This window comes from Pseudorasbora parva, chromosome 23, assembly GCF_024679245.1.
Source record: "Pseudorasbora parva isolate DD20220531a chromosome 23, ASM2467924v1, whole genome shotgun sequence".
In the NCBI taxonomy this organism is placed as follows: domain Eukaryota; kingdom Metazoa; phylum Chordata; class Actinopteri; order Cypriniformes; family Gobionidae; genus Pseudorasbora; species Pseudorasbora parva.
The window spans coordinates 7,822,397-8,027,887 of record NC_090194.1 but is presented as its reverse complement, the minus strand read 5'-3'; the positions used below and the strand labels follow the sequence as shown (position 1 = coordinate 8,027,887).

The 205,491-nt window shown below is 38.3% G+C and overlaps 6 protein-coding genes across 13 annotated transcripts; 3 read left to right on the top strand and 3 right to left on the bottom strand.

Moving 5' to 3' along the window:
• Positions 1–26,173: 26,173 nt before the first annotated feature.
• Positions 26,174–55,051, bottom strand: mtnr1bb (melatonin receptor 1Bb). Its single transcript, XM_067433864.1, has 3 exons — positions 54,684–55,051; positions 54,331–54,577; positions 26,174–28,034 (listed from the first exon to the last, which is right to left on the bottom strand). Exons 2-3 carry the CDS (start codon positions 54,524–54,526, stop codon positions 27,187–27,189), a joined length of 1,044 nt encoding a protein of 347 aa, XP_067289965.1. The 5' UTR covers positions 54,527–54,577; positions 54,684–55,051; the 3' UTR covers positions 26,174–27,186.
• Positions 55,052–70,041: 14,990 nt separating this feature from the next.
• LOC137062904 (protocadherin Fat 3) lies at positions 70,042–142,023 on the bottom strand. 8 transcript variants are annotated; one of them, XM_067433844.1, is made up of 31 exons: positions 141,892–142,023; positions 138,015–141,314; positions 127,041–127,358; positions 123,897–123,958; positions 117,872–118,186; positions 117,550–117,760; positions 114,775–114,846; positions 114,030–114,166; positions 113,312–113,587; positions 112,573–112,783; positions 108,252–112,346; positions 107,534–107,730; positions 107,211–107,364; positions 105,063–105,296; positions 102,400–102,792; positions 101,610–101,824; positions 101,191–101,328; positions 100,782–100,925; positions 97,454–97,651; positions 95,845–96,122; positions 93,038–93,579; positions 92,732–92,863; positions 90,329–90,486; positions 87,989–88,463; positions 87,737–87,890; positions 83,050–83,846; positions 80,375–80,476; positions 78,968–79,027; positions 75,319–75,357; positions 75,004–75,069; positions 70,042–72,360 (listed from the first exon to the last, which is right to left on the bottom strand). In XM_067433844.1, exons 2-31 carry the CDS (start codon positions 141,295–141,297, stop codon positions 71,798–71,800), a joined length of 14,019 nt encoding a protein of 4,672 aa, XP_067289945.1. In that variant the 5' UTR covers positions 141,298–141,314; positions 141,892–142,023; the 3' UTR covers positions 70,042–71,797. The 8 variants fall into 8 exon arrangements, 7 of the variants coding, with proteins under 7 accessions (XP_067289945.1, XP_067289946.1, XP_067289947.1 ...); XM_067433845.1 differs by lacking the exon at positions 75,004–75,069; XM_067433846.1 differs by lacking the exon at positions 114,775–114,846.
• A 461-nt stretch (positions 142,024–142,484) lies between these two features.
• chordc1b (cysteine and histidine-rich domain (CHORD) containing 1b) lies at positions 142,485–147,525 on the top strand. The gene is made up of 11 exons (XM_067432792.1): positions 142,485–142,663; positions 143,081–143,130; positions 143,230–143,286; positions 143,431–143,549; positions 143,757–143,860; positions 143,948–144,003; positions 144,104–144,174; positions 145,853–145,958; positions 146,223–146,342; positions 146,487–146,549; positions 146,870–147,525. Exons 1-11 carry the CDS (start codon positions 142,600–142,602, stop codon positions 147,032–147,034), a joined length of 975 nt encoding a protein of 324 aa, XP_067288893.1. The 5' UTR covers positions 142,485–142,599; the 3' UTR covers positions 147,035–147,525.
• A 1,273-nt stretch (positions 147,526–148,798) lies between these two features.
• On the bottom strand, positions 148,799–151,966 carry kpna7 (karyopherin alpha 7 (importin alpha 8)). The gene is made up of 10 exons (XM_067433863.1): positions 151,742–151,966; positions 151,490–151,630; positions 151,324–151,409; positions 150,971–151,239; positions 150,718–150,800; positions 150,365–150,628; positions 150,056–150,289; positions 149,338–149,520; positions 149,096–149,242; positions 148,799–148,942 (listed from the first exon to the last, which is right to left on the bottom strand). The coding sequence occupies exons 1-10, from the start codon at positions 151,805–151,807 to the stop codon at positions 148,853–148,855; spliced, it is 1,563 nt and encodes a 520-aa protein (XP_067289964.1). The 5' UTR covers positions 151,808–151,966; the 3' UTR covers positions 148,799–148,852.
• A 1,832-nt stretch (positions 151,967–153,798) lies between these two features.
• On the top strand, positions 153,799–189,089 carry grm5a (glutamate receptor, metabotropic 5a). Its single transcript, XM_067433858.1, has 9 exons — positions 153,799–153,934; positions 155,360–156,096; positions 166,595–166,844; positions 177,952–178,187; positions 179,610–179,856; positions 180,079–180,247; positions 181,269–181,395; positions 183,990–184,929; positions 186,585–189,089. The coding sequence occupies exons 2-9, from the start codon at positions 155,412–155,414 to the stop codon at positions 187,462–187,464; spliced, it is 3,534 nt and encodes a 1,177-aa protein (XP_067289959.1). The 5' UTR covers positions 153,799–153,934; positions 155,360–155,411; the 3' UTR covers positions 187,465–189,089.
• A 2,071-nt stretch (positions 189,090–191,160) lies between these two features.
• Positions 191,161–201,834, top strand: rab38b (RAB38b, member of RAS oncogene family). The gene is made up of 3 exons (XM_067433035.1): positions 191,161–191,385; positions 195,903–196,183; positions 199,360–201,834. Exons 1-3 carry the CDS (start codon positions 191,187–191,189, stop codon positions 199,510–199,512), a joined length of 633 nt encoding a protein of 210 aa, XP_067289136.1. The 5' UTR covers positions 191,161–191,186; the 3' UTR covers positions 199,513–201,834.
• The last annotated feature ends 3,657 nt before the right edge of the window (positions 201,835–205,491 follow it).

Sequence of the window (205,491 nt, the reverse complement as noted above, 5' to 3'; positions counted from 1 at the left end):
ACTTCTGAATGTGCGGCAGATGGAAAAAGATTTGAATGTGATTATCTGCTTGTATTTTACATGTAGTTTCATATGTAGGTTCGGGAGGAGCCTAAACATTCGGCCTGTCAATCTTCATCACAAACGTATATAAGCAGTCATCTCAGCAACGATTCTTCCAGCATCCATCCTCCTCCCCATTTCCTCCTCTATTTCTCTTATTCTCCTTCTGCGCAGTATTGTTATGTGGGGTTTAACTCGGAGCCCGAACTGAGCCTCAGGTTCAAGCCTCCTTCAAGGACAGCAAGCCAAGATTGTTTTACCATTAACCATTCAGCCTGAATGGGCAGGTGAACTTGTGAAACCGTAACAAATCCCACACATCCAGATTCATGTACAACACTGTTCAGACACAAAATCTATAAAAATCTATCAAGAATTGTTTTACAAATGTAGGCACATGATTGCAGATGGAAATGCAATGACAGGACAGAGTAAATTAGCTGTAAAATGTGAATGAAAACCATTTATTTTTAGACGCTTGGTGCCATTGAAACTGGTTAAATTTCTAATGAAAGATGTTTTTGGTGTTTTTCCGTTGATGTCAGCTCTGTAGGGACAAGAATCAAAAAGGTATTCTTTGATTTAGGACTCTCTCGAGATAATAACAGGAACTGAAATAATTTCAGTTAAATTAATGCTTGTGTAAGCTGTGGCAAAAACGCTCTCTTTCTGTATTCCCCAGACAGAGTATGCATCCCATACAGGACCTTGGAAATATGCCTTTATTCTGCTTTTACATTCCAAAGGTGTTTAGCAATGTTTCTCAAAAGCAGAACATGTTCAAAGAGCTCAACATATTGAAAAAGAAAACTATTTAAATGGGAGATATTACACTGGAATAATTTAACATTTGATTTTTCACTTTTAAATGATTGAAGGCTTCAGATTATGTAAGGCATTTCAGGGTATTTTCACAAAAATGCGTATAAACAGTAAGAGTGTGCAATGTCGTGGAATGTATACGCCAAAATTCATTTTGGCGTGTCTATGGCACACTGTTTTTTCGCGTGCATATGACACGCATTTTATGGCGTATTATACATACGAACAGTATTATACAGGTCAAAATTAGCTTTATAGGCCAAAACCACAATTTGTACCAGGCTGTAAACATGTTTTTTTCTGCTGTAAAGTTGAGAATTTTAACATGGGGCTCAATGAGTTTCTGCTCCCTTCTGGAGCCTGTCCCTAGTGGCCAGTTGAGGAATTGCAGTTTACATTACTTCCGTATTGGCTTCAAGAGAGATCGCGGGAGGTTGCCGCTTGCAACTAACGTAATGTGTCGCTTCGTTGCTCTGATTGGTTGTAGGTCTATCCAATTGAGGTCTTTCCTGGTTTGGTTGAAACACGCCCCATAATCACAGCCCAAGGGAGCAGTTTCAGACTCATATTCTGACTAGAATTGAGTATGACCATGTCAGGCTAGTAACAAACTACTTTTTTATCAAAAGGCTTGTGTCTATGTAAGTGCAAACAAAAAGAGAAAGAGAGCTTGGAAACATCCTCTGAATTGCAGGTTAACTGAACGAAGTTAAACTACAGTCGTTAACTCATTTGAAATGAGGTTGATCTGCAGCTTTGAGGGTAAACGCCTCTGATATGGTAATCAGAGCATTTCATCTTATCGTGAAGGGCCACTCAGTCCACATGTGGGCCGAAGCATTACTATACAGAACATCATGTCATTGAAGTGTTAAGTACTCTAACCATTTGATCTTTTAAAATATGCAAAAATTCACAAATTTGCATATTCAGTGCAAAGTAATATGGAATCTACAGAAAATGCATCTTATATATATATATATATATATATATATATATATATATATATATATATATATATATATATATATATATATATATATATATATATATAGTTGCAGATCATTTTTTGGTTGCCAAATTCTCATTAAGTTATGATTAAAGTTAGTCCATGTTAACGTACAAACCAAAATAACTAACTGTTTCACTTCATGTAACAGTGCATGTCAAAAACACCAAGGTCTACATTTCAGTCCCTCTCCATATTAAACTGGTTAAATGTAAATGAATTTAATCTTATCCTGTGGTACATGAACAGTATTGATCCTGGATGTTCTTATCTGCGATCGTGATGACCATAACATGAGGCTTCTCCCGGTTGCATTGAGATCAACCCTCGCTTCCAAATTAATCTCCCACCATATTGTTTTAAAAATCTTTTATATATTTAAGTCCCACTTGAATACTTCTTGACGAAAGGTGGCCCTTCTGTGTAACAGACAAAAAAAAAAAATATATATATATATATATTTTTATAGATCTGCGAGTTTATAAATGTTTATGGTCAGCATTATCTTTTTTGCTAAGGAGGGACTTCTATTTTGATGGGTATTTTAGTCTACAGAGCAATACGGGCAGCGAAAGGTAGAGCTTGCAGTTTATCAGTTGTTTTGCAGATCCAAAGTTTACCATTTATTAGCACCTCCGAAAAAGCGTAAGGTCTGTATATGTTTGTTTACTGTTAGCTGAACGAGTGTTTTTGTGTTATTTGCTGTGTATGTTAATGATAATGCAATGAAGAGAGACGTTAATGTGCACTTGCTTTGTTTCGTTCAGCTCTTACTGTGATTTTTTTTTTTTTGGAGTGAAAAAAAGAATGTAATAAACTTCATAAGCTGTCATTGTAAGACAGTTAACAACTCTGTTTGTCTGAGTAAGCAACAGTAACTAAGGGGGGCGGGGCTTACTGATCGGTCAATTGGGAACAACAGCCCTAAAGTGGTAGGCCGCGTAAAATCACAGAGTGGGGTCAGCGCATGCTGAGGTGCACAGTGTGCAGAAGTCGCCAGCTTTCTGCTGAGTCAATAGCTACAGTTCTCTAAACTTCATGGCTTCAGGTTAGCTCAAGAAGACTGCGTAGAGAACTTCATGGAATGGGTTTCCATGGCCGAGAAGCTGCATCCAAGCCTTACATCACCAAGTGTCAGATGCAAGTGGTGTAAAGCACATTTCCACTGGACTCTAGAGTTGTGGAAACGTGTTCTCTGGAGTGACGAATCGCGCTTCTCTCTCTGGCAATCCGAGAACGGTACTTGCCTGACTACATTGTGCAAAGTGTAAAGTTTGGTGGTTTATTTTTCATTTTTTCATTCACTGCATTTCATTTCATTCACTGCATGTTAAAACATCAAACTTTTACTTGTTGCAGACAAACAGAGTATGATTAGAAAGATTAAAGACCTTTATTATTGTTAATTTTTTTTTTTAGTATTATTTTTTTTGTGGTCTATTGGGATCTTTTTCATGTGATTTGGGGTATTTTCATATAAAAAATGGATGTTTACAACATACAAACCCAATTCCAAAAAAGTTTGGACACTGTACAAATTGTGAATAAAAAAGGAATGTAATAATTTACAAGTCTCATAAACTTATATTTTATTCACGAAAGAATAGATAGCATATCAAATGTTGAAAGTGAGATATTTTGAAATGTCATGCCAAATATTGCCAGTGCTATATACACATTCCAAAAAAGTTGTAAAAGTTGGAAGAGGGTCCAGACCTGTTCTTTTTTGGAAAACTGGGATGCAATGTCGTCCGGACTAAAGAGGACAAGGACAACCTAAGTTGTTATTAGCACTCAGTTTAAAAGCCTGCATCTCTGATGGTATGAGGTTGCATACGTGTGTGTGGGATGGGCAGCTTACACATCTAGAAAGGCACCATCAATGCTAAAATGTATATCCAAGTTCCAGAACAACATATGCTCCCATCCAGACATCGTCTCTTTCAGGGACGACCTTGCATTTTCCAACATGACAATGCCAGACCATTTACTGCGTCAAATGCAACATAATGGCTGCGTAGAAGAAGGATCCGGGTACTGAAATGGCCAGCCTGCAGTCCAGATCTTTAACCCATAGAAAACATTTGCTGCATCATAAAGAGGAAGATGCGACAAAGAAAACCTGAGACAGCTTAGCAATTAGAAGCCTGTATTAGACAAGAATGGGACAACATTCCTATTCCTAAACTTGAGCAACTTGTCTCTTTAGTCCCCAGAAGTTTGCAGAAGAGGGGATGCCACACAGTGGTAAACATGGCCTTGTCCCAACTGTTATGAGATGCCATGACATTTCTAAAATCTTAGTTTAAACATTTGATATGTCATCTACAGTATGTTGTGTTCTGAATAAAATATTGAAATTTGAAACTTCCACATCATTGCATTCTGTTTTTATTCATTTTATTTATTTGTACAGTGTCCCAATTTTTTTTGAATCGGGTTTGTAAATGCTAAGCAGGTGTAGCTATTAGCTGATATTTTAACATTATATGACTAAAATCCACATTATATTGCGATCAGAAATACAAACACACAGTAGTTAAAAGTGAGTTTAGAGTATGTGTAATATTAAAATTTTACATTGTGTCATGTTGCTTGATGTTAATTGAAGTTCTGATGGACCTATTGTGTCAGCAGCTATTCTATTCTATAATCTAATTTGTAATTTGTAAAAAAAATAATTCACATAAGCTCCCAAGCATATATTTTGTTTTCTAAAAAGACTTCAGATAATAGATAGTGCGATCAAAGTGGTGTGGCAAGCCATATAATGCCAGATTAAAGGCTAATAATAAGTTATAACTGATTAAAAAAACAAAAGAATAACAATAAAAGAATAATGAAGATTAAGCCTCATGCCGGCAGAGATATGAAAGGGTTGTCAAGTGAGAACAATAGAGCATTAATTGAGCAGTTCACCTCACAAGACATTAGACAATAGACTGCAAGTAGGTGTTTACAGGGAAATTAAATATTTTATTAGCATCTTATCAGCCTTCTCTAAAAACTCTCACGACATGGTCTTAGGAATTATCACATGCACTGTATTAACAGCAGTCTAATTCTGTGTATTGAACCATACACTCTCAAGTGTTGGCTTTAGTGTTTATTTTGGGTTTGTTAAAATACGGGTGTGCAGTATGGGGTTAAGATAAAAAATACCTAAAAAGACATTGAAAAGATCTTCCTCTAACAGTTACCATCTTAAATTACTTATTTAGAGGATTCATGTGGATTAATTGAAGTAAAATGTATTAGTAGTATGTCACTTCTAACATGACTTTTGTTTAAACTTTCTTCTCTCTGTTTCTCCTCTACTGGGACACAAGTGCACTTCAGATACCCAAGTCCCCTCTTTCCCTCACCGCTGTGCTTCCTTTTATTCTCTCAGACACAGAGGACGCAAGCACATCCCCAGACAAACATAACGTCTGACAGACCAGACCAGCTAAGGTGGAGGCATCATTTAGTATTTATAAAATGAGTCTGTCTGAGCTGTTTGTGTGTGTCTGGGCGCGTGCACATCTGAACAAACACGCTGCCTTTAAATGCACATCAATGAGGGTAAGTGATCCTTTGTTAGCAAGACATCAGCCCCCAAAATGGGATCAACAAATAGGATTCATTGGTGTGTAAATGAACCTCGTGACTTCCCAGCTGGGCCGATTCTGGCAGAAGGACAATAGACTCAAATCACCATCTGGACAGGGACCAAGAGAGCCTGACCTTAGGAAGCCTCTTGCATTTATTTTTCCTTTTTTTGTCTTTCTCATGACAATTAGTTTTGTAGTTTCAAGCCTCGAAGTAGGTAATATAGTGTGTCTTTGTATATATGTATGTATTTTGAAAGCCTGAGGCCCCGTGAATCATTAGCACCTTTCTTCCCTCTAGCAACGGCCCTGATCATGCCCTCTGAAGGTTTAGAGAATCATTAGTAATAGAAAGTCTGACTCATTTCTGCAAATTTGTTCTTTCAGACAATTAGTTTTGATGAACCAGCTAAAAAAAACGATTCAGTGGCTCTTTTTCATTATTGTTATGTGTTCCCTGACTGCTGTTATGGCATATTAAATACTCTAACACATTCTCATAATGCAATTTTAACACACAGATTGTGGTTTATTACAGTTTTTCTGATGAACTTATTTTAATAAGGGTGCTTATTGTAATTTCATGTGTCTCAGTTTAGTTTTTTGAGCCCACTCTAATGGAAATTAGTGTTCAGGCCATGTAATATCCTCTGATACATTCAGTGCTTTGCCTCCTCATTGTGATAAATATTGATTAGGTCTTACAAATGTTGCCTATATTATAGTTTTAATGGCTAAAAAGGACAGCACAAAATGCATGTTAATTGTGTCTTAAGAATATTAAGAGAATGAGTTGTTACTTATCAACTGTGCATTTTTACAACAGCCACAATTTAGCTCATAATAGCTTCAAGCAATGCAGCTTGACATATCTTCACAGTCTCTATAAGTTCAGCTTTATTTACCGAGACCAATTTTTCCTAGTTATAATTTTACTGTAGTGGGAGGGATTCGTGTATGGGTCAGTATACTCGCCATAGAATATACTCGTATATGTGTATGGGTCAGTATACTTGCCATAGAATTTTGAATGAATCCAGAAGTATATTGGAAATACCACAGGTCTGCTGAAATTATACCAATTCCGATAAATGTTAGTTGAGGTATTCTTCTGTGCAACAGCCATCTAATGGCTTTGTCAAAATGTATAAAGCCAGATATGCAGGTGCTGGTCATATAATTAGAATATCATCAAATACCATCATTGATATATTAAAGCTACACTGTGTAACTTTTTTAATTTATTCTTAGCTAAAAACACAGTTCTTTCAAAAGTATATGCTCAGTAATGTATATTTATGTAAGTTTATAATATGCCATTGAAAATACATACGGGTGAGGGGTTTGAATGTCTGTCGCCATGTTGCCTCTCCATCTTGAAAATGCATTAGCCAAAGAGGGACATACACGTAAATTCAAGCTTCGCCTTTCGCATTTTAACACTCAATGGCACTCATGGATGAGGTTGAACTGGAAGCCATGTTAATCTTGGACTAAATTGGCCACCGTATGAGTTAAAATGAAATCTGAATTGAGAGGAACAGAAAATAATATTGGATGGTCATATACCTTTTCACCGCTAGATGGGGGAAAATATCACACAGTGTAGCTTTAAACTAATTCCATTCAAAAAGTGAAATTTGTATATTATATTCATTCATTACACACAATGATATATTTCAAATGTTTGTTTATTTATTTTAGTTTTGATGATTATAACTGACAACTAAGGAAAACCCATGTCTTGCATACTTCTGTGCGTAATGGTTCTTGAAGCACTGACTCCAGCTGCAGTCCACTCTTTGTGAATCTCCCCCATATATTCACAATCCTCTCCAGGGTGCGGTTTTCCCTATTGTTTGTACACTTTTTTCCACCACATCTTTTCCTTCTCTTCGCCTCTCTATTAATGTGCTTGGTCGCAGAGCTCTGTGAACAGCCAGCCTCTTTTGCAATGACCTTTTGTGTCTTGCTCTCCTTGTGCAAGGTGCCAATGGTCATCTTTTGGACAAATGTCAAGTCAGCAGTCTTCCCCATGATTGTGTAGCCTACAGAACTAGACTGAGAGACCATTTAAAGGCCTTTGCAAGTGTTTTGAGTCAACTAGCTGATTAGAGTGGGGCACCAGGTGTCTTCAATATTGAACCTTTTCACAATATTCTAATTTTCTAAAATACTGAATTTGGTGTGTAATGAATGAATATAATATACACATTTCACTTTTTGAATAAAATTAGTGAAATGAATAAACTTTTTGATGATATTATAATTATATGACCAGCACCTGTGCACTGCCCGGTCAAAAAAGTGTTGATTTAAATTGCAGTGATATGTTATATGTTTGGCAACAGTTATTCCTCCCCTAATTGATGGAGTGTGTAGCTTCAAGATTCAACAGGCGCAAACTAAAAGAATGGTTGGCAGGGAGTGTGAAGAATCATTTTCACACATGAATTCCACGGCAGTTTACCATAGCAGATATTACCAGATCAGTGAATGGATTTAAAAATATTTGATTCAAAAGAATAATTTGTTCCCAAATTGCTCATTACTGCACAAGATTTAGCAACTTGTTCTTTAAAGATTTGTATACAAATACAAAAAATGTTGCATAGCTAACAGACTTAATTCTCGCTTAATTATACAGGTTATTATAGCAAGTTAGATGATTGCAGAGTTTTTTTATACTTACACTTTAAGTGTGCGGAAAACTAAATGTGACGGCACTGACATGTCGTGCTAATGGAGCTAATCTATGCTAAATTATTTCAAATTTGTCAGGGTGGCGGAGAAACTCAAAGCTTGTCGGCTAATTGCTTATTTGTTTCATAGGGTTCCTCCTATCCTGAGTGTAATTCTCACTTTTGTTTCACGCTGTCAGACGTGTGCATGACAGAGAAGATTTAGATGACAGAACAGGTGTTCAAAAAAACACCGGTAACGACACCCAGTGTCCTTCAATTCAGAAATCGCTTGCTCCCTCACTCTGTCATTAACCTGACAGGAAATTACTCTGAGCTGAGGCTTCCAGGGGCATTTGAGTCTGATTAAGGAGAATAGGGCCATCATCTTCACCGCCACAGCTTCCGTTGGACCTCCAGTCATGGCCTGTCTCAGATAAATGCACTTTAAAGGAACTCTTTTGTTCATATTCCAAGGTCTTTGCGTCATGTAATGGCTTGCACTTTCTCTTTGCGTAGAGTGGGAGAAAGTGGCACTGAGATATGTGTGTCCGTTGTTGTATGTCATGAGGGCGTGACAGGGCGATCGAGGCACACAGGCATCTTGGAGGCGTTTTATCATGCTGTTTTAATAAATTGCTTGTGAGAAACAGACAGAGGCAGTAACAGTCACGAAAATGAATTTTATGTTAGTACCATGTACAGTGTAATTCACCTTGAAATATGTAAATACCACAGTAGAATGGTACAAATGATATTTTAGATTTTACCTCCTTTTTCTATTAGCAGAAGAAGTCTCACAATGGGGGTCATTTATTTAGCAAAAAGATAGTACTTAAATGGGCCTATAGAATCTATTTTCTAAAAGCATATCATAAATCATATTGTAAATGAACAATTCATCTATGTATGTTTTTGGACCTTATAGCCTATTATAACTTAATGTTTAAAGTGTATGCAGGATTTTCAAAAGAAAAAAAGTAGAGACTTTTATATTAATAATGCCTCTAAATTATTACTTATGGTCCAATAGAAGTGTATGGTGGTGTTTGTGTCAACCGAGACACTGCCCTTTGCATGTATTTTCATATTTTCTTCTAGAATTGCTGATCTGTGGATATTTCTCGGCTATAACTTTTGGTAAGTGTGTGTGTCACCCCAGCCAATAACGGCACACGAAAGGACTTTGGCATCGTCTCAAATGGCACACTTCATATGCACTTACAGTCTTGAGGACAAAATGGGCATTCACGCCACATTGTAATTACGAGATTTCAACTTGTAAAAGAGCGTTTATATTCTCGTAAAGCTCATACTTACAACTTGTAAGCTGGTGATTTTCGGAGAGCTCCTACTTGTACCACCTGACCGCTGTAGATTCATTTAGGCATTGATAGTGTTTCCACAGAAACGCATAATTCCAAGCCTGAGGAGAACAGTGTTGTCATGTTGAAATTGTGTTTGGAGCACGTTCAGGTAATCTACACAATCAGTGTGAGAGGATGCTTATATAGAGAGACGATTTACCTCCATGTTTTTCCAGCACCAACTCCTCACTCTTGATTATCCCTATCACAGCCAGGGATGGGATTGTTGGTGGAGGAACTTTGGGTCTGGGCCAGATTCTGAACTCTGAGCCATCTCCTCGTCATGCCAAATACTCATATTTTATACTATATCTGATTATATGTAAGTGTGAACTTGTGAAATTACAATAATTACAACATGTTGTGAATACAGCTTTACTACAGCCACCACGTAATCGATTAAAAAAATCTTTAAAGGCATAATATGTAAGATTTTTGGATTAAAATATAGACTAAAACAATGGTACATACTTTTTTGAGTGTTTGGGGGGTAAAATGTGTGTTATTTTGGCAAAGTTGCCTGCTAAAATACATATTTCTGGGTCTATATATCACATAACTGAGGTGGCTTCAACCCGTGGACATAGGGAACAGCCCGCAGACTTGGCACCAATGCAGTTTTTGTTTTTTGTTGACATTTGACAACTAATGTTATGCGTCGCTCTGTTGCTCTGATTGGTTGTAGGTCTATCCAATTGAGGTCTTTCCTGGTTCAGTTTAAACAGGCCTCATAATTACAGCCCAGTGGAGCAGTATAAGACTCATATTCTGACTAGAATTGAGTATGACCATGCATGTCAGGCTAATGTTTTCCCATGCCTAATATCAATCTAACTTAACTAATGACCTAACCTAACTGCTGTGTGCAACAAGTGTCTTATAGTAGCCGCAGAGCAAACGCACAGAGTAGCATTATAAAATAACTTTCAACACATTCAGTCATATGTATCTAATCTGATAATATGTATCTAAACAGCGCTGCATTACCCCACATACACATGAGCGGAAAAAGCAGAAGCGGTCATCTCTGGCATAATAAAAGCACCACTGCTCTCGAGCCATGTGTCATGCTCCAGCTCCTCATTCCACTCTTATGGCTTTTAGCCCCATCCTGCTTCATACTACAGTAACGTTAATACATCTTTAATACATTAGCTCATCCATGAACATGCCCGAGTCCTGTCAGATTCTTTTCCACCGGGTGTAGACGTGAAGACAACAACTCCCATAATTCCACGAAATCAAGGCGTCATCAAGTGTTACATTACAAATATTGCCTATGACAAAATAGTAGGAAATTAAGACATTTCCTTAGGCCAAGCCAGGTCCATCCTTCTGTTGGATTTGGGGTTTCCAAATAGTCAAAGAAAGGGTTCCATATCCTGTAGAAAATAAAAGATTTGTCCTTCCTGGCTTTTGAGACGGCCTCGAGGAATAATATCCAATACTGTATGCAGCCATTGATTAAACGTGGGAGGGTCTTCTTCAGTCTACCTGCTCAGGATACATTTCTGAGTGGAATATAGCAAAATATGGAGGAGTTTATCTGTGTAGCTATACAGTCCCAAAAGTTCTGAATATGTGGGCAGCTCCATAGGCAGTGATATAGTGTCCCAATCTCAGATTTACATTTGCTGCACAGATGAAAGAGGCTTGGGTTCATTTTATGTCTACTTTATGTAGCTTCAGTGTGATATACAGACTGTGCAAAATCTTAAATTGTCTTTCCCAAGCAGAGTTGGAGGCTAGAACTGTGATGGGTTTGCCACAGATCTCATTACATGACTCCACATCAATTGCACTGCCCAAGTCAGTTGCCCACTTGTCTTTAAGAGTACTCAACAAATTTAGGCTGACTGAGTATATTGTATACATGCCTCGCAACAAATTTAGTCTGCATTTCAATTGCTAGTAAGGTTTCAATAGGTGAGTTTCCAAAGCCACCTGGGCATTCTTTTAAAGGAGTGATGAATTGAGAAATCAACTTTCCCTTGAGCTTTTAATATATAAAAGGTCATGGTGGTATAAGAATATCCTGTAAGTTTCAGAGCTGAAAACTTCATTGTGTGCGTTTACATGCACACCAGTAAGCTGATAACAAACAAAAAAAACACTTAATGAAATAAGCTTATTGAAATAATCAGTTTGCCCCGTTTACATGCAAACAAGTAAACTGACAATGCAAGTAAACCAGCATGATAAATACATGACTATTAATAAACCGGGTTATTTTCTTGTAGTGACGTCAAAAATAATAATGTCCATATCTGACTCTGAGTTTTTCAAATGTTATGTCAGTTGTTGTGATGTTAAATAAAGCGTTCACCGTGTCAGCGGGAGATTTACGGCTCACATTATCCCTCATGCAGCGTTTTGACTGAACCTCTTCTACTTCTGCTGCATGAGATGAGATGAACACATCTTTACAATTTTCTGGGTCTTGATGTCCTTATAATATGTCCTTATTTCATGCAAAACGCTAGCTCGCTCTGTCTGGATGCATTTAAATCTGCTCTAAGTTTGCGTTTTTTTGTCACCTATCACACATGCGCACTTCAATAAGCTGACAGAAAGCAGGTTAATGCGTTTAAATGCAGCACGAAATCGGGGTAGGAGGCAAAAACTACCAGTGTCGACCGGTTTATGCCTACGCCGTTTATGACCGTACTCCGATAAAAGAAAACGGGTTACCGCGTTTACACGACCATGTTCATTGTCGGCTTGTTAGGCATAATCGGCTTAGGAACGTGCATGTAAACGCACCCAGTGTTAGTCAAAGAAAAGCTTTTATAGACCCCAGGCCCAGAAAACGATTGTGTGCACATCTTTACGTCAATGCATGACAAAACTGGCCTCTACAGCACTTCTAATTCAGTAGCCCTGCCCACCGACTCCTGGAGGTGATCGGCTCCCGCTTGCCAACAACAATAATCATGCCGAACATAGCAAGATATTGCGCTATTCCTGGTTGTGGAAGAACACAGTGGCTGCAAAAGCTTCCATCGGATCCTAATATTAGGAATGTATGATCCTTTATTTATATTTAATGAAGCTCCAGCTCACGTGGGGAAGACATTATTTTGTGTGTTCACTTCATTTCACTGCGGAATCGTTTGCAATCAAGTGTCGGATGCTGGATTTGCAGACATTTTGAGATTAAAACACAATGCTGTTCCTTCTATATTGGATCCGACAGGAATAGTGCAACACACTTATGTGAGTAAAATGTGTTTTTATATGTGATAGTATTGCTTTTTTGTAGATCGTTTTGATTATGTGTACGTGTCTAACAGAACATACCTTTAGCACGCTGGACTCAGACATGTATGGGCCAGGGCTCACAAAGCCCAGCGTCCCGGGGCTGTGTGTTTTCCAGACGGGGTACCAAAACATAAGCCAGTCAGCAGGACGATTAATCTCAAATACTGAAAAAATATTCCTTTCTTGATCTGCACATTTCACTCTCTCTTGACTTTACATTTGAAGGGCGTTTGTGTGCGCGTCCAATCAATCGCGGGTGGATGTGAAATAAATCATTGTGTTTGTTTGATAAAAACATTTACGAGCCCTGTGGTCGAGAGAAACATTCCGGTTGCCGCTTTCAAAACAATCCCTGCCTCATGTGAACTGAACTGACAGGGGCATAAAAATTACAGGGGAGCTGAAGCTCATTAAATATGCAAATCTTCTCCAATCCTTGCCGTGGACGTTTTCTTCTAAATCTCCAGTGCAGCACGCCCATCAAAACCCAGCGTTCAGGAGAGACCCTCTTTACCTGTTAGAATGTGAAGATAGAATCGTTCTGTATAATATTCCCCACTACCAAAAAATTCACCATATTCCTTAGAATAACGTTGCCTCAGTTTAGGCCTGTAATTTAAGCGGGTGACATATAAGTTCGATTTTAGATTTTTAGATGGCCGCCTTGCAGCCAGTCCATACGGAATCTGGATCGTTTGTGAACCATTCCAAAATAAATCTTGACAGGGCAACCAGCAGATACATTTAAAAGTATGGCGCTGCTAGCCTGCCTGCCTTTACAGGGTAAAACAACACTACACTGTGTTCTTCTCTTGCCCATATGACTGAAATTATTAAGCTACGTAAATCGGCTAGGGCTTTTTTCACAACTCTTATAGGAAGCATTTGAAATACATAAAGAACTCACGGGAGAATATTAATTTAATTAGTACTAGATGAATACGACCTAACAAGGATAAAGGCAGACTGCGAGATTGTAGAAGGGGGACAAAATGTAAACTTTATAGTTCTGATAAACAAAAGGGAGATTGTTAAACCTAAATGGGAGAACCCTGCCAGGGACCAATGGAACAGTTGTAATATGTTAGGGTCTATATGCACTATTAAGGGGCATAACTTCACTTTTGGGACCATGTATCTTATATCTGGAGAACAAACTATACTCATTAATCAAGGTTATCAGTTTGGGAATGGATTTCTTGGGGGATTCTGGATACAACAAGACATCATCAGCATATAACAACATTTTTATGCTGACTGTCTCATAACCTTTAATATTAAGATCTTGCCTTATATCGCAAGGGGCTCCATCGTAAGAACAAATAATAGTGGGCTCAGGGGACAGCCGTGTCCCCCTGCCAATATAGAAGTTATCTGACCTAACACCATTAGTGATCACTGCTGATAGGCGGAAGGAATATAATATCTGATTCCATTTCATAAAGTCCTCACTCATTCCAAACCTTTAAAGTGTGAGAAAGAGGTAGGGCCATTCCAAGTGATCAAACGCCTTTTCAGTGTCTAGAGATACAACCAGAGCTTTAGAGCTATTCACAGATGAGGAATGAATGATGTTAAGAAACCTTCTTACATTGTGCGATGAGAATCTTCCCCGAATAAAAAGTTTGATCATTATTAATAATAGAGAGGAGAATGGTCTCCAATCGTGAGGCAAGGACTTTAGCAAGGAACTTAAAATGCATTCAGGACCGATATAGGCTGGTATGAGGAGCACTTCTCCTTTAGTTAGTTATTTTTTAATGTAATTTTTAGTTTCACTTTGTTTTTATTTTAGTATTTTAGAGCTGCCAAAGTTAAAGGGTTACTTCAGCGATTAGCATATGGCTTTGTATCAGTAGGAACCCTGGTGTATATTCAAATGACCGTGCTCCCCCCTCTTATATCCCCCTGAGACGAGAGATTTATGCATTTTATTTCTGGAAAAATTCCTCTCGTGACGCAAATTGACGATATTTGCGTCACGAGAGGAATGTTTGCCCAGAGGCTAAAGACTACAGCCAGCAGAGGGAGCCATTTCCGCATGTTTTCAACTCGTGCATGAGGAATGGAGATCACACTTACAGCACAACTCAGCTACAGGCATTCATTTAAACAGATGCTGAGCAATGTAAGTGTTCTTACAATTAATTTAACTTCTCAAATTAATTTCTATGAAAGTTAAGCTTCCAAAGGCATGAACTGAAAACGCGTTGTGAATGTATGCCGTGAATGTGGTCGCGATTACCTCAGCTCTCATCGCGAGAGCTCATTAGCTCATTTATGACGTTAAATGTAATCTGACTACTAATTTGAGTCTGCTGTGAGACTCACGCGGCAACTTTATCGTTATATTGAACAGACACGTTCAGTGTTTAATTGTACTTTCTGAACTCAGTCACTGTAATCCAGTAGCGGTGGCTTTGGGAATGGCCTCACAGGGCAGCGAAGCATTCTGGGAATTGTAGTCTTTCCTCCCCATGAGACAAAAAATACATTTTAGGTCTTTTCTCAGTCTAGAAAGCACCAAATTCAAAAATAATTTCACATTTCTACCACATTAATGACCCAGTTTAAATACAGATTCATCTTCCCAGCGCTGAAGTACCCCTTTAATGCTTTAATCTATATCCTGTAAATAGGTTTAATGCCAAACATTTTATATGCCATGCCATGCATGTAACAATATATTTAGTGTCAGCTTTTATTTTACTTATACATTTTTTAAATGACAAAATGTATGTATATTATATCATATATTAGCTTGCATTTTTCTCTGTCTCTTCGTCTCTAATCTGCACTCAACCTCACATCTTGATTGAACCTGATTTATGTTTTTGGTCTTCAAAAGTCGCCCTCCCCATCACACTGTCCTTCCTTACAAGCTTTGAGTGCAATTACTCAAGCCTAGTCAAAGCAACAACAATAGTATTTCAAGGTCATCGGCAACGAGCTGAGCTGACAGTTGGCAGGCCGCACAGATACACAGTAATTTACTCTGTCCTTCAGGACATCTGCCTTTCAGGAACCTGCCACGCCACCAGAACAAATGCTCTGTCATTACGAGCAGCTTCTTCTCCCCAGAAGAACCCAGCTGAATTTAGAAGTGTGTACTTATTATTTTATTACGGTGCAGATGGCATGCTGGCACACCTGTGGTTTTGCATGTGTACTTATGGGTGATGTGACTTCCAGGCATGTTGGAGCTCTGGGTTTTTGTTTGGGTTTGTGAGGTCACGGCTCACAAGATGATTTAAGGTCGCTGGAGGAAGTGAGGTTATTATTTCAGGCTGTGGTTTCACACTTTTCACATCTTAGTGCACATACACGCACAAAAAATATGCTCGCACAAAGAGTGTCAACATAAAACATCGAAATATCTTCTTAATGGCACAGCAATTGCACGCTCAGTGAGCAGGCACTTTTCTTTTTTTGTGGAAACATATTAATTTGAGCCTGTTTGAATGCAGTCTTGCATACTTTAAACCCTAACACTCAAAATGATTGATTGGTTAAATAGAGCCAACTCAAATTAGTTTCTACAAATTCACTTTTATGAGTTTTTACTACTTTTTTTCTTTTGAATTCACAAAACTGACACCTTTTAAGTAATCTGAATTGTTTCATTGCTTTGAGTTAAATGAACTTGTTTCTTTTAATTTATACAAACTTAAGTTTTATGAAACCTGGGCTGGGATTTCTATTTCCCTGTATGCTTTGCCACGACACTCAAAAGGGTGACTGCTAAAATTAAGTGTTTAATAATTATTATTTAAATTTATTTATTTTTTTATGCTAGAAGAGTTTCTTGGGGTTTGACAACGAGTGGAGCCATGAGATTAGTTTGAAAACAGATATATGTTTAAAGTTTTATATTACTCATTCATAAAGTTCTGTGCTAATGCTATCAAAACATTGTATTACTAATTAGTAATACATTAATTCATTACGGTAGCATTTATTGAATTAGATACTTAAAGTTAACCAAGTTTCCACTACTAAAAATATTTGAGATTACATGGTAATTTTAAGTTGTGTATGAATTAGCTTAAATACACTGTAAAAAATGTACTGTAGAATTTACAGGATTTACTGGCAAAAAAGTTGCCAATAAAATCCTGTAAAAATGTTATTTATTGCTGTAAAATTGATTACAGAACTTGCGCACCTGCTTTTAAAGGGAATGTTGGATGAAGCTCTGATTGGTTTATTCACGTTACGCCCGAACCACACCTATGAATAATGAAGCTACTTCAGACCAACCCATTTTAGATTTGCACCGGGCGCAAGAGCCATTTAACCCGCCAGGGAAATAGCAACAGCGCCGAGACCTGCCCACAAAGTTACTTGCGCTTCAGGCTTTGACACTTGCGTTTCAGATCGTTAAAATAGGGCCCATTTTGTTTATTAAATGCCAATTTTTTCTTTTCCAAAGCATTTCTAAATTCAGTCCAAATGCCCAACAAACAAAATGTCTAGCCAAAATAACGAAAGTGGTAAAAAAAAACAAAAAAAAAACATGAGTTACCATGCAAATTCAAATATTTCGCTCTTCTCTATATGCGTCAACCTGGTGTGCGTAAAAGTCGATCATTCTTAACAGATGACGGTTTGTTTGGAGAGAAGACGAGATAGAGTTCTTTATTAAACTCATAAAAGACAATAGGATTACAGGAATACTGGATTTTTGCGCGCTGCTCCAGTCAACATGGATTTCAAATTTGAACGATGCCCGCGCTATCCCATAATGCCACAGCACAGTAAGTTATTGTGAAAACGCATAAGCTACAGAAACAACACCTCCTTCTTGTAAATGAATTACAATTGACATGGAAATATACAGTTAAGAACTGTAAAACAATTATTTACCCATAATGCATTGCGAATTACAGCTGCATCTTGTAAAATGCTTAAACAGTAATATTCTGTAAAATTTTGCTGTAAAAACTACAGCAATTTGTTACAGTGTATTACAAATTAAGAGCAATTCAAATGTATTAGTACAAAGTACGAATCTGCAAGTTGTGCTTATTTAAAAAATTATTTTTGTATTCATCTGATTACCTCAACTTTTTGAGTTTGCCAAGCTAAAGAGATGTGTTGTTATTTTAAACTAAAACATTAAAAAATTATATTAAAAAGCTGCACTGTAAACCCTAACGCTCAACATAATTAATTGGTTTAAGTAGGACAAGCTTAAATTAAACAAATTAGTTCAAATGAACCTATGATTATTTAGCACTTTCTTTTATTTTCAAGATCACAGCACGTACATATTTCAAGTAAACTGTTTCATTGTTTTAACAATATGTCCTCCAACCAATACGCCTATATGGTCGTTTTGTCACTTCCTTGAAATACGACCCATAAGAGCATTTACTAAAGTTGCGCCCCTATCGACAATATTTTCATTAATTAAATACAACGCACAGGATCGTATTCTAAAGTTGTGCTCCTATTGACAGTAGAGCACTTTCATTTTAAAGCATTTTTCCCTTTTATCTGCTTAATATTTCAGGTTTTGCATAGCTCAGTTGGTAAAGCATTGCACTACATCAACAACATGTGATCATGCGATCGTGAGTTCGATCCCAGGGAACACATGTGCTCATAAAGTGTGTATGCGCTATAAAATCACTGGGGTAGTTTATGGATGGGGTCGGTGTAGTTGTAAATTAAAAAAATATATATTTTTTGCTAAATGGAAATATGACAAATGGTGGTAAAAAGTCCAGACATTGCATTAAAATGAACACGCATTTTGGTTGGTAACAACAGTCATATGTCATTTCATGACGTCAGATGTAACGCGACACTGTCATTATTTTTACGCCAGCTAGAGGGCGCATGATGTTAAAACGTAAATATAGGTCGGAATAAGGTGCTTGAAAAACGACCTATAGAGTCGTATTTTTTTGGAGGACAGGTTGCGTTTTAAGTTTTATGAAATTGTTTCTTTTAATTCAGACAAACTTAAGTTTTTAAACTTAAAGGGGGGTGAAATGCTGTTTCATGCATACTGAGCTTTTTACACTGTTAAAGACTTGGATTCCCATCCTAAACATAGACAAAGTTTCAAAAACTAATGTTGGGCGTTTGATGGAGTATTTCTGTGTCAAAAATACTCCTTCCGGTTTCTCACAAGTTTCGGAGAGTTTTTTTCGAGTATGGGTCTACTTGACGGTTAAAAAGAGTGGAAGGTCCTTGTATGGGCCGTACGGGCTCTTCTCCCGGTAGGTTGCGCGCAGCGCGTGACTAGAGCACGCTGTAAACAGTCTTTCAGATGCAGATCCAGTCGTCCGTGAACACTTATGTGGCGCGCCGCGCTCCACTTTATTCCTATGCGTTGACGTCGAGCGACTTCAACGCTTCAGCACAGCATTCCGGGAAGGCAGCGCTGCATTTGAACCGATTTGAACGCAGAAATGACGGGAAGCTTCACAACATCGTTTTCAGTTCCGTCTCAAAATGGATTTACACGCCACTGCTGTCACAGAACTTCACCAAATCAGACCAAAGAAGTGTGTTTTTGACGGAGCGGTCCCAGCGATAAAGGTCCTGCTTTGGAAGCAGCCGGTGAGTTAACTTAAACTGCTTCAAATGTCTCTGCTGTCGGCTACGGACGCATGAGTAAACATCAGTAAACGACACGATCGCGTGCTTCGTCATTCAAATGCTCTAACGGTTACTCCATTGTTGTTCTGTATAACGTTACAGTATTCTGACGTGCAAAACCGTTTTGCTTGCTACTTCTAAGGTCTAGTCGCATACCAATAGTCCATAAACCGAATCATGTCCTCATACACTGCGAGTAAAGACACAAAAATGTGGAGAGGCCATTAAATACAGTAACTTACATACCACAGAGACGGACGTCCTGATGTTGCCGTTTCTCCTGTTCAATTTATTTCTCCTTCAGATTTGATTCTGGATCATTATCTGTATTAGCTGACATAGCGATGGGTTCCTCCACGCTTGAGGACGTCACCGCTTTGCGCGCTTGTCATTCTTTAGCTCCGCCCACACGATACGCCTCCAGGCGCTCGGTTTTTTCCGGAAAGACTCGGTACAGCCTATATTTCTTTTATAAATATGATAAAACTAAAGACTTTTCGGAGATATGAAGGATGCAATACTACTCTATAGGTACTCAAGATTGACATGAGATTGACTGACACTGAGTGTTTCACCCCCCCCCTTTAAGTTTTTTCTATTTCCCAGCATGCTTTGCTAATGTAGAAAAGTTTCTGTTAATGTGGGTTTTTGGAGCGTTAGTCATGGTGACAAGTGGTGCATACGGCTTGGTTTGAAAGCATGTTAAATGCCCTACTCATTCAGTAAGTTTTATACCACGTTATTGGTAACATGTTAGCAAATTATAATATTAGCATTTTCTGAATTAGCTTGTTAAAGCTAGCTAAGTTTATACTAATAAAAATGTTGAAAACCTTGAGGTTACATTACAATTTTAAGTTAAATGTGTGAATTAGTGCACTCAAGCATTTTAAGTTAAGAACAATAAAATAAAACCAAACAAAACAAAAATCTGTCAGGTCTGCTTACTTAAACTTTGAATTTCTTAACGTAAATATTTTGAGGCAACTGAGAGCCTCAAATTATTTGAGCTTTGCCAACTTTATTTGGGATTACTGTGATGGAATACAATAAAATAGTTGAAATGTAAACTTTAAACACTAGAAATGCCAAAGCGAAAATTAGAAATGTTGCCTCTTGTGGGGTCTGAACCTGCAACCTAGAACTAAATTCTAGATTAAAGCACATCCCCATGATCTGCTGAAGTGTTCTCCAGCAGTCTCATTAAGAACAAACAGCAGCTCTGCATGCTCCATCCTCGCATTAATGTCATAAAATATGCCTCTGTAGTCATTAGGGTGAAGAAACTTGAATGCAAAATTACTCAGTGAGAAATGAATTTGTATAGAAGCTGTGGAGGAAGCTTTTATCATGTCGTGCAAGATTCAGATCAACATTTGAAGGCTGTGGTGCTGGAACTCAGGGCGATTTGCGTTTGTGTTTGCGCGTGCGTGAGAGCGCGTGCGTGTGCGTGTGTGTGTGTATGCTTGAGTGTTTTGCTTATTCATGCATGCATGTGACATTTCATGAGAAGCCGTTTTACATCAGTGCCTGCCTGTCTGTGGCCAAAGAGCATTTCCTGTCTGCGGGTTGCCGATTTGATATCACATTTACACATGCCCAATAAAGTCCTTTGTGATTTTGGACAGACAAGGTCATAAAATGTGACATCGAAAGTTTGAGAGAGAGAGCTAACGGATGTCATGATGCGTCATAAGCGGCTGCTGATCCCTGTCTTTTACGGCACTCCCTCCTGTGCTGTGTGGGACAGAAAGTGTCTGTTTGTGTTTGTTTAACCCTGTACTGCACAGCGTCACCCCGAGGCAACATAAAATCTTTTGTAAGCAGTTGTTTACTAGATGCTTTAATCCAAAGTGACACTCATTACACGAACAGTCTTTCTGTAGCGACCTGGGGTTTAATGACATGCACAAGAATGGTGATTGTTAATGACTCGCTCTTTTTTTTTTTTTATTCTTGCTCTTGATAATTTGCAAGGATGTGTGCTAGAAGAGTATATGTAGCCTACACACACACACACAAATTGTGGATGCAAGTTTAACAGGCATGGATTTTTAAGTCAAACTGAGCATTGACATTTGACACTGACATGTATATAGTGCACTATGTGAAGATGTTCTGAATTTATTTCCCGCAGGTTTTTTCTTCTTCTTTTTTTTCTTATTGAAAATCATATTAGAATGTGTATCAACTAAAGTTGCCGGTGGGCAAATATGTTGTATGCGCCCCTTCAATGTCAAATTGGAATAGGAGGAGAACGTTTGGCATATAAATCAAAATAACTGCTTTCAACAGATCAATCTTTATTCATAAACAAATCTATTATGTATAAAAGTCGAGGAACATTCGATGTAAACTGAAAAAAGCTGCATCTATCTTATAATATTTTGAATATGAAAATACAACAAAAAGCAAATACATTTGTCTTAAAGTGGCGGTACAGAACAAAGTGCAGCCGTTAAGTTGCCCTAACAGGGCACTGCGTATCAAAAAGTTAAATTAAAATATATATTTTTATTTTATAGTATTCAATGGCTGACTGTAGTAGGTGATTTCATATAATAATGTAAACTCTTTAAAATTTCTCTGAATTTCCACATTATAATGGAATCATTAGCTACTAGTCATAAAAAGAATTAGGGTCCTTGACCGATTAGAATGAAAAGCATCCAAATTGGATTAAGAGGCATCGATATTTTGGCCCTTACAAGAAATATCATAAAAAGGAGGAAACGATAATCTACAGCAATTAATCCCATACTTTAACTCTTTATTGTTCCTTTCCTTCTTTTGTGTGACTGACTGAAGTTTGAACCCCCCAACCCCCCTCCCCCCATGGACGGCAGACCTAGGGGGGAGACGGTAGAGCTGTGGAAAGATTGCTCTCTCATCTCCTTCTGACAGATTTATTCCCTATTGAATTAAGGCATACTGTATAGTAGAGATGTCAGTTAAAGGGTTGTTATGTTTTAGGTATTTAGATATTATAAAAGCAAAAAAAAACTGAACAAGACAAAAATCTTGATTTATTAACCTATTAAATATGCGCTATGTAGGATTTTTGCAGTAAAATATCCAAAAACCACCAGGCCAGTGTTATATATTTTGTTCAGTTGAGTTCTTACAATTTCCCAAATGTTTCCAACTATGTGTACATTTTGAGAAAATTGCTGTTTTAACCAAGGAGCCGGGATGTCTTAGGGAGTCGCCTGTCAGCTGCATCATATCTGCATTTCCCTCGGTTTTCTAAGATGTTCTGCTTAAAATGTCATTCAGTCAGTCTGTGTTCTGCCAGGACTCACCAGACGAGCCGCTGCTGTGAGCGGCTGAAATAAGCCAATCAGAGCAGAGCTCAACATTAATATTCATGACTCTTCCAAATAAGGCAAAAACAGAGCATTACATCCGGGACAATTGATAGGGTTGTAAATGGACCTGTAGAACCATATCTGGAAAATGTTTGCCCTTAAATAAGCCACATACCCTCTATGTAGATATCCGAGAACAATTTAACATAATGTTTCAACTCATTCTAGGGCACCTTTCATGGTTAACAAATATACCGTAATAAAATGTTAATATTATTTGTTAATTATAATTGTACTTTTGACAGTGTACAAGCATCTGTAAACTACACACAATACTGGATTTTCAGCTGCAGAATCATCATGTTGCAAAGCTGTGTTTTTAAGCAGTTGAAAGTATTATTGTATTTTATGTGTATGTATGATGGAGGGTTATCTGTGTGAGGGTTATGATGGACTGGGAAAGGTTTTGGGCTAATTTTTAGTCCCAGTTTTTCCATGAACTGTTGTGACCATGATGGTTTGGGGAATAATCAATTAATACGAATATGAATCCCTAAAGGCATGTCATGACAGGTGCATGGTGTTTCTGGCTTTGAAAATAAAAAGGGAGGGAAATGGTATTGATATGTTAATGAGGAAAACAATTCTTGAGTGTTTATGTGAGTGCCATATGTAACAGTGGGTTTTTTAAGCATGTTTGTGTTTATGTAAATTAAGTACACTTCACTGTTGAATTAAATATTGTAATGTAAATTTTAAGGTGTGTTATAAAAATAACGAATACTAAATAATACAGTAAAAAACAATGTTTCATATTAAAAAATGGTATGTATATTTAACCTCCTCCATAAAGCATCTTTTTATTTTATTTTATTTTTATTTACAGCATGCAGAGAGCAGTCGTAACCAAGGGTCGAGGGCTTTTCTCAGAAGCACAATAGTGATTGAGCTCAGACAGATCGCAGTAACTCAGCCATGACTGCAATTGCTCTCCCACAATCCCATGCATTGTATAAGTACATGTGCATATATTGATTTATATGCAAAGTGTTTCTTTAAGCAAGCATATGTGTGCTTGATGGAATGTTTACCAGTCTCTGGGGCCTTTAAGAGTGTTGCATAAATGTTTTTAAATAAGCTTTCCCATATGAGTGTGGATAAGTCTTCGTGAGTGAGTGTTTAAAGGATGAAAGTAAGAGTAAAGGTAAATTAGAAGGACTTGTAGTATGATCATTTTCCCACAGGGATGTTTCATCTACTGAGAGAACCGTTTAGTTCTTTCACTTCACACTGTGCTTTACACTTTAATTTTAAGTTTTAAAAAAATACTTGTTATAATAGCTACTTTCATTATTGTATGTGTGTGTGTGTGTGTTGTGTTTAACACACAAATCCCTTTCATCTGTGCAAAGATCTGCTATATACGTATGATCTGTTGATCATGATCTGATTATGCAAGCATAAAAATCATTATCACTGAGAGGTGAAGTGATTAACATCGATTATCTCTTCATCACAGCACCTGTTAGTGGGTGGGCTATATTAGTCAGCAACTGAACATTTTGTTGTCAAAGTTGATGTGTTAGAGTTTGACAAGGGCCAAATTGTGATGGCTAGATGCATGGGCTAGTGCATCTCTAAAACTGCAGCTCTTGTTGGTGTTCCCGCATCTGCAGTGGTCAGTATCTATCAAAAGTGGTCAGAGGAAGGAACAGCGGTGAACCGGCGACAGGGTCATGGGCGGCCAAGGCTCACTGATGCACACAGAGAGCGAAGGCTTTCAAACAGATGAGCTACTGGAGCTCAAATTGCTCAAGAAGTTAATGCTGGTACTGATAGAAAGGTGTCAGAATACACAGTGTGTTGCGTATGAAGCTGTATAACCGCAGACCAGTCAGGGTGCCCATGCTGACCCTTGTCCACCCCTGAAAGCATCAACAGTGGCACGTGAGCATAAGAACTGGTCCACAGAGAAATGGAAGAAGGTGGCCTGGTCTGATGAATAATGTTTTCTTTTACATCACGTGGATGGCTAGGTGCATGTGTGTCGCTTAGCTGGGGAACACATGGCACCAGGACGCACTATGGGAAGAAGGCAAGCAGGCGGAGGCAGTGTGATGCTTTGAGTAATGTTCTGCTGGGAAACCTTGGGTCCTGCCATCCATGTGGATGTTACTTTGACACGTACCACCTACTTAAGCCATGTTGCAGACCATGTAAATGCTTTCATGGAAACGGTATTCCCTGGTGGCTGTGGCCTCTTTCAGCAGGATAATGTGCCCTGCCACAAAGCAAAAATGGTTTAGGAGTCTTTGAGGAGCACAACTACGAGTTTAAGTTGTTGACTTGGCCTCCAAATTCCCCAGATCTCAATCCAGTTGAGCATCTGTGGAATGTGCTGAACAAACAAGTCTGATCCATGGAGGCCCCACCTCACAACTTACAGGACTTAAAGGATCTGCTGCTAACATCTTGGTGCCAGATACCACAGCACACCTTCAGGGGTCTAGTGGAGTCCATGCATTGATGGGTCAGGGCTGTTTTTACAGCAAAAGGCACTGTAAGGCTCAAAGGTCTCAAAACCAGTTCTGATCAAAGAAGTGACCCACACAGAAACAATTTTCTATATTTACTTTGTCTCTGCATTGTTTCACCATTTTCCAATTTCCATCCATCCACCCACCCATCCATCCATCCATCCATCCATCCATCCACCCACCCATCCATCCATCCATCCATCCATCCATCCATCCATCCATCCACCCACCCACCCATCCATCCATCCATCCATCCATCCATCCATCCATCCATCCATCCATCCATCCATTCAAAGGTTTAGGGTCAGTAAGAGGTTTTTGAAAGAAGTCTCTTATGCTTACTTAGGCTGTATCTATTTGCTCAAAATTCTGTTAAGTCAGTTATGTTGTAAAGTAGTATTACAATTTAAAATATCCGTTTTCTATTTTAATATAAAATTCAATATGATGGCAAAGCTGAATTTTCAGCATCATTACTCCCGTCTTCAGTGTCACACGATCCTTCAGAAATCGTTCTAATGTGCTGATTTGGTGCTTTAAAAATTGGCAACTGACATGTTCTTTTTCAAAAGAGTAGCTTGACTATTACGAGTAGCTTGCAAAATGCCCTGAAATTGTCTATGACATTTGCTTTTTTTCCTAATAGTATTCTATATTCCAAAGGCTTATCTCGGCTACGGTTTTCAAACCGACTCCCTCCCTGAAACCCCTCTGGTTAATGTATTCAGCAAATTGATGACAAGATCGCTCTCAACTTGGCCAAGTGTTTGTTATCAACCACCTCAGTCCCCCATCTGCTGGGACGCCAGCCACACATCCCCCATAATTCCCTGCGCAGATGTGGCCATAAGGAGCAAGCTCATCCCAATCTCTCCATATAATCCCTTCACAGCCCATTCATACCAGAGAGAGGTTGTGCAATCACCGATAGACTTGGCTTTCATCAGTTTGGTTCCTTTCTTTTATTGAGGTCAATAGTGAAGCATGTTCTCACACAGTACAATCCCACTGCGCAGAATGTCTCGTAATGTCAGGAGGATTAAAACGCACATTGTCAAATCAAGTCAAAACAAGCAGAGATAACAATAATACATTCGAAAAACCAGGTCTCGGTAATGCTTTCCCTCTTTTGCCAGTAACCTTTATCTTAATCGAAATTCCTGTTGCGTTTTGCTCACAGATCATTTGAAGAAAATATAGGGTTTCAGAGTCATGCACGTGTCCTGGCAAAGTAATAACCCCAAAGTCACGAATGACATTTAATGTTTGAAAGATAAGAGGTGAACACAAATTGAAACTGAAGACTGACTGACCGCACGCTGTCACCATTCACTTTGAAAATGCTCAATTTCTCTTTGCAGAATCCGCATGAAGTGCTTTTTTTTAAAGTTTGTGCTTTATCTTGCTATGCTGGAAGCTCTTCGCTCATTAAAGAGCTGTTGATGCTATTTTTAAATTAGTAAGCTCTCAGAATCTCATTTGGTTCGATATGACAAACTGATTTGGTATATCAGATACTTGCTGTCAATGTATTCATATTTGGCACCTTAAATGCATTTTATTTCATATTTCATGTGAAAGTTCAAGTGTAAGGCAGAATTTCTAAATTGATTAAGATGTGAAGCATACTGATTTATACAACATATGTACAACAGTCCCGCAAAATTTTACAAAATGTCTTCAATAAATAGTCATGGATCATAAACAGTCCATATACATCCATGGATTTAAAAGGTACTTCATTTAATTTTCAATATAAATTGCGAGTTAAATATATCTTAATCATAATAGTGTTTTGGAATGGATCACAACATCAAAAATAAAACAAGCACCCTGAGTTGTGTATAATGGTTTAGTAGCATTAAAAAAAGTCAAGTGTTCACAGTTCCAAGTGTATAAATTTGCTTCATGCATTCACGGCGTTTCCCTTTAAACAGTGATTGGCTGAAAACATAAGTCACTCGTTGTTATTGATGGCCGGTGAGGGTTTGCTCCTTATCCCATCTGTGGCGGCCCTGGAGGTCTCAGTCACAAACCTCCGAGGAATCCACACCGATGTCAGTATCCGCACATACTCCTTTCGGAAGTTCCGGTTGAGGAGTCCGTAAATGATGGCGTTGAGGCAACTGTTGAAATAGGCCATAAAGTAGCTGACCACGAAGAGCCACTCTGGAACACGCGGCGCCATGACCTCTGGGTCGATGGCCACCACCAGTCCGATGAGGTTGAGCGGAGCCCAGCAGATCGCGAACAAAACGAACACAACGAACATGGTGACGAAGTTGCGCAGGTCGCTGGGCCTCACCCTGGAGCGCTCCTCGCTCTTGACCTTCCGCCTCACCTGTATCACCAGAACCCAAATCCTCAGGTAGCAGAAGGTCACCACGCCGATGGGCACCAGGAAGTGAACCACCACCACGATCACAGTGTAGGAGCTGCTGGCAGTCTGCGTGAAGGTGCAGGAGTAAACGCGGGGGTCGTAACTCAGCGAGCCCACGAAGAAGTTGGGAAGAATGGCCAGCACAGTGAGCGCCCAGATCAGGGCCACCAACAGCAGCGTGTTACGGAAGCTGTAGAGACGACCGTAAGCAAAACTGTGACAGATGTAGCAGTAACGGTTGATGGCGATGCCGGTGATGTTGAAAACGGAGCCGATCACGCTCAAGCCCATTAGGAAGCCGCTGACTTTACACTGGGTTTCCCCCAGAGACCAGCCGTCGTGGAAGATCGCGTACAACACCAGCGGGTAGGGATAGAAAGCCACCACCAGGTCGGCGAAGGCCAGGCTGACGACAAACACGTTGCCTGTGTGAAAGAGAGCAAGAAAAGAGGGCTTGTTAATAACCTTGCACAATTTTACACTAAGGCCAGATCAAAAATGATGAGCAAATAGTGTTGGCCCACATCTGGTATGAGTGGAATCCACATGTACCAGATTTGGCCCGGATCTGGGACTACACTATGTTGGATCATATCAATAAAATAAATAAAATTATGATTTTAACTTTACAAATTGACACTGTGACCAGGTAAAAATGTTGATGTTGATGTTAAAAATGTTTATATATATATATATATAAATGGATGCTGCATTAAATATTTTTTAAAGCGTTAAACTTAAAAAAAAAAATTACAAAAATTAAATGTGCTAATTTTGACAGCATTTGCTATATATATATATATATATATATATATATATATATATATATATATATATATATATATATATATATATATATATATATATATATATATATATATATCTTGATGTGGGTCTGGCTTGTCAGGCTAGCAAATTGGCATATTAGAATGGTTTCTGAAGGATCATGTGATGAAACTTCAGTTTTGCCATCACAGGAATATTTTAAATATTTCACAATTTTACTTAATTTGATTGTACTTAACTGTACACTCTCAGAGAAAAAAGTTACAGTGGAGGTACAATTTTGTTCCATGGGGAACAAAAGGTAACTTTATACCTTTAAAGGTACACAATTGGTTCCATATTGTTTTCCTCAGTCTTTTTATGTTAATGAATTAAGATGTTTTATTGAAAAAGTTTGGTCACCATTATGGTGATCAGTGTTCTCTTTAGGGGGGCAGTTTGACTTGGAATTTTATGTGAGTTTGTGGCTTTGTTACAGTGTAAATAAAACACATAATTTTTAAAACAAAAGAAGCCATAAACAAATTGAATCATAAAGAATAATGTTTGACTAAACTCAAATATTATGAAATAATATTCACCAATATATTGCCATAGATCAGACATTCTACATTCTGATTTTTAAAAACATTCTAAGAGGGACATTTTTTTTAAGCACATAGATTTTAAGAATCAGCATATAAATCTCAACAATTGTGGCATACTTTATGCTGCAATGCATGCTGGGAGCCACAAGTTTTATACTGTGGCGGCTTAGAAGGGTGGGAGCTAAACTCTGGAGGACATCAGCTCTCTAGGACTAAACTTACCTATCCCTGACATAGAGGTACAAAAATGTACCCCAGTGACGGCCACTTGTACTTTAAAAGGTGACATTTTGTACTATTTTTTACTATTTTTGTACTATTTTGTACTACACTGTATTTCTGATCCAATACATGCAGCCTTAGTGAGCAAAAGAAAATGTCAAAGACAAAACCCAAACTGTTAAAAAGTAGTACATCGACCTTCTTAGATTTTATGCCAAATTTTTCTGTTTCTGGCAACCAGAAACACATTTTATTTTTCGCCAGCAGTACATGAGAATCATTTCATGCGTTTATGTTTCTGGTAAATAGATGTATGTTGACTTTGTGCATCAAAAAGCACTATTTCGCAGTATACATATTACTATCTGTGCTTTCTTTGCCCCTCAAAGCTTGTGTTGTGGCACTTAAATTGAAAACAGGGGTAAACTCATGTGAACAACAAGATGAGAACATGAGAGAAAATGAGAGAGGGAACGAGAATCAAGAATGACAAAGCTTCAGAGCGAAAAGGAAAGACAAAGACTGAATCACATCATCTTCAAAAGCAGCATCTCCGGGGAGTGTGAAGCCTTTGATTACAGCGTGACAGCATAAAACACATCGCTCTCTAAAACAATGCGCTCTCTTCAACCTCTGCCCTCTCAGATTAATCTCACGCATGGAGTGCTGCGTTTAAACTTCTGTATGTCGAACGATCCATTTGCTCACTTCTCATGTTAAACAGTCACCGTTTACAGATTACCGTATAAACAGCTGACTGAGTCAACTCATTAGCATAGAGTCCAGATAGCCCTTTATTCCGTATTACTGCTGGCGAATATCTGCATACATTTCCCAGGTAGAATAATGAACGTGAAAAGTAGAATCTCACAAAAACATGCTAGGTCACATTTTACTCCAAAATTAATAGTTTGCATAAAATAATGAAGTCTATTCATATTTTTGTGCATCACGATCTTCCTTCTTAACACATTACCATAATACATCAGATATTATATATTATTTATACAAATTATTTTAACTAAGACAGTTCTTTATTTATAAAATTTAAATAAAGATTTAATGCACTTTTATATAAAAGAAGCGCACATGAGTACTTTAAAATGCAATTCTGCAGTGAGAATATGATTAGCATTTGTATTAGGGTAAAGATAACTTTGTGGAATGTGCTTAATATGTGCTTAATTATAATAATCCTACTTAGTAATAATAGAAAAAAAAGAAAAGGTCCAATAAAATATCATTTTCTTTATGCACAATAAGATTTATTTTCATTTATTTATTTTTATTTTATTTTCTGAGTGGTCTGGACATATTCTTGCCAAATATCATGAGATTCACCTTTAACTCTTTCCCTGACAACGTTCTTTTTTTCCTCTTTTTTTTAAGTTGCCAGCCACCGCCAGCACTTTTGATCATATATCAAAAGAAAGATCAGGCCTTCTGCTTTTAAACTAAAAAAAAAAAAAAAAAAAACTTTTATTCTAGCCTCATGCTTTTTTTTATTTATTTTTTTATAAACACTGGATTGTGGGTAAGTTTCATAAAAAAAACATTTTGAGCAAAAAACTGAGAAAATCTGGATCAGATTAGTTGGATGATCAAAACACAGATGGAGTAGATCGAGTCCATCACCACACCCAAAGCTTCACGGTCCTATTGCATTTCTTGTGTCGACATTTCTTCAGTAACATTCGGCCATTTTGATTGATGCTGTTAATTGTTGTTGATCGCATTATTTTTCCTATGTATCATTTGTTTTTCCTTCTTCTTTGTCTGTGTTTTGATCTGGAGATACTGTACTCATTCAGGAGATGTGTAATATCACCTTATAACAGTACACTGTAAAATAATATTTAAAAAATAAGTTACTTGGTTGCCTTAAAATTTTGAGTTCAATGAAATTACAAATTTGATAATCGATAACATTTGTTAAAATATTATTAAAAGATTTAGTAGGCATATTGGTTAATTGCGTTTCTTTTATTTGTGAAGACGCAGTGAAACATGACAAATTGTTCTGTTTTCATGATTTATAATTTTATGTGGTTCAGATACAATAATATTTTGAGTTTTTATTCATTAAACCAATTTCCTTCATCGTATCAACTTAATTTTTTTTATTTCAATAAACTCAACATTTTAAGGCAACCAGGTTACTTCGTTTTTTAAGTTAAACCAACAATATTTTTTACAGTGTAAGAACACAGAAACAGGGTTGTCAACTCTCACGCATTTGGAATGAGACACAATTTCAGGTTCTGTGTCACGTGTGACAGAGCGAGTCACAGCAATCTAGTCTGATGTGAGAATGTGCACGTGACATGAATGTCTATTTGGAGTACAAAGAAATCACAATTGCTGTTGAATTGTATTCATACCTTTCCACTCTGCCTAACTTAATCTCACGCCAAAATGCCAAACCTGCTTTTGATCTTAAACAAAGCAAAGCTTTTGAGTTTTTTAAAGTTTTAATGCGAAATTCAAACAATAAATAACGCTAATGTGGCATAATCTTAAAGCCAGAGAGGCGTTGAAAAACGGAGTTGCGACATGCTCTCGTCTCCCACGCGGTCAGGTGGTTCATGGAGCACTCAATACTTCTAGCGCCAATGCATTTGAATGGCTTAAGAGGATACACAACCGTTTCGCTATACAGATGTTTGCAGCAAATTTTGGTAAACAGTACAGCATAGTGTGCATTGATTATTAAGTCAACCATATTTACAGGATAGTTTTATTAGGGAGAGTGATAGAGATACAGCATTGTAACATTAATGTTATTCTTGTATTTAGCCCTCAGGTATTCCTTACTAATTGGTCACACTCATACTTATTGATGACAAACCATACAGCAAAACTATTTTTCAATTAAATAAATGTTCTATATTTTAGTTCAATAATATTTATTGAATAATTTGAGGAGATATTTTGGTACTAAATACTATTTGTGCTATAATTATTGTCAATTAATCGCTGAATGCGATAATTTGACCCATGTTTAAAATAGTGCTAACACAAACTCATTTTTCCTTATTATGTACAGTAGGCTATACTACATATGAACTGATACTGAATCAAGATCGATATCGATATCTCACCATTCCCCCCCCCCCCCCCCCCCCCATTGCAGGGAAGCGTTTTTTCCTAATTGACGAGATCAGTGGCAGGGAATGAGGTAAAAGAATAATAAATAATTGTATCAAAGTCATGAGTGGGAAACAGCTTTAATCAGGCACACATTTCCCCCTCATTGCCTGAAGCTTTTTAGACCATTTTAACATTCAGAGGCTTTCTCCCTCCCGGCCCTAAGACTCCGGAAGAAACGTGAGGGCCATAAACTTAAGGACCCCCATTAATCAGACTTTCCTGTTGAAAGCGATGCAAAACATTTCACATGGATTTTGTCAGATATCACCAATAGCAATGCATATACAATCCATCCTTTCCAGCAAATGCCAAAAATCATCCCCATCCCATTCTCAGCATGACATTATGGAGATATTAACCCATTTTTAACCCATATTTTCTTCTGTTCATCACCGTGGCCTTTAAAAATGATCCAAAAAAAACATTTTCAGCCTGTCATGTTGAAACGACACTGACTTTTCTCTTTTCAGCTATTCTCAGCTTTATTCACACGATAAAGCTATCGAATGATAAACACAATTACCCTGACCTACCGGAGCCCAACCTTTCTTCTCTGTGCTTCCTTCTCTTTTCTTTAGACTTTTATCCCCACATATAATTCAGCTGAGATGAAGCACATTCAAGGTCATACTGCTGCTCAGTAGATGAATGTACCATGAAATAATACCCAATGTGAGAGCTATAAAATACACTTTTGTGTTCGCAACCAACCTGTGGGTAACATGCATGGTATACAATCGCTATATAATCCTCTATTTCTTTTTTTTCTTCTTTTTTATAGTTTTAAATTAATAATGTCATATTAATGTCTCCTCTTTATATTCATGTCTTTCTTTCTTTCTTTATTTATTTACTTTACTATAATGCATCTCTGCATATTTAGAGCTGTATCAAGAGATGATTATGCAGAATATTGATGTGATTTCAGATAATGCTAAATAAATGCCGCCCACTGAGCAGGAATAATTAATGAGCAACAATACAGCATAATAATAAAATGATGATATAGCAGACAATATAATGTATAATATAGTAATTTGGACAGTTCTCTCTGTCTTGTATGAAAATATGCGCAACGTATACAAGATAACGTATATGAGAAATATGTTTGATTTAATGGCGTGTGTGGGGGGGGGCATGTTGCTGTGGCATATGAGGACACAAATGTGTATAATGACATGGGTATGACATAGGTAATACAAGGAGAGGGTGAAATATGAGGACATTGGCCATGTCCCCACTTTTTAAAATGCTTATAAATCATACAGGATGAGTTTTTTTTAGAAAGTAAAAATACAGAATGTTTCCTGATGGGTAGGTTTTGGGGCAGGGGCAGTGTAAGGGGATAGAAAATATGGTTTGTTCAGTATAAAAACCATTATGCTTATGGATTGTCCCCAAATGTCAGAAAAACAAACGTGTGTGTGCGCGTGCTCGCGCGCACGTGTGACAGAGCGAGTCACAGCAATCTAGTCTGATGTGAGTGTGCACGTGACATGAATGTCTATTTGGAGTACAAAGAAATCACAATTGCTGTTGAATTGTATTCATACCTTTCCACATTCAAGATCGTGCATCGGGGTCCCTACACCTTTTGACAAACACAATTTCATTATTTTACATGACTTTTTCTTGTAATTTGTGATAGCTGATAAAAAAATTTGTAGATCAGAACTGGAAAAAATCATCATGACAAAGTGTCATGTCTGATAATTTCAGGTTTTCCAGAACTATAGGAACTCTCGTAATAATGGGATATGAATGTCACATATCAATTTGACAACACTGTTTTTTCTTTTCAGTTTTCTAAAAATTAGTAGTGGAAGTACGCCGACTGTGAGGATATGGAAATATAAAGAGTAAGAAAAGAAGCAGTTAGGAACATGAAGATAAAGGTAAATGACTTTTCCTAGTTACAGTGTGAAGGAAAACCTGACAGGGGAATCTGAGGAAAAGTTCTGGAGACAGAACTGAAGGCTAGGGTTCTTATAGGTTCATTATAAAAGCACTTGAGCAGGGTCAGACAGGGTTATGAAACCCTCAGAGTACAGTATAAAATGATACATGCATGCCCTGCTCACCTGTCAAAGACTTTAAGCGCAGAAAAGAAGAGCTACAGCTGTATGAGACACATACACTCCTGCTTCAACAAGCCCACAAGACTGGTGGCCTTTTTAGCTTTTCCTTAAGGACCTGGACAACCTTTGCAAAAAAGATTTCGTCAAGCCATGCCAAGAACAATAATAGATCTTGACCCTGCCATTTCTAACTGATAGCCATTGAGGAAATCCTTCATTTGTGTCCAGGCAGTTCATCCAGACAGGTACAGGAACTCTTGGGAATGAATGGCCACACAAATCATCAGAATAAAAGAGAAAGAGAGCCAGTGCAGTGCAGCAGTGCATCCCTCATATAAATGGCTATTTGATCAATAGTATGATTAATTCACTGAAGGGTTTAATCATGAATGTAATAATAAGTAACCCTTGGAAAAATCAAAAGGTCAGTAAATATTGCTACAGAGCATAAACAGAAAATGAAGCCAATCAGCAGAAATCCATGCAGTCCTTTCTTATTGATGCATGTGAATCCTATTTGTTTTCAGACTGCTTCCTGAGTCTTTAGGCCTGAAGCGTTTCATTGTGCTGTCCGTGGGGCTGAAACCAAACCTCCAGCCATGGCAATTAGAATTTACCTAAGCACACACACTTAGGGCCCTATTTTAACGATCTGAGTGCACGGTCTGAAGCGCATGGCGCAAGTGCTTTTAGGGCTTGTTCGAATCCACGTTCACTAGTTTAATTATGGAAAAATTGGTCAGCGCCCCTGCCGCATGGTCCAAAATGGTTGTACCTGTGCTGTGTTACAGTTCGTTTTTATTATGCCCTTCACTCGCGAACTTCCCTCCGTCTCGTTCACTCGGATGTGCGTCATTGCTTACGTTGCATGAGTGTCCACTACTGGCGGAAACTTTCCAATGGACTGAACTGGAACGCCCTAAGCCCTTGATCACTTGGAATCCACTATGGAGTTGATTTTTTTCCTTTACGAAATTGTTTAATGCAGCATTCTATATGTATATGGATGTGTTTGGGCTGTTTTTAATATTTTTAAAAATATCTTAGAGTTGTTTGTGGTGGGATAAATTAAACGCGATATGCGGTGACATCACAATCGCGTTGCATTGTGGTATATGAAGCTGTCTGAAGTGTACATATGAAGTAGACTTGCTCCCTCGGTCAAAATCTAGGGAGCAAGGGTCTGTCCATATAAACTTCCCTTGTTCCCTTCACGAAGTGGAACGCACTTTAAAATGGCGGCGTGGATTCCCCCAAGGGGAAGTGCTTAGGGAAGTTCGCAAGTGCGTGTCTTAAAGTGGAGTGGAACGCAGCACTGGTGTCTTAAAGTAGCACTAGGTAACTTTTGCTCTCGGGGTCCCCCTACAGTTGGGAAAAAATATTGTCCTATACTACTGTCATAAACTCTGTCATCCTTCATCAGGGGATGTGCGTGTGCATTTGTTGACTTGACAATCATGATAGCCCTGAACTAGTGATGAGCCGGTCGTCTCATATCCCGCGGACCAAGTATGTCTATTTAATGGTTGCGGGTACAGGGCGGGCCAAATAATTTCATAAAAGCGTGACCCGAGGGTTGGAAAAAAAGCCGACCCGCGCATCACTAACAGTTACCCTGAACACTGTTCACATGCAGGAGTTCTGCTTGTGTCGCGTGTGAAATATCTTCATCCTAGGTACAGTCAGTGGCATATGTTCCAGCATGTCATATGAATATAATTTCATGGGTTTTATTTTTTTCAAACGCCAAATGATCACGTTTACAAGCCAGCGTCATTATAGTAGCCTATAGTCTATTGGTCACCGTTTTACAGAATCTATGATACTTCAATTCAATGTTTGAGGGGTAGGTGATAACCATAGCAAGCATGACAGCCGAGTCAGCATCGGTCGGGCACGCCTCCTTCAGCTCACGGCAACGAGCAAACGCTGGTCCAATGTTGATCCTCGTCGTGTCTTTAATCCCATCACTTTTTCGTTTCCTCTTATTGCTTTCCTCCAACATAAACTTTGTTTTCTTATTTTTTAACATCCGACAAACAAACGATACTCGTTGGGCTCGTACGTCCGAATGTAAGGAAGTGTGGGTATTGGTGGAAGTGACGTATATGCCGTAAAGCAGTCGAATGTTGTCGTTCTTTTTGTTCTCTGGTTACTACCCAAAACCCCCCAAAAAGTTTAAAAGTACATTTAAAAATGATACAGACCCCGTCAGGCTATGGCAGACGTGTCATTCAGCCTATTGTATGTCGATGTATCATCACAAGAGTCTAGATCATATATTATGACGGTTGTAAAGTTACCTGGTGCTGATTTAATGAGCCATGGGTGTGTTTTAGGGCATAATTCGCAAATTAACCAATCAGAGTCTCGTCTCCCGCTCCCTTTAAAAGCCATCTGCGATTGCACCGTGGCGGAATTTATGAGCGGAAAGAGCCTTTTATTTTTAATATTTAAAGGGATAGTTCACTTTAAAATGAAAATCTTGTCATCCTTTACTCACCCTCAAGTTGTTTCAAACCTGTAAGCAAGAGACACAAGAAGATTTTTTGAAGATTGTCAGTAACCACAGTTAACTGGAACCATTTACTTCCAAAGTTTTTTTTTCCTACTATGGAAGTCAATTGCTATAGTTAACTGTTTGGTTACTGACATTCTTCAAAAAATCTTCTCTTGTGTTCAGCTGAAGAAAGAAATTCATAAAAAAAAGTTTTTTGCAAAAGTAAGCTAATTGGAAGGAGGAAAAATGTGAGCAGGACTGACATGTTTCATGTTCCTCTTATTTAACCCAAATAAAAAAAACTAACTATCAGTTAAGTTTAAAACTTCTTTTAGAGAGTGAAAGGTGATCCAAGTGTAATCAGAGGAAATTGAAATTGCTAAATGCGGCTTATGATTCACTTTGAGCTCAATTCCGCTTGAGTTCAAGAAGTGTAATTACTAATGGAGGAGGATGACCTTGAGGAACATCACATGCGGCCTCATTTATGTGCTCATTAGCACAGCATCTGCGCTGTTACTCATAATTGATAAAAGCTGATACCACACGCCACCTCTCTAATGCATATGATTAAACACCATGTTCAAAAAAAAAAAATTATGAATTCAGAAAATGCTTGAATTCAGAACCTTAGTGTTGACACAATTTTAATGAGAGAAAGCTAAAACATGCTGGCAACATGCTAATTTATGCTAAAAAAACACACATCCTAGCAACATATTAAAACAAGTTAGCAATGTGTTAAACCATGATAGAAACATGCTACCAACATTCTAGCAGCTTATTAAAAAGTATTCTTGGTATGCTAGAAATGTAGTGTAAGGGAAATTGTGAACAGCAAACTATAACAAACCATATAAGGCACTTTTATTTTTATAAAACTTATATAAGATGTTTTTGTTAAATATAAGGGGGATTCTAGTTTTCTGTAGTAAACTCAATTTTGTTTGATAACCTTCAATACTTTTCTTAAAAGGACTAGTGTGTTCGTTGTCTGTAGCTTTGAGCAAGTTCTCAGAAACTTCAAGGTTGGACAGTTGCAGATAACAACAAGGAGTCTGTTATTGTGTTTTTGTGTTATTGGCCCTCATCCATTGAAATGAGAGCATAAAAGAACGAGTGAGGGGCTTTGGTTTTTGTCTTTCCTGACTGCAGACAGCCTGTCATACCTATCTATCTATCTATCTATCTGAACGTCCATCCATCCATCCATCCATCCATCCATCCATCCATCCATCCATCCATCCATCCATCCATCCATCCATCCATCCATCCATCCATCCATCCATCCAGAGCATCTACTGTATAGTAATTTAGTCTTAAACTCTTCAACCTTACAGCTTTTTTAAACATTCAGACCAGGCATTCTCAAGCCAACATCAAAGTTTGTCTACAAAGTACAAACTATACATTATTTTTATTTTACTATTATAGCCACACACATTATGTTCACACTACACACACATAAAAATAAAAATAAAAGAAGAAGAGATGGTTCTGTGCAGTATGCAACAAGAAACCTCAAATGATGAATAATCTGCTTTACTTCTCAAAAGCCACTTCCTAATTCAAGAAAGAGAAAAAAAATGATAGAATTATCATGTAAAAAGGTTTTCAGCAGTGAGGAGCATAGCATTAAATGTTTAGTTTATCTGTTTAAAGCATAAACCTTGATCCTGAAATGTTAAAGCACTTATCAATATTAACCTAGTTGGGAATTATACTCAGTCCAGCAGTTCAATTTTTTATAGATATATTATAACATGCATCAGGGTGAAGGACTCGGGTCAAGGCGGATTACTGAGGAACCACTTTCTGTTCCTTTGGAGTGATATATTCACAAGGTCATTTCATACTAGGTAAAATATGGAAATCACATTATAGGGCTTTTGCAACTTTTGGAATATGCAGATGAGGACGGTGACATGTTTTTTGTTGTATTTTTATGGATTGCAAAATGTGGCAGGGGTCCCGTGTTTGGGGATATGTGAAGTAAGAATGATGAAAAACTGGACTGAGGCCCAAATACAGCACCAAGGGCTAATCTTAATTGGAACCCAGAAGCATGAACTCTCAGTAGAACCAAATGACAAGCACTATATTGTGCCTTTGAGCCATGGCCACTGCAGCTTCAAACAGATCCCCTCACCTCCACAGCATGAAGGTCCTGAAGGCTCTCTATTACTAATATATACAGCATATATATATATATATATATATATATATATATATATATATATATATATATATATATATATATATATATATATATATTAAAAATAAAAATATAAAAATAAAAATAAATTGCATGAAATAATTATTTACTGACTATTATACTGTAATTATACTATCTACTATTATGAACTTTCCATGACAACATATTTTTGTATCTGCCAGCCAGCACCAGCATTTTTGATCATTTCCAAAAAACTTTGGTAGCACTTTATTTTACAGTGCTCTTTCTTGTTATATGTTAATTGTACTTACTTTAATAATAACAGCAAATTATGCATACAACTAACCTCAACCAAACCCTAATCCTAACCCGAACTTAATTAATATTACTCAGTACTTATTATATAATTACTTAATATACTTAATATTAGTAATTCAGTACTTAATATATAATTACACTGTAACAATGACACCTTAAACTAGTGTAACCATGTCCATGGCCTCAGAATATTTTGTTGTATTAATATCTAAACATACAATATATCAAATTGAAAAGAAAGAACAGTCTCTGCTTTTAAACAAACAACAAAACATTTTATTATAGCTTTGTTTTTTAATCAACACTTGAGTAAGTTTAATGAAAAAAACAACAATTTGAACAAAAATCTTAAGAAAAAAAAGAAAATGCCTCATGAGCTATCATCTTAATTCATTGATTTTATTCAAATAAAAAATATTTTTTTAATGATGAATCAATCTGTCACAACTGAAGTGGTAGTTCACAGAATGATGATGATGTAGATAAAATAGTAACTTAATTTAATAAACACAGAGAATACATAGATGAAGGTATACAGCAACGTATGGCATAAAGACAAGAACTGACAATGAACTGAATGAGACGGGAGTATAAATAAATACACAGAGAAACAAAATGGCAGACAGTTGAATGTAATCAGTGACCAAAGAGACTAATGCTTCATTCCAGGCAGGGTTTTGAGCCCGTAAGTTACGATTTCAAACCAGGACTCACGACTTTGTAGCGTTCCAGGCAAAGTCACGCCAAACTGCCTGAGCGTGAGGAATTGATAGGTAGATGTAAGCAAAAAAAATTCCCAGGATGGTAGGGGAAGGTACTGCCTTTTTTGTCTATGTTTGGCTAGAAGGGCTCTCTTCCGATTGGTTATATATCTCATATTCATGAGAATATGTTCATGGCAGGCTATCAAAGTCTGTTTTGATCGTCTTTACAAAAGAAGTAGCTAAAAAAATGTCAATCCAACATACTAAGAAAAGCGCTATATGTCCGTGTCTTCAGATTTATATTTCAAGTTCACAATTTCATAGCCAATTTCATAGAAAAGACACCACAGATTTTATTTATTATGAACCTAACATTGCATAAACTTGCTAGTAATAGACAATTTTAGTCCAGGTTAAACATAGTAATTGTGTGTGTGTGTGTGGGCACGTTTTGTGACATATGAGGACACAAATAATGACATGGGTATGACAGGTATTACAAGGAGAGGGTGAAATATGAGGACATTACCCATGTCCCCACTTTCAAAATGCTTATAAATTGTACAGGATAATTTTTTTTTAGAAAGTAAAAATGCAGAATGTTTCCTGTGATGGGTAGGTTTAGGGGCTGTGTGTGTGTGTGTGTGTGTGTGTGTGTGTGTGTGTGTGTGTGTGTGTGTGTGTGTGTGTGTGTGTGTGTGTGTGTGTGTGTGTGTGTGTGTGTGTGTGTGTGCGCCAGGGTGCTTACTGCTTGCTTGTTTGAGGGAAATGGAGGAGAAAAAAACATGTGCATAAGGAAAGAGAAGCAGTTATACGTATTATATATTCACGTCATTTATATTTCTGTAGGGGCTGCACTTGTTGTTTCGCAGGCTGTGACGTCAGGGTACGTAACTGGGAGTACAGTGATCTAGTACGAGTTCACAGGTGGGAAGTTGACTGCCGTTCCAGTGCACTTTTACAAGTAGAAGTTTAGAAAAACACGGGTTACGGGTTGCCCACACTGTTTTCGTTTGAAAATCTTTTTCTCTTGGTTTGGCCTTCCATCCACACTGAAGTGGTGTTTTTATTCTTGAAAACAATGCTTTTTGAAAATGCTCTCCAAAGTGGATACATTTGGAAACTGTTTTCACATTGTGGACTGTGAAGACGATGAGACGTTTAGTCATGTGACGCATATTGTACCAATAGATGTATTTATGCTGTTATTGTGGCAGTTATGTGCTACTCACTTTCACACAGTTGCTAAAATGTTATTTTGCATACTTCTATATCACAGTCCTGAAAGGACTAGCATTTGCTGTCCTGTGCCAAAACAGAGAGGATTTTTGTTTTAGACCAAACATAATAATGGTGAGTGAGTGCAACCTGAACGCATCAGTGAATGGTGAGATATTTTGTTAAATAAAAATATCCTGCCAGAAGATTTGCATCTGTATCATCTCAGTGAGATTTTATGAGGTTCTATGCATTTTTTGATGTTTTTTGATGAATCTTTGGAAAACTAAACACATTTTTTTTTCAAATCTATCATGATTAATGTAGACATAGTAGACTGGGTAAACCGAGCCTGGTCTGCCGGCGATTTGATTTCGGCCCGCAGCTCAGTCTGGAAACCGGTACATTCATTTCTACTGCTTCTGTTACACTTTAGCGGGAACCAATCACAGACTGGCTTATCCACCTGGCGCGCTATTGGCGGGTTTAACGTGATGACGGATAGAGAAGCAATGGGTTGTTGCCTGTTGATCACGCGTCTTGTAGTCTGATTGGCTGAAGGACTATCTACTTGCATAAAGAGTCATTTGAATAATGCTCGTTGATCACACCTCTTGTGCTGTAGAAAATACAGAGCAGACTCTCCAGACCAATGTCTTAAATTGAGCTTGGTCTGTTGATAGCCAGACAATAGACATAGCCTAACTAGGACGCAATTAATACTAAACTGAACGGAAGCACATAAAACCACACCGGAATTAAACTAAATATGTTATTTTACTCCAACAAAACAAAATTAAAGTTAAGATCAGGTAGAAATTTGAGAGAAAATGGATCAGAACAATAATCAAAATGTTTGATGGTTACATTATTTTACAAATAACGCAAGCAATGCTTCTATTGCTTTTTTCTGCTTCTTTGCTAGTTTTTGGATCTGGAAATTCTGTTATTTTCAAAGATGCTTATAATGGCACCATCAACAGTGCAAACATGGATTTCCTTCAATAGTGTTTTGTCATAAATTCTGTAAATTCTGTATTAATTGGTCGGCTCATTTTCAGTAAGCCAAAATAAACTCTCATACCTGATATTTCAGGTTTACTTTGCCATAAATAAAATATATAAAAAAGTATTACACATTCAAAATCTTGCTCTTCCTGCTCTGGAATTTGTTGTTTTCCTCTCAAAGTATAACTGCTGCATGAGTTTTACATCATTCTACCAAACACAAATTGAAAAAAGACTATCCTACTTGTATCAAACCACATCTGCAACTTCTCTACAAGCTACAATATGATCAGTCAGCCCACTCCGAACCTCTGTTCCTTGCAGCCAAACACCATTACATCATTCACTCGTCTGAACATCCATATAAAACACAATATTCTCATTGAAGGCCTCTGTCAAAATGTCAACATGTTGACCTTTGACTCCTTCAACGTGAATCAGATGAGTCATGGAGTAATGTAAATAAAATGTCTCAGATTATGTTATGTAACTGCAAACAGCAGAATAAATGTCACAACAGATCATCTTTTCTGGCTGTGGTGAACTCTTTAGTGAGAAGATATATACATTCTTAATATTATGTTGGTCCCCCTTTTGCTGCCAAAACAGCCATGACCTGCATGGACTCCACTAGTCCCCTGAAGGTGTGCTGTGGTATCTGGCACCAATAGGTTAGCAGCAGATCCTTTAAGACCTGTAAGTTGTGAATTTGGGCCTCCATGGATTGGTCTGTTCAGGACATTCCACAGATGCTCGATTAGTTTGAGATCTGGGAAATTTGGAGACCAAGTCAACACCTCAAACTTGTTGTTGTGCACCTCAAACCATTCCAGAACCATTTTTGCTTTGTGACAGGGTGCATTATCCTGCTGAAAGAGACCACAGCCACCAGGGAATACCGTTTATGGTTGTTCATGGTCTGCAACAATGCTTAGATAGGTGGTACGTGTCAAAGTAACATCCCGTGGATAGCAGGACCAAAGGTTTCCCAGCAGAACATTGCCCAAAGAATCACACTGCCTCCTCCGGCTTGCTTTCTTAGTGCTTCCTGGTGCCGTGTGTTCTCCATGTAAGAGATGCACACGCACCCGGCCATCCACGTGATGTAAAAAACGTGATTCATCATTAAATCCTTACGCTTGCCAATTTTTCCAGCTTCTAACACATCCACTATAAGGACAAAATGTTCACTTACTGCCTAATAAATCCCACCCACTAACAGATAATCAGTGTTATTGATTTGATATTGTCATAATGTTATGCTTGATCGGTATATGTGTGTTTTGGGTTCGCCTAATTTTAATTTTTCTTTCTGAACAGTGTGGATTTTTATTCATGCTAATGTAAAAGTAAAGATTTAAAGGTTTTAAAATGCTTCAGGCATGCAATCTTTGATCAGATCAAAATTAGGGGTTCATGAAATTCAGAGCGTATGCCTCAGCCCACAACTCCCAGTGATCAAATGATTTAGTCCAGAGCTTTGCATTATTATCACTGCTTGTAGGGGCTGGAACGATGGATTTCATTAAAGTGATCAGATCATGCCTAAATGTATATGCATAATGGGGCTCGAAAATCTTGACATGCAGCACTTTTTTTGCTGGGTCTCTGGTTTGTGAAATCAGGATGAATTGGTTTTGAAGATCATGGTGATGCCTCAGCCTGCCTGCCCAGGGTTTTGCTGTTTTATCTTGTGCCAAGGTAAAGTCAGCATGCCGCATGTATAAGAGAGCATTCGCCTAAAAAGCAACGTAATGTTTGCAAAGCTTCAGCATCAATTTAGTTCTGTGTAAATTAACACGCTTTATTATGGGTGCGTTTGTATGGCATTTCGACACAAACACACAAAATATATAAATAAATGTGACCATAAACATAAAAATGTTTAAAAAGCTGTTTCTGTCACTGTCTGCAACAATCCAACTGCAAGACCTTTGGTTTAAAGTGTCACCCTGAGACGACAACATCATGGTCCAGTGAGTATCAGGGCTGCATCTGTTAAATTGGACGGAGACAGAAAGGGTGGACATTTTTGTGTTTTATGCATTCAAATCTAAGCATCTTTCAAAAAGATTATAAGAGGCTGGCGTGCTGAGAACAGACAGGCGGAGACAAACGGTTACTGTTGTGAACCTATCATCAAGTAAACCTGAAAAAGTGATGCCGAAACTATGTCTCCTATTTGAACCTGCTGTAGAACCAAACAAGAACTGAATACAAACCGTTTGGTAGAGAGTTTTTTTTACCCGTTAAATTTCAAACCCCTCCTGGGCAATGACATTTGCTGGCGCATCAGTGAGGGAAAGACTGGTAAGGGGGGAAAAAACAAAAGAAGGAATAAAGGACACCAGCGAAGTTTTATTACATTGGTGAATTCACTTTTGACACATACAGGCTCTGATGATACCATAGCTCAACTGGGCTGAATAGATTGAATATAATTAAACGGTCTTGGAAAAGAAAGGGAGATGCGAGCACTATTTCACAGAATAGACAAATTCACTTAACATTTACTGCGTCATTAATGTTATGAAGTACATCTTCAAGTCCACATCATATACCTTATCATTCAAAAGATGGGTAAGAACTGTTTTATTGTTCTCGAAAGAAAGCTCCTTTTTGGTTAGATCAAATTAAAAATAATATTGTGCAATAATATTACGATTTCAGATAACTTTTTTCTATTTTAATATATTTAAAAATGCAATTTGGGATGGTTAAACTGAATTTTCAGCAGCCATTAGTCCAGTTTTCAGTGTCTCATCCTTTATAATTCATCACAAAGTTTTGGTGCTTAAATAACATTTCTTATTCAATCAACTTTATTTATATAGCGCTTTTACAATGACGATTGTTTCAAAGCAGCTTCACAGTGTTAAACAGGACAATATTGCAACTAAAAAATTATTTTTTTATTTTTGATATTTGTACTATAAATGCAGTCCAGTCCATTTTGTTGATTTTTTTTTTAAGTTACAATTTTAACTCATTAATAATTAATGTTGAAAAACTGCACTTAATATTTTTGAAATATTTTATTTGAAACAGAAATCTTCTGAAACATTACGAAACGTTTCCTTCCTCGCCAAATAAAAGAAATCTTTCTAAATGTGTCAAAATATACTGAATAAAATATTACACAAATGTTTCACCCTAATATAACAAATAACTAAACATAAATTTTAAATGTAATTTCAGTAGGCTTCTAACTTCTAATTTCACGTGCTATGTTTCTGGGTCTTGTTGATTCACTTCTGGCATAAAAAAAATTTGGTAATTTAATAAGAATTTTTCCAGATGTTTCATTGTTTTTCACTGTGTTCTTATTTTTTGCCAAAGGCTCTTAAAAATTTTGATTACATAAAAAATGTCATGGATTGTTTTAGAGAGAAACCAATAATACAACATAATGTTACATAATCCATCGTTATTCAACTGCATATGCGTCACGTCCTGAAGGATGTCGTCATAGTTAGAGATTTCATGAGATATTTTCAAGAGGGAAATGCATATTTATAATATAAAATGATTATTGGACAAAACAATAGACTGTAATTTTTTTTTAAAAAAATACAATAATTCAAGAATGCATATTTTGCTTAAAAATTCAAATTCAATGAATTTTGTCTTGTTTTCCAAAACAAATATCCAAATATTCTTAAATCAAGACTAAACGGACACAATATGAATTATTGTTTAGTGAAAATGTGATCAAAAAAGTTTATTCTTAAAACAAGAAAAAATATCTGCCAGTGCAAGTTCAGAAAAATAATCTTGTTTTCCCTTTAAATTAAGTTTATAATTGTAACTCCACTGGCAGATATTTGTTCTCATTTTTAGCATGAACTGAATCATAAACAGAATCATTTAATGATTCTTTCAGAAAATAAGACTTAATATCGCTTAAAGTCACTTTGCTTCTAAAGTAAATGTCTTCATGTAAAAACGTTTTGATATTTGTACTAGAAAACAAGTTTCCAACATGTCCATTCTCTAATTAAAATGTTTTAAGCAAACATGCTTTCTTGAGAATAAATATGTGCCTTTCCCTCCAGATTATAGTTTTTTAAATCCCTTTAACTATAACGACATCCTTGGGGACGAGACGCATACTCAGTTGAATAACAATGGATTATAATATAATGTTATATTAGTGGTTTATCTCTAAAACAATCAATGAGATATAATCAAAACTTCTAAAGGCATGGGCAAAAAATATATAAAATAGTACTGCCTTTTACTAACCTTTAGACATCAATGTCATTTTATTGCTGCTATGTAATTAAGTTTGCTTTGACATTGAAAAAACCTTGAACCTAAAGCTCAAAAGTATTGTATAACAGGAAAGACAGCGAGAAAAACAGTGAGGTTAACGTTCTCAGGAATACACATCAAATCATCTGCTCATAAAGGCCTTGTGTTTAAAATCCTTGGTATTGAATGTCTTTAAAGAGCCCAAACAAATCTGTGTTGCTTTCTTCAGAGTAGACCCTAGCCACGTTAAACTTTGATGCTTCTGGAAACGTTTTTACTGCCCTGTGAGGAGAGTCTCCAGGCATTAAACAACGGCAGGTGGGCTGCTTTCTCCCTCTCTGAGCACTGTTCAGACAGTCTACAGCCTGCAATGTGCATCCAACCCACAGCTCTCCAGCACAAACCTACTTTCTAACGGAATTGCCCAAAGGTCCAAAATGCACAAAGAATTCAAAACAGATATGGAAAGGATTCGGATTTGTAAGACTGATCTTATTGCTGATGGCGGCGGTCTTTCTTTGAAGGGCTCTGTTCTTCTTTTATTTCCTGCTTCCTCTCGAGTCTCTTAATGTCAGACAAACATCCCTCCACTTTGCGATTGGTGTTCATTTCTTTGGTCTCCCTGGGGTGTGTCTGTTTGCGAGGTGTTTCCACACTTTTGCAGGACATAAACGCCATACTAAGCTCTGCATTACTGCTTCAGAGGCAGGTGATGAGGACAGCAGTTCAGTTATAACACTCTCTCACCAAGGCTCAAAAAATCAAGGAGAAATTCAAAATCCCACACACTCAGAGAGAGAGAGAGAGAGAGAGAGAGAGAGAGAGAGAGAGAGAGAGAGAGAGAGAGAGAGAGAGAGAGAGAGAGAGAGAGAGAGCAGATATACACCTTATACGAGAAGCACCACAGATGCTGAGAGGCTTTGACAACTCAGCGGATGGACACTGACCCGATTTAGGTTTAATCATGCATAGCCCTGTTTATCATCTAACCCACTCCCTAAACCTACCCATCATAGAAACCTTCTGCATTTTTACATATAACAAAAAAATACTTTTTAAGTTTTACAAATGAGGATGTCCCCAAATGTAGGTTTTTAGAGATTGTGTCTGTTTTTGCTCGCTTCTGGGAACAATTTTGTTCCCAAAAATATGTTTAAGTAGGTACACACACACACACACACACACACACACACACACACACACACACACACGTCTGGTTCACTATCTTTGTGGGGACTCTCCATAGACGTAATGGTTTTTATACTGTACAAACCGTATTTTCTATCCCCTTACACTGCCCCTGCCCCTAAACCTACCCATCACAGGAAACTTTCTGCATTTTTACTTTCTCAAAAAAAAACTCATCCTGTATGATTTATAAGCATTTTGTGGGGCAAAGTGGGGACCACTGGTCCCCACAATGTATGTGATCTCAGGTTTTACTATCCTTATGGGGACATTTGGTCCCCACAATGTAATAAGGACAAGGACACACACACACATACTCGGTTTTGCTATCTTTGTGGGGACTCTCCATAGACGTAATGGTTGTTATTCTGTAATATTCTATCCCCTAAACCTAAACCTACCCACCACATTTAATTTGACTTTTCATAGATTTCCAAAACCATAATAAAGGGAATATACACACATATGATATAACACATATCTATAGTCAAACCAAAATGTATGCAGACACCTTTATGCCAACTGAAAAATTTAGATGTGATCAGTCACTTAAAAAAATTTCAATTGGAGACCAATTTTTTTTTTCCCCCAGTGCACCTATTTGATAATGCTAATAATAAGAAATTATTCTTGATTATGATTTCCAAAGGATCATGAGACTGGAGTAATGATGCTTTACATCACAGCAATAAATAACATCGTAAAATGCAAACAGAAAACATGTATTTAAATCAATCTAATGTAGCCTTGGTAAGAATAAGATACTTTTGAAGAAATTTGAAACAATATAAGTCAAGGTGAGTAAATGTTACGTTTTCTATCCCTTTAAATCCAAAAATGAATCTGAAGCTCAGATCTCTGACTTAATTAAAAACTACAGCGAACGCCATACCAGTCACAGTCATTACGCCATCACTAATCTTCTCCAAAGTCTTGGCTTCATGTCAAGCCTACTAATGTCTGACTTAAGCTTAAATTATAAGACTACCCAATCGCAGCACAGAAACTCTCTCTGTCTCCATTTTCATTCTTATTTTCATGGTCTCCTCTGCGGCTTTCGTTGCCATATTTTCGACGCACGCACACCTCAATGCTCACAAACACGTGCTGAAGGTCACGCTGACTACTGTAACATCCATACTCCAGGAATCTGACAGCAGGAGGACTTCACTTGGCACTCGCCCCCGTTCTCGAAACACGATTACATAACCTCACAGGGGACGGTGCAAGGGAGAGGGGCCAACGGACAGAGATACTCCAGAAGCCCTGGTCGCCATGTGCCTTCAAATGACAGCTGTACGAGTAATCCTGAATGTGAACTCGACGTGGAAGTCTGACTAATAGAGCATGGCATAAACAGAGAAGTGAAACACATGGAGAGAAAGAGCCTTTTTATACAGTCTCTTTCATACCCGACCTCTCATCAGAATGGGCTTCGTTATCGTGAAATGGGTGAAGATGCTCACAGGATTCTGGAAACAGACACTTGTTTGGAGAACAAGGCTTTCAGTTTCCATTGTTTCTCAGCTCTCTGCCCTGGTTGTTAGTTCACACAACGCGCACCACTAAAGATCCAATTTTCTCTGTGCACCATTTCGCGGTGTTTTAATGCCTCTTTGGGTGTTAGTGTCAGTGTTATTGCTTGTGTTAGGTGCCTGATTGGCCATAGTAATGACAAAGGGTTGAAATGAAGAAAAAAATACTCCTCTTTCAGAGAAGATCCATTCAGGCGAGAGGCAAGAAGACAGCGGCAGTCGCCACGGCCATCGGGGGGAAACCATGCACAAAATCTGACAGCATTCTTACTCCATCTAATGAGCTGATCCCACCTCCATGTGCTCGAATGGCTTTGGAGGGGGAAGGCAGAGAGAGTCAGGAGTGTCTATCAGACAGACGGTGATATAAGACTGCGAGTGCACCTTTGAAGCAGACAGGTCTGGTTCTTGCTCACTGCGAAAATACATGAGCTTTGAAGTGCGCTTTTGTGTGAGCGTTCTCCACGCTTACACTCCTAGGCAAAAAAAAGAGCCCAAAATGGCTAAACACTAATCTTTTAATTGTCTTAACCACAAACTATTGATTTTTAAAGTGTGGAGTGATGAATAACTACGAAATGTAAGTTTCATGAATATGCTCCAACAAGGTGTCTTTGAAAATCTAAAGAGAAATATAATAATACATGCATCTCTACCACAGTGAAGCATGGCGGAAGAGGTATCATTGTGAGCCTTTTTAGCTGCTGGTATTGGTGAGCCACTTCACTGTGAAAAGTCATTTAATGCTTTGGAGTACAGCATAATATTCCAGAATGGCTTGCTTCTGATCCCACTAAAGAAGGCTTGATCACCCCTGATGGACAACCCATAATATGAAGCTTTACCTGTAAATATAAAGATACATTTCTAGCTCATAATTTTGGCCACCCATAAAATGGCTCATACATTAACGTTTCCAGAGCACTTACTTACAAAAAAGTCAGATAGAATAAATGGTATGTATGGGAGTGGGCTCTGAGCTCAGTATTTGGCCTGAACCCAGAGTACCGTATTCCTGGCTGAGGTAGGAACAAGCCAAGAGTGAGGAGTCGGTGTGGTGGAGGGATGCTGAAAACTGTTGGGGAATGTCGGTGAGTCGACAGTTGCATTTATACACTCACCTAAAGGATTATTAGGAACACCTGTTTAATTTCTCGTTAATGCAATTATCTAATCAACCAATCACGTGGAAGTTATTTCAATGCATTTAGGGTTGTGATCCTGGTCAAGACAATCTCCTGAACTCCAAACTAGTGTTGTCAAAAATATCGATATTTCGATATGTATCGATACTGGAATATCTGAAACGATACGATTCTCAGTTTTTACAGTATCGATACCAGCTGCGCTCTCCTCTCCGACCGAAAGCGAGTTGACACACACCGGCATATTCTTACTCAGCCTGGTTAACCTCTGAGCACGGCGAACACGTGTTCTGCTGGACTTTTTCCTCATGACAGTGTGTTAGTGTTAGTGTGTGATCGGTCTGAATTTCCACGGGATTGTACGTAAATTAATTCTATTAATCCCGGAGATTTCGTGCTCACATCTGAAGCGCACACATAGCCTACCGTAATAAAGCCACCTCTGACATGATACAAGTGCAAACATTTGCTTCCTTTTCCAGCTTATTATTGGTCAAATACACTCAAAGAATTATCAGTGCACATCTGGAAGAGTATTAACGTAAACACAGTCGCAAACAGTTGTGTGAGTAACAGGAACAGTGTTTAGGATCCATGCGTCCGTTAGTCTTAAAGGGACCGCAGTCATTTGTTATTCAAACTACAAAAAGACAAACAATCACACTGCTCTTGACTGATCAACTTGTGTAACTTTAATAGTTTAATCTGTACGCTATTGAATTTTTTACAAAGAGCATTAACCAATGTGGTTTTAAATGTAATTACTATGCATTTTTTTTATTCAGTTTCTTAGCTGAATGTTAGACCTACCTGAAAAAAATAAAGCAGTCTATTTAATTTGTATCGTCTATTCTATTGCATTTATTTGTGCTATTGTTTGTAATCTGTTTATTTGTTCTTATTTTATTACTGTTTACTCTTCTTTTTAAATTCAATTTACCATTCGAAATCAAGCTTTCTTGTGCTGTGTGTAAGCTATTGCAACACAATTACCCCATTGTAAAAAATACATTGAGATAGCAAAAATTTGTGAGATAATTTTAATAGTAATTGATCAATTGATCAATAATTATTCAAATCAAAATGATGCCCAACCCTAAGGAACATGCTGGCCACATACATTTTTAGTAAAAGTTTTGTTGTCATATTAACCATCTTATCTTTTTTTTTTTTTTTTTTTTTTTTTTACTGTGGTATCGATTTAGTTTCGATTTGTTAGTCTGGTATCGTATCGAAGTCATAATTTTGGTATTGTGACAACACTACTCCAAACTGAATGTCAGAATGGGAAAGAAAGGTGATTTAAGCAATTTTGAGCGTAGCATGGTTGTTGGTGCCAGACGGGCCAGTCTGAGTATTTCTCAGTCTGCTCAGTTACTGGGATTTTCACGCACAACCATTTCTAGGGTTTACAAAGAATGGTGTGAAAAGGGAACAACATCCAGTATGCAGCAGTCCTGTGGGTGAAAATGCCTGGTTAATGCTAAAGGTCAGAGGAGATGGGTGGACTGATTCAAGCTGATAGAAGAGCAACTTTGACTGAAATAACCACTCGTTACAACCGAGTTATGCAGCAAAGCATTTGTGAACCCACAACACGCACAACTTTGAGGCGGATGGGACCCCACCGGGTACCACTCATCTCTACTACAAATAGGAAAAAGAGGCTACAATTTGCACAACATCACCAAAATTGGACAGTTGAAGACTGGAAAAATGTTGCCTGGTCTAATGAGTCTCAATTTCTGTTGAGACATTCAGATGGTAGAGTCAGAATTTGGCGTAAACAGAATGAGAACATGGATCCATCATGCCTTGTTACCACTGTGCAGGCTGCTGGTGGTGGTGTAATGGTGTGGGGGATGTTTTCTTGGCACACTTTAGGCCCCTTAGTGCCAATTGGGCATTGTTTAAATGTCACAGTCTACCTGAGCATTGTTTCTGACCATGTCCATCCCTTTATGACCACCATGCACTCATCCTCTGATGGCTACTTCCAGCAGGATATTGCACCATGTCACAAAGCTTGAATCATTTCAAATTGGTTTCTTGAACATGACAATGAGTTCACTGTACTATAATGGCCCCCACAGTCACCAGATCTCAACCCAATAGAGCATCTTTGGGATGTGGTGGAACTGGAGCTTCGTGCCCTGGATGTGCATCCCACAAATCTCCATCAACTGCAAGATGCTATCCTATCAATATGGGCCAACATTTCTAAAGAATGCTTTCAGCACCTTGTTGAATCAATGCCATGTAAAATTAAGGCAGTTCTGAAAGTGAAAGGGGGTCAAACACAGTATTAGTGTGGTGCTCCCAATAATCCTTTAGATGAGTGTATTTACTGTATAAAGGGTTCCTCTCATGCTGATAGGATAGATGTGGTAATTGCTGATGACGAGTTGTTTGGATAGATAATTTGAACGTCCTTGTCGCCAAGTTTGTTAATTAAACATAATTTTAATAAGCTATAAAACTGCGCTCATTCAGGATGGAATTTCTTGCATGAACAAAGAACATAATGTGTTTAAAATGCAAATACAGTTCAGTTGACAAGCATTAACAACATTAACAAGAGCAACGCTATCCCTGCAATTGCCCTCTTTAATGCTGTTAATCTGAATGTATGAAGCAAACTGTTTGCTGAAAACACAACACTTAACAACAATGAAATAGAAGCGCACAGTTTATGTCAAATTAGTTGCATGTGAAAGTTGCATTTATTATTATAATGACCTCCCTGAAGGCCATTGTGCAATTTACACCCTGCAAAGACCACTAAATATTTAGCCATTTTTGGCCTGTCAATGGGTTCTGAATGCATTCCCACTCAATTGCATGAGTGGTGTGTGGAACAATCCCACAAACACTCACACACATATGGCTAAAGGCATTGAAAGAGCTGAAATGTGTCTCCTCTAAATTCCCCAGTGTCACACATCACAAGTCCAGCAGCAGTTAGACAATAAGTTCAACATCAGCTCTTCTCCTAAAACTATTTTTTTTTAATCAGGATTATGAGTTTTAAAGGGGGGGGGGGGGGGGTCATTCAAGTGGGTAATTAGATTTAACATCAATTTTCAAACATCAAACGCATCCATTTACTATTAAATAAAAGGTCTAACAAGGCTTAGAAGGGTGCCAGATTTTTCACTGATGTACACGTCCAATTATGCCTTAACTACAGTCAAAAGTCTTTGAAGCCCACACTGCTGAGAGCGATAAGCCACTGTACATTTTTCATGACATGGTCAAGGTGAAGTGATCTTAACACTACCTAACGCTCAGACTTAAAAATTGCTGAAACAAGGTGTTCCACCCCAAAACTGTGAGGAACTTGTAAGGAAGCAAAATATTGATATAGTTGCTGGAAGCCTTGATTTTTTTATGCATGAGCACATTAAGTGCTAAAATGCTGAATTTGAATTAAAACAAACTTTTAGGTGTCTACTTCCCAAAGTAGCTGACTTTTTGCTGTTACATAAGATGTTTTGCCAGTTTCAGGGCATTTACTTTTTACTACAATAATTCTTTACTAACACTAAATAAACACGATGGTGTAAATTTCTCCACAGCGAGGGTGTAAGTGTAAACGGTTTACATTTAACCAACTCAAAACACTAAAACACACAGGCGAGGATGTCAGAGAATCAGAAACATGTTTTTTCACCATATATAATTTACACTTAATGCAACATGTCAAAGGAGATTCGTGTCAAGTAAAGGGGAAACAAGTCATTTAGTACATTATTCATATTACCATTCAACACTTGCGCCCTAAATGGCACGTGAATCGCTTTACCAACGAGTAAATGTGAGTGTTGCTCATAAAGATAAATGAAAGCTCACCAGCATTTCTCAGTTTCCGATTCCTGAACACCGAAATTATGACTAACAGGTTACCCAAAACATCCACTACAGTGGTGAAGATCAGCACGCTGGCCAGCACCGCTATTGCCCAGGCGGGGCGCGCGCTCGGACCCAACGCGCGACCGACGTGCCCCAATTCTGTGCTGTTCGTCAGAAAGGCGATATTGTCTGGCATCCCGGACCAACTTGTTCTCCAAGGTATGGTGAGTAAAGTTATTCACGCAACCTGAGGAATTAAATAGAAAAACTTCAGAACGGACTGCGCCTATTAAAGTAAAAGGGTATATATTTGAATATATCGTATCGTTTCTTTGTATTTGTAATTCCCATACTTGTAAAAAGCGAATCATTTCAGTTGCCTTTCAACAGAAGTTGGGAACAGCTGAGCCATGAATCCGCGTCGCATCTGGTTTATCCGCGCATCCTTCATTCCTCTCTTCAGAAAAATGAGATGAGTCCGTCTCAACATCTTCTCAGCACCTCAAACTCATTTCTGTCTTGTAGGCTAGTTCAGTTGTTTGTCTAGCGCGAATGCTCACCTTGCTTTCCCCTCACCTTAAAAGTACTAAGGAATACGACAGTCTTGGCACCGTGTTGCCCCATGGCGACCGTTACGTTCGCTCCAAGTTATTTTTTAAAGCAGCTGCTCGGAATTGTAAATCCATCTCGTGATGAGAGGGGAAGCTGGCTAGATGATTGGCTCGCGCTCCGAACTGAGGCAAACCACGGGCTCAGCGCATCTCTTATTTGCGCGGGAGTTGTCATAACAACTCATGTGCTCCAGGACCCACTCGCCTTCAACAGATATACACACGCAAGGTATGACCTGAGGTAAGGAGGCTGGCTGGGGCTATAAGTTATTTTAAATATAAAAGTCTCAGGTAACCAACATGTAGGGAAGACCGGGTGTGATTGTAACACTTTTTTCTTCAGCACCGAAAACTTTTTTTTTTTTTTTTTAGCTACACGTCTGAAAATTTTAGGCAAAGTACCCACATGACAAATGGCAACAATTAAAATTTCTACAACTATATCACAGACTTGGTTGTCATGAGATGATGACAAACACAAGGTTGTCCTTTTTTACAACCTACCCCACTACTGGGCCAAGTTGTAACAGGTAAACAAAATGCACAAAAACTAAGGGTACCAAGTGATATGCCTCAACAACAGGGTGTGTGTGTGTGTGTGTGTGTGTGTGTGTGTGTGTGTATGTGTGTGAGAGAGAGAGAGAGAGAGAGAGAGAGAGAGAGAGAGAGAGAGAGAGAGAGAGAGAGAGAGAGAGAGAGAGCAAATCAACATTAACAAAATATTATCTTATTTATTTTCACCTGCACTGCAAATATATATATATATATATATATATATATATATATATATATATATATATATATATATATATATATATATATATATATATATATATATATATATATATATTGGTTTAATTTTAAAAAGTAAGTAACGTGGTTGCCTTACTATTTTGAGTTCATTGAAATAAAAAAATTAGTTGATACAATGAAGGAAATTAGTTTAATAAATATAAACTCAAAATATTATTGAATCTTAACAACATAAATGTGATAAATCATGGAAATAGCTAAATTTGGCATGTTTCACTGCCTCATCACAAATAAAACACACACAATTAACCAATATGCTTACAAATCTTTTAATAATATTTGAATAAAGGAATTTCTCATTGAAGAGAATTGAAAAGTCAAGTCCCAAAAAATTGTCATTATATTAACTTATTTTTAAAATATTTTTTTACCAACCCAGGTTCATTGGAAATACATTGAAAATATTGTAACTATAGCAACCATAGCAGCAGGTGCATTTGTCATCATGCGACTGAAAGCACAAAATTGTTGCATGCTACTGGGAGCTAGAAAAAAAGTAGCTTACTGATTAAAATTAAGAGAGAGTTGTGTTATAAAATGTTATGTAGGGATAAAAAAAATTAAATAAAAATAAAAAACTAATCAATGTTTCTTTTTAAATATAGCCTACTGACATGTTGTACAACTTCCCACTCACAAACGCACTGATTGCTCCATGCATGTTCAGTTGGGTCATGAATTATAGCAATATTTGTATATTCAAACACAGGCCTTTTTTGTACTTTGGATATCACTGTCCAATGAAGACATATTTTTACTATTAAGTGAAGAAGACAGCTGAGGAGCAGTTGACAAATACTTGACTTTATATATATATATATATATATATATATATATATATATATATATATATATATATATATATATATATATATATATATACTTGTTTTATAACAATGAGCAGCACCATAAAGTCATACCATGAATCATAAAATCTTTACATTTCAATCCTTCCACCAGCTCAATTCTGACCCCAACTGCAAAGCATGAGCAATTCTACTTGCCTATAAGGACACTTTAATAATTTAATAATGTTTCTAATTTGTTCTCAAGAGCTAAAAAAATAACACACACACACACACACACGTCTGGTTCACTATCTTTGTGGGGACTCTCCATAGACGTAATGGTTTTTATACTGCACAAACCGTATTTTCTATCCCCTTACACTGCCCCAGCCGCTAAACATTTCCATCAGGAAACATTCTGCATTTTTAATTTCTCAAAAAAAACTCATCCTGTATGATTTATAAGCTGTTTGAAAAGTGGGAACCGCTGGCTGGTCCCCACAATGTATGTGATCTCAGGTTTTACTATCCTTATGGGGACATTTGGTCCCCACAATGTAATATAAACAAGGGCACACACACACACACACACACACACACACACACACACACACACACACACACACACACACACACACACACACACACACACACACACACACACAAAACATGCTGCTTTCAGAGCAGAGCGCTCTGTAGAGAAGTTTGTCTGTATAGGGCTACTGTAGAAACATGATGGCGCAAAATGTCAATTTTACTGTAAGGGGACCTGTAGACTCTTTTTTAGCTTCTCCAGACACAATATGGCTCCAATAAACATACGAACGGTAAAAGTAAATGTGTATTTTGGAAGACAATGTAAAGATATGCTTACAAATATTTAGATGCATGGTTTGATGTGCTGCTACTGCTAAGATGTATAGTTTTATGATTTGATTTTGTATGACTGTGGATTAGCAACCACTACGTGGAAGTTAATGGTTATCCGAATACAAATAAAGTAGGGATTCACGGTATACTGGTACTGGAAAATACCGGTATAAAACGGTACATCATGATTTTGCTAATTTCGGTATGCTGCTGTTCCGAAGTTCACCGCTAGGTGGCAGTGCGCTACCAAAACTGACGTGAAACCGGCAAATTCGGCAACGTAGAACAAAATGAATACAGCTGTCGAATCTCACGCAATGCGTCCGAAGACGTGGAATTTGGATGTACTTTGCTTTTAAACTGATGAAAAACCATCAGACCTGGCCAAGCTTCTGTCACTTGCCATTCCTGTCTTGTACACGACATTAAGAGATCGACAGGTGAGTGCATAACTCGTTCAAATTTAGACTTCATTTTCTTTTAACACTGACCAACGCAAAAGATCGTATCGTTTAAATAGAAGTTAACAATCACCAGCGATTCTTCCCGAATTTAATTTGGAATGCGTGCGCTCTTAATGTTTGTGTTTGTTGTTGGAATGAGCGCAAAGAAAACTCTCAAAGAGCAGTGTGATATAACATCGCTTTCATGTTAAAATTGGCAAGGTTTAAAAAGACGTGGGCAATTTCCGTCAGCTGTCCGATACTACAGCGAAAGTGTTGAATCCACGCGCATCACGCTGAGTGGATTCACCAAGAGCTGAGGGGGGCACCACGAGAAATTTCTCTTAGCAGGTAACTTCCTGCTTCATAAACCCCAAACTTGCAAGACTTAGTAAAATGATACGCAATCCCCGCGCCAAAATTCAGACCTTGTATGGCATTTATATCGATGTGTATCAATTTAATATCGGTAACGTTACTTCGGTATTAGATTGCGGTACCATACCGAAGCAAAAATTGTGCTATCGGGCCATAATGTCTCATTCTAAGGTAATAATGGTACACAGTGGTGGAGGAAGTACTGAATCTCAGTAGGCTACAGGTAAAAGTACAAATAACCAGGATATTTACTTTAGTAAAAGTAGAAGTATCACAACCATACTTAAGTGAAAAGAACCTGATTTTAAATGTATTAAAAGTAAAAGTACTTGCATAACAACTAATTATCCTAATGTATAGCTATTCTCAAATTAAATTAAAACAGTACAGGCTGTGGCATTTTAAGTTAGTCTTGGGTTAGTCTCTGGCCCAGTTTCCATTCTGACTTACAATTCTGGGCCCGTATTTATCAAGCTTCTCAAAGTGCTATTTTAGTCTTAAGTGCTGAGAATTCATGAAATTTACTCCTACTTTCAAACTTAAGTATAAAAGCAAGTTATCAAATTTCTTAAAGCGAAGAATCACTCTTACTCTCTCAGTTGTTTAAGACAGCTCGAGAGGTCTCTCAAGTGGTTAGGAGTTTCCAGTAGGGGCTTGTGATAGCACTGAGGAGACAGAGATGTGCGCAAATCTTTCAAGAGAGGGAGAATGTGTTCGAAATGTTTGGCAACGAGCAGTTAATCAAACTGTGTCATTTGGACAGAGCAGGCTTCATCTTTTCCAGCGCTGGTTAATGTTGGGCTTTATAATTTAAAAAAAATGCTGTTCTACTAATTCATCAGGCAGCAGCGATCACTCCTTCCTCCTGCCAGGTCGGTTTTCTTTTGGAATCCATGGTGGCTGATTATATAAAAAACATCTAGGCTATAGGTCAGTTAACAGCACAGCAGTTTAAAAATTGTAATTAAGACATGGTGGAAAACATGATTATCTTTCACTTCAAATGTGTATATTATAATGTATTCTCTTGAAAACTCTTTATTGTCAAATGTGTGTTGAATGTAAACTCCTCTTAGGAACTTCACCATTCAATGTGAATTTATCTGAGAATATTTGTAAATAAGGACATCTGTTCAGTGATGATCCAAAATCCCGTTTGTGGCACTGCAAAGTGTCGTAAATCAAATCTTAAGACTTAAGTCAAAAGTATGCACTATTGATTCTACTTAAGTAATTTTTTCACGTATCTTTACTTAATTAACAAAGTATTTGCTTTGTTACGTTCCACCATTGACGGTTAATTATGTAAGGTCTTCATACACCACTGAAAACATAGTAATGTATATTAAATTGCATTTCTGTCAATAGATCCTCATAAATACTACACATGGCACCTTTAAGGTGTATTCACACTACCAGCCGCAGCGACAAAGCGACACTATCCCATTCATTTCAATAGAGAGTGGGCGATTTCAGGCGACAAGGGTGACATTGACCATCAGCGACAGATGGGTCGTGTCCAGCAATGCGATAAAGCTGAGATCTGTTCAACTTAATGCAAATGAAGAGCAACTTTCGGGAGCAGCAACCAGTAAAAGTGAAGTCAGTGGAGCGCATGTGATCCTGATTGGTCGATACAATTGACTGCTTCGACAATGATGATTAGTCATGTCATTCACAAAAGTTACTAGGCAACTGGTAGTGGGAACGCCCGCTAGCGTCCTCACTGCCAGCCACTAGCAAATAGTTGCGAATAGTGTAAATGTTTTCACAGTTTGTCTACTTCCTTCATCAGCCAAGCAGCTGCTTTTTGATGCATCTTTAGGTCGAATCATACTTGTTTAATTATAAATGTTTTAGACTATAACTGATAAGCATGACAGTCTAAAATGCTACACGAATGTAATTTCCCTAACGACTTCTCTAATACTGGAAACATGTGCAATTTCTCCACATTGATCTAAGTCTTCTCAGTCTGGACACTGGGGTCTGTCGAAAATATCCTCAGGGTATTTTTCTTCATTCCCACTACAAAGTAGCATAAAGAATCTGAATTGAGACAGCTTGGCAAGCGGTATATTCAAAGAAAATGCTTGAAAACGAGTAGAGGAGAGGAGTTGTGACTGAACTGTGCTCTGTATTTCAGTCTTGAGAAGCTGTTAAAATGGAGAACTCTTCTATATGAAAGATAGTAGGCATAACATTTGAAGCAACTATGTTTTTGCTGTGTTCTGAAACAGTGCCATGGCTTTTAATCTTTACACAAGCATATGTTGGTGTCTTTTTTTACTTTGTAATGCATCAATTAAGTATTTCATCCCATTGGCTGCACTACATTTTTTCAGCATAATCATTAATTGTTTATACAACTAGAGAAAAAAATGTACTGGATAATAGGAATGATTAAACACTGTGTTCTCAAGCTGAATCACACAGGCACATCATCCCTGCAGGAGATCAGTTTTAGAGAGACTGCTATGCTAGTGTCCATCTCTATTGAAATCACCTGTGCACTTTATCTGAATTTCTGCCTGGGTAGTGTGTTCAAAATTAGTACCGTATGAAGTCCCATTTCAGTTAGGATGCAGCCCATAGGCAGTAGAAAGCAAGGCAATTCACTATGTTTTGGAACAAAGCCAAAGTGTTTGAACTGAATTTAGATCTTGACCCTCATGTTCCATGTGCTTAGAGCCGTCATGCCTTTGAGGTAAACATGAGCTTGTAGGAAATCTATGAGTGACACTAATAACCTGCCAAATATTTATAGATAGGCTGAGTAATGCAGATTCAGGGGGGGAAATAGGAAATTGGTGTCACAGACGCTGATTCATTGCCATGCAGTTATTTTTTCCAGTATGAATCTGGAACCCAAACTCAGCCGTGAAGAGCAAGTTGGGACAACTGCTTTGCTTTTTAGTTTGATCCATATTTCCAGCCTTTTTTTTTTTTTGTCAGAACAATTTCTTTCATGAACAAACAAGTATGTGTACATATAGAACAGGACTGTGCTTTATTGGACGCTTATTGCCAATTGTGTGCAACACTGCTGGTTGTTTGTATGGTAGTTTATAATAAAATAAGCATAAAGCAATCTTTAGTCTAATGTAAATGTGATTATGTCTGGATTGGGTAATTAGCATGTACTTTACTTTGGTGATTTAAGGACTCCATGGAGTCTCATTTAGAGCAGCCTGTTATTGATTCAAAGAGGATTCGTTTGGATAGCCGAAGTTATTTACAAGCTGGAACATGGCTCCAAGCTAGAAGTCTATCAAACAGGTTCAGTTTCAACAGACTGTGCAAAACAAAGAACTGCAAAACAACAAAATCTAAACTAGCCTCAAGCTTGCCTTAATCCAATGAACTCTTTATTTTGACAAGGTGCTCTTATTCTTTTCACTGTGAATGATCTGATTATGCTTTGAAACAAAAAAGATGTTATGTAACAATGAGTTAAAAGCAAAGTGAATGCTGTTTCCTAGCCTGAGAGCAACATTACTAACAATGTAGCTTATTTATTAAGAGTTGATGAAAATGTTAACAATTACAATTATAAAATATACAGGTTCTTCTCAAAAAATTAGCATATGTGATAAAAGTTCATTATTTCCCATAATGTAATGATAAAAATTAAACTTTCATATATTTTAGATTCATTGTACACCAACTGAAATATTTCAGGTCTTTTATTGTTTTTAATACTGATGATTTTGGCATACAGCTCATGAAAACCCAAAATTCCTATCTCAAAAAAAATAGCATATTTCATCCGACCAATAAAAGAAAAGTGTTTTCAATACAAAAAAGTCAACCTTCAAATAATGATGTTATGCACTCAATACTTAGTCTGGAATCCTTTTGCAGAAATGACTGCTTCAATGCGGCGTGGCATGGAGGCGATCTGCCTGTGGCACTGCTGAGGTGTTATGGAGGCCCAGGATGATTCGATAGCGGCCTTAAGCTCATCCAGAGTGTTGGATCTTGCGTCTCTCAACTTTCTCTTCACAATATCCCACAGATTCTCTATGGGGTTCAGGTCAGGAGAGTTGGCAGGCCAATTGTGCACAGTAATACCATGGTCAGTAAACCATTTACCAGTGGTTTTGGCACTGTGAGCAGGTGCCAGGTCATGCTGAAAAACCAAATCTTCATCTCCATAAAGCTTTTCAGCAGATGGAAGCATGAAGTGCTCCAAAATCTCCTGATAGCAAGCTGCATTGACCCTGCCCTTGATAAAACACAGTGGAGCAACACCAGCAGCTGACATGGCACCCCAGACCATCACTGACTGTGGGTACTTGACACTGGACTTCAGGCATTTTGGCATTTCCTTCTCCCCAGTCTTCCTCCAGACTCTGGCACCTTGTTTTCCAATTGACATGCAAAATTTGCTTTCAGCCGAATTAAGTACTTTGGACCACTGAGCAACAGTCCAGTGCTGCTTCTCTGTAGCCCAAAGTGGCTTGACCTGGGGAATGCGGCACCTGTAGCCCATTTCCTGCACACGCCTGTGCACGGTGGCTCTGGATGTTTCTACTCCAGACTCAGTCCACTGCTTCCGCAGGTCCCCCAAGGTCTGGAATCGGTCCTTCTCCACAATCTTCCTCAGGGTCCGGTCACCTCTACTCGTTGTGCAGTGTTTTTTGCCACACTTTTTCCTTCCCACAGACTTCCCACTGAGGTGCCTTGATACAGCACTCTGGGAACAGCCTATTCGTTCAGAAATTTCTTTCTGTGTCTTACCCTCTCGCTTGAGGGTGGCAATGATGGCCCTATATATATATATATATATATTAGTCTCTTCATCACTGCACCTGTTAGTGAGTGGGATATATTTGGCAGCAAGTGAACATTTTGTCCTCAAAGCAGGAAAACAGGCAAGCGTAAGGATTTGAGCAAGTTTGATAAGGGCCTAATTGTGATGGCTAGATGACTGGTGGGTGGCCAAGGCTCATTGGTGCATATAGGAAGTGAAGGTTGGGGTCAGGGTGCCCATGCTGAAACCGAAAGCGCCAACAGTGGGCACGTGAGCAACAGAACTGGACCATGGCACAGTGGAAGAAGGTGGCCTGGTCTGATGAATCACGTTTTCTTTTACATCACGTTGATGGCAGGGTGCGTGTGTGTCACTTACCTGGGGAACACATGGCACCAGGATGCACTATGGGAAGAAGGAAAGCCAGCGGAGGCATTGTGATGCTTTGAGTAATGTTCTGCTGGGAAACCTTGGGTCCTGCCATCCATTTGGATGTTACTTTGACATGTACCACCCACCTAAGCATTGTTTCAGACCATGTAAATGCTTTCATGGAAACAGTATTCCCTGGTGGCTGTGGCCTCTTTCAGCAGGATAATGTGCCCTGCCACAAAGCAAAAATGGTTCAGGAATGGTTTGAGGAGCACAGCTTGCTAGTAGGCCTGCACGATAAGTTGTTATAAAATCACGATCTTGATTCACCCTGTTCACAATTTAATTTTTAAAGGGGTAATGAATTGAGGAATCAACTTTCCCTTGAGCTTTTGATATATAAAAGGTCATGGTAATATAAGAATATCCTGTAAGTTTCAGAGCTGAAAACTTCCTTGTTATAGTCAAAGAAAAGCTTTTATAGACACTAGGCTCAGCAAACAGTCCTGTGCTTCATACTGACGTCAGTGCGCAACAAAACACCGCCTTTACAGCATGTCTAATCCAGTAGCCTCGCCCACCGACTCATGGAGTGCTTGTGCTAGCTGGTCAACAACAATAAACATGCAGAGGAAGATTACGATATTGCGCTACTCCTGGTTGTGGAAGAACACAGTTGCTGCTTAAGCTTCCTTCTGATCCTAATATTAGGAATGAGTGGTTGAACTTTATTTTTAATGAAGTTCCAGCTGACGTAGGGAAGACATGTTCACTTAATATCACTGCGTGATCGTTTGTAAACAAATCTCCGGTCGATGCTGGATTTGGATCCGACAGGAGGAATGGTGCTAGACACTGATGTGAGTAAAACATGTTTTTATATGTAATGGTACTGCATTGTTAGAGATTTTTTTGCTTATGTGTACGTGTCTGACATAGCATACCTTTAGTACGGTGGACCCGGCAGGCCGATCAATCTCATTATATTCTGTTCTTGTTCTGCTATTCTCTCTCTCAAGTTGACATCTGAAGGGCAGCACGCGCGCCGAACGTGTATGTGTGTGTGCAGTTCGCGCTTATATCATCCGATCATGGGTGTCGGAACCATTGTGTGGGGGTGGGACAAGACCCACCCACTTTTTAAGACCAATGATATTGGACCCACTCACTTTTATCGTCTCTAATTCAGCATGTCTGCTTACATTGACTACCCCTTAACCGAGAAACTTATTAAGAAACTTATTATTAAACACATGTTAAACGCTTTATTTCCCCTTTTCTAATATTTTCTCTTTTTTATCGGAAATAAATACCTTTCCGATCTGATATGTGATGGGGACAGGGAGTAGAGCGAGTGTGGCAAAAGGCGGATTCGAACCTGTGCTCGATTTGCCTCGAAACTTTATGCCATGCGTCTTACCCCTACTTTATATAGTCACGTAGTACTTAATAAGTAATTCAGTGATTTCTGTCATTTTGTCTGGCCCAATCAATCGTTTAGTAAACAGCACTTTTTCTGTCTGGACACAGAGCATAAGAAAACATGCAACTTGTTCATTATCATTATCTGTGAAACTGTTGATTTCTATGGCAGTTAAATGAATATAGCCTTTTTATTATTGGTATTGAACCCCCAGACCCCCCGCAAAACAACTTCCCCACCTATCATATTTTGCCTTATCCGCTACTGACCCACCCACTTTTTATTTGCTTCCGACGCCCATCCATCCGATCATGTGGGCTATGTGTAATTTAACAATAATAGTCCAATCAATCGCGGGTGGATGAGAAATAAAACATTGTGTTTGTTTGATAAAGATGTTTCCGAGCCCTGGGATTGAGATAATCATTCCGGTTGCCGCTTCTCCCTCATCCTCTCCTCTCTCATGTCACTGAACTGACAGGGGAGCTGAAGCTCATTAAATATGCAAATCTTCCTAGCCGTGGGCATTTACTTTCAAATCTCCAGTGCGGCACGCCCATCAAAACCCAGCGTTCAGGAGAGAGCCTCAAAACCAGTGTAGAAAATAGCCTATTACTTATTAGTTATGATGTTTTTGAATGTAAAAACTAGGGGTGTGCACTAGGGGTGACCCCGAATAGTCGAAGATTCGATGCATCGTTATGCGGAGCCTGATTCGACCACCGATCTCACGGTCAAATCTTCACGGTTGTTATGAAACGAGGATCATAACATTTTGGCAATATGGGGGTGGTCAATATTTTAAAGACGTGTCTTGGTGCTGAGCTGAGCATCCGGTGTACAACCCCTTTAAGGGCGCTAAGCTTCACACCGCACCTTGTGCTTCACACAGGCAGCGTTCGTCGAGCGCAGCTGAACTGCTGCTCGCCTCGTATTGCAAATACAGACGGATATCGTCCATTCTGTAACTTTTCCAGCGTTCACAAAATATTTTTTAATAACTTTGGCAACTCTGTGAAAAACGGTGTATATGACAGTAAGCTAATAAAGCATATCCAGTTTTAGCTTGGGATGAACATATTTAGTGGTGTGTGTTTGTGGGTTCCAGAAGCTGTAGTTATGGAAACAGTGACCATTTAAGGTGTTTATTAAGGCAATGTAATATGGCCAAAAAATGTTTGCGTGTGTATATATAATTTATTTTATAAATAAATATATATATAATTCCTCATAAAAATATAAAAAAATTGTTAAATATATACATTCATGTGCGTATATTTATATATAGCCTACAAAATATTTATACACAGTGCACACACACATATGTATTATGTAAACATAATAAGATTAATCAAGATTAATTTTTCCCCAGCACTTTCCCCAGCATATATATATATATATATATATATATATATATATATATATATATATATATATATATATATATATATATATATATATATATATATATATATATATATATAATATGAGTTTATATTTTTGTTGCTGAATAAAAGATTGCATGCGCAGTGGGCAAAATTGTGAAAACAATGACTCTTTATTGTGTGTGCGCAAACATGTTAAGAGGCGCATGGATTTACAACGATATTTCAGTTCTGCTTATTCAATAAAAATAAAGGTCAGCATAGAAATTCATAGAAATTTCAGCTCAGTTAGAACCAAATACATGTGTTTTTGTTTTTAATTAATATTTGACTCCTATCCAATTTTCTACATACATTTTATTTGAATTTGGGCTGGTTAAATTATTTTCGGGCTACCAAAATCTCAATGCTGCCTGCCCGAAGGGCTACCAGGGATTTAGAAATTTTGCGAGCCCTGCCTATTTAAATATCCAAGCGCACATAGACGAGAAAGTGCCGTGTCTGTGTTTGGTTCTCATGCGGTGCAGCAACACTAGTTTAAAGGGTTAGTTCACCCAAAAATTAAATTGATGTCATTAATGACAACCCTAATGTCGTTCCACACCCGTAAGACCTTTCATCTTCAGGAACACAAATTAAGATATTTTATATTTAGTCCGAGAGCATATGCAAGTGTATGCACACCATCAAATAATCCTCAAATAAAGATTCAAACGTTTATGAATCAGCGTATTGATTAATGATTCGGATCGCCAATGTCACGTGACACACGATCCAAATCATGAATCAATACGCTGATTCATAACCCATCAAATCTTTGTTCGCAGATTGAAAACAAACATGGACTACTTTGATTATGTTTTTATTACCTTTCTGGAAAGGGACCGTATACCGTGCATAATGCAGTCAAAAATAAAGTACTATGAGAAACCGTTCAGTTCACCTTCAATGTCGTTCGTTTCTGCTCATAGCCTCCTCTAACAACCATAAAAATAATAATTATAGGAACATATTTCCGTGTATTTTTGTCTTAAATTTCCCTGTTTTTTTCGTTGTCATCTGAAATGTAGGGTAGAGGAAACTTTTCCTAATTATCCACTCATAAAACTGACAATTTCCCAATTTAAACCGGCAGAGAAGTCTTCTCTAAATGCATTAGCAAAAGACAAAAAGAGGGAATTTGGCAGAACTAGAGCTCTGTAAACATGCCTCTGTTGTCTGTATGTCCCTGTTTCTGGCGCATGGTGTTATAAGCTGGTGACGTATACTGGCATCTGTTCCAAAGTGGTGTGTTTAACAGCCACCGTGCGAGCGTGTGTGTCTGTCAGGAGGCAAAGGCAGATGTTTTGCGTTGAGATGAGGCCTGGTTAGTGTGTCTAATCTGGGTATTATTCAGTAGACTGTGTGGGTATAATCACCCTTAACTCTCTCATGTCTCCGAGCTGAAACAGGGGAACGATAATCCAGCATCTCTCCCCCACCCCTTATATAACCAGCTGTATTTCTGTCTGTCAAGCGGCTTGCTTTCACTTGTTTTAAAAGTCAAAGGAAATGGTGCTAACGGAGTGCGCTTTCCCCAGTGTTTCAGTATACTTTAAGATGTAAACACCAGTACTTATTCAGAGGGATTACGACTAGTTTCATTTCCTCTTCAATCCTTCTCCTCACATTCTGCGTCGCACATTCGATTCAGTGGATGTCGGCTGTGAGATTGTGGCGGTTTGACCTTGCAGATCTGCTTGAGGTTTTTTTGGGGCTTAATTGCCCATCTTTCTTCGGTGGTGGAATGTGATTGACACAGTTTTGGAAATCAGTGAAATTGCTTTACTCACAAGAGAGAGTGGAAAATATTGATATTGTGAAGAGATGCAAATGAAACGCATCACACTTTAACTAAGCAATTTTAGAACGTCATCGTGCATGTTATGAATTTTCATCTCACACTATTTATAAAAAAAAAAAAAAAGAGTATCCAACCTGATCTCATGAGAAAATGAAATTATTTTATGAGCTGGCAATTTCATATGGTTTTGTTCAATGTGATTCAAAGCGAAATTGAAGATTTTCATCCAAAGTTGCGAATTTAATGTGCAAAATTGGAATATCGCATGAAACATTTGTGAATAAAACACTGTTTCAAGAAAGAGAAATTCGTTCACACTTTAGATTAGCATCTAATTTGCACTATTAACTAAGACTTCTCCCTCAATAAATTATGAATTACTGCTTATTAATAGTAGTTAGCAGTAATTATAGCAGTAATTATAGTAATAAGCAGTAAGCCTTTTTTCTTTTAAGCTGTATCCCAAAATTTAAAAAATATAGGTGGATCATAGAATCATATCTAATGAGGCATATGCAGATTATATGAAAACATTTGAATAAAATGTACTTCATTCATACAAATAATTCACCAATTCAACTAGGTAAAATAGTTACAAAACTGCAATGAGACTAATTCAACTAGCCATGTAACCCATTTTATAACCTCCCCCTTCCAATCAATTTAACTGACTTGGAGCCAAAGTCATTAACAAAGTACAATACTCTTATTATTTTCACTGCGCATTTTGAAGCAAAAAACGTTCAAATATAAAAGGACAAAGTGTTCATGCCTAATGGTACACCCAGAGCATAAAAGCATCGAAATGCAGGATGTTTACAAGACCACGTCTCTGATGAAACCATATTCTTGGAGATGTGTGCGTACAATAGAGAAAAGGCCCAGAAATACGTCAAAGCGTCATTATGTTTCGATCATATAAGCTGGAATCTTGCCCGTAAATAAGTGTTGGATCATGCAATCAGATTGTGTTGTCTTGTGTATAGTTGTTTCTGCAAAGGGACACATAATGCATTTGGAAATTCTACAGTGCCTTAAATTGTTTGCATTCAACAGGACTGTCCTTTTGTGCACTTGTTCCACAAGAGATGGAACACAAACAATCATGTCACTATAAAAAAAAGAAGAAAAGAAAAAAAAACTGGAAAATTTTGTATAACGCTGTCTGCACCTGTACTGCTCTTGCTTTCTGTCGAGCACAGGGAAGATCGGCTTGTGCACAGGTTTGTTTTAGTTCATTATGTGTGCATATGGTGATAACCAGTCTAACTGCTCAATTAAATGGCAATCAGTAACATTTTAACAGGAGTAAAAATTCTCATCGTTTGTAAATCAGATACATTTGCATAAGGGATTTGGGAGTGCAGAGTTTTTCAAAAGCTTTTAGAGGAATTACATAAACGAGATTTAGCCTAATCGTACAGCCAAAAGATTATGATGTGCATTTGTGCTGAAACTATTGAGACATACTCAATCTTTGTTAAATCAATCTATAGATGATTCATTACGGTAGTTGTTCTTTTATTTTATTTTACACTGGACAATGTACAGCATTTTATTCATACATATAAGGTGGGTTGGGTTCTATACACCAAATGGACAACATCAACATGAGTGAACACAATACAGACCTTCAGAACCTCTGACCCACAGGGTCATCCCGAAAACCATTCAAATAATCTGATTTATTAGTTTAATAAAATATCCTCTGGTTTAAAGATCTTGTTTACAGAAACAAATAATATATAAAACTAAAATAATATAAAACTAAAATAAAACATTATTTACATCATGCTTTGCAAAATGACCCTGGACTACAAAAGGCGCTATGAAAAAACAACAAAAATAAAAATAATAATTCCAGAAGTCTATGCATAATCACTAAAACAAGGTATTAAAATTAACCAAAATAATTTCAACGACAAAACAAACAATTGTGTGTGTGTGTGTGTGTGTATATATATATATATATATATATATATATATATATATATATATATATATATATATATATATATATATATATATATATATATATATATATATATATAATATAAAAATTTGGTTTGTCCTTGAAATTATATATATGGGCAGTTGCTACTGGGAATGAAGGAATCAAAGATACGATGAGGCATCAGGTGAGAAAAAAAAAAGAAAAGCAGAAAAAAAATACATTCCCATTTGTAGCCAGATTGACTAAAGTGGTCTCTTATTCTTTTCCAGAGCTGTAAATACAATCTTTTCTTGTTCAAAAAGTCTGTACGCTTCATAAGTCTATAACATACTATATACATTAATCAGTTAACACAGATGTTAAACATACTAGCATGACAGTTTTGCGGTCCTAAACTAAATAAAAATCACAAAAACAGCAGCATAAACAGCAAAACACTGTAAAACGCCAGATGTGTGATGAGTGATTAATATGTAGTTGTCGTGTGTGAATTATTGACGAGACAAAGACGGCACATAAATACATAAACAGCTCTTCGTTTAAGTGAAACACACCTGTGGGCTTTCTGTCCTGGAATAATTTTAAATATGCACATTTCTATATCTGTACAAACCTTGAAGCACCAGCAAAAATGTAATTAAAGAGCTTTTGTATAGTCCATGGAATAAAACCGATTTCCTGTCATCATGAGTTCTCATAGCAAAACATTGCCGGTCGAAGGGCAGACTTGGATATCTACCAAGAATATTTGGTCATTCTTATGCGGAGTGTAGGGTTTGTTGAGGCCCCCTAATGGGCCCTGGAGCCCTGGTTGAGAACCACTGCTGTATATGGATTCCATTAATAAAATCAGTCCATAAGCACCTACCCAAACTTCAGAGAACTGATGAGAAAGTATGTGGTAAAACTATGCATGTTCTCTTTCACACCGGGCCCTATTTTAGCGATCTGAGTGCATGTTCTGAAGCGCATGGCTAACTTCGTGTCCGAATCCACTTTTGCTAATATAACGATAAACAACAAACCAATCAGAGTCTCATCTCCTACTTCCTTTAAAAGCCAGTTGAGCTTGCCTTGCACCATGGCAGATGCACTCTTTACACGGCAGAATTTGTAAGCCGTGTTTCTCCAGAGAGGAATCCTTTTTTTTTTAATACCTAAAATGTTTGTGCTGCTGCTCCCTGTGACTGTAATAAGCAGAGTGTATGCGAGTCGTTCACCCACCTATAGGAGTATATTACTAATGCACCCTTTAAATAACACAAAAAATACTGCGCTATTTACTTTAGACCAGGTTTTTGTTGGTCAATCGTGCAGTCGTTTTTAGTTCCTCAAAATAGCAATACACCTGGTTTTCAGAAACAGCACACCTATGGGCGAAGATGGGCGCAAGTGCATTGATTATTTTCACATCCAACACCACACTGTTGAAATAGCAACTGCGTCGGACTGAAAATAGCAAACAACACTTGCTTCACGCGTGGCGTCACATTACACTTGGTGTATGGGCCCACCTAGTTAAAGTGATAGTTCACCCCAAAATGAAAACGTACTCCGCTTTGTCATTCTAAACCTGTATGATTGACTTTGAAAAGAAGATTTGACTCCGATGTTGTTTTGGACCTCATTTACTCTGTGAAAACAACAGAAGAAAGTCATACAGGTTTGGAACAACATGAGGGTGAATAAATAAGGTACATGAAGAATAGTCTCTAGTGTATGGCATTATTGAGGTTTTGATTTCAGATCAGCACACAACTTCAGGCCGAGTCCTCAGTTGCACGAACACAAGCATCCAGAATAATTAAGGACTTGTTTGTCCAGTTAATGGTCAATAGTACTCTCTCACGCCGGACAAAGATGTCTTTGGGCTCTGACTACGCAAGCGTTGGGCTCGGAGCGAGATTCGGGCCAGTCTGTCGATCTCCTGCTGGCTTCCGAAGGGGTGAGTGCTTTCCCAGACACGGGGCCGTTCCTCCCAGGCTAGTAGAGGAGGGTAAGAGAGCAGGTATTGGCTGGAGTGATGATAGTCGGGTGTGGATCGGCCCTCGCTAAAGCCCAGCGGGTGAAGGCTAGATGCGGTGTCGTAGTGATCCGGGTCACGGTATTCTTCATAAATAGGCGAGTTGTTGTCATCCAGCGTTAGAGACGTGTGGAAATCTCTCTGGCCCGAGTATCGTCGTAACGGGTAGCCAGTTTGCAGCGATAGGGTGCTACCATCCAACCGAACGCTGCCGCCCAGACGGGTAGGGGTACCGCCTAACCGTGTAGGGGTCAGGGGAGGTGGGGGAGCAGGAAGGGGTGGGGGCGGTGGTGTAGGAGTCTGGTCTCGAGGCGGTGATTCCAAGCCTGGGAGACACGGGTCAAGCCACTCTGTCGTTTGCCATTGGTAGGCTGGAAAATACATGCAGAGTATCAAAAAGTGCAGAGGTATGCAAACTTCATTAGACGTAACTTTCAAGTCTTCAAAATTAATTATTAATAACAACCACTGCCAACAACAATGCTACTACTACTACTAATAAACAATAAATTCAGCTTTGCCACCACAGGAATAATATACATTTTAAACCTATTAAAGTAGAAAAGTTATTTACAGAATATTACTATTTATTGTATTTTGATCAAATAAATGCAGTGAACATAAAAGATATATACATATATACACACACTTTATTGCCAAAAGTTTTAGGACACCTGCATTTACATGCACAACATGAACTTTACTGACATCCCATTTAATATGGAGTTGGCCCACCCTTTGCAGCTATAACAGCTTCAACTCTTCAAGGAAGTTTTTCCACCATTCTACTAGAAGCGCATTTGTGAGGTCAGGCACTGATGTTGGACAAGAAGGCCTGGCTACAGTCTCCACTCAAATTCATGCCAAATGTGTTCTATCGGGTTAAGGTCAGGTCTTTGTGCAGGTCAGTCGAGTTCTTCCACACCAAACTGGCTGATGCATATCTTGCTTTGTGCTTTGCCTTGCTTTGTAGTCATGTTGGAACAGGAAGGGGCTATCTCCAAATTGTTCCCACAAAGTTGGGAGTAGGGCTGGGCGATATGGCCAAAATTTCATATCCCGATATAGCTCATTTGATATCCCGATAACGATATACATAACGATATAGCAATTTTTCTGTTAATTTAGTTTATGAATAGTCTATACAAAATTGCAATGTGGAAATGCAGTTTGAAATGATATACAAAACAAATAAAGGTAGTATGGACTACATTTTTATTTTATTTAGAACTTTTTTTCCAGCAAGACAGTTGGTAAAGTTAACACCTGCCTAGGGATGTTAACCGATGACTGTTTGACCGATGGTTGACCGTATCAACGTTAACCGATCAAAGTTGTTGATTAAAAAAAAAAAAAGTGATCTCTAAATGAGTCTATTATAGACAGTGGACTAAACACTACTACAGTTAGCCGTCTCATTCCAAAATCTTTTTGTGTGAAGTGAACAAATCCCTCGCACTCAATTTTTCATAACTCGCCTGTTTGTACTTAATAAACCAATAAGAACATTTGGCGCGAGGTCACAGCTTTTGGGTTTGCGCGCTCACAAGGTTTGCAAAAAGACAGGCTAAAACACTCGAGGTTAGAGCCAGAGCTGACGACGGGATGAAGCGTCATTCCGCATAAGATGGGCTTATATTTGGAAATATATTACATCTGTAACACATAAGGTGTTGATCATCATCTTCCTTTATTATTGTTAGCACTACCTCGAACTAAAGCGGCGTCTCTTCGGAGCTGTCATTTTCTTAAATGAGCTGCGGCAATGTTTCAAATGAGCTTCTTACGCTAGACAAACGCCTTTATTTTCAACGCGATCACCTTGTACCCAAACCATTTCGAAACTAAGGAGCCATTTGTCCTCAGATTACAAACAAGCTCCTCGGCGGCGCGTTTGCGGGACTCGTGTTTCGCGCTGTGGGGGATTAAAAAAAGTGACGTGAGTGGAAGGGAGGCGGCAGCGCTAGGACAGTGTGTGTGTGTGTGTGTGTGTGTGTGTGTGTGTGAGAGAGAGAAGGAGCGCGGCTCGCGGCTGTTATTTCAAATAGCGCAGCATATTTTAAACTAATCGGTTAACCGGTTTCAACCGGCTAATGAGGCTCAGTGGTCGGTCAAGAAAATGTTTAGTTTTCGCCATCCCTACACATGCCATTAAAATATTTCAATATATGGCTATATGGTGTGCCACGCGTAAAAGCCCGTTGGAGCGTCTGTGTCTGAAGTTTGTTTTGAGCGCTTATGCCACCACTCTGGCATAATTACTCTGAGAATTACACTGGTCTGAACCGCGTCATGTTTGTTTATGTATTATTGCAGCGTGCATGGGCATGCCGTGGCGTGAGGTGCATCTTGACGTAAAATTCTGCCGTAAACGCCTTATCGTGGCGTGAGCGATAGAGCCTTATATAAAACGATAGACATTTTCTATCGTCCAGACGATATATTTCGTCATATCGCCCAGCCCTAGTTGGGAGTATGAAATTGTCCAAAATGTCTTGGTATACTGAATAATTAAGAGTTCCTTTCACTGGAACTAACCCTAACACTTCCTTTCACTATTGTAACACCATAATCCCCCCTGCACCAAACTTTATATTTGGGACACTGCATTCAGACAAGTACTGATCTCCAGGCCAAACCCAGATTTGCACAGGTGGCAACCCATCACGGCACTACACTTGAAATCACTGAGCCCCTGAGAGCGACCCATTCTTTTACAAATGTTTGTAGAAGCGTCTGTATCCCTAGGTGCTTGATTTTTATAGACCTGTGGCCATGAAAATTATTGGAACCTGGATTTAATTATTTGGAGGGGTGTCTCAATACTTTTGGCAATATAGTATAAATATAAAAAAAAAATATTTTGTGAATTATTTAGTATTTTTCCATAAAAATCATGGGAGTTTGTTGATATTCATGGGAACCTTGATATTTAAATACCGAAGCAGCATTTTAGATAAGAGCTATGATTTAATTTCCTGTTTAGTACAGTAAACGCAGATATGAGCTCTTACAATTCATAAAATACTCTTTGACGAATTCCACGCATATCTCATCCTCACAGTGGAGGTGTGGGCTTGCTGTGAAGACATAAAATGTAAAATGTTTCAGGGGGAGTTAAATGATTTATGACATGATGGGGGGAAAAAAGGCAAATTAAAAACAAAACAGTCAGAATAATAGACTTGTTTATGCTTGATGAAATAGTGTGGAATGGAAATGTAATGCTTTATAAATACATACGACCAAGTGAAACAAAGGGACTGATAAAGTAAAATTTCCATTTTAAAGTAAAATGGAAAATAAAAGCAAACATAAAGTGGACTCACAGGTGGTACTGTGAGGCTGCACATCACCCAGACCTGCAACTGTTAGGAGAAGAGGAAAACACATCATGTATCACTGCTTATGTTGACCAAGTTTAATGCGACTTAGTCAACATTCTAGCTGGCCTGGAAAAACATTTGTATAAAAAAAATCAGATTTTGGCAATAGATACCTAGTGAATATTATCATTCTTATTTTCTATATGTAAGGGTTGTAAAATGTGTATATATGTAAAAATAACAGCTAATTGATATTTAATTAACATTTAAAATGTCTTAAATGAAAACAATATTAAAAATATAAATTAATTAAATGTATCCATTTAAAATGTATATTAATTAATGATTATTAATATTATACTATTAAAGTAAAATCAATCTGATTACATTGAAATCCCGCTCCTTGTGGGCCACTGTCCTGTCGAGTTTAGCTCCAACCCCAATTAAACACCTGAACCAGCTAATCAAGCTCCTACTAGGCATAATAACACGCCGCATCCCAAGTTTATGGGAAGAAAAACTACATCGTTTTGAGTGTGTAGCAGAAGAGTAGGCATGCTTCGGGACATTAAATACTACTTAGTCATAATTTTGTCTTTAACTGACAGCTCTGTCACTTTAGTTATGTGCATCCTGTCACCGTTTAAACTGTCCTGTCAATTACCTTGTCACAGATAAAATCCTCCACATTCAATTTAATTTAATTTCCTCCTGTTGTAGCAGAGGCGTTGATATTTTTGAATTTCTGAGAACTTTCCTTGTGTTTGCAATTTGCGTGATGCATTTAAAAGGTAATGAACAAATTTATCTTTACAAAAGTTCACAATGCTGTTGTAATTTATACGTAGTGTGGATGATATTGAAATTGAATAAATATATTTTTGTGAGGTTAGATATTGATTATTAATCACTCAAACCAGTTTATATAAGCCTCTTTACTTAACTTTAGCACTTCTACCATGTTTGTAGTTTTTTTAACACGTTATTTGCGTTTGTAGTTCTAATGGAATCCTCATCCAATGTGCAATGGGTTATGGGCAATATTAACGGTTAGAGTGCGCTTTTCAGATTCTAACCGGAAAAAGTAATTCAACATTATACAATTTGGGACACCCTATTTCTAATTTCAAATACTATTGAAGATGGATAGTCTCTGAATTGGAAAAGTGCAACGCCTGCCAGGTAATGAGACGAGGCTGTTTTTTTTTTTCTTTAAATTGAATGTCAGTGGAGAGGCTTCACAACGCTGAATAAACCACTTTGGTGAGGAAATAGCTTATCATTTAATGATCCGACAGCCTATCTTCTAATCTTCGACATGTATGCTCTTAAACATTTGTTTTGGATTTAACCATTTTACACAAAAAGAACAGTATTTTTCACAGGCAATTTAATGACAGGTGTGATTCAGTTTGAGGCACTTATTCATTTCTATGGTATCCACAAACAGTGACTGACTGTCGCACAACTGAAATATGATTGCTTATCGAGGAATACATGAGCCAAGTTAGCCGCTACACTTTCTCCAATGGTAGAGCCACAGACCCCCGTATCTCCCAATAATAAGTAGACTGGGTACACCCAGCTTGATCTGCCGGCGATTTGATTTCACCCTGCAACTCGTTACATCTAGAATCTACAACCGGTACATTCATTTCTACTGCTTCTGTTACACTTTAGCGGGAACCAATCACAGACTGGCTTATCCACCTGGCGCGCTATTGGCGGGTTTAAAATGATGATGGATAGAGAAACGATAGGTTGTTGCCCGTTGATCATGCCTCTTGTGTTCTGATTGGTCGAAGGACTATCCAATTGCGTACAGAGTCATTTGAACTATGCCCGTTGATCACACCTCTTGTGCAGTAGAAAATACAGAGCAGACTCCCCAGACCAATGTTCAATCTTAAATTAAGCTTGGTCTGGTGATAGCCAGACAAAATAATAAGACCATCTCTGATAGAAACTTCCAGACAGGTGCATTAGGCAAGTTGGAGCTAAACTCTGCAGAATAGTGTCCCTCCAGGACCAAGTTTGAACACCACTGTTACACCAGTGTAATATAGAAATAGTAATAATGAGTTACAAACATCATCTCAAGGTAACAACTGAAAGTTTACACTTTTTAAAGTCGAAGAATACTGGTTCGAGATCCACAAACATTGTTAAACCAGGAGCATGTCCTACTTGGGTAAATCGCACCGTGCTGTTTAGCATAACCAACAAAAACAGTCCACTTTCATCCGGACCTCTGAGAAGGAAGGTGGAGCTGTAAACTCCTCAGACAGCATGAATTACCATAGCATGTGAGACTTAAGCAAACAGCTTGTTTTTGCACTGATTGGAAACCGCTTTAGTCTAGAGCAGGTTTAATTAGAGACTGGTTCTGGTGCACTTGGAAACCAGGTCACTGCCATGGAGGATATGAATGCTGTTCTTCAGTAACTAAGGGGTAGTTCAATAGTTCAGGTTTTCAGTGTAACTCGATTATGAGAGATAGTCTAAACCCTGGTTTTATACGAGTCTACAGTTGTGCAGTTTAATTAACGCATCTGATCCTACTTTCTCCAGCGTGGACTGAACTCCAGCACGATTAGATACTTCGCTCTGGCTTTTTCCTTTACCTTTTCATGCAGCATGGTTTTTGATCCCTGTAATATTTAAACAGAATAACATAGATTATTACTAAAGGACTCTACAGCTCAATACTTTCTCTCAATTGCAGCACTCTGTGGTCAGTTTTTCTTCTACAATGATGCTAAACTGTGTAATTGACCGCTGTATCCAGGCAACTGCTTTCCTAGCAGCGAGATGTCTCCCGTATAACTCCATGACCTCTTTCCTCTCACATAACGCTTTCACCTCAAATCATTTCATTTATTTGCCTAGTAGCCATGCAAGCAGGAAAGTCAAGGTCTCGATTACTTGGATTTATTTTGCATGAAAAAATAAATTTACTAAAAATTAAATGCTTAGAATAAAGAAGAATTTTTAAAAATCAATCAATTTTATATATAAATAATAATATATACAACAACTGATTTAGTAATATTTAAAAAAGAAAACTAAATAATATTTGTTAAATCCTTTAGGGAAAAAAGCAAGATACGGTAAGTGTGATTAGAAGTGGCCACGCCCACTTCAAACGTTTTGGCATCCCGTCACAAACATGAATGGAAATTCTTAACTTTTATTTAAAATCATTTGTCTTTAGCCAAGGATTCCAATTATATAAGAATATATCTGCAACTAATATTTTAAATTATTAAGCCGATTGGGGTGCGCATTGGTGATTGTAGACAGAGAGGGTACTAGCAGCCCTCAAAGTTTCAAGTCTCTACATCTTACAGTTTAGTCTGCCCGATCAGTTTTAGGGCAGAGTTGATCTTTGAAAACCCTAACAGTTGTAATAGTGTCTCAGCGCTAGGTATTTGAACCCCTAAAAAAATGAAGATTAATTATTTATTTTTTATAAATGTTAAATTCTTTTGAGAAAAAAAAAACTTAATTCGATAAGACAAAGCTCTAGGCCAATATTTAAAAAAAGAAAATATGTTAAATTAATTTTGACAATATTTTGCAGCCACATAACTAATACTGAAGTATTTAATAAGTCAAGTTTGCTTTAGGCAATATGAAAATTGATTCATACCTTCATTTTCAATTGTGTCCACTGCATTATTTACCAGTCTTATCACCGTCACTATGGAGGCTAGGGCATAAATAAGTGTAAAATGTCAGGCAACAATTGAATAAATGATCAAGCATTTCAAACTAACATCAAACATTCAATGAAAAGCTTACATAAGCATTTATATAAAACATTTCTTGTTTGTAATCCTCCAGCGTCATGAAATGTGTTAAAAGCAAGTGGACCTCTGATGTGTCAGTCTGACATCTATTTTGCACAGCAGAAGTGATAATACACTACTGAGTCATGATAGCAGTCGCGTTTGGAGAGCATATCAAAGGCAGATGGATTGTAATTACTGCTCTGACCTATTCAGGCTGTCACTTTGTTAAAGCAGGGTAGGGTTATCACTAATCCTCACGATTTCCTTTTGGAAAGATCAAACAAAGCAAGTCATCTTAATTAGGTGAATGGAATAATCAGTTACTTTGGCCTAATATTAGGTTATTATATTACGGGTGTGTGCGTGAGATTGTATGTATAGGTTAATGTGATAATGTTGCTCTTGTGTGTGGTATATAGATGTAGGAAGTGAACCAGAGTTGACTTAAAGGGCACCTATTATGCAAAACATTTGAACACAGTAAATGTGTGTTGGGAGTGTGTACACAACCACCCTATAATGATAAAAATCACCTGCTGCTTTTTTTTTTAAATCCCCATAAATCATAAGCGCAGTCTTTTGTACTTGCTTGTTTTGGTTCCTGGGGGGTTACCTACAACCCCAAAACGCCCCTGGTCAGACTACACTTTTCGTTCCATTGACTTGCATTCAAATGCAAAGTAGTTTAAGATTTTGAGAGTCTTTTATGGTGTTTTTTTCTCCTTTTTGGAGTTTGACTGTCATTGCATTGAAGAGAGCAGATTGGACATTCTGCTAAACTTTGTTTGTTGAAAATAAAGTCATGTCAGAATGACATGAGAGCAAGTAAACAACTTCCCTTTTGGCATTTCAAAAGCAGACTAATACAAAGAGCTGATGAGTGCAAAGAGGCAAGGCTTACATAACAAAAAGTGAAAAAACATCAATGCAAAGGGTTTATTCATTATGTTATCTATTCATTATGCTGCTTTTGTGGTTTATCCAGAAACTGCAGTCTTGCTCTAATGATTTCTGTAGGAACATGTGGGATTTGGACTGTGAAATGTAGATTCTAGAGCCTAATATTTTAGTGGTTACAGAACTAACTGAGTGGTTAAAACACCCATTAGGAAAAAAAGCCCTCAAGAAACAGTTCACCTTTAACACATTTTCTGAACTTATCCAGAGTGGTGAAACTTCAAAAATTCTTTGAGCAGTGGAAGTTTTTTTTAGTTGGAGGTCGTTTGGAGGTTAAGGACTTTGGGCACGCAATGCATGTATCTCACCATTGTCATCACAGGAATCGGACTGGAAAGACCTGAGGGAGTGTGCCTCACTGGTGCTGCTGTCGGAGAAGCAAGTGACTTCCTCTGCTGCATTTCCAGCTTCTACAGAACAATACAACAGCAGATCCTTATACAGATCCATACACATATTGTGTGAATGTAGAGCACAAAAGAATATGTAAACCCAGTCATACCTACAAGTAAACTCAACAGGGATTAACAATAGCAATGATCCAGGCCCAGTGTGAGAGTTGTCACAATGTCTTTCATAATTTTCCAGCTAAGTTGTGTTTATAGCAGTCATGGAGTTATATTACAGCTGTAAAATGTCCACCTATGATGCACATTAAAAACTAATACAGTTGTTTAATTAATTTATGTAAATATTAAAAAAAACTTTACTGATAGTGAATGCAATGACAAAACAAAAAATAATTGAGTAGTATTATATTTCATACTTCATAGAAGTATAATTTATTCCTGTTATGGAATATCTGGATTTTGAATGGAAGCTTGTTTCAACCACAGAATAAACATTTTTTAAAACATAATTGCAACTTTTTACCTCACAATTGTCATTTTTTTTCTCAGAATTGTGAGATTTAATTTCAGCATTGCGAGACGATTCCAGAATTGCAATATCATTTCAGAATTGAGATATTTCAGAATTGTCAGAAATTAGCCTGGATGCCAGCCAAACTCAGCCCCACCCACAATTCTGTCTGGACATTATCCATAGAGGAGTAATTATGCCCAAACAGAAATCAGGTTTTCCGGAAAAAAAATTGCATTTAGCGGGAAAATGTGTGTTCTTTTTGTAAGGTTGCCTGCTAAAATTTGCATTCCTAGGTCTATACATCACATAATTAAGGTCGCGTCAACCCGCAGACATAGAAAAGAACTTGCGAAAAAAAACGCGGACTTGGCAACACAGTGCAGTTGACTTCTGTTGACAACTAATGTTATGTGTCGCTCCATTGCACTGATTGGTTCTAGTTCTATCCAATTTATGTCTTTCCTTGTTTGGCTGAAACACGCCTCATAATCACAGCCTAATGGAGCAGTTTCAGACTCATATTCTGACTAGAATTGAGAATGTCAACTTCTAGAAAACTAGAAACGTCGGACTAGTCAGAATTGCGAGATATAATTGTCAGAAATGGTCGGAGTTGCGAGATATAATTTCAGAAATAGTCAGAATTTACAGAATTAGTGCAAATTGTGAGCTAATTTCAGAATTGCAAGATAGTATAGTAGACTATTTCTGACAAATCTGAAATTCTATGTTGAAATCAGCTGTGCAAACCAATATTTTTGTTGATCTTTTGATCTTTGAATACATAAATGCTGTTATTTTGAACTGAATTAATCAATTAACAAAAGACTGCAAAATTATTATAATTTTTTTGCGGTGGGGGCCTGTGAAAATATTGACATGTCTAGTCTGAACAACTGGCCCATTTGCATTCATCAAACAAACATCTAATATCCAAAATCAGACATGCACATATGCACAAACAAACTGCATTGAGAGCTTAATGCTCTCTACGGCATGCAAATCTTTCAAATCTGCTAAAGTGAAAGAGCAATAATATCCGTCCTATATTTATCCCAGACGACACTGCTAAAGCCAACAAACAGTTCATGACAGACGAGTTGTGCTTGAAGAAAACACTAACACGACCAAGGTCATTCATTTTAGATACCGCGCGCAGATAAAATCTGTGGAAACAACATGCCACCCGTTTACGTGTTAAGTGGAAATGTAATAATCACCCTCGCACATGTTCTAGCTGCCTACCTGCATGGCCAGACCATTAAATATTTTATGAGGAAAAGGCTCCTGTTGGCTGCTATAGCACAGCAGATGGTTCTGATTCCTATAAACTGGTTTTGAAACAATTTATGAGTCCCTGGTTAATTTTTCAATAGAGCCAAATTGAAAAATCGCTGAATACGAAATCATGGAAAAAAGATAGATTTTACATAAAGTAGTGGCCAAAAGTGATGTCCGGCCTAGGTAAATTGACCCTTTATTCAAATATTATTAAAATAGTTTTTATTTACCAAACTACACTGACAATTTTTTTCTGAACCAAGAAATTGCTAACTGATTATATTGTCGTCATTTGCTTTTTCCTGTAAGCGTCTTGTTTTTCTAAGATTTTTTGGCAAATAATTTTGTCAGAAATACCTTAACCAAGTCAGTTTTTTTTCCATCCTTCATATTTAAAATGATAATAAATAACCATATATTCCTCATATTTTAATAATTTCATTGAACTTGTAGGGTTATTAAAAACTAATATCCCATCCTGACATCTCTTGTGGCCACTACTGTATATATCGCTGTGATTTAAAGCATTAATATGCATAGCATTTATAATGTGGATGTTTTTTGTTTGAATCACGAGGATAGACTCTAAATGCGTTACTTCCTCCCTTTGTGTGAAAGCTTCATGTTATCTCTAAGGTAATTGCGCGCCATCACACATTATTGTATGACGGATTTTGCGAATGGCGATCAGAGTGCATATGTATAATCTCATCCACACAAAGGCTGGCATTTAATTGGCCACGGGGAGTTATGGAGTCACGCTGAAATCGCTCTGGCTGCAGCTCTGTCAACCTCCATTTGATCTGAGACGAGTGGAGAGTGTGCGCCACATCGTTACCCTCGGTTCTGTATGCTTCCTCTCCGTCCGCCTGATAACCTCTGTCTTCCCACTCCAGAGCTCGGACTTGATGCTCCATAGTGTTGTCTTCATCTTCCTCGTCCTCGTCCTCCTCTTCCCAAGGTGGTTTGCGGATAGAGCTGCGTTCCGATGGGTTCGGGGACATGGACGGGGGAAGATTGGGCGCCACGCTGCAGACGGCCACACCTCTCCGCGGCATCCCGAGGATGTGTGGCGGATCTGCCTGGAAGGTGCTCATCTGGGGAGGACAGGAGAGGGTGGACAGCCCTCCTTCTGCCTTCTCTGTTTCCCCTCGTGGGATTCCCTGGTAGCAGGGAAGCGTGTAGGCCGTGGGCCGCACCATGACCTGGGGCGGCCCTCCTGCGCTGTCACTCCGGTAGAGGCTGGCACGACACTCGCCGCTGACACGGACGGCTTTGAACTCGATGCCCTCAGCTCCCATGCCAGTCTTCTGCAGCATGTAGTTGGTCTCTGTGGAGATGCCCACTGCCTCCCCCCGGCTCCAGTCCTTCCGGAGAACTTTTTTACGGAATGCGGCCAGCAAGGTCAGCAGAACTAGCACCACGAAGAGCAACACGCCAATACCAATAATCTCTCCCGGTCCGACGTACGATAGCGCCTCAGCCTGAGTGTCTGGCCCGTCTAGCGATGGCTGCCCGCAGAACTGACCCTCGAAGCCCACAGTGCAGTTACAGTAGAAGGCTCCAAATGTGTTCACACACACCCCTCCATTTTCACACTCCTCCCTCTCGCATTCGTTCACATCCTCGTCGCATCTGTGGACAGAAGGATTTGTTTGTGTTAGTAAGCTAGTATTTAATTCCCAACAGCGTATATTTTTCCCAGGATTTTTTGATGATTTAACATTTTTTTTGTGAGATAAATATCTTTAATGAATAAAAGCACCATAGCATAGCTACTGCACGCTTATTAAAATTGCAAATTATTTACTTGTAGCATCTGATCATATCGTATAATCAATACTAATTTTACTTGATCTTAGTGCTGTGTTCAACACTATAAATCATAACATAGCCTACTCTTAGATCAACTACAAAATGTTGTCATGTGACATGAAGAATAATTTTGGTTTTAATAAGATTTCCCAAAAAATAGGCAAGAACAAACCTGGTGTCTGCCACGATACCAGTTCATTCTGACAACAAAGCACTCGAATGCAACAAGCTCGTAATCACGACTTCTGAAGTGAGAATTATGACATTTGACGTGATAGCACGTGAAGGCAGCATAAACTGCAACATGCTGTTGGTTTCTGATGCAGAAAAGTTAGTTCATGCATTCATGACCCCTGAATATTACTACCTGCACCCACAATAAACAAGCTACAATTAATCCAAAATGCAGCTTCTAGAGTTCTTACCAGGTCAAGAAAATGATTATATAACACTAATTTTATCATCTTGACAAAAATGTTTACTACTGTACAGCACTGGTACAACGCCTGTTTAAATGTGCTTTATATATAAACTTGATCTCGACCCTGGTTAGGCTACCTATTAAGTTCCATATTGTTTACAAAGTATTGCTACTGACCTATAAGGCCCTAAATGGTTTAGCTCCAGTATATTTAACTGATCATCTTCCACGATACTATCAATCGCGCTCTTTAAGGTCACAAAAATTGTACCTAGGGTATTTTCGCACTTGGCTCCTCATTCCCAAACATCATCAGGAAGGCTATTAGTATTCCAGAGACACTATCCCAGTTTAATGCATCTCTTTAGCCAAGCATTCATATAATGCATCTCATAACCTTGTACTCCAGTTATATCAGATCAAATGCACATGATTATCTTTGCTTAATGTTATGAACAGCAGCTACGCTCATTACTTTCCACTTGTTTTTCTGTTATATCTCAGGATGCCCATCCCAAAGTAACTAGCTAGAGACTACGCCAGCTCCAGTTTGGATCCAGCCTGTTCCAGTGGTTAACTGCATGATTTGTATTATCTTAGAACTGGACATTTCTGACATATGGACATTAGTTTGACACAGTCACCTCTGCTCTGATAACAGATTACTCTAAATTACTGCTTTGAAACGTTAAAAGCGCCATACACATTGATGTAAATTGAATTAATAGTATTATTTTCTTTCAACTTACACTACCATTCAAAAGAATTGGGTTCATTATGTTATCAAAACAATTGTTATACATTACACAGTAAATACTACATAGCATTATTGTCTCTCATTATCTGATTGGTCCACAGAAGCAGAGAGAGGTTTTTGGCTGCCACATTTAGCAGAACTCAAATTCCAGCCTCTGCTGCAAATAGCAAATATGTGATTATCTGCTGTTCAGAGAACTCTTTACAAGTTCTCAGAGTGCGAGAAAGTTCAATAAATTTTTCCAAGTGAGCATAAGAGAACATAATGAAAGGATTGTTTGTTGCGTAACATAATGACATAGCTGGAGAGGCAGAGAAAGTAGTTATACAGTAGTTATATAAATCAATTGGGTTTTCATTACTTTCTGTACCCTATATAAAAAAGGACCTTTCAAGGAAAAGGGCACAGGTCTCAGTATCCAATTTTTCTGTTTAGATGTAGGTTTATTTTTGCTAGAAGTAACAACAGCATCATCTAGTGGAGAAATAACTCAAATCCATCTCATATAAAAAAATTAAACAAGCATCATGGCACAAAGAAATTAGAGAAGCCATCATTGGATTTCTGTGATGGATAGCTCTAAAGCTCTGTTCTTCATTTATTAAATGATTTTAGTAATTAGTAAGAAAGGTCTAATTAACACAAGTAAACAACAAACCCATTTTATAGTGTCACGTATGTATTGAACTAGTAGTTCAAACAATCAAGGTCTCAGATGGAAAAACAGCAGGTGAACACTGAGGATAATGACTTTCAGACGAGTGTAATTAAAGTGAGCTGCGTGTTACCTGCTCTCTACAGCACAACCAAACATATTTCAGAAGAAACACCGTTTGATCACTAAAGAAATGGCTTCTTAAACTGTGCTTCTTTTTCATAAGTGAGATAAAGATAAAAATCATGTCCAGACAAAGTCCTCAGATTTTCAGATTTGATCATTTATATACCTTTAGATATGTTTTAAATAAATAATATACATATTTGATTCGTTGTAGACATTAATAACATCATTATTATATATAGTGTATTTATACAGTGTATATATCAGGGATAACTCGTCTTACTTAACACCTTCCTAATATTGTGTCAGTCCCTCTTTTGCTGCCAAAACAGCAGATCCTTTAAGTCCTGTAAGTCGCGAGGTGGGGCCTCAATGGATCGGACTTGTTTGTTCAGCACATCCCACAGATGCTTGATTGGATTAAGATCTGGGCATTTAGAGGCCAAGTCAACACCTCAAACTTATGTTCCTCAAACCATTCCTGAACAATTTTTGCTTTGGCGCGCAGGGTGAACTATCCTGCTGAAAGAGGCCACAGCCACCAGGGAATACCTTTCCATGAAATGTGTACAACAATTCTTAGGTTTGCAACAATTCTTAGGTGGGTGGTACGTGTAAAAGTAACATCCACATTGAGGGCGGAGCCCAAGGTTTCCCAGCAGAACATTGCCCAAAGCATCACACTGCTTCTGTTGGCTTGCCTTCTTCCCATAGTGCATTCTGGTGCCATGTGTTCCCCAGATAAGCGATCTGCACCCAGCCATCAACGTGATGTTTAAAAAAATAATAAAGATTCATTAGATCAGGCCACCCTATTCCATCGCTCCTTGGTCCAGTTCTGATGCTCACATGCCCACTGTTGGTGCTTTCGGCAGTGGACAGGGGTCAGCATGGGCACCCTGACTGGTCTGCGGCTATGCAGCTCCATATGCATCAAACTGTGATGCGCTGTTTTTCACTGAAAAACAGTCACCCTAGTCGTCTAGCTAGCCATCAAAATTTGGCCCTTGTCAAACTCTCTCAAATCACCCATTTTTCCTGTTCCTAACACATCAACTTTGACGACAAAATGTGCTGCCTAATATATCACCCACTAACAGGTGCTGTGATGGAGTTCATTGTTATTAACTTTTGTGTGTGTGTGTGTGTGTGTATATATATAATATATATATATCCTGTCCTGTGGGGGCGAAAATGCCTTGTTGATGCTAGAGGTCAGAGGAGAATGGGCCGACTGATTCAAGCTGATAGAAGAGCAACTTTGCTGTGTACCTCGGTTGTAACGAGTGGTTATTTCAGTCAAAGCATTTGTGAAAGTCACAACACGCACCACCTTTCAAAATTAAACCTAAAATTCTTCAGTATTATATAAAGTTTTCAGTACTTTTACTTAAAGATTTATCAGACTCACCAGGTGGTATTAGTGTATTGGACATATAATATAAACTCTCAAAATATATACAGTTCAATTTATTATATAGTTCAAAGTGGTTGACATGCTCTCGGTGACACTAATAAAATATGTATTACCTTAATATATCAAATATGATTAAAACATAAATATTTATACATGATCAAATCTGAAAGTCTGAGGATATTATTTTTCCTTTTTAATTCTCATATATATTGTTAACACTCGTCTTTGTTACCACCAAACTGTATGGTGTGTTGAAGTCATTAAGGTCTGAAATGTACTCAAGATTATTGGTAAATGGTCATATAGTACCTACTAGTGAAATAAAATGTCTTACGTGAGTCCTGTGAAGCCTTTGAGGCAGCCGCAGAGGAAGGTGTTCCCCACAGCCTTACAATCACCCCCGTTCTGACAAGGTGAGGGCATGCAGGACGTCACCTCCATCTCACACCAAGACCCTGTGAACTGTGGCAGGCAGCTGCAGGAGAAATCTGGGGACAAATGCAGTAAAAACCGAGACGTATAAGACAAAGCTAATGACTAAAATCTGAACAACCCTGTTGAGCATTATGAGCTTTCTAATTCTCACCACCAGAGGGCAGCTTTGCACAAGACGCTCCATTCTGGCACGGCCCTCCGAGGCATGGATCAGGATATAAAACACATCCCAACTTCACATCACTCAGCCCAGCCACCTCTGCATATCGGCTCCTCTTATTTTGTAGAGGGAGTTCATTCCCGTTGAGCATGAGCGACTCGAGGCACCCTTGGAAGCCTTCTTGTGCCCGTGGGGGTCTCTGGCCGCCTCTGCCCACTGGTCTGTGCAACACCTGAGCCCCGAAGAACAGCGTTCCGTCTGCAGCCAGGGGCCAGATACGGACAGGGGCCCGCGCAGAACGCCGGCGCTCCACATAGCTATCATCCAGCGAAAGGAGAGTGTAGTTACTGGTGAGTTCCAGGGTCACGGTGTGCCAGGACCCATCATTGATTGGACGACCGGAGATCCCCAGTATGTCCAATCTGTTGTCACAGTCCATCTGAAACCACAGACGCCCTTCCTCTATCTGAACAAACACAGACATACAACCATTCACTACAGCGAAAAACAATTGGGCGATTCCAAATAACGTTTTTATACCCATGAAGATGTGTAGGATTAGTCTTTTTATTGCCTCCTTTGCCAATTAAATTCCACATGGCTACATTATGCAAAGCAATTTAGATTTTTGCATTACAATAAAATATGGGGTAAAACTGCTTAATTAACAAGAAATGTTTGTAGATATATTGGCCCTCATTTATCAAAAGTGCGTACACCAAATTTCCAGCGTACACCTTGCGTACACTCAAACCCACGGTGACTTTGAGATTTATCAATATGGACGTTGGCGTACGGCACGCTCAAATCCTACGCCAGCTCAGGAGGTGGTGTACGCACGTTTGAGTTAGTGGGAAAACGCGCAGAAAAGCAATTCCTAACACCACAAAACGCACTGACAAGATATGCTATATGACCCACTGTTAAAAACCACAACAACAACATTCATAGTTTATTTTTGTGCAACATGAACGTCAATGTTTAATTTTTGTGACTTTACCAAAGCGTTTGATCTGTAGGCATATGTATTCCTCCAGTCGCGAGCCTGTGCGCTTTATCTGACGTTTCAGGCCCGCCTGGCCCGGCAGCTGCGCACGGACTGGGACTAAAATAATTCAGACTGACAAAATAATAAAAATGACCTTCTTCTTTTAAATAATAATAAAATCAATAAAAACGACATTCTTCTTCTAAATAACAAGCGTCATTAAGAATAATAATCATAATAATAAAAAGAAGAATTTTACAAATTGTCAAGTAATTATTAATGTGAATGAATCTTACTCCACATCACATATCACTATTGTACACCCCAATACATGTGCCGTGATACGAAATTAAATGCTAATTTTTTCAAAACATGCTGTAAAATAATGCATTGTGATGGTAATTTATCATCCAAACAGCTTTAAACTGCTGGAGTGCGCTTCTCAACCTCCACACTATTAACAGTACTCGTTATTTGTGTCCATATTTTGTTTTTGTAGGTGCCTTTAATTCCACTCTTTAAACTCCCAAATAAAACAATTTCGGGTTTTTTTTCCACTTCCCTGGTGACGGTCTCGATGGGCGCATCTCAATCATCTCAATAGTTCAGTAGTCAGAGCACTGATCAGGGAGTCAGCCCGTTGACTTATGTCCTAATCAGTGCCCTGACTAGTGGACTAGTGAGATGATTGAGCGCGCCCGATCTCCACGTCGGAGAAGTTTCGTTTCTTTGCCGTCTTCTGTTTGTCCATGGCGTAAAATGAGGGCGTGCGGGAGGCGGAGACTTGAATATATAGGGGCGTGTTATTCTAATGAGGATCGTTTTCAGCCGCCGCATTTATCAAGGGCAGGTATTGCGTACACCTGGATTGCAGAGGTACGCACAGCTTCATAAATCAGGCGGTGAGAGGAGTGTAAGCATAATCTTACGCCAACATATACACCAGTTTCTACGCAAGATTGATAAATGAGGGCCATTGTGCCCTTTACTAATATTGGCACCCTTTGTACTTTAAATATGAGCAAAGGCAGCTGTGAAAATATTTCATTGTCCTGATGGACGATCCAACCACGAGATGAGATTTCTAGCAGAAGCATCAGGTTTTGATTTTTTTATCTTTTGATATTTACTAGAATCCATGATACCATGTGTCTGAACAAGATGTCCAGTACCTCCAGCAAAAAATAGCCCCAAAAAATTAAAGCTCCAGTTTTTTTTTTTGTTTTTTTTTAATTAAAGATCAAAAGAATAAACAATGAAAATGTATTTTCACAGCTCCCTTTGCTCATATTTACCAAGGGTGCCGCTATTAGTGGAGGGCACTGTATATTTTCACATCTTACCTTGAGCAATGTGCAGGGGTCAGCGCGTGTGTACATGATGACTCCTTGGCTCTGCAGCGTTCTGATTCTCAAGCCCAGCTTCATGTCTCTGTTCTTATCACTCTCCGTCACTCTGTATTTGATGTAACTGTTCCCTGCAAAGCTCAAAGATGTCTGGCCTACCAACACAGGCACAGAAATCAGTCAGTCAAAGAAAAAAAGGGCTATTTATACATTGTTTGACCACAATGTACACTGAAATGTAACTTAAATTATTAAATATATATTAAATATTTGACATACTCGGGGTATTCCACAAGAGAAAGTCACTATTTGAAAGGAAATTTAATGTTAATGTAAGTTTTGCCAGTTATATCAAGCTAAAAGAAAATGCATTCAGAAAAGGAATTTTTATTTTTAAACTTGGAACTGCTCAAAATGAACATTTCTATGTGGTATTACTCGTATGATAGCATGCTATATAGCACCTTCCTAATATAATGTTGGTCCCCGTTTTGGTGCCAAAACAACCCTAACCCGAAGAGACATGGACTCCACTCGACCCCTGAAGGTGTGCTGTGATATCTGACACCAAGATGTTGGCAGCAGATCTTTTAAGCTGTGAGGTGGGGCCTCCATGGACCGGACTTGTTCAGCATCAGTGTTATTCACTTCACCCGGTCATAATGTTATGCCTGATCAGTGTATGTAAACAATGCATACATACATCAATCAATGTATTCATTAAAATTAATACAAATACATTACACAGTTACACTCTTTTTATGATTTAAAATCAGTAGTAAAAAAAATTATATTTAAATAAAATAATTGTATTTTTCCTTTTTTTGTTAGGTCATGTGACCCTTGATGAATCACCTGGTAAAGGCGTGTTGTTTAAAAATTTATTTTCTGAAGCGTTACCCGCTTGAGACAAATTTACATTTTGGAAAACAAATTAACAAGATGCAAAACACTTTTACCAGTCCCAAAACCAATTTAAAATGACAGATTCTTAACTGAAAAGGAAAGCACCACACACTGGAAGTGACACGGTGAATGGAATACTGACTGCTGATTGGACAAGACGCATGTCAATCAAGACATACAGAAATTATACAGCTGGCTGCATGTGTAAATATAAGAGCCATCTATTTTACCGGGTAATTTAGTGCAATTATGGAGAAAGAAAAACATCTCATTTTAAATATGCCTGCCACCCTTTGGTTGGGTCAGACAAAATTACCTAAGAACCCAATCTGATAAGTAGGAGAGTGGTGTGTAAGAACAAAAGATTTAGCTTTTAAAACAAGCAACCTGAGTCCCAGTCTCCATTTCACAATCCCTTTCTTCTCCCAACCTTTCACTTATCAGCTTGAAGAGGCATTTAATTTTAAATAAAAATAAAGTGTCTAATTGTTTTCCAATCTATATATATATATATATATATATATATATATATATATATATATATATATATATATATATATATATATATATATATATATAAACAAACACTGGAGTTAAAATGCTATGAGAGTTATGTTTTATTTGGTTTTGTTGACCACCTGGTGTCATATCCGAGCAACACACACACATACTATTTGAGCCATTTGAACACCACTCTGCCACTTATCAGCTCAGGTTCTTTAGTAATTTTGTCTGACCCAACCAGATAGTGGTAGGCATATTTAAAATTAAAAGTTTTTCTATCTCCATAATTGCACTAAATTACCCAGTAAAATAGACGGCCCTAATATTTGCACATGCAAATCAACTTTCTCCTGCCGCAGCCAGCTGTATAATTTCTGTATGTCTTGATTGACATACGTCTCGTCCAATCAGCGGTCAGTATTCCAATCACCGTGTCACTTCCGGTGTGGTGCATTCCCTTTCCGTTAAGAATCTGTCTTTGTACATTTGTTTTGGGACTGGTAAAAGTGGTTTGCATCTTGATAATTTGTTTTCTAAAATGTAAATTAGTTTCGTTCTTTGATAAAAGTGTTTTGCCCTTTCACACTTTGTAATATTGTTTTGCACTTCCCGGCCACCGATCTTACCCGTATATTTTTTTTTCCCCCCGTTTCTTATTAGCAAAAATATTCGCTTTACAGTTATGAATCAAATTAATACAGTATCAAATAAATATATATTTTATGAAAATAAAAAAACAGGATATATTCATATCTTTTTAAAAACAGCTTTTCCAATGCTGTTCATGTATTTGCTGTTACTATTAAAATTTTTAACTGCTTCCTTTTTGCACTTGAATATTTACCAGCCTCAAAGTCACTGTTACATTGTACGCGTTACAAGTGTTGCTAACCCTCTTTTTGCAATGAGATGCTGCTTTACCCAGGGTTAAAGGTGGCCTTAGGTCAGAGTTTAAAAAGGAGCAGCGTGAAAAGCATATTTGAGTCTAACCTGCGCATTTGTCCAGCGTGTCAGGCAGACACTGACAGAGAGAGGGCGCTGTGGGGCCGCTGCGCACACACTGCATGTCTGACGGACACGTTTGGCCATCGCAAAGCTCTAGAGAAGATGGACATATTCCTCCTGCGGTGGGCAAAAAAAAGATAGAAAGCAAGCAAATGGGAATTTTCCGACTCAGGCTACTGTTTGAATTGAATCAACCAGGATAAATAATGCATACTATGAAATGCATCCTAGAATAAATATTTGAATTAGTTTAGCCCGTTTTATAATTTGAGACGGCAGCGGAGCCCTAACCTGGGCATGTACACATCTCCTTCCTGCTGAAGCGTGGAGACACAAAGCTCACTCTGGAGGTGGTGTAGGTGACCACGCCGATGGGATCGAGACTGAGGGTGAGCTCACAGACTCGCTCCTCACACTCAAGCTCCCCCGAGCAGCTCTGATCCAGGATGCTGACCACCCGCAGCGCTCCCTTTAGTAAACCCTTAGTCTCTTCCAGCTTGAGAGCCAGTTCTCCAGGGCCCACAAAACCTCCGTCTGGAGTCTCCACGGCAAGAAGCACCTCCAGCTGACTGGAGCGACTCAGTGGCTGCACTCCTAAAATGTGAAGGGGGTCTGGCCCGTCAAGAACACCCGTCCCGTCAGCAACCAGTGAGCTACGAAGCACCTTCTTCAGGTCTTCCATGTAAACACCCACAAAATCCTCAGGGGACAGGTCTTGGAAACGCAGAGTCACTGCGTTCTGCACCATCTCGTCTGTGGCTTGTTCCACCTTGACATTAACGGCCACTGTCACAGAAAACCGCCCGTCGCTGACTGTAGCGTTTAGGGAGTATCTGAGAGAAAAACATTGTGTTACAGACAAAGTTATTATCATATATTTGTATCTATTTTTGGCTTTAGTCAGATACAGAACAGTTTTGAGAGAGAACATGAAGTTAAGTAGGAGGGGGGAGGGGGGGGTGATCTGGAAAAGAAACATGGGCTGGGACTTGAACGCGGGTTTCTGAAGTGCATTTGGGTTACATGTCAAAGCGTTGCTCATGAGGCTATGACTATTAAAGGGATAGGTCACCCATTTACTCTGCCTCAGCACTCTCCCAACATTCTTCAAAATACCTTCTCATACAGGTTTGAAACAACATAAGGGTGAGTTTTCATTTTTGGGTGAACTAACCCATTAAAAACATTTGTTTACTTGAAATAAAGCTGAAATAAAATAGAATAAATATTAGTAAGAAAACTTGAATTAAATGAAATTGTTCCATTGGCAATAAACTGAAATAAGTTAAGGCACTAAAATGATTAAAAATAGCACCATTTAAAAAATAAAATAAAACTATGACAAAAAGTTAAATTAATAATAATTTAACTAAAATAACATGAAAAATATAAAAATAAAACCTAATTCAAAATATTAATACAACTATCAAAAATAAAATAAAAACGCTGGTTACTGATTATTAATGAACAAATATGCAGTTTCAGAAGCATAAAAACATGTGGAAATATATATAGATTATTATCCAATAATATAAAAACTTAATATAAAGAATATAATATAAAATAAAATCTGAATCTGCTAGGTGTTTTCTTTATCTGTTTATTTTTTAAATTTCACAAATTGTCTGAGAAACTTTTACAATGGCTTCATTTATTTTGCCTATTTTTCACATTTTTTGTCTAGATTGGGTTGTTTTATGCTTGTCCTAGAATATTTATTACTAGAAATATTGACTATGACAGCTGTCATTTCCACCACATTCAATTTTGCACAAATAGTTTTCTATTTGTCTATATAATTATTACTAATGCTTTACAGTCATGGTCTTTTTTTAACATTAGTTAATGCATTAACTAATATAAACTAACAGTTAATTAATATTTTTTCATATTGATAATTATCTTCATAAATGCTAGATATAAAGCTTTAGAATTTGCATTAGCTAGATGTCTCTTGCAGGACATCATTAGAATACTAATTCAACTTTAAATAAAACAAATAAAAAAAACTACCGAAGTGTGAAAAGTGTGTTTTAAAGGGAGTATATTTTCATATCAAGGTGACAGACCACAAGTGCCCATTACATAAAAAAAATACTTTAAAGGTTTAGTTCACTCAAAAATGAAAATTCTGTCATTAATTACTCCTAAAAACCTTGACCTTCGTTCATCTCTCGCAACACAAATTAAGATATTTTTGATGGGGCGTGTCGGAGTTCTGTGCAGAACGGCAGCTCATCACTGGCCAGCTCGTGAACGTGAACGGTGTCGGCCAATAGTGAGCCGGCGTTCTGACGTAGAACTCGGAAGCTCTGCACCGTGTGTGCCATGTCAAACGCATAGAAGAAAGGCGCAGGCGAGAAGAAATTGTCGAATAACATGCGCACAAAAAATAATTCACGTCGCTCCATAACATTAAAGGAACTGTATGTAAGATGTATTTCAATTAATCATAAAATGGTCCTGATTTGTCACTAGACATTAAGAAATCATGTTAATTTAAAATACTTATATCACTGACAACAGTAGTCCGGCCAGGATATTGTCATTTAAAAGTTGTTGTTGCAGCCCTCAACTGATGTTGATGTTTTGGCCTGAAGCTCCGCCCTCCACCTATCGACCAATCACAAAGTCAGTAGTGTTTCGGCATCCGGGTTGCCAGATCTGCTCTAGTTACCACAGCTGCAGCTACAAACGTTCCTGCTGATCCTGCAGCCTATCTGGCAACCTCGAGTCAGGGGGAGGGGGAGAGGGGATACACCTGCAGTACCAGTTTTGGCCACAATCTTACATACACTTCCTTTAATGTTGACCCACTGGAGTCACATGGACTATTTTAATGATGTCTTCACTACCTTTCTGGACCTTGAAAGTTGCAATGATGTTGCTGCCTATGTGTGATTCAGAAAGCACTCAGATTGCATCAAAAATATCTGAAGTATTTTTATATAAAATATCTTGTGTTCCGAAGACAAAGGTCTTATGGGTTTGGAACGACATAAGGGTGAGTAATTAATAACAGAACTTTCATTTTTGGGTGAACCATAAATTTCAAAACGTAAATGTTGTTTTTTAAATTAAGGTTGCGCTTCATTTACCTTCCAGGCTCCAAGCCATTTAGTGCCACAATCTTCCCGTCCTGTCTGTTGATTTTGAAAAGACTCTTTGTTTGTGCTCTCTGACTGAAAGAAAGAACATCATTCTCGTCTCGGTCTGTGGCATAGACCTTTCCTATAATCCCGCCAGGAAACACATCTGCTGCCATGACAATGTTGATTTCCAGTGGGAAGGCCACAGGTTTGAAGAGGCTGTCTCCGATGACACGCACAAACACAAAGGATGTGGAGGACAGACGAGGCTTTCCAGAGTCACGCACCTTGTTGACAAGGACAAGAACACATTGTACAATTTTACAGCTTCACACTAAATAAATGCATTCAATCCCATAAAAATACCTTTAGTTGAAGAAACACTTTCTATGTTCCAGATGTTGATTTCTCTTTGATACATGAAGGTTACATTCAAATCGTCTAGGACCCTTTTTTACCACCCATCCGTCCATTCATTGTTTCACGGAGAGAGAGATGGCAGAAAGCACACCCACTGTTTTCTTTATTTTTCAAAAGCATTTTGTTATTGTGAATGAATAGACATTATACAAATAAAATAACCCATTACAAAAAGACCCTCCCTTTACAGTTTTGAATGTCTTATTCTTACCTGGATGACTAAAAATGACTTTTAAGTATTTTAAGTTCTTTCTGCTGTTGTGTGGAAACAATGCAAGGGATCGCACCGGCACCTCTGCTAACCCGACAAGTGTGTTATTGTGCTCTAAACAAGATGCATATTGGCAAGAAATATTCAACAGCCAAACAGTATGAAGAAATATTATTGCAACTAATTTGCAGAATTATATATACAGAAGACAGGATGAGTTGAAAAGGCACGTTTCTGGGCCGCCCACACATGCAAAATAAATATTATAGCATAACCAAATTTTTTACCCATGAAAAAGAAAAAAAAAGAAAAAAAAATCTAGCTTACGTTTCTTAAACAAAACAAAATTCAAACGATTATCATTTCATCAAATAAAATTACCAGAAGGTACATGGACCCTTGAGAAGAAAATATTGTTATTGTGTGTCATTCTTAATACAATTAATTTGGTAAAATAATGTAAAATATTTTTAATTTAGTATATATAAAATGAGTTATGAAATTAGCCTTAGAGAAGTCAGGCATTTCATTACAGAAGTGTTGTCAAAGTTTGTCAGAAGTGTTGAAGAAACACCCACATGTGAATCCAGTAATTCTCAATTCACTTTTAAAGCCACCATGAAATTTAAACTGACAATTCTTATTTTTTTATGGAATTATAAAGTACTTATTATAAATGATTTATTTATCTGTGCACATCATTTTTATTTTATTTATGTGCCCTCATAATCTTTGATCAAAATAACTTCCCCTCCCTGTTGCAGCTCATCTCCTCTCTTCTCTGATGATGTGTTTCTGGCACGAGGGTAGGGCAACCTGTCACTCATGACAATTTCTGAAGTCCCACCCTACATTTTTTCATGCTCGAGAAGCCATTTGACTGGGATATACATTACAATAGGAAAGAACAGACTATTGCAACTTCTGCTTCATGTCGACTTAACAGACATTTCACTTTTTTGAGCCGTTTTCTGGAGTTGTACTAACCTGTATCTCAAGCGTATATTCCCGCGTTGCATCGGGACCAAATACTCGGCTTGTCCGTAATTCTCCATTCTGGTCCAAACTGAAGGCGTTGCCCTCATTTCCAGAGATGATGCGAAATTCAAAAGGGGCGCCATTTCTTGAGGAGTCCTTATCAGAAACTGACAGTGTGAGGATGGTTGTTCCTGCAGGCATGTTCAACTTGAATGGGAAAAAAAGAAAAAGAAATTAGAAATTTAAAAAAGGTCTAATTATAAGGTTTTTTATCTTTTCCAAAGAGATTGTGAGTGGTTCTTGAATGCCAGGGTGCTCTGTGTGGTTGCCCAGGTGTTGGTATGAGTTTACAAGGCTGTCCTAGACGAGTTATTATGACTCTTGGGTAACAAAACTTTCAAGTGTCTAGTTTAAAAGAAGACCAGATTTATAAATAAATAAATACCATAGCGTTTAAGAGCTGCAGACTTTATGTGGGTATGTCATTTTCAGAAAATTCTCAAAAAATACTTTTATTCAGCAAGGACACATTAAATTCAAAAGTGACAATAAAGACATTTATAAACTTTTATTCTTTTCTTTTGAACTTTCAATTCATCAAAGTAAAATCCTACATAAATGTATCACAGTTTCCACAAAAATATTAAGCATCATCTTTTTTTTTTCCAACATAGATGACAATTAAATCAGCATTTTAGAACGATTTCTGAATGATCATGTGACGCTGAAGACTGCAGTAATGGCTGCTGAAAATTCAGTTGACATCACAGGAATCGATGACATTTTGAAATATATAAAAATAGAAAACAGGGGCTGTATTCACAAAACATGTTATCCTACCACCAAGAGTTCTCCTAAACAGCAGTAAAAGTAGAGTTTCCTCTTTAAACCAACACAAAAACCAACAAAAATATGTTCAGCTAATTGTCAGCCTCTCACATGTCTGCATCTTAAGAGATTGCAGAATTCAAGTGACAAATTATGCTTTCTAAACAAAGTTTGAGGAGCACTATCTAATCAGCTTGAGAAGAGGCATAAACATACACAGCTGATTCATCTAGTTACCGCGACCTCTGCACACGTTTTCTGCACGCCAAATGTGCTATTTTACTCCATCCGGTCATTTGTAAGTTTAAACAACTGCCACAGGCAAGCAGACATAATTTTATTTATTTTCAAAGATTTATTTTTTACCTTTTTATCATTAAAGTACAGGAGGGGTCACGATTTGAAGGTTGGGCCAGAGAATAGGAAAATGTTCACGCGACAGAACTGAACTCCCACAACTGCCCACAACGCTCAGCACAGATGATGGGACATAAATTGCAACTTGACCGCAGTGTTTTATTCTCCATCATTCAATGCATTTTCTCTGCACATAATTGAACCATTATTTTGTCATCACAGATTAAAGTCTAAATATGTATTGCATTTATGAAGAAGCATCCAAGACTCTAACGCCTATTGCCTCAATGGTGTACAGTGTCTTTGGGTAGATTGCCAGCAACAGCTATTTTAGGATTGTTTGTGGTTTGGTCTTAGTGACTTAAGGGCACTCTTGACTATACTACTAACTTTTCAGATTTACGAGCTGGTTTTAGCACTAAAATGCATTGTGAAATACTAAATTAGGACGGACACACCCATAATTTTTTAAGAGTTTCCCTAAATCGGCAAGTTAGGAACTACTTTTAGCCTTAAAGGGCCCAAAAATAAAAATTCTCTCATAATTTACTCACTCTCAAGTCATCCTAGGTGTATATGACAATCTTCTTTCAGACTAATAAAATCGGAGTTACTGCCAACTAATGGCAGTAAATAGCAGCCCAAAAAATGTAAGCCCTTACCCTAAGTAAGTGTTTTGAACCGCAAGAGGCGTTACAATTTCTTAATATCGGGTGAACTATCCCATTAAGATGTTTTGTGAATATGGCCCCAGTTATTTTAAATTGTAATAATATTTCACAATATTACAGTTCTTCCTCTTCAAAAAAATTTCACATTTCACACATAGAACATTTCAAGTTCTGAATCGATTCATTGAAACTGACAGTTTCAACTGTTTCACAATTAAAATTGTAAACGTACAAATTCTACAAAACTTGTTTGCTACTAAAATTTAAAACATTTCCGTCGTAGTATTCATATTTAACATCACAAAACTAATCTCAGGACACATTCTTAAATCAGGGCTCGACATTAATGCTTGTCCGGTGGATTTTTTAAGGGACAAGTGAAAGAGAATTTTACTTGCCTGATGTCAAATGTCAAAATGTGGAGTTATTTTATATTTATAACATATGATATTCACAACATCACACTACCAAGAGTGCTGTTTTCTTGAATACCATCACTATAGAAAATGTGACACTGATTTCGTATGACAGTTCCATAAACAATTAATTAACATTAAGTCACTTACATTTTAGATTCAATATTGATTGTTTTTGTTTAATTTCAGCAGCGAAAATATTTCCGAGATCACAACAGAACCATAACGCATCTCACAGCATCAGTGTGTTACTGAATGAGTCAGTGTTTTTGATTCAGATTTTGAATGAATCAAAGATTCAATGACCTATTCATAAATGACTGCCTCATTCTGGAACGAATCAGCTGCTTCAACGAATCGACTCAATGGCTCACTTATTAAATGGTCCCGCCACCTATTGGCAGTTTAATGCTCCAACATTTCTTATTTGTATATATATATATAAAAAATGTGAAAACAATCTTATAAAGCAGTTGTAATTTTTCAGTGTAAGTTTTTTTATTTGATTAGTAACAGCCCTATAGTCTTATTCTAATTTGATTTATTGATAAGATTTAAGAATGTAAAAGGAAAGCTGAAGCACAGCCTATATTTAATAAGATTAGAGAAAAGATGCCCTTCATAAAAGGCAAAAATATCACAAATATCTCAAAGCTGATTGAACACTGATGAGAATATTGCTTTTTTTTATTCCAACAATTCCATAAATTATATTTACAACACAAAAAAAATATTAAATTTTCCCCAGGACAAGCAAATTTTTACTCGGACAAGTGATAGACAGATTTACCAAGCACACAAACAGGCTTAATGTCGAGCCCTGCTTAAATGGTATAAAAAATAAATAAATAAATAATAAATAAAAAAAACTACATTAGAAGCTTTGTAAATATATTCATATGAATATTCAATAAATCATTCAGTCCTAGTTCAGGGTTTTCTGAAATCCCTAAGCAACAGTAATAATAGCACTTGCCTTAGCAACAGTCACATGTCACATATAATATGTAGGTAATGTGACAATGCCTATTGCTGCAGTTAAAGAGTTAAAACTGTGGTTCACACCTGAATCACAGCTGAAGCATTAGCGGGAGAGAAGATCGGCGGGTTGTCGTTCACATCGGCAATCTCGATATTGACATTCACAGTGGTTGACTTGGCAGGTGACCCGCTGTCAAACGCTTGCACAGACAATGAGAAGCTCGAGACCTTAAGCATGTGAGACAGGAAGATAAATGTCAGGCAAAAACAGTTCAGAATGACTCAACTCTCAATAAATGTCTTTTTAAAAAGAGCAGGACTGTCCGCTCACCCACAGTCCCTCAAAAGCCTCAATTTCATTCCTACATTGACTAATTAATGACTGGCTGATTTAAAGATAATTGGCCGAAATCATGCGACGTCTCAGGAGAGCGTCTCGAAGAGATGTCAAGATTCATTAGCCAAAGTAACCAAGCTCATTCCAAGGACTAACCGTCTCTCTGTCCAGTGCCTTGTTAACTTTTAGAAGCCCAGTGACAGGGTCGATCCAAAACTGGTTGTCACGGTCCCCTTTCAGAATGGAATAAGTTATTCGCCCATTGATCTGACTGTCCAGGTCCTCTGCGAACAGCTGCACATAACAAACAGATAATAAACTCATATATTCTAGCATATTCCAGAGCAAAAAGAGCCAAAACTCCCTGAATTTATACGGATCATGAAGCAAATTACACCCTCTTACGGTAAATTATATTACAGCTCAAGTACACAGTACAAATGAATAACTAATGCAATTCATTAAGAGGATTTATGCGAGCAATAAGCTTAATTATATTCTAGCTGTGAAATTTAAATTATGTCTGCGGCTAATTAAATGCCAATGAAGTGGCTCGGCTAATGAGAGAACTTTACCCTCGTGACGGTCTCTCCAATGGCTACGTCCTCGCTGATCAGAACATTGTAGATGTCCTCACTGAATGAAGGCGAGTTGTCATTGACGTCCAGTAGCTCTATGGTCACTATGGTCGTGGCTCTCAAGGGAGGCGATCCACCATCAAAGGCCTCAACATTTAGGTAAAAGTCCTTGCAGAGCTCATAGTCAAGATCGTCCACCACAGAAATGATGCCTGGAATCATCCGAGATATGAGTGAGAGCAAAGCCAATTCATTTATATGAATATGAGACATCACGTAACATAACTTGCAATACAAAGGCTCCTTTGGATGCATGAAAAGCCAGAACATTTCATTCACACACAATAGCCGAAAGAAAGTACTGTACTACCTTGCACCTTTAAGAGCTTAATTATTTTAAAATACAGGTTTAAACTAAAAGCGCATTATTATTTTGTCAAAATGAATGCATTGGAAGTGATGTAACTATAAAAATGCAACTATTTCAGGGTTTCCACTGGCTGCCTACATCTTTTTAAGAGACAAAGAAGGCTCTCAGTAACTGTTCCCATGTTTTCTGCATATTAAGCACGATTATTTGAGCCTTGTGGAGCATTCATAACTAATTTTCCCAATCGCAGCACTTATATTGTGCTGTTTTAACAGACAATTTTTCAAATCATAATGTCTGGTCTAGAGTGAATAGACTTTCTTGCATTTATTTCAATGATTTGTGAAGAAATATAAAGGAAATATAAATACTGCAAAACAATTTCAGACCAGATATATATAACTCTCCCCGCCTTGCCTGTTAAATCATCAATGGAAAACTTTCCCAGCTCATTTCCAGACAAGAATCTATAGTAGATCTCTGCATTCACTCCAATATCATCACTCGTGGCAAAGACGCGCAGCACTTCTGTCCCAACAGTTACGTCTTCAGGCACTGTGACCGCATAATCTTGCTTTTGAAACACAGGTGGGTTGTCGTTCACGTCCAGAACCACGATGGTGAGGTCCACCTCGGTGCAAAGTGAGCCGTCAGCCCCTGCTCGGTCAGTAGCCTTGATCCTGATCTGATACGAGTCTTGTACTTCTCTGTCCAGAGGCTTTTCCAGGATCAACACACCAGAGGATGGATCGGTGGAGAACATGCCATCAGCAGAGTCAACAAGTGTGTACACAATCTTCCTGTTCAGACCTGGGAGAAGGCACATTTTTGACCATAATTTTACTGAGATAAAAACAAAACAAAAAAAACATCAAACATGCAATGATAATGTTTCCCTGAAGAGAATAACATTTCATGATTAAAAAAAGTATAATTTTCTAAACGCAACGCTTACAATGTGATATGCTGTACCTCATCTAAAACTATTATATTGCAATTATATTGTTTTATGAGCTCAATCCCATCACAGGACTTTAAAGGAATTGTATGTAAGAAATGTATTTCAGTTAATCATAAAATGGCCCTGATATTTAACTAGACATTAAGAAATCATGTTCATTTCAAATAATTCTATCACTGACAACAGTGGTCCGGCCAGGACATTGTCATTTAAAAGTTGTTATTGCAACCTTTTAACTGATGTTGAAGTTGACATGTTGTGTTTTGGCCTGAATCTCCGCCCTCCACCTATCTACCAATCACAAAGTCAGTAGTGTTTCGGCATCTGGGTTGCCAGATCTGCTCTAGTTACCACAGCTGCAGCTACAAACGTTCCTGCTGATCCTGCAGCAACCTCCAGTCAGGGGGAGGGGGAGAGGGGATACACCGCTCTTCAATAATTTGAAAGTTATTGCAGTACCAGTTTTGGCCACAATCCTACACATTTCCTGTGTATGTAAGATTGTGGCCAAATCTTTGTAGCTGCAGCTGTGGTAACATGAGCAGGTCTGGCAACCCATATGCCGAAACACTACTGACTTCGTGATTGGTCGATAGGTGGAGGGTGGAGCTTCAGGCAAAAACACAACGTGTCACATCAGTTGAGGGCTGCAACGACAACTTTTAAAAGACAAAAACCTGGCCAATATATCTAATATACTGTTGTCAGCAGGGTGGGAAATTAGCACCCGCCACCAGCCAATGGCGGGTACTTTTTCAAAGTGGCGGGTGACTTTGCTGTGTATACCAGCCACAGTGGCGGGTGAATTGTAAAACATATTTTTACTGGTTACTACTAAAAACATTCATTGTAACGGATTGGACAGCTTTTGTCAAATAATGATGTTTGCTAGTAACAATAATGCACCTTTGTCGAGTAACTAATTTCATGATTCTGACCGTTTCTGCCATTGAAATGACTGTGGAAAAATGTCCCAATCAACCCAAATTCACCCAATGCTATGCTAATGCACTTTCTTTTAAATTTGAATTCTGTAAAAAGCGGCTGGTAAAAAATATAAGTGGCTGGTAAAATTGGACATCCACCAGCCACTGTGGCTAGTGGCCAAAAAAGTTAATTTCCCACCCTGGTTGTCAGTGATATAAGTATTTGAAATGAACATGATTTCTTAACGTCTAGTGACTAGGGATGTTAACCGATGACCATTTGACCGATGGTTGACCGTATCAACGTTAACCTATCAAAGTTCTCGGTTAAAAAAAAAAAAGTGATCTCTAAATTATACTATTATAGACAGTGGACTAAACGCTACTACAGTTAGCCCTCTCATTCCAAAATATTTTTGGATAATACAGCGTTTGGGTTTGCGCACTCACAAGGTTTGCAAAAAGTAAACAGGCTACAACACTCGAGGTTAGAGCCAGAGCAGACGACAGTATGAAGCGTGCATTCCGCATAAGATGGGCTTACATTTGGAAATATATTACATCTACATTTCAGTGGTAACACACAAGGTGTTGATCATCATCTTTCTTTATTATTGTTAGCACTACCTCGAACTAAAGCGGTGTCAAATGAGCTTCAAAAGCTAGACAAATGCCTATATTTTCAACGCGATCACCTTGTACCCAAACCATTGCGAAACTAAGGAGCCATTTGTCCTCTGATTACAAACAAGCTCCCCGGCGCCGCGTTTCACGCTGTAGGCGATTTAAAAAAATTAAGTGAGTGGAAGGGAGGCGGCAGTGCCGGGACAGTTTGTGAGAGATCATAGAGAGATGCGAAAGAGTTGCGAAATTGCAGGCGCGGCTCGCGGCAGTTATTTCAAATAGCGCAGCATATTTTAAACTAATCAATTAATCGGTTTCAACCGGCTAATGAGGCTCGGTGGTCAGTCAAGAAAATGTTTAGTTTTCGCCATCCCTACTAGTGACATATCAGGGCCATTTTATGATTAATTCCAATACATTTCTTACATACAGTTCCTTTAAAATTAAGTGGTGAAGGCTAAATGGGTTAAAATTGTTTGGAAAAAAAGAGATGTAATAAGATATAAGTTCATATAACATATAAGTTCATATAAAGTTTAACCTAAATGTTACACGTGTGAAATGCACACCTTCATCTGGATCATTAGCCTGAAGGCGTGTGAGCAAGGCCTTGGGCGCCGCGCTCTCATATACACTTGCCATGAACTGTGTGAAGGCAAATGATGGTGCATTATCATTAACATCCAGAATGGTCAGAGAAATTTCAGAGCGACAAAACAGCCCTCCTCCATCTGTAGCCTGCGCTATCAACTTATAACCTGCAGTTCTCTCACGGTCCAACAGAGAGGCAGTCTTCAGTTCACCTGGCACAAAAACAGAGAGAAATAAGTAAAGCACCAGACCTCACAGGATGGATTTCAGAACCATGGGCCAGAGCCGCATTATGTAAAAACTTCAGTGAGATTAATAAAAGATACATTAAATGATAGATGGTGGTGCTAAATATTTTGTGTCATAAATGTTTCATTCAATTCAGCCTAATGACGTCAATGAAGTAATTGCTAAATCAATGAAGTCTATCTAAAGATGCTTTAAACTTCTCAGTCAATCTGGGATAGCAGAGAAAATTGTATTAAGAGCATTTTAACACCTTAAAAAAAATAACATGTTACAGGAAATAAACAGGACGAACACAAAGCAATGGAGAAATGTGCCACTTTGCATGACATTGCAAAACAATTATGTTCTAAAACTGGCTCAAAATGGCAAACATGTTTGATATCAACATTTTGTCCAAAACCTGTCAACTCCGGCTGCACAAAATCTGCAGACATGCTCTGACTTTATGCAACTGGTGTTGACTCCTCCAGTGCAAATCAGGGCAAATATCATGTAGTGTATTTTAAGCCTTTAAGGAACACTCCACTTTTTTTTCCTTAGACTTGGAGCATGGCTTTTAGCATAGCTTAGCATACATCATTGAATCGTATTAGACCATTAGCATCGCACTCAAAACATTTGACCAAGACTTTCAATTTTTACCTATTTAAAACTTGACTCTTCTGTAGTTACATCGTGTACTAAGACCAAAAAAAAATGAAAAGTTGAGATTTTTTTAGACCGGGACTATTTTCTCATTCCTGCATAAGAATCACTGAACTTTGCGGCAGATTCTAACTGCTGAGTCAGAGAATAGTCAAAATTCATGGACAAAAATTGTCCGATATGAATTCGGTCTTCCGACCTTTTGATTTTGACCAACGTAATTTGTGAATGAAATATGCTAAGACAGTCAGTGCTGTCAAGATTATGAAGTGTGCACACTCTGCTCTTTCTCTCTGACACTCAGTTAACATGCGCCCTCATCTTCACTCGTCATAAATCACAATAACTGATCAAATAAGGCTTGGACAAAAACAAATTTCGTGGCCACCAAATAATTTTCAATGCAGGAGACACGCTCCTAAGACTCGGCACAGAACATATCACTAACGTAGTATTTTGCACAATAGAAAGTGTGTAAATAAACAATACCGGCAATTCCACATTCTATTTTAATCAAACTATACACTACCTCACCAGAACTCTACAACAAAACTATTAACGTTATATACTGTATAAACCAAATTTTATTTGTTTTTCGTTGGTATTCTTTGAAACATGATGGTAGAATACACCTTCGACTCACTATCAAAGCCCTTTACCACACACAGGACCATGGTTTATTGCACCGTAAATCCACTACATAATTTGCCGGCTACAACTCTAAATTATCTGCAACTATACAAACATAGAACTGGTTGCATTGGAAGTTACCTATCTGAGAACTACTTTCAGGCGCTGTGTAATATCATTGCGCCGCTGAACCCATAGGACAGCCACAAAGTTCCATGATTCTTACGCAGGAATTGTTTTTGTCCAAGAAAATTGTTTTTGCCCAATAGTTCTTATCTATATCGGTCTAAAAATCGTAACTTTTCATTTTACGTTGGTCTTGCAAAAAAAAGTTGCAAAAAAGTATTTTGTCATTTTTGAGAGCGATGCTAATGGTCTAATACGATTCAATGATGTATGCTAAGCTATGCTAAAAGTGCTACCACCAGATAAAGTTATTGACCGAATTGATTCAAAAACAGTAAAACTCAACTGTTGAAATCTAAGGCATGTGGAAAATGAGCCTATTTTCAAAAAAAGTGAAGTGTTCCTTTAAGATACAGAACATTTAAAGGTTTCAAAAAGTATAAAAGCAAATGTTAAAGAAGTTTGTACAGAAATACCAGTATTTGCATCCATGTAAAAATCTTCAACTCCAATGCCAAACAGAGAGAACTGAATTTCTGCATTGACACCAGTGTCCAAGTCTGTTGCTCCAACTTTCAGCACAGCAGTATTGACAGCCACATCTTCTGGAAATGATGCCTCATATTGAGCCTAAACAATAATGATGAAAAAAAATTAAAACTGTGTATTGAACTCTCAATAAAAAAATGCATTAGTGTAACAAGACTTCATTGACATCAGTATGCAGGCAATAAACATGGTAGTTGTTAATTTGGGCTGTTTGAGATGACAAATGCCAGCCTAAATCAATCGCTCAGACCTGATTGCAGATGGGGCTGTTGTCATTGGCATCCATGACAGTGACCTCTACGCCTATGCGGGTTACAAACAGGCCGTCACTGGCTGTGATATTGAGCAGGTATCGATCCTGCTCCTCTCTGTCCAAAGGCCGTTTCACGAAGACCTTCCACTCCCCCTGAACAGGAGCCAGGCCAAACACCCCCTTGGGATTTCCTCCTGAGTCAAAAAGATGGCCACAGAATTTAGATAAATGATCAAGGAAGCTTTTTAAAACGGTGATGGCCTGCATAGAAACCAAACTCATGTATTTAATTTCCATAAACCTATTGCAATGTTTATATGCTGTAAGGTAGTACTGTTCTTTATTTGAAATAAAACAAAACATATAATATTTCATAAATTGTACTGAATGCATCAAATTAAAATATGTGCTAACACCTATCAAAATAACTAAGAGTATGCTAAATGAACCAAAACACTTAGGGACACTTTTGAAGAGGGTATATAAAGTATCTCAAGTTATTGGAAACAATAAGCTGAGCCTAATTCTAACAATCTGTTCCCATCCCCAGATGGTCTTTAAACAAAGTAATGTGACACATAAAGCAGATGGCTCTTTACTCATATAGCTTTTGCACACTTAGTTCATTAAATTAAACCCTTTCAATGTGATTATCTTTCCCAGAGAGCCTCCGAGAGCCATAAATCATCCTCCAGTGGCCTACTTTAATACGCACCTGTGATATAGAAGCTGACAAGCCGATTCTGATCAGAGCTGTCCCCGTCACGAGTGCTCAGCACTGAAACCACCTCCCCCAGCGGGTCACTCTCTCGCACAGCACCTCTGTAGTACTCCCTCTCAAAGGTAGGGGGGTTGTCATTGATGTCTGCTATTGCAACAGTCACTACAGCTGTAGAGGATAGTGAGACAGCTTCACCTAGATCAGACGCCACCACGTTGAAGGTGTAAGATGGGCACATCTCATGGTCCAGGTCACCGAGAGTGGTAATCCAACCTGTCTTGCTGTCAATAACAAACATAGCACTAGAGAAAGATTTAGATCCACTCGCTTTGTCCTGTTCTTGGTTTAGGGTCGGGCCAAGGCTGTAATTAACCTGTCCGTTAGAGCCCCAATCAGGATCAAGTGCTCGTACCTGGATAACTCGTGTACCCCTAGGCATGCCCTCCATAACCATGGCCACATAAGAACTTGTTTCAAAAAATGGTTTGTTGTCATTCACATCCAGCACCTTCACTTCTACATCTACTACAGACATAGATTCAACCAGTGCCTGCCTCATGGTGGCCGCAACTTTAAAACGGTAAATGTTGATTAGTTCGTAGTCAAGGGGGTTAACAAGCCTTAGAAGTCCGGTTTCTCTCTCAACCAAAAATGTCCCATCCTGGTTACTCTCCCCAGTCTCTCCATTTACCATAGAAAATGAGGCAGTCTGACCAGGACTTAAGTACACTGATCCCAAAGCAGTTCCGACAGGTGTGTCCTCTGGGACCGTGTAAGAGTACTGGGGCTGGGTGAAGGAGGGTACATTTGCATCAGGTGGTAAGACATGAATAAATGCAGACACGAGGGAATGTTTGGCTGGGACCCCGCCATCAGTAGCTTTCACAAAAAAGGAGAGGACCGTTCCTCTGAGATGTGCCATGCTTCCCTTTGTGACCATCCAGCCACTGTCTGGCTCAATCTCTAGCACATCTACTAGAGGAAGCCTTGCCTCACTGTACAGAGAGTAGCTAACTCTGCCATTGTCGCCGGCATCTGGGTCCTGAGCCTGGATCTGAGTCACCAGTGATCCCATTGGCATGTTAGCCTTTATGCTTACTCTATACTCCATAGCCCTAAAACGTGGAGCATTGTCATTCTCGTCAGCAAGAATTACCCTAACGGTGCAGAAGGATGCTCTTCCCCCACCATCAAGTGCCATTACAGTTAGCACAATGTCTCGGTTCACTGGGTTCTCTCTGTCCAGTTTCTGAGCTGTCGTTATTAGGCCATCGGCTCCGATGTAAAACTGAGTCTTTCCAAGGTCATTGATAAAAGAAAACACGATCTGACCAAAAATCCCTGAGTCCTCATCTGTGGCACGCACCTGAATGACTCTGGTACCTGCAGGGGAATTCTCACGGACCTCCGCCAAGTAGAACCTTTGACTAAAGACAGGGCTGTAAAGGTTAGCCCCCACAACTCGAATGTTCACCTGTGCAGTGTTGGTGAATACCCCATCCGATACAGACACATTGAGGCTGTACGCTGTCTGCATTCCCTGTCTGCGCTGACTGGACAAGGAAATGACACCTGTCTGGGAGTCTATTATGAAGTTCATTTTCTCATCTCCAGAGAGTATGCTGTACCTCAAACTCTCAGCATCTGAGCTGTCTGCATCAGAAGCCTGGACACATGTCACAATGTGCCCTCTGGGGGCTAGTTCACTCACAAAAGCTTCATAAAGTGGTTGGCTGAAGGACGGTGGATTGTCATTCACGTCACTCACCAAGACGGTGACAGTGACCTCACTGTTTAGGGACGGGGAACCGTTGTCCATTGCCCTAACGATAAAGCTGAAACTTGGTGTAAGTTCGTAGTCCAGAAGACGGCCTGTTAACACGAGTCCACTAGTGCTGTCAATTTGGAAGTAGTCTGTGCTGTTAAATCCATCAGAGAGGATTTGATAGCTAATCACATTGTTTTTATCAGAGTCCTTGTCTGTTGCCAAGAGCTGTATCACGTTAGACCCAATCATTGAGTTTTCTGACAAAGTAGTGGTGTATGAGGCATTGCGAAATACAGGGGCATTGTCATTTACATCCACTACGATTATGTCCACATCTACTTCTGATCTGGCTCCAGTGAGAGTGTCCGTAGACCTGACGGTTAGCCTGTAGTAGGGTGTGATCTCATAGTCTAATGGATATATGACATTAATCGCACCACTGTTAAAGCCAATGTCAAATTGAAAGGAGGGATCCCCTTCCACAATAGTATATATAATGTTTTGGCCCTCTGGACTGGTGGCATTTATGCATAAAACGGGAGTGGACACTGCGATGTCCTCTCTTACTGATATGCCATAAAAAGACTTGTCAAACACAGGCATGGCCTTGTTCACAACTGTGACTGGAAGTTCAACAACAGTGAACAAGGAGGGGTAGCCTGCATCACGTGCAAGGACGACAAGTGGATATTCAACATTGGACAAGTCTGCATCAAAGGCCTTTTTAAGAGTAAGTTCCCCAGTGAGCTTGTTCACCTCAAAATGTGGATGGTCCTCCTTAAGCTCATAATACACAGCTCCGTTTATCCCTTTGTCCAAATCTGTTGCAGACACCTGGAAGATGAATGAGCCAGGTTCTGCATCAACCTGCACAGCAGCATAATATGGAAGGCCTAAAAACTCTGGAGCATTGTCGTTAACATCCTCAACTTCTACTCTGATGGTTACTCTAGCAACTCGCAGCTGGTCGTATTCTCTACTCACTTCTACCACCAGCTCATACAGTTCCTGTTGTTCTCGATCGAATAGGACTCCTGTAGTTTGAATAACCCCTGATGTGGGACGAATTGTAAAGAGTGTCCCTGCATTTAAAAGAGTGTACTTTAGCGGTTCATTTAAGCGGTTTCCTACAGCATTTACAATGCTCACTGTGGTAATGTTCACACTGTTCTCCACTACAGAGGAGGAGTATGAGGTTTGACTGAAAAGGAGGCCACTGTCCATAGCCTCCCTGACCAACACTGTCACGAGTGCTGTGCAAAAGTACCGCCCATCTGACACCTTGACATTGAATCGATAGCGGTCTTTGGAGAGTTTATTGTTTTTGACTGTGAGGACACCCGATGATGGATTCATTTCAAAGTGCTCTAAGTTGCCATCAGCCAAAGAATACATCAGATCAGTGGTCATGTCTGGATCAGTAGCTTTTACATTAAGAACCTCAACTCCAACATATGTTGGAAGAAGCAACACAGTGTCATAAGCTTCCTGTGAGAATTGAGGGGGAGAGTCATTGATGTTCACAATCCTAATTAGGACCTGGGCTGGCTTCTCAGCTGTTAGCTGAGGCCTCCCACTGTCCCTCACATTAACAGAAAAATAAAAAGCACCGAATGTTTCATAGTCCAGCTGGGCTATAGTTCTGACTGAGCCTGTTCCTGAGTCCACAGTAAAGAACAATTTAGCCATTTCCTCCACAATCTGAAAGACCAGGAGGGCATTGCGATTCTTGTCGGCATCTGTGGCTTCAATTACTAAGGGCTTTCCATCCTCACTCATCACCACACTATTGACAGGGGCTGCCTCACTGATGGTCCCTCTATATGTGAGCTCCTGGAAAACTGGAGGATTATCATTTTCATCAACAACCTGGATGCAGACAGTGACACTGGAGGCAATCCCAGCCATGTTGACAGCCTGAATGACCAGCATATACGAGGAGGTCTTCTCAAAGTCAAAACCCCTTTGTGTTGTGATGACACCTGTGTAACGATTTATTTTAAACCTCCTTTCATCATTCCCTTTTTTAATGTCATAAATTAGGGTGGATCGACTAATCGCACAGACCATTATAACAAAAGTCCCGACAGCAACATTCTCCGTAATCTCAGCCTGGTATTCTTGTTGAGCAAACTTTGGACTGGAGAAATCAGACAGAGAGATGGCAATCCTAGCTGTAATGGTGCTACTTAATGCCGGTGTGCCTCCATCAGTCGCTCTCACAGTAAGGATATAAAAACCCACAGTTGTAAGGTCCAGCTCTCTGGCTACTGAAATGACACCAGATAGTGGATCTATTCCAAATAAGCCACCAGTGTTGCCTGAGAAAGGAAACAAATGACACACGCTTGTCAATTCATCAAGAAAAGCAACATTTCAGGTAAAGGATATATCAAAGATTAATCTTAAGAAGCATGACATGTTAAAAGAATGAGCTAATGAATCACACTCAGCGACATAGACAGTCAGTTTTACTCAAAACAGCTGAACAATGGAAATGTTATCAGGGAGTGTAATAAATTCAAGAGCATAGAACACAGTGTTTACCTGCATCAATTGAGTAAACTATCTCCCCGTTTCTCCCTGAGTCTCTGTCTAGTGCGATCACCTGCAAAGCTGACGTTCCTGGTGGGGCCGACTCAAACACCGTACTGTCATAAATAGTGCGTGTAAAAAAGGGTGGCTGGTCATTGGCATCTTCCAAAGTCACAATAATCCGTGCCAGGTCTCTGTAATAGGGAAATTCTTGATCTTTCACCTAAAAAAAAAAAGGAGGAGAGACAGGGCGACAGACCTGAAGAGAAAAACTGAAGTGCAAAAATAGTTTTGCATGGAAAAGATTTGTGAGGAAACATGCAAAAGAGAAATAAAAGAAGTAAAAAAGACAGCAGACAGAAAGTAATAGTTAAAAATGCAAAATGTCACAATATAATTTCTAGTATGCTGAGCTATATTTATGATTTTCTAAAATACTATATAAAGATCAGATACAGTGGGGTTCAAGAGTCCACACTGATTAAAAATGTAATTAAAGCCAATTAAGACAAATAGAACATTTTTAATTTTGAACAATAAAACAAATATATTTTTCTATATTAAAATGAATGATATATTATACTAATTAGAATCAAATTCCAAATAATGAAGCATTTTCAAAAGTGATCTCAAACCTCTGAACCCCAGTGTATGTCACATGTGAAATAGTCAGTTTCAGCTTTGAAATCAACTAATCTACCAATATATTGCGACCACAGTACAGTTGCATAATACAAATCTTGTTTCTTACCATAATAGTAAGGATGTGTTGAGTGCGGACCTCATAGTCAAGTCGATCGGCTGTGTACATGACACCAGTACCAGGATTGATCCTAAACATCCGCATGCTTGCCGGATCAACGCTGCCGTGGATGGAGTAGCTCAACTTTGCCCGTTCGTCCTTGTCCCTGGCCCGGACTCGCAAGACCTCAGTGTCGGCTGGCGTATCCTCAGACACCAAGACCTCATATGTACGCTCAGAGAAAATGGGAGTGTTGTCATTGCCGTCCAAAACCTTTATGTAAACCTGTAGATACAGGGGACATCAAGTCATCGTTAGCTTTTCACCTAGAAATTAATTAATCTGTTTAATTAAACAGATACCTACAAGTAATCTACACTGTTGCAATATGCACTGATGTCAAAACAGCTTGAATAAGAAATAAAAAAATGCACATGCTAGAGTGACAATACGATGTGGGTTTCTGGGACACTGAAATACACAGCAGCTCCTGGCATATCTGAAAACATATTCAGTGAAGATTATATAGATATCTTTTTCACACAGCAAACTTACATTGATAAAATTAGATAAAAGCTGGCACACTGCAGAACACCTTAGAGATGTTTCTCTCTTGGTTATTTCAACCACAGCTGCCAGAAATGCTATTTTTGCTAGGTTCTTGCAAAGTTAGCAGTCTTGATTCTGTTAGAAAAAGTTTCAGGATGTTTATACAATAAAAATATACCTGTGCAGTGGCGGTGTTTGTCCCATCTGTCACCTGTACTGTCATGTTGTATAGCGATTGTGTCTCTGCATCTAGAGGTCTGGCTATTACTATAGTCCCAATCCCTCTCTGAATATCAAAGGGACCATCATAGTTTCCTGTTATACCAAGAAATCAGTTAGCATGACCTGAAAAAATTAAAAGTGATAGAAAATACATTGCATGCATTTGACGAAGAGGTAAAGGTTTAGCAGAAAGGGATCAAGGTGAACATTCTACCAATCAAACTGTCATGCAGTTTTACTCTGCTGTGAGAAATACATTTTTTATGTTTCACAGCAATTCATCAAAGTTTCACACCATTCAAAACATCAACCGCTTTATGTTGGGATCATTCCCATCAGCCTCAGGTCTCTTATCTTCGACTCCCACAAACATCTGTGTCAGGTACGAGTCTCTTCCCGGCAGATTCTCAAATCATTAATTCAGGTCCATTCTGACGGATAAGGGCAAACTTTCTGAGCATCTTTAGTATTCATTGCATGCATCTGTTCCAATTCCACTCAATTTCCACTGCACTTAAATGAGATCAGAAGACCCAAAGTCTGGAAGGTATCTCAGCACTCAAAGTGTTTACAGGATTGAGCGCTTCACGTTTGTCCTGCGGCAAATGGAGTTTTTAAAGCGGGTATCTAAAAGTATCAGATAAACTAGCTGAACCTTCACGCTCAGGAAAATAACTACAAAATACTGACAGTTAGCCTACCACTGTCAGACGAACAGTTTCCACCACAGGAGCTCTGTGGGATATAAAACATCTCCCGTGACGTCCTTCCACCTTCTCAGAGACAGAGGCAGATGAATGGAAAGAAAAAGAAAACAGAAAATTGACATGGATGTCAAGAGCTCATATTAAAGGGTTAGTTCACCTAAAAAGGAAAAATCTGTGATGAATTACTCACCCCGTGTGTCGTTCCAAACCCATAAGACCTTCATTCGTCTTCGAAACACAAATTAAGATATTTCTGATGAAATCAGGGAAGTTTCTGAACCACCCATAGGCAGCAACGTCATTGCAACTTACAAAGGCCAGAAAGTGGTTCAACCATAATGTTATGCAGCAATGAGAATGCATTTTGTGCGCAAAAAAAACCCCCAAAACTTTTTTTTAAAGGGGTCATATAATGGTACATGCACTTTTACAAGCTGATTGTATGGAAATGTGTGTTGGCAGTGCCTGTACACAACCAACCTATAATGATAAAATCCATCAAGTGTTTTTTTTTATCTCTTTATACGTTTCCCCCCGTCTCTAATCAAGCCGTTCGACGTTACACGGCCAGACACCCCTCCTACGATCGTTGATTGACAAGCAGCGTTTCACCTCAGACCCGCCCTGAGCGAGCGCTGTCATCATCACAGTCCGCCATTGTTGATATGCTGGAGCAGAATGGCATCCAAGCGATGGTGGTGGTCTGTTCTTGGGTGTAATAATGAACACAACACTTATTTTGATGTTCCTAAATACGAGACACAGTAGCTGAGTTGTTTTCGCCAATGCTCTGCTTGCGTGAACTGCGAAGCATTTCTCACCAGACTGCTTTCTAACTGAGAGTCAGTATAAAGTAGGTTTTGCTAAGATCTGCTCCTGAATAACGACCTGCAACAGCTATTAGTGTTCCTGCTGCACCTCCAGAAGTGAGTGTAGTTTGAAACGCTTTACGATGAATGCAGCTAAAGTGGGCAAGTAAAATTACGGCATGCTTGATATGCATGACGTTCTCAATATAATTCATAACCCCACGTTTATAATGAACAACGAGTTATGGTTATCGTGTTATTACAAACTGTGTACGCTGGTGATAAAGTTAACGTGGATGTGGTAACACTACACTTAACACTAAGCTTAATTATGTAACGTTAGATGGTTTATAACGGTGTCTGTTACTGTCAAAAAAAATTAATCGTGTTGTTACAATACATTGATAATGTTACGCATCACTGACAAACCGACATTAACAGAAAAAAAGTTTTTTATTGGAATTAGATGTAACATCATTCTGTCAATGAACTAACATATACATCAGTAAACACATAGCATTCGTATCTCACTACGCTAACGTTACCCTGGCAGTACATAAAGATAGATCAGTGACATTACATTAACCAACCAGTCAGAAACGTCCTGTTTGAGTCTTAATTGTCAAATTTTGTTAGAGCTGTCATCTTGTCCCGGGTCCGACTCCGGTTCAAATTGATACGGTTGCACAGATGTGTCCTCAGAGACTCCCGTTGCCATTCTTTCGCCTCTACTGTTGTCAAGGGCAACAGCTCCAGGTGTGTTTCTCAAACCAGAACAGAGGGGTGAGGTGAGCAAAGCTCATTAGCATTAAAGGCACATGCACTGAAATGGCTGGGTGAAAACAGTTTTTTTTTTACAATACTAACGAGAATTTTTAATTAAAGTATATTACAAAGTTTTAATTTAGACACGAAAGAATCATATTAACTTGTACAAAAATGCCATTATATGACCCCTTTAAACGATTAATTCTCATGTGTTATTGACAAGGTAAACACAGTGCAGAGCTTCCAGTTTCTACGTCAGAACGCCATTGGCTGATGCCGTTCACGTGAGCACAACGACGCATACGTGTGATGCAGGAGCCGGCCAATAGGCAGGAGAGGCGGCGTTGATGTAGAACCAGGAAACTGCTTTTACTACATAAATAACGTAGGAGAATGACGCTGAAGAGATTGTTGAATAAAGTTATTTGGGGGTTTTTGCACACAAAAAGTATTCTCGTCGCTTCATAAGATTAAGATTGAAGTCCATTGCAGTCATATTGACTATGTTAATGATGTCTTTACTAACTCTTTAGGCCTTAAAATATGCAATGGCATTGCTCCCTAAGGCTGGTTAAGAAAGCTCTCGGATTTCATCAAAAATATCTTAATTCCTGTTCCGAAGATGAACAAAGGTCAAATGGGTCTGGAACGACATGAGGGCGAGTAATTAATGACAATTTTTTATTTTTGGGTGAACTATTCCTTTAAGGTAGGCAAATTCAAAAACTTTTTAAACGCTTATTCATTTGGGAGCTTTCCAACTAAATAACACAAGCAATGCCCCCACATGGAACAGCATCTGCAATGCTCAGCGAAATCCCATATACTGAGAGGGTTTAATCAAGATGACCCTCTTTGCATATTTTAGTTGACTAACTTCACCATCCATGCATCTTCTGTTGTCCAACTATGAGCAGAATATATAGGTGCAAATGATAAATATGTAGAAGAGCTGTGAGCAACAAGCAAATGGAGTAAATCATTGTCAGCATAGCTTACCACAGATGTCTACACCTTTAAATTACATTTACATTTATTCATTTATCCACACGGTTTTATCTGAAGCAACTGAGGAATGCTACAACACGTGTGATTCATCCTAAGCAGACAGTAACATCGGTAATATTACAGACATTAAAGTTTGCAACCTGACTTAATTTATGACTGGAACTGCAGCATTATTGATGCTCACCAATGATGTCAAACCATAAAGGAGTAGCTGTCTGCCAAACCGAGACCACTCCAACTGACTCATACACTTTGGTGTTTTCTGCCACTGTGAAGTTGTAAGCGGCTGCAGTAAATCGCAAGACTAGTGGCGAAGGCACAGGCTTCCGAATCCATTCAACATGCAAACGGGTGGTCGACCACTTCTGAGGGGTCCCATTGTCAATGGCTTTTATCTGAGGAGTGCATAAAAGTATGAAGTTAAAAAAAGGAACCTTTATGCTGCTATCAAAAAAATATGACGTACTTCAATATGTACTGAAATACCCATCCGTCTGGTACCTTACCGTGAGAATATCATATCCACCAGCCGTGACCATCTTCCTGGAAGACACCATGGCTGTCTTGGCATCGATAACGAACTTCCCATCATCATTTCCATCCACAATGCTGTATGTGAGATCTGCATTTGACCCTTCGTCTCGATCGTAGGCAATGACTCTGTAGACAGGGTCACCGCGTTTGTTGCGGTCCCGCTCTGGAAGGACGATGCGGTATACCGACTCTTTGAATTCAGGCGTATTGTCATTCTCATCCTGAACATGCACTATCACCCAGACAGTAGACTGCCTGAAGATCCCTCCTCCATCCATAACGGTAACCTAGATAAACACATATAAATACAATTATGATGAAAATGCATAGCTTGTGGAGATATTAAGGCCAATATCAAGGTCAAGGAGAGACATGAAGCCGACACTTAAGAACTCACCTCGTGGTATGCCTAATAGGGCTTGAACGGTTACACACACATACTTTTGTCAAAGTGACCATGTATTTGCAAGTGTAAACAGTCATTTATGTCTTAAATTAAAGAAAACACTCCAGTATAATGGATCATGCAGTCTGTCTTAAAGTGACAGCATCCAAATGTACCTGCTGTCATTATTAATGCTAAATAAGCAACCTGAATCTCTTTTGTAACTGTAATAAGAATACATTTATATTTACTTTACAGTAATTAAACACTATGAATTGTTTTGTATACATTTGATTACTTTTATACATTTTAATGAAGGTTAATAAAGGCCTTCTGAAGCAAAGCAAAGCATTTGCGTAAGAAAAATATCCATATTTAAAACTTTATAAAGTCAATTATCTAGCTTCCACCAGATCACCTTCCGTGTACAAATTACGGGAAAAGTGTAGTGCCTCTCACAGTCCAAAATGCTTACGCTAATTTTTTTCTGATCTGGCAGTAGCTAATTATTTTACTTTATAAATTATATTTACTTTAAAATGCATATTTTTCTTACACAAACGCATAGCTTTGCTTCAGAAGGCTTTTGTTAGCCCCCTGGAGCCGTGTGGAGCAGTTATATGATGGATGGATGGATGGATGGATGCACATGTATGGACTTTCATTCATGCCATTACAAAACGTGGAAGAGCCAGGACATGTTTAAGTTAACTCTGATTTTATTTAAAAATCTGGCAGAAGAACATCATATTCACCTAGGATGACTTGAGGGTGAGTAAATTATGGGCTAATTTTCATTATTTGGGTGAACATTAAATGTTATTGAAAATGGTGATAAGAGTTATGGAATTCCAATGGTATCAAAAATGTATATCGACCATATTTCAGAAAAATTACTCATATCATGATATAATATTTTGGCCATATCGGCCACCTATACACTGAGAGTAATGATACTGAAAATTAATTTGGCATCACAGGAGTAAATTACATTTTAAAATATATTTAAAAAAATGTAAAACACTTATTTTAAAATGTAATAATACTTCATCATTTTCATCAAATAATGCAGACTATATGCCCATTTCCCCTGTTTATTCCTTGTGCAGCATCTGCACAAGTACCTTTACATTTCATTTTTTCATTATCTTTGCACTAAACTTGGGGCCAGTACGTGACCACTTAGCAACTATCTAGAACACCATAGCAACCCCACAGCAATGTGCCAACAACCACTCAAACACCATAGCAACCTCACAGCAACTCTACATCTATTTGTTGTCTAGAGGCATAAAAAGGCTTAAAAAGCCTATACACAAAATAAAAAAACTGACTTTACTCAAAATCTATTTTAAAATAAATTAATAGAAAAATAGATCAACTCAGTCACATTCTTCAGAAAAGAACACAATGAGCCAACTGATCTCACTCTTCTACATGGTGCTACACTGGAGATTCCCAAAGCTGGATCAGAGACTGGTCTCAAAAAGAGGCCAGGGGCAAATTACACCACAGCAAACTCACAGCAGATCATGAAAGCCTCTATGGACTAAATCTTTAATGGGGACCGTCCGCAGTCATCGCGGACACACTGGAGACACTAATGCCTGGGCCTCTCTTTCAAAGCAGGCACCTTGAGGCGCTAGATATGAACTTTATCCGCAGAGTGAATTATTATTTAGTGAACACAGAAATCGATGGCCCTCATTCCTCTCTGTCCATGTAGAGCAGGGATCACGGGGAGCCACTCCCTGCCCATTGATCAGCGCTACTGTACTGCCCTCATTGACGGATCAGTAATTTAAGGGCTGCTCATCAGACTGTATGAAAATTTGCACATCTACACGTGTTTTGGTGTTAAATAAGAGTCCTTGGTAAATATGCGCAGGCTTTGTTCTTCCTGTTACTCATAATGCAGGTGTGGGCGAGTCTTTTGCTGTACTGCACCTTATTATAAGACAATAGAAATGAAAAGTCACATGGAAATATTGGTGTTTTTTGTGCAAAGCCATCTCTCACTCGATGCTACAACTCCTTCCCATTATATTCCAATGAATTCAATAGGTTACTGGTAGCACCTCTGTATTTTGTTCAGCAGAAAATGTGTTTTTAAAATAGATCAATAAATCAGTCATTGTGTGTATCCTATATGATAATCAATACAATACTTAATTTTAAAGAAAGAAAAAAGTCACCCCAAAATGAAAATTCTGTAATTTACTCACTCTCAAGTTGTTATAAACCTGTAGACATTTGTTGTTCTGCTGAATACAAAGGAAGATATTTGGAAGAATGTCTGTAACCAAACAGATCTCAGCCCTCATTTACTACAAAAGGAGAAATGTTGAAGAATGGACATGCTCCAATAGTTCATGACAAGCTCACAATAAAAATAAATGTTTAAAAAATGTGTGTGTGTGTGTGTATGTATGTATGTATGTATGTATGTATATATATATATATTAATATTAATATATATATATATATATATATATATATATATATATATATATATATATATATATATATATATATATATATATATATATATATATATATATATATATATATAGTAAAAGTGGTACGATGTGGGCTAGATTCTTATCACCATTTCATTGATAAAATTTCGCTCCATTGGAGCTCACAAACTCATTCACGCTCATGTCCAAATTCAAATGGTAAATCTTAAAATGTCTTTAAGAAAATACTCTCTTGTCAAATGACATTCTGCTTTAAGTGGCCATATTATGCTATTTTAAAGGCTCCTAATTTCATTTAGGAGGTCTCCTACAACAGGTTTAAATGTTGTAGGAACTCCGAGATTTAAGAAGCAGCCATCAGGAAAATGACGTTTGAGGGCAGGTCAAGTTGTTTGCATACGGACAACGTATGACAACGTATGGGCATTATGCAAATGTATTTTCAAGTGATGTAGAACTGTCACACAGTGAGATTGAAATGACAAACGAGACTCTTTTAGGCGGTTCAGAGTCGATTCTTTCTTTTGGGAGACAATAACTTTATTTATTGTGCACTTTCGACTTTGCAGAACGTTCACATTCACAAACAGCTGTTACACACTGCTTGAAAGGGAATATTCGTAAAACCATAGTAAGGGCACTTTAAAGAATGGGAGCATATTATACATTCTTTAAAATCACTCCCGGATTTTTTTGAAAAAAATAACAGCATGAATTCTGGAATGACTGTGTAAAGCAGTGTTCCTTTCAACTCAAAGTTGTAACATGCTTCTGTACTTTCAAAAAAGTAATAGAATGTCATTTAAAGTCAGAACTCCAACTTGAAACTCTCTGATTTTGCAGAGGCGTGAGTGTATGAAAGCACTGAAGACTGGAGCTGTGATGCAGAAAATTCAGCTTTTCCATCACAGGAATAAATTGTTATTAAAAATGTTTTAAGATACATTAAAATGCCAATACCTAGTATATCCCAGATCTAAATTTCTATAGAATGCAGCATTAATATTTTATTTATTATTCTTTTAAGGGATGGTTCACCAAAAAATGTTAACTACCCCATGATTTACTCACCCTCAAGCCATCCTAGGTGTAATGACATTCTTCTTTCAGACAAATAAAAGTTGAGTTATATTAAAACTGCCCTAACTAATCCAAGCTTTATAATGGCAGTGAATGGCAGCCAAAATTTGAAGACCAAAAAAGTAAAATGAAATTCTGGAAATGTGTTGCAGTGGCAGATACCAAAGACCAGTTGTCTTCGTTTTTTTTTTTTTTTTTTTTTTTCAGGAGAGCTACACTGGTAGGACAAAAATCAATAGGAAAGCCACTTTTAGTAAAGTGTAAAAAGTTACATCCAATAGCATCTGCTTATCAATCTGTCATCCCTGAATATGCAATATGCAATGCAATAAATACAAGATATATAGTGGGTATGCATGCATAATATATTTGCATTGTAAACTTTCTCTTAATGCTGTCAATCGATTAAAAATAATTAGATCAAGCACACATTTGTCTGTGATTAATCACAATTAAAAACAAGTGTTTATATGTTTTTAATATATTTTATGATGCAATCATTTTACAGTAAATAACCAAATTAATGTACAAAAAACTAAGATTTTTATAAAATTGAATGAAGGCCAGTATCAAAAAACAGATCTCTATGAAATATTTCCCCAACAATTTTAAATATTGATTATAGCCATTCAACATTACAGTGTAACTTAAAGCTTTTTTTAAAAAATTTAGGCTTTAAACTTCAACTTAAAAGAATCCTCCCATAAACCCATGTCATATTTACCTGTCTTTCCTGTCTGACAGGTAGAAAATAGGCTACAGAAATTTAAGTTATCAAACAGTCTGCAGTACATAAATTATTAATTAAATATAAATGAATCCTTGAAGCTACAAAAGTTCTTTAAGTAAGAGCGGTGAGTGATTAACATATGGCTGCTGTCGCTTTAAGATCTGCCGCTGCAGAACTAATGCGCTGTCCACGCACCCTTTTTTCCTCACAACTCTAAGTTCATTTAAGACGTTTTTTTGATATGTGAACACTCGACAAAACGGACATTTTGCCATAATTCTTTCTGTGTGTTATTATAGTTTTTTCAAGCACGAAAGACAACTGGATTCTGGCACGCTGTCTTCTCATGATGCTGGCATGTAACCCACAAATCCTAGTTGACAATGCATATCATGCACGTGAAAAGTTATCTTGGCGTATAAATCGCATGATAAATACAATTCATGTTACAGATACGGATTTCATGAGAACGTGTTCAGAGTTAAGAGCAGGAAAGACAACTGGCAATTCCGCAGTGAGTCATGGACGTAAGGGCAGAGCTAGTTTAAATTTTCTAGTCTACATTTCCAACTTTTTTGTAATGCTGCCGTTTTGGGGTATTTAAAAATACATTTTAAAAATATACATTATTTGTAATAGAGCAAGCACTGAGTTTTTAATGGGTTATGTTATAGCCTTGCTTGTTTTTATTACATATATGTATTGACTGCACGATTATTTCACCGTATTATTTACTGCCGTGCTAGCTGCAAATGAAGCTGGACGAGCCACGAAACGACACTGCCATAGACAGTAAAAGACACGCAGCAAGAAGTGGTTCACACTTGCGCTTTGGTAAGCAGTGTTCTGATTTGCTTAGCTCCTATTTACTGTTTGGTGAAGGTAATCCAGAATTACTGTCTTAAAAAAAAAACTCGTCGGATCTGCACGATTCACACAAATCACCCAAAAGGCCGTGAAAAAAGCAGGAGGCGTCGAAAAGCGCGCTGTTTGCATCCCTGTAAATATGGATATTCTTCTTACAAAAAAAATATTGATTAGGTTCAGAATGCCTTTATTAATCCTGCAGAGACATGTGGATAACTCTAATAATGGATGGATGCACTTTTTTTGGCTTTAAATTTTTGGCTGCATTCGCTTCCATTATAATGCTTGGAAGAGCCAGGACATTATTTAGTATAACTCTGATTGTGTTTGTCTGAAAGAAGAATGTCATATACACCTAGGATGGCTTGAGGGTGAGTAAATAATCAAGGGCTTATTTTAATTTTTAGGTGAACTATCCCTTTAAGGTACAATCAGATGGGTAACGTATACAGTACCTCTAGGAAGTGCTCTGCTTGTTGCTCTCTATCCAGTTTCCTTGAAGTTGTGGTGATGAGTCCTGAAAAACATTATTTTTATTTTTTTAAATGACCAAATTGAATATGCAATAAACTTCCATGACACCTGTGCAATGTAAGTGCTGCAACGATCAGTGAGGAGAGCCGCTCCACTCGACAATGATTAATAACATGTCAGCAAGGGTGCATAAATTTACACAACATTGTTTGTTTATTTCAGAAGGGGAAAAAAATAGCAGCTCAAGACACAAGGGCCTAACGTAAACCCACAGATGGCATCTAGTGAATGCATTATTTTCCAAACCCTGATGGCAGTAACCAGGCTTTAAAAACACTTCAGTGCTGCCGGAGCAGCAGAGATTGAGAACAGGAAGACAGAATATGAATGCTTCCTTAAGGCACACGACATCTGGAGTCTGAAGGTAAATAACTCTAAGCGGATCTATGGGTTTGACAACAATTCCTGCTGTGAACATATCGACAAGCTGCAGAAAAGACGGCTTAAATAAATAGTGGGGACATTTTTTTACCCACCCTTAAGTATTATAAAGCCAGTATTAATTCCCTTCTTCCGTGGATTTAAAAAAAAAAAGTGAAATTCTGAAGAATTACCTCAAATTTCAGTCAGTTTCTCATCCAGAGCTTGCACATCAGTTGTATGGGTAACTTTTATAACATTTTTTTAGTGCTTTTTCATCCTATTTTTTAAGCTTAAGAGAGTTATTCCCCATTTTCTGTGAAATTCTCATTTTTAGTTCCACTTAAAGTCATATGAAAGATTCTCTTATATACACCATGCACAGACGTATTGCAAATTTCAGCCTTTTAAAAGGACACCGTGACCATTTTAGCTCAAGTCCCTGTTATTTACCTGAAATAAATCGGTGTACGTGATTCCAGAGCCAATGATGCTCTGTGAAATATAACCATGACAACAAAGAACTCCTGATGGCACAGGTTGAGTCGCACTGCTGGAATCCACAGTATTCCCTAATGTGTGTTATCCAGAGAGACTCAATTAGAGAAATTAGAGAAGCTATGAACTCGCAGAGCTGATGAGGAACACAGCGGCTGCGAGGAAAGTGTAGGAAACTGATTTTTACTCGTAAGCCATCCATTTAAATATACCGTAAAGACATTCTTGGGAGAGCATTTGTAACTAAAAGAAATTGCAAAAGATATGCCTCTATTAGAGGCAAGCACTCTAAACTAATAATCAAACATACACTCTCTATTTTCAGGGTGCAGTAATTGGTTGCTGGCTTAGTCACAGCACATTTGTTTTTATAAAAGAGCTCACAATGCAATTTATCTGAACACTTAGGCGGAGTTCAACAGGCAATCACAAAAAGAGAGCTAGATAAGTGGGGAGCAATTACAACGGCTTTTCCCAGCAGTGGCTGAAGCTAAAGTAGGATCTATGACTGTAGTCCAGGGCCAAACTATAAAGCGTTCAAGGTTTGATACCTTTGGGTTGATTCAGCCATAATTTCATTCCCTTCCGGTTTTTGTTTTTCATATATTTCATCCTTGAACACTCATACTGGCCCAAAGGCTTTCAAATAGAGTGTATGTCACGGAGAAATACAGCATTACTTCTCTCCTCTCCACATATCAATGCATGCAACGCACCCGCTCACATCTCATTATATATATTGAGTTAGATTTATTGAGCTTAAACCTCTGTATTCCAGTGTAAATATGTGCTGCCACATGCCGCCTTGGAGGGATTTGCCGATAGTAGAACGAAAAGCTTTCCTGCTGGCACCAAACCTTGTTTAATTAATTCACTGACTACTGCTGCATACATAAGCTCCCATGACTCACTTCTTAAATGACAAGGAAAGCAGCACCCCGGTGTAATCAGCAGTGCAGCATGCACCCAGCATGCCATGGGATCAGAACTCTGCATGTGTGTTAACTCTTCACACTAGAATGTCCTGACACTGAAGCAGATTACAGCCTGTGCTGCTCAGTTTGTTTAGTAGTACTTGTGAAAGGATCTGTGAAAGCAATAGGAGGTTGGACTGGGAGACACCGCACTGAAATTTCAAAGGAAAATGTGATTTTTCGACAAAGATTATTTTCTTGCAAATGCAAAAGGAAATATATGACTTTATATATGTTATATTATATATTACACACCGATCAGGCATAACATTCATGCATCCTGGTGCCATGTGTTCCCCAGGTAAGCGAAGCACACACACACGGCCATCCACGTGATCTAACGTGACTCATCAGACCAGGCCACCTTCTACCATTGCTCAGTGGTCCAGTTCTGATGCTCACGTGCCCACTGTTGCCGCTTTCGGCGGTGGATAGGGGTCAGCATGAGCACTCTGTCTGGTCCGTGGCTATGTAGCTCCATACACAACAAACTGATGCACTGTGTATCTGACACCTTTCAGAACCAGCATTAACTTCTTGAGCAGTTTGAACTACAGTAGCTCGTCTGTTTGATCAGACCACCCAATCTAGCCTTTGCTCCCCATGTGCATCAATGAGCCTTGGCCGCCCATGACTCTGTCACCAGCTTACCACGGTTCCTTTCTTTTGATATATCTGTCTAGCCATCACAATTTGGCCCATGTCAAACTTGCCCATTTTTCCTGCTTCTAACACATCAACTTTAAGGAAAAAATGTTCACTTGATGCCTAATATATCCCACCCACTAACAGGTGCAGTGATGAAGAGATAATCAGTGTTATTCACTTCACTTGTCAGTGGTCATATTGTTATACCTGATCGTTGTTTTTTTGTATATACATACACATAATTTACATACATTTATGTGGTATAATCGTACATATCTTTTTTTCTGTAATGTAAATTCCATAAAATGTAATTTGCATACATTTATGCAGTATAATTGTCTAGATCACCTGCTAATTACTAAATATACTCATTGTGTGATTACTTCAAATACATAAAAATATGATAATGAATATAAGTCTATAATATTATAAATTAGAATCCTTAATTTCGAAGAAAAAAATATTTATCGATTAAATGCGATTAATGTGCCTGCTTTAGATATATTTAATTCAATAAAATTAAGTCAATATGGAGCCCCAGTTATGTAATGAAAAATACCATAGTTTATTTTTTTCTTTTCTTACCGGTGTTGGAATCTATGGAAAAGAAGTTCTGAGGATTTCCGGCAGTAATACGATACGTGAGGCGGCTATCTGAGGCAGTGACGTCAGGGTCCTGGGCTTGGATACGGACAACAGGCACATCTTTGGGAGAGTTCTCCATGACGTACGGGTTGTAGATGGGTTCAGAGGTCAAAGGTGCATTATCATTCACATCCTCCACCTGGATAAACACCTCAATAGTGGCAGAGAGCGGCACCACACCTCGGTCTGTCGCATATACCGTTAGCCAGTAGGAATCCTGAGTCTCGCAATCTAGGGTACCAGTAGTGTAAATCATTCCTGTAAGAAAAGAGGAAAAACATATTTAATATCGATCAACTTTTTGATGAATTTACCAAGAACTACACACAGTTTGAGAGCTTTTATGACAAATTATTTTTATGACACATAAACTGCTATCAGTACTCTATCCTGAGTGAGCTGGGAACATTCACTTATTTTTAAAGCTATCCATAACTTGGTCTGTGATTCAACTACAAATCAAAAGCATCCGACCCTACCATGACTCAAACTTTGGTGTCAAACTTTATTAAACTGTAATGTGCCTAACATTTTGAGGAGATTAGAGTCAGGCTAAAAGATTAATGTTTTAGACGCACTCCCGAAACCAAAGTCAGTTCAGCAGAGTGTTTCAATACCAGAGCTGGTGTGGTCTGCGTAAAAGTGTAATTTCTCTTCAGTTTTTCTCTGGGGAAATTTGCTCAACTGTCAACGATACCTGGGACCAACCAAAAGCAATTCAGAGAAAATGCCTTTTTTGAGGGGGCAGAGCTTCATTCTCTTACTACAGTCCAATACCTACATCTAAATTGTGAAAACATTAGACCCATATAAAAGGTATCTGCAAAAATATTCAATTTGGCAATGAGCTACACGGAAAGCATTGGTATCGGGGTCACCTGGGATAGTTACCACAAAGGTACCAGTAACTACGGTATAGTCTTTCTCCATGTTGTGTGAATGCAGTTCCTTTAATTTAATTTCCTATTGATTAAAAATGTAAATTACATAAATTTATGCATAATATTATATAAAGGCTGTCAAATAAATGTGTTAATTTAGTGATTTATTCTAAAAAAATAAATGTGCTAAATAAATCAGATTAATTAATAAAGGTCTATAATTAAATGCCTCTCTTCCATCTTAAAATTATACTGAGTCTACTAGAAAATATTGATATACACTCACCTTAAGGATTATTAGGAACACCTGTTCAATTTCTCATTAATGCAATTATCTAATCCACCAATCATATGGCAAATGCTTCAATGCATTTAGGGGTGTGGTCCTGGACAAGACAATATCCTGAACAAAACTGAATGTCAGAATGGGAAAGAAAGGTGATTTAAGCAATTTTGAGCGTGGCATGGTTGTTGGTGCCAGACAGGCCGGTCTGAGTATTTCACAATCTGCTCAGTTACTGGGATTTTCACGCACAACCATTTCTAGGGTTTACAAAGAATGGTGTGAAAAGGGAAAACCACCCAGTATGCGGCAGTCCTGTGGGCGAAAATGCCATGTTGATGCTAGAGGTCAGAGGAGAATGGGCCGACTGATTCAACCTGATAGAAAAGCAACTTTGACTGAAATAACCACTCATTACAACCAAGGTATGCAGCAAAGCATTTGTGAAGCCACAACATGCACAACCTTGAGGCAGATGGGCTACAACAGCAAAAGACCCCACCGGGTACCACTCATCTCTACTACAAATAGGAAAAAGAGGCTACAATTTGCACAAGATCACCAAAATTGGACAGTTGAAGACTGGAAAATGTTGCCTGGTCTAATGAGTCTCGATTTCTGTTGACACATTCAGATGCTAGAGTCAGAATTTGGCGTAAACAGAACGAGAACATGGATCCATCATGCCTTGTTACCACTGTGCAGGCTAGAGGTGGTGGTGCATGGGCGTAGATTACGCGGGGGACGCGGGGGACGTGTCCCCCTCACTTTTAATAAAATGTATTTTCGTCCCCCGCACTTTTACTGGGTCTCACCGATCCTAGTCGACCCGCTCCGAGCAGGATTCGAACCGGTGTTACCCTGTGCGTGGGCGGACAAGTTAACAGGGACGCTAACGACAGCCTTCTCTAAACTCGGTTGATAGCGCGCTTCTTGAGGTCAGGGGCAAGTGTATTGTATTTACATAGAAACCAATGTGAATACATCAAGATTTAAATTCAGAGACAAAAAATTATCTATGCATTACCTGTAATTTTTTCCGAATCTTAATATGAGGAGGGCGCTCTCACAGAAAGTCCAAAAGTGGATTTGTAATACCCTGTCAAGCTGGAGCTGCAGCTGAAGGAAAACAATCGTTATGAGTGATGAAACGTGACGACGACAATCAGACGAGTGCGACAATATATGCTATATGTGTGTTTTTTAAGTCATCTCAATGTAGGCTATTTATTGACAATAAAGTATCATATGAATAATGCAGCTTTTTTAATGTTTAGTATTCTGCTCACCACGGCTGCATTTATGTAATCGAAAATAGTGAAAACAGTAATATTTTGAACAAATTACTAATTAAACCCGCTTTTTTTCCCTATGTGAATATATAGTAATTTATTCCTGTGATCAAAGCTGAATTTATCATCATTACTCCAGTCCTCAGTGTCACATGATCCTTCACTAATCATTCTCAGATGAGGATTTCATAATCATGAAACATTTATGATTATTATCTGTGTTGAAAACAGTTCCCAAAATGTTGTGGAAACCACGATAGCCTACATGTTATTTTTCAGGATTCTTTAATGAATAGAAAGTTCAATGGACAGCATTTATTTGCATTTATTAAATAAATTATCTAATTTGTAATATTAAAAATATCACTTGTGATCAATTTAATGCATGTCTGATCAATAAAAGTATTAATTTCTCTCTTTTTTAATTTTAAGCATCACCATGGGCAGCACAACTGATAATAATCCTAAATGTGTGTTGATCATCAGATCCTCATATGGGAATGATTAGTGAAGGATCACTGAAGACTGGAGTAATGATGATAAATTCAGCTTTGATCACAGGAATAAATTACATTTTACTATATATTCACATAGAGAACAGATGAGTTACATCAGAATATATATATATTTTTTAACATTGCATAAAATCTAGGGAGTCTTAATGCACAAGTGTTTGTAGTATATAAACCAATCATAAAATTGGCACACAAAAAAGGAGAATAGGAGAATAATATTATAGATATTAATTATTGGTTATTGTTCAGCAGTGTATTTGATATCTTGCCCAATTAATCATTAACATCAAGAGATGCGATAAATTATATTGGTCCAAAAAAAAAAAAAAATGGTATTACGACATTTCTGTCCCCCTCACTTCTGAAAAGATGGCTACGCCCCTGTGGTGGTGTAATGGTGTGGGGGATGTTTTCTTGGCACACTTTAGGACCCTTAGTGCTAATTGGGCATACCGAAGCATTGTTTCTGACCATGTCCATCCCTTTATGACCACCATGTACCCATCCTCTGATGGCTACTTCCAGCAGGATAATGCACCATGTCACAAAGCTTGAATCATTTCAAATTGGTTTCTTGAACATGACAATGAGATCACTGTACTAAAATGGCCCCCACAGTCAACAGGTCTCAACCCAATAGAGCATCTTTGGGATGTGGTGGAATGGGAGCTTCGTGCCCTGGATGTGCATCCCACAAATCTCCATCAACTGCAAGATGCTATCCTATCAATATGGGCCAACATTTCTAAAGAATGCTTTCAGCACCTTGTTGAATCAATGCCATGTAGAATTAAGGCAATTCTGAAGACAAAAGGGGTCAAACACAGTATTAGTGTGGTGCTCCTAATAATCCTTTAGGTGAGTGTATACAACACTGTGTTAAACAGTCTGTTTACACTTTAGGTGTAGTACAGTTACACTTCTTTTTAGGGAACATGCTTGCTGAGCGGACAGATTTTAAGCTGGTGATGTCCAATCCAAACTGACATCTTGGACATACCACTAACTTTAGATGGGCTGGGAATTCCACCGCAGGGTACAAATGGCTCCACTCAGAGACCTTCAGTATGACCTTCAGGCCTTCAGCATAGCACATCTAATCATTCCTGACCAAAATGCTGGCTCTGCCATTCTATGATTAGGAGCACTTCGACATTGCATCACGAGCACATGCAAATACGATCACTGATAGGAAGAGGCTTCACTGACAGAATGACCCATTTTGTAGCTGTGCAAAGCAATGCGTCGATTGGTCAACCATGGCACAGAACAAAACCACTCAGGCGTGAAGTGATTCAGCCGAGGGGATTCCGACTCTCACAGCCACTGGAGCTGAAAAAAAGAGGAGTACTCAATACAGCAAGCTGGTCCCTGATACTTACTAAAACCTTAAAAGCATTTAAAAGTAGGACACCCAAGGGGACAAAGACACAAAGGATACAGGGACATCTGAAGCTGACTGAAGGGTTCCTCAGTGAACTAACACAGTGTGACAGGTCAATTTGCCTAAAGGAAATCTGCTATATCCACAATACACACCTTCAAAGAAAACAAAAACAGTTCATCTTTAACTTTTTTAATCAACATTAACAGACAAACATCATCTTAAAAAGTACGCTGGACTAATAATGTTATACAATTTGCATATGTGTGCACAGAAAAAGAAGAAAAAAATGAGAAGGATTCACAACAGAATAAACTTACCCACTTTCTAGATGCATTCTAATTGCTGATTGCATATAATTATAAAGAAGCACATGCCCACATCTGGTAATAATAATAATAAAAATTCATTTATATAGCGCTTTTCTAGACACCCAAAGCGCTTTACATATAGAAGGGGGGAATCTCCTAAACCACCACCAATGTGCAGCATCCACCTGGATGATGCGACAGCAGCCATTTTGCGCCAGAACGCCCACCACACACCAGCTGATTGGTGGAGAGGAGACAGAGTGATTAAGCCAATCAGGATATGGGGATTATTAGGAGGCCATGATGGACAGGGGCCAATGGGCAAATTTGGCCAGGATGCCGGGGTAACACCCCTACTCTTTATCGAAGGAAATCCTGGGATTGTTAACGACCACAGAGAGTCGGGACCACGGTTTAACGTCTCATCCGAAGGACGGGTAATGTGGTAATGCATAAAACATTCCCAAATTATGGCCATATAAGGTTTTTTTTTGCACAACCTCACCTTTTCTGAGAGCATGTGTAAGATCTTTGAATAACTGAAATGTGTGCCTTTCTTAAAACCATTAAGAGCACCTATTATGCCCTTTTTACAAGATGTAAAATAATTCTCTGATGTCCCCATGCAGAGAGTATATGTGAAGTTTCAGCTCAAAATACCCCACAGATTATTTTTTATAGCATGTTGAAATGATCACTTTTTGGGGGTGAGCAAAATGAAATGCAAATGAGCTGGTTTCTCCGGCCCCCTTTCAAGATGAGGGCGGAGCTTCAAGAGCTCATGTCTGGTGTCAGGAGAATCTCATCTCGCGGAATGATAATAAGTCAGACAGTCATGCCTACAGAGCCAGAGAATAAGTGCTATATGGAGATTGAACCGGTATAGTTTAATTACGGTTATAAGTTCTGTTTTTATCTTCCTTTGATTCACTATTAGCACAAGCATGTTGCAGCGGACACATCTGAATGATAGGCAAAAACTTTACTGATGAGTTTTATGGAGTTTATTGTACTTCATACAAAAGATAAAGCGTCCGTTTTACTCCACAAAAATCAATGTAAGAGCTGAATAAAACATAGTACTAGAAGTGCGCATTAAAGTCTTGTCCATAAATCTCTCCCTTGCATTATCATCAGTACACACTGTGAATTGCACAAAAACACATACAACTAACTCATTACAACAAACAGCAAACAAATATACAGACCTTTTCAGGGGGGGGGCTTAAACTAGTCAACTTAATATCTGTAAAACAACTCTAAAAAACTGTAATAAAGTGCCAGCTCTTCCTTTCATTACTGCCGTGACCAGTATGCTCTGGATTCTATGAGCTGAATCATGAACAGTTGGTACAGATCCATCCGGAGTAACAACTTTTTAGCAAAGCCTGCCTTGCATTGCCCCTCTTTCACAAAGCAGTCTAAAGTGAAATTATTTGCACAGACATGATCCTAAACCTGCTCCGGTTCAGCACTGGGTGGATTTTTATCATTATAGGGTGGATGTACACACACTACCAGCACACATTTATGTTCAAACACTATGTAAAAGTGAATTTTACGTAATAGGTGCCCTTTGTTTGTTTAACTTTAAAAAGTAAACAGACTGGTTGCCTTAAAATTTTGAGTTCATTGAAACTAAACATTTGAATTAAAGGTGCACTATGTAGTATTTTTGCAGTAAAATATCCAAAAACCACCGGGCCAGTGTTATATAGTTTGTTCAGTTACGTTCTTACAATATCCCAAATGTTTCCAAGTATTTATAAATCGTGAGAAAATTGCTATTTTAACTAAGGAACCGGGACGTCTGAGGGAGTCGCCTGTCAACTGTCATATCTGCATTACCATCGGTTTTGTTTTATTCTGCAGAAGCGCTTTACTCTTAGCAGTGTGAACAAGTATCACAGCAGCCACTGAGCAAACACACACACAGAGTAACGTCATAATTTTAAATACACTTAAATGTATCGAATATGATAAACAAAGCTGTGTTACCTTGACCGGAAAAGCTGGAAATAGCGCCGATAACCGTGTCCCGTCATAATAAAAGTCCCACTGCTTGCGAGCCGTGTGTTCCGTAACAATCGCTCCAGCTGCCTTGCTCAGCTCCACAACACTCAGCCCAGCTCTGCTTCACACTACAATAACGTTAATAACCACATCCATGAACATGATTTCTGCCCAAGTCCTATCCTGATTCTTTTCCACCGGCTGTGAGGTGAAGACCACGTCCCAAGATTCTAAGCTCAAACTTGGCGTCATCAAACTACGCCTTTGTTTTGAATAGGCAACCCTCTAATGGACGAAAAAGTTACATAGTGTAGTTTTAGAGCCACACTATGTAATTTTTCACCAATAGATGTCGCTTATTTAAAACAAAGGCACCTTGATTTCGGAGCATTTATTTTGACGAGACGAGTGTTTGCGCTTCAGACGAGCGCTTCCGCTTCTTCCACTTATGTGTATGTGAGGTAATGCAGCGCTGTTTTATCATATTACATACATTAGACTATGTTGAGCTATATAACAATGATTAACGTCTGTCAATGTATCCAAACAGTTGCTCATCTGTAATAAAAGACATAATATATTAGTGCCTTTGGTGTTTTCATGGTTTCTACAAATTCTACGGAAATCGAGGGTATGTCGTCATTGATAGGCGAAGCACAGACACGGCCCGTGTCCTGGTTAAAATTGCTTATTTGTCTGGATATAAACATTCTTGGAAACATTTAGGATAATGGAAGTACACAAGTCATCAAAATATATAACATTGTTTTAGTGGTTGTTGGATATTTCATTCCAAAAATCATATATAGTGCACCTTTAATACAAAGATATTGGTTTAATCAACAGAAACTTAAAATATTATTTATTCTAAACAACATTAGTGAATCTAAGTTGATTTGACAGAAGAAAAACTTAAATCATGATCATGAAACAATCATGAAACATTTTCATGCAGATTTTACACAAGGGCTGTAGTAAATTATGCCCATTGCTCATTTTAGTAAAAGCATTTATCAAATAAGTAATAGCGGTATTTTAGTAATTGCTACTTAATTCTACCAAATATTATGTCTGGCGTCCCATATATTGTAATAATTTACATCTAAAACTTATTTAAATGAACCTTATTCGCCCTTCAGTCATACCATGCCTATTTAAAACTTTACAAAATAAATTATTACAAATTTAGGGCATACGTAATGCATGTAAGGTTGCAGCCTGTTACCAAACTGAAAGACCCGTTTATGACCTGTTTTAAGCAATTTGAGCTAGTGTTTCACCACCAGAGAGAAAAATGAAAAGTGTACCAACTCATCTTTATATTTCTAGCTAAAGTGAATTTGATGGAGGGAGAAAAGGTTCACTAATGAGCCGTTTCTGCTTTTAAGCATGCTAGATTTGTTATACTGCAATAGGAGTAAATTGGGACGCAATTCAGCCTGAAATTCAGCCAAATGTACTCTTATTACACCCACGTCTTGCAACTCAGGGAATATAGGAAACATATAGCTTGCCCTAACATAGCTAGAGTTTACCAGGAGTAAACAATCTTTGAAATTTGCAAAGATGTTAAAAATGTATGTCAAGTTTTCTTTTTAGTATGCACAAAACCCTTGACATGAGAGAACTATTTAATCTTGGTGTGGAAAGTTCATTGATATATCATTACAGATTCCACATATTTAAAAACCTTTCTACCAAACTGCTGTAAAATTTGTCACACAAGCAAACAAATGTTGATACTCGGAATACAGCGCTCTGCTTCTATACATTCATACACTGATAAAAAACATCAGTCAAGTCAGAAATATGACAGCTGGCATAAAATATATATATATATATATATATATGTGACACAAAGTTTCAGTGCTGTCTGAAACAGGACTCTACAGACTCTACAGACATGTTTTCCACAGTTTTGATTCAAAGAATCCAGCTTTGAAGCAGAGGATGTTTTGATGGATTCCCACAGGTTCTGATGCTGAGGATCAGAAATTCTTCCAAACACGAGGCCTGTCCCAGTTCAAATTAAAGAGGTACAGATTTACACTAAGTGCCTGATTTTGTAAAGCATTTGAACATGAGATGCTAATTTGCAGTTGCAAAAGCGACTAGAGCAATGCAAATGATTTGACACGGTGCAATTGGCTTTCAGCTGATTGTGAATCTCAAACCACTGATCACGTCATTGAAACAGCACTAAATCCGTCTGTTTCTTTTGCTTTACAAGCCATTGCTTTTAGGATTTAACATTATTCATGAACGTCAACCAACAGGTGTGTATTATAAACATCAACGACTGCATGTGGAGAAGGCAGAAAATTGGTGGCGTGTCCTTCAACTGTAACAGATTTTAAAAGGCTGATTATGTGTTTTGTGGTTAGTTATATCACAAAGAGGTACTAATTATCCTCTATAGAACTCGCAAATTACAGAAATAACCATATCAAATGCAAAACATGTTGACGCACATCCAATTTAGTTTAATAGCAGATGTTTTGCAGCAAATAAAAGGGTAGCCATAATGTAATTCCATAATATTCATTTGGTGTCACTATTTCAATTTCAAATTCTCCGAGAAAAATGATAGTTCACATTTTAAGATGTAAATATAATCAGGCAGAACTAAGCCAACAAGTCATTCTTTATGTCTAGAAGCAAGATCAAGGGCAGTTGTTTTCATGCAAAGTATCTCCACGTATCTTGAGTTCACAAGCATTGCACCAAAACCTGCCAAAAAAGTATTTTTCTCTTTTCCCTGTTCCTTTCATTCTACTCCAAAATCTGCATCTTTGTTACAGAGAGAGACATTTGCTTTGTATGCCATGCAGGAAACAAAAGGAAAACCCTTTATATCTCCCCTGAATTACAATCAAAGTTCAAGAAGTCTGTAAGAGAAAGAGGGTTTGTGGTAAAGATCCTCAACTCCCATATGCTCCAAAAATATGTTATCTTTCAAAAAGCTAAACAGAATACATCAGTCTTTTGCAGTGTGTGGGGATGTGCAGCACAAGTGGCCCTTTGTGCAGGTGTCTAAGAGATTTTGACATAAAGGACTTAACCTGACTCTGGAGAAAAAGAGGCCAAATCTCAGAGGCAAATTAGAGCTGAACTTGTTTCTCGACAGGCGTCTGAGTGAGAGTGCACTCTGATTTATTTCCCAAAGTGTGGGCAGGAATACCAATGCCTACTCAAAGCAGCAGAGCGCTCTGCCGATAAGGCCTTCATAAATCCCACCAGCCTTTTGAGTTCACTCTTGGATCTGCGCAAAGAGACTTCCTATACCGGAATCACTCTACATACAAACAACTTCAACCCAACACATTTCATCTGGCGATCAAGATCAAGTGCCTTTGATTTCTGCTTGTTGGGAAGATTATTGCATGAACTGCCCACTTTCAATCATCAAAAAAATCTAGTGACAATGTCAAGGACTCGTAACACGCCGCACAACATGGCAGCTAAATTAATGTTTGTAGGCGGCATGTAGTGGGCGTGCTGAGCCAATGCCACTGTCCTTACTTGTCCCAGAGGTTTTACTTTGAAGATGAAAGACAACTCTTGTTCTCATGTAGCCGCTTTCCCTACAACTTGTCTGTTGCTGCTGGTAGGGCATTCAATTCTCTGTGGAAAATCCATGCTCATTTGAGGTTCTGGCAAAAGCGTGCCCTACTCGCTTACTTTAAACAGGGGGCTGATTAACAGGCTCAGCCTAATTAGCTGACATGTGAATGGAGGACCACAGTTACATCCCACTGCCCGTCGTAGTTCTCTAATCAATAGTCATTAGCTGTAATTAATGATGAAGCTGGCACCACACAAGTTGTGCAAGTAACTAAGCAGTTTTTCTTCTTCAATATTACAAATATCAGATCTCACATAAGATATTTTGAAACACAGACTGTGTTAGAAATCCCAGAAGAGCACAGATTTAAACCACACGGAGGTTAAGTCCTACCTTTCTAGGTCAGTGGTCTTCTCTAGTGGCAGCAATTTTAGAGGCAATTGTAGACTCGGAGCACAAATTCATTGCCAAGACAAATAACAATCACAGTGACCTTTTAATACCATTCAGTCAGCACACTGCAGTAAAATGTTAGGGCATAATTTCACAACCATTTTCACAGGTTTTGTTTTATTGTGCAAGCATCCACTCGGGACTGGTTAGTCTTCAAAAGAGATAAAACATAGCAGACAACACAACCAAAAAGCACAAAGAATCAAATTATAAATACCTGTTTCTTCATCAATGGAGAACCTTCCAAGACCATTTCTAGCTTTGATAGAGTATCTGATCACTCCATCTCTGCCCTTGTCATCATCTTGAGCAGTCACCTGGAGGACACTGGTTCCATGTCGAGAGTTTTCCTTCACAGTGCCCCTCACTGCATATTCCGAGAAGTATGGCTCATTGAGGTTCTCATTGACATCAATGACTTCCACTTCAAGATAAGACTCAGTGCGAAGCTTCACTGGAAATCCCATGTCCTCTGCAACCACTGAGAGATTGTAGAATTGTTGCTTCTCATAGTCCAGGTCCTTGGCCACCTTAATGGCGCCACTGTCAGCATGGACCTTAAATGTCCCATTGAAGTCATTGGAGAGGGAAAATCTCACCCATCCACCAGATCCAATGTCTGGGTCTTGCGTTTGCAGCCAAGCTATAACTGCACCAATAGGAAGGTCCTCTAAAACACGGCAACTATAACTCCTGGGAATAAAGATAGGGGCACAGTCATTTACATCCTCGAGGTAAACTATCAGGGTTGTCTCTGAGAACATCTGATTCCCTTTTTCTGCCTTGTCTCTAGCCTGGATTTTGAGGGTGATATCCGAGGTGGACTCCCTGTCCAACTGACCAGACACATAAACAGACCCAGTCTCACTGTTAATGGCAAACAGAGAGGTGCTTGTTAATAAGCTGTATGAGATTTCACCGTTCTGACCGAGATCATCATCCGAGGCTGTGACCTGGATAACTTCTGTGCCGATAGCTGCGTTCTCTGGTACAACGGCAGTATAGCTCTTGAGGGAAAATTTTGGGCTATTATCATTTACATCATCGATGTTAACTGTCAGCAATCTCCAGCTGGATTTCTGTGGAAGGCCCAAGTCATATACAGTTATGTTAAGTAGGTAACGGTCTGATCGCTCACGGTCCAATGGCTGATAAATGTAAATTAGGCCACTTTCCATGTCAATATTAAAGCAGCTGTCGACGTTCCCATCTGATATGGCATGCAAGACGCGACCATTGAAGCCTGTGTCACCATCGTTTGTGTTCACTTGAAGAACACTGGCTCCCACAGGCATGTCTTCACGAACTACAATATCTGATGGAAATGATTCAAACTGAGGCGTGTGTCTGTTGACAGAAAACAGATCCGTGTAGCCTTCATCCACTTTGGATTTGCTAATGGCGGAGGCTCTTTTCAGAAGTTTCTCAGCTAACTTTTGTGCAACTTTTGTGTCTCGACAATTGAAACTCCTTGCTGCCATTCTGTCTCTGACCAATGATATATTTACAAAGGTTGGTTTGGAAAGCAGCTCGCCATCTGACGCAGCTACTATCAAGTTGAACTGTTCATTCATTACACTTCTTGCAGCGAGGGGTCTTTTCAATGACAACATCCCAGAGTCTGGGTTAAGACTGAAGACATCTTGCTCATTTCCAGACAGAATCTCATATTTAACCAGCCCAAGCTCATCAATATCAATGGCAGACATTATGATGATCGTCTGGCCCACAGGAAAATCACGTCCTATCGTACCTTTGCATGACACACGCTCAAAAAGGGGTTGGTTGTCATTAATGTTCAACACTTGTACCGTGACATTGACTTCACTTTCACGTCTGTAAGGCGAGCCCCAGTCTGAGGCTCTGACGGCGAACACATATGTCTCCAAAGATGATTCAAAATCCAGTTCTGTGGATATTGTCAGCTCTCCTGTATTTTGGTTGATGATGAACGGGAGGGGCTGAAGGCTGGCAATGCTGTATGTTATGCACCCATTGTCACCTTTATCATCATCCACCGCTGATACAGTGAGAATGACAGTGCCAATGGGGATGCTCTCATTGACAGAGACTTCGTAAGATGTGCTGGTAAACATTGGGGAGTTGTTGTTAGCATCCTCAACCATGATTTGCACCTTTGCCGTCATGCCAGTCACTGTCTCCATCACTTCCAAATCAAAGAGCTCCTGACTTAATGTGGCAAACTGTTGCGCTGTTGAGATGACACCAGTAAGTGGATTAATGATAAAATAAATTGAATCTGAGGTCAGACCTAGGGCATAGCTGATGACCGGCGGTCTTGGAGATATCCTCACAGTCTCTATAATGGTCCCTGGTGGTGCAATCTCAATAATCGAGGTTTTGTAAATCTTCTTTTCAAAACTCACCTTCACAGACTGTGGTTTTTTAACCAAGAGCTGAACAGTTTGAGTGTTGGAGAGCCTTGGTGGTGTGCCTCTGTCTTTGGCTTGAAAAGTGAGATTGCAACCGTAAGGAAATGTATCCCAATTGACCGTTTCAGACATCTTCAGCTTGTATTCATTTCCAAGTGGCGCTCTGTCAAGGACAAACAGCTCCTGTGGGTCACCAGCGATGATGGCAACCCACTCAATTTCTCCATTGGGTCCCTCGTCCAAATCTTCAACAGTAACAGTGGCGTATACTGGCTCTTTGTCTGATATTAAAGGGTAAAGTGCGATTGCATTCAATGTTGGTGCAAACTCATTGATACGCACAACACTGATCACTAGTTTGGCTGTGCTGCTAATACCACTGTTCCCATAAACCTTCATTCCACGATCCACAGCTAAAATTTCAAGGGCAAATCTGCTGTTTTTATCTGCATTGGGCTTGGCTGTGAGCGATACCACTCCACTGGTTGGGTGAACAGCAAACTCTGCTATGTCTTCTTTGAAGAAATAGTAAAACTCACCATTGGAGCCGATGTCTGCATCAGTGGCGGTCACCTGAGCCACACTTGCTCCCAACGGAGTACTTTCTGGAATATCAATGGAATAGGACGTGGGAGAGAACAAAGGTCGGAGGTCATTCATGTCCATAATTTGCACATTAATTATCACAGAAGCCTCCAGCACGCCTTTGCTGGTTGCCCTAACCGTTAATGTATAATTATCCTGCACTTCACGGTTAAGGATGGCGGCACTCCCCCCGTTAGTTCGTATGCGGAGAAAGCAAAAGTCCCCCAACACAAATTCCTCAGCTTGAAAAAGACCCTCATCATCTCCAGATTCAATTAAATATTTGATGTCCAAAGGGCCCAACTTCGATAGAGCAATCCCCATTTTAACCTCGGTCCTAATGTATGTCCGAGCTGCAGAGTTCTCATAAATAGTGGCATTGTAGATGGAGGCGGTAAACTGAAAGGAGGAGATCCCTCGCTCCTGCAGTTGCCCCAAACAAGGAAGCAGGTGGAGGAGCAATAAGAAGAAACTGGTGAGCCGGATCCTCATACTGCCCCTAGGGCAGCTGTTTATAGCCATGCCATCATCCAGTTACCCTGCAAATAAGAGATATATGCAGTAAGCCATTTCAATCTAGGGCATTTATCTCACAAAGACATATCCCTATTGTTCAAATAAATCCTATGGCAGTTATTTATTCAGAAGCCCTTGGTTAAGATTAAATATAAATCAATGATAAAATATAAATAAATAAATACCTGACCTGCTCTCATTCGACTCAGTAATGGCCTGACAAGCCAGGTAAATGGTAATCTCAGCAAGATTGATAACAGCAATTAAGAGCACAAATGACGATTATCACCCCCCAAAAAATGAAACACACAGCAAATAATATTTAAACTTGAAAGAAATGTGCAACAAGAAACATTTTGACTAAATGACATTATCTGCAGTTTGGCATTGTATTTGTATTGCATTTAAAGTAAATAACTTTGATAATGTCAAACAAAACCCATCCTCTCGGATACACGCAAGACTCTCTATTAAAATCCGACTGTAATCAAAGGAAACTTTCAACGCTGTGGAGTCTAGTAAAATATGTTTGTTACCGAGAGCGAGCAGTCACTTGTTCTCCGATAATTAGTGCATCAAAATAAGCGAATGAGCTCTTACCTCTGGCTTAGGGAGAAAGAAATCTCTTCACTGCAAACATCCAGGAACCCGCTCTGTGAAACTACATCCTACACTTCTTTTCCACACAGGACTCACTGCCACTCACAGTTGACTGTAATCAGTGGAGCGCGCACCTCCTAAAGCGCGCTCACGTGTGCACGTTATCCCGTGAATGCGCAAATGAAACCGGAGTTGTTGTTGCTGCTGTCCCATAGCAACAATAGGATCGAAACCTTATCTCATTCAAAATTTTACAATTCGATGAATGTGTCTGCTCTATATAGAGCGCACAAAACAAGTTATGTTCTTTAGAATATCGATATAACTAATTTGTATTGTTATTTTAATATTAAAAAATAAACCAAAACAATAATTTCGATAATAATTGAACACATTATATCAGTAATGTGACGGAGTGAAATAGTACTGAACAAGGTTCGTTTTCCAGCACAACCTTGGCTGTGTTTTTCATTTAAACTCCGTTCGCCGGCGAATCCCATCTCCCACTCTGTGATTCCATAATTCCGATACGTTCCGAAAATAAACGATTGGAGCCGAAGCGCTGAACGACCACTTACGGAAAGTCACGAAATATTCCGGAAGGAGCCTCACGACGGGAAGCAGCCGCAGCAGCGAGCTAGTTAGGACTTCGGATCATTCCCTCTTGATTACGGTGTATAACATTCGTTTGCATTTTTGTCAAACATTATGTCTGTATTGTGTTATAATAAGGGATGTGGACAACGTTTTGATCCCGACAAGAATTCAGATGGTAAGACTTTAGATAAACGATAGCTGAATGGCTATGGTATATAGCAGGGCACGTTTTGAAGAAAAAAACACCTGTTTAACATTTATTCATATGCATATATTATTAACAAAACTTGACCGCCTCTAAAAAGGGTCAGATATAAATTTTATTTAGCATGTTAATTTAGTAAAGCATCTTGTAGCTGGAACACCGTTTGAATGATGTTTTACCATTAGCACAGACTTTAAAAATTAATATGTGTTTAACAGATGGCTAGAATACAAGCGAGTTACTGTATGTAAACATCTTAAGGAAGAATCTTGTAGCTGAGCAGTTGGTGGAGTATCTAACTAACTAACTGTAGTCTGCACATTGTGTGAACACGTGACTATATTCCCGTGACGTCACATTTCATAATCAATCTCTTCTTATCCATAGATGTATGCACATACCACCCCGGAGTGCCAGTGTTTCATGATGCATTAAAGGTGTGTACATGCATAAAGATCAGTTTACCTCTAAATGGAATATATAATCGTGCTATTGTTACTGTTATTCAGTGTACCTATTAAATTTTGTCTGTCCAGGGTTGGTCTTGCTGCAAGAGACGAACAACTGACTTTTCAGATTTCCTTAGTATTGCTGTGAGTGCTATAATTAGTCTGTGATGAGACCGAATGATCAATTTCATAGATAAATTTGTGTATTTTCTCATATAGATTAAAATATCAAATTATATTGAAATAGGTAAGTCTTGACATGTTCATCTGTATTTACGATTCGCTTAGGGTTGCACGAAAGGACCTCATAATCAGGAGAAGCCCACTGAGCCTGTTAAACCAGAGGTGAAGTGTGATGAATGCATCATCCAAGCACCAAAACCTCTGGAGTCTATTCAGCGACCAAGGTAAAAACACACTTGAAAAGGACAGGGTCTTCCCCATTTGTATTTTACGCCTCATTAGTTCAGATGTTCAAAGGATAAAGTAATGCTGCATTTAATCTACTATAGGGAACAAGTTCTTCTCATTAACAGTCCACCCAGCCAAAACCCACACTGATGTTAGAACCTCTTAAGGATAAATTAAAACATCCTTTTTATTTGCCCTTGTAGTCCAGATGAGCCTTTCTCCGTTCTACAACAGAAGGTCTCTCCTTCACTCAAACAGGCTTTAGAAAAGCTGAAACTAACTGAGGAAAATGCAGAGGAGATAAAAGGTAAGAAAAGCCTGACCCTCCTTTCCCCTACCTTTTTATATTTGTCTTTTAATCTGATGCATTTTTTTTCCCTTTCCTGTATTTTAGAGGATAGTGATGAAATTAAGATAGGGACGTCCTGTAAGAATGGAGGCTGCAGTAAGGTACTGTTTGCACCGTCTGCTTTTCTGAATTAAAAACCATGGCACATAGTTTCTTTAGCCCATCGTATAAACAACGGTTTCTCATTATTCTGTTTTTAAGACATTCAGCGGACAAGACAGTGACGGCGAGACGTGTTTGTACCATGCTGGTGTACCTATCTTCCATGAAGGGTAAATTTACATCCGATCAAAACTGAAAATTACTACTTGAAACTACTAGAAAAGTGTAGATGGAGAAATCTCCGATATATCTGCAATTTAAGGTATGTTTACACAGCAAATTTACTAAAAACTGAAAAGGTTTTCCTTTGCGTTTTTCATGTACAGACAATCATCAAAACCATCCCGTTCACATGAATCTGAAAAAATGGCTAAATGTCACCAGGCCAGTAGTTGTCACTTTGTAAAGAAACACTACGCACCTATAGATTGAACATGTAGAATGTAATGTGCATGCACATTTTCACATTCATGTTTTGGTACAGTAGTTTACAAGGAGACAATAATGGTATCCTTTTCAAAAATGTACACTTTAAAACCGTTTCCAAAGTTTGCATTTTCTCCAAAATGCCCGTTAAATTAACGGCCTCGTGATTAAATTCGATTATCATGTCAACCATTCGATTCAATATCATGCTGCATCAAATGCGTTGCAGTATTACTGCACATGGCTACATTTCCGTCAATGAATTTAAGCAGTCAAAAAATTTAAGCTGATATACACAGATCAGGCATAACATTATGACAACTGACAGGTGAAGTGAATAACACTGATTATCTGTTAGTGGGTGCTGGGTGGGATATATTAGGCAGCAAGTGAACATTATGTCCTCAAAGTTGATGTGTTAGAAGCAGGAAAAATGGGAAAGCATTAGGATTTGGTCTCATAAATAACGTTTTCTTTTACATCACATGGCTGGCTGGGTGCGTGTGCGTCACTTTCATGGGGAAAGAAAGCTGGAGGAGGCAGTGTGATGCTTTGGGCAATGTTCTGCTGGGAAATCTTGGGTCCTGCCATCTATGTGGATGTTACTTTGACATGTACCACCTACCTAAGCATTGTTGCAGACCATGTACAACCTTTCATGGAAACCGCACTCCCTGGTGGCTGTGGCCTCTTTCAGCAGGATAATGCACCCTGCCACAAAGCAAAAATGTTTTAGGAATGGTTTGAGGAGCACAACAATGAGTTTGAGGTGTTGACTTGGCCTTCAAATTCCCCAGATCTCAATCCAATCGAACATCTGTGGAATGTGCTGAACAAACAAGTCTGATCCATAACCTGATCCCACCTCGCAACTTAAAGGACTTAAAGGATCTACTAACATCTTGGTGCCAGATACCACAGCACACCTTTAAGGGTCTAGTGAAGTGCAAGCCTCAAAGGGTCAGGGTTGTTTTGGCATCAACACAGTCATAATGTAATGCCTGATGGGTGTATGAACTCCCTTTTTATTTCCCAAGAAAGTACACTTCCTGTATGTAGTCAAACTAAACTTAAGTCTGAACACAGCAGACGACAGGAGCATTTAGATCTACACTGGTAGATACTAAACTGTGAAGTAGTGTAGCCTACTTAAATTACAATAACACGCACTACTTATTTCTCGCTTTTGTGTTTCGCCTCCCTCTTGTCATTTTACACTAGTGAGACTAGCACATATGTAACGAATAGCATTAGAGAAACGTCTAGGCTTTAACGGCTAAAATCGATGCAGAATTTTCCACTTCTGCATCACGAAGCATCATAGAAACTATCCATTTCAACACCCCTAGCCAAAATGTTTTTAGTTGAAAACAACGCCGTGTAAACTGCCCGTAAGTCTCTTTTTAACTTTCTTCATAAAAGGATGAAATATTGGAGCTGCTGCAAGAGGAAAACCTCAGACTTCAACACGTTTCTGTCTCAGGAGGGCTGTACCAAAGGAAATCATCAGTGGAATATAAAAGATACAGTAAGTGCCTACCATGAGATTTAAAAGTCAACGCACTATATGACTTGCATTGGATTTTGTCCCTGCATATTTTAGACAGCAATGATGTTGTATTTACACATACAATCCAATAAAACATGGCGTATGGCTCTCTTTTAGGCCCATATGCTACTTCCAAATGAATTTTTTTTTTTTTTTTTTTTAATGGAAGACCAAAATACTGAATAAGTTTACATGTGAATCTTGTCTGAAATGGAAGATGGCTTTTTTAATGTGTGTACACAGGGGAAAAAAGTTGTACCATGCCGGTTTGATTGGCACCAAACAGGAAGTCAGGTCATCATTTCCATTTATGCCAAAAATTCTTTACCAGAGCTGAGCTCAGTGGAGGGGAACAGTACTGTGGTAAGACGTCATGGTCACATCTGTTTTATGCTGTCATTACATAGAAATGTCAGGTTTTTAACTGTATAATTTAACGTTTACTTGCAAATTTCTGTATGCTTCTAATTTAAAATGTGCCAAATAAGGTTATTTTTATTCTTGCAGCTCAAAATCCGCATTATATTTGAAGGAGAGAAAGAATTTGAAAAGCAGATTAGTTTGTGGGGGGTGAGTATTCAGTTGTAAAGTACTTTTTCATTAAAGCTTTAAGTGCATGCATTGTGTTATATAGTGTTACCAGAAAGATAAAAAACTAAAGACAATTTCCTCAAAGTTGTCTGTGTATATGAATAAGTATTTTAATTTTATAATTTTCAATATTTTATTATAGATCATATAGCTCTGGTCCTAAAGTAGGTTCCACTCCACATCATGCCTAATGCCACTACTTTGAGGTTTATTGCTGAAATATAAACTTCAGCACCACAGTAAAGAAAAAAAAAAAAACATGACTACTTCTGATGTTGTCCATTTGCTTATCCCTTAAGGTAATTGATGCAAGTAAAAGTTGTGTGAACATGTTGGCTGCCAAGATTGAGGTTGTGTTAAAGAAGGCAGAGCCAATGTCATGGGCCCGACTGGATCTACCACCTGCAGCTCCTCCAAAGGAGGAAAAGAATGAAAACGATGTTGACAGTGAGGATGATGATTAAATTGATTGACATTGTAAGAGGACCACCATGATCAGCTCTGATTGGGAATCATTGTCTGATTCTAAGGGTTGATGCATAATGAAGCATGAATGTTAGGAAAATTCAGAAATCTTTGTCCAAGGTCAAATTATAAATTTATTGTACAGGACCTGTTTAAAGGATTTTTATTTAAAGCTCTCACACAAAGCTGCATTTGTTAATATTGGTTTATTTGGAGCAAGAGTTCCAACTAGCTGGTATGTCAAAGGGCATTTTGCCATTTAAAAAAAAACATCTGAAATAGACCAGGATTTTTATAAGGAATGAATGGGTGTTTTTTTATGGGGGGAGCTTTGTAAAGTTCTTATGCAGGGATTATTATTTTCCAAAAACAAGCTGCTCAAGTATAAGATTTGAATCATTTTCTGCTAGATTAAGCAGAAAGCATGTTAACACTGATATTGTATAATAAAGTTCAGGTGAGCCTGGAAGGATTTACATACTAAATTGTCACTTGTCTTGGTTTACACTGGTTGTGTGTCACTGTTACAATGGTTTGCATTGATACATACAGCAAACAAGACTTAGGCCATTTGCAAGACTCATTAAGTGGCTCTGCTCTGGTGGCATTGACACAAAAGAGGACACTGTAAAACGCTTAACGTGGCATTAAGACCAAACTCATTAAACAAACTAGTAAAAGCATACTAGGTGCAGAAAAGCAGATGAATGAACATGTTTAATTACATTTTAAACGTTTGAATGTCTCCCATTGAAAGCAGTTAGAAAACGCTTAACGTAGCTTAAAGGAAGTTCACTCAGTGTCAGTCCAAACATGCAAGGCATTTTGTTCATCTTTGGAACAAATCAAGATGTGATGAAAGCCAAGAGTTCTGACCCCTACATAGACAGCAGGGTAATTAATACTTTCAAGGACCAGAAAAGGTAGTAAAAATGTTAAAAAAGGTATTCAAGATTGTTAACATAGTCCATGTGACTAGTGGTTCAACCTTGGTTTTGTGAAGCGACAAGAATACTTTCAAATTCCGTTCTAGCCCGTGTCCTTCTCCTTTGCAAAAATAGCGCTTTCAAGTTATGACTGCCGACACTGTTCACAAGAGCACCAGGACGCAGGAGCGTCACCGTTTTAACGTGAACTGGGGAGGAGACCGACACAGGCTAGAACAAAATGGAATAGTTTGTGCACAAAGCACTCCTCATGTCACAAAACTAAGGTTGAACCACTAGTCACATGGACCATTTTAACAATCTTAATACCTTTCTGGTCCTTTAAACCGTTAGTTACATTGCCGTCTAGTCTTGTTACTTCATAAAGTTAAGGTTGAACCACTGGAGTCACAGACTACTTTAACAATTTTTACTACCTTTCTTGGCCTCAAGTTTTTAAATTGCTGTGTATGGAGGGGTCAGAGCTCTCAGACTTCAAATATCGTTGTGGTCCGAGATGAAGGAAGGTCTGGGTTTTGGAATGACATGAGGGTGAGCAAAGTAGTAAGGCAACTTAACCCTTTAAATATATATTTTTTTAAATAGCCCAAGTGAAAGATTTTTCATGACTCTTGGAGCAAGTGAGCCATTCCGCTATATTGATGCATTCAGAAGATACCAAAAATTGTCTAAGGTTTTTGCATTTTTGGGATGCATATACTGAAGCGTTCCATTCATTCCTATGGAGGTCAAAATGTCCTGAGGGAAGGATGAAAACAACTGTACAATTGACAACTGCCTCGCCCCCCAAATAATTTAAGAAAATATGCCAGAACGTGCAGCAAAAAAATATTCATTTTTATTCAATTGAAACTTTTTTTAAAAAGGATATCAAAAGTCAAATCTTTTTTGGACCTTAGATGCGCCAAAGACAAAGTTTGTGTCTGTGGCTTCAGTTGTCAGGCACTGATCTTCACCATCCTTGAGCCAGAGTGTATAATGTAAAGACGGTGTGGGAGAGAAAGAAAAAAAGAAATTGATGGAAAGGAGTCTTCAGATTTGAAAGATCAAAATGCACTTGCAATCAAAATGTATTACAAAAACATTTAACAAGTGAATTTCAGCGACACCCACCTCACTAAAATACTTCTCAATAAGAGCTTGAGCCGCTCGATACACAGCATTGTTCTCGTGGTTTTGAAGCAGCTCGATTCGATCCAGCCCTCCCACTTCCTCCACCAACAAACAAAGCTTATCCACCTCCCCAAGTTTCTCAGCAGCCTGCAGAAGGTACAGTTAATATTTTAGCATATACCTCACACATTGCCAGACACTGGAAGGTTTTGCATATTTATGAAACCACACAATGAACTCACCAAGAAAATGTTATTTATGGCATCTAGGATGACCAGGACCGTCTTTGTGTCTTTAGCTTGAAGCAAGTTCAAGATGGCCTCTAAAGCACCACACTTGACCAGATGAACAACTTGGTCTACAGTACCACCACTTGTGTAGTTAGTCACTGCCCATACTGCCTCTCGCTGGGTTTTGAAGTCACCCTGCAAAACGAGTTGAAGAGTTACAGACAGGATGATCTGTGTCAAATGCTGGCCAAACCGGGGGGGGGGGGGGGGGGGGGGGTGGGGGGGGGGGGGTATGGGAGGCACTACATTTGGGTACATAACCATTTTGTCTCCAAATTAGACATCCTTTTTTTTGAATCCCAATTAGAAGTTACCTAAAATATTGGAAAAAAAAAACAGCCCAAAAAAGGTTCTGGTTAATCAATTTCACCTGATAAACATTAAGAACAGTCATAAGTACAAGACCAAATTCATTGTAGCCATTTGGATGTTAAAGCCTGCTCTTTCCATGCAAATGCCTCAGATTTGACAACGCATGTTACAGTATATTTTTCCCAACTGGGAATGAAACCACATTTCAAAAGGCCCTTAGGAGGGACTACTTGTATAATTGGCCTCATTTTATGCCCATCTTTAGAAGCATGCAGTCACACTGTAGCCAAAGCGTTTTATGGGCAACTCTGTGGGGGAGGAAACCTCAACATAAAGCAAAGAATCAGTTACAACATACATTCCTTAGGAGATCCACTAGAGGAGCCAACAAGCCACACGTGATGAGCTGTTGAATCTGTTGGCAGGGTCCAGCTGCAATGTTGGACACTGCCCAAGCTGCCTCCTTTTGAACACTGGATTTGGGATGTCGCATCAGCTGGGGCAAGGCACTTAACACGCCTGCGTCAATGGCCGCTTGAGTCTGCAGATCTGAGCCGCTGACAATGTTCCCAATCGCACGTAGGGCTGGGGTCTAGAGAAAATGCCTCTTAAGTGGTAGAATAGCAAGACCAAAATGTTTTTAAAAAAACAAATTCTGTGTACTTACCACCACATTAAGTTCCTCAATGCCCAACAGTTCAACCAAGCGAGGAAGGATTCCAGTCTTGATAACCACATCAATCCGTTCATTAGGTCCATCAGTGAGGTATGAAATGGCCCAGCATGCATCAGACAGGATGGATTTGTCACCATGGTGGAGCAGTTGGACTATGGAGGGGAGCATTTGTTGGACAGCACTAAAACGAGGGAAGGGGTTCTTGTTCCTACAAAGGTTTGACAGGGTCCATGTGAGGTTGCGAAGGTATCCCACCTGCAAAACAATTAATGTGGTTACCCTTCTGTATGTGGGTTTACATTTGCTATTAAAGTAGTGTGGGGTGTCCAGAAGAAGCCTCTCACAGGAGCATCAGGTGTGAGCCGTGCCAACAGCGCAGGAATGACGCCACAGTCAATCAGGGCATCTCGATATGATGGACCGTCACCTAAACGGAAGAAAAACACAATGGCAAACAGTTCCAAAGTGTCAGAATGGTACAACTGGCACCTTTCATCTTTTTCCTGATGAAACTACTCGTTGCACCAAACATTACAGTGCAAGTGGTCAATCTCCATGTTGGGATGCAGAGCCCCCTAAAGTCCAAAGTATCCTCACCTGCAACGTTACCCAAAGCCCAGACAGCCTGTTCACTGATGTTCAGCATTGGTGAAGCCAGCAGGGCAATGAAGGCTGGCACGGCTCCATGCTCGACCACCTGTTGTGTGTGCCAAGAGGTGCCAGATGCAACGTTAGTAAGAGACCAGGCAGCCTCAAACTGCAGCGTGGGATCATCGTTCCTCCCTAGAAACTCCACAAAACGAGTCAGAAGTCCTGCTTCTATGATCTCTTTAAGGGGAGGGTTCCTCTCCCGAGAAAGCAGCTTTCTGTAGGGATCAAGTTGAAGGTTGGTAATGTTCTGTAACGTGATTTGAGATGAATGCTGGTCATGTTAAGATTGGTTACTGTACCTAGCTGCTTGACAACCTTGTCTCTGCTTCTCAGGGCAGTCAGCGTTCACATTTACAGCAATCTCTTGAATTGCTGCAGATATGACCTTAACGAAACAAAAACTGTGAGATGCAGGGTGTTGTAAAAAAAAAGTGAGTTTTGACTTAAGGTGAAGCTAGCAAACACCTGTTCGTTGTCAGTGTTAAACTCTGGTGACAGAGGTTCCTCATCGCCCATGGATGAAATATTCCTCCTCTTTAGAATACTTTCCACCCTTTGAGCTTTCCGAAGCTCAACGCATTCCGCAATCCTGCGGTCACGCAATTTCTGCAAGCAGAGATAAGGTGTGAGTCTATCAAGAGATTTTAAGGAACCAACGGTTAAAAGTAAAAAAAAAATAATAATAAAAAAAGTAGCCAGAAAGGATGCACAGCTCACCGTTGGCTCCTTGCCCTTATTTTTGAACTTGGACATGCGTTTATCAGACAGATTTTCTGTAGGCATTTTCACACTCAAAGCACTAGCCAAAGGCTAATCACGCCTGACAAACTTCTACAAGAGGTTTTAAGATCAAACGTTACAAATAACTCCCCAAACAGCACTACAGCAGGCGTTTGTGTACTAAACAGACCTCTCAACGACAGACTCAACTGCAATAACGTAACCAGCCGAAAAGAGCATTAAATAGACAAGCATGATTATAATCAGGTGATAGCTATTCGTTTTTAGCTTTGAGACACACCTCCGATCAGAAGATTCACACTTTGTTTGGTGTGTGTATACGATGTTGTTTCACGTTTTGGATTACACAAATACATTATAATAATAAAAATAAAAGTTAATAATTAACCAACTAATGCCACAACCTCAGCAAAATGTGATTTTGAAGTATTTGTGTACCTGTGAATGAAAAAAGGTATATTATTGCCATCTAGAGGCCAATGGTGATATAATAAGATAGAAGCTGCATATGCATGTCTTTTTTAATGAATGCCCTTTAAAAATCCAATCCAATATATATACACCGCTGTTCAAGTTTTTGATTGGTAAGACTTTGAATGTTTTTAAAGAAGTCTCTTCTGCTCACCAAGGCTGCATTTATTTATTAATACAACCAAAAACAGTCATATTGCGAAATAATATTAAAATGTAAAATAACTATTTTCTATTTGAATATATTTTAAAATGTAATTTATTCCTGTGATCATAGCTAATTGTCAGCATCAGTAGTCCAGTCTTCAGTGTCACATGATCCTTCAGAAATCACAGTATTTTTCTGAAATAGAAATCTTTTGCAATCTTTTGTAGGCTACCATTCAAAAGTTTTGGGTCATTAAGATTTTCTTTTTTTTAAATATACATTTATTCAGCAAGGGTTCATTACATTAATCAAAAATGACAGTAAAGACCCGTATAATGTTACAAAAGATTCTATTTTAAAATAAATATTGTTAATTTGAATTTTCTATTCATCAAAAAGTCTTGAAAAAAAGGTTTTATACAACTGCTTTCAACATTGAAAATAATCAAAAAAGTTTCTTGAGCAGCAAATCTTCATATTAGAGTTATTATATATATATATATATATATATATATATATATATATATATATATATATATATATATATATATATATATATATATATATATATATATATATATATATATATATTAAAGTACCTTGAAACCAACAGTGTGCTAAAGTGTTGTACAATTTCATAAGGATAAACATTTTTTTAAATAAATGCATAATATTAGAGAAATACATTTTTTAAAAATCCAAACCGAATTGGTCCTTATAAAGTAGCAAAGGCCTCGTGCAAATACATCTTGAGGCAGGTTTTCAACATGTTTACAGAGGTTCTAATATACATTAGTTCACCATTCCACAACTAAAAAACACATTGTAATATTGGATAAGTAAATAATATTAATGATAAAGCTAAAATATATCCTGTAAGTTATTTCTGGTCTGGTGATGATGAGAAGATAAAGGTCTGTGGTACTTGAGAATATGGGATTGTGGGTTTTTAAGACAAAAGGGTGAGAAATCGCACTGATATTTAAATAATATTTGATATTTATATAATTTTTTGAATTACCAGATGATGGCGCTCTGTGCGTATGATTAAGGAAAATGGTCACATCAAGTACTGAAAGAAATACTTAAGGGAAAAATCTAATAAAAACGTTTTCTAGTCGGGGAATTACTAGATTATTTAACATTTGAAAAAAATATTTGTTTTGACTTTTAATTAAAAAATGTATTAACCCCCACCACTCGTTTGAGATATTCATGAAAAAGTAAACATTAAAACACATAGAGCGTATACGCCAGTGAAAAAATCCTCTGTTGTTTGTAAAAGAGAAGTTTATGTGTAGACTAAACAAAATAAATAGTTTTAGACCTTTCTTCTACTGCCAGATGACTGGAGTGGGCTATGTCACTTCTGCATGGGTTTCATCTTCATGGACAGTGATAGCAAGCAAGATGTAAATATTTAGCAAAATATGTCACGTGACGCGCGCGAGAGTTGTCGCTGAAGTGAACGCGCCTCGCACGCGCTCATACACCCAGAGACACTCCGGTTGTGAGAACACGGGCATTTGGACCAAAATGACGACCGAACGGTAAGTTTTATTTTCATTGGTGTTTTTGTAACCGTTGGTATTTAACACTTGTTCGATATATGTTCATGGTCATGTTTCTAATGATTCGAACGGGCATGTGCTTTCTTAGTGAGTTCTTACTGTGAGTTATTAATTATGTGTTATGGCAACGTATGAAGTGGTATTCCGCCACAGTTTGATTTTCATTGCTTCAGATTTACTGGTTTGTGGTTGGTGTGTTTCAGCACCATGGACAGCTCTGAAAACAGCGAATGCTTCGTGTAACTTTTAAATCTGGCACCTTATCAGTTAATAACGTAATGATTTTTTTGCTAATGTTTAACGTCTTTTTTTAAACTAACAAAACAATGCTACAATAAAAGAAACCGTTTGACCATGGAAAGCTCTCTTTACAGTATTAATTTCTCTGTACTATTGAGTAACTCTTAGTGGTTTGTCACGAATTCAGTTTGACGGAATGCACTTTAATAGTCTGCCCAGTAATTATGTGTTCAAGAAATTCAGGATCTTCTGTCGTGTTGAAAAAACTTAACATACAGTTATGGCTGTTTCTTTGAAGTTTGAAGCAAAACACAGCAATGGAAGAACAAATAGTGCATCTATGTTGCAGAAATAACATCTGTATTTTGAGCACAGTATGAAAGATCAGTCTCATTGGTGTTCTGTGTTCATATAGTGGATTTCATCAGTCTGTTGCAACAAAAAGTATTGTAGAAAGACATTTAGCCCAGGCACATTTATCAATATCGGTTTCCAAATTCCTGTTTTCTTGACATGACGTGGTCTCCAAGTGATCTGTAAAAGCAGAGATATTATACCCTATTTATACCCTCAGATCCTGTAACCTAAAGGAAAGAGCGAGACATATATATTTTATGATATAATGGGTGGCTTATAATAAGTAACCAGCAATCATTCTAGGGAATTCTGTATTTATCTGCATAACTCCTTTTTAATGAAATTAATAATTCATTTAGATTAATTATAAGGGGGTTAAGGGTAAAGAGGCGGTATAAATATTCAGTGGCTGCAAATCTGCATAAGATTATTATCATCTGGGTCTCTGTGTTGTGGAAAATCTCGGAGGTTATGATTCTGAAAGAATACATGAATCTGAATCAATGCATATTTTAAGATGCACATGCTTATTGTTTCTATCAGGTGTTAATGATGCATCCCATAACTGAGATCTGACTGGAAATAAGCGTGAACTTCTTCACGTGTGTTTCAACTTTGTTTTCCTCCTGATCTCGAGATATTTAGAGGAAGGCTGGAAAATCCTCACTCTTTAGAATAAGACGTTGCCCTGGCGACAGCTCATCCTTATCACGACTCTCACAAATATGCACCTCGGTGATTCAGTGGGAGGTTGATGATCTCTAGGGATATTGCTCTGAAGATTTCTGCTTCTTGTGACTCTTTCAGATGCCCTGAGGAACCTGCTTGTATTCTACACTGATCTGAGAGGGCCGAGGAAATGGGGATGTTACATTTACTGGTGTTTGTGCTGATCGGAGACAGGTTGGGTCCTACACGGCCGGATAATTTAGCGAAGGCCCAGGCCAGCGAGCGACGCATCTTGGCCCACATTCCCGGGGACATCATCATCGGGGCGCTCTTCTCTGTCCATCATCAGCCGCCGGCTGACAAGGTTCACGAGCGCAAGTGCGGTGCCGTACGTGAGCAGTACGGCATCCAGCGGGTGGAGGCCATGATGCACACCCTGGACCGCATCAACGCGGACCCACACATCCTACCCAACATCACGCTGGGCTGCGAGATCAGAGACTCCTGCTGGCATTCGGCCGTGGCTCTGGAGCAGAGCATCGAGTTCATCCGCGACACCCTGGTCTCAGCCGAGGAGGAGGAGGGCATTACCAAGTGTTCAGTTGAAGGTGGAGGGACTCCAATGAAAGGGAAGAAGCCCATTGTGGGGCTGATCGGGCCTGGGTCCAGTTCTGTGGCCATCCAGGTTCAGAATCTCCTTCAGCTGTTCAACATCCCCCAGATTGCATATTCGGCAACCAGTATGGATCTCAGCGATAAGTCTTTGTACAAGTACTTTATGAGGGTGGTGCCGTCCGATGCCCAGCAAGCCAGAGCGATGGTGGACATCGTCAAACGATACAACTGGACCTACGTATCTGCCATTCACACTGAAGGTACGTGATCTCTCTCCTTAGGGAAGCATTTTCAAGAGATTTCCCACCGTTAGAAAAGAAACGCCTCTAAGAAGAGCTAAATCCGCCCTGAAACTCTGTTTTTCCTTTTGAGCAGAATAATTTTTTTAGTTCTGGAAGTTTAATTTCTTCCTCGCATTAGTATTTCACAAAAGTCTTCCAGTGAGAAACGCAGATCTCCACCAGAACGTAACGCTATTATTCAAAGTGCTAAATCTTCCACACTCTCAAAGTGAGAGATTCCCAGAGGGATTTTATTAGGGGATAATGTATCATTCTATCCATTGCGGTTCACCTTAATCTAGGACTAAACAGCTAAATCTCTTTATTATTCATAGAGGGAAATGTCAGATCATTTAAGGAATCCTTCCTTATAAAGTGTTTATAGTCAAGAACAAAGAATCTGTTCATATTTTTTTATCTTGTTTATTAAATTATATTTGGTTAGAAAAGATTGAACACCATTTAAACTGCATTAAAGGGGTAGTTCACCCAAAAATGAAAATGTTATGTTTATCTGCTTACTCTCAGGGCATCCAAGATAAAGGTGACTTTTTATTCAGTAGAACACAAATGAAGATTTTTAACTCCAACTTTTGCAGTTTGCCAGTCATATAAAGCATGTGAATGATAACACATGAGAACTGAGTAAAAAAACATGCACATACAAATCCATATTAAACCATGTGGCTCGTGATGACACGTTAATGTATTAAGATGCAAAATGATCAGTTTGTGCGAGAAATCGAACAGTATTTATATAATTTTTTACCTCAAATACCCAAAATACCCTAATATGTCCAACAGCCTTTAGTGCACGATCACTTCCTGTAAGTGAGGTCAATGTTATGGCGTAGTTTACGCAAGCGCCAGAAGTGATCTCTCGCGCGTATCTCTACTCCATATCGTGTACATTGACCTCACTTACTGGAAGTGATCGTAATATGGATTTGTCTTTGTATGTTTTTTTTTTACTCGCATAGTTCTGATAATCTGTGTTACCATTCATATGCATTATACTTTAACCACTTAAATTCCAAGGACCCTTTACAGGGATGGGAATGACATTGCATGTATATACTTTCAATTTTAAATGTCTGTGGAAGAGCTATGATGTCATTTGAAAGCTTAGAGTCTCTACTTTCTGGAGATCACTTGCATCACTTTGGCATTTGTTTTACACAAAGTAATGTATTTACACTAAATTACTCTGGTGCCATTTCCGCCTGGATTTGGCCGATCCAAATTGAAAAGCCTCCCATTCACACATACAGTGGTCTAAGTTCAAAATGTTGGTGTCATTTTACAGGAAACCCTTTAAAATTACATAAAACACTGCTAAAAGTGATAAACATGTAAGCATATGTTGTGTAAGCTGTAATAACCCCCCAAAAATTAGGCGCTTTTTGATTTTTTTTATATCAATTAATTGTTGAAAGGCCCTGTGTGCTTTAGGACCCTGTAGACAGTTTGGGCTGTTTCCAGCATGTATAATTAATTTAATGACACTGGAATATTGCATTTATATCACTGTATATGGTGGTGGAGTGGGGTAGCAGGGTTGGGGGAAGGGGGGGAAGGGGGTCATCCCTTCAGAGCCATTTGAATAAATCTTGCATACAACATGACACAGACAAACTTCTTTTTTCCACTATTTTCTGTAATTTAATGGAAATAGCCCAAACTGTCTGCAGGTTCCTAAAGCACACAGGACCTCAGTTACACACTGTTAAAAATGAATTTATGGGGGGGGGGAATCAAAAAGCGCCTACTTTTTGGGGGGTTATTACAGCTTAGACAACATATACTTACATGTTTATCACTTTTAGCAGTGTTTGATGTAACTTTAAAGGGTTTCCTGTAAAATGACACCAACATTTTGAACCTAGACAACTGTATGTGTGTATGGGAAGCTTTTCAATTTGGGCAGGCCAAATCCATGTAGAAATCCCAAAAAGTGGAGTGTAAGCTTTTACACTCTGAATTATAATAAGTAAGCTTTTTACACTGTGATTTTGAATATATTTTAAGGGAGTGTAAGCTTTTAGTCCTTTTTATTTCTATTGTTTACAATATATTACAACCTCAAGCAGTTTGGCTGAAAGATTGATGACCTCACAGACAGGTGTTAATTACCAGCGGGTAGTTAAATGTGAAGCCTACCCCAGTTTTCACCCACATACAGAACAAGGAGCTGTGAAAAGCTCCACGGTGTTGATTCATTTGCTTGCATATTCTATTGCTCTATTTGTATTGTATCATACTTTGACATTTGTTGGCTCTTTTGATAAAACAGACCAAATGTTTGTAGTCACATTTGATTTGACTGGTTATTAACCAGCTTGTTAATCAGCCTGCTGAGCACCAATGGAAAATAGTTGTTTTGCTTTGTCTTAGATGAAAACAACCTTTAAATTCCTTTTATTTCTTTGTTAATGAAAGCTGTGTGTATAATAGTGAGATTTACTAGGGAGAAAAGTAATTTACTCAAGGTATTTAAGGGTTAGTTCACCCAAAAATGAAAATTAGCCCATGATTTTCTCACCCTGAAGTCATCCTAGGTGTATTTGAAGTTCTTCTTTCGGAGTTATATTAAAAAGGTTCTGGCTGATCCAAGCATTATAATGGCTGTAACGTGTTGTGTCATTTTTTAAGTTTCTAAAAGTGCATCTACCCATTCATCTATCTGCTCCACACGGTTCCAGGGGGTTCATCAAGGCCTTCTGAAGCGAAGTGGTGCGTAAATTAGTTTTTTTAGTCTATAAAGTTTTAATTATATATATTTGTCTTACACAAATGCGCCACTTTGCTTCAGACGGCCTTTATTAACCCCCTGGAGCCGTGTGGAGCAGTTATATCATGGATAGATGCACTTTTATGGACGCTTTAAATGAGACAGCAATTCGCTGCCATTATAAAGCTTAGAAATACACCTATGACTTGAGGGTAAATCATGAGCTAATTTTAATTTTTGGGTGAACTTAAGGTTTTTAGACAAACAAAAAAACAACACATTCAAAGCATTGATTATGCAAGAATGGGCTGTCATCAGTCAGTCAATCAACTTCTGGGCTACATCCTGACCAATGGCAGCCCATTTTTGCATAATCCACGCTTGGAGTTTGTCAGAATTTGTTGGTTTTTGTTTGTCCAGCCGCCTCTTGAGGACTGACCACACGTTCTCGATGGGATTAAGGTCTGAGGCGTTTCCTGGCCATGGACCAAATGTTTCGATGTTTTGTTCCTCGACCCACTTAGTTATAACTTTTGCCTTATGGCAAGGTTCTCCATCATGCTGGAAAAGGCATAGTGCGTCACCCAACTTTTCTCGGATGGTTGAGAGAAGTTGCTCTCACAGCATATTTTTGTTAGCCTAGAAATCTAGACGCACCCTAGCGGCAGCAAATCTAATCTGCCCGCGAGTGTCGTCTAGCAAATCTCAATACCCTTCTGAGCTGTAAACGGCAAACTCTGGACGGGCCAATCACATCGTGTATTGAGTCGGTTAGCGGGGCTTAACATAATGACGACGGCCGAGTTGCGCTTGCGTGCTTCTAGTAAACACAGAAACTGGCGAACGGCAGCCTTTCGAATCAGCTCTGACCGCGAATCTCAAAGACTTGGAGTTAAGCTTTTCCCTGAGAAAAGAACAAAGAACGGCACTGAAGTCATTCTTAAGAAGGGAAGATGTGTTCGGAGTTTAGCCGAGCGGATACGGTGAATCTTTAATCTATCAACAAGCTCTGTTTCACCTTCGTTGCTCTGGTTGGTTGTAGCGCTATCCTATCGCGTGCAGAGGGAGTTTGAAAGACAACCGTTTATCCCGCCCCTCGGATTGAGCCCTGTCTATGGTGAGTTTCCAGACCAAACATCTTGATGTGGGTCTGGCTTGTCAGGCTATATTTTTGTAGCATTCTTAGGCACTCCCTTGGCTGCGAAGCAACCCCACACATGAATGGTCTCAGGATGCTTTACTGTTGGCATGACACAGGACTGATGGCAGCGCTCACCTTTTTTTCTTTGGACAAGCTTTTTCTCGGATCCCCCAAACAGTCGGAAACTGGCTTGATCAGAGAAAATGACTTCACCCCATCCCTCAGCAGTCCAGTCCCTGTACCTTTTGCTGAATATCAGACTGTCCTGGATGTTTTTCTGGAGAGAAAAGGGTTTGCTACCCTTCTTGACACCAGGCCATCCTCCAAAAGTCTTCGCCTCACTCCTGCCTGCTGCTGCCATTCCTGAGCAAGCTCTGCAATGGTTCTGCCCCGATCCCACAGCTGAATCAACTTTAGGAGACGGTCTTTGCACTTGCTGGACTTTCTTGGGCGCCCTGAAACCTTCACAACAATTGAACCTCTCTCCTTGAAGGTCTTGATGATCCAATAAATGGTTGATTCAGGTGCATATTACTAGCAGCAATATCCTGTGAATCAATTTTTGTGCACAGCAATGATGACTGCACGTGTCTCCTTACAGGTAACCATGGTTAACAGAGGAAGACCAATGAGTTCAAGCGCCACCCTCCTTTTAAAGCTTCCAGTCTGTTATTCTAACTCAATAAGCATGACTCAATCAGAGTGATCTCCAGCCTTGTCTTCGCCATCACTCTCACCTGTGTTAACAAGAGAATCACTGACATGGTGTCAACTGGTCCTTTTATGGCAGGGCTGGAATGGAGACGAAATGTTTTTTTGGGGGGTTAAGTTCATTTTCATGGCAATTAATTGCAATTCATCTGATCACTCTTCATCATATTCTGGAGTATATGCAAATTGTCATCATAAAAACTGAGAAAGGAGACTTTGTGAAAATTCATATGTGTGTAATTCTCAAAGCTTTTGGCCGGGGCTATACACAAATATGTACGTGTTTGGTTGTCTGTTGTTAAGCATCCAGCGGTAACATTCTAACACCGCTCTGGGGCAGCGTTTCATAACCCCGGGTAAAAAGTGGTGCTAACTCTGCATCTAAATTACAAGTGTGAAACGTTCCCATACCCAGGGTAAAAGTGTTGTTCAGAATGACAATAACCCGGGGTCAAGCGCATGGTTCAAACCAAGACCATTCAAATGATGGGCCAAGAAGAATCATCCCTTCCTGTAGATTTGTATGTGTATTGTTTCATAAGGCTCAAGTGTGTCTTTGATGTTTGAAAACACCCCATGATGCTTTGCATACAGCATACACAGAATGAATGGTTAATAGATTGTGTTGCTGCTGTGCTTTTGTTTTGGCCTTTTTTGGCCTCATGACAGATCATAGAACAAACAGAAATCATCAACTGAAAGGCGACCATGATGATAATTTACATCTTTAGCTCTGTTTTCGCCGTCTGTGGGCGTTTAATGAATTTTCCTGTTTGAGTGAACACACTGTTTGAAGACTTGTCTGCAGTGTCTGTCTCTCTGTAGGAGGGAAAGAGACAGTTAAGGTCATCAAAATAACTCTGTTACTATATGCAGAGGTCATTTTAGCCATATTTTTTATTTTGTTGACCAACGTATTAGATTGTGAGGCCACTTGTTTTCTTCTCTTTATCGAATAAATGCTTGAAAAATATTATGCAACTCCAATTTTTTTTTATTATATATCCATTTTTATCTGAGACAGAAGGTTCTAGTGAAGTATGAGCGCAGCAAGAGAATTAATTCACCGAACTGGCACAGAGGAATGGAGTGAAAGATTTGAAGAAGTCCTTCCCTGGGGAGAGAGATTAGAGATGGAGTCATGTGCATTTGGAAGTATATTTCTCAAATCTAAGACATCAGAAGTATGAGATGCATTTGATAGTCACGAAGTAAGACATGGGTGACACATTTATGCCTTGATTATGGCAATAAAGTGCAGAATGTATGCTGCTAAACAACTCAAATCATTTCACAGTGAGGGATTGAGAATTCATTCTCTTATTTTTCAAATTTAAATATTTTCATACTGATTCTGTAATTTAAGCAAACAGTTTAGATGTTTTAGAGTGAGACAAACCACAAATCTATCAAATCCATTACTAATACGCACTGATGCTTGCATTTTTGTTGTTGTTATTTCATTTTCTGGAGGATTGTCTCATTATTTTGCATTTGTTATAGTTGAAAGATTATATTTAAAGCTAAAGTGTTAAAATAACACATTAGTATTTCACATTTTATAATATTGACAGACACTATACTATTCAAAATCTTGGGGTTGCTAAGATTATCTTTTTGTCTCGTTGTCTCTGCATTCATTATACATTATACATATTATACATTTTAGCTCTACAATTTCAAGCTATTTTATATTAAAAACAACTCATTATTTTATATATTTTATTGAATCACTGTTTATTCAAAATTCTAATATTATATATAATATAATAAATATAAATATATAATACATTTTTCAGACACTTACACAACATGAATAAATGCATTTGATATATTTATTCATTTATTCATAATATAATTAATATAAAATTGTGAAATTGTATTACAACTAATATTATTATTATTTTAAATAACTGATTTCTATTTGAATATATTTTGAAATGTAATGTATTCCTGTGATGGTAAAGTTTCAGTCTCTTCAGTGTCACATGATCCTTCAGAAATCAATCTAATATGCTGATTTGATGCTCAAGAAACATTTCTTATTATTATCAATGTTGAAAAAAATTGTACTGCTTAATATTTTTGTGGAAACCATGATTCATTGATGAACAGAATGTCAAATGAACAGCATTGAGTTAAAATAGCATTTGCTATATAATAAAATAAAACATAATTGGGTTTACTGTCACTTTTGATAATTTTATTGCAATTTACTTCCATTTAATTGCCAAATAAAAGTATTATTTCTCTTTTATAAAAAAGTTTCTGGCCCCAAGCATTATGGTAGTGTAATTATTAATATAATGAGACATTATTGATTGGAACATTAAAATGGTAATGACCAACGTCTGCTGCATTTTTAGCAAACACCCTCCATTTTAAAACACAAGTGTACTCGCTGGAATGCTAATAGCAACCTGGGGTTAAAAAAAAATTTCCCCCGGGACACAGTGGTGATGATAGGGCATCTCAGTGACTTTACAGTTCACATAACATTCCTGCCAAATTTGAACCTGCAACCTTTAGGTTACGAGTCCAGACTGTTAACCACTTCGCTCACTGCTAGCAAAGCTTAATCACTTGTAATCTTCATTACCAGTGTGCATAATCTTGGGTATAAGATTTTTGGTCATTGATTTGGAAAAAAATTTGAAAGTCGAATTTGGGGTGAAATTAAGCTGCATGTTTGCTTTTTATCAAGCCATCTCTGCAATTGTATGAAATTCACACCTCATAAAATGTGTGAAGACTGGGAACATTTCTCACACAAAAGTAGGTGACCTGATTTTTATGTAAATTGGGGGAGTTTACCCCTGACGCTTTGTGTAAGAGGGGCACCATGGCCTGTTTTTCATTAGTTTTTCTAAAAAGTGAATTCTATTTATGTTTCTTACTAAATATATCCAGGAAGCAAAGCACAGAACATGGACACTTTTATAGAATATAAATGATTATTTTGAAGTCATTGCAGTAAATCTGACAAAACATTACTTTTTAGTTCAACAGAAAAAACAGTTTGAAAGGGTCATTTCTAGCCTGGATGCCAGCCGAACTTAGCCCCGCCCACAACATTTTTAGGTCAGGCAGTTCCGATCTGGGCGGGCTTTAGACGATGATGGACAGATGATAAACAGTACAGTAGGTAATTTCATGAGAAATCTACATTTCCATGATCGCTCAAAATTGTGTTCAAAATTGTGTTGAGAAACAATTTCACACTTTCCTCCAGTGTCCGAATTAATATAGACATTATTTCTAAACACTAACTGATTATGAGGATAAAATGTGAGGAAGTCAGTCAAACCTTGAGCTGTTGTTCATGTGTAGCACCTACAACTCTTCATTTCCTCCTGAAGATCTTAATAAAGTCATTTCAGCATGATTTGGACATTTTAAGCATCACATTTTAGTGTGGATTGTTTTGTGCACCAATTAACATGTTTGTGTAACACAGAGTTACATTCTAGCTGTACAATTTCAAGCTATTTTATCTTTTTAATATAAAACAGCTTGAAATTGTACAGCTAGAATGTAACTGTGTTACAAACAAAAACACAAGGAATTATTCTATATAATTTTTACTGAATCAGTGTAAAATTACAATATAATATTCCGTATGCGCATAAATACACATAATCATGCGTATACGCACACATTTCTGTGGGTGAAATGTGCGTCGGCAGAACAGATCACAATTCACCAAAGATTTTGTAAAAAAAAAAAATCTTTCTAAATTTACGAAAAAATATAGGAAATGAAACCACACATACTCAAAAATAACTTACTCTTTATGGCTTTATAACTATTAAAAAGTTATATTTCATCCTAACATGACTGTAATTATAGCATTAATTGTATTATATAAACCATATATACAATTATATAATCAAATTATTAAATAATATACTTTATAATTTTTTTATCATAAATACTTTCAATCATATACAATTAAAGAGTAAGAAAAGCTGTGTTATAGTTCAGCTGCGAGATTTCTCTTAATTTAGAAGATGGCTAATGAGAGCTCTGTAATCTGGGTTTAATAAAAGGTGTTTATTGTGAGAATGGCACAGTTGGCATTGCTCAAGGATACGGGCGAGAGCATGTCTGTAAAGAGTGGCAAGTTTGGGTGACAAAAAGCTGTAAGGAAAGCGTGTGTGGAAAGCCCTTATATGGAGATGATTTGGGAGTGTTTTATGCAAATGACTAACCTTGTGCAAGAAGCTGCTCATTTAGAATACCCTACATTCACTAACACCAGTTCATGTGCAAATTCATGTGCATATGAACATTTGTGAAAAGGCATGGTTTGTTTTGTTTTTTGTGAGAAGTTCTCCTGTATGTACAAATACGAAATAATCCATGGAATTATTAGCGAATAAGACCCATTGTCTTCTGTTTCATTTTTTAGCCGTGGTTTTGTTTTGTCACTTTGTTCTAGTTAATTATTAGTTTGCCATCCTTCATATGCTGCTTTCAGTTTCCTGTGTTCCTATCACTCAACAGTTGTCATGGTCACAGATTGTTACACATCTGGTTTTTGTTGAGTTACTTCTTGTTTTTAAGCTCTCTGTTTTTTTTCGGTCCTTTTTCGGTGTTCGTGTATGTGTGTGTGTGTGTGTGTGTGTGTGTGTGTGTGTGTGTGTGTGTGTGTAAGCTGATGTGTTGCTGCCTGGGTTTTCTCTTGTTTGAATAACTGTTCCTTGTTTTGTTATGTCAAATAAAATATCTTTAAGTGGCAAGCTATCTGTTTCCGCACCTCCTTCATCTTCCTCTTAAATGCCACAGGATAGTTTCTCAGCTGTAGTTTTTTGCCAAAACTTTTTGCAGTGATTCACACCATAACCAAATTTAGTGTTTTGTTCTTTCCTCATATTTAAAATATTTAATAATTATCAATTTTTTTCAAATTTTGACAGTTTAATTTAACTTGAAGATCAAATATCCCAATAAATATCCCCTCTAGACATCACTTTTGGTCACTAATGTAATATATAACATAGAGTGCATGTTTCAAGCTTAAAGGGTTACTTCAGTGATTTAGCATTAAGCTTTATATTTAAACTGGGTCATTAATGTAGTAGAAATGTGAAATAATTTTTGAATTTGGTGCCTTCTAGACTGAGAAAAGACAGAAAATTTATTTTTGTCTCGTGGGAATAAAAGACAACTCCAAGAATGCACCTGCTTCGCTGACCTATGAGGCCACTCCCAAAATCACAGTTGGATTACTGGATCACTTTCCCATTGCGTTCATTTTCATAAAATCAGTTCATTTAGAGAACAGACACTACAATTAAAAACTGAACGTGTCTGTTCAATAAAATGTGAGTGAGCCGAACGAGAGTCACGGCACAAACGCAGAAGGAGTCAGATTACATTCATCACAAGAGCAGATTCATAGCGCGTGTTCAGTCTGGCCTGTTTTCAGTTCACTTTGGAAGCTTAACTTTCATAGGAATTCATTTGAGAAGCACTCACTTTGCTCCACCGGCTGCCGCTCCGTTTACATGCTGCCCGAGCCGAACGCTGTGAGTGCGATCCCATCCCCCATGGACGGGTTGAAAACATGCAGAAATAGCTCCTACTGCTGGCTGTAGTCTTTAGCCTCTGGCCAAAAAATCCTCAGATGATGCAAATATCGTAATTTTGCGTCATCTGAGGATTTTTTGGCCAGAGGCTAAAGACTACAGCCAGCAGTAGGAGCTATTTCTGCATGTTTTCAACCTGCATGATTTTTTCCAGAAATAAAATACATAAATATCTCGTCTCAGGGGGATATGAGGGGGGAAGCACAATCATTTGAATATACGCCAGGGTTTCTACTGATACAAAACCATATGCTAAATCGCTGAAGTAACCCTTTAAAAATTATTACATTTCTCACTCTTCAGGGAACTATGGGGAGAGTGGAATGGAGGCCTTCAAAGACATGGCTGCAAAAGAGGGCATCTGTATCGCCCACTCTGACAAGATCTACAGCAATGCTGGAGAACAGAGTTTTGACCGTCTTCTCGATAAGCTCAGAAGCCACCTGCCCAAAGCCCGCGTGGTGGCGTGCTTCTGCGAGGGCATGACCGTACGTGGCATACTCATGGCAATGAGACGCCGCCGCCTAGTTGGAGAGTTCCTGTTGGTTGGCAGGTGAGTAACCCAACACATGTACTCCATACACATAGATTTATATTCCTGGCAGATGCTTTCTTATCAAAGAAACTGCAAGAACACACTCCTGAAATTATGCCTGTAAGCTGTGGCAAGCACTCTTGACAGTTTTGGAAAACAAATCAATTTTTTTCCTCAAAGTTTAGGTGTTAGAAAAGCTTACTTTTGCAGCACACTTGAGAAAGATTGTAGACGAGACTGGGGCTAGTTACCACATGATTTACTCCAGTGAATAGATTTGTGTTTGGATGTTCAGTCTGTTTAGATACAAAACATAGTTAGGAAAACAAAGTTTTTTGAGGGAATGCTACGCAAACATTTTGTGAGGGAACACAAATTTGGCTTTGTAGGTTTCTCCACAAAAACTATTATAAAGCTCAAAATTATTAAATGAACAACAAAATGTGTAAAACAAAGTACTAACGTAAATGTACAAAAGAGAGATTATTAAAAAAAACACTTTTGTCTAACATTTATTATAATTCATAAATTGTAAAAAATGATGCACATGAGAGAACTTGCTCTGACAACATATCGAGAAACCTAGAGTAAACATACATTTCGGTAATTTGTTTGATTCAAAACCATATGTTGGTTTCTGAGATATAGCACATGTGACAACCAGCCCCGGCGACCTCTATCTTCTGTATCTTCTTTACTGCCTGTTATCTTGTGTTCATGTAGTGCTTTTTCCACAGACATTGTGGGTCAGATAGGGCCACACCATCAGGCAGTTCTGTAGGTATCTCAAAAAGACTGTGTTTACCTTTTGAATGTCCACCCACGTCTGTTGATCATCATCTGCAACTCTTTACTTGTATGTGTGTGTGAGAGACAAAATCAAGATGGATCAAAACATGGAAGCAAGGCTCATCTTTCTGTCTGTTATCACCACAAATGTTGCCATCACCATCCTCATCACCATTATAGTGAACAATCATCCACCACTGATGCAAGGTATGTGATTTATAATTGTTTTAGTGAAGGCACTTGATTCGTGTTAGGATAATAACTCCTCTTGAGTGAGCCTATTGATTCTGTAATCAAGACTTGAAAGGTGTAGTGACACCTAAATAAATCTCTAACAGATTGTCTCTTAAACACTCTTGCATTTCAACCATACCTAACAAACACAGAGACGCTCCAGTACTCCTGTTTGTGAAAGATTACTAATTTGCCATTCAATGACTTATAAAAAGATAACTGATTTATGACAGATCCTGTGAAAAGAGTATTTTAAGAGTTTGACTTGGCATCGACATCTTGAAAAATGTGCACATGATATTCACAGTGTCAAATGAAGTAAGAAATGATTCTTCCCATTTTTAATCTCCTGGAGTGTGACATCTAAATTACCTATTTTTAGCTTCACCCCCAATTCAGTTCTCACTGTTCCATTAATAAATCGCTTATTATGGGTATTAAGGACTGAAATAATGTATTATGTCTTTGAGATATTAAACTAAGAATAATCCCTCCAATTTCTGCTTCTGTTCAGGAGCTCTTCGGTTTGGTATTTAGACATTCGCTTATTGGTGGATATGAGGATCATTTTATAAAATCTTCAAGGTGAAGTGTAATTTTAAAAGTTTAAATTCCTTATTCCAGTATATGCAGAGATGGCTATAAGTCGCTTTGGATAAAAGTGTCTGCTAAATGATTAAATGTAAATGTAAATGTCTATAAGGAAGATCAGATGAGTCAACATCTGGCTCAAACTATGGTGGGGTTAGCTGTTCTACCAAATTATAGAAGACATGTTGGGGCTGTTTTGGGAAAACATATTTTTTTTGCAGTTCTGTTTAGTGCACACTTCACCTTTAAGGATGAGCTTACATTAAATTAACTGGATAAGAACACCTTCTGCTAAATTACTGATATATCATGCCTTCAATTGGCAACCTAAAAATGGTGACAGCTAAATTAATGGGTATATTAGAGGTAGAAAAACATATGCCAGATAAATATGCGGATGGTCCAGTGGTGACCTCGAAAAGGAGCAGCTGATATTTTTAATATCCCTGAATCAACCTGAATTAATTAAGTACATGAATTTATACCAGTTTTTTTGTATTATTTGTATGCTATTATAGTATTTATTAATCTAATTTATGAATTAGCTTAAATTTTTCAGCAGAGCATTCACTGCATAATGTTTTTTAAGTTTGAGTAATTTTAGAACTTCAACTTCAACTTATTTATTTCAGTTAATAAGCTAAGCCAAGACAACATTTCTAATTTTCTTTAAAGTTTCTTAATTTAATTTTTTTTGTTTTTATCAACGATTTTATTTCAGCTTTATTTCATTTACCTAAAACAGCTCTTTAAATGTCCTGTATGTAAGTTTTTGACTGTACTTAAGCATAAAAATGCTATAATATGTTTGAATAATATGAGTTCACATACTTGTTTCTCTGAAAAACAATGCCGACATGTCTGTTTTTGTTTTGGTCAGTGCAAAACTGCACATTGCCAGTTTACCCAATAGTATTTTGAGACTCCAGGTTGCCAGTTGGGAGAAAAAAACACTGTATTTCAGCCATGGAAGCCAGCGAAAAAACTGGGTCAGAGATCGCAGAGTCTACCCCGACCTAAAAAAGCCTCAAAGATCTCAAAATCTCTAATAACAGGAGTATTAAAATTAACTCGTCAATTTATTTGGGGGGATAAATTTATTGCTCTCGCTCCTGTTGCATGTCTCCAAACTGGCAAACCGTGTGAGCATTGAGTCTGAGGAGGAGGGAGCAGGGGCGGAGCAAACAATATTTAGAATTTTTACTGCAGTACCCATTTCAACCACTAGTATCATTTTTACATTCTGCAACTTTAAGGTAGCAATTGGTAGTTAAATCTCAAAAAAGCACCACTGTTTGTGAAAATTTATTTTAAGCATGTGTTAATTTGTAGCAGCGTTAAAGCGATATTTGGTTACACTTTGTTAAGTTAATGTACTGGTAGTTACATTGTACTTAAACAAATAAGTACTGAGTAATAGCAGTTCACTACATGTACTTTCTATAGAATTAGGTACTCGTAATTATGCATCATTTATTTTTATGAATATAGTAAGTCCATATAGTAACTTAAAATAAGTGTTACATATAGTAACTTAAAAATTGGTATGTGTTACCAAATATTTTTTGTGAAATTTTGTTTAATCTGGATTTAATATCCAATATTCAGTGGCCATAATTTTTCAAATCACAAACCAACTCTAGTGTTTAAAGATCGGCTCCTTTAATAACTTTGTAATCAGATAATATCAAATTGCATGCATATGGAAAATTTCAAGTTTAACAGGATTTGTTCTGTGGGAAGGTCCTATATTTTTTGCTCATTGATGTCGTTTCTGAATATTTGAAGAGGATCTCAGAAAATGGTGTCATGGTCTTTATTCTGGGCCTCTAGGCATTCCAGACAGCCTGGATGGGCTGAGAGAGAAGATGCCATGTTTATGGGGGTGCCAGTGACTGTGACTGTGACTGTGTGTGTGTGTGTGTGTGTGTGTGTGTGTGTGTGTGTGTGTCCACTCTTAGAATAAAAGGTTCTATTAAGAACCTTAAAAGGTTCTGTTGGCACTATGTAGTTGGAACCCCTAAAAGGTTCACTACAAAAAATGCTTTTCTTACTCAGTATTTTTGTCTTGTTTCTAGTCCAAATATCTAAACATTCTTAATACAAGAAGTATTTACTAGACAAGCTAAAGTATTTGTCTTATTTTGGGGGAAAATAACTTAAAATTAAGAGAGTTTTTGCTAAGATAAGAAATGCATTTTTTTTCTTTGATAAGAAATGAATTTTTTTCCCAGTGTTCTATAGAGAACCATTTTTAAGTGCCAAAAGGGTTCTTTCTTGTCATTATAGAACCCTGTTAGCATAAAAGGATCTTTGGATAAATACTCAGCTATACTTCTATATATAACCTTTTAAGGGTCCAAATACGTAGCGCCGATAGAACCTTTTCTTCTAAGAGTGTGCATGAGTGGATGACCGAGTGTGTGTGTTTGTTTGATGAGGTGTCAGACGCCAGCTCCAGGGAAGGTAGCCGAGTGTTGAGATTTTTTTATTTGGTTCAATAAGAATATGGCCACTGTGTCTCTGTTCCAGTTACTTGATCTCTATGTTTCTGCAAAAGTGATAAAGACTCTCAAGACATAAAAAAAAAAAGCTCCACGTACTTTCTTTGGCATCTCGGTTTATTTCTGACTTCATTCATTTATGTAATACCCTGCATATGCACATTTGTTTCATTGGCATTCATTCATTAACCCTACACTCGATGGCGTCAATACACCAAAAGCCATATGGCGAGTTTTGATGATGTCGTCAATTGTTCTTTCATTCCTAACCCTATACATGCTGTTGCAGCAGCCATCCTCAAATACCACAAGCACATCTTCAGATATTGAAGCCATTTGACAAATTGAAATGCATGCAAAGATACAGAGTGGCGCAGGTATGATGTCACTTACTAGGCCAACCGGCCATTTGCATCGCACTGGTTCCCTCGAGAAAAACCCAACAGGATTTTCCCATAGGCTTTTGGATTATTGCAACAAAAAAAAACAAGTTCTGTGATCAACAAAAGTTTAGGATACTTACATGTTTTGTCCATCAAGATAATTATTACACATGAACACAATTATTATAAATTCTAAAGCCTAAATGCATTCGCCCCAGCCCCACGTTATGTCATTCTAAAAATATAATTATATTTTCCTTAAATAACAAGTACTCACTAACTACAGGCATTGCTCTTCTCATTTCATATAAAACTGTGATGTTCTGCAAATCAGCAAGCCTTAAAAACACTGTTAAAATTACATCACATAACGTGAAATCCAATTTCTCTCAGGTACATCATCAGTGTAAGCTTCGCAGTGAAAACTTCTGAATTACTTTGGTCAAAGTAGTCCATAGCAACAACAAAAACTTATCTTAATTTTATCTAGTGGTTATTTTGGGGAAACAGATGGGAGTAAGCATTTTACCCCATGGAGACTACACCACGGTCCCACAAATTTAACTGAGCTTCCGACAACTCTTTCAGTTATCATCTCAAAACATTTTCACAGAACGTCTGGTTTATAAGCATAATGAGGCTGCAAAAGCGGACTGAGCTTACCTGCTCGGCGTGATAACGTTTAATCTCCTCAACAGCCTCTGTAGTCCCATTTAACCACTTAGCAACTGCCTTTTTCAAGATGCGTAACAGCTTAAAAAAATCAGTGGAGTGGAGTAATACTGATGTATTTTAAGTTATAGAATAAAATGTGAAAGTGTCTTGAGGTTGTGTTCGCCACAGACCTTATTACAGCCATTTAACCAAAATCCCATTCAAAACCCTAAACCCTCGCGGTCTTCCTCGGTTCCCACTTTCACGACGTAATGCCGCTTTGACTGCCGGGAAGAAGTCCTCTGTGTAACCCACACCAGCGTGGGCTCGGCAGAAGTGCACAACGAGGGCGCATATTGACCTCAAAGGGGGCGCTCGCGAACACCCTTCTGAGACTGACAAATAAGACACCCTACATTCTTGTGGACTTAAAGGGGTACTTCAGCGCTGGGAAGATTAATCTGTATTTAAACTGAGTCCTTAATTTAGTAGAAATGTGAAATAATTTTTTGATTTGGTGCTTTCTAGACTGAGAAAAGATGAAAAAATTATTTTTGTCTCATGGGGATGAAAGACAACAATTCCCAGAATGCTTCGCTGCCCTACAAGGCCACTCCCAAAGCCACCGCTACTGGATTACTGAGACTGGATCACTTTCACTTTCCCACCATTCATTCATTTTCATAAAATCAGTTCAGTTAGAGAACAGACACTACAATTAAAAACTGAACGTGTCTGTTCAATATGTGATTTAGCCGCTGAGGGAGTGTCACACAGCGCAAACTGCAGGAGTCAAATTACATACATTCGTGATGAGCTGAATGAGCTCTCGTCATGAGAGTTGAGGTAAACACGACCACACTCACGGGATAGATTTACAGTGCGTGTTCAGTGTGGCGCGTTTTCAGTTCATGCCTTTGGAAGCTTAACTTTCATAGGAATTAATTTGAGATGTTGAAACACTTACTTTGCTCCTCCGGCCACACCGTTTAAATGAGTGCCTGCAGCTGCAAGCTGAGCTGTGAGTGCGACCCCATCCCCCATGTGCGAGTTGAAAACGTGGAAATAGCTCCTACTGCTGGCTGTAGTCTTTAGCCTCTGGCCAAACATTCCACCCATGATGCAATTGATGCTTTCAGGAAGGAATTTTTCCAGAAATAAAATGGATAAATCTCTTGTCTCAGGGGGATATGAGGAGGGGGAGCACAATCATTCGAATATACTCCAGGGTTTCTACTGATACAAAGCCATATGCTAATCGCTGAAGTAACCCTTTAACGGACACGGACACGCGCACACGCACACAGCAGCCATTGTAAGTCTACAAGACTGAAGAGCACATGAAGTGTGCCATTTGGGACAGGGCCATTGACTTCAGGATGAGGGAACCGGAAGTGCTAAAATGCTAACTCACTTCCACGTTTGTTGTACCACTCTATAGACGGTTTCAACAGCAGCAACATAAACAAATGTTACTGCACATGCACCAAACTTAACTTCTGGTAGATGTCAATAACAACAGAGGCTGCGTTATCATTCTTATGCGTTATCATGTTTCATTTTAATTGTGCAGCATTATCTTAATAATTTATATGCTTTTGTTGTTTCAGCATGTGTGTGTCTCCCAATAATCTCCCATTTCTGTTTGCAATATAGAGTGGGCACTGCCATTAATAGAGGATAAAGCGAAAGTTGTTTTACACTCCGTGATAAAGACCTATTAAATACCCCATTTAATATTTTGCAGTAAACATAAATCCGATCAGTTATCCAGATGGCGACCACTTGATGTGAACAAATGGAAATCCGCGTGTCCTGATCGACTGATGAGCAGGTCGGATCACGGCGATCGCATGTTAATGCCAAGTGTAAACACAGCCAGAATAAGCTACCTCTACAGTAGATTATTTCTGATAACAGGCAAAATAAATAACAAGTCAATTACATTAGACAGACAGTCTAAATGACATTAGGGCCGTTCTCATATGCAGTCAGACTGGAAATTTATTATGCATTCAATGCTTTTTGGTGAGACGCACAGACTCTTTTTGGGCTGTGTCATATTCTCTCTGTTTGATTGTTAATATTTATATCATGATATCCAAGAATAGTACTTCAAAAATGTGTTTCTACTGAGTAGTGCGCCATACTATCCACTAGCCAGACCGATAAACAAACACAGACCGGAAGTTACCTTCGGGCCAGGCCTGTGTGTGTCTGGTCCATCCAAAGATGAATCGCATATAGCTATGATTATAACCCAGCAAATTAGACAATTACAATCCGTTATAATAACGAAGGACCTTTCAAAGACTTTCAAGTACTTCACAACTTTTTCCAGAACTTCAGAGCTCAAAAGTCTGAATATTATCCAATTTAAATGTTATTTTTAATGTGATGACCTAAAGCATTTTTTGTTCATGCTTCAAAGATTTGAAGAACAATTTTTACGAAAGGCTGTGTGACAAACATCTGCTCTCAGCAGCCTATTGACAGCCACGGAAGCAGTGATGTCCAGGCTCTGCCGTTCCACAACTGAATGGCTTTCAATTATTTACTAACGAGCAGTTTGCAGACTGTGCCCAGCCATCTGTCTCTAGTGAGTGTGTATAGACACTGTATTGTATTCTGTTGTATTATCTCTCGAATTGTTCATCAGTGAAGTGTGCACAAGAGCTGATCCATAGCCGATGAGGTCTGATCTGACTCCACCCCGGGGATGGATAAAAATGTAACCTTAATTTAATCATCAGTCTCACTTTGCAGCTTATTTGCAGCATTTGTTGGTGTAAATCTGATATTATTTTCTGTCCTTAATACAGCAGCATCCCACATAAGTGTGTGTGTCATTTCTCTGTGGGCTAATTGTTAACGGATTAAAACTGTGATTCGTGTAGATTACAAAACATGAAACGCCCACATATTTTTCCTGAAACATTGATATATATAAAGCATACAGTCGTGTGAAAAAGAAAGGACACCCTATTGAATTATATGCTTTTATGTTTCAGGGCTTAATAAAAAATCATCTGGTCCTTGGCAGGTGGTAAAATTAGTCCAACCTCAGATGAACAACAACACAACATTACACAGTGTCATTATTTATTTAAAAAAAACTAGGCCAAAATGGAAAAGCCATGGGTGCACACCCTTCCATAGGAATTAAGGCGATAAGTAGCATTTAGACACTGCTAATCAAATCTCTTTGATCATCAGCAAGTGTGATCACCTATATAAGGGCAGAAGTTTTGGCAGTTTGCTGGTCTAGAGCATTCAGGTGTGTGTTAACACAAAGCCAAAGAGGAAAGGCAGCAATGATCAGCCATCAATCTGAGAAGTGATATACGGCCATTTCCAAACTATTTAAAGGGGTGGTTGCATGCGATTTCACTTTTTGTGTGCGCAATGTTGCTGCTTGAGCATAAACAGTATCTGCAAAGTTACAGCGCTGAAAGTTACGGCAGTTTTTTGCCTACAAAAATGTTCAGTTTGGACTACAACAAGCTTCTTTCCGGGTTGGGGACATAATAAACCCTTGCTAGTCACTGCAGATGTGACTTCTGCCCGTAATGGTAAGGGGCGTTGTGTTTCCGGCAACCTGTGCTTGGCACTTCAGCCAATAAAAATACAGGAAACTACATTTGGCCATCTTACTAATCTAAGACCATTGCGTTTTTCAGAGAGATCGGCTTCATAGAAGCAGGAAGCAAACGAGCCGTTCAAAGGACAGTGGAGACAGCGGTGTGGAATAAAGGTCAAATATAAGAAAAATACGTGTTAAAAAAAAAAAGTATTAAGACATGTTATACTGCGCCCCATAAACACATCCAAGCCTGGAAAAAAACACTGAATCATCCCTTTAAAACCCATTATTCTACAGTAGGAAGATTATTCACAAGTGAAAACCATTAAAGACAGTTGCCAATCTTTCCAGGAGTAGACATCCCAGCAAATTCACCCCAAGTTTAAACTGCAATGTTCAGAGAAACCATGAAACACCCAATAACTACACCTCAGACTCTACAGGCCTCTACAGGTTAATATGTTAAAATTCATGGCAGTACAATTAGAAAATGGCTGGACAAGTATGCCATGTTTGGAAGGGTTGCCAGAAGAAACATTCTACTCTCTAAAAAAGAACATGGCAGCAGGTTTGCAAAGTTAGATCTGAACAGACCTCAAGACCTCTGGAACAATTTCCTTTGAACAGACAAGACCAAAGTGGAGATCTTAGGTCATAATGCACTGTGCCAATTTAGGCAAGAACTAAACATATCAGCACAAACAACTCATACCAACTGTCCATCATACTGATGGAGGGTTGATGATTTTTGGCTTGTTTTGCTGCCACCGGACCTGGGCACCTTGCAGTCATTGATTCGATCATGAATCGCCTTCCGTATTCAACTTACGGAAAAAGCGGCGAAAAAGCAGCGATGATGTCGGGTGTAGTGGAAGCGTTTTGAACTGCAAGAGGTGTTACTCTTTCTTCTTATATTGACTACGGAAAGTGGTCTGGTGGAAGCTAGATATTTTACTTTATTAAGTTTTAAATATGGATATTTTTGTAACAAAACCCCATTGATTAGTTTCAGAAGGCCTTTATTAACCCCCTGAGACGCATGCATTGCATTTATGATCATGGATGGATACATTTTTTTCAATCCCCGTTCAATGCCGTTATAAAACTTGGAAGAGCCAGGATATTTATTAATATAACTCTGATTGTGTTTGTCTGAAAGAGGAAAGTCGTATACACCTAGGATGGTGTAAGGAGGGAGAAAATCATGGGGCAAATTTTATTTTAAAGTGAACTACTCCTTTAAGCAAGCAAAAACCCTACAAACAATATTTCTCCAGAACGATGAGAGATACTGACACTGTCATACAGAAAATGGTTCTGATACGTAAAACCATCAAGCTTGATATTATTATTGTATTTTAACTGAATTGGCATTAGGTTTTTATTTAAATTATTATTTAATCTGAGGAACTTTCATCAGAAATTGTAGTATTTTCTGCTGGCACAAACATATCATTAAATTAGTGTTTTAAACCGATTCATTTAAACCGACTGTTCAAAAGATTCATGCACTGTTAAAATATTTATCTTTTAATTCTCTCTTAAACACGTTGTAACACAAATTAAGACATGTCCTATTTGTTGATTAATATTACTTTGTCACCAAAAATAAATCAAAGGTATAAAGCAAATATTCAATAACTCGCCCCAACATCATTTTGCAGTATGTACAAGATGCTTTAATGTGCTGTAAATGCAGTCAGAGATCTTTGTAAAGACTGTGGCGCCTTTGCTTTGGCGTTTTTGTTGTCTTTGTAAGTTTTCCTGCAGCAGCAGTGGGCAGAGTGAGGCTGACCCGCTGGGGTCAGTGTGTGGGTTTACTGAGCTGTTCAGCTCTTTTCCATGAGATGATTCAAGCTCCTGCTTATGTGCTCCTCTATGCTTTCCCTCCCATTGCTTTTGCCTCCAAGGACAAGTTATGAAAGCCTCTCCTTACCTACCATGAGAACAAAAATGATACCTCCCACACACTGCTGAGTTGTGTAACATTTAGCGCTGTGAGTTTAGGAAGTGTTAGAGAACATTTAGATGGAGAGGATGCTGAAAAATATAGTTTTTTGTGCGTTTGTATAAAAGAGGAGGAAGAAAACAGACTCATCTCTTGCCATCCAAAGACCCCTTTGATGCTTAATAGCGAAGTCTTGGAGCATATACATCTCATGGGGAGGTTTATTATGGCTGCCAGAGTCTGTGACAGTACTGTCAGTATGAAAAACTGGCCGGCTGTGTCCTCAAGACCTAATTCATAGTGTAACCTGGTCATAACTATTAGGCTTTGGCTGTTATGTGGGTCAGTTTGGACTGGGAGGCTCCCTGGCTGTGTCTCAAGGGAGGTTGTTCTATAAAAAAGCTGTTCATTGCTCACTTGTCTCTTGCACACTTCGCAGCGATGGCTGGGCTGACCGCTATGACGTCACGGATGGCTTCCAGAGGGAGGCGGCCGGGGGAATCACTATCAAGCTGCAGTCTGCTTACGTCACATGGTTCGATGATTACTACCTGAACCTGCAGCCGGACACGAACATCCGGAACCCCTGGTTCCCTGAGTTCTGGCAACACCGCTTCCAGTGCCGGCTGAAGGGTCATCCTCAAGAGACTGCCAAATACAACAAGACCTGCACCAGTGAGTGGAAGATGACCCCTGACCATGACAGAATCACAGCTTACAAGATTTTAGGATGTTTTAATGTCTTTCTATCAGTTCATCCATCCATGCATACATCCACCCATCCATCTGTGTCAATCCGTGCACTCATCTATTCATCCATCTATACAGCTGTTCATCCATCTAGCCAACCATATACTGTACACATCCATTTATTTTTCAATCAGTTCATCTGTTTATCCATCCATCCATCCATCTCTCTCTCTCTCTCTCTCTCTCTCTCTCTCTCTCTCTCTCACATACATATATATATGTGTGTGTGTGTCTATCCATCCACGTTTACATCTGTCTGCCTGTTCATTATTCCCTCCATCCATCCATTTGTCTGTCAATCTATCCATCCATATAACCTTCGATCCATCCACCCACCCACCTATCTTTCATTCCATTCATTCAACTATCCATTATCCATTCACCAGTTGTCCATCCATCCAGCTGTTCATCCATCTTTCATTCCATCTATTCATTTAATCATTCATCTATTTAAAAATCTTCTCACATCTATACATTAGTATTTTATTCCATCAATGTATTCAGCTATTTATCATCCATCCAGTTGTCCATCATCTTTTCATCCATCCGTCCATCCACCCAACTGTCTATTCATTCAGCTATTCATTATTTATACATACATACATACAACCATCCTCCATCCATCTTTCATTCCATCTATTCATCATTCATTCATTAATCCATCCATCTATCTATTCACCCATCTATACATTAGTATATTATTCCATCAATTAATTAAGCTATTCATCATCCATCCATCATCTACCATCCATCCATTTATCCACGTAGCAGTATTTCTGTTTATTCAACTATTATCCATCAGTAGATCCACCCAGTCATCCATCCATCCACCCATCTATTCATTCAACTATTCTATAATTTATTCATCCATCCACCCATCTATACATTAGTATTTTTAGTATTAGGGCCAGTATTAGTATCCAGCTGTCCATCCATTCATTTATCCATCAATCATCTATCATTTATCAATCATCCATCTATGTGGCAGACTTTCATTCAACTATTTATCAACCATCCATATACACATCCATCCATCAATCCATTTATCTTTACATCAGTCTTTCATTCTATCAATTGATCTATTCATTCAACTATTCATCCTCAATCCATGTCCTTTTAATACTTCATCTATTCATCCATCTGTCAACTTCTTCATGTATCCATCTACTAATGAATCTTTCAACAAAAAATGTATCTAATTAATTGCATGACATCAGCATCTGCTCAAGGCCCTCAGATGAAGATACAAACATTAATGTGGCATATGAAAGCACTAAATAGATATTAATAGAAAAGGGTGACTTTAGAATGGAATATATTGTTTGTTTTCACTACATCATTTCACAGAGAAAGAGTCGCTCCGACATCAGTATGCTCAGGACACGAAGATGGGCTTTGTGATCAATGCCATCTACTCTATGGCTTACGGCCTGCACGCCATGCAGAAGTCTCTGTGTCCCGGCTATGCAGGCCTCTGTGAAGCCATGCGGCCCATTGATGGAGGTAAACTCTTAGAATTCCTCATGAGGACAAACTTCAGTGGTGTCTCGGGAGAAGTGGTGCTGTTTGACGAGAACGGAGACTCCCCAGGGAGGTAGGAATCTTTCATATTCTGCTCCATTCACAAGAATGTGCTTGTAAACTCCTTTCAAAGAGACTGAAAACAATCTCTCGTTGATGTCATTGTGAAGTCGTTTTTAAAAATATCTTCCTTCAGACTGAATGACTATATGGGAAAACCAAGTTGACGATTTTAAGAATGACTCTGGGTTAACCATTTCATGCCCATGAGACTTTTTTGAATGTGTTTTTCTAGGTATGAGATTATGAACTTTAAGCAGATGAGCGAGGAGGACTATAGCTACATCCACGTGGGCAGCTGGGACAACAGTGGGCTGAAGATGGATGACGAGGAGATTTGGGCCAACAGCAGTGCCATCATCAGATCAGTGTGCAGCGATCCCTGTGAAAAAGCTCAGATAAAGGTGAAAAAGACAGGGAAGGATCTTTTGAAAAGAGAATGTTTTATGTCAGTGTATACATTTTAATTACGTTTTTTTTTTAAAGTTTTTTTTATTTATAAGTGTAGATTTGCTTATTTATTATACACCACCATTCAAAAGTTTGGATTTTTTATGTTTTTTTTTAAAGAAGTCTCTTGCTCATCAAGGCTGCATGTACTAAATCAGAAATACAGTAAATCAATAATATTATAAAATATTAGTACAACTTCAAATAACTCTTTTCTATTTGAATATGTTTTAAAATCTAATTTATTCCTGTTATGGAAAAGCTGAATTTTCAGCATCATTACTACAGTCTTCAGAGTCGCATGATCCTTCAGAAATCGTTCTAAAATGCTGCTGCCCAAGAAACATTTATTATTACGATTAATTTTGACAACATTATTATATGTTCTTTGATGAATAGAAAGTTGTTTGCAATAGAAGTAATATTATAGTATTATGTAATACTTTAGTAATATTAAGATTCTTTTCTTTAAAATATTAATTTCTAAAAAAAAACAACAAGATATAACTCCTAAGCTACACTATACCTTAAATCATGTGGATTAATAAGAGGTCTTTTCTAGTTTTCTAAGCAATGAGAATTTTTTATTTGAGCGAGACTTACAAATTCGATTTGATTTGTACAAAAAAGATCTAGAACTACAACTTTCACTGAGCAGATACAATAATACACGTGTGAAAAAAATCTCATTGATTTATGTTGATACAAGAGCCTGAGCCAAAATTAGGCAGGAGATTCTAATCTAATCTTGGAGGTGGAACTTTAAGCACCCACAAAACCTTATCAACTGCATGGCAACCACTCGAAACACCTTAGTAACCACATAGCAATGCACTGAAAACCACTTAGAACACCTTATCAGCAGCATAAAAGTGCACTGCAACCACCCACAACACTTTGCATTGTGGCGACAGCTTGCAAGAGCAAGCATTTTCTTCTCAAAAATCTATAACCGGTCTGTTCTGACCACCTCAGGTTATCCGTAAAGGTGAGGTGAGCTGCTGCTGGACCTGCACTCCATGTAAAGAGAACGAATTTGTGTTTGATGAATACACCTGCCGTGCTTGTGAGCTTGGATCCTGGCCGACAGATGACCTCACAGGTGATTCTACATTTACTTTTAGAGCAAAATATTCTTCTTGTAGTTCATCTAGAAGTCACAACCATCTTTTACCCATGATTCTAAAACTCTTAGACCAGCCACATAAGCTTATCATCTTGTACAACAGTGTGTGATATAAGTATCTGGGTCACCGAATAACATAGGAGACCCATTTATCTCTTAGAGCGTTATTTGAGAATCTGGACCGTGGCAACTTAATGCCAAAAACAGAGATTTGGACTTGGCGGGGGTCCCCGTCAGAATGTTCCAGAATTGCTGTCAAGCGTAAGCCCTGAAGCAGCAGTCGCTCAGCATGTAGTACATTACTGGAAGCTGAGGCCGCTCTGCTATTCATGCGAGAGCCTGAGTGCCAATTTTCGACATTTAGTAGCATTTGATTTTGATCACCTGTGATTTAGTAGTTTTTAGATTTTATACCGTATATTTTTTACAAGGATCTTCTGTATAGTTCATGCACTGTACAAAGATAGTGCACATGTAAATGTATAAATAGGAGAAATCAAAATGTCCTATGTGGCGCTATAGTTTTAATTTAAAATTAAAACAACCGATCACCTTCTTAAGTTCAAATCATTAAAAACTGTATTTTTCAAGCTGATCTGTCTAATCTGCATACACTAATACTCATAATCAAGAGTAATTGGTAAAACTGTTTAATAAAGTACTTTATAATATAATATGTTAACATAAATCAGTGCATTAGGCATCTCGAAATAACAATGAGCAATACTTGTATTCTACACTTATTATACTTGGTTAAAGTATGTAAGTTTCATCACTAGAGGTCACTTATTCAAAACAAAGGCGTAGCTTAATGACAGTGAATGAGCGTGGAATCATGGGAGTTGTAGTCTTGGCTCTTCACCTCCACAGCCGATAAAGAGAAATCCTACTAAATTAATTTGAGTGTGTTGAAAGTTATGTTAGAACTCAATATTTTAAAGACGTGGTGAGGTTTGGAACCCCTGGGGGATCGTAAGGGAACTGCAGTGGGTATTATAAGGCGATGAGAAGTTAATAATTAATTAAATGATATATGAATAATAAAAATAATTTATTCATAAAAACAATCAAAATACTTTCAAATCTTGGGGGATTCTTAAAAAACATTTAAGGTCATAGGGGATTGGCTGACAAAAGTTTGGGAATCCCTGATCTAGATTTGTAAATGTGGTAAAAAATGGTTGATCATTGTGAGTGTGTGATTTAGAAATGAATGCTAACTAATTAAACCTTCTTGTAAAGTGCTGCTGTTTATACTTGAATATAAGTATTAGTGCATGTGCTTTAGCTGGACCATTCTGAAAAATACAGTTTTTAGCTTAGTTTGAATTTACAGAGCTCAATTTATGGTAAAATTGCCGTCGTGTTTTATTCCTGATTTCAAACATTATTAAAGATAGCTATTTACAGAGATTTTGGAGAATAAATAGCTGCCTGGGGGCTTTACAAATATGACTGCCGATTTCATGGTTTGCCCAAAAGGGACTTTCACAAAAGCCTTTTTTTCTGACCTGTAAAAACAGACCAAACCTTCTGATTGTCCTCATTAAAGGCTATCCGAATCAAGACTCAGTTTTATCTGTCTCTTGATGCAAATTGCACATGCTAAATATATCCGTGCTTGTTGATGTCAGCCTGTAATGCATAATGCATGACGCTTGGTTGAACGGGTGGTTTTGTTTGTTTTTGCAGTTTTTACTGTTGTTGTTTATTCAGCCGATAGTTATCTGTGTAAAGACGAATGTTCTCCATACAAGTTTAAATGTCACACATCAGTGATTCTGGATAATCATAGACACGTGCATTATACCGGCATGCTTTTCTGTTGTTGTTGCTTAAGCTGTTTATTGAATGTTTACATATACTATCAGGATAAAGATACAGAAGGATAGTAAATTATGAACTAATAATGAGCAATACTTGTATTCTACACTTATTATACTTGGTTAAAGGCACAGTATGTAAGTTTCATCACTAGAGGTCGCTTATTTAAAACAAAGGCGTAGCTTAATGACAGTGAAGGAGCGTGGAATCATGGGATGTGTAGTAGTCTTGACTCTTCACCTCCACAGCCGATAGAGATGAATCTGGCTAAATACATTTGAGTGTGTTGAAAGTTGTTATAACGTTACTCTTTGCATTCACTCGGTGCCTGGTATGAGAGACTTGTCGCACTTTGCAGTAATCTAGATCGATATTAGAATATCACATTAATAAAAACAGGATTGCGCTGTAACCGTGTTGCGCTGTATAACAATGATTAGTATTTGGTTGATATATATATATATATATATATATATATATATATATATATCCAAACAGTTGCTCACCTGTCTAATAAAATAAATACTTAAAGCGTCTTTAGTGTTTCCATGGTTTCTACAGAAAGCGGATAGCGCGGATATGACGTAGCGCAGATATGACGTCATTGACAGGTGACGTAAGGCCCGTAACAAGGCTCGTAATTGGTTAAATGACCTGATTTCTCTGGATTTAAACATTGCTGGAAAAGTTTGGGATAATTTAAGCACACAGGTCAACAAAATATAAAACATTAATGTCTTCCTCAGGCTGTGAGCCAATCCCGGTGCAGTACCTTCTGTGGGGAGATCCTGAGCCTATCGCCGCCGTGGTCTTCGCCTGCCTCGGCCTGCTCGCCACCATCTTTGTCACTTTAGTCTTTATCAGGTTCCACGATACGCCGGTGGTGAAGTCCTCCAGCCGGGAGCTATGCTTCATCATCCTGGCTGGCATCTGTTTGGGCTATCTGTGTACATTCTGCCTCATCGCCAAGCCGCACTTGGCCTACTGTTACTTGCAGAGGTTGGGCATCGGGCTCTCGCCTGCCATGAGCTACTCAGCCTTGGTCACCAAGACCAACCGCATCGCTCGCATCCTCGCGGGCAGCAAAAAGAAGATCTGCACTAAGAAGCCTCGTTTCATGAGTGCCTGTGCCCAACTGGTCATCGCCTTCATCCTGATCCTGATTCAGCTGGGCATCATTGTGGCGCTCTTCATTATGGAACCTCCACAAGTCATCCACGACTATCCGTCCATACGCGAGGTGCACCTCATCTGCAACACCACCACGCTCGGAGTGGTGGCACCGTTGGGCTACAACGGGCTGCTCATCCTCAGCTGCACCTTCTACGCCTTTAAGACCCGCAACGTCCCCGCCAATTTCAACGAGGCCAAATACATTGCGTTCACCATGTACACCACCTGCATTATCTGGCTGGCTTTCGTGCCAATTTATTTCGGTTCAAACTACAAGATAATCACCATGTGTTTCTCCGTGAGCCTCAGTGCCACCACTGCGCTGTGCTGCATGTTTGTGCCCAAAGTCTACATCATGTTGGCCAAACCTGAGAGGAATGTACGCAGCGCTTTCACCACGTCGACAGTTGTGAGGATGCACGTGGGTGACGGGAAAGCTGCCTCGGCCGCAAGCCGGTCTAGCAGCTTAGCTAACCTGTTCAGACGGCGAGGCTCTGGCACAGACACAGTCAGGTCAGTATGAGAGCATTATTTTAATATTAGTATTATTTATATACCATTATATTTTTTATTAGTATTTTATATATGTGTTTTGTTGCTTTTTGTTATATTCACTTGTTATATATATATATATATATATATATATATATATATATATATATATATATATATATATATATATATATATATATATATATATATATATATATATATAAAATAACCATTTAGGTGTCATTTATTTTTATTTTAGTTTTACCTTTAGTTTTTATTTATTTCCTGTTAGTAATGTCGATGCTTTAAAATACTTTTGTTTAAATGTTATTTTATTTATTACATAATTTTTTTTGTTACCAAAAATGTTTTGAATGGTTTTAGTTATTAATAATCCTGCATGAGAGGTTACAAAAAATAATCATAATCACAGACTTGGATTTATTGTTATTCAGCTGTCTAAAGTTGGGTATTGACATCTTACATTTTCATTTATGCTTTTTTGAAAACTCTTTGGTTTAATTGGATTTACACTGAATGAATTTAAGCATAATGAGGCATGACGTGTCAATTATTTTAATGTAATTTTTGAAAATCCTTATTTTTTTCCTCTTTATAATAAGATGATGTGCAGTCACTGCTCTCAAATGCAGAAGCCGCTTCTGACAAAATAAATAAATAAAGCTCACATTAATTCTGTTTATCTCTCAGTAATGCCTGCCAAAGGTTTGCTTTTGAGGATGAAAATGAGTTTAGGCTGAAAACGAATCAACTGAGCATATTTTAGAGCACAAAAAAAAAAAAGCCAATATTCCCCTCGAAAGAGAAAAAGAGCCCCAACCAATTACCCTGTCTGCCTGTGAATCATTCCTGGAGCAACTCCGGAGTTTCATGCATTTGGGTCGATGGATCCCCAGGTGCATTAAGAGAACTGAAGTTAGAGATTTCCTGTCTGACGTACAGGACTGGATGAGGGTGGTAATTGAGCTTGGAATGGATGGATTTGAATGGCTAATGTAGGGTCAGTTCTCTCTTGGCTTTAAGTTGTAATGTTACACACTAGCAAGGGCATAGCAGCCATGTGGGGGATGATTCTTTGCCCTACATAAATCCATATCAAAAGTCCATAAAATTCAAATTAAATAAAATTTTGGGAAGGCCGTTAGTTGCTTAACTTATATAGCGTTGTTTATGACAGTAAACTCACTTTCAGTCATCACACAAAGGCACAAGACCCTTTATTAATTCAGTAACACTTTATTTTAAGTTTCAGTTATTAACTAAACTCGTTGCTTATTAGCATGCATATTACTAGGATATTGGCTGTTTATTAGTACTTATAAAGCACAAATTAATGCCTTATTCGGCATGACCTTATTCTACATCCCTTAATCCTGCCCGATACCTTAACTTAAATGCTACAAAAACTACCTTACTAACTATTAATAAGCAGTTAATTAGGAGTTTATTGTGGCAAAAGCCGTAGTTAATAGTGAATATGTGTTCCCTATACTAAAGTGTTACCATTCATTCTTATTAAAACACTCTGGTCATGTGGCTATCTACATGGTGTTTTGCAATAGATTATTATATAATGAAAAATGTAAATGTGTTATTTAATGTGTATGTATGTTTAATTAATCAGTCAAATACACATTGTTGTTTTCTATCCACAGTTCCAATGGCAAAACGGTGACCTGGGCACAGAATGAGAGAAGTTACAGGCCAAACCTTTGGAAGCGGATCTCAATCCATATTAAGAAAAAGGAAGAGGCCAACCAGACGGCCATTATTAAGCCTTTCTCAAAGGGCTGTGATCGGCCGCCAGACGCCGGGGTGAAGCTGGCATATGACGGATCTCAGAAAACCCAGCGCTACCCCGTAACCTACCACCCCCGGACCCCTTCGCCGCTGCCGACCGTGTGTCAGCGACCTCCGCTGCAGAGGTGCGAAGTGGAAGAGCGCGACGAAGAGCGAGCAGCAGTGGTGACTATACCCTCGTACCTAACGGAGCGACTGCATCACGGCGGCCCGCCCCAGACCTCCATCATGGATCAGATCAGCTGTGTGGTCAATCGGTTCACGGCGAACATCAGTGAGCTCAACAGCATGATGCTGCCCGGGTCACCACCGGGAACGGCCGTCAACACCACCGCCCCTGTCCCTAGACCCTGCTCCCCCTCCTTCCGTCTTCACCCGCAAGACCGGCCACATCCCACAACCGTCACCACCTACGCAGATGTGGTGGCCGTAGCAAGCACCAACCCTCGCTCCGCGGTCGGCATCGCCGGGGGCATCATAGCCGGTGGGAGTAGCAGGGCTTCACCGGCCAGCCTTTATGACAGCACCTACGACTCCTCGTGTGCGGTCAGGACCACTGATTTTGAGGATCTGGGCGCCTTGACACCACCTTCGCCATTCAGAGACTCCTCCGTGGACTCGATCAGCGAGTCTCCCACATCGCCGGCCTCAGAGCTGCCGTTGTGTGAGCCCTGCTCCCCGATATACGACCAGCTGATGCTTCGGCACTACAGCCAGAGCTCCTCTTCACTCTGAGAGATTATTCTGAGTGCAGGAAGGAGACCGAGAGGAAACTCCTGAGAGCACGCATCTGCTTAGATTGCAAAACCCAGTTGTAAATGTCAAGGAGTGTAAACTCTTAATATAGAAGCACTCGCCGAGGATGTTTTATGGTGCTTGGAATCCAGCCCGTCCTCAAAATCCCGATCCGTGTAGGGAAAGGCACTTCACCAAACTGCTTTTCAGATAATTAAGGATGTACTTGATATGCTCTTGTGCACCAGAAGTTTATGGCCCTTCTTGGCAAGAAGATACTGATGTTGGTCAGTCCGTAAGACTGGAAGATTTAATAACATTCCAACGACGTCAATCCACACAGGTGTGTAAAATAACCAAACTCCTGCTCCTGGCGATGTCATTTTTATCTCTCCTGTTGCCTGTCAGCAAGATGCCTGAAAGTCTTGCACGGTTCTTCACATACAACAAGTGCAAATGTTTGAATGTAGGACCAAATTGAGCCTTTGAGCGCAAAGCAGTTTGTTTGATAGTGGTCATTTTCTTTATTACCCTAGCTTAGAAGTTGCATGTTGTGCCACTTTATATAACTCATAAAAATGATATCTATTATTATATATTTTTAATAACAAATAGAAGAATTGTAAGGGCAAGTTTATTTAGATACTGAAGAAATCTGACAATTTAATATAGCATTGTCTTTCAGATGACTGAATTTATTCATTTATATAAACAATTCCCAGTATTACTTGAAGTATTTATTGATTATCACTTTAATTTGAAATTTGAGGAACTGATGAAAACTAATTTACTCTATCATTCAAAGGTTTGGGGTCGATTAGGTTTTCATTTAAAGAAATTAACACTTTTATTCAGTGAGGATGCATTAAATTGATCTAAAGTAACAGTAAAGACTTACAACAAAAACAATTGCACAGCACAACTTTCTTTAACATGAATAATAATAAGGAATATTTATTAGAATGATTTTTGAAGGATCATGTGACCCCAGGGCCGTGACCACAACAGACATTGAGGGGGACATTAGAAATGGCCACATTGTCCCCCCAATATTCCATATTCTTGATGATGATGCTTTGCTGTACTCGATTACACACCGCTCTGTTTGTTGCTAGGATGACAAAAGTAAAATATTAAATTTTAGGTTGGTCTGTCTCAGTGGTCCTACAGAACTCGTCACTGTCAGAATGAGTGAGATGGCCAATCAAATCAAAAAAGGCGGGGCTTACTGTTATTTTGCAAATTCCAACGTGACACTTTAGTTATAGTACTGAAGAGTGCATCATGGATGTAAGTATAGCTAAATATTTAATATTTGAAAAGTGTTTTACGATAAAAACGGAAATATCAAGTGATGCAAACTACTTGACATTTTTTATGAAATTTCACCATTTTGAATGGAAATTATTTACAATTTGCGATCACAGGAATAAATTACATTTTAAAATAGTTATTTTAAATTGTATTCACACAATATTACTGTTTTTTTTATTGGATCAATACAGCCTTGGTGAGCATAAGAGAACAAAATATTAAACAGTCTTACTGATCCTAAACAGTAGTGTGATTTATACATAAAGCAATATATGGTATATATATGGTATATATATGGTTATTATATATATATATATATATATATATATATATATATATATATATATATATATATATATATATATATATATATATATATATATATATATATATATATATATGAATGCAGGGCCTATTAAAACAAATATTAATATGATTTGCAAATCATTTTCTTTTTTTAATCCACTCAGGCTTTTGTTCCAAATACATAAATACAGTAAGTGAGCCAAAAACAAAGTGTCATTACACTGTGGACATTCAGAGATTCTTACACAGGGCATTACAGTTTTTGTTGATAAAACCTTAAAAAGTCTCCCATTAAAGATAAGATTTTTTTTCTTTTGTATGAAATTTATGAACTAATTTAAGCTAAAATGCTCAGACTTAGGAACGCACATTGTACCTACCAACAGACATCTATTCTTTTAATCAATGTGCAATATTCTTCTTGAATAGGTGTATTGTAATAAGGTCATGTTTGCATGCAGAACAGTGCCATTATAGCTAAAATAAGTGCTTAATGTTCTTTTGAGAACTTTTGTACATTTTCTAAAAGTCTTTTGCATTTTTTGCTCTTTGCCTTTTCTGACAAGATGTTCATAGAATGTAGATTTCGACCGTGTGTGTGATGTATTTTTCTACTAAATATTTGTGCTGATTCAATATGATGGTCATAGTGGATTAAGCTTTGTGACAGTGGGACGAATGTAGCTTGCTATATTTCTGTTACTTGGAGGTTTTATTTATGATGTGGATAAGTCTTTTTTATTTCTCTTCAAAGCCTGTAAAAACTATTGGTTTTACCTGAGTGTTATTAAAGGGGGCTCAATTACAAATGTTTCTCTCTTTTAATTTGATTATTTTTTTAAAGATTCAGGCTGAATAGTTGGAGTATTGAGGTATTTGGAGATGCTGTGCTCCAAGGCTGGAGTTTGCGTGGTTGTGTTATTTTCACAGATTCCATGATTAAGTGTGGAATGCAGTTCCGCCCCCTCTTTCGTCTTTTCCTTTATGTAGTTCTCTCTCTCTTTATGTGGCCAGTACATACATGATTCATAGACAGACAGACAGAGAGACAGACAGACAGACAGATAGACAGATAGATAGATAGACAGACAGACAGACAGACAGACAGACAGACAGACAGACAGACAGACAGACAGACAGACAGACAGATAGATAGATAGATAGATAGATAGATAGATAGATAGATAGATAGATAGATAGATAGATAGATAGATAGATAGATAGATAGATAGATAGATAGATAGATAGATGAATGGGTGAGCAAGTGTTTAGATAGATAGATAGATAGATAGATAGATAGATAGATAGATAGATAGATAGATAGATAGATAGATAGATAGATAGATAGATAGATAGATAGATAGATAGATAGATAGATAGATAGATAGATAGATAGATGAATGGGTGAGCAAGTGTATAGATAGATAGACAGACAGACAGACAGACAGACAGACAGACAGACAGACAGACAGACAGACAGACAGACAGATAGATAGATAGATAGATAGATAGATAGATAGATAGATAGATAGATAGATAGATAGATAGATAGATAGATAGATAGATAGATAGATAGATAGATAGATAGATAGATAGATCGATCGATCGATCGATAGATAGATGAATGGGTGAGCAAGTGTTTAGATAGATAGATAGACAGACAGACAGACAGATAGATAGATAGATAGATAGATAGATAGATAGATAGATAGATAGATAGATAGATAGATAGATAGATAGATAGATAGATAGATAGATAGATAGATAGATAGATGGATGAATGGGTGAGCAAGTGTTTAGACAGACAGACAGACAGACAGACAGACAGACAGACAGACAGATAGATAGATAGATAGATAGATAGATAGATAGATAGATAGATAGATAGATAGATAGATAGATAGATAGATAGATAGATAGATAGATAGATAGATAGATAGATAGATAGATAGATAGATAGATAGATATTGTCCACATGAGCGAACACAGCACTTGTCTGACAGCTGGTCACAAGTTTCTCCACGCCCTGGGCGGTGCCAGTTTAAGTTCAATGACAGATGAGTAGATAGTGTGATAAACTCTGGACACACACGTCCTCAGCGATGCATAGCAATCAGAAAGAGCATTTGTTTAAAATCCTTGTCATCGGTGATTTGGGAGTAGGGAAGACCAGCATCATTAAACGGTATGTGCATCAGACGTACTCCACTAACTACAGAGCGACTATCGGGGTCGATTTTGCGCTCAAAGTTCTCAACTGGGACTCAGAGACGGTCCGCCTGCAGCTGTGGGACATCGCAGGTAAGAGAAAGTAGCATAGCTTCAGTGTGTCAAAGTGTAGACAGTGTCAGCATTTATTAAACATATGCTGAAATGAAAGAATGAAGAAAGTGTAGCCTATTTCAAAAGTACTATAACAACTTACCTCACGTTTATTCCGTCTGCCTAAATGTGCTTTACTAAAATAAAACTGAGTTTTATTAGCCTGTCTTTAGGTTAATGGGGTTAAATTCAAATATAAACGCGTTTTATAGGCTATGCTACTTTGTAGGCTACACTAATTTTAATGGAACATAATTTAACAGTTTTTCCATACTTCCCTATATTACAAATGATGAGAAAATTCAACGTTTTTCTTCAAATTTAATAGCTTAACTTAAATACATAATTCGATATTTTGTTGTCAGCCTGTACAATTAGGAACTTTAAAATAAAGCCACCTGAATGTGTAGTTTTATCGTAAATACATTTTTAGTTATTTTTGGCTGTTTGTGTGTTTATGTGAAACCGTTAACCTTTAGAGCAGCTCAGTTTAAATATCAGATTAGTCTATTACGGTTTAACGACATTAAATTGAAATAATGTTAGCTGATCTTATTCTGCAGCAAGATTCGCAGCCTTTATCAAACCAGAAGTCTTTTCTCTTCATTGTTTACCGTTCTCCTCACGTGCCAAGCACGCGCAGCTTAAAGAACTTGTTTTCCGCGTGCCCGCGTGGAAAGGTCTCATGTGAGAGAGATTGAGAGATCAAGCACGCGGATGACATTGTGAGGAAATCTCTGTAATCAAACCACGGGTAAGTGTACTTCCAGCACTTGGGCTACTGTTGAGAAATTAGATGAGAAACATGGGAACCACATGTAGATATTTCGTATAAAATAACTGTAAGGCCATATTTCAATATGTATATGGCCCTACCCAAGTAATTTACCATGGTAACCACAATTTCCACCGACATACCATGGTACAATTATTACAATTACTAAACAGATGAAGCTTTTACAATTCTGTCATTGTGTTTGCACCACTAGTTGAAGTAACAATGACCAGTACATTTTTGTACATTAAATAGCATAGGGTAGGGGAAGATGCCCCCTTAATGTGGATATAAATTATTTAGAAATAAGTTTATCATGTGGATGATGCCAATGTATTAAAGGAAATAAAAATGTAGTTGTTATAGCACAAAATGTAAAATATTAAAAGTGGTAATTTGGCTCCCTATGACTCTGAGGTAAGAAGCTGTAAACTTTAACTCCACAAATCTAAAAAAAATATGAATGTTTCAACTCATTATCAAATAGACAACAACAACAACAACAACAAAAAAGTCAACCTAATACAATATTATATCTTACCCCATATTACCCTACGTATCCAAAACAGCACACTTTAGTTAGTAAGACAGTCTACCTTACTTTAAATAAGTAAGGAGTTCACCTATTGGACAATGCATTGTTATATTATTGATTAAACCACTCATAAACTGGACTAATGAATTTAAGGGTTTGTTCCGCAGGAGGACTGCCTTTATGTTAAACTCTCCAGCATGACTAAGCAGTCATACAGTCATAAACTCCTCATGGGAAGTCATCTGACATACAATTTCATGAAGTGAAACATGCTGAGTTCATTTTCCTTGACTAATCGTGTTTTCCAAAAGCGCACACAGTTTGCCAAGTTGTCAAGTTAGGTGACCGTAACTGTTTCTGTAATGGGAAATTTGGCACTGCTTTATCAAATTTCAGTCAACGATAGCAGTAAGAGCAGCCCCCATCTGAAAATTCCAGTTTTCAAGTGCGAATGACTTCATAAATACAACTTGATTGAGGAACTACATCTATGATACATTGTTCATAATTCAGTGCTGTTGTTCTACAACACCTGTGTAATATCTGGAAAGCCCATATGGATTATCAAAACCAATACAGCATCTTGTGTTTCATGGTCCATCAAGTGTGAAGCAGACTGCTGTCAGACCCATAGAGTTTAACACACACCTCCTGATTCTAATTTTAAACAAATAACAGAACAAACTGAGAGAAACAGCTGTCCTAGGGAATGTTGTGTAATGTTGGCAGCCCAGAAGAGTGGCTGCATTCAGAGTCAGACGCAGATGGAATGTGCCATTAGCTGGGAAAAGTCAGAAGTAACGAGCATAGTCGACTGAATAAGAAAGTTTGCTGTGGATACTGCTCAGAATGATACACATTGCAGGAAATTGCACAATTAATTGTATAGAGTCATGCGTTTTTGTCCTGTTGATTCATTATACTAAATGTAATCATGCCAAATTTGAGTGTGTCTGGCATGAGCTGCTAAAATATCTTACTGTGTCAATGCAATTAATGTATAAAATACACGCTAATGCTCAAACCTTTGGGGTCAGGTCAGTAAGATTTTTGCTAATTATGCTATGTTAAATGTTCCTAATTTTGTCTCCTAAAACAGTTTTAAATGTATCAAAGGTCAAAAAAAAATACTAGTTTCCTAGTTTAAAAAGGGACATGATCAAGTCAAAATTTGAATGCGATAAACTCGTAATCACAACTTCGGAAGTGGGAAGCAGCAAATTTCCAACAGCACATGAAAGCAGTATACATCAGTATACGCCTCTCTTCATCAAACTGCACTGGTTGCCAATGGCTGCTCGCATCAAATTCAAGGCACTAGTTATCGCCTACAAAACAACCTCTGGCTCTGCACCAATATACCTAAATTCACTTGCTCAGACTTACACACCCTCCAGAAGCTTGCGTTCTGCGAGCGAGCGGCGCCTCGTGGTTCCATCCCAAAGAGGCATGAAATCGCTCTCACGGACATTTTCCTGGACCGTTCCCACCTAGTGGAATGACCTGCCGATCTCAATTCGTGCTGCCGAGTCTGTAGCCATTCTTAAAAAACATCTTAAGACACATCTTTTCCATTTGCACTTGACCAATACCGAATAGCACTTACTGATCACCACAGCAACGACCAAAAGCGCACACTCCTGGATCATATCTACGTCTCTCATCCGGATTTGTGCCTTCAGGCGGGTATGTTACATAGTTATCATAACTATCAGAATCCAGTGTTCTGTATATTGCGTACGTGAGGTTTTGTTGTAGATGGCTATTGCTGCGCGTTTAGCTAGAATACAAAACCAACCCATTGGGCCACTGAATCTGCATTAACGACAACAGCTGGGGCAACAGCCTTAGTCCTAATGGGTTGTAGCTATCTTTGTTCGGCACTTTGCGGACGTGAGTTTTTGTTGTAGATGTCTGTCTTTAAAAAAAAAAAAAAAAATTGTTGTGTATTGTGCTAATTAATTGAGATTTCTTACAGCTCTTACAGGTTTTTGGCCTTGTCTGTTCCGTTGCTTCTATTACTCTCCCCTTTTTTGTAAGTCGCTTTGGATAAAAGCGTCTGCTAAATGATTAAATGTAAATGTAAATGTAAATGTACATCCATCCTTTTCGAGAGCATGCTCTGCTCTGATTGGCCAGACGGCCAGTCTGTTACCGCTTACAGAGCACATTAGAAACCAAAACGTCCATTACCGTAAACTTAAGCTAAAGCTCAGCGATTGTACACACAGTAACCTAATCCCAAGCAGGACATTTCTCAGTGATATGCTGCTCATTTTGAGGTACATTAGATGTTGCATCTGCATCAGCATTAACAAGTGTATGTCCATCAACAAACCCATGTGTATATTTCCAATTTATTATATCAAATAAATAACAGTGCATAGCCGAGCACTAACATGAATGACTGATGTAACATTAAAGTTTGCTAAACAAATTTTGCTTCATCCTTTATCTTTACTCAAAGTAGTAAGATTGACAGACAGTCTGCATTGATAAACAGTTTTAGGTAATGGAGTTCAGTAAGACAGTAAAAACATGAGTTAGCCGGTTAGCTAAAAACCTACACAATATAAAATACAGAACTACGCACTTTAAACACTTGGTAGGAAAAATAAACATCATTAATTCTTCCTACTTATAGGTTGTGATTCTGAGAAGCATGCTGGTCCAACTAAACTGGTACTGACAAAGCTTTCAAGAGCAAGCGTTTTGCGAATCCCGCGTTGAACTCCAAGATTTGAGAAGCAGTCGTCAGTAAAATATGGGCAGGTCAAGTTGTTCACGTGCACAGCATCCAAAATAGGCGGGCGGGCATTATGCAAATGTATTTTCTTGTGATGTAGAACCGTCACGCAATGAGATTCAAATTATAAATCACTCGCTTAGACGGTTCAGAGTCGATTCTTACATTTGGGAGACAATAACTTTCGACTTTAGAACTTCGCATTCACAAACAGCTGTTACACACCGCTTGAAAGGGAATATTCATAAAACCATTATAAGGGCACTTCAAAGAAATGAATGTTTCTTGATCAGAAAATCTGAATATTAGAACGATTTCTGAAGGATCATGTGACACTGAAGACTGGAGTAATGATATATCTATGTTGCATTTAGTTTGTGGTGTTGTGCTTTTCACAATTGTTTTGTACCTTTTTTCTCCTTCTTCATCTGCACTGGAAGGTCAGGAGAGGTTCGGGAACATGACGCGGGTTTATTACCGGGAGGCCATGGGGGCGTTCATTGTTTTTGATGTTAACAGACCCACCACATTTGAGGCAGTCTCCAAATGGAAGGAGGATCTGGACTCAAAATTAATACTTTCAAATGGCCAGAGTGTCGCCACAGTGCTCCTGGCCAATAAGTGTGACCAAAATAGAGACTTTCTGACTAACAACGGCCTGAAGATGGACCAGTACTGCAAGGAGAATGGATTTGTGGGCTGGTTTGAGACGTCTGCTAAGGTAAAGTATAATATTCTGCTATGATTTTAGATGAATAACAGAGAATGTTTCTGTTTACACTTAGAAAAAATGTACAGAACCATGATATAGGGATGGTTTTAGATGCTACTACCATGGTACTTTGATGCCATTGTATTAAATTCACTAAATGTCTTCATGTACCATGGGATTTAAAGGGGTCTGATTATGTCAAAGTTTTGATTTTGTTTTTTTGGGTTGTTTAAATGCTTGATTGTTCAAATAAATTATTTTCACATATTTTACAATATTATAGCACCTCTCTCCCCAATCTGGCTTAAATGCACCATGTAGTTCCTGGTTTGATGACGGCCCTCCTTCCGAAATACAAAATGTGCTGTGATTGGTTAGCTGGCCCAGTGTGTTGTGATAGAGCATGTTCAGGGAATGTCACCTCCCTCACCATAACCGTGCACTCTACTCAGATATTAAGGATGGCGTCCATTTCAAAGCTATTCAAACCCGATTCAGACTTAACAAACAAGAGGATCGTCCAGAACGGATTTCATGCACGGACTCACTCAATCTCGTATACATTTTAGAAGATACAATGTTTTACACATTTTAATCATGATACTTGTCAGAAAACTATGGTATTAATACAAACAGTAATCAATCACAAAACCATTGTTAAGTTTGCTTACAACAGTCTTACAAAAGCTACAGTAAACACTTGATCAACACTAATGTGTGCTAGCAGGCGAGTGGAGGGCTAGAGGCAAATCTTTTCCCCTTGTTTAGGTCATAGCAACAACATAAAACCTATAATTGGAACTGTTAACCCTCTGGGGTTCTTCATTTATGGGTCACACTCAGGACCTTCGGGTCTAAAAGGACCCGGAGGTCGGGAATCAAAAAAAAAAAAATTTGAGTAAAATCAATGAAATATATTTTTGTTCAATAATATTTTTTCTTTTCTTTTTTGGTGTTTTGAGATAATTTTATGATTTATAAATAATATTTATGCAATAATTATGACCCATTTTTTCCCATTGAATATAATAGAATTTTATTTTATTTATTTTTTCCTTTTTTTATTAAAGCTGTATTTCATTTTAGAGTCAAGCCTAGGCCTCATGAAAGCATTTTTTTATTTGATTGGTGCCATCTGGTGGACACAGTGAGCATTTTTATCACGCAATAGCACATTTTTACCACTAGAGTGCATTACAGAACCTGTGTGTGTGTGTGTGTGTGTGAGTTTTTGTTTGTCTGTTTTGCACTCTTGATGTTTTAGAGATTCACCCCTTCACTGTTGAGTCCTTTTTTTCTGCATCCTGGCTGATTTGTAGATTATATGCACAAAAAACTCTGTATTTTCATATTTTTGCCAATTTCCCATTCATTTCCTATGGGGGTCTTTTTTGACCCGAAGGCCCCGAGTGTGACTATTTTTTTTACGACCACTTAGACTTTTCCAATCCTGTCCCCAATTTTTTTTTCTGTCCATATACCAAGTACCAATACCCTCACCAAGTTTCGTACCATTCAGATGAAGCTACGATTTTTAACATTTCTTTCAAAAAAAAAATTGGGTCAGAAATGACCGAAGAACCCCAGAGGGTTAAGAGAAAACGCAACTACAAATAATAAGACATTCTTACAAGTTGTGATCCAAAAACAACAGATTATCTCAACAAAGTGGGAACGGCTCCATTTCAGGAGAAGCTTTTGTGCGTAGTTGTATTGTCTTAGGTTCTGGAAGCTGTTCTACGTAAAATGTGCAGCACACAGATAAACACTGGGGTTATAATGTTTATGAACAGTGTTTAAAGGGTTACTTCAGCGATTAGCATATGGCTTTCTATCAGTAGAAACCCTGGAGTATATTGGAATGATCGTGCTCTCACACGTTCAGACACGTTCAGTTTCTAATTGTAGTGTCTGTTCTCTAACTGAACTGATTTTATGAAGATGAACTCAGTGGGAAAGTGATCAGTGATTCAGTAGCGGTGGCTTTGGGAGTGGCCTCGTAAGGTTGCGAAGCATTCTGGGAATTGTTGTCTTTCATCCCCATGAAACAAAAATACATTTTCTCTTTTCTCAGTCTAGAAAGCAAGTAATTTCACATTTCTACTACATTAATGACCCAGTTTAAATACAGATTCATCTTCCAAGCGCTGAAGTACCCCTTTAAAATACATTTTAACCAGTCTAAATTCGTCCGCCTTAGGAAAGTCAAACAAATGAGTTTTGGAAAAGGGGTGGAAAAAGTCTCTTTGACATAGCAGAAGCTCAATCAGGCCTTGTAGTCCAAACATGTCGTTCGTTGTAGTTCTTTAAAAGTGAATTCTGTTAAATAGAATTTCTCACTTTGGAGTGAGCTTTGAGCTTCCTAACCCTGCAGATCCTTTTTACGCTCAAACAGCAACATTACATACTACCTGAAGTTAAAAAGTAAAATAGCATAATAGGACCCCTTTAAACAAAAGAGTTTTTGGACATGGTATCGGGGTAATACTGTGTTTTACATGGTATACTTTGGAGTGCTGTAAATACCCTAGTTTATTAATATAGTGATCATTTTCTAAAATGTTAAATATCAAATACCTTGGTTTTACCATCTGTTACCACAACTGTACCAGGGTACCGCCGCGGTACTAGTTTGGAAGTTCATTGATTCAACTTTCAAGTCTTAGAATTTATCTTTGTCGTTTTGGTGTGAACAGTGCGTCACACAAAAGCACTTTTTTTGTATTTGCAGGTGCATTCGTCAACAACAATAAATTTATTCCACTTTTGAATGTCAGGAAGGTTACCAACCCATATGATGTCAACATGGCACCTTTATGTACAATAAAATAGCTTTTCTAGCCTGCCTACAAAATATCTTTTGGCAGAACTTGTATTTGTTCGAACCTTTAGTGCTTGATTAAAGCTTCTGATTGAAGCTTATTAATATTTGCACGCTAATTACACCTGCCACTCACATGCAGAGCAGTTGCCGAGGGAAACGAGAGAATGGACTTTTGTGCACCGAGGCCATCTCATTAAATCCAGTTGAGATGTTTCAAAGGCGCATTTTTATTTATTTATTTAGTTTATTTAAGCACCTCTTTTCATTCGCTTTAATGAAGAGTCCAATCAATCTTAAATGAATCTTAAATCACGAACATTAAAAGTTTCATGTTTGTTCTTTTTCCCTCTCTGAATTGAAGGAAAACCTCAACATTAACGAAGCTGCCAACTTCCTAGTGAAACACATAATTGCCAGTGAGAACGATATCCTGAAATCAGTGGTTCCAGATACCATCTCTCCTCAGCTCAAGTCTGATAAAGAAATGACCTGTTCTGCATGTTTCAAACCTTGAGATGAGGTGCCAACAATGTTTGGCAGCAGCATTGGTGGTCCTTGGACTGAAGAGGATGTAGATCTACACATCACAAACCCTCTGGTTCCAGCACTACGCCCGACCATCAATAAGTCCCAAACAGGAGAAAGAACTTCCCGTTAGTTACGCCCGTCTACAGCATTAAACTACAGACACTTTGAGTTTGCACACAGAGTAAATGTATTCATGTTTAAAGCTGCACCTTATGTTTTTTTGTGAGTGAGTTAAGTCTTTTTGTGTCCGTTTAAAAAACCCTGGGGAATTCTGGACTAGCATGCTTGATTACACAGGGTGAGAGATGAGAACTTATTTCTGTCAGACAGACAGATGGCTGATTATGCTTTCGGAAACAGAAGTGTTTCAATCAGTATGTACACCAGTTGTGTCTGGTTCTGGTGGACTGAGTTTTAATAACGTAAGCGTCAAATGAAAATGCCAAATTTTCAGACTAAAAAGCTTTATAGACCCCATAAAGTTGCAGTTCTCTGTTTAAGTTTAGGCAGGACATACTACAGGGGTTGTTTTTTTCTTTCTTTCACTTTTAAAAAAAAAATGTAAATATGCTTTAGTTATCTCACAATAGTGAGCCAGGATTTGCTAGTTGGTGGCAGGTGGTATTTGTGGGAGGGACATTTTCACTCGAGAGTATTTGATTGGACAAACGTGTAGTGCAGGATGAGTCATCAATATTTTGCTTGGGATTTCTCATTTAGAGAACTGCCCGTTTCAAAAGCAAAACCATTTTTTTTTTGTCGGTCTGAAATGAAAATTCATCAAGATCTGTTTTCCAAATGCATGGCAGTCATCTTATTGTCAACAATTCATCCATGCAAATTTCCTAAAACAAAATGTCATAATGCAATTGTCCGGTGAAACGACAATTCTTTCTGGTTATGTATTCCAGACGTTTTCAATAATTTAACCTGCTTAAACCCCACCCCTTTCTTACAACTGATCGCACACTTGCATTGAGCTCTGCCTCCATCCAATCCCTGCCCTACTTTCTTTGTCTTTTTCAATAATCCATTACAACCGGATAATATATGTCCCAATACAGTAAAAAACGATCTGTCGCTTCTTCTGGTTTAGCTCAGATTTAACGTTTATGAGTTCATTATTATATAAATGACCTCAAAACTGAAAAAACATGCACTTAAAGCTTATGGTTTTGATTTATCTGGAGTGTTTAGACCAGACCACTACGATATACTGTATATTCTGTAGTCAGTGCAGGGAAGATTACTTACAAATTGTAGTTAGCTACTGATTACAAATGACATGTTTGACAAATGAAAAATGACAAATGAAAGGTTATTACCATAATCCACTACATTACACAATTTAGGCAATATAATCTGATTACTTTTAGATTACTTTTGACATAATTTATTACACTGAACTGAAAAGGTTTGTGAGTTTAATGAAAAGCTTACATAAATCATTAAAAATTATAATAAAAATGTGTTTGAAAGACAAACACCTTCCAAATACAAAGCAATACATGGTTAAAAGACTTACTGAGGGATAATTCAAATAACAGTTAAAGAATAATTAGGGAGAATCACTAAATTATGAATGATTTACTACTACGAGTATTTCAAAATGTAATATAGCCTAATCTAATTACAAATACTTACTTTTTGTAATATGATTACATGTAATTTATTGCTACTGAGAACTGTCTATATATGCTTATTTTTCCATCCTTCATATCGTTAATGGACCGGCATGCTAAGATAATTACAATTTCATGCGATTTTTATTAATTCATTGGATCTGTACTCGCATTCTGTAATACCATGTCTAGAGTGTTTATAACCAAGCTAAATGCCTTGTTTGCACGGAGTAGATATTTTAAACTGTATCTCTAAAAAGAGAGCTGCCAACCTCTTCCCTCATCCGCTCATTCTCCTTAAACACCCTGGCCCCTCTTATCTACTGCCATCCTTCCATTTCATCCCTTTTTCACTCCTATTCCACACTCTGCATCTCGCATCTCTTTGCAGTGATTCAGTGTATGACTCATTGACATTATATAAATCTCCCATGATTCCCTACATCACCATGTGCTTTATTCAAATCCTTTAATGTGTATATTGATCTACAGCCTTTAGTTTTTTAATTCTCAGATAGTATTTGTCTATGTGGGAGGTGTTGTATTGTACAGGGTTGTATTGTATCAGTAAATAAGTGTTTGTGAGCCATTTTTTTCGAGATGTTGTCAGTTGCTTCAACATATAAAGACACGCTTTATGCTATGTCAAATAGTCACGTGAAAAATGTGCGGTATACTGTCTACAATTAAAGCTGTAGAGTGAAATAAAATCTTGTTGTGTTGACTGAATTTCTTTCTTTCAGGATTAGCATTATTAACATGAGAGTTATCATCACCAATTATATTTAAGTGCATGTATAACAACATAAACGTGATCTCTCAGGTGGAACAACGGGCTGTGGGAAGGCTAGACAAATTACAGCCCTGTACTTCTTTTCCCACCTATATTCAACTCTTGTATTATCACCATGACAACTGCATGCCACTTCTTCTTTTTTTCCCTTTTTTTTGCGCCCAAGCCTCTGCAGGCTAGTTTTGTGTTTTGGTTCTTTATAAAGCATGAGAAGGTGCTTGATACCAGGTTCCTGGAAATCCAGGAATGCCTAAAATTCAGAGAACTCGCTCAGAACACACAGATTCAATCAATAATGTACATAGCACTCACTTTTTCTATAGCACTCGTTTTGTTCAGAATGAGGACTCAAGCGAGTGTTGAGGTAATTTGTTGGCCAAGCAAGCAAGAAGTTCATGGGTGAGGACACCAGCGCCTGTGTCCTCTTTATAGACCACATGACCGCATCTGCTTTCCTCAGGAATTGGATTTGACTACCACAGGTTGTTGGAAAACTCACATGAGAGCCATTACTCTCTATTAGCACTATAAGAGCATATGAAAGAAGAGAGGGATATGAAAAAGTAAGGTACTATACTCTTATTCTTCAAAGCAGCCTGAGATATTCTAAACACAATTTTTTGCAGAGACTCTACAAGACATTCTTTTTTCAGACGAGTAAAAGTTGAGTTATATTATAAAAGTCCTGCTAATCCAAGCTTTATAATGGCAGTGATTGTAGCTCCATAAAAATAGACCTGTCTGTCAAATAACAAGCTCCACACGGGTCTGGGAGGTTAATAAAGGCCTTCTGAAGGAAATCAGAAATCAGTTTGTGTAAGAATTTTTTATTTAATACATTTAATTTAAATTAACTTTAAGCCGATCGTCTTCCGTGGTAAAAGTGTTGAAAGTGCCTTCTCGGAGTTCAAGATGCGTATGCGACGTTTGACGACTGTAACTGCAGCATAAGCCTTTAAACCGCAGAGGCACTTTCAACACTTTTTCCATAAACTGAATACGGAAGGTGATCGGCCGAAACGTTACTTTATAAAGTTTTATATATGGATATTTTTCTTACACGAATGCATCAATTAACTTCTAAAGGCATTTATTAACCTCCCGGAGCCGTGTGGAGCACGTTATTTGACGGACAGATGCATTTTTATGGAATTTTAAAATGCCCTTATAAAGGTTGGATTAGCCAGGACTTAAATAATCGAACTCAAATTTATTCGTCGGAAAGAAGAAAGTCATATACACCTAGGATGACTTGAGGGTGATTAAATCATGGGCTAATTTTAATTTTTGGGTGAACTATCCCTCCACTTCAAAAGATTTGTTCAAAAACTAGGCCTATTTGTTGTCTCATGGGTGTTTATGTGGTTATTAGTTGTCAATGAATATGAACATTTTGCTTTCCATAACATTTAGTAATAGGCTATATTTTTCTAGAAAACATGAGATCAGTAATCACAGCTCTTTTTAAGGTGACCCTATTGAAGAAATCATCCTCTTCTAAACAGGTAATTTTAATAGTGATGGCACAATTTAGGTCATGGCAACATTTAAGTCCATTCGAGGCATTTAGGCTACTTAAAAAAAAAAAACATGGAAACTGTTCCCTTCATTTTTTACAGTGATTTCAACGGCAGAATATGCTGAAAATAATTAATGCACAGGAACTCGCTTTGGAGGCAGACTGCTCGTAATAAGTCTCCGATTCCGTCGAATGAGCGGGTTAGTGTGTGAGAGAAACGAGTGAATGTGACGGAGAGAGTGAGGGTGCTACTCCTCTCTAACTGTGACAGATACCAGCTGCATCAGGAGCAGATTCCTCCTCAGTCTGATTAAACGGTCTTATTAATTTGCTGAAACATCCCCGTGCCTTTGTCGATTTCTGCAACTCTCACAGATTACGCAGAGATAAAGATGAAAGCAGAAAATCAAGTTTGAAGGGGGATTTTGCACATCCTGCGCAGAGGACACATGCCAAGAGGACGTTTTTAGATCAAACAAGATGCTTAATGACATAATTGGCGTTCAGGTGGTGCCATTGAAATAGAATAGAAGAGCTTTAAATGTGGCGTTTATGGGGGAGTGGACATTTGCATGGCTACCTATGTTTATTAAAAGCTCCATGCGCTTCTCCTGAGCTCTCTGAACACTTCACATTAGCTGTGCTGGAGAGAGCATCCCACACACAGACACCCACACAGCCTGACACAGCCACTGATTCTCTCTCATATAGACATAGAGAGAGAGAGAGAGAGAGAGAGAGAGAGAGAGAGAGAGAGAGAGAGAGAGAGAGAGAGAGAGAGAGAGAGAGAGAGAGAGAGAGAGAGAGAGAGAGAGAGAGAGAGAGAGAGAGAGAGAGAGAGAGAGAGAGAGAGAGAGAGAGAGAGAGAGAGAGAGAGAGACACACACACACACACACACAGTTAGATGGAGATGAGCACACATAAACATCCTCCCACTCACATACTTTGCATTGTTCAGACTTATACAGATAGAAATCGCTCTTGCTTTCCTATTTTCCTCAAACTGTGGCAGTACCATGTACAGTACAGGATGTACACTTACGTTGGTACTGCCATGATATATCCAAAAATATTGCACTGCTATTGTTTGTGCTAAAAACAAGGCATTTCGATGGCAAGAAAAGATGATAACATAGTACTAGTGTGGTTTGTGGTTGTAGTTTGTGTTTTGTTGGTCTCATTTCTCTGCATTCAAACAGTGCTTCAACCTGAAAATAAAAGTTTGATATGCTTATATCATATAAGGAAAAGCTTAGATCAAAGCAGATTACTGCATATTGGATCAGATCAAATATTAGGCAAGATTTTCAACTTTACAAAATCATGAATTGCTTTAAAATGCAATTATATATATAAGCATACATACAGCCCTTACCCATAGGCATGGACTCCACTAGACGCCTGAAGGTGTGCTGTTGTATTTGGCACCAATATGTTAGCAGCAGATCCTTTAAGTCTTGTAAATTGCAAAGTTGGGCCTCCATCCCACCTCGCACCTTTGTGCTCCTCAAACCATTCCTGAACCATTTTTGCTTAGTGGCAGGGTGCATTATCCTGCTGAAAGAGGCCACAGCCACCAGGGAATACATCTGGGTGTACATCTTCTGCAACAATGCTTAGGTAAGTGGTACGTGTCAAAGTAACATCCACATGGATGGCAGGACCCAAGGTTTCCCAGCAGAACATTGCCCAAAGCATCAAACTGCCTCCACCTGCTTGTCTTCTTCCCATAGTGCATCCTGGTGCCATGTGTTCCCCAGGTAAGCAACGCACATGATCCCGGTCATCCACGTGATGTAAAAGAAAACGTGATTCATCAGACCAGGCCACCTTCTTCCATTGCTCCGTGAGCCATTTCTGATGCTCACATACCCACTTTGCACTTTCGGCGGTGAACGGGGTCATCATGAGCACCCTGACTACAAGTCTGCGGTTATGCAGCTCCATACACAACAAACTGATGCACTGTGTATTCTGACACCTTTCTATCAGAACCAGCATTAACTTCTTGAGCAGTTTGAGCTCCAGTA

Coding starts and splice junctions, on each gene's coding strand:
- mtnr1bb (XM_067433864.1), bottom strand. CDS start 54,526: ATGCCAGACAATATCGCCTTTCTGACGAACAGCACAGAATTGGGGCAC. Junction 28,035..54,330: donor TCGGAAACTGAGAAATGCTG/GTGAGCTTTCAT, acceptor TCTTTCACACAG/GCAACGTGTTTGTCGTCAGC.
- LOC137062904 (XM_067433844.1), bottom strand. CDS start 141,297: ATGGCTATAAACAGCTGCCCTAGGGGCAGTATGAGGATCCGGCTCACC. Junction 101,825..102,399: donor TTCCATTGATGATTTAACAG/GCAAGGCGGGGA, acceptor GGATGATTCCAG/GCATCATTTCTGTGGTGGAC. Junction 88,464..90,328: donor ACCCCTGCACATTGCTCAAG/GTAAGATGTGAA, acceptor GTGTTTGTTCAG/ATAGAGGAAGGGCGTCTGTG.
- chordc1b (XM_067432792.1), top strand. CDS start 142,600: ATGTCTGTATTGTGTTATAATAAGGGATGTGGACAACGTTTTGATCCC. Junction 143,287..143,430: donor CAGATTTCCTTAGTATTGCT/GTGAGTGCTATA, acceptor CGATTCGCTTAG/GGTTGCACGAAAGGACCTCA. Junction 143,861..143,947: donor AAATGCAGAGGAGATAAAAG/GTAAGAAAAGCC, acceptor CCTGTATTTTAG/AGGATAGTGATGAAATTAAG.
- kpna7 (XM_067433863.1), bottom strand. CDS start 151,807: ATGCCTACAGAAAATCTGTCTGATAAACGCATGTCCAAGTTCAAAAAT. Junction 151,410..151,489: donor TTAACACTGACAACGAACAG/GTGTTTGCTAGC, acceptor TGTTTCGTTAAG/GTCATATCTGCAGCAATTCA. Junction 150,290..150,364: donor TTGAGGAACTTAATGTGGTG/GTAAGTACACAG, acceptor CATTTTCTCTAG/ACCCCAGCCCTACGTGCGAT.
- grm5a (XM_067433858.1), top strand. CDS start 155,412: ATGGGGATGTTACATTTACTGGTGTTTGTGCTGATCGGAGACAGGTTG. Junction 178,188..179,609: donor ATACAACAAGACCTGCACCA/GTGAGTGGAAGA, acceptor ATCATTTCACAG/AGAAAGAGTCGCTCCGACAT. Junction 179,857..180,078: donor AACGGAGACTCCCCAGGGAG/GTAGGAATCTTT, acceptor GTGTTTTTCTAG/GTATGAGATTATGAACTTTA.
- rab38b (XM_067433035.1), top strand. CDS start 191,187: ATGCATAGCAATCAGAAAGAGCATTTGTTTAAAATCCTTGTCATCGGT. Junction 191,386..195,902: donor GCAGCTGTGGGACATCGCAG/GTAAGAGAAAGT, acceptor CTGCACTGGAAG/GTCAGGAGAGGTTCGGGAAC. Junction 196,184..199,359: donor GGTTTGAGACGTCTGCTAAG/GTAAAGTATAAT, acceptor TCTGAATTGAAG/GAAAACCTCAACATTAACGA.